The sequence below is a fragment of the Haliotis rufescens genome, unplaced genomic scaffold, assembly GCF_023055435.1.
Source record: "Haliotis rufescens isolate VD_foot unplaced genomic scaffold, xgHalRufe1.0.p SCAF_5, whole genome shotgun sequence".
Classification (NCBI taxonomy): Eukaryota; Metazoa; Mollusca; class Gastropoda; order Lepetellida; family Haliotidae; genus Haliotis; species Haliotis rufescens.
The window spans coordinates 60,780,028-61,068,385 of NW_025964223.1; the positions used below are offsets into that span (position 1 = coordinate 60,780,028).

Genomic DNA, 288,358 nt, shown 5'->3' on the forward strand with positions numbered 1-288,358 from the left:
AAGCTGTACCTCTCGAAGCTCGCCATGGATTAGTCCGCCAAGAGGGGCTCCAACATGGTTGATCCTGTGATGCCAACCACAGAAATAGTTGGTTGGTCTGTTGTTTAACGCCGCACTCAGCAATATTCCAGCTATAAGACGGCGGTCTGTAAATAATCGAGTCTGGGCCAGACAATCCACTGATTCACATCATGAGCATCAATCCATGCAATTGGGAAACGATTATGTGCATCAACCAAGTTAGCGAACCTGACCACCCGATCCCGTTAGTCGCCTCCCACGACATGCAAAGTGGCCTATTAGGGCAAGCAAGGGTTGCTGAAGACCTATTCTATCCCGGATCTTCATGGGTCACAGGATTGTTATCTTCCCGAGGCAAGAGATTTAACTGACTTTGAAAGTCCAGTTTCCACGTGGAAACTGGACTTTTATAGTCAGTTAACTCACTTGTCTCGGGAAGATGCAGGATTGTTGGAAACAGTTAATTTATGTATTTCTACTTCTGTGTACATGTTTGATAATGACACTTGAACCTGCACCCAAACGTCCCATAGAGAAGCTGAAATCCATGCCATCTGTCTTCATTGATGCCACTTACATGTACAGGTTAAAGCTAAGGTGATCTGCCAGTCCCTGATCTTAGTGAACAGGCTGTTAATCAACTGCTTCGCCATGTAGTTGACCAATATCCTATGGGGAACAGTCGGCAATTTTGTCAAACATCTTGGGGACTTTTGATTGTAGTAGGAAGGGCAGTTCCACCAACTTGTGCACAAACTTGTGTATCAGGTACACGGGTACCGGGTCGGGTGGGTACTGAGTAGGACCCGGGTACCCACAGGATTACCCGGACCCCTGGTTAGTTACGGGATATATTGTTTAATGACAAAAAGTATCTAAAACTCAATGGTCATACCACAAGTCACTAATGTTCCATTTCTTTCTGACTATGCACGCATTCCTTCTGACTTTTATATGTTTGGGGAAAAAAGATAAAACTTCATGCAGTCAACTTCAGTGTATGCATGACCAGTTCGTTTTACACGTGTAACTGAATACATTTTGCCAGGGCTAGGTCAAACTTTACCCAATCGGACAATTTGTAGCTATCTCTTGAGACCTACAGCGGGTACCGGTAGGGTCGGGTAATAGCGGGGTAGGTATCCCGGTAGTAAATTTTGACTCGTCCCGGCCCTACAGGTAGTCCTGTGGGTGAGCAAGCTGAGGTGAGGTGAGGTAAAATGGGGTTTAACGTGCACTTATATAATAATGTAGATGCCTGCGTGTGTGTGGCTCCTTGTACGAGTCCGACTGATGCCGGTTCTATAGTGCAAGCTTGCCCACTGAGATACCATGCCGCAGTTTAACATGAATACTCCACTCAGACACAGCATACTGACACCGAGCCGTCCAGTCCTTGTTTTAGCCCCTTAATGCCAGGGGTAACATCAAGTGCCACCTTTTGGTATGACGCTCCCCGGGCGGAGTCTGTACCACTAGACCACGGAGGCGGTCCTTATAGAACAAAACACGAAATAGTATTACTTTCCCTTTATTACAAATATAATTTATTTTTCGTTACATGGAATTGTTTTTATTTACATTTATAGCACAGACAACGTTCATGTATCAGCAGGTGTCTGTAGTTCCAATTCCCGGCACTTGGCCTGGGTCATGTGGAACTGACGCCCACGTATTCGAACCTCTGAACACTGATTTCACTGACGCAAGCTAAAAGTTGAGCACCAATCGTCAATATTATGTTATTATTATTTGCTGAGCCAACTGCTTGAGAATGTATTAGCTAAACGTCGTGGGGAAACTCACTACAGGTGCATCGTTCTGTAAAGCAATTACGAGAGACTATGCCTATAAAATAAACAAAATATAAACCATTTCGTAAACACAATATTCACATGCGGAATAAAAAGAAAATTATATAATTATTGGCATAATATCCAGCTGCCTCTTCGTTATATCGTAATCCATGTCTTGGCCCATAAAAGAGCTTTAAAAAGCGCCGTGTCCAGGTAACAGGTTAAACTCATCACAGGCCGTAAAAAGCGACAATGCTTGTAAGAGTCGACTAACGGGATCGGGTGGTCAGGCTCGTTGACTTGGTTGATGCTTGTCATTGTATCCCAATTGCGGTGTTAAAAAAACAAGCAAGCAAGCAACCATTGTAAATGGTCAATAACTTACCCTGAATAGTCAAAAACATACCTAAAATATCCAATCAATAGAGGTTTTACTCTATTCCTACTAAAACAGCAAGATAAAATGTTGCTGTACAACATTCCTAGTTTCGGTGGCGACACAGTTCTCTGAACTTATTTCGAACCTTATGAAACTGCTTCAAATGCCAAAAATCACCACAGATTCTGAACAAATAGATACTGAATAAGCTACGGCGTCAACGTTTAATATTTATATTGATCTTGTCAAGAGCTTACGATGTTGCACCAACATAGCTATAAGCCCCTACCATCCTGATATGCATGGTGTGGTATAAGGCAACCAACTTCATGGATAGTCAAAAGTTTTTAACAAAGTTTTAACAACAGAAAGTAAATTTAATTATGTTAACATTATCCACTGTTTTCCTAAATTGAAAATGAGGATTCATACTACAAAACAGGTAAACGATCTTTGTTACAACGAAAACAGTTACGGGTGGGCAATGCGTTTTTTCTGTCTGACTGCTTTAGTCTTTTCACTTCCGGTGGGAGATTTCAGGGCAGAATCTGTCTCCAGTAACGAGTTCTTGTGTGAGGTGACTTCACTCATTGGGTGGTCGGAATCGGTGACTTCGGTGACTGTATTATTGTACCCTGACGATCAAGACTTGTTTACATACAGACAACGACCCGTGAAGATCCGGGGTAGAATAGGTCTTCAGCAACCCATGCTTGCCGTGAAAGGCGACTATGCTTGTCGTAAGAGGCGACTAGCGGGATCGGGTGGTCAGGCTCGCTGACTTGGTTGATGCACGGTCACCGATCCCAATTGCGTGGATCGATGCTCATGATATCAATCACTGGATTGTCTGGTCCAGACTCGATTATTTACATCCTGCCGTCATATAGCTGGAATATTGCTGAGTGCGGCGTAAAACAACAAACCAACCTACCAACATACAGACAACTGTGATAAAGCTGGAAATTGCTGACCTCGGGTTTCACTCACTCACTCACCATAGGCTGTCCCCTTTCTTATTAGGTTGAAGTTGATACATTGTCTTTTTGTTCTATCTTTCTTTTAAATGTTGTCAAGTTAACGGCGATATGACCATAACTATTTTTGATAAAAAATATTAACATGGCCATACCCATGAACATATTTGTCACTTGCAGTGCTTCATTCGAGCAGACAAGCGTTGTTCATTTGTGAAAGAATTTCTAATAATACTGTTGTAAAATCTGAAGTTCTTTCTTTGCGCTGGCACTGATTGCTCACTTCTGATAGAATTTCTAATAATACTTATGCGGAATCTGAAGTTCTTTCTTTGCGCTGACACTGATTGCTCACTTGTCACAGAATTTCTAATAATACCGTTGCGGAATCTGAAGTTCTTTCTTCATGTTCTTTGCGCTGAGATTGATTGCTCACTTGTGACAGAATTTCTAATAATACTGTTGTGGAATCTGAAGTTCTTTCTTCATGTTCTTTGCGCTGACACTGATTGCTCACTTGTGACAGAATTTCTAATAATACTGTTGCGGAATCTGAAGTTCTTTCTTTGCGCTGGACTTGATTGCTCACTTGTGACAGAATTTCTAATAATACTGTTGCGGAATCTGAAGTTCTTTCTTTGCGCTGGACTTGATTGCTCACTTGTGACAGAATTTCTAATAATACTGTTGCGGAATCTGAAGTTCTTTCTTTGCGCTGGCACTGATTGCTCACTTGTGACAAAATTTCTAATAATTCTGTTGCGGAATCTGAAGTTCTTTCCTTGCGCTGACACTGATTGCTCACTTGTGACGAGGTTTTCTACTATTACCGTTTAGGAATGTAAAATTTGGGCAGGTTGCCCAGTTGTAATATATCTGTTCGCGAATTTGACAGTTTGTATAGTGAAAACGAGAATTTGCAGTCGTACAAGTCTAAAGTTGAGTGTACAGGTTAACACACAGTTCTATTCCACTGCAGTCCGTCCGACCAAGAGTTACCACCCCTGCACAGCATCGCTACATTCGACTGTACCACCTAAGTCACCGCAATGCCATAGCTAAGGAGACTGCAGCACGCATCCCTGTTTTGAGGAGGATATCGGACCTGACTGTCAGGGACCATCTTCGCGAGGCTGGAATCCGACCCAGTTATCGTCTCTGTTTTGCAACTGATCCAGCGACAGCGACGCTTGCGTTGGTGCCATACCTTACAGCCTTGGAATTTGGGAAATAAGAGACGAGTGTGGTATAGCGATGAATCACGATTTCTTTTTCACCGGCGAGATCGAAGAAGTGTTTATCGTCGTCGAAATGAGCGTTTTGCCCCACATTGTGTACTTGAATTCGACAAATTCGATGGCGGGCGTGCCACGGTGTGGGGGGACTTATCCCAAACCACGAGATGTGACTGGTTTGTGGTTCAGGGATATTTTACAGCAAATCGCTACATGAATCAAAGTCTTCAACCTTCTTCCAATCATTGACCGTCGGAGGGAGCTATTTCAACAGGACAAGGCTCCACCGCACACAGCTCGTGTCACGGTAGACTACCTTCATAGTGCCAGCATCAACGCCTTTCTCTGACACCTCTGGGATGAACTCGATCGACGTGTACGTCAACGTCAGAACACGCCGCAGACACTCCCACAACTGGCCAACGCGTTACAAGCAGAATGGCGCAGAATTCCGCAGGACAGAATTCGTACACTTAACCAGTCAGTGCCGAGGAAATGCAGAGCCGTGATTGCTGCCCGGGGCGGTCACACGAGATACTGAGTTCAGCGCAACCTTTGTAGCCCTATGTAACGATGATGATCAGTTTTCAATGCGTTTGTACAACGACAACATGTTACTATCGAGCTCCTAAATTTCATATTTGTATCTATGATATTAAATCAAATATATCGACTTTATCAGGTACAATAAATTTACTAAAAATCTACCTGTGCGTTTCTTTTTTTGAAGAGTGTATATAAATTTTCGAGTCTGGACCAGACAAACCAGGGGAACGAGTAATTTACCAAGTCACCACTACTGGCTCGTACACTTGGTCGTCTCTTACAAGCCTGGGTTTTTGTGGACCAATTCTAACCCACAATGTATTCACACACTTGCGAAAACGATACTTGCATCTTTAGCTCGAAAGTACTAAGTAAGGTATGGAAGACTTTTAGGGCCATTGTTTCCCCTTGATATTTCAATATATACTAAGTTGAAATTTCAAGATACTAAGATGAAATTTCAAGATGCTAACTTGATATTTATAGATGGTATGTCGAAATTTCAAGATACAAACTATGATGAATTTTCATGTTAATATCTTTAAAAAATTAAACTTTTTTTTGAAATTTCAAGATCATGCACTTGAAATTTCAACATAGCATCTTGAACTTTCAATTTAGTACCTTAAACATATGGCCCTAAAAGGCTTCCGTAAATACACGATACAGAATATGAAAGCTTGACACATAGTACATTATAGGACCCGTGAAGATCCGGGTTAGAATAGGTCTTCATGAACAAGCCATGTTTGTCGTAAGAGGCGACTCACGGAATTGGTTGGTCGGGCTCGCTGTACTGGTTGATGCACTTCATCGTATTCAATTTGCGTGGATCGGATGCTCATGATATCAATCACTGGATTGCTTGGTCAAGATTCGATTATTTACATACCACCATAATTTTTGTTTGAATATTAATTGCTGAGTGCGGCGTTAAACAACAAACAATAAAACAATGAAAGACCCTTTTTTTAAGAGTACATTTTGTTTCAAACAATCATAAATGGTGTTGTAATAAACCATTTAATAAATGCACAAATAATAACCACTGTTCAAAATAAATAATAACAGGCAATGGGTCTATAATATCTTATAAATGTAATTTATGGAATTCGTTTTCAAACATCAACTCTTAAATGAAATCCAAATTGAAGATGTTTTTCCACAAAATATGCAACGGTTGAAAGGAACAACTCATAGGATATAGAAAAATGCAAACATCATTTGTGTGAGTGAGTACATATATCTATTTATCTGAGATTTTCTTTCGCTATTGATACAGACGGATATGCAAATGCATCATTGGGCATAATTATATTGCTTGGGCCAGAGACCGTCTCCGCTTGGACATATTTTTTTTTCAACTTAAAGAAAGAACATGCGACTAAGATACAGCATTATTCACTTGTAAGTTATAAACTACTGTGCGTCTAACCTTTCGACATACAAGTAAACATCATACGATGTATTTTTTTCTGCCCACCCTCTCAATCCATGCAAAATCATCCAAACGTGGCTTGGCCCTGAATGTGAATAAATAATGTTTCAAGCTCACGCCATATCGGATGAAGATACTATTTCCCGCAAAGAACATTGTATATATGAATAGTATATTTTAACTACGATACAAGTATTTTAGTGAACAGTCCATTAAACAAATATCACATTATATGATATAAACTATATTCTAAAATGGTATTTACATAGAAGTATTAATGCATATAGCATTCTTTTTGCAATATTAATAAACTTATAAATGGCATAAGTCTTTGTACAAGTTACTCTGCATTGACCGGAAGCAAAAGATCGTTTTGACAACAAACTCAGATGTGCACATGTTTCTCGTGTACTTAATAGATTTAATAGTTTTGGCTGAGAAAGGTAATGCGCCATTAATTCGAATTATTTGTATAATTTTATTAAGTAAATGCTTATGTGTCTGTGTGGAGTTAAGGTATAAAAACATGAGTGTACTGTAAAAAGACTATGTTTATAAGCCGGTTGACCTGTTGTCTGGGACAAAAATAAGCTTCAACAAACGTGCGTTATAACAGCCTGTTTACAGGTAAATAAACTTATTCATGCACTCTGTTATGAACCACTAGGAACTGCAATAAATCAAAATTACTCTTATTTTTAGAATTGATGTTCAACGGTCAGAAGCATCAAGAGGGTTATTAAACCCCAAAGCAAGGGTGGGCGTGACCATTTCAAAGTGATACCTATTTGAACAGGCTCTAAATAAATAACACGAAACTCGAATGGAGTGAACATAGTGGTATAGATTTCATCAATAGTAACTGACAGTTGTCAGGCTTTTTCAAAGTATAGTTCCGAAGCATTGATGCCTCTGCCAATGCGGGCTCTGTATCGCTGTATCTGTAAATCTCGTTATTATCGACCACCACTGTTTACTTATGCAAATCTAAGCACAATATTTCATCATTTGATTGAACACAGGACTCGTTGCGGTTTGTCACGTCTCCTCATACGTATACCTGTTAACTTTTTTATGATAGTTTCTGGAATTTCTTGAAGTTGAATTGCCCCTACCTCCATTCAGAATTGGTTAGAAAAGAACCCATTTGTTTGGACGTTGTCCCTTGACCTAACCTAGGTCGAATGCATACTGAATATGCATAATCCAAAACAGGAAGTGATGTAAACCACATAATCCACATGTATCACACCACAAATAGTGATACTGAGATAATATAGAGTTGCCAGCCCTCGAGTCGCTAATGACAGGTACTTTGTTTACCGAACTTGGTAAAGAAAATCATCATTGATAAATCCTAAATGATGGGTCATAAAAGTTAAACAGAGAACAAGAAACATTTTGAGTATGAAGTATTTAATAGGTTTAATAAGCATTTGCCATTATGATCCATTATTAATTAATTACCACAATAATATAGTGTGCCATGATACTGCAGTTATAGATGTATTGGTCACATCAGTATATGGTCTCTCCATGGTCGATATGGCTGAAATATTGCTGATGTGACGTAAAGCATTAACTCACTCACTCACTCTCTCCATGGTAATGTTTATTCTACATTGCAATATATAAACAGATGTCCGTATTGTGGTATGTGCTTACAGCTACATTTTATTGACACAGTGCCACTGGATAAGTTTCAGACATTCCTTAATAACTGTGTTTGAACAAAATGTAACAGGTGCTACATTATCATGGTCACCATTGTTCTTCTGTATGGATACGATGAAGTAGCAGGTTTCACGTGACTATACTCGGGTGTTATAAAATCAAAATGAAAAATTTGGACATTTTGATTCGTAGTATACCAGTTCATGCGAAAGACATATGCCAATGTGTATTGTTCTAAATTCCTATTGTGGTATATATCATGGTTATGCAGGGTTCTACCTTGACCTACAAATCTAGAGGTCCAGAGGAACCCCAATTACTAATTTCTAGTTTTTTTAAAGGAAATATGAGGGTCCTGTAAAGGAATGAAATGATGTAGAGTTCTGTAAGATTTGATAATTACTTTAGTTACAGGACATTTGTATTTCTTGTCAAGAATTTGGTACTATGATTATCATTGTGTGTCCCTTTGGAAGCCATATATTTTTGTGTCTGCCTCCATTCTGTTTTACTTGTGTGTACTGGACGCACATTTATACATCGTGTAAAACCCTGGTTATGCACCTCGAAATATTACTCACATTTTAAAAGAAACCATGTTTAATAAGCTGTATTTACCACAAGGGATTTATCTAGGCTGCTCAGAGGAAGGTATTTGGCCCCATGTCTGCAGCCAGTTCCAAATTGGAATGACAAGTTTATACCAAATTCATGTAGTTATTGTTATGACCAGTTATGTCTAATGTTGTTTCTTTGTCAAGGTGACTTGTATTTGACTGATAGCAGGGCCAATAAAAATGAATGAAAAAAAACTGACGAAAGAAGTACTTAGTTATACACTGCTGCATTCCTCCATCGCTCGTACTTGTCACTACTGGGGGTTTCAGATCAACCCGTTAGGAAACACTGCCAGTGTCCATTCACTCTGTGGGAAACAGCGCCAACACCTTCAGATCAAGATTTGAAAGCAAATCTCTTCCTTCATCATGATTTAGGGAGGGTCGGGTCACCTAATTGTTAAAAGCGTAAAAAAAACCATACTCGCTCATCATGAGTTATGGGTAGGGTAGAGGTGACAATTTGCTTTGTGTTCTGCAGGGCTCCAGATGTGTTTTGGCCATTGAGTACTTACTCACCAGTTATCATTCACATTTGGTATTGATTTCTGTGGGTACTCCTTTGGGTCTGTTGTTTTAGGTATTTTTTACACCAATAAGTCGACATTTTGTTAGATAATTCTGCTTAAATGCTGTTTCATGTTGCATAAACTCACAGCAGTGATATACATGTCCATTCACGATAAGTGAGATTTTGTGTTAATGCACTATTTTCAACAGTTGACTTGAGTTCATATATGCCAATGGGCCAAAAAGTAACACTGCTTCATGTAAATGTTATTATGTTATTTAGGATAACTACGGTACTAAATATGCGGTCATTCATCTGATCAATGTTTTATCACAACGAATTCATTAACAAAACTCATACTTGGTAAGAGGAGACAGAGTGGAACACCCTAAAAAGGGGGTGGTGTAACAACTCAATTAACAACGTCATTATCGGGTGTGACTACCTTTAGCATTGATACTGTCCAGGCAGTGGTGGTGCATTGAAGACACAAGATGATTGAAAATAGCCTGGGGATGTTGTTTGATATGTCAACCAAAGATTGGCCCAACTGAGCTAAAGTTACTGGCTGGTTCTGGTCCTGTCGTAGGCATCGTTCCATCTCATCCCAGACATGTTCTGTGCGTGAGAGATCTCGAAAAACAGCAGGCCATGGCAGTGCAACAATGTTATGCTGCTTCAAAAAGTCTGTTACAACACGTGCCAAGTGTGGGCAGACTTTATCCTGTTGCAACGTGACGTTATGTCCCTGCACAAAGGGTAGAACATGATCTCTGACGATGTCATCCGGGTTGCATACACCATTCAAATTGTCATTAACAAAGATGAGATGTGTTCTCCCATGAGTTGTGATGCCACCCCATACCATTACACTTCCTGTTGCTCTGTTAAGTGTTGACCCAAGTCATACCAAAAGACCAACGTTCAATGGGTGTTGCTGGTACCTAAGACCATGGCAACATTTATTCAATATGTCTTTAAGTGATCTATGCTCGTACTATGTTAAAAAAATAACTGATTTATTTGACAATAGTGGATGGAAACAAGACATTGGCATACTTTAAAGAGTATACATTCTCCGACACATTTTTATCATGTTCATGTCCCTGATAAGCTGAAATATATCGCTGGCTGTGGTGTTAACACTATCTTGTCTAGTCGATACTCGGGGCGGTTGAGTAGCCTGGTGGTTGGTTAAACATGTTAAAGGGTTTGCTCGACACGCTGAAGACCTTGGTTTGTTTCCTGACATGGGTACAATGTGTGAAGTCCATTTCTGGTGTCCTCCGCCATGATATTGCTGGAATATTGCTAAAAGTGGCATAAAACCTCACTCACTCACTTAAAGGACCCTGTCATCATTTGATTTGTTATATGAAATCACATTGCAGGCCTTGAAATTTATAAACAATATTAGGTGTGCCATTTTCAATATAGGTATAATTTGTCTATAATAATCAATCATTATAACAAATAGCGATTGTTTGCTAGGTTTTTCACAACAGTCAACACAAATAACCACTCACATATGAAATGTAAGACCAATGTAATATTTGTGATATTCTGACAAAATACGGAAACACGTGATTACATTCAAATGTATTTCGTGCAGTCTTTAGCGTCTCATCAGACATCTGTAACATACATTCAGTGGACTGCAAATAAATATTTTTTAAATAAAATGAAAATGACCTTGCCCACAGGGCACTGTACATAAAATTCAAGCGTGCCATTTCCTATTTTATGTGTGCCCGAGTATGGCGGCACTGTATATGTGAGCCCTGAACTGACAGCCTTCTGGTTAAATAGCTGCTGGAATGCAGCAGGGATTTTAAAAAAAAAAGAAGCACTCCTGACATGACTCTTTGAATTCAGAGTTAACAAAATTAGTTCGCAACATTTCAGTGCAAACATTAGTCCAGATTAACAATGAACAATTTTTTTATTACCAGATATTATAACAATAGGATTAAATTGCGTATTTCAGTTCGGATTTATTGACTGGTATTTCTGGTGTTGCGCAGTGATCAGCTGATGATGTTTTCTGAGATGGGGGGAAAACATTGTGTCATTGGAAAACTTTAGTTTATTTAAAATGTTAGTAAATTTTGGAGCCATTCTTTACCGCATGCTATAACCGTGTTAGCGCTATATTGAAGCGTGCAATAACAAGGGAACACTGAACGTAACAACTTGTAATGTGTGTGAAAAGTCGTACTAAAATACGCTATTTGAAGGGGGCGTGGCCTAATTGCAAATGTCTGATTGGGATTTTAAGTTTTCCGGACCCCTGATTAAAACGAAGGATTTTTATTTCACTGCAGGGGGCTTGTCAGTTTACTCATATTTCCTTCGATCATTTTTTCTATCTTAAAAAAATTGTGGTTAGATGTACATGATAAAGGCAAGCTGACATCAATATGTGGTTTGTTATATGAAATAGCATTTTGACTGCCCCATTTTTGTAAAACATGTCACTTTCATATCAGTGAAATATACAATTAGTGTCAGTGCTTGGAGGTGTTCATTACTGTGTGGGCATTGCAGACAGTTTTTATAGTGCAGGAGTTGTCAGTATCTGAAAAGGTTTAATTAGCCAGCAGTTGTGCATAGCACAATGATTGTTTTGATGCTAGTCATTTATGCACCATTTTCATTTGAAATATGACACATCAGTAAGTGATAAAATTAGTTTAAATGGTTGAATGTTTATAACACATCAATTTGGTATGGTTCAAATTAGACTGCCCCTGTCTCTATTTCAGTCAGTTGTTTGTTGGTGTTGGTGAGAAGGTTGGCAAATATCAGAGGAAGGTATTGAATGACAGGCTTCCATTTGATGCTTGCTGGGCTGCTGTGTTAGAGAAACGGGATAGCAGTGTTCCTGTCTCTTGGTTCATGTTGAAAGTGTTTCGGTGGTTGGCACAGGTTGGTGGTATTTTGATTTGAATACTTACAATTGACCTTAGAAAAGATGGACCAGGTATCTAATAGCTACATGTGACTTATGGGGTTGTTAGCTGAGTGAAGGACCTAGCACCCTGGGAATGTGAAACATCACTGTGTTCATTTTAGGTGGGGCAGTGGGTAGGCTTGTGGTTTAAGCGTTCACTGAAGACCCAGGTTCTATTCCCCACATGGGTACAATGCGTTAAGCATACCATGTCTTGTTATTTTACTTTGTCGTGTGTTTGCAGTGTATAAACCTCCCCCAAATTTCAGTTAGACAACCGGACTGGCAACTTTGCACAGTTACCAGATCAAATAAAATGTTGCCAGTCCAGAATGTTCTAGACTTATGAATAAAAGTAACAAGAGGGTAAAGATATAAATACTGTGTCAGAAACTTGATAGCAACATGCACGGAAGTGACTGAATAGGGTGTTTAACATTTACAGTTAATTTAAGATAAAAATACTATGTCAGAAACTTGATAGCAACATGCGCGGAAGTGACTGAATAGTGTGTTTAACATTTACAGTTAATTTACCTCTTACATTAATTGAAGATGCGGTATAGAGTACTGTAATAGGCAGTGCAGATTTTGTAATTTACAGGAAATTGAAGATGAGTTTCATTTTATGCTTGTCTGCCCATGTTACAGATATTTAAGAAATAAGTATTTACCTATTTATTACTCTTCCAATCCTACTTTATTTAAATATAATACACTATTATCTTGTAACCGCACTAGTATTGTAACTAATTGTGTTAAGTATATACTGGAAGCACTTGCAATCCAAAATACAGTCACTTAATATCCTCTGTCATCTGCCTCATGCTGTATTTTTCAGTGAGTATTTGTACGTGGGCCTATGGCTTTTATACTGAAATAAAGAATTGTACATTAATTAAAACTAGAATGCTTGGGTCATTTAGGGAATACAACAGTAGCCCAACCAACTTTTCAAAACAGACTCTGTCAGCAAAGTAGACTATCTCCGAGTGTTGGCAGTCAGGCATGCTAGGTAACCAATACAGTTAGTTGTGAGTTTTGTTTGAAATATGCAATATGAAAAAACACAGTCTAATTATACTCATCAATGAGCAAAAGAAATGTGCTAAGTTTCTGAAGGGATAGTGATGGTTGGTTGGTTTGTTGTTTAACGCCTCACTCAGCAATATTACAGCTATATGACGGCGGTATGTAAATAATCAAGTCTGTACCAGACAATCCAGTGATTGATATCATGAGCATCAATCCATGCAGTTGGGATCGATGACTAACGGTATCCGGTGGTCAGACTCGCTGACTTGGTTGATGTATGTTATCGTATCCCAATTGCGTGGATCGATGCTCACGATGTCAATCACTGGATTGTCTGGTCCAGAGTTGATTATTTACAGACCACCATCATATAGCTGGAATATTGCCGAGTGCAGGGTTAAACAACAAACAAAACATGTGTTCTATGATGCGAAGACCATGTGATATTAGGATATAAGACTTAACATTCAGTCAAAGAAATACAGTTATCTTTTTTTTAAATTTATAAATACAAAATGCATCACTTCCTTCTTTCCTCCCACATTCAGATGCCGTGATATGACTTGAATACTTTTCAAAGGGGCGTTAAAACCAACTCACTCACTCTGTTGATAATCTTGTTGTCCTTTTAAAGAAATGATCAGTTATGTTTTGCTGGAGACAAATGGTGTAGGGACATTTTGATGATATGCTCATCTTTTTATAGGAAATTTTTGTATATAATTAACAAATTGGAAAACATCTTTAATACATTTTGAATGACAATGAGTCAATGTCGTTGAAAAAGTAACTGATATGATTGTGACCTTGACCTTGACCTTAACCCTTCAGGGTAGATAACTTTGCCCAGCATGCTGATGATGTGATCAGACATGTGTCTCTGTAGCTATCAGCTGGTAGACTCACGACACAGACCATGGCCCTCTTGTCTGAGGGATGGTAGTATGTGCACCCGCTGTCTCGTACCGATGTCTGTGAGTGAATGAATGAATGTTGTTTAGTGCCACAGTCAGCCACATACTAGCCATCTCAAGTCTGGGACTATTTACACAGTAACATGGTTTGATTGTACCCCAACTGCGTGGACCTATGCTCGTAATATCAGTCACTGGTTTGTCTGGTCCAGACGGAGGCTATGCACCTGCTGTCATATTGTTTGATCATTGCTGCTGTCCTGAACAACAAGCACAGGAAAGACCTCCCATGGTGATGAGATGTGGTTGAGATTTCCTTCATGTTTCACTAGGGTCGGTGAGGTAGCCTAGTGGTTAAAGCATTCCCTCTTCACGCCGAAGACCAGGGTTTGATTCCCCTCATGGTTACAATGTGTGAAGCGCATTTCTGGTGTCCCCCTCCGTGATATTGCTGGAATATTGCTGGAATATTGCTGGAATATTGCTGGAATATTGCTGTAAGCAGAGTGAAACAATGCTCATGTTACACTTAATCAAATGCTATGTGTGTTGAAGATTTGATGGGAAACGACAGTCACAATCCTGTTTATGTCCACAGATAGAGGAGCAAGCAGGGCCGTCCGACATGGCTGAGGACGGTAAAGACAAGGTGACGTTTGACCTTGGAGAATCAACAGGGGACGATGATGCTGGTTCCTCGGTGGATGAACACGAACAACCAGAGTCTGAGAGACGAGATTCCGTTTCGGAAATTATAAGAAGGAAGCCGTCCGAGAGTGATGACAACCGGGACTCGGAGTCGTCCTTCTTCTCCAGCCCCGAGGCACACAGTCCCAAAGCCCAGATGAGGTGAGAGTTTAACCTATTGCATGCTAGTTATGTGGCACACTTGGCCTTGTCGAATTTGCCCTGCAGAGTTGTGTCCCTTAGGTGTGCCACAAAACTTTGATCGTGGGTTTGAATAAGCATGACAATATATGCAATCCATTTGAAAAAAAACTTTTCTTTTCAACACCCTCACAATTGGATTGATGTGGTTGAAGAATGAACTTGTCGTTCGAATAAACACTCAAAATAATGCATTTATTTTATTTCCCATTTCTGTGCCATCACTTTGTGGACCAACAGTTTTGTTCAGTATTAAGGCCCAAAAACTACATAGTCACTACTAATACTTTGATGACGCATCACCAGGGACATATTTATACTGGAAATGGGGGCACGGGTGGCCCATTCGTCTAAGGCGCCGCGATTCGCTGTGCAGAGTTGCGTCCCTTGGGCACGCCAGAAACCTATGGTTGTGGGTTCGAATCCCGGTTTGCCCCGATTATGTTTCTAGGTTTGTCAGCACCATACCCGTGCCTGTGGGTTTACAAGATGATACACTTGCTAAAATAGATTTGTCACTACTTGTTTATGACCCCTGGATCTTCGGCAGTCAAATATCACATAATGTGGTGTAATAAGTGTACTACTAAAACTGACGCCATGAACTTGTGTCTCCGGCTAACTTTTCCTTTTGAACCGGCTCTGAAATATTTATGGTCAAGAAACTTCCACCCAGTTTGATGTAGATATGCATATCGCGATACGTATCGTATCGTATCGTATCGTATCGTATCGTATCGTATCGTATCGTATCGTATCGTATCATGACCTTGCTGTGTTGTTTCACCCCCAGTGTCATCCTCCATACTGAGTATAGGAATCTGTCTGGAACTGCTCAGAGGCTGATGAGGCTTAAAAAAATAATAGAATTGGTTCTCAGGCAATGACTTTTGAAAATATACTACGGGTTGGCGGTTGTTTTTATTTTTTTGCTTGTTCAAAATGGTATGTAATCAAATAAACAGTGTTGTACCATAACAAGAGGGAAGGGAAAGGGAAGTAACTGTGTGCTATATTGATATTGGATCACATTGTTTTTAAGTCTTAGGATTTTTAATTATTTCTTTGAAAATGGAAATAAAAAGGAAACGTGCGCTTGATTTTATGATTATGCGGGCAGTGCCTGAGGACCAAGACTATTTATCTTTTTTAGCCTCATCGACCCCATGTCAGCTGCAAATAGGAATTATGTATAAGTTCTGAATTGGAATTATACGATGAATATTATGGTAGGGTCTAATATTAATATGGCTTTGTATTAGATGACCTGTATTTCACTGATATAAGGACTGATAAAGACTCATTAATAAATTGCATTGAATACAATGTTAAAATACCTCTGAATTTAATGTGGTCGGGGTGGAGACAAAATCCTCCCAATTTACCTGCCAGGGGCACATGGTTTAGAGTCGTAGATATATTTGTTGTGTTTTTTTCCTGTTGTTTAGATATTTTGTCAATAATATTGGCACACTATTATGCACAAGTAAAAATTATACACACAGATAGATGAAACACACTGAAAGTAAAATTTGTGAAAGCTTCGATACAGTCAGCTGTGTCCTAAATGCCTGTTGTCCAGCTGATCTAGATGTAAATCTGACATTGTAACAGCGTGAGGCATGTCACCTTGGTTTGCTGCTCAGTTGGATCGATCTGTAAAAAAATTACATTTAGTTGGATAGTAGGGCTGGGATGGGTTATTCGGGTACTCCGTCGTGTGGGTACTGAGTAGGACCCCGGTACCCACAAGACTACCTGTACCCGTGGTTAGTCACGTGATTATATGGCAAAAATTATCTAGAATACTATGGTTACACTATGAGTGACAAATGTTCACGTTTCTTTCTGACTATGCACACATTCCTTCTGAATTTGCATCTTTGCGTAAAGATATAACTTCAGTCACCTTCAGAGTATGCATGACTAGATTTATACGTGTATCTTAATACATTTTGACAGGAGTACGGTCAAACGTTTTCCAATCGGACATTTTGTACCTATCTCTTGAGACCTACAGCAGGTCCCTGGGGGGTGGGTAATAGGAGGGTGGTTCCCCGGGTAGTAAATTAGGACTTGTCCCAGCCCTATTGGATAGTCATGATAACAATTTATGTGGTTGACATGTTTAAAAATATTTTGTGTTGTGCATTTTCTATGAAGAAAAAAGCCTGTATCACCTCATGTAGAATGTGCCCTTATTGAGTCATGATGATCATGATGATAGTTATGACTCCACGTTTGAAGTGTTTACATGTGTCATAGTGTCATAGAAGAAAAGGCTGCCAAATTTAATTTCAGAGATGATCCTGATCGGTAAATTGTTTTGTTAAAAGTTTATGTTTAGTTTGATATTTGTTGTTATTAGTTAAATTGTTGATGACAAGTTTGACAGTGCCTGTTGAATTTCTTGTTCCACCTTGTGTTTGACAAGTAGTGCCCATGGGCACCACAGATAGAATGTGTCCCCACCACGACATTGCTAGTCATTAGAGGGAGGTTAGTTGGGAGCGCGTGAGAATAGGTCACCTGAAGCCTCAGAGGTGACTTAATGGATTGGTGGTCAGGCTTGCTGACTTGGGTGATAATATGTTTCATCGTACCCAACAGCGTAGATCACTGCTCACAATGTCAATCACCTGATTGTCTGGTCCTGGTCTGATTATTTACAGACTGCCCTCATATACCGGCAATATTGTTGGGTGCTTTCTCGAGCTCTGGTCGGGTGGGTCCTGAGTAGGACCTGGGTACCCACAGGACTACCCAGACCCCTGGTTAGTCACGTGATATTTTGTTTATTAACAAAAACCCACTATAGCTCAGTGGTTACACTACAAGTCGCTTATGTTCGCATTTCTTTCTGACGATGCACACATTCCTTTTGACTTGTAAATGTTTGAGTAAAGATAAAGCTTCAGTCAACTTTAGTGTAAGCATGATCTGATCGTTTGATAAGGTGTCAATGTTCATGTTGATAGGGAATTAGCTCTTGGGGGAATGAAGGACAAAATCGACATAACTGTCCTGAAACGTTTATGCACAACATGTAAACAATAAACAACAAATACACAATGAGCGGAATACTTGCTCTGACATGAGCGATGAGCGGACCTTCCAGCTCAGGCATACAAGAGGTGAGTGGAGCTCCAGCTCACCTCAGGACGTTTCCTACGAGCGGCACATCCTGCTCGAGATCGTCCCTACACCAGCACTCGGAATACCAAGCTTGACTAACACCATGTAATGGTAACACATATATAGTAAGGAACAACAATGGACAGATGAACCAGTTCAGGGTATGATCAATTAAGGCAATATATGTCATACTAAAAAAAGCAGTAGTTAACGGGAAGTGACATGGTAGTCCAGGCTGACTGACAGTCAAAATGCAATGAAATGTTGGTGAGGATTAACAACGGGGATTAGTCTCTTATAAATAATGACAATTAAGTTATGGAGACGTGCACATGTCATGGCTACAGGGTAATAAGCCTTTGGAATCAAATGTTTTTCAGACAATGGTTGTCGTTAATCAGTCGCTATGATACATGTATCTAAATAATTTGGGTCAGGGATGCGGTAAAACAATTCCCAATCAGACATTTTGTTCCCAACTCTTGAGACCTGCAGTGGGTACCCGAGTAGGGTCGGGTCATAGGGGATTGGGTACCCGGGTTGTAGATTTGGACTCGTCCCAGCCCTAGTGTGAAGCCCATATCTCATGGTGTCCCCCGCCGTCATATTGCTGGAATGTTGCTAAAAGCGGAGTAAAACATACTCACTCACTGAAAATGCCTTAATAGTACAACCAGCTGGTTGAATTGTCGCTGATATCAGGATTGCCTTATTATGTTTATCACAAGTTCCTGAAACGGTACCACTGCATTATTTGGCAAGTGTTGCTATGGAGTTTGATTGGACTTCGTCGGAAATTAAGTGATTATTTTGCATGTTTGTGACACTTGAAAGGGCATCTGTGATAAGAAAGTACAGAGACTTGTACAGAGGACATACAAGACTATTTTACCAGACCAAACATTTTAAAGGTTAAGACTGCTGTGTGTTCTCACTCAGACGAACCTGGAGTCCTCAAATCTACAGGTAACACAGCTCTACATTGAAAACAATGTTTATGTCCGTATGTATACACGCAGTCCCTATTGATTCATCTGTTTAGTGTCACATAGAAAAGTAAAAAAATCTTTTGTGTAGACGTAGCGTAGAAAAATACCATTGTAGGAATATCATTGTCTAACATCTAGTCTCCGAAATGAACATGTTTTACAGAAGAAAAAAACCAGTTGTTAAATTAACTTCATAAAATATAATAAAAAGGAGCCCAGAGACTCTTCCTTTTAAGACTGAAACTGCAGTAATCTAGACTTGCCCACAAGTATAGACTTGCATGGGCTGTATTGGATATATATAGCCATAAATGTAATGTATTTATATGTGCTACACTAAAAAGTGAGCATGGTGAGGACAATAGTCTTTTCATATTCATGCCATGACAGATTAACTTTATAAATATGACAGAATCAGTCGGTCCTTATCTTCTTTTGAGTTCTATTTATACAACATGCAATCTCATTAAAATCAAATCTTAGTTCTCGCTATCGCTAAACAAAGCTCTGAAGACATCTCTTTACGGGTCACATCAGAATGACCTTTCATCCAACCAATCAGAGCGTCGCTTACCAGATCATGAAAGTGACAGTCGGAATGTGTTTTCTAATCATGCAACCACAAAATATTTAACACAGGGTATTCCCAGTTACGGGTTTTATGATTATATCCATACAATCTAGGCCATCTATAAGCCATTCCAGAATGTTCTTCTTATCAGTTTTAATTTTTTTAATTCGAGTATATGTCAAAATATGTTTCGAAGCGTAGTCGCCAGTGTGAAACTAGTGTTGTAAAGCTCGAGAAAGCTGCCTTCTGATTGGCTAATGTCGATTTCTTGTCAGTCATTTCATTGGTCGGTCAAAATTCGCGAAAGGTCTTTCTGATGTGACCCGTAATGGGATGTCCTCAGATCTTTGTTTAGCGATAGCGAGAACTAAGATTTGATTTTAATGAGATTGTCCAACATGTAGATATACCCACGTTTGTTTTGCACTTTAAGGAGGGAGAAGTTTACAAATGATAATATAGCCTGGTTGTGACGATAAGGAATTGAAAGCTATAAAACATTTACGTGGTACCTGGTTCCAGAGAACTACTGCCACTTTACTTGTAGGCGACTATGCTTGTTGTAAGAGTTGACTAACAGGATCGGGTGGTCAGGCTCACTGACAATCCTGTGATTGACATCATGAGCATTGATCCACGCAATTGGACCTGACCACCTCATCCCGTTAGTCACCTCTGGATTGTCTGGTCCAGACTTGATTATTTACAGACCGTCATCATATAGCTGGAATATTGCTGAGTGTGGCGTTAAACAACAAACAAATAAATATATAAACTTGTGCAGTGTGAGGGTGTTTTGACCAGGTCAGCCGGTCGAGGGAAGCATGATGACCGATGGCCAGGCTGAGGCCATGTGGAGGCCATGTAGAGGCCATGTGTGGTGTATGTGAAAGACACCTGTGATACATGCATGCTGTCCCACGAACAGCTGTGGTTTGCCTGTCAGACTGGGGGTCATCTCAAAATTATGTCATGTCATTTTAGATAAACATCTCTATTATTGACATGATGTAATTATGAATTATTTAAACATAATAATGGCCACTTCATTTGCTTTTATGGTGGATTTGTGATATTGAAGGTTGACTGATGTCACAAGTTACCTGATTAAGTCCTTTATGTTTTGACATGTCCCCTGGACATTTGAGACTCAGTTTCATAACAGTAGAATGTCATGGAGCAGGAAGAAGACACAAGAGTATACCAGTGATGGTTAAGAGCAGACGTGGAGATGTACAATACAGCCTGGCGTGGTGGTTTTAGTTTGAGAATGCCTGTGAAGTTGATGTAGGCCATTGCCACGTAACAAGGTTACCTGTTTGGTGTTGAACAGCTAGACTATTAACATGGAAAAGGCCACCTGTCCCCGAAGCTTAATGCAGGAGCATTATGCAGCCAGGTACATCAGTCTCACTGTCACATTTGAGATTCAAGTTAATCACTGACAAACATGTTTTGAAGTGTCATTTTGTATTCTCTCTGTTGTCAGTTTAGTCCATCTGATGCTTAGATCGCTGTCTTTGTGACGTAGCAAATAATGTTTGTGTGCGTTAAACATTTAGTACGCAACTTTTGATTGGGGAAGGGAGTATCCAGCTGGGGTGACTGATTGCTTGGATAGGTTGTCATACAAATAGTATTCGATATTACCATGGAACTAAAGCCTGTGTCACTTCATGTCAAGATGTTTCAACTTTAATACACAGGGAGCCGTTGTACAAAGCGATATTAGCGCTAAGGTGATACCTTAAAGGGCAAGTTCACACGGAAATGAACCTATTTTTCTTGTACTTTTTCCACATTAAAAGTGTTAACCTAGAAGTGTCAAAGACAAAAATATAAAAATATCACAATTAATTAACATATTTTTCGCATTAAATCGATTTATATTTTTCACATTAACCAAGTGTTCTATTTCCACAACAAAAACACCATGGCTTATGCCCCTTGCAATATGACGTCATTGGTGCCAATTGATAAACATTATGACGTCATCATGCTTTGTTTAGAGCCGCTTCACATGGTGTAGGTACAGGTGAGTGATTCTAGCGTCTCAGATGCCAGCCAGCATAGTGTTATGCTGAGTCACCACTGCGCCGGAATGTGTCGTAGGCCATGTTGTTTTACCGCAAACTGGTACTTGATATCTTTTGCGTTGAGAATAGACAGGGACCCAGTTGAATTGGCACCAATTACGTCATAATCTAAGGGGGATAACTCAGGCCTGTTTAGCTCGAAAAACGAAGGCCTCATAACGGCATATCATTTTCACACTATTGTGAGCTTCCTACTTTCACTGTGAAAAAAATGAGTGTATATTTTCAAACACAGATACTAATTAATTCTAAAATTGCGTTTTGTTTAGAAAAAGATAAAAAGTGATTTTTGCGTGTACACTTCCCCTTTAATATAGACTTACGGCAGGCTTAGGGCTAAGGTTGTTTTGCAGCCAGTTCAGTAAGTTGTTGTCGTGTTACTGAACCATGTGTAGCTTCATGTCGAGATGACTGAACATAAGTACTCAGTTCAACACGTTGTTGTCGTGTTACTGAACCATGTGTAGCTTCATGTCGAGATGACTGAACATAAGTACTCAGTGCCATACTTTGGTCATGCTGGTAGGGGGCGGTGGGGGTAGCCTAGTGGTTAAAGCGTTCTCCCGTCATGCTGAAGACCCGGGTTCGATTCCCGACATTGGTACAATGTGTGAAGCCCATTTCTGGTGTTCCCCGCTGTGATATTGCTGGAATATTGCTAAAAGCGGCGTAAAATCAAACTCACTCACTCACTCACTCATGTAGAGATGACTAAACATAAGTACTCAGTTCAACAAATTGTCGTGTTACGTCACAGTATGAAATATCTGTGTCCCTCATATTCTGAGTAGGATATTTTCAAGTATCATTATAATAATTTATTTTGTTCTATTTTTAACTGAGGAACTGTTTTTGTATAAACATAGATGTTTTGATTTCATTGTTATTTTGTCATTTAGTTTGATGTTTTGTAGGAGTTCTATTAATCACTCCATTTATTGTTACCAGTTGTGTTATTTTCTCTTTTAATAATCACGTACAATATCCATGGCAGAATCTGTAAATACATCTGATAGGCTGTTTACATACAATTTGTTTTGTTACACTGCCAAACTTGGCAGAACTTCCATTAACTACAGAGAGCAAAAATTATTTTTTGAAAGCAACAGGTGTTTTGTATATAGATCATGGTGCAATAATATTCAAACATTGGCGATAAATAGAAAAAAAGGGTATATTTTACGACAACTTTCTTCATGACGTTCTTTACATGTATTGAGTCTCACTGGGTTTTTCTGATGAGCCGTTTGAGTTCATGTCAGTTCAGCAACCCATTGCTTGCCGTAAAATGCGACTGTGCTTGTCGTAAGAGGTGACTAACGGGATCAGGTGGTCGGTACTCTCGATGTCAACCACTGGATTGTCTGGTCCAGACTCGATTATTTACAGACCTCTGTCATATAGCTGGAGTGCTGCTTTAAACAACAAACAAACAAATCATGTCTGTTGAAGTAAGTTCATATGTTCCTCGGCTAAGGGAGACCACCTCCGTGGTCTGGTGGTAGAGCATCCGCCCGGAGAGCGGAAGGCCCGGGGTTCGATACCCGGCCGCGTCATACCAAAAGACGTTAAAAGATGGTACTTGTTGTTACCCTGTCTGGCTCTCGGCATTAAGGGGCTAAAACAAGGACTTGTCGGCTCGGAGTCAGTATACTGTGTCTGAGTGGGGTATTCATGTTAAACTGCGGCATGGTATCTCAGTGTGCTAGCACTATAAATCGGCATCAGTCCGGACTAGTACAAGCAGCCACACACACACACGTGCATGCACGTCGCTATATAAGTGCAATAATCTTGGACGCGACGTTAAACCCCATTTCACCTCACCTCACCTCAGCTAAGGGAATAGATGAAATAAGAATGTCACTTGTCAGCCTCCTTGGTATTCTTTAAGGCTGCAACAGATTGTGTAGTTTTACATAGTCATCTTACTGAAATACTCATTCACTCACTTGGGTGAAAAAACATATTTTCTTGTTCTGCAGAGTACATCCATATTTTGTGGATAGTAGGGGCAAGTAACTCTAAGACATGTTTCAGTGACACAAGAAATGTATTGGCCCTATAAAAATCAATCATGTTGTAAAACAAATAAACCCATTTATTTTTATTCCATGTGCCTTAAGTTTCTTATAGTTCCATCAACACATCCGTTTTTCTCAACCAAAAGAAATAAAACATAGGATTAATAATTTATTAATCTATTTATTTATGTACCTGGCATGACCTGAGATGACAAGTGAATATTTTTGTAAAATTAAAACACATGCAGCTTCTGATACTGGTAGTATGCCCCTATGGCGATTCCAGGTCGGAATATGTCCCCAGCACCTCATGCTTATGAATAGAACTTACTACAGTCAAGTTCCGTTAATCCGACATTGTTGGTTGCATATGATTATGTCGGATTTACGAGTATGTTGGATAAACAAAATTAGGTAGTATCAATGTTCGTGATTGAAAATCGGACAACTACACAATAGATAATGATTCAAACATGTTGCAATAAAAAAGGAGGAAAAAGGCAATGATCATATTGTAATGTTACATAGTTAGCGAAATATGTTTTCTAATCATGCAACCTCTAAAGTTTAACATAATGTATGACTGATTCAAAATACTTTTGAAAGCATAGTCTGGAATGGAAGACGCCAATTTGAAACTAGTGCCGCAATGCTTAAGAAAGCTGCTTTCTTAGTGGCTAATGTTGACTTGCTGTTAGTAATTTCATTGGTCAGTCAACAGCACTGATTTAATCGGTTCCAATCATTAGTGTCGGATTAACGAGTGTCGGATTAACGAGACTTGACCATGTTGACTGTACAATGGGATTGGGTGATCCAGCTCTGTGAAGTTGGTAATATTGTGTCTTTATAACCTGCTGACATGAATCAGTGCTCATACCATCAGTCACTGGTTTGCCCGACCCACATTGGATTATTGTCTTTTAATTGGTTAGTTTATTCTCCCTGCAGTACTAGTTTTATTGTACGATAAACGACTCCCACTCATCTTTTATTTCTTAAATCAAATACGATTTGTTGGTTCTATGACACTATCAAATACTATATGTTAGTTCTCTGGCACTATCAAATACTATATGTTGGTTCTCTAGCGCTATCAAATACTATGTGTTGGTTCTATGGCACTATCAAATACTATATGTTGGTTCTCTGGCTCTATCAAATACTATATGTTGGTTCTCTGGCTCTATCAAATACTATATGTTGGTTCTCTGGCTCTATCAAATACTATATGTTGGTTCTATGACACTGTTAAATACTATATGTTGGTTTTCTGGCTCTATCAAATACTATATGTTGGTTCTCTGGCTCTATCAAATACTATATGTTGGTTCTCTGGCTCTATCAAATACTATATGTTGGTTCTCTGGCGCAATTAAATACTATTTGTTAGTTCTCTGGCACTATCAAATACTATTTGTTGGTTCTATGGCTCTGTTAAATGCTTTTTATATGACCACTTCAAGATATTAGTCACATCCAGTGACCTTGAATATAGAAAAATACCCTATCAAAGGTTGTGTAGTATTCATTCATTTCTCCCTGTCTGGGGCCTCATCTTATATCATGTATATCACATGCCCATGTCGTGCACTCAAGAATAACATTCGTCATATGATGGAGCATCATCTTATCGATGTGATAAACCATTCTGATGAACTTTTTGATAAATATGCAAATGAGGTCACTACTTTAAGTAAGCTCTATACTTTGATGTGTTGCTACTTGTGGGGGTTCAAAAGCTGCTGATATTGCAAATTTGGTTAAATCACGCAGGATCATGCATCAGTTATATAATTTGTTTGCTAATTGTTATGGAATTATGAATCAGATTTTTGAAAATATAGTATGCAGCATTGCTGTCAATTTTTAAGCTTTTATTGAAAAGTACCATTAGTAGTTCATGTCCATGGAAGCATTTGAAGATTAGAGGGGATTATTTTGATTAGCCTAAAAGTGGAGAATGGTAGACCTACAACACTGACATATAACTGGACCAGTGAAGATTCGGGGTAGAATAGGTCTTCAGCAACCCATGCTTGCCGTAAAAGGTGACTAATGGGATCGGGTGGTCAGGCTCGCTGACTTGGTTGATGCATGTAATCGATCCCAATTGCGTGGATTGATGCTTATGATATCAATCACTGGGTTGTCTGGTCCAGACTTGATTGTTTACAGATCGCTGTCATACAGCTGGACTATTGCTGAGTGCGGCTTTAAACAACAAACAAACAAACCAAATGAAAAATTCAAAGACATATAACTGACATGCTGTTGTAAATGCAACTCACTCACTATGCGGGGGCACGGGTGGCCCAGTCGTCTAAGCCTCGCGATTCGCTGTGCAGAGTTGCGTCCCTTGGGCACGCCAGAAACCTATGATTGTTGGTTCGAATCCCGGTTCGACACGATTATGTTTCTAGGTTTGTCAGCACAATACCCGTGCTCGTGGGTTTCACCGAATTGGTAAACGTCTGAGACCTGCATCACTTCGGGCTTTCCTCCCACATTAAGCTGACACGCCTTGATATAACTGGAATACTGTTAAAGGCGGCGTTAAACAAAAACTCATTCACTCACTCACTCACTCACTATGCATGATGGCAGTTGTACTCACATGCTCAAGGATTAATCTTTGAGGTAGTTTGAGATACAGTAAAATACGGTTATAACAAACTCATATGGACCACTAACTTTAGTTTATTATAACCGTAGTTCGTTATATGCATATATGCAGCATAACTACAGCAAATAGTTGGGACATTATAAGCGTGTGTGCTATAAACATAGTTTACTGTATATTGTGATGTTTTAGCACATTTATAGGGGCGGGGAATATCAATGGCTTTGTCTTCTTGTGTCAATTGCCTTTTAAATATCGTAACCACAAAAAGTATGACTTTTGAGTGTCTTCATTTAAGGTCAGACTTTTTGTAAACTTGGTTTACAGCTGATTCTGAAAAACAATTATTTGGGGGGAAAAAATGAAAAGCAGTGTTATTTTATTCTGCCATTGTAACCCAGAAATAAGTAAAATGTTTAAAAATACACCCTTGTTTGCAATGAACTATAAATCACTATTCCTTCTGCCCCCACTTTTCTCCTCCCCTACCAACCTAACATTTTGAAAAAATTAAAAGTATATATTTAAAATTGGGTTTTTTATTGGATCTTTTTAGACCTACCAACCTTGATGATTTTGGGTTGAGAAATGAAGTCTGGCTTCATTGACTGAATGAGCATGATAAGTTTATTCCATCAAGGGGCCACAGTCCATTATACAAGGTACATTGGGTTATCAGTTCACATGTACAGAGCGCTGACTATTACATCAGGGGAACGATCCATAAAGCACCTGCAAGCCACGAACTTTTGCGAGACTAGGGGTCAAAACTCCTTGGAGTGCTAAGGTTACTAAGGCTGATCATAACCTTCGAACTCCCTGTGGATCAGGTCCCAACACACGTTACACACACTGACAACGATCAGTCTCGCAATGTTACAATGGCATAGCACTACAAAACTGGCACATCTTTAAGAAGAGTGTTCGTTGTCTTGAGAGCAAGGAATACATACTTTGCAAATCTTCTTAGAACAGGGGCGGTCGGGTAGCCTAGTGGTTAAAGCATTCGCTCGTCACACTGAAGACCCGGGTTCGATTCCTGACATGGGTACAATGTGTGAAGCCCATTTCTGGTGTCCCCCGCTGTGATATTGCTGGAATATTGCTAAAAGGGGCGTAAAACCATACTCACTCACTCACTTCTTAGAACATAGAAGTGCAGCTATATAATTGTGTTAGTTTAACAGCAGTTGGACATGTGTAATAATATTAAGGAAGTACATGTTCCCCCAAACTTGAGTGAAATGGGCACTCCAGCTGTAGAAACTAACATTTTTAGTCCACTATCCTTATAATAATAACATATAGCAAAACCCTTAAAATGGCAAATTTCTACTAGTTCCTATGATACCTTTACTATTGGGCAGTTTGGCAAGGACTATAGGACCAGTGCCAATTTCTATCGCTGCACTCTGGAATTCAGTTTCTATATATGACACAATACAAAAGTCGCATAGATGTTCTGGCCTTGGTATTTGGCCACATCAATACACTTGATTAGATGGTCAGAGCAACAGAGTCTGCCTGATTAAAAACAGGGCACAGAATCTGAAAACCTAGCTCTATGATTATATGATACACAAACATCTAGGCCTTTTTCCACAAAGCTGTCAAAGCTCTTAGACAATCATAACTTTATTTGAAAACCAAGCTCCACGATTATATGATACACAAACATCGTGGCCCTGTTGCACAAAGCTGTCGTAGCTCTAAGACGATCATAACTTTATTTGAAAACCAAGCTCCACAATTATATGATACACAAACATCTAGGCCCTTTTCCACAAAGCTGTCGTAGCTCTAAGACGATCATAACTTTATTTGAAAACAAAGCTCCACGATTATATGATACACAAACATCTAGGCCCTTTTCCACAAAGCTGTCGTAGCTCTAAGACGATCATAACTTTATTTGAAAACCAAGCTCCATGATTATATGATAAACAAACATCGTGGCCCTTTTCCACAAAGCTGTCTTAGCTCTAAGACGATCATAACTTTATTTGAAAACCAAGCTCCACGATTATATGATACACAAACATCGTGGCCCTGTTGCACAAAACTGTCGTAGCTCTAAGACGATCATAACTTCCTCAGACTTACGACAGTCGTAGCGCTACGATCGCTTAGTGGAACGAGACCCTGGTTTCCCACATACACTATCATCATGTCAGTTTGAAGTATCAATGTGACATCTACATCATTATAAAGTGGATGATAAACAACTTACTGTCCCTGGCACACGGTGTCCATCCTGACATGTTGAAATATACCCATCACCAGGACACCAAACTATGCATGCAATGTGACAGGCCAAGCACTACACAAGGTAAGTTTGGGGATGTACCCCATGTGTGCATGGTCAGTGCAGGTCAGTGGTCAGAACGTTCTGCCTGATAAGCAGGTTGATAATAGGAGGCTGGCTCACCTGGCTGTTAGCTGGTAGGCTGAAGGTCAAGGTCATCAACTGGTAGTAGCTGTGGGGTCAAAAACTTCTGTTTCTTGTACTGACAACACACATGGTAAGATTTGATAGGAATCTTTTATCAGAGCTTATAGGCATTTGGAGAATCTCACCTGAGTGTCTTTTGATATCAAGTACATCAATACTTGTAGATCAAAGTCGAAAAATCCTTGGCAAGGCTTGGTGTTTTATTAGCTTCAATCCATGGGTGTTGATATCTGTGATATAAAGACACAAGGGTAGCATGGGTATAATGTTTGAAGCCCATTTCTGGTGTCCCCTGCTGGGATATTGCTGGAATACTGCTAAAAGTGGCGTAATATCAAACTCACTCACTGTAATATGTACCACTCAACTTTTGCTGGGAATATTTTGAGTGTCCAGGTGAGGCCTGGTTGTGACGGACGGCTTGACTTTGTCAGATAGTATTTGTTATTGCAATGGAAGTGACATCATTTTAATGCTTGCTTCTTCGTTGCTGCACTCAGTAATTTTTGTAAATAGTCAGATCTGGACGAGACAATCCAGTGAATGATATCATAAGCACAAGTATTTTGTAGACCTGTGAATACCCAGGGGAGAATAGGTTTTCAGCAACCCATTCTTACCATAAGAGGCGACTATACTTGTTGTAAAAGGGGACTAACAGAATCGGGTAGTCAGGCTCGCTGACTTGGTTGGTGCATGTCATCGTATCCCAACTGCGTGGATCGATGTTCATGATGTCAATCACTGGATTGTCTGATCCAGAGTCGATAAATTTTCAAACTACCATCATATAAAAGAATATTGCTGAGTGTAGCATTAAATCACAAACAAACACAAAAAGTATTTTGTGCCAGACACTTTCAATTCCTGAAATCTGTGTAAGGGAAGCATGTTGATGTAATACAACATTGTTTGAGCATATACAGTGCCATACTTTGGTCATGCTGGTAGGGGGCGGTGGGGGTAGCCTAGTGGTTAAAGCGTTTGCACGTCATGCCGAGGACCCAGGTTCGATTCCCGACATGGGTACAATGTGTGAAGCCCATTTCTGGTGTCCCCTGCTGTGATATTGCTGGAATATTGCTAAAAGTGGCGTAAAACCCAACTCACTCATTCATGTCTGTTGGCTAGTATTAGTGTTTCTTAAATCCAATTGAATACCCACTGAAAACACTGAACACTCAATGCCGCTTCACTCAATACCTTTGCTAACATCAAGTAGTTCACATTTAATTTTGTCATGGTAGAATAGACATGTTAAGAAAATGTTTTCAATGTAAAGCTAGGTCATTTGTAGATTTAACAGTGCTGAAACTGAAAACACAGTATGTCTATCTCCTAAATAAATGTTAAGTCTTTGAAAGGCATTTACTCCGAAACGTTGTGTTTCTCATAATAAAGAAGTTAACATCCATAAATTCTCTTCCTTGAATAAATGTTATAAACATGTATCAAATCTAGATGAAAAAAATGACCTGTTACATGGTAAACTGCTGAACAGACTGAATGAAACAGGATATGATGTGATGTTCACCTAGTCTCTACTACCCAAAGATCACAATCTGTTTCTTAAAGGGCAAGTTCACACGGAAATTAACCTATTTTTCTTGTACTTTTTCCACATTAAAAGTGTTAACCTAGAAGTGTCATAGACAAAAATATAAAAAATATCACAATTAATTAACATATTTTTCGCATTAAAACGATTTATATTTTTCACATTTACTAAGTGTTCTATTTCCACAACAAAAACACCATGGCTTATGCCCCTTGCAATATGACGTCATTGGTGCCAATTGATAAACATTATGACGTCATCATGCTTTGTTAGAGCCGCTTCACGTGGTGTAGGTCTAGGTGTGTGATTCTAGCGTCTCAGATGCCAGCCAGCATAGTGTTATGCTGAGTCACCACTGCGCCGGAGTGTGTCGTAGGCCATGTTGTTTTACCGCAAACTGGTACTTGATATTTTTTGCGTTGAGAATAGACAGGGACCCAGTTGAATTGGCACCAATTACGTCATAATCTAAGGGGGATAACTCAGGCCAGTTTAGCTCGAAAAACGAAGGCCTCATAACGGCATATCATTTTCACACTATTGTGAGCTTCCTACTTTCACTGTGAAAAAAATGAGTGTATATTTTCAAACACAGATAAATTCTAAAATTGCGTTTTGTTTAGAAAAAGAAAGAAAGTGATTTTTGCGTGTACACTTCCCCTTTAAAGGGTTGTATTGTCACCCGGGTATTGATAACAGGTGAAGAATTTAGCAGTGGCCTGTTTACACCCAGTTGACATTGCTTGTATGTCTGTCGATTACTCAACATTACAGTGGCAAGCCCTGATAAGCTAGAGCCCCCTGTTGTTGTCATAGGATGTGTGTATAACACAGGGCATGGGTGGTATATATATGTGTGTGTGACACTGAAAGCTGAGATTCACCACTCTTTATAAGGTTAGAATATGGGCATATGTTCCCCTCTTGCAATGTACTGGTGTGTCTAGTCATGCTAGTAGAGTAAATACTATTTGTCATGGTTAAATGTGTTAAATCTTAGTCCTGCTTAGAACATTACTAATCTTAATCCACAAGGTCGTAAATCAGTTGGTACCATGTTGACATGATATGTGTTTCTTTGTGGCTACTAGTGGTCGTGTTTGTGTATGATTTGGATATGTACCAGCTGTTATTGTTAGACCTTGAGCATGTTGTGATGATGTAGTTGCGAGGAGAGGTGGAGCACCGTTGATGATGCTGCTGGTTTCAGGCACACGATGTCCGGGATCACTCTGGACACAACGCGGGGGAAGAGGCAGTATGTGAAGGACTTCTGTGTGGCCACACCGGAGGAGTATGTGAAGCGCTTCGGGGGGAACCGAGTCATCAACAAGGTCAGTCTCATTGGTCGGGTCTCTGTGGGAGGAATGGGTCTACACTCTGGGGCCAAAAAGGCCACCATACCCAAAGCTTGTCTGACTGTGGAGATTTCGGGGCAGAATAGGTCCCCATACCCCATGCTTGTCGGACTGTGGAGATTCCAGGGCAGAATAGGTCCCCATACCCCATGCTTGTCTGACTGTGGAGATTCCGGGGCGGAATAGGTCCCCATACCCCAAGCTTGTCGGACTGTAGAGATTCCGGGGCGGAATAGGTCCCCATACCCCATGCTTGTCTCACTGTGGAGATTCCGGGGCAGAATAGGTCCCCATACCCCAAGCTTGTCCCTGTGGAGATTCCGGGGCAGAATAGGTCCCCATACCCAAAAGCTTGTCTCTGTAGAGATTCCGGGGCAGAATAGGTCCCCATACCCCATGCTTGTCTCTGTAGAGATTCCAGGGCAGAATAGGTCTGCATTACCCCATGGTTTTCTCACTGTGGAGATTCCGGGGCAGAATAGGTCCCCATACCCCAAGCTTGTCTCTGTAGAGATTCCAGGGCAGAATAGGTCCCCATACCCCATGCTTCTCTGTAGAGATTCCAGGGCAGAATAGGTCTGCATTACCCCATGGTTTTCTCACTGTGGAGATTCCGGGGCAGAATAGGTCCCCATACCCCAAGCTTGTCGGACTGTAGAGATTCCAGGGCAGAATAGGTCCCCATACCCCATGCTTGTCTCTGTAGAGATTCCGGGGCAGAATAGGTCCCCATACCCCATGCTTGTCTCTGTAGAGATTCCAGGGCAGAATAGGTCCCCATACCCAAAAGCTTGTCTCTGTAGAGATTCCGGGGCAGAATAGGTCCCCATACCCCATGCTTGTCTCTGTAGAGATTCCGGGGTAGAATAGGTCCCCATACCCCATGCTTGTCTCTGTAGAGATTCCAGGGCAGAATAGGTCCCCATACCCCATGCTTGTCTCTGTAGAGATTCCAGGGCTGAATAGGTCTGCATTACCCCATGGTTTTCTCACTGTGGAGATTCCGGGGCAGAATAGGTCCCCATACCCCATGCTTGTCTCTGTAGAGATTCCGGGGCAGAATAGGTCCTTGATACCCCATGCTTGTCTCTGTAGAGATTCCGGGGCAGAATAGGTCCCCATACCACATGCTTGTCTGACTGTGGAGATTCCGGGGCAGAATAGGTCCCCATACCCCATGCTTGTCTCTGTAGAGATTCCGGGGTAGAATAGGTCCCCATACCCCATGCTTGTCTCTGTAGAGATTCCAGGGCAGAATAGGTCCCCATACCCCATGCTTGTCTCTGTAGAGATTCCAGGGCTGAATAGGTCTGCATTACCCCATGGTTTTCTCACTGTGGAGATTCCGGGGCAGAATAGGTCCCCATACCCCATGCTTGTCTCTGTAGAGATTCCGGGGCAGAATAGGTCCTTGATACCCCATGCTTGTCTCTGTAGAGATTCCGGGGCAGAATAGGTCCCCATACCACATGCTTGTCTCTGTAGAGATTCCAGGGCAGAATAGGTCCTCATTACCCCATGGTTTTCTCACTGTGGAGATTCCGGGGCAGAATAGGTCCCCATACCCCATGCTTGTCTGACTGTGGAGATTCCGGGGCAGAATAGGTCCCCATACCCCATGCTTGTCTGACTGTGGAGATTCCGGGGCAGAATAGGTCCCCATACCCCATGCTTGTCTCTGTAGAGATTCCGGGGTAGAATAGGTCCCCATACCCCATGCTTGTCTCTGTAGAGATTCCAGGGCAGAATAGGTCCCCATACCCCATGCTTGTCTCTGTAGAGATTCCAGGGCAGAATAGGTCCCCATACCCCATGCTTGTCTCTGTAGAGATTCCGGGGCAGAATAGGTCCTTGATACCCCATGCTTGTCTCTGTAGAGATTCCGGGGCAGAATAGGTCCCCATACCCCATGCTTGTCTCTGTAGAGATTCCAGGGCAGAATAGGTCCTCATTACCCCATGGTTTTCTCACTGTGGAGATTCCGGGGCAGAATAGGTCCTTGATACCCCATGCTTGTCTCTGTAGAGATTCCAGGGCAGAATAGGTCCCCATACCCCATGGTTTTCTCACTGTGGAGATTCCAGGGGCAGAATAGGTCCTCATTACCCCATGCTTGTCTGACTTTGGCGATTCTTGGGCAGAATAGGTCCCCATCCCCCATGCTTGTCTCAAGGTAGAGAATCTTGTTTCTGTTCAATGTTACTGCTTCTGTGATGTGTATATTAATATGTCTGTTCTGCAGGTTCTGATTGCCAACAATGGTATTGCTGCCGTGAAGTGTATGCGGTCCGTGAGGAGATGGGCGTACGAGATGTTCCGGAATGAGCGGGCCATTCGCTTCGTTGTAATGGTCACACCAGAAGATCTCAAGGCTAATGCTGGTATACACACATCTGAGCTATACCTATAACTCTTATAACAATGCTTTTGATTTGTAATCAAGATCTTACTTAGCATGTAAATAATGTCAGACAAGATTAGCGCTGCAACAATGTACTTTGTGACATTATGATACAGAATAACATGTATAAGCACCGAACATGTTTCCTCTAAGCAGATGCATTCTTTCATCAGTGGGAATAAACAGGCCCATCTAAAACATGTTTCCTAAATCATATGCAACCAACAATGTCGGATTAACGGGACTTGACTGTATTGCATTTGTGAACCTTGTTATTAATTACACTTACATGCGATGCTAGACGCTTAAATCACCTTCTTGGGTTTCGAATCCCAGATTTAATTATGTCAGCACCATACCCATGCTCGTGGGCAGCTAAAGACCTGCACCGCGTCACTCTTACCTCCCACTAACCTGTAATTGAAATACATTTGAAAGCGGCATTATACCAAATTGACTCAGTTGCTTACACAACCTCACGAATGACCGGTACGAACCTTCTTTTAGTGATTACACCTAGATATGATGCTTAAAGCTTACGAAACCCTTCCAGAATACATCCGAATGGCTGACCAGTACATACCTGTACCTGGCGGCAGCAACAACAACAACTACGCCAACGTGGAACTCATCCTCGACATCTCGAAACGAACACAGGTCCAGGTGAGACAAGGACTCCACTCTCATGGGCATTGATCAGAAATATTCAGATTGACAGCGATAGAAACAGACATTTTAAGTCCGCTAGTCTTTATAATGATAACATATAGTAAAACCCATCATTATGGCACATTTCTGCTTGTCCTTATCACACCTTAGCTGTGCAGAGTTGTGTCCCTTTGGTCTGGTGGTAACCTCTCATCAAATGTTTGAATCTGGGTTCACATCGTTTCTGGGTTTTTAAGCACCATACTCATGTCTGTTGGGTCCACCAATGTGGTAATTGTCTAAAATCTGCATCAAGTCAGGCTTTTCTCCAATATTACGCCAACACGCTGTGATAAAACTGAATAATGTTGAAAGTAGCATTAGTAGCCATGATTAGCTGCAGTATTGCTGATGTGGTTTAAAGCAATGACACAAGCGACTTGATTGAACTTGACTATTATTGATGATGATAAGGTGTGAAACATTGAAACATGTTGTCATTAGTAGATGGTAATCTTGTTCCTGCAAGTCAGTTTCATCTGAAACATGTTGTCATGAGTAGATGGTAATCTTGTTCCTGCAAGTCAGTTTCATCTGAAACATGTTGTCATTAGTAGATGGTAATCTTGTTCCTGCAAGTCAGTTTCATCTGAAACATGTTGTCATTAGTAGATGGTAATCTTGTTCCTGCAAGTCAGTTTCATCTGAAACATGTTGTCATTAGTAGATGGTAATCTTGTTCCTGCAAGTCAGTTTCATCAATGAAAAGTTGGATAAAGTTTGCCGACAAAGGAATTAATTATTATTATTATTATGATTGATTACTTTTCAATTATTTTAGTTCGTTGTGAGGAATTTTTGTTCGGTGATGAAATTTAGTATAATATCAGCAGCAAACTTATCCATCTTGAAGCTTGAACCAATTCCCCAAACAGTCTGATTGTATTTTACACAGTATTTGAGAAATCAACTGATACTCTCTTCCAGGCTGTGTGGGCAGGATGGGGACATGCCTCTGAAAATCCCAAGCTACCAGACTTACTACACAAGAATGGGATCACATTCATAGGTAAATTGGTCTGCTCTGTGTCAGGTGGGCTTCAGTTTTTTGTCTGCATTGTGTCGGTAGTGCCTTACTGACAATGAAATATTTTACGATACATTTGTCCATGTGAGATCCCTTTTCTGTGACAAGATGATTGTAGCAAAAGATGGATTAAGATTAATTAACTGAAACTACTGACCATCTCGATGAATTGAGATTAATTTACAGTTAATACTGGGTGAATGCTTGTTAAACCGAAGTCTTTGGAATTAACTATAAAAATATACTGGCATTCGTAGTTTTAGAGAAGCAAAGTACCAATATGAGGTCATAGTGCCAGGGCTTCTGAAGGGCTCGCAAAGTTCAATCATCTTCTGTGAGGAGTGGTTTGGTTTCAGTAGTTGGTAAAGCATTCCTTCATCAAACAGGTATTGTCTACATCCAAACTGTATTGCATTACTTAAGGTAAATTGCAGTGGTCATATATGGACTGTTTATCATTAGCTCTTACAGTAGTCTGTTTCAGGCTTGTAGCACTGACTTCAATTCATGCTGTCATTTTGCACAAACAACTGGCACTGAAATGTTTTTGCCTGTATTGCCCATATGAATGTATGTGTGTATGTGACAGGTCCCCCGGAGATGGCCATGTGGTCCCTGGGAGACAAGATTGCCTCCTCCATCGTAGCCCAGACTGCTGGAGTGCCAACTCTACCCTGGAGCGGCTCAGGTGGGTTCATCATCAACAATCTCAGCAGGTTGCACTTAGACATCAACAATCTCAGCAGGTTGCACTTAGACATCAACAATCTCTGCAGGTTGCACTTAGACATCACTAATCTCAGCAGGTTGCACTTAGACATCAACAATCTCTGCAGGTTGCACTTAGACATCACTAATCTCTGCAGGTTGCACTTAGACATCAGCAATCTCTGCAGGTTGCACTTAGACATCAACAATCTCTGCAGGTTGCTCTTAGACATCAACAATCTCAGCAGGTTGCACTTAGACATCAACAATCTCTGCAGGTTGCTCTTAGACATCACTAATCTCAGCAGGTTGCACTTAGACATCAACAATCTCTGCAGGTTGCACTTAGACATCAACAATCTCTGCAGGTTGCACTTAGGCATCACCAATCCCAGCAGGTTGCACTTAGACATCAACAATCTCAGCAGGTTGCACTTAGACATCAACAATCTCAGCAGGTTGCACTTAGACATCAACAATCTCAGCAAGCTGCACTTAGACATCAACAATCTCAGCAAGCTGCACTTAGACATCAACAATCTCAGCAAGCTGCACTTAGACATCAACAATCTCAGCTTCAACTAGGGGCTATAGGTCAGTAGCTTAGTCATTTAAAGTACGGACTAGTATTTTCTAAAATAAATAAATCTGGTAGACTAGCAGTCAACCTACAGCATTTAGATCCTATCATACGCAAGCAACTTATATTGGAATGAACACCAGACATATAATAAGTGCCAGGTTCCCAGCATGTGGCGTTCAAACCCTCAAAGACGGAACCCAAGTTAAGCGAATGTTATCTGCATCAATGGCGACAATCAAATACTTGATGACATTTGTGTTTCATGCAGTATGTTTTCTATCAGTTAAAAGTGCATGTTTTATGGTAACTTTTCATAAAAAAAAATGAACATGTAGGAAAGAGTACATATGTCTTGATCAGGGCTAAATTTACTTAGAATAGACCCTTCAACATGTATTATTTAGATGACCAAAATATGCTCAAGTTGGTCATAAAGGAATTGTGTATATGCCCTGGGACATGAATATTCTAAGATGCCAAGAGTGAGGTGTACATAGGAATCTGCAAAAAACAGACTCAAATAAAGGCAACGAAACCCTTTCCTTTTTCAAAATATTTCATAATAATATTAGAATTCTTTTTAAAGCAGAGTCCATTACACGATTCTGACTTTTTGATGAGCATGTGTTTATGAATAACTATCAAATAGTGATAAAATATGTCACCCTTCACAAACACATGCAAAGACAAGTCAATTGTTCACCTGAAAAACACACAGGAACATAAGTCAAACAAGGGAATTGCATTAGACGACAAAAGTCACTGGAATGGCCTGTTCCGCAAAGCGATCTTGATAGTAAGATGACCGTAACTCCCACTTCATTTATATATACCAAAGAGAGTTGTAGCGCCATTTTTGCTTGGTGGAACATGATCCTGATTTGTTGGCGTCTGCTCCTCCAGGTGTGAAGCTGAAGATGGGGGAGAAGGACAAGACCAAGTGGAAGCAGCTGGTTGTGCCCAATGACCTCTACAAGAAGGGCTGCACGCCAGACGTGGAGTCAGGGCTCAAGTCGGCCAATGACATTGGCTTCCCCGTCATGATCAAGGCTTCGGAAGGGGGTGGAGGCAAGGGCATCAGGAGAGTTGACAATGCAGATGACTTCCCCAATCTCTACAGACAGGTGAGGGGCACAGTTATCTAAAATGCTGCAATTCTGTGTGCAGCATTACCTCCCTTATTTCAGTTGTGTCAAAGCATGTCGTCTTATTGTGGGATTATGTCAGTCGTTTCGAGGAATGCTGGCTCTTTTTCGGAGCTAAGCCCAAATTTGTTAGTTGTGGACATGAACCAGTTTGGTGAAACCCATGAGCTGGGGTATGGTGCTGGCAAACCAAGGATCATAATCTGCACGGACGTGGGATTCAAACCATGATCATGGCACAGTTCACTTTGAATTCACCTGTACTTGAAGGAATGATTTTACTGTACAGCAGATTGTTTAGTGACTCTGAATGCTACATTATTGACACCCAGAGCAAAACAGGACTCCAAAACTGGACTCTTATATAATGCTGAAGTCGTGTACACTCTACCTCCCAGTGAAGATGTAATCGGTAAAACACAGCACTAGGTGGTTCAACTTGTCTATAGTCCATAAATGCAACAAAGGAGATTTGTGTTGGGGGTCAGACGTCAGACATAGTTGCCCAGATTATGTTTCTAGGTTTTGCTCATGGGTTTCACCTGCATCACTTCATGCTTTCCTCCCACATGAAGCTCACACGCCCTGATATAACTGGCATAATGTTCAATGTGGCGTTGAACCCAACTTGCTCACTCACTTTTGTTCATCCCTAACGTGTTGACTGCAGGTGCAAGCAGAGGTTCCAGGGTCACCGATATTCATCATGAAGTTGGCGTCTGCTGCCCGGCACCTGGAGGTGCAGCTTCTGGCCGACAGCTATGGTAACGCCATCTCACTGTTCGGGCGGGACTGCTCCATACAGCGCAGGCACCAGAAGATCATTGAAGAAGCACCAGTCACCATTGCACAGTCTGGTATCTTTGAGAGGATGGAGAAGGTAAGTAGCAGTTGTCTAGTAGACTGTAAATGTTTTGTCACATGGTATGAATTTTATAGTTAAGGGTACCATCTCATTGCAAAGAATGTCGATGTTTTAGTCCTTGAAGGGATATGTATTCCAAAGATTAGCTGATGTGCTAGTAGTATAATCATCCTGTGGTGATTCCGGGTTAGAATTGGTCCCTCAACAACCCATGCTCATCCACAGGACCATGTAACTAATAATAACAATCAAAAAAATTAAAAATTGCAAAAAAAATCATAGACGAGGCCAAAGATTTTTTTTGCGACTTTTTATATTTTCATTGTTATAATAAATAATAATCATCATGTGGCGCATCATAAGAGGCGATCAAATCGAGTGGTCAGGCTTGGTGACTTGGTTGACTGGGTGTCGTACTCATCAGCATAGATCGTTGCTCACAATATCAATCACTAGATTGTCTGGTCCAGATTAATTACAAGCTGATGTCATATAGCTGAAATATTGATTGCGACTTTACAAACAAACAAATACGATTATTACGTTTATGCGGTGCAGGCTGCTGTGACGCTGGCCAAGATGGTGGGGTACGTGAGCGCCGGCACCGTGGAGTACCTGTACAATGCAGAGCAGGATGAGTTCTTCTTTCTGGAGCTGAACCCCCGGCTTCAGGTGGAGCATCCGTGCACCGAGATGGTGGCCGACATCAACCTCCCCGCCGCCCAGCTGCAGGTGAGTGTGTCCCGGGCTACTCCAAGACCAGCTCACATCATTATTTGGGACTACAGTCTGTGTGGCTATTCTCAAAGCAATTGTAGTGCTGTGACTGTCTTAACTCGCATCCTTTCACTCAGACTTACATCAGTTGAGATCACTTTGTATATAGGATTAGGAGCCCTGTTCACAAAGTGATCTTAGATCTAAGACTGTCATACTTCCCACACTTTAACATAGACATACTACAGTCGTATTGCTAAGACTACACTAGTAATCTCCATGTTCACTATAATAAGTTATTCTAGCCATTGATATGTTTATCCTAAAACTTCCTGCCATGGGTCAACCAAGTGAAAAACTATGAAATTCACGAAAACTAACCTTTCAGGAAGTTTTTGATTATTCTGTGCAAAATTTGGTTGCAGAATTTACCCAAATTTACCGCAGTATTATTGTTTTTGGGTGCGGAATACAACAGGGACTGTTATTTAGTTACCTGTGTGTGATCCCCAGGTGTGTTTCTCTCTGTTAGGTTGCTATGGGTCTTCCGCTCCATCATATCAAAGACATCCGAGTTTTGTACGGTGAAGACCCATGGGGAGAGTCGGCCATTGACTTTGACAATCCCCGAGCTAAACCCCACCCGAGGGGTCATGTGATTGCTGCCAGAATCACCAGCGAGAACCCCGACGAAGGCTTCAAGCCCAGCTCCGGCACCGTGCAGGAGCTGAACTTCCGCAGCAACAAAAACGTGTGGGGGTATTTCAGCGTGGCAGCATCGGGCGGCCTTCATGAGTTTGCAGACTCCCAGTTCGGCCACTGCTTCTCCTGGGGAGAGGACCGGGAAGATGCCCGAGAGTGAGTACACAGAAACAATGGACCATGTCAGCCACTGTGTGAATTTAGGAGTACAATAAGTCCCCATCAGCCTATGCTGTCGTAAGAGGATAGTAAAATTGATCGGGTAGGCATCACTTCAGGTTATCACCCCAATCCAACAATCACACTGTGATGTAACTGAAATACTGAAAGCAGCTTCAAAATCAACAGAAACAAAAAAATGCTGCTCAAAGCGTTAAACTCACGTCTATAAACCTCCCATAAGGAATTCCACTTGATCCAGGTACAAAAAAATGCTGCTCAAAGCGTTAAACTCACGTCTATAAACCTCCAATAAGGAATTCCACTTGATCCAGGTTCTGTCATTATCCTTCAATCTCAGTAAACTTAAGACTTGTAAGCTAGGCTGATATAATTCCATACATATTACTTATAAGATGTACTGAAAATTATATAGAGGCAGGCTGGGCAAGTAGACTCAAAAGGTTCTATCACTGACTGTAGGTGTATAAACTTTAAAGTGATTGCAGCCTAAATTGTTTGTATGAGACCCGACCTTGACCTTGACCTTGACTTGTCCAGGAACCTGGTGGTGGCCTTGAAAGAGTTGTCTATCCGCGGAGACTTCCGCACCACGGTGGAGTACCTCATCAAGCTGCTGGAGACGGAGTCGTTCCAGGGCAACACCATCACCACAGCCTGGCTGGACAAACTCATCTCTGATAAGGTTCAGGCGGAGAAGCCGGACACCATGCTGGGGGTGATCTGTGGTGCCCTGCACATTGCCGACCAGAGGATCCTGGGCAGCTTCCAGGACTTCCAGACTTCACTGGAGAGGTGCGTTGCTGGGCTTTGGGTTTCAAGACTGATAGTATAATTCCCCTTTCATCCTGTCTGTTTGTCCTTTCATCTTGTATAATTACCTTTTTCGTGAATATAATTCCATCCTTCTTGTATATAATTGCCCTTTTTCTGGTACATCATCATGATAATAATTCCCTTTATGTACATAATTCCCTTCATGGTAGGACTGCACAGTATTACCGGTATACCTGACTACTACAATACGCTTGTCAGACGATATGTATTGCAATAAAATAATTGTGTTCCGGCATATTGGTTTACTGGAGGATATTTTTTGTTTTTGGGGACAATTTCGTGTGTCCTTTTTTATCGTCTTTTTGACACAATTTCCGATTTTCAAGTTGAATTTTTGTGAAGTATTTGTGATTAGGTATGCCCTGTTAAAATCTGCAAAGTTGCTATGTTGACTTTACTTGCCCTTTAAACCCTATTTCACCTCATGCCCCTATTGACAATGTTGTAATTTTTGCTTTGAAGACCAACCATTCCAAAATTTGTGAGAAAGAGGTTCGGTTGTTTGGATTCCAAATGCTCCAAACCAGATTTGCATCGTCTTCGTCTACAGTGGAACTTGAAAGTTATTTTTCTGTTTTAGAGGCCAGATCTTGCCATCATCATCCTTGAAGAATATTGCTGATGTGGAGTTCATTATGGAGGGCATCAAGTACATCTTGCAGGTAGGTTCTGCTTCGTCGGCAATACTTCACAGATTTGTATACAGCACGTCGCTCGATCACCCGTGACATATGACCAGTATATGCAGTGTAAGAGTGATGAGGGTTGTAGTCAGGCCGTATAGGACTCATGGATGTCAGATGAGCCCAGCTGTGCATGAAGTTGTGTGAAATCTGCTATGGCCTGATACTGTAGAGTAGAGTGAGTGAGTGAGTATGGTTTTATGCCGCTTTTAGCAATATTCAAGTAATATCACGGCAGGGGACACCGGAAATGGGCTTCACACATTGTACCCATCTCGGGAATCGAACTCGGGTCTTCGGCATGATGAGCGAATGCTTTAACCACTAGGCTACCCGACCGCCCCCTGTAGAGTAGAGGCAGCAAGACTGTGCACATAAGGCTGCCAACCCCCTTTTGCTACGTGGGATTCGGGGTGTCCACCAAGCAGGTATTTGGGACTCAGCAGTGTGGCATAGGGGATGCAAAGAGAATCATATTTGGTTGGTAGATTCAATATTTAACAATAAATAATGGTGTGCGCAAACATATCCTTTTTATCCTTATTTTATTTATCAGTAATTTAACTTCAAATCCCAACCTTTTATGACCTAGGAATGTATTCTGTAGGTTTTGGTTCAGCCTTTGAGTGTTATGTGTCGATTCCCAAATTGAAATAAATAGGTTAATCCAGAAATCTATACGAAAAAAAAGTTAGTGTGAAACCAACAAACAATCAACAAGTGGTATACAATCAACAAATGTATTTACAAAATTCAGAAATAACAAGTCAATACAAATTACTGCGCAACAATAACAATGGCAGTAAACAATAGAGTGGTAGCACAATATTCAATGGCAATAAATAATATGAGGGCAGTCAGTATCAAATACAAAAATACAGTGGTGATGGCAAAAGTCAGTGATAATAATATATATTCACCCAACCGTGACAGTGGTCAAGCTTCCGTGATGGGCTAGGCAGGGAATCAGGGATGATGAGCGATCCTCACATGAAAGCTGGTCTCGGCGAGATGAAATTGCATGTATGATAAAATGTGTGTGAGATATGTAAACACGCTCTTGTCCCACTCTATATATATATATATAACCTACCCAGCCACTGGAATGTTCTACACAGTGTTCTAACCAGTTAATGCAGGTACCGAGAGGTACCGTCCGACCTGTGAAGACCGGGGTAGAATAGGTCTTCAGCAACCCATACTTGCCGTAAAAGGCGACTAATGGGATCGGGTGGTCAGGCTCGCTGACTTGGTTGATGCATGTCATCGATCCCAATTACGTAGATCAATGCTCATGATGTCAATCAGTGGATTGTCTGGTCCAGACTATTATTTACAGACCATCGTCAGAAAAGATGCTATGCAAAATGAAGACTGGATGGTTACAATGTGACTTATTACTGTGTCATAGGACCTAAAAAAACAAGCACATTACCTTGATTTTGGCTTTGAAAGATGCTGCAGAGAATGTTTCTGGCTGTAACAAACAATTAAATTTACTCTCTATAAACGTTCCTGTTCCCCATGCTGTCTCCGTCTCAACTTCAATGTATAGTGTTTGACCAATATATGGACCGTTCTGTGTCCGCAGGTGATAAAGACAGGCATCAGCAGCTACTTCCTGTGCATGAACAACTCCGTCCTGGATGTCGAGGCTCATCGGTGAGAATAATTTTGTTTTAGATGTTATTTCTTATACCATCATAAACCTAATTTTAAATTATATATTTTAGTTTTTTACTTTTAAACCTTTTCAGTGACAGAAACTAATAGTTTAGTCTACTGTCCTTATAATGATAACATAGCTAACAAACTTTAAAAAGGCAAATTTCTACTAGTCCTGATACCTTAACTATTGGGCAGTTTGGCAAGGAGTATGGGACTAGTGCCAATTTCTAATGCTGATTTTAAACCTTGTCTTGACAGAATTCATGACACGTTCCTGCGTTGTTTGTGTGTTTCAGTCTGTCTGACGGCGGTCTGCTTCTGTCTGTGGATGGGTCCAGCCACACAACATACATGAAGGACCAAGTCAACAGCTACCGCGTCACCATCGGCAACAAGACCTGTGTCCTGCACCGGGAGAACGACCCAACAGTGCTCAGGTCAGTGGAGAGATGTTCAGGTCGTCAGATTCGTACATTCTATGCTAACCAAGCTGACACATGGAATCATCAAATGACAAAAAAAAGCAGTATTTTGTCAGTTTCTGGGATAAAACTTAAGTCTTTCTTTCGTTGCAGAAATGTTAGCTGGTAGTCAGTGTTCCAGCTGGCTTTTGAAACTGCCAGTCCTTGTGGACTGGCAACTCTAAAAATTACCAGTCCCCACTAATTATTGTCAGTCCCAACTTTCAACAAATAAAAAATGTATGAAAATTAGCTGGTTTTCATTCTTTCAACATCATGTTCAGTGCAATGAGTCATATCTGAAATAACTTAGATCTACATGTCATTCACACAAGCTTCAGTCACAATATTTTCTCTCTTTTTTTAATATTTCGAGACAATGTCACTACAAATGGATATTTAACCTCGAAGCAAAGTGAAATGTTATTTCCTTGCACTAAAAAAAGACAAGGGGATGACCTGATGGTAACAGACAAGCTGACTTCTTTAAAAAAATATATTTCTTTGAATATCGCTGATGTTTTGTTCAACAACAAAGATTTATAAGGATCTTTATCTGCCGGTCCAGAGGGACTGGCAGTCACCTGAATTACCAATCCAAGCCTAAATTTACCGGTAAAAAACTGGTAATTACCGGTAAACGGGAACACTGGTAGTAGTTCACTTTACAGGGCACATTCCTTGCATTTGTGTTAGTTATGACCCGTCTCAGGGAAACCACCCCTGTGGTCAAGTGGATGCATCTGCACGCAGAGAGCAGAAGGTCGAGGGTTTGATACCAAAAGACGTTAAATGCTGGTACTTGTTGCTCGGCATTGAGGGGTAAAACAAGGACTGGTTGGCTAGGAGTCCGTGTACTGTCAGTTTAGGGTATCCATGCTAAGCAGCAGCATGGTATCTCAGTGGGCTAGCACTATAAAACCATTAGTCCAGAAATGAAATTAAAAATTACAGCCAGAACCATCACAAATTAAGGAGGCAAACAGGGTCCAGGAGCTTAGATCAAGAGGGGTTATGTAGTGTATATATAGTAGTGATGAGGCTGTTTTAAACTCAAGGGAGTGAAATGAGCCCTGCGCCGTGCACAGACTTTGTGCGATGCCTACCATTGGCTGAAAGTGAAGCAGTGTGCAGAACTGGTTGCAAGTCCTTTGTACATGTTGCATGGGAAATACTGTCATTTGTGCTGGTAAATCTGAGCACTCTTTGGTCTGAGCACTAGTTGGAACTATAAAGTCATTGGTGAAAATATCTACTACACAGCAAATGGGACATCTGATTTCACAGGTGACTGAGAAACTGATTTTGATTGTGGAAACTAAACCTGGGAAGTATTCACAGGTGACTGAGAAACTGATTTTGATTGTGGAAACTAAACCTGGGAATTATTCACAGGTGATTGAGAAACTGATTTTGATTGTGGAAACTAAACCTGGGAAGTATTCACAGGTGATTGAGAAACTGATTTTGATTGTGGAAACTAAACCTGGGAAGTATTCACAGGTGATTGAGAAACTGATTTTGATTGTGGAAACTAAACCTGGGAATTATTGATGATGTGATAATGTGATCTTCTACTGTTAGATCGCCATCTGCTGGCAAGTTGATCAACTTCATTGTGGAGGATGGAGGCCACGTGTTTTCTGGGGACGCGTATGCTGAGATTGAGGTGATGAAGATGGTGATGGAATTACGTGCCACAGAGACCGGGTGGTAAGTCGAAGCTTGTGTCGATCTCTGTGATCATAGAGCTTCAGCGCCGGTGTGCTTTGGTTAAAGATGCTGCAATTTACTAGTTGAATCATAGGACTAACCTCATGAATTTTCGTCTGTCAGCTAAATGTTGTTTTGTTTATGTTGTTTCACGCCGCACTCAGCAGTATTCCAGCTATGTGATGGTGGTCTGTAAATAATTGAGTCAGGACCAGACAATCCAGTGATTGACATCATGAGCATCAATCTACGCAATTGGAATATGATGACATGCATCCAGTCAGCGAGTCTTGACCACCCGATCCCGTTAGTTGCCTGTTACGACATGTATAGGTTGCTGAAGATCAATTCTATCCCGGTGTCCGCACAATACCTATACCATTCAACAGTGTTCATCTATGACCTTAATAACTTTTGGCTATCCTCACACATTCAGTGGACACAGTATGATATTGTATATAAATATATAAATGTTCAAATCTACGTGACCCGTGAAGATTCCGGGGTAGAATAGGTCTTCAGCAACCCATGCTTGCCGTAAAAGGCGACTATGCTTGTCGTAAAAGGTGACTAACAGGATCGGGTGGTCAGGCTCGCTGACTTGGTTGATGCGTGTCATCGATCCCAATTGCGTGAATCGATACTCATGATGTCAATCACTGGATTGTCTGGTCCAGACACGATTATTTACAGACCGCCTTCATTTAGCTGGAATATTGCTGAGTGCGGCGTTAAACAACAAACCAACCAACCAAATCAAATCTACCTAAAGCCCCCAAGCCACACACTCGTTCACCTCCTCAAATTCTTGTTACAAACGAAAGAGTTGCTGAAGTGATGAAACTATTTGTTCCTTCTTTGTTTTGAAATGATGGAGATTTTCTTCTCTCCCAGCATTCACTACGTGAAGCGTCCGGCAGCAGTGTTGGACCCAGGTGTGATTGTGGCCCGCATGCAGCTGGATGACCCAAGCCGAGTACAACAAGTGGGTTTCTCATTAAGAATCTTGCAATTCCATTGGTTAATCCGTATCATGTGACGAAACAATACATTTCAATGTAGACCCCAAAATCATGGGACTAACACTGACCTCGAATATTGACTCGTCACATGATCAGTATTGACCTGTCACGTGATGAATATTGAGAAAAATAGCTGCGAACCATGAAATGTTCGTACCAGACGCCATGTCTGTAATGAAACAGAGGACGGTTTCAAGACTTCATAAACTATCAAGTAAATTTCGGTATAACAAAACAAATGATTACTCTTGACAAGGAAAATATGCTAAAACAAGGCCCCTTGGACCTGACTCCGGAGGTGGTCCTTCGGTCCCAGTTTATATATTGACCTTAAGAGTAATATTTTGTATAGTATAGAAGACTCATCTGTAAACTCAAGTCTCCTAACATTGTGTTCGGTCTGTTAAGTTCGGCTAATAGTCGATATTATGACACAAAGATGTACTGAAAATGGGGCAAAATGGTGCCAAGTTTGGGCTAGTCTCAAAAGCGCCATACAATTGAACACTTCAATTATTCATCACATTTATAAGGTATGACTAGGTAAGCATGTGTTGCAGCTGTCCCTTAGTTTTAGCAGACTCTGTGGTCTAGTGGATAGAGCGTCTGCCTGGAGAGCAGGGTCAGTGGTTCGATACCCATCTGTGTTACACCAAAGAGGTTAAAAGATGGTATTTGTTGTTACCCTGGCTCAGCATAAGGGGCTAGAACAAGGACTGGTCTGCACAGAATCAATATACTGTGTTTGAGTGGGGTATCCATGTTAAACTGCGGCATGGCATCTCAGTGGGCTGGCCCAACAAAACTGGCAGTAGTTTTGACTAGTACAAACACATGTACACAGACACAGACCCAGTAAAAGTCCATATAATAATAGTAATATCTACTGAAAATCTTTGCACGTGGACTCCAAAGCACTATACAAATGTACACTTTCATTATTTTTGTCTTAGTATAAGGGGAGGTAACTTGTGTCACCATACATGTACGGGCACAAGCTCCTCACAGCGATAGCCAGTTCGCGGAGTTCTCTATGCTATCGCTGCCACCACTCAAAACTCCCCACTGTGATAGGTGACCACAACCATGCTTGGAGTCGAAATCGCAACCGACGGACCGTTATGTTTACAAACAAGCAATGACTGCTGTGACGCCGAATACACTTTCCCTAACTAAATTATTTTCTGTGTTTGTCAATTTGAATTTCTTTTTCATTTCAACTATCATGTAATTGGTATAGTAAGAATGTAAGGGAGCATTTGGGTGATTTTCTGTTCGTCAGCAATCTCGAACCAATTTGATCAAACAAACAATTAAAATTCATCTGTGAAATATGGTCAGTCGTAAACCTTTTCAAAATTCATAATGATGACATTCCCAAAGACATAAACAAAAGTATAATCGTTTCTATTTTGGGGGTTAGAGGGCAAATTTCAAGATTCTTGTAATGGCCGTGCCCACACTGGTGGCAGCGTTGTTACCGAGAGTGTAACGAAGGTGTCAAGCGCTGGGAAGGAGTTTGGTACTGGCAGTATAAGGGGGATAACTCTAAAAGGATGTAGAAAGAATATGGTAGACGAAGGGGGTGCGTTGCTAGGTAGGTGGGTGCACGGTAAGAATAGAAGGAGGGAGAAGGCAGTTAGACCGGTAGGAGTTGAATTTGTTCAGTAATGGAATAAAGATGTGTGTTGATTGTAGCGGTGACCTGTGTGTTCTCTGAGAACGTTTGATGATTACAACATTCATAAGGTATGACTACAGGTGTAGCTATGTTTCAGGCCCAGCTGTTCACGGGGACACTGCCCACCCCCCAGAACCCCGCCCTGCACGGCGACCGCCTGCACCAGGTGTTCCAGCGGGCCCGCATACAGCTGGAGAACATCATGGCGGGATACGTCCTCCCCGAGCCCTACTTAAAGGAGAGACTCAATGTTAACTTGGAGTGCATCATGAAGTGTTTGAAGGAGCCCTCGCTTCCGCTCCTTGAGCTGCAGGTACGTTGTGCTTGAGCTGGAGGTATGTTGTGCTTGAGCTGCAGGTACATTGTGTTAGAGCTGGAGGTATGTTGTGCTTGAGCTGGAGGTATGTTGTGCTTGAGCTGCAGGTACATTGTGTTAGAGCTGGAGGTACGTTGTGTCATGAAATTGATTGAGGGTTCTGCAGAAATGTTTCTGATCAAATTAGGCCATAATAAGTTAATCATTAGGCTTTCATCCCTGCAAGCCTGACTATCATCTATTGACTCAAAGTATCCTTGTCTCTTCACGTGACGAAGCTGTAAGTGGCATAAAACCATACCCACTAATTGATGAATTACTGTGGCATTATTGTAAACTTGACGTTATAATGTCAATGAAGCATGCATACAGTTTTGGAATGTTGTTTTTGTTGCAGGATTTGATCTCCATGATCTCTGGGAGAATTCCGGCCAAAGTAGAGAAGTCAATGCGGAGACTCATGGCTTCCTACGCCAGCAACATCACGTCAGTCCTGTGTCAGTTCCCCAGTCAACAGGTCAGTGTCGCTCGCTCGCTCCCTCCCTCACTCACTCACCCACCCACTCACTCACTCACTCACTCACTCACTCACTCACTCACTCACTCACTCACTCACTCACTCACTCACTCACTCACTCACTCACTCACTCACTCACCTTCACCGTGTGTCAAGGTGACGTGAAACCATCCTCCCTCACACATTCAAATCAAGTCAAATGTCAAAGGCTTACATCATCATGGGTAGTGTTGTAATGTCAGAAAACCTGTCACTTCATTTCGACCTAATCTTTACACCCTTCCTCTCCAGATTGCCAATGTGATCGACAGCTATGCTGCTACACTGACGAAGCGAACAGAGAGAGATGTGTTCTTCATGACGACCCAGGGTATCGTGCAGCTGGTGCAGAGGTACCGCAGTGGTATCCGAGGTCACCTCAAGTCCGTTGTGCAGGACCTCCTCCGGCAGTACCTCCGCGTTGAGCTGCAGTTCCAGCAAGGTAAGACGGACAAACACAGAAACAATTGATCCTGTACGGTGTGTATTTCCCCCGTTTGTTTGTTTGTTTGTTTGTTGTTTAACGCCACACTCAGCAATATTCCATCTATATTACGGCTGTCTGTAAATAATCAAATCTCGTTCAGACTCCAGTGATTGATATCATAAGCATCAATCCACGTAATTGGGATACAATGACATGCATCAACCAAGTCGGTGAGCCTGACCACCCAATGACCAGACCATGACGATTGTGTGTTCTGATACGATGTGTGTGACAGGTCACTTTGAGAAGTGGGTGTACTGACCCTATGTTTGTGTAATGACAGGTCACTACGACAAGTGCGTGTACCAGCTGCGAGAGAAGAACAAGGATGACATGGCCACCGTTGTGGGCACCATCTTCTCCCACCTTGCTGTCCAGCAGAAGAACAACCTCGTCATCATGCTCATAGTGAGTACCAAGGCACCCACTGGTACTACAGTGAGTGAGTGAGTGAGTGAGTTGGGTTTAACACCGCTTTTAACAGTATTCCAGTTACATCACGGCGTGTCAGCTTAATGTGGGAGGAAAGCCCGGAGTGATGCAGGTCTCAGACGTTTACCACTTCAGTGAAACCAACGAGCACGGGTATGGTGCTGACTCACTCCCACATTATGCTGACAAGCCATGATATAAGCGCCGTTAAACCCAACTCACTCACTCACCCTTGTAAGAAACTAGTACAATTCAGGAAGGACCTTGTGGACTATCACTTTTACCAGTAGGTAGATGGACACACTGAAGCAAATTATTCTTGCAGATTAGTGAAAATAAGAAATATTTAAGAATTAGAATTGGTCCCAATTTTTATTTCTTGTCATAAGAGCTGATAAATGAGGATTATTGTTACATTGACAGGATTTATCTCGACCTGATCATGATTAGAGGGGCCGATATTCATCCCTAAGTCTGCAGCAAATGTCAGTAAAAATTCCCAAATTTGAATTAAACATTTCACAATTCATACTGTTATATTTATAATTAAATAATGCAGTCATAAATCACAAAAATATGTGAAGAATCACAACAAATTGAGGCATTGTCATTTTTAGTAAGCTTTTAAGAAAAGGGTACCCAAATATTATTCAATAAATTTTGAGTCCCTCAAAGGAAAACAAAGTTGGCTTTGCAAGCGTGTGCGTTGAAGCTCGACAAGAAGGAAAGTGAGGGTTGAAAGAGACATAACTCTGATTAGTGACCTGGAGGAGAGCTCTCCCTGGTGGCGTGGCACGTTTTGGTTTTGTGTCATGGGATCGCAGGGAGAGGGATTTTGCAATAGGTTGGATCAGGATGAGAAATAATTAGGATAAAACGAAATAAATAAGATCAATTTTTCCCAAGCTGCCTGTCAAGGAAACTTAGTTTGGAATCCTGGATAAATTCCTGGTGTTATATTCATGAGTATATGTGTACGGAATAACTTTGTGTTTCTGCAATTCAGGACCACCTGTGTGGAAAGGAGCCAGGGGTCACAGATGAGATGGCGTCCATCTTGAATGATCTCACACAACTCAACAAGAAGGAAAATGCCAAAGTTGCCCTACGAGGCAGACAGGTAATCATGTTGATGTTTCTTCTTTCTTCTGAATTGCTGAAATAGTATTTACATTTCTTGCATATATTTGTCTTGATACGGACTAACAGCATTCAGGTGCGCTATTGGGACACTAGGCCCAGTTGTCTGAGGCTCTGCATTTCAGAGTGAAGGGTTGCTTCCCTTAGCGTGCCACCAGCGGGGGTGCGGCGGCCATTACAAGAATCTTGAAATTTGGCCTCTAACCCCAAATGTAGTAACGTTTATAATTTTGCTTATGTCTATGGGAATGCCATCATATTTTATTTGAAAAGGTTTATGATTGACCTTGTTTTCCAGATGTATTTACTTTGTTGTTTGTATAATCAGATTGGGTCAAGATTGCAGACTAACAGAAAATCAGCCAACTTCTCGCTTACATTCTTACTATTATTCTTATCAATTGCATGATAGTTTTAATGAAATAGAAATTCAAATGACAAACAAAGAAAGTAATTAAGCAGCAGTAAGTGTTTTTGGCGTAACGACAGTCGTCACTTGTTTGTAAACATAACGGTCATTCGGTTGCGAGTTCAACTCCAAGCATGGTTGTGGCCACGTATCACAGTGGGGAGCTTTGACAGGTGGCAGCGATAGTATTGAGAGCTCCGCAAAAGGGCTATCGTGAGGAGCTTGGCCACACACCTATGATCATGTGTATGCCTTGATGATGTTTCTAGGTTTGTCATCATCATGAGTCCTTGTTGGTTTCACCAATGTGGTAAATGTTGGGCTTTTCTCCCACGCCATGAATTAACTGAAATACTGTTCAAAGCAGTGTTAAACTAAACTCACACAGCTGAGCTTTGGGGCTGTTCCTATTGTAACCAACCTGTGTGGATTGTGGGCTTGAATTGGTCCCCAGCCACCTATTATGTGTCATTGCTTGGTCCACACTCAATATTTGTACAGGTCGCTGTCATGTACGGTTAAATATGTTTATAACAAACACGCTTTTAACGAACTGATGGATATAACAAACTGTTCTTTAGGTCCTGGCCATTTGTTGTATATTTTAGTCAAAATGCTTATAATGAACTACATTTATAACGAACTATAATTAGTGGTCCCTTTGCGTTCATTATAACCATAATTTACTGTAGCTTGTATATTGGCATTACACAACATGCTCGCACACACTGCATTACACAACATGCATGCACGCACGCACGCACGCACACGCACACACACACACACACACACACACACACACACACACACACACACACACACACACACACACACACACACACACACACACACACACGCTCCTAACATCCTAACATCTCTGTACACAAATCTAATGAAGCTTAACTGTCGTTCAGGTTCTGATCGCTGCCCACCAGCCGCCATATGAGCTCCGTCACAACCAGATGGAGTCCATCTTCCTCTCCGCCATTGACATGTACGGACATGAGTTCTGTCCAGAAAACCTCCAGGTTGGTAATATGCTACTCTGTCAGCTTTGGCTTCCTTCAAATACCATGTGTTTGATGTCGCTCCATGGCCAGGCCAGACGTTTCTTGTATGTTGGTTAACACCGCTCTCATTAAGTAAACTATTGTGTGCAAAAACAAGTTTATAGTGGACATAGACGTTTACGTTTGGCACAGTAATAAATTGGTTCAGATTATTTATTTCCTCTTTTCGTTTTTAATGTGTCGGTGGAATCTGTAAACCAATTCAGAGAAAGTGTTGCCTTGGTGATAGTGTGACAGTGGTTTATGATAATATTATCAGGGATTTATCTAGACCTGAAATTTGGGATTTCTTTCGACCTGATATTTGGCTCCAAGCCTGCAGCATTTGTCAGTAAATGGGAATTAAAACGTACCTGTTTCAATAAATATGGTGGGGCGGTGGGGTAGCCTAGTGGTAAAAGCGATGGCTGATCACGCCGAAGAACCAGGTTCATTTCCCCTCATGGGTACAATGTGTGAAGCCCATTTCTGGTGTCCGCCGCCGTGATATTGCTGGAATATTGCTAAAAGCGGCGTAAAACCATACTCACTCAATAAATATGGTTATGACTAAAGCCATGTCTTGGTACACGTAGGGAGGACTTTGATTCTACTGATAACTGAAAACAGAACCAAAAATAAGTTATCTCTGAAATAAGAAAATAAGAAGTTAATAAAATCCAAGTTTAAACAAAGTAACAATTTTTTCCAGTTTGCCTTACAGCAGCATTTAGTTTGGAATAGATAAATCCCGATTGCTCTGCTTGTGTGTACAGAGCTCCAGATAAGCTTTTGGTGTTGTGGGTATTTTACCCATGCATTTTAAAATCATTGGGTATCAGTAATTCTATCTGCGTTTAAGTTAAATATTTAAAAACACTATTCATCTAGTCCCTGCAAACTGGTGTCGTGTGGGTTCGAGAGCTTTATAGGACTCAAAAATACCACGATACTTCCACAAGAAAGTGTGATGGCAAATGATCATGATGTAACTGTCATCGTGGAGTTTGGCAAGCTTGACGGAATGCCCGTTTATAATTTCAAAATAAGTTGCTGATTTGCTAATCGAATACGCAGGGTTACTTCACAATATTTTGATGATACGCACAAGTTTTATTTTTGTAGCGTATCTGTAATGTTCGTTGCGTATTTGATACGCTTGGATTATATTTTACTGTGTATTTCTGCATTTCTGATGCGTATTTCACGCAGATACGCAGCTTATCTGGAGCTCTGGTGTACAGTTTTCAAGCTGGTTTATAATTGCTTTAATTGTTGTAACAAGTGAATGGTGTGACTATGGTTGACATGAAGCATGTACCTATTATGTTTCTGTTCCAGGACATGCCACGGGCTATATACATGGTTTGAACCGTTTGCTGTTTGCTGTGAAATTTGAAATTTTTCCTATTTCCTTTTACTGTTTTGTCATATTTGATTCTCTTGGCTCAATTTGTCCAAGACCTAATTACCTAGTGTCACCTGACGTCCCCAGCCACTCATGAATCGTTTTTGACAGCGCTTCTGAAACTAAACTTCAATATGGCAGCACTGTCATATTGAATATTGCATTATGGGCCATTTCTCAGGAGTGTCAGGATATCCATGTGCTTTTGGTACCTGCTGATGGTTGGACTGCTTACATGGTCTAGTGAATAGAGCATCTGCTGCAAACTGGAAAGTCTATGGTTTGATCAAGGTCACATCATACCAAAAGACGTTAATAGATGGTGCTTGTTGTTACCCTGCCTGGTGATTGGCATTAAGGGGCTAAGATGAGGACTGGTTGGGTCAGAGTCAGTATACTGTGCCTGAGTGTGGTATTCATGTTAAACTTGTGTTGTCTCAGTGGCGAGCACTGTGAAAGTGGCATTATTTTGGAATAGTACAAGTGGTCTAGTGGGAGAGAGGAAGGTTGGGCCTTGATCCCCGGCCGCGTCATACAAAAAAACACCAAAAAATCATACTTCTTGTTACTCAGTCTGGTGCTCGGCATTAAGGGTGCTAAAACAAGGACTGGTCGGCTCGGAGTCAGTATTCTGTGTCTAAGTGGGGTATTCATGTTAAACTGCTGCATGGTATCTCAGTGGACTAGCACTATAAAATCGGCATCAGTCCGGACTAGAAAAAGCAGCCAAACACACACATGTGCATACATTAAACACTATTTCACCACCACCTCACCTTCAGTTAATCCTGAACCTTTTCATGGTTAAGTACTGTTTTTATGTCAATATCAATATCAGTGTGAAATATATGTACTGAAAATTATTTCACATAAATATTGAGATAAAATCATCAACTTACCTGCTAGGTACAGAATCACTTCATCTGTCGACCCATGAAGATCCTGGGTAGAATAGGTCTTCAGCAACCCATGCTTGCTGTAAAGGGTGACAATGCTTGTCGTAAGAGGCAACTAACGGGATTGGATGGTCAGGATCACTGACATGGTTGATTCATGTCATCGTATCTCAGTTGCTTGGATCGATGCTCATGATGTCATACCGAGTGTCATGTCTTGAAATATCTTGAATTCCCTCGCGAGAGGTGACTGAGGATTGGCTGAAAGACATTCTATTCAGTTTTGCATTTTTATTTTATCAACACATGGAGAAGTGTCCTTTATATCAAATTTTGACTTTAACGACGAGTGTTGATATGTTTGATAAAAAAACATAAAGCTGAGATTCTATTTATCATCCAAAATCATTCTTCCAACCTTTTCAAGGGGCAGTCGGGTAGCCTAGTGGTTAAAGCGTTCGCTCGTCACGCCCCAGACCCGGGTTCGATTCCCAACATGGGTACAATGTGTGAAGCCCATTTCTGGTGTCCCCCGCTGTGATATTGCTGGAATATTGCTAAAATCGGCTTAAAACCATACTCACTCAATCACTCACTCCAACCTTTTCAGTTTGTAGACAGTTCTAACCAGTGCCTTGAGTCTAGCAAGCTATCCAGCTTCAGTGGCAGAGAGATTAGTGGTGGCATTTAATTGGGATGTCATGGTAACGGGTTTGGTCACAATCGCCTGCAAAGCATAGTGCTGCAATTGCACTTTAGTGATATCTCCTAGAATATATTGCTTGATCTAAACCAAACAATATCTCCTGTGGAAGCCATTTTTTAGATAATATTTTTTTACACACCTGAGAAACGCATTTGGGATTACTATTATTATACGTGTGAAATTGAATTCCAGGTCCATGATTGGCTACTCCGGGGTGATGACCTAAGTTCAGATTATCAAGGAATACTTTCCTGATCGTAATATCGAGAAGTTTTTCTTGCTTCAGACGAATTAATCTACGTTTGTGTGGAAACTGAATGGTTTCGGAGTGTTTAAAACATGTTCTTTGGCCCTGTCCAGTTTGCATCATCATCATCATCATCATCATCATCATCACCTTGATAGTCCACAGATATGGCTGATACTTTTTTGTGTAGGGTCACACTTGTTATAAGTAGTAAGCAGTTGGCTGGACGATGTCACTTGTGACCGTTATGTTATGTATTATTGCGCCACTTCCATCATGATACAAAATATACAAAATGGTGAGATTTGAGGGTGTGTAAGAAACAGATTACGGCACTCATGCCTGTCTGGTACCATTTACCTTACAACTTGTTTTAAAACGTATCTAATGAGCGGAGATGAGTTTGATACATGTTGAAACAAATAGTTAGATATTCTACGTGAATGTCTGTCAGATACTATTTGTCTAACAATGTGTTTCAAAATATAGGTAATTCACCTCCGCTCGTTAGATACGTTTTGAAAATAAACGTTTGATAAATGGTATCTGACAGACATTTGACTAGTAATATCTATCTATGCAATATTTTGCTTGCTATTTCTCAAGAATATAAATATTGTACCATTATGTAAAATAGTCCGACTGCGCAAACCTTCTTTCAGTTATTGAAGTGCACTTTGATCATTTTTGCTAGGTGATGTGCCTTAATGATTACAAGATGGTCTCAAACGTACAGGTGATCATGATTAATGCATTATATATAGATAATAAATAAATGTTCCCTTGGTGTGCTTTGATATCAAATATATTAACACCTGTAAATAACGGCAGAAAACTGCATGAGCTTTGCAACTCCATCAATGCTGTAAATGATATCAATAGACACTCTCCATGAACACCTTCTGCATCTCACACTTTCTATAATGCACTTCTTGAAAATATTTATCAAACTAATAATTCACTTCATGAACAATATGTAAAATAAGAAATCAACTCTGGACATGTTAGGATATTTGTGTGATTCTTGCTTCTTCAACTCAATCAAGTTTAAGAATTATATTTCTAAAATTGAAAATTTGCTTCCTAACCATGCGCTATGCTGCTTCTAAGACAATTTCCCACTCTACCTCTTTGCTTGATTTCTTCACAGTTTTGACCGTTAATAATATAAAGCTGTCATATAGCTGGAATGTTGCTGAGTGCGGCGTTAAACAACAAACAAACCAACCAACCAACCAAGCTTGACCGAACATTTACATAACTGTCCTTATTTTCTTGATTTGGTTACAGACAGTAGCAGTGTAATTATATGTAGTTACCTCGTAACTATTATCAGAAATGGTTTAATTTCATCAACATTTGAGGTTTTTTACTGCCACTTGACCTGTGACAATTTCAACTCACTGTTGTTTATGGTTTAAATAAACGTCCCTGTGTCAATTTTCTAAGCCCTTAGGGCACCTCAGGCAAACACAGCATGGTATCACCCAATTTACTATGTTTAAAAGCCATGGATTTTTCATTTAAAAGAGATGAAATTTTCAATGAGGATCTAATGAACAAAAGTACAGTCTTAAAGCTTTAAGTGAATCTGGTGTTGCTTACTTTGCATTGATAAGTTATTTAAGTACATGTATTCAATAATAATAATAACAATAATAATAATAATAGTTTATTTCAGAACAAATTCATTGGGACTTTTACACACAAAATTCCTTAATGGAACACAGTAAATATCCCTGAGCCCGAAGGGTGTAACATAATATCCAGTAACTAAAATACGTCTTTCATCATACTTTCAACTTTTGACTTTTATTTATCACTAAGTTTCCTTTGTCAAAATTGGAAGTAAACATGTTTTAGCGATAGCAATGCTTTAGTCATTTATCGTAACCTCAAAAGTCTTCAGTTTGTGTTCAGTGACGAAAGGTTTAGCAGTATGTTCCGAATGAATTGACCATTGCAATTAAACACAGGTTTTGATTGGCTGGTTCTATTGCTCTGTCCAATTGGTTTTAAGTTTTCATTTTTCGGTCTTGTACCCCTGTCACATGTGGCCATCAGCTTGTCATGGGGTCGGAGAAATGAAAGCAGTCCAAGGGGCCATGTTTATTGAATTGTTTTGAATATTTGTGTGTCCCCTCATTTCATCAAAAGTCACCACTTCTTAGGAAGGTAGGCATCACTGGGCCTCATTTTTCCAGTGTCTGAAATGAACACTGTTCTCAGCTCCATGGAGAGTATACAAGAACTGTATTTGTTGTTTGAAGCTTTGTAAGCATGGTAAGAGAGCACGCCTTAAGTAAAGGTTTGAGATAGTTTCCGGTTCAGGTTTCATGAATCATGCACAATATGGTGGCTGCTTGTAATATTCTTCCAATTAACCTAATCAATGAGTATACAGTGTGATGAGAATGGTCAAAAGCTTTTTTCGAAATCAACTATTACTAGTAGTCCTTACGGCTTTCATCAGTGGGTATGTCAGCTAGTGTAAATTATTTAGTTTAAGCATGATGGTTACAGGTTGTCTGCAATGAATTAATTAATGTAGTAAACCTGTCAACACTATGTCTATTATAAGAGCCAGTAAATGGATCCGGTGGTCAGACTCAGTAGCTTGTTGGTTGTGTGTCATCGTACCCCAGCGGCATGGGGTGTTGATCATAATATCAACCACTGGTTTGTCTCGTTCAGGGTTGAATACAGACCGTTGTCAAATAGCTGTTTGATGGCGGTCTGTAAATAATGGAGTCTGCTCCAGACAATCCAGTGATTGACATCATGAGCATTGATTCACGCAATTGGGATACGATGACATGCATCAAACAAGTCAGCGAGCCTGACCACCTGATCCTGTTAGTGGCCTCTGGATTGTCTGGTCCAGACTCCATTATTTACAGACCGCTGCAATATTGCTGAGTGCGGCATTAAACAACAACAAAAATGTTTCCGACACTGCACCTGTACATTTATTCATGGGGTCCTGTTGGGATGTGCTTGGAAAACTGATGAAAACTCGAATTCACTCACTGAATCACTCACTCAGACAAGTAGTTGTAGTCAGGAGGACACTGTTGTCCATGCCCTATTGACCTCGATCATCAGTAGCTTGATGTCACGTTATAGTCACCAATTTTCAGTGAATTTTGTATCACACTGCTTGCCTGGATAGGGGGGCATGGATGGCCCAGTCATCTCAGGTGGTGCAATTTGCCGTGCAGAGTTGCCTCCCTTGGGCATGCCAGAAACAATGTGGTATCTGAGACATGTATGGCTTCAAGCTTTCCTCCCACATTTAGCCCACTCACCCACTAACTTACTCAAGGATAGGGTGCATAAAATGTAAATAAATACGAAATGGAACACACAAATATTTGACTGGGCTAATGAGCCAGCATTGGGGTACTGATCATCAGTTACCATTCTGTTTATTTGTCTTTAAATCTTACTTGTAACACCAACCTGGGTGGCCCAGTCATCTAAGGTGCCGCAATATGCAGTGCATAATTGCATTTCTTATGGTCCTATGATCGCAGGTTCGAATCCCAGTTCTCCCTGATAATGTTTCAATTTGTCACCACCACCATACCTGTGCTAGTGGGTTTCACCAAAGTGGTAAATGTCTGAGACCCACCACATCACTTGGGGATTTCCTCCCACATCAAGACCGCCTCCGTGGTCTTGTGGTAGAGCGTCCGCCCGGAGAGCGGAAGGTCGGTGGGGTTCGATCCCGGGCCGCGTCATACAAAAAGACGTTAAAAGATTGTACTTGTTGTTACCCTGTCTGGCGCTCGGCATTAAGGGGCTAAAACAAGGACTGGTCGGCTCGGAGTCAGTATACTGTGTCTGAGTGGGGTATTCATGTTAAACTGCGGCATGGTATCTCAGTGAGCTAGCACTATAAATCGGCATCAGTCCGGACTAGTACAAGCAGCCACACACACACATGCACGTCGCTTTATAAGTGCAATAATCTTGGACGCGACGTTAAACCCAATTTCACCTCACCTCACCTCCCACATCAAGCTGACACATGGCAAGGTGAAATACTGTTCAAAGCACTCACTCAATCACATGACAGTTACATGGCTTCCAAAATATACTACTCAAAAGAACTTTAGGATCAGCAGATTCTTTCAAATTACTATTGTAAATCTGTAATGGCATGAAAGATAAACTATAGTAATAGAAAATAATTGGGTGATCCTTAACTTCTTTTGAGTAGTATATTTCTATCTGGCGGGTGCGTGAAGTAATGGAACTGAGTTGTTATTCCAATTCCATATTTCCGAATTTCACTGTTGCAAAATTGTTTTGATACCATGTTTCTTTTAGGATTTTTGTGTGATAGTTCTTGATAAATTTCAAAATGTTTAAATGTTCCATTGTTCAGATTTGCAGTTTGAATTTAAATTGCTGTGCGGATGTGGTATTTTATTTCTTTTTCCTTTTTGGTTTTTCTCTCCATCTTTGAAGTTTGTGAATGCCGGGTGTGGTGCATGCCTGCATGCATGGAGGTCGTGCTGTGCCTGTCTCAGTTCCAGGAATAATGTCACGTCTGTCTCTCATCTCTACAGAAACTGATCAACTCGGAGACCGCCATCTATGATGTTCTACAAGAGTTCTTCTTTCACAGTAATGACTTGGTGAAAAGTGCTGCACTGGAGGTATGTGGTTAACAGGTGTTCAGCATTTATAATATTCATAATACTCATGTTGGTTAAAGGGCGGTGGGGTAGTCTAGCGGTAAAAGTGTTCGCTTGTCTTGCCAAAGACCCGGGTTTGATTCTCCACATGGGTACAATGTGTGAACCCCATTTCTGGTGTCTCCCACTGTGATACTACTGGAATATTGCTACAAGCGGCGTAAAAACCATACTCATTCAATGAAACTGGCCCCCTATGGGTATATTCTAGAAGAGAATTGGTCCCCAATTGGTCATACTGTGCAGTTGTAAGTGTTGTGTGGAGCTGGTTCAGGATAGACATAACAAACAGCATCAGTATTGACTTCTGTTGTCCCAAACATGTCCCACCAGGGATTCTCCAGAATGTGTTCTTTAATGTCAAGTTCATATGATGCCAACCCACTTCGTGGTCTAGTGGGAGAGTAGATTTGATCCCTGACCATGTCCTACCAAAAGACGCTAAAAGATGGTACTTGTTGTTACCCTGTCTGGCGCTCGGCATTAAGGGACTTACACAAGTCGGCTCGGAGTCAGTATACTGTGTCTGAGTGGGGTATTCATGTTAAGCTGCGACATGGTATCTTAGTGGGCTAGCGCTGTAAATCGGCATCAGTTCGGACTAGTACAAGCAGCCACACACACACACATTCATGCATGTCGCTATATAAGTGCAATAATCTTGGATAACCCCATTTCACGTCACCTGACCATGTGATGCCAGGACATGTTCAAGAACACCAACAGTTCCGGGGGAAATAGAACCAAGCCTACTGACGGACTGCTGCTTCATGATGGCTGAAAACAGCCTGGGCAGGGCTTGTGTTGCATTGTTGCACTGCATAATGTCTCCTGTTTTTGTCCTGTTGTCTTCAGTTTTGTGTGGGGGCGGTCGGGTAGCCTACTGGTTAAAGCATTTGCTCGTCACGCCGAAGACCCTGGTTCGATTCACGACATGGGTACAATGTGTGAAGCCCATTTCTGGTGTCCCCCGCCATGATATTGCTGGAATATTGTTAAAAGCGGCGTAAAACCAAACTCACTCACTCACTTCAGTTTTGTGTGTATTAATCATGAAATAAGCAGCCTGTTAAGTTGACATATTTATTGACTGGAATTGATGTAGATATTATTCATGTGAGTATCTGAAGTCCTGCTTTATCATTTATCAAATTTTTCATAAGATTCTGTATGGACATTGTGTTGTATTGTATTTAAAAGTCTTGATTCACCATTTCACTGCAATATTAAAGTGGAAACAGGATGCATGGTGCTGTGTAGTGCCACATATGGTCTGACTCATTCCACAATTGATTATTTAAAAAGCAGTCATGGAAATGTTTAATGAGCTTATATTACAAAATTGTTCTCATTTGCTTTGTAACATATTGTGATACATGCCGTATGAAAAACGAATGAAATGTTATTGTATCATGAGCTGTGTTGTCTCGGTCCCAGCCACAACACAGACAAATGTCACATGACCTGTCCCCAGTGCTGTGTTCAGCAGCGACAGAGAAGACCACTTCTGTGGACTGTGTTAACCTGTGTGGGTTGTAGGGCAGGGGTAAGTTACTGCCACACTGTCAACCACTTACAGAACACATAACTGGGGGGCGGGTGTAGCCTTGTGGTTGAAGTGTTTTTTGTCACACTGAAGGCCACATGGGTACAATGTGTGAAACCCATTTCTGGTGTCCACACCGTGATATTACTGGAATATTGCTAAAAGTGACATAAAACCATACTCACTTACTGGGGCATTCGGTTAGCCTAGTGGTTAAAGCGTTCGCTCGTCATGCTGAAGACTCAGGTTCGATTCCCGACATGGGTACAATGTGTCTTGCCCATTTCTGGTGTCCTCCTCCGTGTATTGCTGTAATATTGCTAAAAGTGGCGTAAAACCATACCCACTTATTTAACACATGATTGCAGTGTTGTTGTGAAGGGTGAAACAAGTACAAAATCAGTCCTAAGTTCGAGATGGTGTTAGAGGTCTGTGTACTTCATGCTAATAGCAAGCTGTGTCGGTGTGAGGGACGGTCTGGTAGCCTAGTGGTTAAAGCGTTGGCTCGTCACGCCAAAGACTAGGTACAATGTGTGAAACCCATTTTTCAGTGTTCCCACCGTGGTTTTGCTAGAATATTGCTAAAACCGGCGTAAAACCATACTCACTCACTCACTCACTCACTCACTCACTCACTCACTCACTCACTCACTCACTCACTCACTCACTCACTCACTCACACACTCACTCACTCACTCACTCACTCACTCACTCACTGTGTCTGTGTCTGTGTGTCAGGTATACGTCCGCCGCGCCTACATAGCCTACGAGCTGCACTGCCTCCAACACTGTATGCTGGAGGACGGGCTGAGAGTGGTGGAGTTCAGATTCCTGCTGCCAAGGTCACATCCAAACAGGTGCGTCGTAACATTGTGTCAACTCCTCCACCCAACCAGGAACCATGAAGATCTGAGATCTGGTCTTCAGCAACTATACTTGTCGTAAGAGGCGACTAACGGGATCGGGTGGTCAGGCTCGCTGACTTGGTTGATCATGTCATCGTATCCCAATTGTGTAGATCGGTGCTGATTATGATGGTTTTGTGGAATGGGGCCCTGATTATTTTACAGGCCATGGAGATGTATCTGGAATATGTCTGACTGCTGGGCTGAACAGTATTCACTCACTGAATCTGTATTATGTGTCAGTTGATGTGAAATGTAAGACCCCATCAAGGTTTCATGTTCAATGTTTTTAAATTTTTGAAATGTCATCAAAGCTCATGTCAGTGAGTATTTACTTTCGCTTGTCTGTTAGTGTCTTGTACAGGGGGGCACGGACGGCCCAGTTGTCTCAGGCGCTGCAATTTGCTGTGCAGAGTTGCGTCCCTTGGGCACGCCAGGAACCTACAATTGTGGGTTCGAATCCCGGTTCATCCCGATTATGTTTCTAGGTTTGTCAGCACCATACCCATGCTCGTGGGTTTCACTGAAGTGGTAAACGTCTGAGACCTGCATCACTTCGGGCTTTCCTCCCACATCAAGCTGACAAACCGTGATATAACGGGAATACAGTTAAAAGCGACGTTAAACTCAACTCACTCACTCACTCACTCTTGTACAGACCCTTCATAAAACATATCCTAAGAATACATAGCATGAAGAGATTCTCTTGGCTATTATGTATTAAAAGACAACTGAAAATTAAATGTTAGAATACTTGTGTGTTGTTGAGGTATTCTTGTATGTGGTTAGTATACTACTCTAAAGAAGTTGAAGAATGCCTAATGATTTCATATTAGTAGAGCTAATCTGTCATGTATGCTTTCATATTATTATTGTTAATCTGTCATTTCAGATTAGTAATAGTAATATGAAAGAATTCGGTGTTCCTTAACTTCTTTTGAGTAGTGTATATGCTTGCCCCTGTGGGAAGTGTGTGGTAGAATTGGTCACGAGCTATGCTTGATTGGGTGATCAGGATCGATGACTTGCATGTATAGAATAGGTCTTCAGCAACCCATGCTTGATGTAAAAGGTGACTATGCCTATTGAAAAAGGCGACTAACGGGACCGGGTGGTCAGGCTCGCTGAAATGGTTGATGCATGTCATTGTATCCCAATTGCGTGGATCGATGTTCATTATGTCAATCACTGGATTTTCTGGTCCAGACCGCCATCATATAGCTGGAAAATTGCTGAGTGCAGCGTTAAACAACAAAAAACAAACAACTTTATTATCAACCACTAGTTTGTCTGGCCCAGACTGGATTATTTAAGAGCCCTGTGTGATATTGCTGAAACACTGCTGACTGTGTCATTCAACAACAGTAAACAAAACCAACCCTGCCTTGATGTAAGATGCCTGACTTCAGGTTGATGGTGACCCGCTTCGAGAGTTCCCTGATGCGTGTGCCGAGTGAGGATGAGGACGTCTCCCCTGCTAATGAACCGGTGGAGGAGATCCCCTTATGTCAAAGGATGGGCGTCATGGCTGCCTTTAGCTCATTTTCAGATTTCCAGAAGTAAGTTCACTTTTTGAAGACTTTTAAACAAACTTCAGTTTACATATTTGAGAGGGGGCCACGGGTGGCCAAGTCCTCTGTCTAAGGTGCTGCGATTCGCTGTGCAGAGTTGTGTCCCTTGGGCACGCCAAAAACCTATGATTGTGGGTTCAAATCCCGGTTCGCCCCAATTATGTCTCTTGGTTTGTCAGCACCATACCCGTGCTCGTGGGTTTCACCGAAGTGGTAAACGTCTGGGACGTGCATCACTTCGGGCTTTCCTCCACATTAAGCTGACACGCCGTGATACAACTCACTCACGTATTTGAGAAAGGAGAGCCAAAATTTATAATCAGAAAATAAATTGACACTCACTAAAAGTCTATCATGCCATAACAGATTAAGAATCTGGTGGCCCTCAACTTCCTTTGAGTAGCTGAACTACAGCAGATTATCACTGTCATAGAGTACTTTTGTAGTATATCGTTCATACTTATTGTGATGTTTGTGACTGCAGGAATTTTGACAAGCTGATCGAGCGGTTCTCCCTGGACACCCCCCCGGCCAGCCCTCTGTTGTCGGAACACTGCTTCCTCAATGCTGAAGACTCCACGTCGGTACATGTATGTAGAATTACCCTTTTCTTGTGAGAGTTGCTTCCCTTAGACATGTCAAGATGTTGTGGGTTTGAATCTGAGATTCTTGGTTTGTCTGTACCATACCCCTACATGTGGGTTTCACAATGGTGGCAAATATGTCCTACTTCACTGTGTGGATGTGTCCAGGGGAAGATATTCGTACGTAGCCAGCAGGGCATGCTCCATTTAGAAGTTACTGGTCTTTCTCCAAACTAACTGGCCTACAACTAAATAGTAGAGGCTGCGAAGTGGCCAAACCTGAGGTCGCATAGCCACCTAACAGGACTTTTTTAAACTCCTCACCTCTTAAATGTTTTTCCTACACTCTGAGATTAAATCTTGGCTTCCATTTGCCTCAGTTCATGGTGATTTATGAGCAAATAAACAAATAAACAACATTACAAAATGGTGGCCGGTTGTCATTCTACTGAGAAGATCCAATTATAAAAGTTGAACAGAAGGGGTGAAATTTTGACCAGCCAGAAGGGCCATCTACTTTACACTTCGGCAAACCCTTTGTAATTTTAACCGGCCATGGGCCAACGGTCCAGCAGATAAATCGACTCCTGATGTTGCTATTTAAGTGCAATAATCTGGAATGGGAAGTTAAACCCCATTTCACCCCACCTACTTGATAATGGGCTAAACATTTCCCTCCATTTAATATTCAACTGAAGTTGTACCAGTTGAGGAACAGTGCCTTATTCTGGAACCACTTGTTAATGTGCTGCTTGTTGTGCAGAGTATGTCGGACGTTGACGACCCCATCCACATCATCAACGTGGCCATCAGCCTCCACTCCCAGATGGAGGACGACGAGCTGGCAGCTCAGTTCCATCTCTTCTGCCGGGAGAAGGTCAGTGGCTTTCTTCACACACATAGTAATTTATCAAGATCATGTGAACCAATCAGATCTCCACATTCAGTGGGTAATCTTTCGTGAAAAGAATTCCGGATTGCAAGTTTTTTTTGCAGTTAGGAAAAATAATATTCAATTTTTATTCCTCTTCAGTCAATAAGAGTTACAAACCTCAGCTTCTTTGAGTGAAAAATAAAGACATTTTAGCACAATTATGATACACAGTACAGTTTTATGCAAAGCAGTTTTTGTTGACATTCTGTGGTAATCTTTAATGATAAACATTTTGCTCATCTTATGTTTATGATAGTTTTATTTTTGTTTTCCACTGAACAGACTACTCCATCAAGACCCTGAAATTCTGTTTACCTCCATATTAAGCTGACATGCTGTGTATGGTGTAACTGTTCAGGGCAAGAACTGAACCAAACTCACCTATTCTGTGATATATATTTTCCAGGCACAGATGATGTATGATCGTGGCATCCGCCGAGTCACCTTCGTTGTCCTGCATAAGGTGAGAGATGACGTTTCCCTGTCGCTGCATGAGTTGACGAGCTCGGCTTTTTGGAAAAGAAGGGGTTCAATTTGTAATTTAGCTATATGTCTTCTGTAATTGTGTAATTTTGAAAGATTTCTTCATTCACCTGTGTTCATTCTGTTCATTAAAGCGACTTAAATGGAGACATTGCCAAAATCACTGAATGAAAACATTCTCATAAATGTGTGTGATGTTGTTTTGTTTCAGAGGACAATACCCAAATACTTCACCTTCAGAGCCAAGTTTGAGGTATGTTGATCATGAGATACATTGGGCCTTTCGGACCATCAGCCCTAGCTCTGTTAAATGGTTTGTGTGTGTGTGCCCCTATTTGTGTGTGATCCTCCCCGTCCTAATGTTTGTGTGTCTCCCGTGTGTGTGTTCACTAGGGCTGGGACAGGTAACTCGGGTATTCAGTCACAGTATATATTGTTTAATAACAAATATTCACTATGGTAACACCATGGTTACACTACAAGTTACTAGAGTTCACATTTATTTCTGACTATGCATGCATTCCTTCTGACTTTTATATGTTTCAAAAAGATTAAGTTTTAGTCAACTTCAATGTATGCATGAACAGATGGCTTTATGCGTATATCAAAATACTTTTAGCGGAAAAACAATTCCCAATCTAACATTTTGTACTCTTGTACCCTGGAGACCTAGAAAATTTGGACTCGTCCCAGCCCCCTAGTGTTCCCTCATAATGTGTGTTCCCCAGTGTGTGTGTGTCCCCCCCTGATGTGTATGTGTGTGGTTTCAGTTCCAGGAGGATCGCATCTACCGCCACCTGGAACCAGCGCTGGCCTTCCAGCTGGAGATCAACCGACTCCGCAACTTTGACCTGGAGGCCATCCCCACTGCCAACTACATGATGCATCTCTACCTGGGCAAGGCCAAGGTACCTCGTCAGCATCATTAACCATTTACCTTTAATTATATTACATGGAAACATTGTCTGGATCAAATTGTTCAGGTGAAGAAGTTAGTCCATGTCCGGTTCTTTATATTTTGTTTTTCTTATTAAAATTTTGTTTGTTGGTTGACTAGCAGTTATTTTGTCTGTTTTTCGTTACGCCACCTTGAAGCGGTATCTTCAAAATTGTTTTCTTAAAAAATGTTCACGCTTCAGAGTCTATGAAAGTGAAGTAACATACTTTACAATTTTCTTTGCCGACATCAAGTTTCAGGTTTTGATTTTAAAACAAAATATATATAATTATTCATTACATGACAGGTGGCCAAAGGTCAAGAGGTCACAGATTACCGGGTATTTGTGAGGTCTATCATCAGACATTCCGACCTCGTCACAAAGGTAAGCGTGAGACATGTACCTGCTGTCAGACATTACTGAAGTGTGGACTAGTTGATGACATTCTGACCCCCTGGGGATTCCGGGTTAGTACAGGTCCCTAGCAACCCATGCTGGTCATCAGAAGCGACCAAATGATGGGTTGGTCAGGCTCGATGACTTGGTTAGTTGCGTGTCATCGTACCCCAATGGCGTGGATCGTTGCTCACAATATCAATCACTGGATTGTGTGGTCCAGACTCAATTATTTATAGACTACCATCATATAGCTGGAATATTGCTAAGTGCAGCATTAAACAACCAGAAAACATCTATATGACAACTATTTCAGTGCAGATTGATCCTCTTTGTTATTTATGTCCCAGTTTGTCTTCTGATGACAATTAGGTGTCCTGTTTCCATGTCTCATGTAGAGTAGTGTATCCCATCATTACTGTGAAGATACAACTGGGAAATATTTGGAAATAATTTACTGTGTTACAGGAAGCTTCTTTTGAGTACCTGCAAAATGAAGGGGAGAGAACTCTGTTGGAAGCAATGGACTCGTTAGAAGTGGCTTTCTCCCATCCTCAGGTAATGTCCTCATGAAGGTTGCGTGTGTATGTTTGGTTATTTTGGAAGAAAAGTATGTGTCTGCCTGTAATTCGCTATTTTAGGAAAACTTGCAATTGAGAAGTATGTGTGACTATTCATTCTGGAGGGATGAGAACAGTTTTCACGCTGAGAAAAGTTTAAGGATATTGTTTCCATGTTGAGATATTGTTTTCATGCTGAGATATTGTTTTCTTGCTGAGAAATATTTTCATGCTGAGATAATGTTTTCATGTTGAAACTTTTTTTTTTATGATGTTGTTTGACATATTGCTTTCATGATATGAGCTGAGATATTGATTTTGCTGTGAAATATATTTTTTTCTCATTCCAGTCAAAGAAGACAGATTGTAATCACATCTTTCTCAACTTTGTACCAACTTTGACACTCACAGAGCCAGGGAAGGTAAGTTAGAATAACACTTACAATTCAACTTCTTTCAAGAAAATTGTACTGTTTGCTTTCCTCAGTATGACTGATGTGGACTCTGTCACTATGGACAGAATAGTGTTAGGCCATTATGTAGATTTGTATTAATGCCCGAGAGTTATCTCCCCTAGTTGGAGGAGACGGTGCGGAGTATGGTGATGCGGTATGGCAGTCGGCTGTTGAAGATGAGAGTGCTGCACGCAGAACTTAAGTTTACCATCAGGTAGGCATTTGAGACTCGTTAATAATGTTTATATACTATTAATATGATGAAGACTGATATTTCCAATTATGATGTAATTAATGACTGCTTGTAATTGTATAGAAGTATACTGAATAGTATCCAGGAATGTCAATTTCTCAATGTCAACACTCACGAACACACATACAATGGACAATTGCGGTTAACAATTACAGATGATTTAATCGGTTCTGGCTCGTGCCTTAATCTGCAGCCTTTGTTGGACATGATTGTGACTGGTACCTCTACTTCAGACTGACCACTAATGGAACGAGTTTCCCAATCCGGCTGTTCCTGACCAATGAGAGCGGGTACTACCTGGACATCAGCCTGTACCGTGAGGTGACGGACCCCCGCACAGGCCAGGTGATGTTCCAGGCATACGGGGCCATGCAGGGGCCTCTCCACGGCCTCCTCATCAGCACCCCCTACCTCACCAAGGATCACCTGCAACTGAAGCGCTTCCAGGCCCAGTCCATGGGGACCACCTACGTGTACGATTTCCCGGAGATGTTCCGACAGGTGAGGTTTCAACAGTCTCATTTGAACTCTGGTATCCCCTGATAGCTTACTGGTAACCATGTTTTTTATAAGACCTCTAAAATCAGATAGTGTCCTACCCAGAGTTCATTGTGGTCAGGGGCGGGCGGGTAGCCTAGTGGTTAAAGCGTTCGCTCGTCACGCCGAAGACCTGGGTTCGATTCCCGACATGGGTACAATGTGTGAAGCCCATTTCTGGTGTCCCCCCCGCCGTGATATTGCTGGAATATTGCTAAAAGCGGCATAAAACCAAACTCGCTCATTGTGGTCAACCTCGTACTTCTGCCACCGGCTAGAGACATGTGACGATTTGTCAGATCTTACACAGTCCATTCAATAAAGTATGTTTTTCACATACTTAATTTCTTGAAAGGCTACACATTTAGATGTTCAACATATGTTCAAAATATAACATATAAACATATCTCAAATTGTGAAAAACTATTAAAGAGCACTGAAACTGTGAAAGGCTTATATTAGAGTTGTCTGTTCTGATTTCGTGATAGGCACGTGATAGGCAAATTAGCTTGTGGCAGTGGTGTAATGCTAAGTCATCAGTGCGTCGGAGTGTGGATGAGACAGTCACATTTGTGACCATGTCCTGTTTCACAAAATAATCTTCATGTTAAGACTGTCACATGTATGTGTGAAACAAATGGAGATATCTGTAGTGTTTTGTTAATTTTGTTGTTTACCAGTATGTGTTATCCTAACTAAAAGAGAAAATGGATCTGATGGTCGGACTCTGTGACATGGCTGATCATCTTGCTCCGTATCATGTTTTCACTGGTTTGACTGGTTCAAACTTGATTTACAGGCTGCATAGCTGCAGCTGTAGAGTTACATGTACTCACTGACTTGCATTTCTCTGTGCAGAGTTGCGTCCCTTAGACGTGCAAGAATCCTCTGATCTTATCATTGGCTTGAAACCTACTTTCACCCTGTTAATGGTTCTTGGTTTGATCAGTACCTGCCATTTCTCACAGGTTTCAACGGTGTGATATTACAAAAATGTTGTTCATAGCTGTGTAAGAATAGGTCTTCAGCAACCCATGCTTGCACTAAATGGTGACTATGCTTGTCGTAAGAGGCAACTAATGGGATCGGGTGGTCAGGCTATCTGGCAACTGCATAGATCGATGTTTATGATGTCACTGGACTGTCTGGTTCAGACTCGATTATTTACAGGCCGCTGTCATATAGCTGGAATATTGCTGAGTGCAGCGTTAAACAACAAACAAACATGCCTGTGTTAAAGACAACTTACTTACATCGTGGCAACTGACTCACTTCCTGACATTGTTGACAGTCCTTGATGAAGCTGTGGAAGGAGCACTACCAGCGCCATCACCTGCCGCCTAGAGACATGCCCACCGATGCCCTCGTATCGACCGAACTGGTCCTTGACAGTCATGGCAACCTGTGCATGCAGAAGAGGCTGCCGGGGGAGAACGAGGTATGCTTGCTGTCTTGTGCCCACTGAGTGATAACTTCCACTTCACCAACTACTTTAGCCTGTAGTACAAAGTCCCAGTCTGTCTCCCTTGCTCTAGTAAGCCAAAAAATAAGTGACCAATTCTGGCTCGTAGATTTATAGTTTGGGACACTACCTGATCAGGGCTCATGAACAGCATTTTATTGTCTGGGATGTAGAAAGATACCTTGAAAACACTGAGTTTCACAGAATTTCCAATGTGCAGTAACTGAATACATCAATCTTTATAAAGGTTATTTCAACCATGCATTTTTCACCGCTACATGATGTGTTCCGGTATTGAATGACGTGAATGATGATAAAAACGGGAAAAATCTTTTATTATCTGCTGCCCCATTTAGAATGTTTTTTTTGTTTTCTTTATCTCATTAAAGTGTTTCCAGTTATTCCCCATTGTAATATTAGAATGTAGGGACATATTTTCTCATTCATCTGTTAGAACCATGAATGGTAGGTTTGATTGAAGCAGAATCATTTTAAAAATATGGAAATTAGGACAAGTGAATATATATATTTGGAAACTTTTCCAACTTTTGGCAGCAGTCATGTCAACATCTTATTACAAAAAATCTCTCCTCTTCTCCCCCCCCCCCCCCCCCCCCCCCCCCAACCAACTTAGGATCCAATTAGTTGTTGCTATGTTAGGAGGTGATGTATGTATGTAGTGAGCATAAAGATGTTGATGTTGCTGTCGATAGATTGGTATGGTGGCATGGAAGATGACCTTGAAGACCCCAGAGTTCCAGGAAGGTCGTGATATTATTGTCATCTCCAATGACATGACACACAAGATTGGATCGTTTGGTCCGCAGGAGGATGTGCTGTTCAAGGTCGGTACCACACTGATAAAACCAAGAGATGCTGATTGAGTGAGTGAGTATGGGTTTACGCCACTATTAGCAATATTCCAGCAATATCACGGCAGGGGACACCAAAAATGTGCTTCACGCATTGTACCCATGTCGGGAATCAAACCCGGGTCTTCGGCGTGACGAGCAAAGGGTTAAACCACTAGGCTACCCAACTGCCCCAGAGATGCAGAATGCAGATGGATGATTCAATTGTTAGACCTAAGTTCTTTGCCTTCTTTGTCTTCTAATCAGTCAGTATCTCCTTAGAGAATAATGTTTTTAGTTTTGTGATGTACTTTTGTGTAAAGCATGAATCAGTTTGGGATGAAAGTATAGATGTGATATACTTGATTGAAGGGCAGGAATTTGAAGAATTTGGCTAGATATAGATTCATGTTTGTGGTATTCCTTTTTTTGGCCAATTGGTTAAAAAGAGGTGACTTAATGGATTGGGTGGACAAACTCGCTGAGGGGGGGATGGCGAGTCACCTTACCCCGATGGCATTGGTCATGATATGAATCACTGGATTGTCAGGTCCAGATTTGATTATTTTCAGGCTATTGTCATGTAGCTTGAATCGTAAACAAACATTTATTTCATTACAGAAAGCATCTGAGTTGTCCAGAAAGATGGGCATCCCTCGCATCTACCTGTCTGCTAACAGTGGCGCTCGTATTGGCCTGGCCGAGGAGATCAAGCACCTGTTCCGTGTGGCGTGGGTGGATCCAAAAGATCCCAACAAGGTACGGGGGTAACATGTACTTCCCCTGGGGCTTGTGTGTGGGGATGTGTCAACTCAGAAATAGAAATTCTAATGTTTTATACTGGTTAATAAGGATGGTAAATAAATTTAAGATTTGACATGTTATGCACTAAAATGATGCGAATTGTGTGATCGATAAATGAAAATGAAATTTCAATTAGAGAAAAAAAATAATTTTTTTTTGGTTTTCTTCATTTGACTTAATAGCACCTTCCTCTTTAATCATCATTTTGGAGTCATTTTGGCTTTAATACCCACTTTTTTGTGTAGGGTTTCAAATATTTGTACCTGCGTCCTGATGACTTCAAGAAAGTGAGTGCCATGAACTCCGTGAGAGCAGAGCTCATAGAGGATCAGGGAGAATCCCGATACAAGATCACCGACATCATCGGTATGTGTTTGTTTCCTCAGGTAATTGTTCCACCTGTGTTTTTTTGCCCAGGTAATTGTTCCACCTGTGTTTGTTTGCCCAGGTAGTTGATCCACCTGTGTTTGTTTGCACTGGTAGTTGATCCACCTGTGTTTGTTTGCCCAGGTTATTGATTCACCTGTGTTTGTTTGCCCAGGTAGTTGATCCACCTGTGTTTGTTTGCACTGGTAGTTGATCCACCTGTGTTTGTTTGCACTGGTAGTTGATCCACCTGTGTTTGTTTGCCCAGGTAGTTGATCCACCTGTGTTTGTTTGCCAGGTAGTTGATCCACCTGTGTTTGTTTGCACTGGTAGTTGATCCACCTGTGTTTGTTTGCCCAGGTAGTTGATCCACCTGTGTTTGTTTGCCCAGGTTATTGTTCCATCTGTGTTTGTTTGCCCAGGTAGTTGATCCACCTGTGTTTGTTTGCACTGGTAGTTGATCCACCTGTGTTTGTTTGCCAGGTAGTTGATCCACCTGTGTTTGTTTGCACTGGTAGTTGATCCACCTGTGTTTGTTTGCCCAGGTAGTTGATCCACCTGTGTTTGTTTGCCCAGGTTATTGTTCCATCTGTGTTTGTTTGCCCAGGTAGTTGATCCACCTGTGTTTGTTTGCACTGGTAGTTGATCCACCTGTGTTTGTTTGCCAGGTAGTTGATCCACCTGTGTTTGTTTGCCCAGGTTATTGATCCACCTGTGTTTGTTTGCACTGGTAGTTGATCCACCTGTGTTTGTTTGCCCAGGTAATTGTTCCACCTGTGTTTGTTTGCCCAGGTAGTTGATCCACCTGTGTTTGTTTGCATTGGTAGTTGATCCACCTGTGTTTGTTTGCCAGGTAGTTGATCCACCTGTGTTTGTTTGCCCAGGTTATTGATCCACCTGTGTTTGTTTGCCCAGGTAGTTGATCCACCTGTGTTTGTTTGCACTGGTAGTTGATCCACCTGTGTTTGTTTGCACTGGTAGTTGATCCACCTGTGTTTGTTTGCCCAGGTAATTGATCCACCTGTGTTTGTTTGCCCAGGTAATAGTTCAACCTGTGTATGTTTGCCCAGGTAATTGATCCACCTGTGTTTGTTTGCACTGGTAGTTGATCCACCTGTGTTTGTTTGCCCAGGTTATTGATCCACCTGTGTTTGTTTGCCAGGTAATAGTTCCACCTGTGTATGTTTGCCCTGGTTATTGATCCACCTGTGTTTGTTTGCCCAGGTAATTGATCCACCTGTGTTTGTTTGCCCAGGTAATAGTTCCATCTGTGTTTGTTTGCCCAGGTTATTGATCCACCTGTGTTTGTTTGCACTGGTAGTTGATCCACCTGTGTTTGTTTGCCCAGGTTATTGATCCACCTGTGTTTGTTTGCACTGGTAGTTGATCCACCTGTGTTTGTTTGCCAGGTAGTTGATCCACCTGTGTTTGTTTGCCCAGGTTATTGATCCACCTGTGTTTGTTTGCCCAGGTTATTGATCCACCTGTGTTTGTTTGCCCAGGTTATTGATCCACCTGTGTTTGTTTGCCCAGGTAATTGATCCACCTGTGTTTGTTTGCACTGGTAATTGATCCACCTGTGTTTGTTTGCACTGGTAATTGATCCACCTGTGTTTGTTTGCACTGGTAATTGATCCACCTGTGTTTGTTTGCCCAGGTTATTGATCCACCTGTGTTTGTTTGCACTGGTAATTGATCCACCTGTATTTGTTTGCCCTGGTTATTGATCCACCTGTGTTTGTTTGCCCAGGTTATTGATCCACCTGTGTTTGTTTGCCCAGGTAATTGATCCACCTGTGTTTGTTTGCCCAGGTTATTGATCCACCTGTGTTTGTTTGCCCAGGTAATTGATCCACCTGTATTTGTTTGCCCTGGTTATTGATCCACCTGTGTTTGTTTGCACTGGTAGTTGATCCACCTGTGTTTGTTTGCCCTGGTTATTGATCCACCTGTGTTTGTTTGCACTGGTAGTTGATCCACCTGTGTTTGTTTGCCCAGGTAATAGTTCCACCTGTGTATGTTTGCCCAGGTAATTGATCCACCTGTGTTTGTTTGCCCAGGTAAGGATGATGGTCTGGGTGTGGAGAACCTGAGGGGATCCGGCATGATTGCTGGGGAATCATCCACTGCCTACAATGAGGTCATCACCATCAACCTTGTTACGTGTCGAGCAATCGGTATCGGCGCATACCTGGTGAGACTCGGACAGAGGATCATTCAAGTGGAGAACTCCCATATCATCCTCACAGGAGCTGGGGCACTCAATAAGGTAGGCTGAAGCTGTGGCACTCAATAAGGTAGACTGAAGCTGGGGCACTCAATAAGGTAGACTGAAGCTGGGGCACTCAATAAGGTAGACTGAAGCTGGGGCACTCAATAAGGTAGGCTGAAGCTGGGGCACTCAATAAGTAGGCTGAAGCTGTGGCACTCAATAAGGTAGACTGAAGCTGGGGCACTCAATAAGGTAGACTGAAGCTGGGGCACTCAATAAGGTAGGCTGAAGCTGGGGCACTCAATAAGTAGGCTGAAGCTGGGGCACTCAATAAGGTAGGCTGAAGCTGGGGCACTCAATAAGTAGGCTGAAGCTGGGGCACTCAATAAGGTAGACTGCGCACAGGAGATGGGGCACTCAATAAGGTAGGCTGGAGCAGGGGCACTCAATAAGGTAGACTGAAGCTGTGGCACTCAATTAGTAGGCTGAAGCTGGGGCACTCAATAAGGTAGGCTGAATCTGGGGCACTCAATAAGTAGGCTGAAGCTGGGGCACTCAATAAGGTAGGCTGAAGCTGGGGCACTCAATAAGGTAGGCTGAAGCTGTGGCACTCAATTAGTAGGCTGAAGCTGGGGCACTCAATAAGTAGGCTGAAGCTGTGGCACTCAATAAGTAGGCTGAAGCTGGGGCACTCAATAAGTAGGCTGAAGCTTGGGCACTCAATAAGTAGGCTGAAGCTGTGGCACTCAATAAGTAGGCTGAAGCTGGGGCACTCAATAAGTAGGCTGAAGCTGGGGCACTCAATAAGTAGGCTGAAGCTGGGGCACTCAATTAGGTAGTCTGAAACTGGGGCACTCAATAAGGTAGTCTGAAGCTGGGGCACTCAATAAGGTAGGCTGAAGCTGTGGCACTCAATTAGTAGGCTGAAGCTGGGGCACTCAATAAGAAGGCTGAAGCTGTGGCACTCAATAAGTAGGCTGAAGCTGGGGCACTCAATAAGTAGGCTGAAGCTGGGGCACTCAATAAGTAGGCTGAAGCTGTGGCACTCAATAAGTAGGCTGAAGCTGGGGCACTCAATAAGGTAGGCTGAAGCTGGGGCACTCAATAAGGTAGACTGAAGCTGTGGAACTCAATTAGTAGTCTGAAGCTGGGGCACTCAATAAGGTAGTCTGAAGCTGGGGCACTCAATTAGGTAGTCTGAAACTGGGGCACTCAATAAGGTAGTCTGAAGCTGGGGCACTCAATAAGTAGGCTGAAGCTGTGGCACTCAATTAGTAGGCTGAAGCTGGGGCACTCAATAAGTAGGCTGAAGCTGGGGCACTCAATAAGTAGGCTGAAGCTGGGGTACTCAATAAGTAGGCTGAAGCTGGGGCACTCAATAAGTAGGCTGAAGCTGTGGCACTCAATTAGTAAGCTGAAGCTGGGGCACTCAATAAGTAGGCTGAAGCTGTGGCACTCAATAAGTAGGCTGAAGCTGTGGCACTCAATAAGTAGGCTGAAGCTGGGGCACTCAATAAGGTAGACTGCGCACAGGAGATGGGGCACTCAATAAGTAGGCTGCAGCTGGGGCACTCAATAAGGTAGGCTGAAGCTGGGGCACTCAATAAGTAGGCTGAAGCTGTGGCACTCAATAAGTAGGCTAAAGCTGGGGCACTCAATAAGTAGGCTGAAGCTGGGGCACTCAATAAGGTAGACTGTGCACAGGAGATGGTGAACACAAATTAATTGTTGACCGATTTCCTACTTTAGCGTGATAACAAGCAAGCATAACGGTGTGACATTGGCAGTGAGAGTACAACTTGTTTCCTGTGCCAGGTGCTGGGGCGGGAGGTGTACACAAGCAACAACCAGCTCGGTGGCATCCAGATCATGCACAACAACGGCGTCTCCCACGATGTGGTGCCCGACGACTTTGAGGGATGCTGTATGATTCTCCAGTGGCTCTCCTACATGCCTTTGGTATGTTCTACAATGTTAGTTAGTGGCCATCTTAGCTGTGTGTCCTTGGTATGTCCTACAGTGTTTTGTTAGAGGCCTTTTGGCTGTGTCGTACAGTGTTATTTAGTGGCCATCTTGAAATGTTCTACACTGTTTAGGGGGCAGGTGGGTAGCCTAGTGGTTAAAGCGTTTGCTAGTCACGCTAAAGACCCGGGTTTGATTCCCGACATGGGTACGATGTGTGAAGCCCATTTCTGGTGTTCCCCGCTGTGATCTTGCTGGAATATTGCTCACTCTACAGTGTTTAGTAATGATTGCTTACTTCTGGGCCTAGAAGACATGTAAAGTTCTTGTTTCATATATCTGATTTTCCATGTTGAACTGGCCTAGAATAGATCCCAAACACGCTATTGCTAAACTAAATCAGACGTCAGACTCATTGACATGGTTGAACATGTCATCGTATCCCAATTGCGTAGATCAAAATTCATGATGTGAATCACTTGATTGTCTGGTCCACACTTGATAATCTACAGACCGCCATCATACAGCTGGAGTGTGGTGTTAAACAACCAACAAAAGAGCTCTTGCACTACTTTGCTCATTGATGTTGGCATGTTGGCCTTGGCTGCTTTACCTTATAGTGTTATATCTTCTGTGTATAGAAAAAGAATGGCCCTCTCCCAATAATCCCTTCCTACGACCGAGTAGACAGAGACGTGGATTTTGTGCCCACCAAGGCTCCGTATGACGTACGCTGGATGCTGTCGGGGAGGATGAATCCAGGTAATGAGGCATCTCTCACCTTGCTATCAACTGTTTGTAGTGTTACCTGAGTTTGGTACTTGTAGACGAGTGGGTAATGTGTTTGATTCTTGGGTTTGGTTCCCCACATGCGTTATCGCAATGTTAGTGTCCTCAGCCATGATACTGCAGCAATATTCCTACAATGAGTACAATGCTCACTGATATCACTTGTCACCATGTTGCTGACCATGGTAAATTTTAAGTCCCTCACCCAAACAGGTGGTGGGGTAGCCTAGTGGTTAAAGTGTTTGCTTGTCCCGCCGAAGACCCGGGTTCAATTGCCTACATCGGTGCAACCACTCAACCACTCAACCACTCAACCACTCACTCACTCAACCACTCACTCAACCACTCACTCACTGTAGCAGGGTGTGTTCTGACCACATGTTATCGTCAGTCCGTATGGAATGGTGTCGCAAGATACCAGTCGATACTCAGCTCAGTGTTTAATGTAGAGTTTTCTTTTGTAGAGAGTCGCGAGTGGCAGAGCGGCTTCTTCGACAAGGATTCCTTCATGGAGATCCTCAACCCATGGGCTCAAACAGTTGTTGTTGGCAGAGCAAGGTAAATAATTGTCTTCATGTTTCTCAGACAACTGGTCAGGCATGTAGTCACTATTGTAGGCAAACACTTGTAATTATCAGGTAGTCATCAAGACTAATACTTGGTATTTTGTGCTAAGTGTGCAGAACATGTCAGTAATTACCAATTCATGTAGAGGTATAGGGAATGGAGGCACATACTACTGTCAGTATGCCTCATACTCCACAGGTTATGACTGTCTTGATTACAGATATTCCAATGAGTGCACGGTGTATACACCTGATTGCTATTTCGGGCTTATTTTACAAGACAGTTAAGCCCGGTGAAGATCCGGGGTAGAATAGGTCTTTGGCAACCCATTTTGCCGTAGGAGGCGACTATGTTTGTTGTAAGAGGCGACTAACGGGAACGGGTGGTCAGACTCGCTGACTTGTCTGATGCATGTCATCATACCCCAATTCCGTGGCTAGATGCTCATGACATCAATCACTGGATCGTATCATCCAGATTCAATTATTTACAGAATGCCATCTTATAGCTGGAAAATTGTGAATGCAGCGTTAAACAACAAACAAACAAACAAATACAAGACAGTTACAGGCAGAAATTTCAATGAAATAATGCCTCGCATAAAGAAACAAGATTGCAGTTGTAAATCATCATGTCTGGTAATGTTTTATTCCAAATTTCATGTTTGTTTCAAGTTTGTTACGTCCTCTTTGTTCACCTGTGATATGATATCGTTTTTCGGATTTTTGGATGCTTAAAAAACATTCATAGTTTTCTCTCTAATCACATGAACAACAACTGTAAAACATCTTATTCATTTATAAAAGACAACTTTCATTAAAAACAATCCATCATCTGAGCATGTACAATATCTGTGTGATGCTACATCCTCCATTATGGGGCGAGTGATCACAATAAACATAGCTGTATAAAAATGTAGGATGTCCAAAAATCTATGATCCGGCGATATACAAAATAGCAATTTTTCCTGAAAATTGTACCCATGATATACTAGAAAATATGTCAGTTTAGTCATAACATTGTTCAGGTACTGGTGATGGATATGTGTTAGACTAACATCTAGTCTCTGAAATGAACACATCTTACATAAAAAAACAGTTGTTCAGTTATCTTAATAAAAATATAATAAAAAGGAGCCCAGTGACTCTCTTCATTTTCAGATACTGCAGTGATCTAGACTTGCCAAACATTATAGACTTGCATGGGCTGTATTTGATATATATTTGTATCAGGGTCTGTAAGACAGACTAGATATGTGTTTATGTTGTGTGTTCCATCAGACTGGGCGGTATACCCCTGGGTGTCATGATATGTGTTTATGTTGTGTGTTCCGTCAGACTGGGAGGTATACCCCTGGGTAACATTGTTCAGGTACTGGTGATGGATATGTGTTTATGTTGTGTGTTCCGTCAGACTGGGCGGTATACCCCTGGGTGTCGTGAGTGTGGAGACTCGGTCTGTGGAGGTCGTCGTCCCAGCCGACCCGGCCAACATCGACTCCGAATCGAAGGTACGACACACTCACAAACAACACTCAGCTTTCATCTTGTGTAGTGCTTGTGCACCAGCAATGTACACTTGCATGTCATGTCTACACTAAGCGCTGCTCAATAACATTAACGTCGTACATAAAGGTCTGAGGCCTAAAATTTTGAATAAATTCATTGATTGAACATTTGCAAGTTCCATGTAGGCTGGTGGGCACAGGTCGACTAATTAGTGATGGAGTTTGCTTTGTGTCCATGAGGTGGCATGGATCCATTGTTCATGACTTTGGATCCTGTTTTCGTAACTTCATAGTGTGATTCTTGGTTTGTCAGCACAATACACATGTGAGAGTTTAACAAAACTGGAGCACATTTACGGTTTGTATCAATTTAGTCTTTCCTCCCACATTAAACTGACACCATGACATGACTGAAGTACTGTTTAAAGCAGAATTAACCTCAACTCAAGCTAGTCAGTTCTGTCCTGTCAGAGACACAGCAAGCAAGCCAGGTGTGGTTCCCAGTCCTGTCCCATCCCCCTTGTCCTGTCCCGTCCTGTCCTGTCCCGTCCCATCCCGCCCTGTCCCGCCCTGTCCCGTCCCGTCCTGTCCCATCCCACCCTGTCCCACCTCCTTTGTCCTGGCCCGTCCCGTCCCATCCCACCCTGTCACACCTCCTTTGTCCTGGCCCGTCCCGTCCCGTCCTGTCCCATCCCACCCTGTCCCACCTCCTTTGTTCTGTCCCATCCCGTCCCATCCCACCCTGTCACACCTCCTTTGTCCTGTCCCATCCCGTCCCATCCCACCCTGTCCTACCTCCTTTGTCCAGTCCCATCCCGTCCCATCCCACCCTGTCCCACCTCCTTTGTCCTGTCCCATCCCGTCCCATCCCACCCTGTCACACCTCCTTTGTCCAGTCCCATCCCATCCCGTCCTGTCCCATCACATCCCATCTCATCCTCTGCCACCAACTTCACGCCAATATTCCCCGTTGCAGGCGACACAGCAAGCCGGGCAGGTGTGGTTCCCCGACTCTGCCTTCAAGACAGCCCAGGCCATCAAGGACTTCAACCGTGAGGAGCTGCCTCTCATCATCTTTGCCAACTGGAGAGGATTCTCGGGGGGCATGAAAGGTGAGATGCTGCTGTAATAGCGATCAGACTGATGGACTTCATGGAGATAAAGGTCATTGCTTCCAAAAGATGCCTACTTGTTGGTGGCAGAAGAAGTCGTGATGAGTCCGGGGGCATGGCTGGCCTAGTCATCTTAGGCGCAGCTATTCACTGTGCAGAGTTGTGTCCCATGGGCACGCCAAAAATCTATGATTGTGGGTCCGAATCCTCGTTCGCCCCGATAATGTTTCTAGGTTTGTCAGCCCCCTACCTGTGCTTGTGGGTTTCACCGAAGTGGTAAACGTCTAAGACCTGCATCACTTCGGGCTTTCGTTCCACATTAAGCTGACACGCCGTGATATAACTGGAATACTGTTAAAAGCAGCGTTAAACCCAACTCACTCACTCATGAGTCCTATTATTCATATTGATCAGCTCAGTGGATCAGGTTCAGGCTAGTTGACATTGCTTATAACATCAGTGTTGGGCTGTTGGGTAGTCTGATGACTAATTGTTGTCTTGGTGATCCCCATAATGAACTGATCATGGTAAAAGGTGGATGAAAACGATGAACTATTTGTACATGATGTTGAACTGTTAATGGCAATACATGTCAGTGATATTCAAGTAAAGCCCTGGTGAAGATCCAGGTTATAATTGGTCCCAAATCAGGTGAAGTTAAGCAACATCGGTCTCGGAGAGTAGTTGGATGGGTGACCACGTTCAGCAGCTTGACTCCTGAGAGTTTCTAGGGCTTCGGTCCTGCCCCACACTGAAGCACATGAACCACATGTAGTGTCTCCTTGGGCAAGTGACTTTGTTCGAAATGTGCTTCTGTTCACCCAGCAGTGAATGGGTACCTGGTAGCATGTGATGGTAATGTGGCTGTTAACCTTCTAGCTACTCACAGGCAGCTTTGGTTGTATACTGCCCAGGGAGCTGAGAATGAAAATCGAGTGCTCACTGATCCATTGACCGGGGTAATAATAGTGTAGCGCTATGAGCATCCACTCGGTGAATGGAATCTGGCACATTTTAAACGCACTTATTATTATTTCTTCAGGAGCGACTAACGGGATCGGTTGGTCAGGCTCACTGACTTGGTTGATGCATGTCATTGCATCCCATTTATGTAGATCAATGCTCAATTATTTACAGACCGCCGTTATATGGCTGTAACATTGTGGCGTAAATGACAAACAAATTAACAAACTATTAAGTAAAGACCCATATTTCTGATTGCAGACATGTATGACCAAGTCCTTAAGTTTGGATCTTACATTGTGGATGCTCTGGTGGACTACAAGCAACCTATCCTGATCTACATCCCTCCCTATGCCGAGCTGAGGGGCGGGGCATGGGTGGTGGTCGACCCCACCATCAACCCCACCCACATGGAGATGTTTGCAGACCAACTGTGCAGGTACATCACAGCAGAGTAGCAGCAGTAGGGTAGCCTGGTGGTTAAAGCATTGGCTCGTCACACTGAAGACCCGTGCAAGATTGATGTATTGGACACATAGGTGCAATGTAGGAATGACATGGTGTCCACACTCACATGACTGGAACCGCCTCCGTGGTCTAGTGGATAGAGTGTCTGCCCGGGGAGCAGAAGGTCTGGGGTTCGATCCCCGACCATGTCAATCCAAAAGACGTTAAAAGATGGTACTTGTTGTTACCCTGCCTGGCTCTCGGCATTAAGGGGCTAAAACAAGGACTGGTCGGCTCAGAGTCAGTTTTCAGCATTAGCTCGCACACACACAGGCACACACACACGCACACGCTAAGGCACAGGCACACTCACTCGAGAGAGAGCTGAAATATTGGCACAGGGTAAAATCCCACTTCTTCACTCTAAGCAGAGTAGAAGGTGGTCAGAAATATTAATTATTGTAATGGCCTTCTGATGCCTTCTTGATCACGTTTGTTCCCTGTTGGGATTCCAGGATAGAAATGGTCCCCACCATCCTATGATTGTCAACTTAATGAATTGAACTTAAGGATTTGGTAGATTTATGTCATCATTCCCAACCCAACTCACTCACTCACTCATCGTTCCCAGACAGTGCTCATTATATCAATCACTGGATTGTCTGGTCCTGGCTTAATTAATATGGCCACCATTGTACAGCTGGAATATTGTGTTGTGACGTGAAAGAACAAACAAACAAAAACAAATATATTTGTGGCTTCTTGTAGAGGAGGGGTGTTGGAGCCTGAGGGCACAGTGGAGATCAAGTTCCGGCGGAAGGACCTGGAGAAGGCGATCCGGCGCCTGGACCCGGTGGTACGGCAGCTGGTGGAGGACCTTGGGGACCCCGACCTGGCCGAGGAGAAGAAGACGGAGCTGGAGGGCGACCTGGCCAAGAGGGAGGACAGTCTGCTCTCCATCTACCACACAGTCGCTGTGCAGTTCGCAGACCTCCACGACACCCCCGGGCGTATGGAGGAGAAGGGAGTAATCTCGGTTAGTTGTGCAGAAATTGTTGTCTCATACTCAATAAAAGAAGATATTACACATAGGGTTAGAAATAACCGAGGTAATAAATATCACTTCTCATGCACCAGTTTTTTGTTTCCGTCATCTGGACAGCATTGTTGAAGTCATTTGAATGTTATTGTGACGTAAGGTCGGATTGAAGTCACATTAGAAATGATGGCACAGCTGAAGATAGTTGACGTCATTCAACAAATTGTGGTTTTCAAGGACAGCAGTGGTGCACCAATCCTTCTGCGGCTATCACTATTCCGATCTTAATGAGTATGTTTCAATCTCTACTGCAGGCTATCCTCAAGTGGGAGCGGAGTAGGGAGTTCTTCTACTGGCGACTGCGGCGCCGTCTCCTGGAGAACGAGGTGAAGAAGAAGATGCGGCTGTTCACCAAGGACTCAAGTGAAGCCCAGCTGGACTCCATGCTGGGAAGGTGGTTTGTGGAGGACCAGGGCGCAGTCAATGTAAGTAGCTCTGTCAAGATGTAGCCCTCTGTGGACCGGGCTAGGATAGGTCCCCAAGACTTGGGATAATCCCACAGCTTAGAATATGTCCCCGGGCTTAGTCACCGAGCTTAGAATTGGTCCAATGGGCTTTGAATAAATCCCTGGACTTGTGTCCCAAGTAGGGTTGGGACGAGTCCAAATTTACTACCCGGGTACCCACCACCCTATTACCCGACCCTACCCGGGTACCCGCTGTAGATATTTAGAGATGGGTACAAACTGTCGATTTGGACATGTTTGACCGTAGCCCTGACAAAATGTATTTAGATACATGTGTAAAACGATCTGGTCTTGCATACACTGAAGTTTACTGCATGAAGTTTTATCTTTATTCAAACATATTAAAGGCAGAAGGAATGGGTGCATTGTCAGAAAGAAATGAGATCATTAGTGACTTATTGTGGGAGTTTTAGATACTTTTTGTCATTAAACAATATATCATGTGACTAACCATGGTCCGGGTAGTCCTGTGGATACCTGAGTCCTGCTCAGGGCCTACCCAACCCGAGTACCCGAGTTACCTGTCCCAGCCCTAGTCCCAAGGCTTAGAGTAGATCCCCTTGCTTAAATCCCCAAGCTTAGAATAGGTTCCCCCTGAGCTTAGAATAGGTACCCCAGGTTAAGAATAGGCCCCCCGGGCTTAGAATAGGCCTCTGGGCTTAAAATATGTCCCCCAAGCTTGTTAGTGGTTTCCCAGACAAGCAGACATATACACATGTGCATGCAAGTCGCTGTATAAGTGAAACAATCTTGAATATAACAGTAAGCCCCATTTCACATCACATCACTTTAGCAGTCAGTATCTGGTGTTGGAAGGAAGTGGCCAGATCTCACCGGTCAACTACTACCCAGCAGCAGGTGTGCTGACCAGAAGAATCTTGTGTCTAAGTGTTCTGCTTGTTGTGTTGGCAGGCCTATCTGTACGAGGACGACAAGGCGGCCGTGGGGTGGCTGGTGGACCAGCTGGACGAGAACCAGGAGAAGAACACCGTGCTGGAGAACATCCGCTGTATACAGAGAGACCATGTGTTGCAGCAAGTCAGGAGGTCAGTCCACACTGTGTTACGCTGTGTAACCCATGAAGATCCGTGTTAGAATACATTTTCAGCGACCCATTCTTGCCGTAAAAGGCGACCTCCTTTGTCGAAAGAGGCAACTGAAGGGATCTGGTGGTCAGGCTCGCTGACTTGGTTGATTCATGTCATTGTATTTCAATTGCGTTGATTGATGCTCATGATCTCAATCACTGGATTGTCTGGTCCAGACTCGATTATTGACAGACTGCCATCATATAGCTTGAATATTGCTGAATGCGGTGTTAAACAACAAACATGCTTAGCCCGTTGTGTTACAAGTTAGGTTTCCAGCAGAGTTTCTCAGACTCTGTGACTTGCTCAGTTAATTGAGTGCATGTATTGTTGCTCTTAATATCAATCACTGGATTATTTATTGGCCAGCATCATGAAGCTGGAATATTGCAACAGACAACAAACTAAAACATGTATGCATACATATATGGATTTATATAGCACTAGTATCAAGTTGCATTAAACTGCTCAAAGTCAACACATCTGAAAAACACTTACCGTATTCGACGTAATAAGTGCCCTGGGCGCTCTCAAAGTTAGAAATAGGGGGCTATTATAAGAATATTATTTTGGTGAAAAAAACAGAGTTGAAACATAAATTTCATGGTTTATGCTGACAGCCTGAAATGTTTGTGTACGACAGAAAGATAGTGTTTTTCCAGAATTTAATTGCCCATAATTAAGGGTGCATATAACACACGAGTGCGTTCTATACGCGCATAAATAAGTCTTGTGTACATTGATCAATCGGAAGGGGTGCTTATTGGGATTGTTCACTGGCTAATATTTTTGCAAAAGTCGCCATGGGCGCTTATTAGAGCGGGGCGCTTATTACGTCGAATACGGTATGTGATGAAGGCTCAATGAATGTGTCTTTAATCTGGATTTGATAGAACATAGTTCAACTGTTTATCTTACATCAGGTGGGAGTTTGTTCCAAATTGATGGTCCAGCAGCTTGAAATGACGGTTTGCCAAATTTTTAGAACATGATGGTACAAAATGTTACTGAGTCTATGTAATATAATGGATTCAACTTGGCTTTCTGAAACGTGTATCACTGTACACTGTTGTGTCTCATACAGCTTGATCCAGGACAACCCGGAGGTGGCCATGGACTCCATCGTGCACATCACACAGCACATGACACAGTCTCAGCGCGCAGAGATCTCCCGCATCCTGGCCAACATGGAGACGTAGACACCCACCAGATGGCGCTGTAGACAAGGGCGGTAAAGGACAGGTGGCGCTGTCCAATGTTGGTTGAAGAATACCAGATCTCGTGGGACAACTCATGTGTTCAGACAAGCTCATCTGGCTCATTTAGATTGATCATATTTCGTGATCAACAAACGGATCCATATGTTTGACCAGATATCTCAGGACTTATTTATACAAAATGTTGAAGTTACTTGTCCATCTCTTGAATTGGCCGGTGGCCATTTGGTTATGACTGTTGGCGTTTGATGGGAATTGGTCATGGGATTTTTAATCTTGCATGACAGTGGTGCGTGTTAACATTACTAAGTCAAAAGATAATTGTCACAAACAAATATTTCACCGAAAATATTTTTAGGTTGTAAAAAATGATAAATCATTGTGTCATCAGCAAAGTATTCACACTAGTGGTATGTACAACTCATACTGCTGGTGCCACAACTCATTCCAGATGGTCATAACACTAAACCCATTTCGTACAGATGGACCCAGATACTTTGGGTTTAGTGTGTAGTTTGGCATTGCAAAGTGGCTTTAACATCCGTGATGCTACATGGTCTGGTGTCTCGTCCCCAACAGAGAGACAATGGACATTTGACAGAACACAGCATGCCGAGCCGCATGTGCAAAGACTGTTCCGAGGTATTCCTCAAGAGATGTTTTATACTGTTTGAAGATTTTGAGAAGTATAACTTCACGACTTCTGTATCCAAATGGCTTGAACTGAAATTGTTTGTATATGCTTTGAAAGTTTTGTTGTTAGATCAGTGGTACCTACTTATGTCATGTCTATTCTTGGAGATGTAAATATTGAACAAAACCAAAATGTACAGATGGAGTATTTATTGCCAGTTTGTAAGTTATTCAGGTGTTACGTTATACAACACAGTTGTGAGTTGACATTGCTTTGTTGGAGTTTGTTTCTTTGTACTGAAGATCGGCATTTGATGAGTGGCTGTTCATAGGGTGTCTGTCGGATGAACTTGTAGTTTTGTATTTTGTTAAAGATCTGCTAACAGTCGACAGTTTAATTTACAGTGGCTTCAGTCAGGGGACTATTAGTTTAATATAGGCGTGTGTGATTGGTCTTTGGACGATCATATGACATTCCCCTTCGCCCCTATAATAAATTACCAGTCCCTGAATGTTGTGTAAGAACATATCTGTAAAGTGTGTTCGGATAGATGTGTATGTAGTGTGTATCAGTTAGCATGAGTACATTAGAGTTGTTTGCTGTGAATGGATGCATTTTGACCAGTATTAGAAATAAATATTTAGACCTTATGTTGGTCAGTTATATTGATGGTGGATCGACGATGCAGTAGTAATGCTTCAAGTCTTCAATGTGTATTCATCCAGCCAGACTACTTCTAATCTGAATGAGAGTACCACCATTTCAATATCAGTGACAGAATTAGTTTTTGAATGTGTGTCTCCATGACTACCAATACACCGTGCATTTAGCGGAGTCGGCTACCAGTGCAATCAGCCTCTGGAACAGCAACATGAGCTGCATGATTGTCTCCCCTAGTTGTGCCAGGATGTTATGATATTGGGTTTGAATTCCAGATTTGTGCTGATAGTGCATCTTTGTCAGTTCATGGGTGTCTCAAAAATTGTACTTTCATCCAGCCTGGCTTTCCTTCCACAATAAGTTAACACATCATGATGTAAGACTGTCCGAATCAAAAACATTCTCTGAGTTTGTTTCTCATCTGAAAAATTGAATGTAATTTGAACATGTTGTGAAAATCAGGTAATGTTAAAACCATCTTGTTTTCATGGTCATCAAATTGATAGGTAGCTGAGGTGTCCGACACGAGAATAGCGGACTATTATCTCACCTTCCATTGACTTTCATGTATTGAGCCTCGTGTGGGTTACTTTGTTTATGAAGTTGGATAAAAGTTGCCAGTTACTGTCTCAAAGCCCTGTCTTCAGTCAGTTGCAGGAGTAGGAGCTTTACACTCCAAGCTGAAGGTGGGCGATCACACGATTGTCCAGGGTATCATGTGCATCATACAACCTGGGACCCTTTCACTTCAGTAGCTTCTTCTCAAGCCCAATTCAGATGGAAGGACCAAAGAGTCATTCAATGATATCACAAATGATAGAGAAATTGAGATGTGAAACGAAGCTTTACTGTTGAATGGGTATAGGGGTATTTATTATAACACCATGGATAATCAGGGATGATTGCGCTCAGGCACAAGATTAACCCACCTAGTCAAAGCTCATTTCATAGCCAAGAGATTCATATTTAATCATGCTGAGATTGTCATAAGATCAAACGATTGCTTCAAGAAGTAGGCTTCTCTTTCTCCGAGTGTTGTGGTTGTTCGTTAATGAAATACCAAGCTGGTTCAGGATGTTGAGGGTAAATGTACTGTGGGGCCTTCCTCCAATACAGTGTGGGCCAAACATTTGACAGAGTACACTTATACCATCATTATTTTTCTGCTGCACAAAAGGTGTGAAGTTATTATTTTTTTCCAGTTTTGTTATGCTGGATTGCTATTAATCCAGTATTGGAAACTTTGACTTTTTTTTTTTTTTTTTTGAATAAATATTTTCTACAAATAAATAGCCTTATTTTCTGTGACAGCTCTTTTTATTCTTGCTTTAGTTGATATGTTTCCTGCTGCTGAAGCAAGGATCGGGTTGACGCAATGTGTTCATGCTAGTGGTTAAAGTGTTCGCTAGCTTCACAAAAGACCAGGGCCCCCTTGCACAAAGCGATCTTAGCGCTAAGATGATCGTAACTCCCATACTTTAACATAGGCTTACAATAGTCTTAGCGCTAAGATTGTTTTGTGCAAGTGGGCCCTGGGTTCAATTCCCTAACACTGTGCAGTGTTAAACTCATCTCACTCACTTTAAAGAGCAACTGGAAAGCAGACGGTCATGCTTTGTTGTTGATTGTGTTATTGTATCCATGCCGTGCTGGACGAAGATGTCTGACATTGATCAACAACTGGTTTGTCTTGACCACTGCAGTTATTCCCACGCCATTGTGATCTCGTGGATTGCAAAATCATTTTCTCAGATCATAAATAGAGCCAACCAAACATAATGAAACAAAGGCTTTAATGATTGCACATAGAACAAAGAAACAATATTTATACACAAGTCTCAGCAATTGGCTAACACAAGTGGGAACATCTTGTACATGACTGAGAGCAACACTGAATTACACAAGCATCAAGATAAAGATCACTCAACAGTGAAGTGTACTCAGTTACGTATAACACCGACTTGCATCCCTACAACATGGAACTATAACAAGAGCATGTCAATATCAAAATTGGACAACAAAGAACCCTGGCAGTTCACTCTATATCACGTGATTTCAAATTCGTCTGGGGATTCCGTGCAGAACGGGTCTGCAATTTTGCATTGTTGCCCAATATGGGTCCTTGCAAAGGAATCTGACTGGCTGGCTGTGTGTCATTGTGCCCTAAGTGGGGAGCATGCTGTCAGCCACAGGTTTGCTTGGCCCAGACTTGCCAATACAACAGGCTGCCATGACACAGATGAGTATTGCTGACTGAGGCATAAATCAACATTCAATCACTAACAAGACAGAAGTGAAGTCTCTGTTTGAACAAAGTGTGTCTCTTGAAGCTCAATTTCCATACAGCATATATTTAACTTGTGTGACAAACTGATCATCCCTGCAGACAAAGCGTGCACACAGGCCATCATTGTAGACACAGCAATCACATGGGCCATTCCTGCAGACAAAGCGCTCACACAAGCCTCCCCGGTGATCCAACAGTTTTTCGCGTCGGCAATCTCACTCTCGGATTGACATCTACAGCTATGGAAAGACACACTACATTCAGACAGCTCCGAGTGTCTGTTCTTGGCATACCTGAGCCAGTGTATCACTGCCTCAACTAAACACGATCATGGATGTCCTTGATGTTGCAGCAGTGATGGTATCACTGTCTGGAGTTTGTGCATGAATAAGCTATCACATCATCTAAGTTGTCCATGGAAGTTGCAACGGCGATGGTGTCTCTACCCAGGGTGCTGTTCCTTGAAATGTTTTATCAAGTCATGTGTCAGTGGCTCCTCGAGGAAATGGTTGATGTCCAGTAGCTCCAGCTGCTTAGCCTGAAATGACAAACAAGTTGCTATTGGCAACACATGCTCAGCTCTGCTCCAAGTCTGCCCACTAATATGAAGTCATCCGGTCTCACTTCTAGTACACACACAGGACAAGGTGTGATCACAATCACATGCAAACCACACTTCCCAAACAGATTTGGTGCATGTACACCATACACCTACCTGACACCATATAAGCCACATCAGCCCTCTAGGTTGTAAGCCCTTAACCCTCAATGTTGTAAGCTACATTAACCCTCAAGGTTGTAAGCCACATTAACCCTCAATGTTGTAAGCCACATTAACCCTCAATGTTGTAAGCCACATTAACCATCAATGTCGTAAGCCACTTTAACCATCAATGTCGTAAGCCACTTTAACCATCAATGTCGTAAGCCACATTAACCCTCAAGGTTGTAAGTCACATTAACCCTCAAGGTTGTAAGCCACATTAAGCCTCAAGGTTTTTTTTTTGGGGGGGGGGGGGGGGGGGGAGAGAGGTGAAAGAGGTGTCCCACCTACTGCAGTACATCCATGGGGTGTCCATTTCCCAGAGAGGGATCGATCAGCCCCGAGTGTGTGAGTTAGTATATACCTAAAGAAGACTGTCAGCCATACCCCAGAGAGGGATCAATCAGCCCCAAGTGTTTGATAGCCATATCGAAAAGAGCGATCAACCTGGCCAAACTAAATCATGCAGTGCAAACAGGAAATTTTGTTAAAATGAAATCCAGGCTTACAATATGGAACTCTTCATGGATGAGATGTGTGACTATTGAAACTGATAAGATACAAGGGACCACAGAGACATGCTTCATACCCATTAAGCCTTCTGTCATGCCAGCAACAATAATATACTACTCAAAAGAAGCTAAAGAACACCTAATTTTGTTTATGACAAATACACACCCATAAATATATTACTTGTGTGACCATACTAAGGTTATGAATACACAATGCCATTTAGAAAGTGGTCAAATGTAACAAATGTTATACAGTCAAGTCTCGTTAATCCGACATCGTTGGTTGCACATGATTGTGTCGGATTAACGAGTATGTCGGATTAACGAAATTAAGTGATTTGTGATTTCGGACATCTTCACGATAGATAATAACCGTGTGTTTCCTCGTGTAAATGCAAGTGCTACTGTCTTAACAACTTGCTTCATCTACTTAAAATAGTCTGTCAGTGTTTTCTGTTTCTCACAATTTGAAGGCACATTTCTCAAAGTCCCCTGTTCGCTTGACGTCTAGGGCTGGTGGTTCTTCAGCATCAACATTGTCGAGGTGTAATTTCATTTGTTTCTTATAATAAAGCTTGAAATTCTTTATGATCCCGGCATCTAGTGTTAATTGTTAAAGTTAATCTCAGTGCGTGTCAAAACACGGGGTTGTGTACTCGCGGGCAGATGACCACGGAGTACGCTGACCACTGTGTCGGATTAACGAGACTGATTAATGAGTGATTTCGGTAATTCGTTGCAAATTAGGTGTGTCGGAGTCGGAGTGCGAGAATGTCGGATTAACGGGACTAACTAGCGCTGAATCAATCGGTTCCCATCATTTGTGTCGGATAAAGCTGAGTGTCGGATTAACGAGACTTGACTGTATTTGGGATAACACTTTCTTAGTAATATACAAATTCTAGTACTTTTGGGGGTGAGTCTCGTCCGGGATTCGAACCCACACTCTCAGTGAGGCACCTCATTGGGGAGAGTGTGGGCACCTGGGAGTGTGGGTCCGAATCCCGGATGGGACTCAACCAAAAAAAAGTACTACAATTTGTATTTCACTAAGAAAGTATATAACAATTGTCACACACTAAGGTTATCACCAGAACTGTTTTTCATACTTACCTCCCTTTAACCATCACTTGTATGTATTAACATGACAGATATTAGCCATACAGTTTATCAATCACATTGTCATTCACAAGTATTACCATCATAAAAATTCAGAATGTCATTTTGATTATATTATAACATGAAGTTAAGATATTTTAACTGAAGATATTTCATTAGAAGTAGTGTTGTGGATAACAGCTTCTACATTATACATAGGCAACATTTCAGGGCTACTTCTTGTCCCTTCATCATTATCGGTAAAAACTTCTAAATGCTTAATAAAGAAGATATATATTGACAATTCAACAACACTACAAAGCAAGACAACCACTCCGTGGACTAAACACACAAAAAGCATGCAGGGTTAGGATGGTATTTATGAAGCATGAGGGTTAAAAATGATATAAATATAATATAAATATGATATAAATAAAATATAAATATGAATAATGTTACTAACTAATATATAGTCTACACAAACAGTACATATAATCAAGCAAACAATTTCGTGTTCCACGATAACATTAAGTCAGAGGCATCGATATGGACTAACTACGCGATTTAGTCTCTGTATTATCGTCCATACATTTTGGAAGAAATGATCTGTTATATAGTAGCTAAATATATTGTGTTAGAAGTGAGGATTTGATAATTAAATTAAATTTGTAATTTCGACATTTACTCGACTGCATTTGTATGGTGATGAAGATGATGATGAAAGAGTGAGGTTCAATTTAGAAAAGTTCCAATATATGGCATTAGAGGTCAGTGACATCACAGTGATACGATGATGAGTTCTGTTGTTCCGGTATGAAGGGAGTTAGCTGGCAAAAGTGAGGGGAGCGTGTACAAGGCCAGAACCGTGCACCAGAGCACCGGAACGCTCTCACACATGTCTCCTTGTGGGATACCTCCTGTGTATCCAGTCCATAATATCCCATTATCTGAAGACCAGCAGCATGACACATTAACCATAGCTTTGTTTTGACTTAATGCACATCCTTCTTGTCGGACACATTCTGTATAATACAGTCAATAATATCCCCATTATATATGATAAGCATCTTGGAGCCATTACCTGAAGCTAGGTTTTGATCAGTGCACGTCCTTGTCAGACACATTCAGTATTATCCAGTCAATAATATCCCCATTATATATGATAAGCATCTTGGAGCCATTACCTGAAGCTACGTTTTGATAGGTGCACGTCCTCCTTGTCGGACACATTCTGTATTATCAAGGCCCTTTTCCACACAGTGACTGTCGTAAGTCTGTGATGTGCGTTACGATCATCTTAGCAAAAAGATCTCTGCGAGGAATGGGGCCCAGTTGCTTTTTCCCTGTGGTATTATGACGAATAGTCTGTCCTCATTCTCAACTCCAGCTTTGTTTGAGGTCCATTTGAGAAATGTGACGCTAAGAATACTGTCCAATCAAATTACACTCTTGTGCCAGAGAAATTATGCGAATTCACTGATAAAGAGTGTGAGTGATTGAGTGAGTGAGTTTGGTACATGCAGCTCTGAGCACTCTTTCAGTTATATCAAAGTGAGGGCAGCCCAGAATGAAAGAGATCTGAAACCCACAAGCATGGGAATGGTGTTGACCACGATCAATACCACGATCGTAGGATCATGGGAGGCCAAAGGGATGCAACTCTGATAAGAGAGATGGAGATGCTGACATTATTTCCTAAATAAAGCTGTGGTTGCAAATGAGTTCAGGGTAGTTATCAGAAGTACAACAGAGATATAATACCCTAGATAACCGAGGATGTGTCTTTCACTTACGGCAACTCAGGCAGTAGGCATTCAGCTCTGTCCCCCTATATTGTAGGTAACCATGGTAACAGGACAATATGGAAATATTTCTTGGGGATGTTAACTTTTTATGCAAAACATAGCAAGATTAATGTTTTTGAAAAAATAATAATTAAAATTTAAATTGATTGGTCAGATTTTAGAACAAAGAACCAATATATGAATTTAAGTGAATTCAAATGTTTAGACTCGTATCAATCAGTGGGACAGTTGGAAGTGTGGAACAGTTGGATGCCATCTACTGACAACTGAAGGGGGTACAGGTCTACACCACACAATATAATGATGAGGCTCACCAGGTACTGGCTGCACATGGTGTATCCATATGGGGAATCAAACCTGGGTCTTCACTGCCACAAGTGAACACATTAACTGCTGGGCTACCCCACTACATATCTAATAACAGATAACTGGCCTATGATACTTTGCAAAATGTTATAATAATAATCCATAAACAAACACTAAGGCTATGAAAAGAAGATACAAATCTAATATCGCTTCCTTCATCACAACAGAAATGAAAAATCTAAATAAATATCAAAATGATAATCACCTAAAACTAATCCAAAGCCTAATGAGAATAGACTATCTATATCATATTTTCAAAATCAAATCAGACATTAAATGAGTAAATAAGATATTAAATAAAACAGCTGCATCTAAACCCTACCCCATGGAACTACAAAGCGTGTTCAACTACGTCACCAAATACAGCTAACAAAGCAGTGAGAACTAGTTGTACACAAGGAGCATGTTGAGTGAGGCGTTCCGCTGCAACCTGGAGCGAAAAGCAGGAACAGATCTAAGACAGACACCTTCAATGTCCTCTGCAGTGACTGGAGTTTCCTAAGTTTGTTTATCTCTCCTCGCGACGATTTCAGCAAGTCGGCCGATGTAATGTGACTTCTACGTAGTCGTTCCCTATCAATGCCATCTATTGTGAGGTTTTGTCCATGTAGGTTGCGTAAAATACCTGTGAGGTCGTCATGGCTACCTGATGGAGGTTCGGAGGATACACTGGACTCTGCAAGAGATAAGAGCGAGTGAGTGAGTGAGTGAGTGAGTGAGTGAGTGAGTTGGATTTAACGCCGCTTTCAACAGTATTCCAGTTATATCACAGCGTGTCATCTCGATGTGAGAGAAAAACCTGAAGTGATGCAGGTTTTAGACGTTTACCACTTTGGTGAAATCCATGAACACTGATATGGTGCTGACAAACCTAGAAACATAATCGGGGCGAACAAGGATTTGAACACAGAATCATAGACTTCTGGGGTGCCCAAGGCATGCAACTCTGCACACTCTGGTGTGGATCGACGCTCATGATATCATTCACTGGATTGTCTGGTCCACACTCAATTATTTACATCATATAGCTGGAATCTTAGTGACTGCTGCATCAAACAACAACTAGGGCATTGCGTAAATGTTGATATACGCCGCAGTCAGCGACTTTTTAGTTTCACTTTTATTTTTCGTAACATTTTTCTTTACTTCTGAGCACAGAATCCCTACATTTGTACACAGCAGATGTAATTCAGAATTAACATATCATTATTAGTTTCGACAAAATCAGTAAATGCACTATCGTGACACTGGATATTCTGGTCCATCTCCATTAGTGCTACTCAAAAGTGAGTGAGTGAGTTTGGTTTTACGCCGCTTTTAGCAATATTCCAGCAATATCACTGCAGGGGACACCAGAAATGGGCTTCACACATTGTACCCATGTCGGGAATTGAACCCGGGTCTTCGGCGTGACGAGCGAACGCTTTAACCACTAAGCTACCCGACCGCCCCTGCTACAAGTTTTCCAGTCCTAAAACAAACGCGTATTTAAAAATAAAACTGTGTGGTCTATTCAAATAATTTGCCCCATTATTTTGCCTTTTATGTCCATTTGAATCTGTTTTGGTAATAATCAAGACTGGTTGTTCTCTGGTGTTGACGCTTCATACATAATTCTGTCCTGGAGATGTGTCAATCTCATTAAAATCAGATCTTAGTTCTGCTAAACAAAGATCTGAGGACATCCCATTAGGGTTCACGTCAGAACGACCTTTCATCCGACCAATCAAAGCGTCGCTTACCCGATCATGAAAGTGACAGTCAGAATGTGATTTCTAATCATGCAGCCCGGAAAACTTTAAAACGGGGTATTCCGAACGATAGTTACGGGCTTAATGACTGAATCTATACAATCTAGACCATATATTAGCCATTCGAGAATGTTCTTTTGTTCAGGTTTCAAATTTTTTAAGCGAGAATTTGTCAAAATATGTTTCGAAGCGTAGTCGCCAATTTGAAATTAGTGCCGTAAAGCACGAGAAAGCTGCCTTCTGATTGGCTAATATCAACTTCTTGTCAGTAATTCCATTGGTCGGTGAGAGTTCACGAACGGTCAGTCTGACGTGACCCGTAATGGGATGTCCTCAGATCTTTGTTTAGCAGCAGCGAGAACTAAGATCTGATTTTAATGAGTGAGTGAGTGAGTATGGTTTTACGCCGCTTTTAGCAATATTCCAGCAATATCACGGTGGGGGACACCAGAAATGTGATTTTAATGAGATTGGGAGAAGTGTTAACAATGAAGGCTGTGTCAGGCTAACCATCAGCTGATTGTACAAGAATTGACCATCACTGTCAGGGAATGACGGTACAGAATCAGTCATGTTCAACGTATGCATCTACCTTTCGGTCTTTTCTCTACGGATACCGAGGAGTCTGCAGCTGGCACCAGAGTGGAGGTGCTGCCACCTGAGTCTTGTGTTGCTGTGCCGGACAACGTGTTGGTGCTGCACGTGGACGTCTGACTGTTGAGTGATAACTGACTGCCCATCTGACTGCTGATGGACCCGTCGTCCCCCTCGTCTTCCGACTCTGAGTAGTAGATATCTGGGGGAGGAGATAGTAGCATCACTGTAGTCAGATAGGATAGTAGTACAGTCAGATAGTAGCTAGAAGAGCAGAATAATAGTCAGATTGTTGCAATTATGGTAATTGTAATTGCAGCATAATAGTAGTCAGTAGCTGGGATAGGAGTATAATGGTAGTAAGTAGCTAGGATAGTTGTATTATAGTAATCAGTGGCTAAGATAGCAGTATAATAGTCAGTAGTTAGGATAGTAGTATAAAAGTAGTCAGGTAGTAGCTAGGATAGTAGTATAATAGAATTCAGTACCTAGGATAGTAGTATAATAGTCAGTAGCTAGGACAGTAGTTTAATAGTAGTCAGTAGCTAGGATAGTAGTATAATAGTCAGTAGCGTGGATAGTAGCATAATAGTAGTCAGGTAGTAGCTAGGATAGTATAAAAGTAGTCAGTAGCAAGGACAGTAGCATAATAGTAGTCAGGTAGTAGCTAGGATAGTATAAAAGTAGTCAGTAGCAAGGACAGTACATAATAGTAGTCAGTAGCTAGGATAGTAGTAGAGACAGATAGTATCTAGGAAATGAATACATACAGCCCTAATGGAACAATGGAACTTCTTTATCGTTTCAGGGCAGCTTCTTGCACCTTCATCAGGTCAATACTGAGTGAATGTATGTGAGTTGATATGTATACTGGATGATATGCCTAGGATTCATGTACAGTATACCAGTAGTGTAGACTTACTCTGTACCCCCATGGGGTGAGGCGAGCGTGGCTCAGGCTTAATGAAGCCCCCCGTGGTGATGACTCGACTTGTATCAAAGTTGATGGCCGCCAGGCCCATCTTGTTCATCCATCTGAGAAGAGGAACAAGGGTCACTTGGCAATGTGGACAAATGTTTCACATGATACAACACTGTAAGATGCTGTGGAGAAAAGGTGGCGGAATGACCACTATTGTTTGTTGTAAATGCTACACTCAGCAATATTTCAGCAATAAGACGGTGCCCTACACATTATCATTATCATTTTTTTATGTATTTAAGTATGATGTAGCCGGGGATAGAACCACAGACCTCCTGCTCTCTGGGCAGGTGCATTATTGCTTCACCTTAGATGACTGGGCCACCGTGGGAATGGAGAGAAGGGAAAGATGGCCACATGAACACAACATGACGATCACTCACTTGCTCATATCATCCTGTCTCTCTGATGCGAAGTAGAAGGTAGTGCCGGGGTTGTGGATCTTGAAGGCACTGAAATCAGAACACAGTTACCAATTACTACATAGATACAAATGATACATGGCTAGTTGTGTCTCTCACATCACTATCACCATCATCATCATCATCATTCTACTTTCTCACATCACTACATAGATACAAAAGATACATGGCTAGTTGTGTCTCTCACATCATCATCATCATCATCATCATCATCATCATTATCATCATCATCATTCTACTGTCTCACAGTCCTACATGAGTGAGTGACCTGGGTTTAAATCTGCTTTGACTGTTTGTTTGATGTTTAACGCCACACTCAGAAGACAAACCCTCAGATCAAATCTTGGATCTAAACCAAGAATCAATGGATCTTGGCATGATGACTTGATACACCATACAGTAGGGATATATGTCATATCACAAACTGCTATAATTAACAGCACATCTATCATCTAGTCTGACCACGTATTTACATTTTATACAAACATTTAAAAATAACAAGAATTTGTAAAATATCAGCTTTTTTACATGAACTTAGCCTTACTATTACAACATGATTATATAGGTTCATGTCTACCTGGAAAATATAGCCAAATCAAATAATAAAATTGTAAGAAACGAGCTTTTTCACCCAAAACTATTGAACACTGAGGAAAGCCCAAAGTGATGCAGGTCATATTGTGAGCACATTTTTATGTTGCTTACACAACAATACACCATAATCAGGGTGAACCTAGGTTCTAACCCCTCGTCACAAGTATCCTGCACACCTAAGGTACGTAACTCTGCACAGCAAATTGCGATGCCATGGTTGGCTGGACAACATATAAGATAACACAGTTGAAGTATTAATGACAGTATCAGCATCAGTAGTTGTGAGTCGTGGGTGTCCAGCTCCAGCTCTGGTTTTCAGACGGTGAAACAACATCGAGAAATCTTTCAAAACCACTTGAACAACATGCAGATATACTTCTCGAAACGAAGTTCAACAACACCCAATTTTGTTCATGTGACTAGTCAATCTGTCATGACAGATTAACTATAGTCCCATGGAAAAATTATGACATGACAGATTAACTATAGTCGTATGAAAATATTGTTGTTTAACTTCTTCGGAGTAATATACATAGAATGAAGACAACAAACCACAATAAAATAAAACTCAACAATGGCGTACACCTGCCCCAAAAAATATACAAGAATACATTTTGAAATAAACAACAAAACAAAAAACAGGTTAACAGAAGCAGTGTCTGAAATAACACCTATATTTTCATCACATCATACATAAATACCAGGGGTTAAGAAAACCTACTTAGTGTTGCAATTTGTCATATCTGTGATACAGAATATTTCTCCTATCCCCTCATTATAACACTACTGTCATACATAGAATATTTCTCCTATCCCCTCATTATAACACTACTGTCATACATAGAATATTTCTCCTATCCCCTCATTATAACACTACTGTCATACATAGAATATTTCTCCTATCCCCTCATTATAACACTACTGTCATACATAGAATATTTCTCCTATCCCCTCATTATAACATTACTGTCATACATAGAATATTTCTCCTATCCCCTCATTATAACACTACTGTCATACATATTGCAACATCATGTGAAGAAGGTATCAAATTCACATTGTGACCATCCTCGATGACCCAGGGAAGTTTATCTCCATTCTATTCAGATAATTACCCTTGACCCATTTGCGCGATAGCTTTGTTTGGAAGTGACGTCACCAACCCATCTTGTCTATTTCCAATGTAACACAGTTTCTCTTGAGGGTAAGAGATTGATGGTGATTTTTACCATCATGCTATTCAAATGGGGTGAAAATGAAGTTATGTTAGCAACTGGGTCTAGGGTATGATAATAGATTGGTGATGTTATACCCTGGATACCTGAGGATGCATTATCACAAAGCAAGGTCTTAGTTCAGACACTGCAAAGGGAAACCAATATCAACAATAATGTTGAACAGAAGACAATTATCCAACTGACAGAAGACAATTATCCAACTGACAGAAGACAATTATCCAACCTACAGAAGACAATTATCCAGCTGACAGAAGACAATTATCCAGCTGACAGAAGACAATAATCCAACTGACAGAACACAATTATCCAACTGACAGAACACAATTATCCAACTGACAGAACACAATTATCCAGCTGACAGATTCCTGTGAGCCTGCATACTCACCCATGCTCACTGTGCAGCAGCCAATAGTAAAAATAGGCATATTGTAACCATGGCAACATCATGATTGACAGATACAAAAAGACTGCTGTTTCATACTACTCTATACTTAAGAAATAAACGACTAGTGGGAGTTGTTTACTGTACAATAAAACACTGCAGGGAGAATAAACCATGAGGGCTGATGTGGTTTATTCTCCCTGCAGTGTTTTATTGTAGGATAAACAACATCCAGGAGTTGTTTATTTTGTATATGAGATATCAACATTATGTACAGCCTCTTCAAGGATGTTAAATAAATGTACAAGCTTTGAAAATATTTACCCGTACTTAAATAATGATGACTCTCTGAATATAATTTGATCTCAGCAATGTCAGACTAGTCCATTTTTTTAACAGTGGTGTTAAGTTTGGTATTTCACGGATATTCTCACAATTTTCACGTTGATTATCTGTAGCTGTCACCCACTTTTGGCCATTCCGTTAAACTGCGTTACCGAGCTACATCTTTGGGGAACAACTCACTAGACATTTTCCTCTAAAAAAAAATGTTGTACAATTTATGACGTCAACAAGTTGTGAGTGTATGTTCTAATCCCAAGAAATTTTGTTCTTTGCGATTTATCATGAGTGAGTGAGTGAGTGCAATCCGCAATGTCAAGTGCACTACTCTATGATGACAGAGACTAACAGTACCCCTATCAATTGTTGAGTAGTATACCCGTCCGCAATTTTATGTGCACTACTCTGACAACAGACTTACAGTACCCCTATCAATTGTTGAGTCGTATACCCATCCGCAATGTCAAGTGCACTACTCTATGACAACAGACTTACAGTACCCCTATCAATTGTTGAGTAGTATACCCACCCACAATGTTATGTTCACTACTCTATGATGACAGACTTACAGTCCCCCTATCAATTGTTGAGTAGTATACCCATCTGCAATTTTATGTGCACTACTCTGACAACAGACTTACAGTACCCCTATCAATTGTTGAGTAGTATACCCACCCACAATGTTATGTTCACTACTCTATGACAGAGACTTACAGTACCCCTATCAATTGTTGAGTAGTATACCCACCCACAATGTTATGTGCACTACTCTATGACAGAGACTAACAGTACCCCTATCAATTGTTGAGTAGTTTACCCACCACAATGTTATGTGCACTACTCTATGAGACTTACAGTACCCCTATCAATTGTTGAGTAATATACCCACTCACAACGTTATGTGCACTACTCTATGACAGAGACTAACAGTACCCCTATCAATTGTTGAGTAATATACCCACCCATAATGTTATGTGCACTACTCTTTGACAGACTAACAGTACCCCTATCAATTGTTGAGTAGTATACCCACCCACAATGTTATGTGCACTACTCTATGACAGACTAACAGTACCCCTATCAATTGTTGAGTAGTATACCCACCCATAATGTTATGTGCACTACTCTATGACAGACTAACAGTAACCCTATCAATTGTTGAGTAGTATACCCACCCACAATGTTATGTGCACTACTCTATGACAGAGACTAACAGTACACCTATCAATTGTTGAGTAATATACCCACCCATAATGTTATGTGCACTACTCGATGATAACAACAGACTTAAAGTACCCCTATCCAATATTGAGTAGTATACCCACCTACAATGTTATGTGCACTGCTCTATGATGACAAAGACTTACAGTACCCCTATCAATTGTTGAGTAGTATACCCACTCACAATGTCATGTGTACCTTTCTGTGTGATGACAAAGACTTGCTTATCCACCATAGATTCATCACAAGTCAGTAGGAAAGTAGCAAGGAACTTTCATTACTGTCTGATGCTAACTGATAAGCACATTCTGAATCAATGTCTTTCCAAACATGGTGAAGTTTGGACAACACCAAATTGAAAATGCATGAATAGACATCCCTATTTCCTACATGTACCTGTACTAGTTTAACGTTTTGACTACAGGGACAGCTACTGATACCTAACATGTCCACCATGTGCTTACCTCTTCTTGGTCTTGATGTCAGTGGCAGGAGACACCTGGAAGGCCGGCAGATGGATCACCCCCTCCGCCTTCAGATCCTGTCACGACAATATCGGGTCAATATAGGGTCAACATGGATCAACATAGGGTTAGGTCAATTAGGAGATAAACCTACTGTGTTTTGAAATTTGATGTAGTCCCACTGTAGAATAGATACCTCTTTATTCTAATTTTGAACCTCAATTACTGTGTGATTTACATACACGTATAAAACAATCAGGTCATGCATACACTGAACTTTACAGAAGTTCTATCTTCATTCAAACATATAAAAGTCAGAAGGAATGGGTGCATCGTCAGAAAGATATGCAAACATTAGTGTCTCTTGTGGTACCATATAGTTCTAGATAATTTTTGTAATTAAACCATATATCACATGACTAACCATGGGTCTGGGTAGTCTTGTGGGTACCCGGATCCTGCTCGGTACCCACCCGACCTGAGTACCTGAGAAACACGTCCCGGGACTTCTGAGTCGGGTAACTCTGACCACGAGAGTTTGAGGCCAGTTTCCAATTCATCTGACAAACTTTGTTAAGATGTACCCCTTCTGAACTATGTTACCAATACAGAACAATCAACATCTCAGGTCTAGTTACAGTAGTGATGGAACACCTACGTCCTTCTCCTTGTAGTAGAAGAGGTTGGAGGTCTTGAGGATGCACCATCTCTTGGCCCAGCTCTTGTTCAGGATTCCACGGGACATCTTCCTCTTCAGCAGCCAACCCTCACAGTCCCCCTTCCCCAGGTCCTTGCAAGACACACGGCGATCTGGATGGAAAGAGGAGACAGTCAGACAGACAGACAGACAGACAGACTAAGAGTCAGAGAGACAGACAGAGAGTCAGACAGTGTGTCAGACAGAGTCACACAGACAGTCTGTGTCTTTACATGTCACACAACCTGTAACAGCGAAATAGTCTTACAGTCTCATGGTCAGACAGACAGACAGACAGACTAAGAGTCAGAGAGACAGACAGAGTCAGAAAGTCTAGGTCTTTACATGTCACACAACACGTAACACCGAAATAGTCTTACAGTCCCATGGTCAGACAGATACACAAACAGATAGACAGACAGACAGTCCCTTTGTCTACGTCCTTACATGACATACAGCATGTAACAGGTGGAAACAGTCGATAGTCAGATGGTCAGACTGACAGACAGACAAGGAAGACCTCCTTGCCCAAGTCCTTACATGACAGGAGACAGTCAGACAGTCCGATGGTCAGACTGACAAACAGACAAGGAAGACCTCCTTGCCCAAGTCCTTACATGATAGGAGACAGTCAGACAGTCAGATGGTCAGACTGACAGACAGACAAGGAAGACCTCCTTGCCCAAGTCCTTACATGACAGGAGACAGTCAGACAGTCCGATGGTCAGACTGACAGACAGACAAGGAAGTCCTCCTTGCCCAAGTCCTTACATGACAGGAGACAGTCCGATAGTATGACTGACAGACAGACAAGGAAGACCTCCTTGCCCAAGTCCTTACATGACAGGAGACAGTCCGATAGTATGACTGACAGATAGAGATAGACAGATGGGCGGTCAGACAGACAGACAGTACCCATTGCCCAGGTCCTTACATGACACATCGTGATCTGAAGGGAACAGTTGACAGTCAGAAAGACACCTAACAGTTTCAAGTAACAAATATCTCACCGAGTCTCTTGGTTCCAGTTTTGGCCCTTCTTCTCACCGTGGGGGACTGATAAAAACAAATCAAAGTAATCGATTAAAAAATAAACATCACTGAAAAATAGGTTTCTTATTGAACAAAGAACTATGAATTGCCACAGATAATCTCATTTATCATCACAACAAACACATGGCAGTTTTAAGAGGTGTACGCGAGTACTGTCAATAACAACACTTACATCGGATACGAAGACTTGACTCTTGTCCACGGGTATCTTCTGCACCACTCCACCCACCACTATATGTGTGTAGCTGCAAATAATAATAATAATAATAATAATAATAATAATAATAATAATAATATATTGCGCATATTTCCACAACACACGGGGGCACGCTCAAAGAACTTTTATTACCCCAGTCACTGGATCAGTGTGCACTCAACTATCATTCTCAGCTCCCTGGGGAGTATACAACCCAAGCTGCTTTTATAGGTGCTGGAAGGTTAACAGCCACATTACCATCTCATCCTACCGGGTACCCACTCACTGGTGGGTGAACAGAGGCACATTTCGAACAAAGTCACTTGCCCAAGGAGACACCACATGTGTTACATGTGCTTCAGTGTGAGGCAGGACTGAAGCCCTAAAACTCTCAGGAGCCAAGCTGCCAAAACTCAGTCACCCGTCCGAGGATTCTTCCGATGTCGCTTAACTTCATGTGATTTATGACCTATGTGCTGTGCAGAGGACCAGGTGCCACACCGGGGTATTAGGAAGTAGCAGTAGGGGGCGTTCATTCTTTTGTGAGTGAGTGTCAGGTTCAACACCGATTTCAACAGTATTTCAGGTATAGCACGGCTGGTCAGTTTGATGTGGGAGAAAATGAATCCGAAATGATGCAGATCCTAGACACTGACCACTTTGGTGAAACCCACAAGCTCAGGTATGGTGCAGATGTATGTTCTTGGGTTAAGAGTCCCCGCGGTTGGTGCATTTTATTTCAGGGTGGACAGGTTATTCTATTCCTGTTCCTTTGTCTCCAACTCTCCAGCTTCTCAATACAATAGCTTTCAGCTCCCTAGCTGATTAACATCACCAACTACAGCTTTCTTCCCTAGCATTTTCACACTTTTTGGTCACACTGCTTATAACTCTGCACAGGCAAGACATTGACAAGCATGGAACTTATCCAAAGTAGTGCCGACGACCTCATTTGCATATTTATCAGATGGTGATACCAGGTTTATGGCATCAATAAAACTCTCCTGTGTATGATACACCCTAATCCTGATATAATTACCTGACACTTTCCTCACTATCCTCCTTACAGTCAGCTGCAAAGCCAACATGTTTCTTCTCCTTCGGTGAATCTTGTTCTTCCTTTAATTTGACTTCCTGTAACATGAAAACATCATTTACATCACCACTGCTGCTATTAATGTCAATGTAACCATTATCATGTACACTATCTACATCACAACACCGCAACATCACCACCGCTGTCCTTCATGACATATCATCATCATCATCATTATCATCATCATCATCATAACGCAACATCACCACCGCTGCCATTCACGACATATCATCATCATCATCATCATCACAGCGCAACATCACCACCACTGCCATTCACGACATATCATCATCATCATCATCATCACAGCACAACATCACCACCGCTGCCCTTCATGATATCATCATCATCATCATCACAGTGCAACATCACCACCGCTGCCCTTCATGACATCATCATCATCATCACAGCACAACATCACCACCGCTGCCCTTCATGACATCATCATCATCATCACAGCACAACATCACCACCGCTGCCCTTCATGACATCATCATCATCATCATCATCATCATCATCACAGCACATCACCACCGCTGCCCTTCATGACATCATCATCATCATCATCATTACCACCACCACAGCGCAACATCAACATGGACTTGATTATTCACAGACCGCTCTCATATAGCTTGAATATTGCTGAATGCGGCCATAAACAACAAACAACAACAAAATTGGTGAATATCATTTTATTTGAGTTAGCAGTCAAATAAATGGTAATAGAAGGACATGAATCATATTTCCAGGGACTGCCATTTAGCCTGAGCAGAGTGTCTCTTTAATATAACTCCTAACCAAAGAAGTTCCTCACTTACGTCAGATCGGGTTGACGAATCAAGACGCTTAATCGTCATGAGAGTGGGTTGGTCACGTGCGTTGTTGTCCGTGGCTACCTCGGACACCACCTCCTTGGACTGGGAGTAAGGCCGTTCCAGTACCTTGTACGGGTTCTCCAGAACATGGGGGGTGGGCTTCGTCACGCGGAACTCCTGGCGCCGGACCTCCACGGACTTCTGGTCAGGGTTCTCGACAGTCTCAGGGGAATCTGGAGACATAAGTGCGTCTCCTGTATACACTACCAGTGAATACGCTACAGGTTTCACACAGTTTGTGAAATGAGAGGTGAGGTGAGGTGAGGTGAGGTGAGGTGAGGTGAGGTGAGGTGAGGTGAGGTGAGATGGGGTTTAACGTCACTTTCAAGATTATTACACTTTTATAGCGACGTGCATGCATGTGTGTGTGTGTGGCTGCTTGTACTAGACCGGACAGGTGCTGATTAAAAGTGCTTGTCCACTGAGATACCATGCCACAGTCTAACATGAACACCCCACTCAGACACAGAATACTGACTCAGTCCTTGTTTTAGCCCCTTAATGCTGAACACCAGGCAGGGTAACAACATGAACCATCTTTGAACGTCTTTTGGTATGACGCGGCCGGGGATCGAACCACAGACCTTCTGCTCTCTGTGCAGACACTCTATCCACTACACCATGGAGGCAGTCTTTGTGAAATGACAAATGTCACTTAACTTAATAAGACATAAGACAAGCTGAATCAGGCAAGCGAGCTAGTGCCATTTTCTAACCCTGGAATACACAAGCTAGAAAATGTGAATCAATTATTGGCCAGAGATTTTAAGATTTATATTTTTACGCTACCAGAACTCATTTTGTTGAGTTGGTGGATCCATAAATCAATATACTTCAAGAACTAATTACTACCTTTAAACTACTAAAAATATTTGTTCATGAAGAACACACTGAAATTACACAATTCAATGCCATGTGCCCATTAAATTTGTAAAATGTATTCTTGTCAGTTATGAAGGCTGAATTCAGCATTAGTGAGTGAGTGAGTGAGTTGGGTTTAACGCTTCTTTTAACAGTATTCCAGTAAAATCACGGCGTGTCAGCTTAATGTGGGAGGAAAGCCCGAAGTGATGCAGGTCTCAGAAGTTTACCACTTCGGTGAAACCCACGAGCATGGGTATGGTGCTGACAAACCTAGAAACAAAATTGGGGCGAACCGGGATTCGAACCCACAATCATAGGTTTCTGGTGTGCCCAAGGGATGCAACTCTGCACAGCGAATCGCGTCGCCTTAGACGTCTGGGCTACCCGTGCCCCCCACTCAGCATTAGCCCAGACATTTGATGGCCGCCTGGATGAGCAGTGTCTCTCCCCATAGGGTATGATGACACACAGTCAAGCACATCTCTTACATCCAGCATACATTGCTGTGGACCTATTCTAACCTGGTGTCCCCACAGGGTACTTCCTCTTAACGCCGCACTCAGCAACATCAAAGCTATATGACGGCGGTCTGTAAACAATCGAGGCTGAACCAGTGCATGAGCATCGATCCATGCAATTGGGATACGATAACATACATCAACCAAGTTAGCGAGCCCGTCCACCTGATCCCGTTTGTTGCCTCTTACGACAAGCATAGTTGCCTGTTGCGGCAAGCATGGGTTGCTGAAGACCTATTCTCTACCCGGATCTTCACGGGTACGTCCAATAAGTAACAGATAAAACAATACATATGCTTCACAGAAAGTAAGGGGTTCAGCTGGCTGTCCAGAAGCATATTTTACCTTCAGAAACTGATGCTTGTGGTGACTCTGTAGTGGATGATGGCGAATCAACTGTCATATTCTGACTCACTTTCGCAGCAAATTTCTCAATTCTCTGCTGGCTCTCACTAGCCGTGAGTTCCGTCATCTCCTTGGACTTGTCGTCCCAGATCTTGGCCACACCGAGCCTGTTCTCTGAGGCCGCCAGGGCAGCCATTGCTGCCTCCTTCTCCGCGGAGTTCACAAACTGTGACTTCGGCCTTGTGGGAGGGTCAAGGTCTTGTATGACCAATGAGGGTCGCTCTAACGTCGGTGACCCTCCGCTGACTGTGGCGCGGCGATGTTTGGGGTCAACGCCTACAGGAAGTGTGAACTGCGGCGACTCGGACCCGCTACGGAAGACATCATTGTCAGTGTCGTTACCGTCTGTATTCTCAGGTGCATCTCTGGAAAGAGAACATTTATATGTTAAGATGAGTTGAGTTGAGTTGAGTTGTTGTTTAACGCCTCACTCAGCAATATTCCAGCTATATAATGGCGGTCTGTAAATAATCAAGTCTGGACCAGACAATCCAATGATTGACATCATGAGCATCGATATACACAATTAGGATACGATGACATGCATAAATTAAGTCAGCGAGCCTGACCACCTGATCCTGTTTGTCGCCTCTTACAACAAGCATTGTCGCCTTATAAGGGCAAATATGGGTTGCTGAAGACCTATGGTTTAATTGTTAATATTACGTTCAAAATTATTGCACTTATAGAGTGATGTGCATGCACCTGTGTGTGGCTGCTTGTACTAGTCCAGATTAATGCCAGTTTTATATCCCATGCCCACTGAGGCACCATGTCGCAGTTAAACATGAATACCCCACTCAGACACATTATACTGACTCCAAGCCAACCAGTCTTTGTTTTAGCCCCTTCATGCCGAGCGCCAGGCAGGGTAATATCATTATATAACATTTATACTAAGTTTTCATATAATAATTAGATCCACATGGTTTACCATGGTGTAAAATTAATACACAATTTCATATAATTATAGAACAGCAAGTAATACATATTAGGATCCAGGAAAAATGCAGATACAAAATATTAGTAGTTTCAGTTATAGCTTTTAGACAGACGCTAGCCTAAGGTAACAAGAACCCATCTCCCAGACATACTATTCAGAATATTAGTAGTTTCAGTTATTGCTTTTTAGACAGACGCTAGCATAAGGTAACGAGAACCCATCTCCCAGACATTTTATTCAATAAGACAAAAGTTATGTCTACATAGTTTTATAGATTGCCTTGAACTATTTTATTTAAGTAAATCTGTCATCACCTATATTAGAATAACATTCAGCAAATACTTCAATTCAGATAAGCCCCATACAAGCTCGTCTATAGTGATACCATAATCTCTTTCCAAGCACCCAGTAAATATGTCAACAAGATTAGTGCCAGTCCAACAGGATTAAGTATTCCCCTCTGTCTAGCCATTCATTAACCATAGGGCACACCCCATCTGATATCAACCAATCATATTCCTTTTTATTGTTCTAATTTTAGTTAAATACATACAGAAGCCACATGTTAAGCAGAAGGGGTTTGACGCTCTAATCAACACAGCCCAGGGGGTTGTACCAACTCTCTGTGGCACCCTCAGCTATATTTTAAGATACTGTTCATTGTTCTTGTAAACAACATTTTAAATAGCCTCCTGTGACTCTGGCCTTTTGCCGACTCTTTCCCCGAAATCCAGCATGCCATTTGGGAGGTTTTGTACATCAGAGGTGAGGTGAGGTGAAATTGGGTTTAACGTCGCGTCCAAGATTATTGCACTTATATAGCGACGTGCATGCACGTGTATGTGTGTGGTGGCTGCTTGTACTAGTCCGGACTGATGCCGATTTATAGTGCTAGCTCACTGAGATACCATGCCGTAGTTTAACATGAATACCCCACTCAGACACAGTATACTGACTCCGAGCCGACCAGTCCTTGTTTTAGCCCCTTAATGCCGAGCGCCAGACAGGGTAACAACAAGCACAATCTTTTAACGTCTTTTTGTATGCCGCGGCCCGGGATCGAACCCTGGACCTTCCGCTCTACCACAAGACCACGGAGGCGGTCTTTGTACATCAGAACAGAACCACAATAGTAACAACAAGCACCATCTTTTAATGTCTTTTGAAATGACGCAGCCGGGGATCGAACCCCTGACATTCCTCTCGCCGAGCACTGCTCTACCACTAGACCACGGAGGCGGTCCCGCCGAAACAGATTACACTGGACATAAAAGCACCGAGCACCAGGCAGGGTAACCAACAAGGACAATCTTATAACGTCTTTTGGTATATTTGTTTGTTTGTTGTTTCAACGCTCCATTAGCAATATTCCAGCTATATGACGGTGGTCTGTAAATAATCGAGTATGGACCAGAGAATCCAGTGATTGACATCATGAGCATCGATCCATGCAATTGAGATACGATGACATCTTTTGGTATGACACGGATTGGGATCAACCCTTCCACTCTAACTGACCATAACTAACATAACAGTAATTACGTTCAATGATATTTCTGTCATAGTGACTGATTTATAACTACCATTGTCTGCAGTACATTTGACTTCAAGCGCAATTTACCCTGTAGCCATGTCTCCACAACTTAATTGTCATTACGTTTTAGGCGCTAATCCCCGTTGTTAATCCTCACCAACATTTCATTGTATTTTGACTGTCAGTCAGCCTGGACTACCATATTACTTCCCTTTAACTACTGCTTTTTATAGTATGGCATTTATTGCCCTAATTGATCATCCCATGAACTGTGTTTGTTAATCACGCCCACATGTCAAAAGCAACGTCGTTGTCTCTTTGTCTGTCCATTGTTGTTCATTACTATATATGTGCTACCATTACACAGTTACTACGATGTTAGTCAGGCTTGGTATTCCGAGTGCTGGCATAGGGACGACCTCGAGCAGGATATGCTGCTCGTAGGAAACGCCCTGAGGTGAGCTGGAGCTCCGCTCACCTCTTGTACGCCTGAGCTGGAAAATCCGCTCATTGCTGTGTTTGTGTTGTCAGAGCAGGTATTCCGCTCATTGTGCAATTGTTGTTTATTGTTTACATGTTGTGCATAAAGCGTTCCGGGACAGTGATGTCGATTTTGTCCTTTATTCCCCCAAGAGCTAATTCCCCGTCAACATGCACGTTGACAACTGTTGTTAGAATCCGGCTGGAGTAACTCTTGAGTTTACTCCCGATCCAGTAACCTCTCTGTATGCCTACCACCCTGAAAAACAATCATCAACTCGAGCCATGAAGAAACAAGATTGAAGAAAACAACAGAAATCTCTCCGAATCTCTCAAGATTTCGTTCATACACAGGACCAAGGAAGTATAAACGCCTAACCCGCAGTGATCCTGACCACAGCCATCATGATGCAGATCATACAGAAACCGCCTCAGGGGCACCTACAAGATGGACACTGTGTACAAGATATCTCATTGGGACTTACTAATTTGTGTTTACTTACATGGACTCAATCCAGGATATATGATGTGCGACTGTTGATAAGTGCAACCAGGTATGTTTAATCAAAGCCAGTATATTAATGCCAAAATGTGTTTTTCCAAAATTAATTTCTATATGTGCAATATACTCCAATTCCATGTTTAGTCACGCTAGATCTTTGAAGTTATTGTGTAGGGAATCTTTGAAATGTCTCTAGCTATAGGCCACGCCAGACATATAGATACAGCTAGGTCCCAGACAAACCAAAGCTGTAGGGTTATCGAGTCACACCTGAAAGTTAGACTCGTAATTTCAAAAATCTAAACGACCAAATTTGTCATTCGTTACAAGTTTTTAATGTGCACAGTTTGGTACAAAATTGAAAGTATTGTCTTGGACTTTGAATTCAGATTAGGGATTTTCTTGGGTTAACCACCCACACACATGTATATTGTATGTCAGTATTAAGTAATTAACAGCACAGCGGTATTCAGCATTTCAGAATTTTGATGTCGGAATTAAGGATTATTATTTTCCTTGGGCATAGCACCCATAACATATGGGCAAGCTCCGTTAAAGACACGGGAAGAGCACCCATTGTACTTAAAAGGGCAAACGTACCCACAAGTAACGTTTGAGTCGCGCGGTAAAGTTAGACTCCTGGTTTCAAATTTCTTTATGTGAAATATTTGCTGAGATGTTTAATTTGTACTTTTTATGACATTACTCATTATCATTATTCAGTACTGAGTCGCACCGCCAAACCAGACTCCTGAATTCAAAGAACCTCAATAATATATTTATTGAATCTGTCCAAAGCGGTAATTAACTCGTAGTGAATTTGCACATTACAAAGATCACTTTCAAACTGGCACTTGATTAAATTGGCTAGATGATCACTTTCATACCGTCATTGCATAGGTATATTTGTTGCACAAAAATTTCAACGATATCATGAATTCATCTAACTGATTTTTTTCACATTTTGCACTATTGTTTCCGTTGGTGAAAAAGTTCACACATATCAATTTGGACTTGTCAAAGCTTGGGGTCCAAGCTTCACGGAACGGAGGGAAGTTGTCATAGTGACTGATTTATAACTACCATTGTCTGCAGTACATTTGACTTCAAGCGCAATTTACCCTGTAGCCATGTCTCCACAACTTAATTGTCATTACGTTTTAGGCGCTAATCCCCGTTGTTAATCCTCACCAACATTTCATTGTATTTTGACTGTCAGTCAGCCTGGACTACCATATTACTTCCCTTTAACTACTGCTTTTTATAGTATGGCATTTATTGCCCTAATTGATCATCCCATGAACTGTGTTTGTTAATCACGCCCACATGTCAAAAGCAACGTCGTTGTCTCTTTGTCTGTCCATTGTTGTTCATTACTATATATGTGCTACCATTACACAGTTACTACGATGTTAGTCAGGCTTGGTATTCCGAGTGCTGGCATAGGGACGACCTCGAGCAGGATATGCTGCTCGTAGGAAACGCCCTGAGGTGAGCTGGAGCTCCGCTCACCTCTTGTACGCCTGAGCTGGAAAATCCGCTCATTGCTGTGTTTGTGTTGTCAGAGCAGGTATTCCGCTCATTGTGCAATTGTTGTTTATTGTTTACATGTTGTGCATAAAGCGTTCCGGGACAGTGATGTCGATTTTGTCCTTTATTCCCCCAAGAGCTAATTCCCCGTCAACATGCACGTTGACAACTGTTGTTAGAATCCGGCTGGAGTAACTCTTGAGTTTACTCCCGATCCAGTAACCTCTCTGTATGCCTACCACCCTGAAAAACAATCATCAACTCGAGCCATGAAGAAACAAGATTGAAGAAAACAACAGAAATCTCTCCGAATCTCTCAAGATTTCGTTCATACACAGGACCAAGGAAGTATAAACGCCTAACCCGCAGTGATCCTGACCACAGCCATCATGATGCAGATCATACAGAAACCGCCTCAGGGGCACCTACAAGATGGACACTGTGTACAAGATATCTCATTGGGACTTACTAATTTGTGTTTACTTACATGGACTCAATCCAGGATATATGATGTGCGACTGTTGATAAGTGCAACCAGGTATGTTTAATCAAAGCCAGTATATTAATGCCAAAATGTGTCTTTCCAAAATTAATTTCTATATGTGCAATATACTCCAATTCCATGTTTAGTCACGCTAGATCTTTGAAGTTATTGTGTAGGGAATCTTTGAAATGTCTCTAGCTATAGGCCACGCCAGACATATAGATACAGCTAGGTCCCAGACAAACCAAAGCTGTAGGGTTATCGAGTCACACCTGAAAGTTAGACTCGTAATTTCAAAAATCTAAACGACCAAATTTGTCATTCGTTACAAGTTTTTAATGTGCACAGTTTGGTACAAAATTGAAAGTATTGTCTTGGACTTTGAATTCAGATTAGGGATTTTCTTGGGTTAACCACCCACACACATGTATATTGTATGTCAGTATTAAGTAATTAACAGCACAGCGGTATTCAGCATTTCAGAATTTTGATGTCGGAATTAAGGATTATTATTTTCCTTGGGCATAGCACCCATAACATATGGGCAAGCTCCGTTAAAGACACGGGAAGAGCACCCATTGTACTTAAAAGGGCAAACGTACCCACAAGTAACGTTTGAGTCGCGCGGTAAAGTTAGACTCCTGGTTTCAAATTTCTTTATGTGAAATATTTGCTGAGATGTTTAATTTGTACTTTTTATGACATTACTCATTATCATTATTCAGTACTGAGTCGCACCGCCAAACCAGACTCCTGAATTCAAAGAACCTCAATAATATATTTATTGAATCTGTCCAAAGCGGTAATTAACTCGTAGTGAATTTGCACATTACAAAGATCACTTTCAAACTGGCACTTGATTAAATTGGCTAGATGATCACTTTCATACCGTCATTGCATAGGTATATTTGTTGCACAAAAATTTCAACGATATCATGAATTCATCTAACTGATTTTGTTCACATTTTGCACTATTGTTTCCGTTGGTGAAAAAGTTCACACATATCAATTTGGACTTGTCAAAGCTTGGGGTCCAAGCTTCACGGAACGGAGGGAAGTTGTCATAGCGACTGATTTATAACTACCATTGTCTGCAGTACATTTGACTTCAAGCGCAATTTACCCTGTAGCCATGTCTCCATAACTTAATTGTCATTACGTTTTAGGCGCTAATCCCCGTTGTTAATCCTCACCAACATTTCATTGTATTTTGACTGTCAGTCAGCCTGGACTACCATATTACTTCCCTTTAACTACTGCTTTTTATAGTATGGCATTTATTGCCCTAATTGATCATCCCATGAACTGTGTTTGTTAATCACGCCCACATGTCAAAAGCAACGTCGTTGTCTCTTTGTCTGTCCATTGTTGTTCATTACTATATATGTGCTACCATTACACAGTTACTACGGTGTTAGTCAGGCTTGGTATTCCGAGTGCTGGCATAGGGACGACCTCGAGCAGGATATGCTGCTCGTAGGAAACGCCCTGAGGTGAGCTGGAGCTCCGCTCACCTCTTGTACGCCTGAGCTGGAAAATCCGCTCATTGCTGTGTTTGTGTTGTCAGAGCAGGTATTCCGCTCATTGTGCAATTGTTGTTTATTGTTTACATGTTGTGCATAAAGCGTTCCGGGACAGTGATGTCGATTTTGTCCTTTATTCCCCCAAGAGCTAATTCCCCGTCAACATGCACGTTGACATTTCAATGCAATATCCTGATGATCAGCTTCTGATTTTAACTGTTTTGACAGTAGATATACTTCAGACATTATTGTCAGATCACAATCAGTAAGCACACAACACAAGTTGGCTTAAAGGTACACAATCAGACAATTCATAAATGACACAATTAACCAGCACTTGCAAAGATATAATTTGTTAAACCAATAGAAATCAACTTACTATAGATTGACCACAAAAGAATCAATCTCTATGCATCACAAAGCTAGTGCAACAGTTTGGGTTTTCAACATGATAAGATTTCAGTTGTATATGTTAAATAATGTTATTTTATAGTCGTCTTCCACTCCGCATCTATTCAAGGCAGAAGTCCATTTTTAAAATATGGTAAACACCTGGTCCCCTGCTGATTGGGATGAGTGTTGATTCACATCTGATACTGAGGTTCACTTATCTGTAGTGGGTGGGTGGGTGGGTGCGTGCGTGCGTGCGTGAGTGAGTGAGTGAGTGAGTATGGTTTACGCTGCTTTTAGCAATATTCCAGCAATATCACGGCGGGGGACACCAGAAATGGGCTTCACACATTGTACCCATGTCGGGAATCGAACCTGGGTCTTCGGCATCACGAGCAAACGCTTTAACCACTAGGCTACCCGACAGCCCCTTTTGGCCTAGAGAGTAAACCGAGTAATTTGACATGCCATCATTTTCTGTTTTTCTTACGGGAATTTATGTCCATGTAAATTAGTGACAAAGAGGTTTATTATTGGCTAATTTGTGTATAGCAAAGATTGGCGATCTGTCGAGTATACAAACAGGATGTAAACACCAAAAGAAATTCTTTTGTTTCACTTTGTTTAGATCTTGTATATATGATATAAATTTGAAGAAAGTCAAATTTATTTGCCTCTTTGAGAATATTTCACCAACTACACGCAGTCTGCTCACAAACTTAGGCTGCACAAGCTGATTTTAACCTGCACCAGTGCAGTCTTGTCAATGGAGAATCGCACCCTGCACATAACTAAGTACTTAAAGGAAGATCCATGTTTGACCTGGTGTGTATTCAAGGCAGGCATTTATTTATGTTGTGAGTCAGTCAGACCTGACGTATTCAAATGGGACTTCAAATTTGTTTATTAATAAACAGAGAGGCATTGAGCCCACAGAAATGTTGGGACGGGGTGCAGAGGCTATTAATAGGTTGACAAGCAGCTCAGACATGTCAGAGGAAGGGTGTGTATCTGTGTTTGAAAGTATATGAAAGGGAAGTGACATTTGTGTTCAGCGATATATTACATCAGGATGTACATATTCTTCCTGTTATATGAACCATGAACTCATATACCACATACAATTCCTAATAGAAACATGACCATTGATATTCATGATGTCTTTACACTGCCATGACAGGCTTGTTTTAAATACTAACTCCTATATCAACAGAGAATGGGTTTTGAGGTGCAAGTGGTATATACATTACGCAATTTACACTCCAATTCGCTGATAAATATCTTTTCAGTTTCACCAAAAGGGATCTAACATAAGTGGTTAATATGATTTGATACTTGTCAAACAGCGAAATATTACCATCAGAACGTTACAACCAGAAAAATACATAACCGAACAAAAAATCTTTTGGGGGATATTTTCTTGAAGTGAAGACTGAGTTTCTTCGAATGTGTACAGTACATGGAAATATTTCTTGATGCCTAACTTTTTTTGTTCAGTATATGATCCCACATAAACCAACCCCAACAAACAAACAAATGATTTTAGTAATAATCAATTTCAAAAGCCCCTTATTTCCATCTTAAATGGTCATAAAACCAAACACTAGGAGTTAAAAGAGCAATAGAGAGATCAAGAGGTTGTAAACAGACTTAGTTCAAACGTCAATGAAATCAAAACTTTCCCTATAACAGTTACAAGGTCTTCTGCGCTGTTGTTTCCTGAAATATAGCTAGATAATCTGGACTGTCACTGTTAGTCTTTATAAGGAAGCTCATAAAAAGATTACATACAGATTGGTGTAGAAATTGGTCTGGGGATGCATATTGCAGCAGGAGGCTTAAATACAGTGAATACGGTATATGTATTAAATTCACTTGTTCTAAGATAGCCAGTGGGCAGCAGAAGCTAATTTTGTTTTTGTCCAGCGATCAAACGTAATGAATCGGGCATGACAGCCATTGATTTTCCACACCCCTGATGAGGCCTCTTCTGGCTGTGTAAGTTTTTGTCACAGCCACATGTCCTTCTTTTCATGAAGCCCTATGACTTGATGTGGAATAAAGGAAACTAGACCTGGTTTTGTTTGATCTAGACTTGCCTAGGCATTTAGTATAAAAAAATATATACTAGTATATAATTTCCACAATCTTAGACAGAGACCCCAACAGCAAGATCCATCGTATCCAGAGGCCCCAACAGCAAGATCCATAGTATCTAGAGACCCCAGCAGCAAGGTCCATTGTATCCAGAGGCCCCAACAGCAAGGTCAATTGTATCAAGAGACCCCAACAGCAAGGTCAATTGTATCAAGAGACCCCAGCAGCAAGGTCCATTGTATCAAGAGACCCCAGCAGCAAGGTCCATTGTATCCAGAGACCCCAACAGCAAGGTCAATTGTATCAAGATACCCCAGCAGCAAGGTCCATTGTATCCAGAGACCCCAGCAGCAAGGTCAATTGTATCAAGAGACCCCAGCAGCAAGGTCCATTGTATCCAGAGACCCCAACAGCAAGGTCAATTGTATCAAGAGACCCAAACAGCAAGCTCCATTGTATAAAGAAACCCCAGAGGCAAGGTCCATTGTATCAAGAGACCCCAACAGCAAGGTCAATTGTATCAAGAGACCCCAGCAGCAAGGTCCATTGTATCCAGAGACCCCAACAGCAAGGTCAATTGTATCAAGAGACCCCAGCAGCAAGGTCCATTGTATCCAGAGACCCCAGCAGCAAGGTCAATTGTATCAAGAGACCCCAGCAGCAAGGTCCATTGTATCCAGAGACCCCAACAGCAAGGTCAATTGTATCAAGATACCCCAGCATTAAGGTCCATTGTATCAAGAGACCCAAACAGCAAGCTCCATTGTGTCAAGAAACCCCAGAGGCAAGGTCCATTGTATCAAGAGACCCCAACAGCAAGGTCAATTGTATCAAGAGACCCCAACAGCAAGGTCCATTGTATCCAGAGACCCCAACAGCAAGGTCCATAGTATCCAGAGACCCCAGCAGCAAGGTCCATTGTATCAAGAGACCCCAACAGCAAGGTCCATTGTTGACAGACCCCAACAGCAAGGTCCATTACGGCTTCTTACCCGTGTGCTTCATTACCTGTGTGCTTCATTACTTGTGTTCTATTTGTTATTCTTACTGTACATTTGGCTTCATCCAATTATCTGTATGCTCCTTGTTATCTATCATGCACCTGTTGTTGTCAATGTTAATCTGCTGCTTATCACAACATGTCAGGCATATATGCCTCTCATCACTTGTTTGTTGTCACTCCAGGGCCCACTTGCACAAAGCGATCTTAGCGCTAAGACTATTGTAAGCCTATGTTAAAGTATGGGAGTTACGATCATCTTAGCGCTAAGATCGCTTTGTGCAAGTGGGCCCAGCTTGATAACGGTGTAAGAATCTACACTGAAACGCCGCTATATGCAATAAACCAGAAGTTGCTATCCATAAAGTTGTACGCTTGGCATGACAGATTAACTATAGCAATATGAAAGAATTGGTTGGTCCCCTTTTCAGTAGCATTTGGCAACTACTCCAGGACAATAGTGAGTGAGTATTGTTTTATGCTTTTAGCAACATTCCAGCAATAACACGGCGAGGGACACCAGATATGATCTACACACTTTGCACCCATGTGGAGTATAGAACCCAGGACTTCAGCGTGACGAACAAATGCTTTAACCACTAGCTTCCCCACTGCCCCTCCTGACGATAAAAAGATGCTTTTTGACAGTAAATGGAACTCAACCTAAACATGATCAAACATTAAATTCAAACCTGGATCAAAACAAGAAAACAGAAAACAAGAAAAACTTGTCCCCATTTCACGAAGTATGCATTTAGTTGAAAAGCTCAGATCAAGGGCCATAACTTTGTAAAATTGTGAATTTAAGACACCAATTTTCGAACTCATTTAAGATCATGACCAGTCATATCAGTGTGTAAAATTTCATTTCTCTGACTTAAATAGTGTTTGAGAAAATGTGTTCACTTTGAGAAGCAGATGGACGGACAAACAAACTATGTTTCTATATCCCCCGCCACACGCTGTGGCTGGGGATTAAATAACAAGGCAGTTAACCAACCTCACAATATCCAACCCAGCTGTCACATATATATTGCTACAACTGAACACATTGACAGTGACATTGTCCCTAAGAATCAAAGAATAACAAAGAATCAACAAAGACAATCATTCCATTCTTTTTAACATGCCTTGGACACGTGCAAGAGCACAGACCAGTGGAAGACTATTATCCATACGACTGACTATGAATAGCTGACAGTAAAGATGATCCGTTGAAAATCTAGAGAATATTATAATGAGTATACAGGATAATGGCAATGATTAAAGAGATATAGGGTTTTCACAGGACTTCTACATAATTTTGGTTAGGAAAAAAGTTTCATGAACATTCAATAATTAATTCAATGTAAGTGTGTAAATATTTGTTTATCTACATACAAGAATATAGATTTCTCTGACCTGTATGCCTGTGTCTGAGCACCTGACTCGAGGGTATTGGTCCAGAAGTGTGTATCTAACACTGCTGATGCTGCCAGACACACAGGGTCGCGGACTTCCTGGTTGAAATATGCCTACATCGACAGCAGAATCAGCATTCTTGTGGATTAACATCACAGCAGAGTCTAAATACTTAGCTTTATTTTCACAGCCCCAGGACAAACAAATAAATTTCGTTTCTTATTTTGAATATTTGAAGTTATGTTGTTGTATGAAGTTTATTATTCTGTTATTAATCTTAAGCTTTTTGACAGATGCGAGTGAATGTTGTTTTATGTTTAATTTGGTGACATCATGGCTGCCTGGGACAAGAGACTAGTGGTTGACAGCATGAGCAAAGAACTAAGGAGATGCAGTCACCCAGGATACACATTGTAACCAGTGCAGCTCTTGTAAACCAGTGGTTGACAGCATGAGAACTATGGAGATACAAGGTAACACATTGTTGCAACCCAATCTTCCCTTTCGCCACTTCTTATCACACTTAATAAGTTAAACCAGTGCAGCTCTGGTAAACCGATGGTCGACAGCATAAGCAACAATTAGGTATGGCGCACAATCAATGTCATTAAAATCATACCTTTTTATCAGATATCATACGATAAATCTCTGCATGAAGATCTGACAAAAACCTCTAATTGGAGGTCAAGATCTTAATGAGGATGTTTTTGGGACAGGTATCGGGTACTGGGAACTTGTTCTGTTCAAAGGTTGGTTCATATACCCGGGTATGTATCTCTCACTGGTTATCCTGATTTCTAAGGTTCCACAATTCCCGGGCAGAGTTATTCCTCTTTAGCCATGTTAGGATCTGGTGACTGTGGGTTTGAATTCCAGATAAACACCCATTCCAGATCCTTTGTTTGTCTGCACCATATCCATGCTTAGATTTCAAAAAAGGGATAAATATCTACATTATACGACACAATGGCTTTCCTTGAACAATAAGGTGACATACCTCGATATAATCTACTATACATACACCTCACTGCTACATTAAATACAATTCAGTTTATCATTGACAAAGTCTAAACAGTAATGACTGATGTTAAATCCAATTTGTAAACTCTAATTATTTGGAATACAAAATTATATACAACAAAAGAAGGACACACATAAAACAGCTAATAAATATGATTAATAACACCCGGTAAATATAATAAATTATTTTAAAACAGACACCATAAAGTCTACTCACATTAAAGAGAGGCATTGAGTGACTGTCACCACAACTTATGGACGTTTGACTTTTCCAAATAAGGATATTAACAACCTTTCATCTCAACTTGAAATTCTATACCATTGTATCAATGTTGAGCGTCACTGTAGGTTTCAAGTAGGTTCAAGGCTACATGAGAGGGACATGTTATAGCACACATGACCTAGTAGACGGCAAGTAGGCATTTGACCAGCAGTGGATAGTAACAAGATACTCAAACTAAACATCCCGATGAAACAAGTGAGTGAGTGAGTGAGTATTGTTTTACGCCGCTTTTAGCAATATTCCAGCAATATCACGGCGGGGGACACCAGAAATGGGCTTCACACAATGTACCCATGTCGGGAATCGAACCCGGGTCTTCGGCGTGACGAGCTAACGCTTTAACCACTAGGCTACCCGACCGCCCCGATGAAACAAGTCGTATGAGTCAGTGACAAGGCTTCTGAATGAACCTTATCAAAAGTGTTCCTGCTACTGTGTAAATATTTCCTGTGCCACAGACACCGATGTGACAGGCAAATGTGTAGACAGGAAGAGGGGACAGGTGTGGACAGGAAGAGGGGACAGGTGTGGACAGGAAGAGGGGACAGGTGTGGACAGGAAGAGGGGACAGGTGTAGACAGGAAGAGGGGACAGGTGTAGACAGGAAGAGGGGACAGGTGTGGACAGGAAGAGGGGACAGGTGTGGACAGGAAGAGGGGACAGGTGTAGACAGGAAGAGGGGACAGGTGTGGACAGGAAGAGGGGACAGGTGTAGACAGGAAGAGGGGACAGGTGTGGACAGGAAGAGGGGACAGGTGTGGACAGGAAGAGGGGACAGGTGTGGACAGGAAGAGGGGACAGGTGTGGACAGGAAGAGGGGACAGGTGTAGACAGGAAGAGGGGACAGGTGTGGACAGGAAGAGGGGACAGGTGTGGACAGGAAGAGGGGACAGGTGTGGACAGGAAGAGGGGACAGGTGTAGACAGGAAGAGGGGACAGGTGTGGACAGGAAGAGGGGACAGGTGTGGACAGGAAGAGGGGACAGGTGTAGACAGGAAGAGGGGACAGGTGTGGACAGGAAGAGGGGACAGGTGTGGACAGGAAGAGGGGACAGGTGTGGACAGGAAGAGGGGACAGGTGTGGACAGGAAGAGGGGACAGGTGTAGACAGGAAGAGGGGACAGGTGTAGACAGGAAGAGGGGACAGGTGTGGACAGGAAGAGGGGACAGGTGTGGACAGGAAGAGGGGACAGGTGTAGACAGGAAGAGGGGACAGGTGTAGACAGGAAGAGGGGACAGGTGTGGACAGGAAGAGGGGACAGGTGTGGACAGGAAGAGGGGACAGGTGTGGACAGGAAGAGGGGACAGGTGTGGACAGGTCTCTGATTCACTACACTTGTGTAGTGGTGCAGTTGGTGTCCATCTTTAAAATCCACCCATCTATCCAACCAATGTAGTGGTGTAGGCTGCGTCAGTTAAGAATAAGATGCTCCATTCTCCCTTCCATCCATCCATCCATTCTTTCATCCATCCATCATCCATTCTTCTTTCCTTCCTTCCATCCATCCATCATCCATCATAGTGTTGTAGTCTGTCAACATGTTCCATTCTTCCATTCATCCATCATCCATCATCCAACCATCCATCTTTCCTTCAAACCTTCCATCCATCCATCATCCATCCCTCTATCCTTCCATTCTTCCATCCATCAACCAACCATCCATCTTCCATCCATCCATCCATTCTTCCATCCAACCATCCATTCTTCCATCTACCCTTCCATCTATCCATCCATCTACCCTTCCATCTATCCATCCATTCTTCCATCTATCCATCCATTCTTCCATCTACCCTTCCATCTATCCATCCATTCTTCCATCTACCCTTCTATCTATCCATCATTCTTCCATCTACCCTTCCATCTATCCATCATCTACCCTTCCATCTATCCATCCATTCTTCCATCTACCCTTCCATCTATCCATCCATTCTTCCATCTACCCTTCCATCTATCCATCCATCTACCTTCCATCTATCCATCCATTCTTCCATCTATCCTTCCATTCTTCCATCTACCCTTCCATCTATCCATCCATCTACCTTCCATCTATCCATCCATTCTTCCATCTATCCTTCCATTCTTCCATCTACCCTTCCATCTATCATCCATTCTTCCATCTATCCTTCCATCTATCTACCTTCCATCTATCCATCCATTCTTCCATCTACCCTTCCATCTATCCATCCATTCTTCCATCTACCCTTCCATCTATCCATCCATTCTTCCATCCATCCAACCATTGAAGTGGTCTAGTCAGTGTCTGTTATCCTTTTGACTATTTGTCTATTTTTCAGTTATTTACTTTATTAATTCTACTTTATCTTCTATATTTGTGAGGTGATGGTAATGGGATTTAAGGTTGCGTTCAAGATTATTGCACTTATGTAGTGATGAGCATGCATTTGTATGTGAATGTGTGTGGCTGACTTGTACTAGTCCGGACTGATGCCGATTAATAGTGCTAGCTCACTGAGATACCATGCCGCAGTTTAACATAAATACCCCACTCAGACACAGTATACTGACTCCGAGCCGACCAGTCCTTGTTTCAGCCCCTTAATGCCAAGTGACAGGCAGGGTAACAACAAAAACCATCATTTAACGTCTATTGCGTATGAAGGGTGGACTGTCTACCACTAGGCCACAGAGGTGGTTCTATTTTTGTGTTATTATTTTATTTACTTATTCGGCATGTTACACCGTTCATCTTCTGAATTATTTACCTTTTTAAAAATAAACAATGCTGACATGTTTTTTTCAGAATACAACATATTTGATTGATTGACACCATGAGTGAGCGAGTGAGATGAGCTAAAGCACACTTTGAACAGTATTTCAGTTATATCATGGCACGTCAGCTTGATGTGGGAGAAAAACTGTTTTCCATTTTGTCAAATCCCCAAAACATGGACATGTTGCTGACAAACCTGGAAACACTATCAAGGCAAACTGGGATTTGAACCCACGATCAATCATAGGTTCCTATCATGCCAAAGGGATGCAACTCTGTAGAGAGAATTGCAGAACCCTAGACAACTGGGCCACCACTGTCCTCAACCACAAGGAGGATAGGGGCATTACTACGTAGAATGACATGCAAAGTACAAGACTCACTGCTTGAATGTACACAAAGGCCATTAACAAGCAGACTCAATACTTCCTGACGAGCAGACTCTATACCTCCTGACTAGACCTGTGAAGATCCAGGGTAGAATAGGTCTTTCAGCAACCCATGCTTGCCTTAAAAGGCGACTATACTTGTCGTAAGAGGATACTAACAGGATCAGGTGGTCAGCCTCGCTGAATTGGTTGATGCATGTCATCGTATCCCAATTTTGTGAATCAATGCTCATGATGTCAATCACTGGATCATCTGGTCCAGATTCGATTATTTACATACTGCTGTCATATAGCTAAAATATTGCTGAATGGAGCGTTAAACAACAAACAAACAAACAAACAAACAAACAAACAAACTAATAGTGAATATGAGCAGCAATGCTCGCCCAGATGTTATGGAGACATCATTTGGGAATCCATTGCAACTCATCCTTCAGTGGAGCTTCCAGCTGCCTTCATATAGCTGGAATATTGCTGAGTGCGGCGTTTAACAACAAACAAACAAAATTCCTGACTACCAAAGAAATGTATGCAGGTTTTCAGTGAATCCATTATTTTTTACCTGCTGACAAGTAAACAAGTCACTCATGTGAAGCCTGTGCTATGCAGGCGGGCAACAATGCTGCCAGTCACTGGTGAAATATACATGTAATATACATGCAATGTACGTCAGACACCTCCACCTGATGATTTATGGCTGGTGTTATACACTAGCTATTCAAGGCTATATACGCTATATACCATGACTGGTAGGGAATTATTCAGCAGAGTTAACTATTGTCTTGGTACAATACGTGGATATTGATTACCCTAGCGCATATACATGTAAACAATGAACAGAGTGGCAGCTGCAGTCTCATACCATTTCAATATTTGCTTCATGGTGATATGATCAGCTGTTGATATAACAAACTAAAATGGAATTTTAATAAAGGCTAATCTCCACGGTCTGGAGGTATCTCCTGTCTGGGTCCAGATGACATAATTTTGGATGACATAACATCATCTCCGTGTAGTTCTGGTAAACATGAACTGCCAGATGTCATGAACTCTAAGGACTCGTGAAATTAGTTAAATCTGTAGTTTGTTACTGGCGAAAACTTAGTCTACCATTCTGGATTAACGGTTTACTTCCATCTTGAATTTATACACCAGGGTCAACTTGCACAAAGCAATCTTAGCGCTAAGATGATCGTAACTCCCATTATTTAACATAGGCTTACGATAGTCTTAGCGCTAAGATCACTTTGTACAAGTGGGCCCTGGTCCCCCACTGATTGGGATGAGTGTTGATTCACATCTGATACTGAGGTTCACTTATCTGGAGTGAGTGAGTGAGTGAGTGAGTGAGTGAGTGAGTGAGTGAGTGAGTGAGTGAGTGAGTTGGGGTTGAACAGTTTTCCAGTCATATCACAGCGTGTCAGTTTAATGTGGGATGAAAACACAAAGTGATGCAGGAGGCCCCAATTATGTTTCTCGGTTTGTCAGCACCATACCCGTGCTCGTGGGTTTCACCGAAGTGGTAAACATCTGAGACCTGCATCACTTCGGGCTTTCCTCCAACATTAAGCTGACACGCCGTGATATAACTGTAATACTGTTAAAAGCGGCATTAAACCCAACTCACTCACTCAATCCCTGAGAAAACATCATATATAAATAAAGTCTAATCTATACAACTAGAAAAATATTTTATTAACCCAATTCACTGATTAACAAATCACAATGCTGAATGACAAAGTAATTTTTATAAATATGTCTAAATGGCTTCATTCCTTCCAAGCTGTCTAGGGTGATGATAGTGTTATTGCATGAGTAAAGCTATAGCTTCCAACACAAGCCTTGAATACTTAACTAGTGTACAGGTGCGAGAGACAATTGTAAACACTTGTATATACACAGGGACATGAAATCCTGAATCTTATATGCATATAAATTGAAAATGGGTGCAAAAGAAATACAGATTGCATCCACTTGGAAGCTAAAAATAAAACGTATACCTTATTTGACGTAATAAGCGCCTGTGGCGATATTTGCTAATAAATTGACTAGTGAACAATCCCAATTAGCACCCTTCCGATTGATAAATGTACACAAGACTTATTTATTCGTGTATAATACGCACTCGTGTGTTATATGCACCCTTAATTACAGGCAATTAAATTCTGGAAAAATATATCTGTCATACATAATACGCACAGATTTTTCTTTTGTATCAGGCTGTAAGCATAAACCACAAAATTTACGATCTTTCAACCCTTTCACCAAAATTATATTCTAATAAAGAGCCCCCTATTTCTAATTTTGAGAGCACCCTGGGCTCTTATTACGTCTAATACGGTACACGTTTAAGAAATGCTATTTCATAATTTGCAACCACTTAAACATAATCCATGTCTGTGCTGTAGTATTTTTGTGTTTTCTGTGGTTAGCTATACATGAACATATATTATGAATCAAACACATGATATCTGTCCACTGCAGACATTTAGTATACCTGGTATATGACATAACACCATGAATACTCATGGATTAATGAATCATGTACTAAAACAGATGAAGACATTTCAGATTGTTGGTTGTCAACAGAATTGTTCCAATGATTTTGTTTGGTTAAACTGGTCTTTTGGTCAGGCAGTTTGAAGCATTATGTGCCTAATTTTTGTTTAGAATGGCAGGTTTGTCTTGAATTGAATAGGAAATTAGTGTTTAAAAGATGCATGTTTGTATATATTTTTTATATTTTTTTTAGGGTTGGTGGATTTACAGTATATCACAGAAATTTGCAACTAACCAAAGCATACTTAAAAAAGTTCTCGCCAAAATGTCCTCTTGTGTGTCATCCATTTATGTGTCATAGCTGTCATACGCAATGTGACTGGGCTTATGATAGGTAGAGTCATCTTCATAGGGTGCAATAACTGAGTTAGGTGAGGTGAGGTGAAATGGGGTTTAACGTCGCATCCAAGATTATTGCACTTATATAGCGACGTGCATGCACGTGTATGTGTGTGTGTGTGGCTGCTTGTACTAGTCCGGACTGATGCCGATTTATAGTGCTAGCACACTGAGATACCATGCCGCAGTTTAACATGAATACCCCACTCAGACACAGTATACTGACTCTGAGCCGACCAGTCCTTGTTTTAACCCCTTAATGCCGAGCACCAGACAGGGTAACAAGAAGTACCATCTTTTTACGTCTTTTGGTATGACGCGGCTGGGGATCGAACCCCGGACCTTCTGCTCTCCGGGCGGACGCTCTACCACTAGACCACGAATGGAATAGGAAATTAGTGGATTTACAGTATATCACAGAAATTTGCAACTAACCAAAGCATACTTAAAAAAAGTTCTGGCCAAAATGTCCTCTTGTGAGTCATCCTTTTATGTGTCATAGCTGTCATCTGTTATCTGTCATAGGGTGCAATAACTGAGTTAGCGCTATATTGAGAGCGCAATAGCAAGGGAACACTGTTATACCATAATTGATCCTGTATTATTTGCAATGCCTTCACGAAGCATTTCAAAGTCTTTCATATCACTGATGCTAAGGCCACAATCAATTCCTTATTACATTTCCACATAAGTTTTTCTAAAGTGAGGTAGGTGGCTTTTTATTTTTAAGAATTTTCTTTCAAGACAAACTGTTTAAAACATCTGTGTCCATTACCTGTTTGTGGAATTGATTCACATGAAGCATGAATGTATGGTGAGACTATGTACATGGGGTATTTCATCAAGCAAAGAAAGAAGGGTGAGGTGAAATGGGGTTTAACGTCGCGTCCAAGATTATTGCACTTATATAGCGACGTGCATGCAGGTGGGTGACTCCGAGCCAACCAGTCCTTGTTTTAGCCCCCTAATGCCAAGCGCCAGACAGGGTAACAACAAGTACCATCTTTTAACGTCTTTTGGTATGACGCGTCCGGGGATCGAACACCGAACATTTCGCTCTTCGGGCGGACGCTCTACCACTAGACCACGGAGGCGGTCAAAGGAAAGAAGGGAACACATGTTAGTCATTTTCTGCGTCCGTAGGTAGGTGGGGGGAAAATGATGTGAGGGGTAGAAATGACAATTAATTTTTTATGGCCTATCAATTGTTATATTAATGATTTCTCAAATGTAGTGCCAGCCCTTGTGATCAAAACACAAGCAAGAGTACATTCAATCATGATTGAGTGAATGAGGTGATGTCTGGCACTACTTTGTACAGTTTATTTGTGTTTGTTTGTTTGTTGATAAGCGCCACACTCAGCAATATGCCAGTTACATCACAGCGATCTGAAAATAATCGAGTCTTGACCAGACAATCCAGTGACTGACATCATGAGCATCTATCACACAATTGGGATACTATGACATGTATCAACCAAGTCAGCAAACATTACCACCTGAGGGAGAGGTTTTACGCTGCTTTTAGCAATATTCCATCAATATCACAGTGGGGGACACCAGAAATGTGCTTCACACATTGTATTGATTGGGAAATCAAACCTGGGTCTTTGGCATGAAGAGGTTTAACAATTAGGCTATCCCACTCTCCTCCACACATGGAAGGGTCACTAACAGGTTCATTTCAAGAGAGATGTTAATCCCAGCCAGCATCTACACAACTACTTCGATGACCAAGGTCAGTACTTCGGTTTCATCCAAGTAAACTTAGCAGAACATTGTCCATAAGTTACAAAATAAATATACAGTCAAGTATCCTGAAACACAGGTTCAGGGACATAGATTATTTGGCAAATACTGTCTGAAATGGATGACAATTACACTTGTCAATCACATAGCTGACAGGCCGATCAGGGTCACTAACATCTTACCTGTGCTTCACGACATCGAGCACACCGAGATGACCTGTAATCCAGGTGTGAAGGTCCTCCATAGACTACAGTGAGGTTCAAGTCATAGCAAAGACTGACACAGTTGTACAACCTCCCGTTAGTGAAATACAAAGCCCTGACAAACACTCTAGCCTTAACCCTACCTAGGCTAACATTTACTTCCTGGTTCCAGCTTTCTATATATACACTGATACACATAGATAAGTACACTGATTGTTGTAGGGATATACACTGATCAACATAGATAGGTACACTGATTGTTGTAGGGATATACGGTTGTCACAGGGATATACACTGATTGTTGTAAGGATATACAGTTGTCACAGGGATCTACACTGATAAACATAGATAGGTACACTGCTTGTTGTAGGGATATACGGTTGTCACAGGGATATACACTGATAAACATAGATATGTACACTGCTTGTCGTAGGGATATACGGTTGTCACAGGAATATACAATGATTGTTGTAGGGATATATGGTTGTCACAGGGATATACACTGATAAACATAGATATGTACACTGCTTGTCGTAGGGATATATGGTTGTCACAGAGATATACACTGATTGTTGTAGGGATATACGGTTGTCACAGGGATATACACTGAATGTTGTAGGGATATACAGTTGTCACAGGGATATACACTGATTGTTGTAGGGATATACGGTTGTCACAGGGATATACACTGATTGTTGTAGGGATATACGGTTGTCACAGGGATATACACTGATTGTTGTTGGGATATACGGTTGTCACAGGGATATACACTGATTGTTGTTGGGATATATGGTTGTCACAGAGATATACACTGATTGTTGTAGGGATATACGGTTGTCACAGGGATATACACTGAATGTTGTAGGGATATATGGTTGTCACAGGGATATACACTGATTGTTGTAGGGATATACGGTTGTCACAGGGATATACACTGATTGTTGTAGGGATATACGGTTGTCACAGGGAAATACACTGATTGTTGTAGGGATATACGGTTGTCACAGGGATATACACCGATTGTTGTTGGGATATATGGTTGTCACAGGGATATACACTGATTGTTGTAGGGATATACGGTTGTCACAGGGATATACACTGATTGTTGTTGGGATATACGGTTGTCACAGGGATAAACACTGATTGTTGTAGGGATATACGGTTGTCACAGGGATATACACTGATTGTTGTAGGGATATACGGTTGTCACAGGGATATACACTGATTGTTGTAGGGATATACGGTTGTCACAGGGATATACACTGATTGTTGTAGGGATATACGGTTGTCACAGGGATATACACTGATTGTTGTTGGGATATACGGTTGTCACAGGGATAAACACTGATTGTTGTAGGGATATACGGTTGTCACAGGGATATACACTGATTGTTGTAGGGATATACGGTTGTCACAGGGATATACACTGATTGTTGTAGGGATATACGGTTGTCACAGGGATATACACTGAATGTTGTAGGGATATACGGTTGTCACAGGGATATACACTGATTGTTGTAGGGATATACGGTTGTCACAGGGATATACACTGATTGTTGTTGGGATATACGGTTGTCACAGGGATATACACTGATTGTTGTTGGGATATATGGTTGTCACAAGGATATACACTGATTGTTGTAGGGATATACGGTTGTCACAGGGATATACACTGATTGTTGTTGGGATATACGGTTGTCACAGGGATATACACTGATTGTTGTAGGGATATATGGTTGTCACAGGGATATACACTGATTGTTGTTGGGATATATGGTTGTCACAAGGATATACACTGATTGTTGTAGGGATATACGGTTGTCACAGGGATATACACTGATTGTTGTTGGGATATATGGTTGTCACAAGGATATACACTGATTGTTGTAGGGATATACGGTTGTCACAGGGATATACACTGATTGTTGTAGGGATATACGGTTGTCACAGGGATATACACTGATTGTTGTTGGGATATATGGTTGTCACAAGGATATACAGTGATTGTTGTAGGGATATACGGTTGTCACAGGGATATACACTGATTGTTGTAGGGATATACGGTTGTCACAGGGATATACAATGATTGTTGTAGGGATATACGGTTGTCACAGGGATAAACACTGATTGTTGTAGGGATATACACTGATCAAACTGCAGCTGGCTTCTTGAACAAAGAACTTTAGATATAACTTTTTATACTGTATAAGAGGGTCTATATTACTAGCTGAAGACATAATAAAAATAAACATTTTTATGTTAAATATATTTCTTTTCCAGCTGCTTTTCAGTAGTGGGGGTGGGTTTTTATGTGAAACGAAAAATACAAATGTGTGGCCTAACCTTACTTTAAATGACTTTCACTTATTCTTTCAAAGTGTCAAACATCTTCAATTTTCTTATCTTACTTGTGGAAAATGATACAGAACAACCGCCATTCCGATATGAAGTCTATCGACTGTATTATTAATGATTTCTGTGCCTGTTACACGGGGTAACCACGCATACCTGTTATCACTGTTCTCTGATTTCAGTGAGATAACCAAGGGAGATAGCTAGCTTGCTCCCAGGTCAGTGACATTTGGTGCGAAACTTGGGGTGGTGTGTTTAGCTTCCTGTACTCAGAAAAGGAGCTGGCTAAGCTAGTCATTTTTTATGTTTTCATTGCTGCTCTAAGGCCAAACTGTGCACACACGTACAGGTAATAGCTGTTGAATGCTTAGTTATTTAAAAAAAAATATAACGTTACTATAGAAGTCTATGGGAAAACATTTGGTTGTGTGTAACCTGTAGTCCAAAGCTGAGCAAAGCAAACCTTGTTTCAGTCAGGTAGGATTATCTGCTAATAACATGAATAAGGTGAGGAGAGGCATGATTGGGCTTCAGGTTATCTCCCAAGATAAAAGAAAAATAGTTTAACAAAAGCGTAACTATTACGTAGGCCGACGACCCCCTCTGGTCCCCAAAACTGGCAGATCTACAGTCATATAGAGTAACGTCTTTTATGTAGTATATTTTAGCACAGGCTTGCATGATCAGTTCCTGGATCAGTATCTCTGTTCTAATTAATTATTTGTTCAATTTTGTTTCTGAAAGTGAGTATCTCTGTGATAAATATTGTAGATGTTGAAATTGTCCCACGCCATATTTTTACTTATATTTTTCTTCTGCCATTAACCATATTCATGCAATTCTCAAACAAATCAAAAGATGAGAGTTTAGTTAGAATTGACACAGGTAAACTTATCATCGTTCCAACCAATCTCCCACATATTATAGGTGATTCTGGCATGTAGAAATTTCATTTTACCTTTAGGCTATCTCTAAATATTTGAGTACAAATTATGCAGTCTTCCTTGTTCAAATGGACAGATGGAGGACCTGGAGTTTTGCGACAAATACATCTAACTAGGAAGTCCCAAATGGCCGCTGACTGACATCCAACAGTGAAGCCCCTGTACATCATCTCCCATGTAGATATCACTGAGGAAGCTGGGTAACTTCCCTCTATTGTACCGTGCATGGCCTCAGGTGCAACATGGCCTCATTGTCCTGTGTTTGTCATGTTTGTCGTGAGTTTGCTAGACTATGAAGCTATAAATGTCATGCTGTACACTGTCACTTGTGACACTCATTTCACACCCAAACTAGACCCAGCTTTCAAGTTCCGTGATTGGGTTTTTCCAGTGTGTGTGTGTTTGTGTGTGTTTTGTGTGTGTGTGTGTGTGTGTTTGTTGTTGTTGTGTGTGTGTGTGTGTGTGTGTGTGTGTGTGTGTGTGTGTGTGTGTGTGTGTGTGTGTGTGTGTGTGTGTGTGTGTGTGTGTGTGTGTGTGTGTGTGTGTGTGTGTGTGTGTGTGTGTGTGTGTGTGTTAGGTTTTTCACTGGTTATAAGAAGGGGTGGGGTTTTGTGTTATGAGGGGGACAATTATTATGAGGGGAACAAGCTTTATACTGGTTATGCAAGGGTGGGGTTTATAACACTGGTTATAGTGAGGGGGTGGTGGGGTTTACCACTGGTCATAAGTAAGGGGTGGGGTTTACTACTGGTTAAAATGAGCAGGTGAGGTTTACCACTGGCTATAATGGGGTGGGTGGGGTTTACTACTGGTTATAATGAGGGGGTGGGGTTTACCACTGGTTATAATGAGCAGGTGGGGTTTACCACTGGTTATAATGAGCAGGTGAGGTTTACCACTGGTTTTAATGAGCAGGTGAGGTTCACCACTGGTCATAATGAGCAGGTGAGGTTTACCGCTGGTTATATTGAGCAGGTGAGGTTTATCAAGGGTTATAGTGAGGGGGTGGGGTTTACCACTGGTTATAATGAGCAGGTGAGGTTTACCACTGGTTATAGTGAGGGGGTGGGGTTTACCACTGGTCATAATGAGCAGGTGGGGTTTACCACTGGTTATAGTGAGAGGCTGTGTTTCTTGTGAAACACTAAACATCAAACGTATAAATGCAGTGATTAATAGGTAACACATGCATTATAAGGACATCTTGCAAGCGAAACACAAAACACAAAACACATGGTCACTCATTTTGACCCCAGAATAACAGTGGATACATAAAAGGAGCTGCCACCATTGGATGAATTCAATTGTTTGTTTCTTGCTCAACGCTGCACTCATACGACTCATGCCATCGAGGTACAATGACACAGACTAAACCAAGTAAACGAGTCTGACTACCCAATCCATTAAGTTGTCTTTGCCGGGTACCAATTTTAACCTGGAATTCCAATCGTGGAAACTTGCAGAAAGCATCATGAACACAAACACTACTGCAACAAGCGAGTGAGTGACATGTGTTTTACAACAGTATTCCAGTAATATCCCAGAATGCCACTGAATGAGGGACTTCCTCCCACAGTGACTGCGTGTTGTGGAGATTTACTTTGGTGTTTGTTTGTTTGTTGTTTAACGTTGCACTCAGAAATATTCCAGCTACATGACGGCGGTCTCTAAATAATCGAGTCTGGACCAGACAATCCAGTGACTGACATCATGAGCATTGATCTTGTCGCCTCTTACGACGGCATTGTCGCCTTATATGGCAAACAAGGGTTGCTGAAGACCTATGGTTTAAGTCAGTGAGCCTGACCCCACTGGTGATAACAGAGAGTAGGTACAAATTCAATATCCCCTCAGCAAATCTTCAGTCATAGCACCTTGAGTACAAACCAAACACAATCAGTGAGAATTCATGGAATTGGAACCCATGATCAGCAGATCCAGTCATGACCAAGGGACATAACCTGCTTCACCTCAGTGCACCAACCATGCCTGGGATTTTACTGAACTTTATAAGTAGTAACTATATTTTACCAATTTCACTGCTACCATCTCTGCAACAAATCATTTGACAAGCAAATTCAAGTACTTACTTAGTAACGTAGATGTCCCCTGTCGGTGCGGAGGACGTGAACTCCTGCAGTGATGGCCGTGTCTGTTTGGCGTCACCTTCACGTGACCTCCGTTTCTTCAGTATCTTCGGCAGTGTCGCTGCCTGGGCATGCTGTTTGTTCTTCCGGTTGGGTAAATTCCCGAACGGACTGATGTGACGAGGCCTCTTCTTCAACAACAGCACAACCTCCTTTGGTTTCTCCTTCAGCGTCTCAACTAGCTTCTTCAGCTGCCATCCAAGCTGCAACACGTGAGTGAGAGGAACACGTTTCACAACAATAGTAACAATAACAGCGTTATCACGATCCCCCGCCATGGGTCACATTAGAATTTTGTTTGTTCATATAGTATTAGAATAATGATTACACACAAAAAGCCCCTTCTCTGAAAAAATAACTTAGTCTTGAGTAGTATCTCATAGATAAGATAACTTCAGTAGTTTCTTAGACAACTTGTAAGCATTGCACACACGGTGCACCAAGAAAAATAACATGGATCAAGTGCCGTTACTCCGTAAAACAATAATTGAGGGGACCAATTTTCAAACTCAATTTTGACAAGTATCTCTCAGATAAGCATGCAAACTTTCATTGATGTAACCTCAGAAGTTTCTGAGCTAACCTGTCCCCCTTTCACACAGTATGCTTTAAGTTGAAAAGCACGGAGCAAGGTCCATAACACATGAATTATGACACCAATTTTTGAAACTCATTTGAGATCATGAGCAGTAAAATCAGTGTGTAAAATTTCATTTCTCTGACTTAAATAGTTTTTGAGAGAATATGTCCCATCTGAGAAGCTGACGGACAGATGGAAGGATACACGGAATGACGGACAGACGGCAGGTCGGACAGATGGATAATAATGTTTATATTATATGTGGCAGGGGATAATGTTTATATTTACCATGCGTCAAATCCACACCCTATAGCATGCTCAAAGTGCTACATTATTACCCTAATAATCAGTGTGCACTCAAATTTCATTCTCAGCTCCCTTGGGAGTAAAGAGCCCATGTTGCCTTGTAAGGCACTAGAAGTTTAACAGTCACCATCCTACTCATCATACAATCTAATCCTACCGGGTACCCATTCCCTGATGGGTGAACAGAGGCATATTTTGAACAAGGACTCTTGCCCAAAGAGACACCTGTGTTTCAGTGTGGGTCAGCCCAGAAGCCCAGGAAACACGGTCACTCATCCATCCACCCGCGCTCAACTGTCCGATATGTGGCCTGTGCGCTGTACACGGGACTATGTTCCACCACTGCTTTGTACAGTCTTTCAGTAATATCACAGCCAGTCAGGTAATGAGGGCGGAAGGCGGAAGTCCTGAGTGAGTGAGTGAGTGAGTGAGTGAGTGAGTGGCGAAAACTTAGTCTACCATTCTGGATTAACGGTTTACTTTGCAAAAATCTTGAATTTATACACCAAGGTCAACTTGCACAAAGCAATCTTAGCGCTAACTCCCATTGCTTAACATAGGCTTACAATAGTCTTAGCGCTAAGATCACATTGTATAAGTGGGCCCTGGTCCCCCACTGATTGGGATGAGTGTTGATTCACATCTGATACATCTTCCCGAGGCAAGAGAGTTAACTGACTATAAAAGTTTGGTTTCCACCCTTGCCGAACTAGGCTGGTATTATTGAGTTACATTTTGGCTGGACTAACGAGTCTATGCATAGTCCAATCAAAATCGAGCACCGAAATCAAAATCCGGTTCGTAAACTGTCGTGCAGGATTTGCAAAGCATGTGCACCGCCAAGTCGTTGTCAACAGATATTTTCCAAATCTTTTCATGTTTTTAATCAAGGTGCTTACGTGATTTGATGCATTTCGCGATGTAAGACCCGTTTTATCACAATCTTGACCTTGATTATTGATCAGATCGTCCTGACTGGGCGCCACCATTTTGTGTGAGGCAAACGCAAGTGATGGAATCTGATTGGTCCATAGGAGAGGCTTAAAAGGGACATAACTGGTAATAGCCACTGGTGGCGCTACGATCGAGCCCAGTAATTCCAGCCTAGTTCGGCAAGGGTGGAAACTGGACTTTTAAAGTCAGTTAACTCTCTTGCCTCGGGAAGATGCATCCGATACTGAGGTTCACTTATCTGTAGTGAGTGAGTGAGTGAGTGAGTGAGTGAGTGAGTGAGTGAGAGGTGGATTTAACACAGTGTGTCATCTCGCAGGTCACAGAGTGAGTGAGGTGCGTTTAACATCGTTTTTCACAGTATTCCGGTTAGCCTATATCACGGCGTGTCAGCTTAATGAGGGAGGAAAGCCCAACTGATGCAGGTCTCAGACATTTAACACCATGGGGAAACCCACGAGCACGGGTATGGTGCTGACAAACCTAGAAACATACTCAGGGCGAACCGTGCAGGTCGTAGCAGTTTAAAAGTATTGCGCCATGAAAATTTTGCAAATGGCTAACAATAGCCTTAACTGCATCTGGAGTGAGTGAGTGAGTGAGTATGGTTTTACGCCGCTTTTAGCAATATTCCAGCAATATCACAGCAGGGGACACCAGAAATGGGCTTCACACATTGTACCCATGTCGGGAATCGAACCCGGGTCTTTGGCGTGACGAGCGAACGCTTTAACCACTAGGCTACCAGACCGCCCCAACTGCATCTGGAAAGACCCCCTGTTGATGAGATTACATCCATACTACTTGTGCACATGTTATCATTAACAGTAGGAAGCTATGTGAGGAAAAGGTAAGTCTTTGTGCAGAAAGACTAAGTAGACAAAGCAGACTAAAATTATTTATTATATAATTGGCACAAAATTGGGAGCTGGCTCGGTTGTTGCTTAAGAATGATTAATGTTTTATGAGATTTGTTGCAGGGGCAAGCTGGCCTGGACAACCGTAGGTTGCAGGGGCCAGCTGATTGTAGGGGCAAGCCGGCCTGACAAAGAGCTGTGTGTGCAGGGGCAGCAGCTGATTGTAGGGGCAAGCCGGCCTGACAAAGAGCTGTGTGTGCAGGGGCAGCAGCTGATTGTAGGGGCAAGCCGGCCTGACAAAGAGCTGTGTGTGCAGGGGCAGCAGCTGATTGTAGGGGCAAGCCGGCCTGACAAAGAGCTGTGTGTGCAGGGGCAGCAGCTGATTGTAGGGGCAAGCCGGCCTGACAAAGAGCTGTGTGTGCAGGGGCAGCAGCTGATTGTAGGGGCAAGCCGGCCTGACAAAGAGCTGTGTGTGCAGGGGCAGCAGCTGATTGTAGGGGCAAGCCGGCCTGACAAAGAGCTGTGTGTGCAGGGGCAGCAGCTGATTGTAGGGGCAAGCCGGCCTGACAAAGAGCTGTGTGTGCAGGGGCAGCAGCTGATTGTAGGGGCAAGCCGGCCTGACAAAGAGCTGTGTGTGTGCAGGGGCAGCAACTGATTGTAGGGGCAAGCCGGCCTGACAAAGAGCTGTGTGTGCAGGGGCAGCAGCTGATTGTAGGGGCAAGCCGGCCTGACAAAGAGCTGTGTGTGTGCAGGGGCAGCAGCTGATTGTAGGGGCAAGCCGGCCTGACAAAGAGCTGTGTGTGTGCAGGGGCAGCAGCTGATTGTAGGGGCAAGCCGGCCTGACAAAGAGCTGTGTGTGTGCAGGGGCAGCAGCTGATTGTAGGGGCAAGCCGGCCTGACAAAGAGCTGTGTGTGTGCAGGGGCAGCAGCTGATTGTAGGGGCAAGCCGGCCTGACAAAGAGCTGTGTGTGTGCAGGGTCAGCAGCTGATTGTAGGGGCAAGCCGGCCTGACAAAGAGCTGTGTGAGCAGGGGCAGCAGCTGATTGTAGGGGCAAGCCGGCCTGACAAAGAGCTGTGTGTGTGCAGGGGCAGCAGCTGATTGTAGGGGCAAGCCGGCCTGACAAAGAGCTGTGTGAGCAGGGGCAGCAGCTGATTGTAGGGGCAAGCCGGCCTGACAAAGAGCTGTGTGAGCAGGGGCAGCAGCTGATTGTAGGGGCAAGCCGGCCTGACAAAGAGCTGTGTGTGTGCAGGGGCAGCAGCTGATTGTAGGGGCAAGCCGGCCTGACAAAGAGCTGTGTGTGTGCAGGGGCAGCAGCTGATTGTAGGGGCAAGCCGGCCTGACAAAGAGCTGTGTGTGCAGGGGCAGCAGCTGATTGTAGGGGCAAGCCAGCCGGACAAAGAGCTGTGTGAGCAGGGGCAGCAGCTGATTGTAGGGGCAAGCCGGCCTGACAAAGAGCTGTGTGTGTGCAGGGGCAGCAGCTGATTGTAGGGGCAAGCCGGCCTGACAAAGAGCTGTGTGTGCAGGGGCAGCAGCTGATTGTAGGGGCAAGCCGGCCTGACAAAGAGCTGTGTGAGCAGGGGCAGCAGCTGATTGTAGGGGCAAGCCGGCCTGACAAAGAGCTGTGTGTGTGCAGGGGCAGCAGCTGATTGTAGGGGCAAGCCGGCCTGACAAAGAGCTGTGTGTGCGAAGAAGGGATTTGAAAATATGTTGGAATTTGAATATGAATTGGGGGATTATGAAATAAAATGCCCAATGTTTTTAATGAAATAGTAGGAATTAAGTTATGGATGGAAGCAACAACCAGCACAACTCCAAGGAGGTAGAATGGGGTGTTTGGAGGGCTGAGAAGAATGAGACAACATGGCGGATGAAGAAGTGAATAACCATTGGAGGTGCATGCGCAGGATGTCGGAAATTTCGAATGTACATGATGCACTATGAATAGATATGAAATTTGGTACCTGAAAATTAAATAATTGATATGTATATAACCTAGATTCTAAGAATAAATAATGATAATATGCATATGTGAAATATGTAAGTATGTTTAGGACAAACCTACAATTGTGAGGGTACATCATGAAGCTGTGATGGACAACGGAAGTAAACAAGTTTAAAAATGAAAGTATGTAGGTATACACGTGGGTATATATAAAATTGGTAAAGGGAAGTACTTATGCATAGATGAATTAATTAACATGATAAATAATGAGGAAGTGGGTAAAAGGGAATTAGAGAAATATTTAGTGGAAGAATATAGCGTAATAAATTGATGAAAGGAATAGCTAATTATAGGAATAGGAGAGAAGGTAGTGAATGGATGTATGGAAGGGGATGTTATTTCTGCACGAACAAAAATAATAAATTTAGATAATGTCAGTCAGTTTTTTAAACCATAGATGCATGTGTTGTAGTCGTGGACAAGGAAGGTAGGAGCAGTGTGTTTATCCAACAGTAGCTTAATAAGGCTCGCTCCTCAGCAACTTGACAATCTGTGGCAGGTCACTGAGCTTTTTTCCTGATTATTTTTTTACACTGTGTCACAATCTTTAAGGAAACAGGATGTGGGGGATTATTTATTTAATCATGTTATGGCTGGTTTGACGATGTGAATATGCCTCCTTGTGTTTTTTGTTTGTTGTTGGTCTACAAAATAACTGTGTTGTTATAACTATTCTGAAACTATTTTTGTCATTCACAGTTTTCGCATTACTTTCCTGCCAGCAAAACGTTCCAGGTTTACAGTACTACTGTAGGGTAGCTGGAGTAGGGGAGGTAACCGCGTAGATCTTAATCATGTTTATAGCTGTATACTTTCTGGTAGAGTGAATGAGTGAGTTAGGTTTAACGCCGCTTTTAACAGTATTCCAGTTATATTGTGACGTGTCAGCTTAATGTGGGAGGAAAGCCCGAAGTGATGCAGTTCTCAGACGTTTACCACTTCGGTGAAACCCACGAGCATGGGTATGGTGCTGACAAACCTAGAAACATAATTGGAGCGAACCAGGATTCGAACCCCCCATCATATGTTTCTGGTGTGCCCAAGGGACGCAACTCTGCACAGTGAATCGCGTCGCCTTAGATGACTGGGCCACCTGTGCCCCCACTTTCTGGTAGAGTTATGATAATAGACACAACAAAGCCCTTTCCATAATCATAAGAAATCTCTGCTAAAGGAGTCCTCTGTATGATTCTGACTCTATCATGAGCACGTGTTTATAAATCACTATCAAATAGTGATGATACCAGGTATTTGCGGAAAGGTGAGCACATCCTGACCAACCGGTGACATCCATCACTAACACATGTAAAGGCAAGGCAAGTGTTCACCTAAACAACCATGGAAATATATAAGTCAAACTTGGGAATTGCATCAGACATCATTTCTGACATTGATATGTTAAATTTGGTATTGTCCTACCCATGTCTACCATAAAATATTTTGAAGCTTAACTCAGGCCTAGAATGTTGTAATCTTGAACAACTTTTTATCAGGAGAAACATGATGCTCTTTGAAATATTCATAGAAAGAGCATGCTCCATTGTAGACAAATGTCGACACCACAATGCTGGAGCTGCTGGATTATTGCATGAAATTAAACTTTGGAAAACTGGTATTTTGGGTTTTTACATAAAAATTTGGATTTTTTATCAATATCAAGTATATGTAGATATACACTATTGTACTAAATCAAGAAACACAGATTTTACTTCCAACTCATCAAAAACTTAACATCATCCTTGGAGTGAGTGAGTAACTGAGTATGGTTTTACGCTCCTTTTAGCAATATTGCAACAATATCAAGGCGGGGGACACCAGAAATGGGCTTCCATTGTACCCATGTCGGGAAACGAACCTGGGTCTTCGGTGTGACGAGCGTTGTGTGAAATACACAAATATGGAAATGAGTTGATACACCCACAAATTTAAAATGTTGCTGTGTAAAAAGTAAGTGAGTGAGTTGGGTTTAAGGACTCTCACACCTTAACGGTAATCAATTTATTGCAGGGCATTTCAGCTTGATGTGGGAGGAAAGCCTGAAGTGATGCAGAATCAGACCTCTACCACTTTGGTGGAACCCAAAAGCATGGGTATGGTGCTGGCAAACCTAGAAACATAAGTGGGGGGCAACCTGGATTCGAACCCACGTTCAAAGGGTTTGTTGTGCCTATAGGACGCAACTCTGCACAGTGAATTGCATTGCCTTAGACGAATGGGCCACCAGTTTCCCCTGCTATTTAAAGAACCAGCATAGGTGGTTTGGGACCAGTTCTACCCGGATTTCCCCATTGGGCCATCGGCTACTCACCACGGTTTGGTAGTTGACCTGGATGACCTCATCTCCCTTCTCAATCTTCCTGCACAGGTCAGCGGGGCTCTGCAAAACACAAATACTTACATCACGACATTTCTACTTAAGAAATAAATCACTTGCGGTCGTTGTTTATCGTACAATAAAACACTGCAAGGAGAATAAACCATTAGGGGCGAGAGATATCAACATTACGTACAGACTCTTTGAGAATGTTAATAAGAAGTACCCGTTTTTTAAATATTTACCCATAATTAAATAATGATGACTCCCTGAATAGAATCTGACCGCGGCAATGTCGGACAAGTCCATTTTATGCACAGGTGGGTATTTCCCGCATATTCTCACAATACTCATGTCCATTATCTGTACCTTTTCCCCCTAATACTGTTTGTCATGTCTCCCCTGCTTTTGGATGCAATCATTCGGCCAACACATTTATTTGCGTTGCCCAGCTACATCTATAGCGAAAACCTCATAAGACAACCCCCTCTCGAAATAACATTGTCCAATATACGTCATCAATTTGTGCATGTTCGAATCTCCAGAAATGACGTCATGATAGAACAATGTTTTATCATGAAATAAACCACACTTCGTTCTTCACTGCGACGTATCACATAACTATCTTATATATTAGTATACTGTATTAGCCATATTACACACTCTTCTCCTATAAGCACCCCCTGACCACTAGCAAGGCCAATCTGAAGGTAATCTTTATAAGCGCTCAGTGCTAACCCCTACAGTGTAAGAATATTCTCTATTTTCTCCAGTTTGCAAGAATGTTCTTTTATGAATAACAAACGGTAATTCTAAAGGAAAGGTTACTAGTCCTTCCTGAATTTTACTAATCTCGGACTAGCAGACTTATGTTACTTTCAAACCCTGATTGGCGAATTTCAATTGTTAATGGCCTGATGATAACATACTGAGGAGAAACTAGAACATACATGACACTGATAACACAACATGGATAATTATCAAGAATTTCAGGAAGTCAGCTAAGTACTTTATGCTTTATTGTCTTCAATAATTTCTCAAAACATGTCCCAGTTTTCAAGTGTTCTGATCATCATGTCTTGAAAAACGAACTTTCCAGGGCTACATAAACATGATATATGAGGTTCAATTCAATCCATGCTTACCAATTCCTTAATTCCACTAATGGCATGAATCCCATAATATGATGATGAAATATGCAGACCCTGCAGGAATAAAAACATATATAATTAATATCAACAATAACATCGCATACATCTTAAAAGTGACATCATAACTTATGATTCATAAGAATGGACAATTGTAACAGTAATGTGTATCATCGCATGAGTTTCAAAAAGTAATATTTACAAATTCATTTTGTTAGCCCTGCCTAGTAGTGAGTGAGTGAGTTGGGTTTAACGCCGCTTTTAAAAGTATTCCAGTTCTATCACGGCGTGTCAGCTTAATGTGGGAGGAAAGCCCGAAGTGATGCAGTTCTCAGATGTTTACCACTTCGGTGAAACCCACGAGCATGGGTATGGTGCTGACAAGCCTAGAAACATAATAGGGGTGAACTGGTATTCGAACCCACAATCATAGGTTTCTGGTGTGCCCAAGGGACGCAACTCTGCACAGCGAATCGCGGCGCCTTAGACGACCGGGACACCCGTGACTCCCCTGCCTAGTAAGGCTAGTGATACCTTACAAACAAACGTGCTGAACCTGCTTGAATATTAGACTTAGAAGATTCCTGAGTAAACACAAATGTGATTTAACACACAAACTGAGTATTGAGATACATGAGGTAGGCGTATCGCGACATCAATAATAAATATATGTTTTCTATCTGATTACTAATCTGAAGAATTGATCTACAGTGCAACATTTCAAGCTTTGAGTCCATGACACAGTGAAAACTTTTCAACTCAAACACTTTCACTTTATTAAGCCGACATAACACTTTTAAGTCGATATTATGGTCTTGGCAGAATCTTTATCGATTCGATTTCGATTTAACACAGGCACTATGATCTGACACAGGCACAACGATCCAGCAGTAACCATGGCAACACAAGTGAGTGAGTGAGTGAGTATGGTTTTACGCCGCTTTTAGCAATATTCCAGCAATATCACGGCGGGGTGGCAACACAAGGTCTCCCCTGTGAAATGGTGCTGCTGGTCAACCAATACTCACCAGTTCCTCAGGCTGTTTCTTCCTGATGGTGGCGACCTCTAGTGACGCGGGCTGCACCACCAATGGCTCCTTGGAGTTCATCACCAGATCATCACAGATCTCGAACAACGTCCGGCACTGTCACATGGAAATAATATAATGCACTCACTGATTTGATGTCTGTTTGTTTGTTTATTGTTTAATGCCCCGCTCAGAAATATTCTAGCTATGTCAGGAGTCTGAAAATAATAGAGTCTGGACCAGACAATCCAGTGATTGACATCATGAGCATCGATCAAAGCAATTGGGATACAATGACATGCATCAACTTAGTCAGAGAGCCTGACCACCCTTTCCTGTTAGTCACCTCTTACGACAAGCTTAGTCGCCTTTTACGACAAGCATGGGTTGCTGAAGACCTATTCTACCTCAGATCTTCATGGGTCCATCTAACGTCAGCCATGATGTACTCACAGATCACAAGTCGGCCATGATGGACTCACAGATCACAAGTCAGCCATGATGGACTCACAGATCACAAGTCGGCCATGATGGACTCACAGATCACAAGTCGGCCATGATGGACTCACAGATCACAAGTCAGCCATGATGTACTCACGGATCACAAGTTGGCCATGATGGACTCACAGATCACAAGTCGGCCATGATGGATTCACAGATCACAAGTCGGCCTTGATGATGTACACACAGATCACAAGTCGGCCATGATGTACACACAGATCCGGGTCGGCCATGATGGACTCACGGATCACAAGTCGGCCATGATGTACACACAGATCACAAGTCGGCCATGATGGACTCACAGATCACAAGTCAGCCATGATGGACTCACAGATCACAAGTCAGCCATGATAGACTCACAGATCACAAGTCAGTCATGATGGACTCACAGATCACAAGTTGGCCATGATGGACTCACAGATCAGAAGTCAGCCATGATGTACTCACAGATCACAAGTCGGCCATGATGGACTCACAGATCACAAGTCCGCCATGATGGACTCACAGATCACAAGTTGGCCATGATGGACTCACAGATCACAAGTCAGCCATGATGTACTCACAGATCACAAGTCGGCCATGATGTATTCACAGATCACAAGTCGGCCATGATGTACACACAGATGACAAGTCAGCCATGATGGACTCACAGATCAAAAGTCGGCCATGATGTACACACAGATCACAAGTGAGCCATGATGTACTCACAGATCACAAGTCAACCATGATGTACTTACAGATCACAAGTCAGCCATGATGGACTCACAGATGACAAGTCAGTCATGATGGACTCACAGATCACAAGTTGGCCATGATGGACTCACTGATCACAAGTCAGCCATGATGGACTCACAGATCACAAGTCGGTCATGATGGACTCACTGATCACAAGTCGGCTATGATGGACTCACAGATCACAAGTCAGCCATGATGGACTCACAGATCACAAGTTGGCCATGATGGACTCACTGATCACAAGTCAGCCATGATGTACACACAGATCACAAGTCGGCCATAATGTACACACAGATCACAAGTCGGCTATGATGGACTCACAGATCACAAGTCAGCCATGATGTACTCACAGATCACAAGTCGGCCATGATGGACTCACAGATCAAAAGTCAGCCATGATGTACTTACAGATCACAAGTCGGCCATGATGGACTCACAGATCACAAGTCAGCAATGATGTACTCACAGATCACAAGTCAGCAATGATAGACTCACAGATCACAAGTCAGCAATGATGTACTCACAGATCACAAGTCGGCTATGATGTACTCACAGATCACAAGTCGGCCATGATGGACTCACAGATCACAAGTCGGCTATGATGTATTCACAGATGACAAGTCAGCCATGATGTACACACAGATCACAAGTCAGCCATGATGTACTCACAGATCACAAGTCAGCCAAGATGTATTCACAAATCACAAGTCAGCCATGATGGACTCACTGATCACAAGTCAGCCATGATGTACTCAGAGATCACAAGTCAGCCATGATGTACACACAGATCACAAGTCAGCCATGATGTACACACAGATCACAAGTCGGCTATGATGGACTCACAGATCACAAGTCAGCCATGATGTACTCACAGATCACAAGTCGGCTATGATGGACTCACAGATCACAAGTCGGCCATGATGGACTCATAAATCACAAGTCGGCCATGATGGACTCACAGATCACAAATTCAGCCATGATGTGCTCACAGATCACAAGTCGGCCATGATGGACTCACAGATCACAAGTTGGCCATGATGGACTCACAGATCACAAGTCAGCCATGATGTACTCACAGATCACAAGTCGGCCATGATGTATTCACAGATCACAAGTCGGCCATGATGTACACACAGATCACAAGTCAGCCATGATGGACTCACAGATCAAAAGTCGGCCATGATGTACACACAGATCACAAGTGAGCCATGATGTACTCACAGATCACAAGTCAACCATGATGTACTCACAGATCACAAGTCAGCCATGATGGACTCACAGATCACAAGTCAGCCATGATGGACTCACAGATCACAAGTCAGCCAAGATGGACTCACAGATCACAAGTCAGCCATGATGGACTCACTGATCACAAGTCAGCCATGATGTACTCACAGATCACAAGTCAGCCATGATGTACACACAGATCACAAGTCAGCCATGATGTACACACAGATCACAAGTCGGCTATGATGGACTCACAGATCACAAGTTGGCCATGATGGACTCACTGAATCACAAGTCAGCCATGATGGACTCACAGATCACAAGTCGGCCATGATGGACTCACAGATCACAAGTTGGCCATGATGGACTCACTGATCACAAGTCAGCCATGATGTACACACAGATCACAAGTTGGCCATGATGGACTCACTGATCACAAGTCGGCCATGATGGACTCACAGATCACAAGTTGGCCATGATGGACTCACTGATCACAAGTCGGCCATGATGGACTCACAGATCACAAGTTGGCCATGATGGACTCACTGATCACAAGTCAGCCATGATGTACACACAGATCACAAGTCGGCCATAATGTACACACAGATCACAAGTTGGCCATGATGGACTCACAGATCACAAGTTGGCCATGATGGACTCACAGATCACAAGTCAGCAATGATGTACTCACAGATCACAAGTCGGCTATGATGTACTCACAGATCACAAGTCGGCCATGATGGACTCACAGATCACAAGTCGGCTATGATGTATTCACAGATGACAAGTCAGCCATGATGTACACACAGATCACAAGTCAGCCATGATGTACTCACAGATCACAAGTCAGCCAAGATGTATTCACAAATCACAAGTCAGCCATGATGGACTCACTGATCACAAGTCAGCCATGATGTACTCAGAGATCACAAGTCAGCCATGATGTACACACAGATCACAAGTCAGCCATGATGTACACACAGATCACAAGTCGGCTATGATGGACTCACAGATCACAAGTCAGCCATGATGTACTCACAGATCACAAGTCGGCTATGATGGACTCACAGATCACAAGTCGGCCATGATGGACTCATAAATCACAAGTCGGCCATGATGGACTCACAGATCACAAATTCAGCCATGATGTGCTCACAGATCACAAGTCGGCCATGATGGACTCACAGATCACAAGTTGGCCATGATGGACTCACAGATCACAAGTCAGCCATGATGTACTCACAGATCACAAGTCGGCCATGATGTATTCACAGATCACAAGTCGGCCATGATGTACACACAGATCACAAGTCAGCCATGATGGACTCACAGATCAAAAGTCGGCCATGATGTACACACAGATCACAAGTGAGCCATGATGTACTCACAGATCACAAGTCAACCATGATGTACTCACAGATCACAAGTCAGCCATGATGGACTCACAGATCACAAGTCAGCCATGATGGACTCACAGATCACAAGTCAGCCAAGATGGACTCACAGATCACAAGTCAGCCATGATGGACTCACTGATCACAAGTCAGCCATGATGTACTCACAGATCACAAGTCAGCCATGATGTACACACAGATCACAAGTCAGCCATGATGTACACACAGATCACAAGTCGGCTATGATGGACTCACAGATCACAAGTTGGCCATGATGGACTCACTGAATCACAAGTCAGCCATGATGGACTCACAGATCACAAGTCGGCCATGATGGACTCACAGATCACAAGTTGGCCATGATGGACTCACTGATCACAAGTCAGCCATGATGTACACACAGATCACAAGTTGGCCATGATGGACTCACTGATCACAAGTCGGCCATGATGGACTCACAGATCACAAGTTGGCCATGATGGACTCACTGATCACAAGTCGGCCATGATGGACTCACAGATCACAAGTTGGCCATGATGGACTCACTGATCACAAGTCAGCCATGATGTACACACAGATCACAAGTCGGCCATAATGTACACACAGATCACAAGTTGGCCATGATGGACTCACAGATCACAAGTTGGCCATGATGGACTCACAGATCACAAGTCAGCCATGTTGGACTCACAGATCACAAGTTGGCCATGATGGACTCACTGATCACAAGTCAGCCATGATGTACACACAGATCACAAGTCGGCCATAATGTACACACAGATCACAAGTCAGCCATGATGTACTCACAGATCACAAGTCGGCCATGATGTATTCACAGATCACAAGTCAGCCATGATGTACACACAGATCACAAGTCGGCTATGATGGACTCACAGATCACAAGTCAGCCATGATGTACTCACAGATCACAAGTCGGCTATGCTGGACTCACTGATCACAAGTCGGCCATGATGGACTCATAAATCACAAGTCGGCCATGATGGACTCACAGATCAAAAGTCAGCCATGATGTACTTACAGATCACAAGTCGGCCATGATGGACTCACAGATCACAAGTCAGCAATGATGTACTCACAGATCACAAGTCGGCTATGATGTATTCACAGATGACAAGTCAGCCATGATGGACTCACAGATCACAAGTCAGCCATGATGGACTCACTGATCACAAGTCAGCCATGATGTACTCACAGATCACAAGTCAGCCATGATGTACACACAGATCACAAGTCAGCCATGATGTACACACAGATCACAAGTCGGCTATGATGGACTCACAGATCACAAGTTGGCCATGATGTACTCACAGATCACAAGTCGGCTATGATGGACTCACAGATCACAAGTCGGCCATGATGTACTCATAAATCACAAGTCGGCCATGATGGACTCACAGATCACAAATTCAGCCATGATGTGCTCACAGATCACAAGTCGGCCATGATGGACTCACAGATCACAAGTCGGCCATGATGGACTCACAGATTACAAGTCGGCCATGATGGACTCACAGATCACAAGTCGGCCATGATGTACACACAGATCACAAGTCGGCCATGATGTACACACAGATCACAAGTCGGCCATGATGGACTCACTGATCACAAGTCGGCCATGATGTACACACAGATCATAAGTCGGCCATGATGTACTCACCGATCTCATGATGGACTCCTCAGTCTCCGTCAGGTTGGAGTCGCGCTGTGCAGCATGGACCAGCTCCATCCCAAACTTCACAATAGTGTTCCTCAGCAAACACATGTCATGGATTCCTTCAAACGGGGCTCTGAAATCAAAATTGAATTGTTTGACCCACCTGTCAAGTTGAAAACATATTGTCTATTTAATTGTGTTACTTTTCCTATTTTCTGAGCATTGAAAGACCAAAACACCAAGTGAGTGAGTGTGGTTTTACGCCGCTTTTAGCAATACTCACAGCAGGGACACCAGAAATGGGCTTCACACATTGTACCCATGTCGGGAATCGAACCTGGGGTTATAACATTGTGTCCAAGATTATTGCACTTACATAGCAATGTACATGCACGTGTGTGTGTGTGGCTGCTAGTACTAGTCAGGACTGATGCTGATTTTATAGTGCTAGCACACTGAGATACCATGCTGCAGTTTAACATGAATATCCAACACAGACACATTATACTGACTATGAGCCGACCAGTCCTTGTTTTAGCCCCCCAACGCTGAGCGCCAGACAGGGTAACAACAAGTACCATCTTTAAACATCTTTTGGTATGACGCGGCCAGGTATTGAACCCCGGGCCTTCCGCTCTCCTGGCGGACGCTCCACCACTAACCACGAGGTGGTCTCGTCTACATTGAACATGCTACACAGGGATCATGCTTCATAATCTGTTGCCTGCTGTAGCTTCCTGTAACCACAGAGCGGCTAAACATCATCTCTAAAGTCTTGGTGGGATGTTCAGTAAGACTATGTCATCAGAGGCGCAAGATCTGTCTTTTTGCAAGGGCTGAAAATATCCATTTGCATAATATTGGAAAGATTTGCAATTTTTGCTTTTGGATACTGAAAGAACAAAGATATCAGTCCACTCATACATATCACCGAGGCCGGACTACAGACATTCATCCTTTCTACATACATCATGTACATTATTGTTGTTGTTGGTTTGTTGTCTAACGCTGCACTCAGCAATATTCCAGCTATATGACGGCGGTCTGTAAATAATCTAGTCTGGACCAGACAATCCAGTGATTGATATCATGAGCATCGATACACGCAATTGGGATCGATGACATGCATCATCCAAGTCAGCGAGCCTGACCACCCGATCCCGTTAGTCGCCTTTTACGACAAGCATAGTCGCCTTTTACGGCAAGCATGGGTTGCTGAGGACCTATTCTACCCCGGAATCTTCATGGATCTCTACATACATTAACCACATCCAGTGTATAACTTAGGGCTGCAAGAATCAGTTCCAGAAGCAAGACCTGTGTTCACATTACACAAGTTTTAATACAGAAGCACTGGTTATCAATATGTCAGAGGATGAAGTACAAGATCCTTGTGCATGACTGAATCTCCCCTGTAACTCAAGGTTTTGATCGCTGTTTAATGCCGCACTCAGCAATATTCCAGCTATATGACAGCTATCGGTAAATAATCAAGTCTGGAGCATCATGAGCATCGATCAACGTAATTGGAATACGGTGACATGCATCAACCAAGTAAGCGAGTCTCACCACCCAAACCCGTTAGTCGCCCCTCACAAACATGATGAGTGACTAGTAAAGACAAATGTTCAAAACTTCAATACATTATGTTTTTTCTCACTGATCATTAATTTATTTTTTTCATATGAATACAGTATTGATCACAAACTCTACCATGACACTGAATTATGCTTTATTCTGATAGGTGAAATGAATTTCCAAAGCGCTCATTCCAAAAAAAATATATGAGTTATCAATTCCACAGTGAGACTATCTCAATCAAAACACAGGTTTATATCCAAAATAACAAACAAGCCTACCTGTCGAGCCATGACACCAGACACTTGAGCGTTGACAGGAGGTCGGCCATGGCAGACAGGACCTCGACGGTGAGCTGTTTGCGACGGTCCTGCTGCGAGACGTTGGCGCGGTTCTTGTCGTTCTCCCCGGTGATGGCCTGCACCATGTTGTGAAGGCTGCGAGCCTTGCACCCCAGTTGAAGGGCCAAGTGCTGCAGGTTCTCGGTGTCATGGCCGTAACGCTGCGGAGACACACGGGAAGGTTCATGTGCAATTTTGTTTGTTGTTTAACATGGCACTCAGCAATATACTAGCTATATGATGGCGGTCTGTAAATAACTGAGTATGGATCAGACAAACCAGTGATTGATATCATGAGCATCTATCTACGTAACTGGGACACGATGACATGCATCAACCAAGTCAGCGAACCTGACCACCCAATCCCATTAGTCGCCTCTTACGACAAGCATAGTCACCTTTTACAGCAAGCATGGGTTGTTGAAGACCTATTCTACCCCGGATCTTCACAGGTCGGGGACGTTCATGAGCATGATGAGTAACTATCACTTTTAGTAATATTTAGAGCTCCAGATAACTTTTTGAGCAATTGAGTTTTTACTTGAAGGTTTCTATCTTAATTGGGTTATTACATATTTTATTGGGAAACCAATATTTTTTCACTCATCTATTCATCACTCTATTGGGTTTTTCCCAAAATGAGTACGCATTTTGAGATTAAAAAAAATAATGAAATAATGTTTTAGATGTATATAACGGTTCTAAATATAGGCATGACTTGGAAAGTAAATTAGCTCATAATTGTGTCTCGGAAATTAGCCCCAGTGTACGCATGCTGAAAAAACATCATTGGGTATTTATGCGTGCTGTTTTCAAACTGTTGAAACAATTGAGGTCTTACACCGCTTTGAGCAATATTCCAGCAATATCACAGTGGGGCACACCAGAGTGAGTGAGTGAGTATGGTTTTACGCCGCTTTTAGCAATATTCCAGCAATATCACGGCGGGGGACACCAGAAATGGGCTTCACACATTGTACCCATGTCGGGAATCGAACCCGGGTCTTCGGCGTGACGAGCCAACACTTTAACCACTAGGCTACCCGACCGCCCCGGGGCACACCAGAAATGAGCTTCACACATTGTACCCAGGTGGGGAATCGAACATGGGTCTTTGGCATGACAAGCGAACGCTTTAACCGCTAGGCTACCCCACTGCCCCAGTGAGCTGAGTGTGCAACCCTTTTATGACATCATCTGAATGGATGCACACATCTGATGATCTCTTCAACAACATGCATTTTGGATTACAAAAAATAAAGGATCACCATTTGGGTTCATTTTCTTTGTCCTATACATGCTATAGGTCATCACTTTATGTGTAATTCGAGTAACCATGGCATCATAAGTGACATCATTACATTTCAAGAAGGAATTGTATTAATATTGAGAATTGTATTTCTTTGTAATTTAGTCTTTATAAAAGGTGCTTTTGTCATTACCGACCCCCTCACCATGCTGACCCCATGATATTGATTTCATTGCTTAATTTCGAACACAGTTAAACATCATAATATTAGTGTCTTACCTGGCCCTCAAAATAACACATTAGGTCAGGCAGTCATTCAGAATACAGTGAATCGCAACCAAAATTTAAGTTTCATATTTATCATCATGATCATTAGACCTGTATATTGGCAAAACAGATTTAATGCAATATACTGGGATACAGGTATCTGTATTGGGATACGTATTGTTTCATCTGGAAGCTAAAGTGTTTGGCAGTTATTGACACTGATTGTACATGCAGATCCTGTTTTCTACATACTGAAGTAAATATGGTCAGTTGCCACCATTTTGTAGTCATGGATACAGGGGAGATAACAACAAGAGAGAAACGTCACTTCTGCGTTTCTGCGCATTTGTCAATCAATTAGGAATGGAAACATCATTTGTGAATGAATAGCCGGGTAGATTTTAGGTTAAACGATACAAATGATAACGAAACTTGTTCTACTTTGTTTCACCCAATATACCAGAATACTTTTGAAATATTTCAAAAATTATCATTTGAACGTGTATTGCAGTGTGCAGGTATACCAGTAATACTGTGCAGCCTAGTCGGTCATAAAAACCCTGATACAAATATATCCAATACAGCCCATGCAAGTCTATAATGTTTGGCAAGTCTAGATTACTGCAGTATCAATATCTGAAAATTAAGAAAGTATCTGGGCTCCTTTTCATTATATTTTATACAGATAATTCAACAACAATTTTTTTCGGTAAGATATGTTCATTTCAGAGACTAGATGTCAGTCTATGTGCAGCCCTAATGCTCATGATAACAAGTACAGAATACAAATTAAAATTTGATACCAACCATTGCTCTCAGGAGGTCAACAGCTTCCAAAATCAGTTCCTGGTGACCTAGTTTGGAGACACTGAGCTTCTCCAGGTCCGAGTGGGTGATCATCAACAGCTTCTTGCCGTCAATGCCGTTGTTGTGGAAATGCTGAACATACTGACCAACAGCCTCATCCAGTCCTGGAATATATGATGTACACTATTTTTCAGGGCATTATCATTTGCAGAGTGAGTGAGTGAGTTTGGTTTTATGCCGCTTTTAGCAATATTCCAGCAATACCACGACGGGGGACACCAGAAATAGGCTTCACACATTGTACCCATGTCGGGATTCGAACCCGGGTCTTCGGCGTGACGAGTCAACGCTTTAACCACTAGGCTACCCGACCGCTCCTCATTTGCAGTCGCCCAAAGTCTGCCATTAACTTGGATAAAGGTGGGCTGTTGAACAGCAGCAGAAGTCTAATGGCTATTAGTAAAAACACACAACCGAGGTCATTGATGTACAAATAGCAATGCCATAGAACGTAAAATAGGATGCTGTCGCAAACAAAAATCGTGACAAGACTAGACAGCCGACCGTTGTTGGGGGTGTGCCATGTTCCCGAGGCAAGCGCGTCCACTAGCCTGTATCAAAGATAAGTTTCTACATGACTTTGTTAAAAAGGCTGGATGCTCTTGCCTCGGGAAGATGGGAATATGAGGGCTGCAATCAAGTTACAGTGGCCCGCAGATTTCTGAAAACATGCAGGCATTTTTATGATAATCCCATCCATTTCAGCCACAATACCTAAAGTGTGACGTGTGAACATTGTTTATGGTGCAGTCAGCAAATTTTCAGCTTTAGTGCTACTGTCTGTGATATTTTAGTACATCACTAAAGGTTTCTAAGCAAGTTAAAAATGTTGCCAAATCCATGTGCACGGGTATGGTCCAGATCATTTTCCGGGTTTTGAATCCATACTCTGTCTGAGCCAGACAAACCAGTGGTCGAAAGAATGAGTAATGTCCAATCTTGTCAGTGTACACGACACACAATCAGCCTGGATGCAATTTGAATGAGTAAGTGAGTATGGTTTTACGCCACTTTTAGCAATATTCCAGCAAAATCACGGCGGGGGACACCAGAAATAGGCTTCACACATTGTACCCATGTCGGGAATCGAACCCGTGTCTTCGGCGTGATGAGCGAATGCTTTAACCACTAGGCTACCTGTCCGGACCGATGCGGTTAGTCATGTGATATATTGTTTAATGACAAAAATGATCTGGAACTATATGGTTACACTACAAATCACAAATGTTCACATTTCATTCTGACTTTTATATGTTTGAATAAAGAAAAAAATTCAGGCAACTTCAATGTATGCATGGCCAGATCATTTTATACGTGTATCTAAATACATTTTGTCCAGGGCTACGCTCAAACTATGCACAATTGGACATTTTGTACATATCTTTTGAGACCTACAGCAGTAATTTAGGTAGGATTGGGTAATAGGGGGGTGGGAACCTGGGTAGTAAATTTGGACTCGTCCCAGCCCTTCTTTCAGTACCATACGTCATACCATCATTTTGGCCTCAACATTTTGCAGTGCAACAATCATATTTATGTACTTTTTTCATCCATGGTCGTGACTGATCCCATATTGCATCAGTTTCATGCAACTAAGTCAAAATATTACATAAACATGCATAAATATCAGGTTCAATCTGAAACAACAACAATCAGCACCAAATTTGCAACAAACTTCTGAAAAACTTACCAAATTGGGATTACAAATTTCCCAATTCATGTTAATAACTAATGTCATGGTTTTGTAGAGGTACCTTGTATTTCACTGACCAATTTCAGCAAAATAACGATGTTGTCCTGAATTGTCTGACAAGGGCACTTTGGAATCCTGGCAACTTCAATGTATGCATGGCCAGACCATTTTATACGTGTATCTAAATACATTTTGTCCAGGGCTACGCTCAAACTATGCACAATTGGACATTTTGTACCTATCTTTTGAGACCTACAGCAGTAACCTAGGTAGGATTGGGTAATAGGGGGGTGGGAACCTGGGTAGTAAATTTGGACTCGTCCCAGCCCTTCTTTCAGTACCATACGTCATACCATCATTTTGGCCTCAACATTTTGCAGTGCAACAATCATATTTATGTACTTTTTTCATCCATGGTCGTGACTGATCCCATATTGCATCAGTTTCATGCAACTAAGTCAAAATATTACATAAACTTGCATAAATATCAGGTTCAATCTGAAACAACAACAATCAGCACCAAATTTGCAACAAACTTCTGAAAAACTTACCAAATTGGGATTACAAATTTCCCAATTCATGTTGATAACTAATGTCATGGTTTTGTAGAGGTACCTTGTATTTCACTGACCAATTTCAGCAAAATAACGATGTTGTCCTGAATTGTCTGACAATGGCACTTTGGAATCCTGGTTAAATCCCTACATGATATGTTGTTCTTACAAATACACATAAATAGCATACGGCCCTCCATTGTCAGTAACATATGACATATACTACTCAAAAGAAGTTAAGGAACATCTGATTCTTTCATATTACTACAGTACATTATTGCGATGGTCAATCAATATGTATGTTTGTTGTTTGACGCCGCACTCAGCAATATTCCAGCTATATGACGGCGGTCTGGAAATAATCTAGTCTGGACCAGACAATCCAGTGATTGACATCATGAGCATCGATCCACGCAACTGGGATACGATGACATGCATCAAATAAGTCAGCAAGTCTGACCACTCGATCCCATTAGTCGCCTCTTATGAAAAGCATAGTCGCCTTTTACAGCAAGCATGGGTTGCTGAAGACCTATTCTACCCCGGGTCTTCATGGGTCTATAGTAATATGAAAGAATCAGGTGTTCTATAATGACTTTTGAGTAGTATATTTCTGACACCCAGTCCATCATTTTCACAGCATATCAAGTACTTGACCCATCAACTGATAAGAACTCAAGTCAATCAGAAGCTCGTTAAGACCATATTAGCTAATTAGCCCTGAGCCCACTGTAACACTGAGGTACTTCAGAGACTCTGACAGAGAACTGGACCCACCTGCACAAAGCGATCTTAGCGCTAAGATGATCGTAACTCCCATACCTTAACATTGGCTTACGATAGTCTTAGCACTAAGATCACTTTGTGCATGTGGGCCCTGGTCTATATATTTGCCTAGGGACTCTGGGTCATACATTTTGGGGGCCAACATGTCCAAGGGGGACCGTTGTGGCAACAGACAATTAAATACAAACCATCTGTGACCACTTGTTATACATAGGGACTTACTTGTTTGAATCCAAACCTAGTAACTGAGCTAAGGAACTCTGATATGGAGCATCTGGACATTGATTGTATTTCTTCAATGAGTGAGTGAGTGAATGCCGTGATATCAAAGTGAACTGTGGCCAGGCAAACCCCTTGGTGGCGCAAATAATGACTTTGTTTGTTGTTTATTGCCGCTCAAAGCTGAATCCCAGCTATATGTTTGTTTGGTTTGTTGTTTAACGCCGCATTCAGCAATATTCCAGCTATATGACGACGGTCTGGAAATAATCGAGTCTGGACCAGACAATCCAGTGATTGATATCATGAGCATCGATCCACGCAATTGGGATCGAGGACATGCATCAACCAAGTCAGTGAGCCTAACCACCCGATCCCGTTAGTCGCCTTTTACGACAAGCATAGTCACCTTTTATGGCAAGCATGGGTTGCTGAAGACCTATTCTACCCAGGAATATTCACGGGTCTTATCAGAAATGAAACATGAGAGGAATCTTAAGTGCAAGCTTCAGTTTGATCAATTATTCCAACACCCAAACCTTTTTGAGTACAATGGGATACACAGCTGATATTATATCATGTCTATTTTCGATTTGTATGTGTAAGACTATAAAAGACAATATTTCGCGTCCGGTAATACCCTACATATATGTAAAAATACATTTTATACAGTCTCCTTGCATACATTTATGCATAGTGTCTTACTTCATATGTGGTTTCAAATACATTTATGGCTGTCTCATCACTCATCATAACGACATGTCGACACTGGTATTGGTAATTTGGTAATGGTGAGAACGACAGGTGAGACAAATGACATTTCAATATTATATACCCCGGGGGTGTGCAATTACGAGACCATTTGATGCTACAGACAGAATTGTCTGGTGGAAACCATGTTTGTACCTCGGAGCCAGGCAGCTACTTGGTCAGGACTCCATCCTTCGAACTGGATGTGGGATGTATTCGCCATTTTCATTGAAAGGGTTCTTGAAATTATTCCACTTCCGTGTGATATAAAGTAAGGGACGTAACTCTAATGATGAACTTGTAGATGTTGAAGAAGCGGCTGTTAAATACCCGTTAGACAACGTCATGCGGAACCGCTTCTGATATAAAACCAAATCTACGGTGTTGCTTTTGGATATTGGTAATGTTATTACGAACCTAGATTTGTCAAATGGAATCGTTGTTGTTTTTCACATATGAAAGCTTGTACCAACCTGACGTGAGAAAAATTACTCTATTGTTTCTAACGTTACAGACTTGCAGAGGAGACACATCTTTTTCAAAAACTTCTACAAATAAGTAAATAAAGTAAACTCGGAATAACAAAATGTATTGCCCATCGGCTTAGAAATAAATATCGTATGAGCACTACTGCAAATCTCACTTCACGCGCACCAGTGTATCGGGTGGCATTGTTGACGTCGTTCGAATCTTATTGTGACGTAAAGCCAGAATGACGTCACAATGTTGGCGGTGGCGGTATAACTTGGTTATGATGTCTATCTGATTAGCGCTAGGTCGATCGTAACTCCCATTCTTCAACACTGACTTACGACAACCGTAGCGCTAAGATCGCTTTGTGGAACGGGGCCCTGTATATTTAAGATTTGGCTTTCACTTTGTATGAGTTCATTGGAGTATGAACCTTCATAGAGTGAGGGCCAAACTGTCGCAAGTTCCGACGTTCATACAATGTTTGGCCCTCACTCTATGAAGGTTCATACTCCAATGAACTCACACAAAGTGAAAGTCAATTCTTATAATTTTTATCACAATTTCTTACCTCAAAGGATGTAGGCCAAGATCTATACACAATTTTATTTAGTATGTGTGACTTCTTGTTTACACTGACAGCTATACAACAACCAGCTATATCACGGAATAAAATAGTTCCTAAAAAAGAGAGGTGACATGAACGTGTGGATGCACAACTTGCTCTTCAGAAACATCTTACGCAACACATGTATTGAAATAATATCACCATTAGATGAGAACGGTCTTGTATATTTTCAACAGCGAAGACAACACTTTTCACAACAGCCCATGGAAAAGTGTAAATGATGATAATTCCATTCATGTGTGCATCCTCATCATTTTACGAAACTCGGATCAGAAATCACGTATTTCTGACAATCGTTTCGAGACATAATGAGGATATGTTATGTCAGTCGTAAGTCTGTCCGGTGAATGTTGTTTGTTTTGTTTGTTTTTTAACGCCGCACTCAGCAATATAATTCCAGCTCTGACGGCGGTCAATTTGTTTCCTGTTATATATTGTTTCTCTCATACCACCAATGATTCGGAACGATTTATGAGAATTGGTAATTGTGTATACGGTCAGATCTGCACTTCATCTACGGCATACCAGAAATACACGTCTACCGTCTACCAAACCGTATTTACTGGCGTACACGACCGTTTGGCAAGTGCACAAGATTATCAAAGAAATGCACATCGGCGAAAGTGACGGTTGTGTCAGCGTGAGTGACCTGCGAGACAGCCTTCAAGGTCAAGTGGATGGAGCGTCTGTCCCGGGAGGGGAAGGTCGATGACTCGATCCCCCGCCGCGTCATTCCAAAACACGTTTAAAGATGGTACTTGTTGTTACTCTGCCTGGCTCTCGGCATTAAGGGGTGTGTGTGTGTTAGAGCCATACAATTGCTGGTAATTTATTGACCACACGTGATATATTTGGGATATTGCCGACATTGACCGTTAACAGGTGAGGTGAAATTGGGTTTAACGTCACGTCCAAGATTATTACACTTATATAGCGACGTGCATGCACGTGTGTGTGTGTGTGTGTGTGTGTGTGTGTGGTGGGGGGGGGGGGGGGGGGGGGGGGACCATGCATTGACCATAGCAAGAATGTACTGTAGTAATATGACAGAATCAGATGTTCCTTAACTTCTTTTGAGTAGTATATGTCATATGTTACTGACAATGGTGAGGTGAAATGGGGTTAAACGTCGCGTCCAAGATTATTGCACTTATATAGCGACGTGCATGCACGTGTGTGTGTGTGGCTGCTTGTACTAGTCCGGACTGATGCCGATTTATAGTGCTGGCCCACTGAGATACCATGCCGCAGTTTAACATGAATACCCCACTCAGACACAGTATACTGACCAGTGCTTGTTTTAGCCTCTTAATGCCGAGCACCAGACAGGGTAACAACAAGTACCATCTTTTAGCGTCTTTTGGTATGACGCGGCCGAGGATCGAACCCCGGACCTTCCGCTCTCCGGTCTACCGCTAGACCACGGAGGCGGTCTTGACCATTAACATGTAACTGGGTTGGTATTCTTATGTTTGCATTTAGGTGAAGGAGTGTTCTATTCCACATGCCCATGTAGGCTGGTACCAATCTATAGCTCAATTGTTTGAAAGGAATGAAAAGGCTAGCCGTATTTGTTACAATATGTAACAGCTGGTGGGGATTAGAATAGGTACCCAGCAGCCTTTACTGGTCGTCGGGAGGTCCGTTCCGTGAGTTGTTTGATAATTATACTCGTACCCAATGACTTGGATCGTTGCTCAAAATATTGATCACTGGATTGTCTGGTCCAGACTGGATTATTTACAGACCTCTGTATAGCTGCGATATTGCCTGGTGTGGTGTTAAACAATATAGTTACCAAGTCATGTGTAGCCAACTACTTTAAATTTTCCTACCTCCAGTTCCACTGAGGTAGAAAAAGGTGTCCAGGCCCCCGGATCCTGAAATTTTGCCAAGCAGGAATTTTGTCTTTAGTTTTTTAGATTTTGCTTAGCTAAGATTCGGTCTAAGATTGGATCTTGAAACGGTCTCAGCAAAATCTCCACCATCTTTCTTGCAACAAATTTTGTCTCTTAAAGTTTACTCAGGGGCAGTCTTAGGACGTAAGATCAAATTTTGTCTTAGACTTAAGATATTCTCATAGATTGAACTTCGTGATCCCCGATTTAAGACAAAATTTGGTGTTAAGTCCAAATCTTAAGAGTTAAGACAAAATATGGTCTCAAGTAAGTTTCATGATCCCGGGGCCAGTTGTCCTTGCTTTATAGAATGTAACCTGATTGGTTGGATGCCATTACACTGGATGGTGATAATCACTGCCCTTTACTGATTTAGCTGGTCCACACAGAAGTAATTACAGACTGATGGAATACATACGGGGGGCGTTCAATAAGTTTTGCAACTTCAATATAAGACCAAGTCGCAGAATATCTTTTGCACTTTCATTTTTAATATAATCTCCATTCACCTCAATACACTTATTCAATTTGTCCTTCAAGCTTTTAATACCACTTTTATAAAAATCCGCAGATTGGCCCTCCAACCACGTGGCAGCCTTTATGTCCTCGTCATCCTGGGAGCGTCTTCCACGTAGGGCAGACTTCATTTGCCGGAACAGGAAATAGTCACTGGGGGCTAAGTTATAATTCACATTCACTTATGGCGGCCTGTGCAATTCTCGACCGTTGAACCGGAGCGTTGTCATGCAAAAGTAGAATACCACGTGCTACCATCCCACGGCGTTTCTGGCGAATAGATTTTCGCAATTCTTTCATTACGTTAGCATAATACTGTCCATTGATTGTAGTTTTTGGTGGCATGTAACCAATTACTACTATGCCTTTTGCATCCCAAAATATGTAACAAATCACTAATATGCCTCTTGCATCCCAAAATATGTTAGTCATTACCTTGCCAGCCGAAGAATTGAGGTGCTCCCAATGCATGGATTACAATTTAGTTTCTGGGTCCCAATAGGTGGATCCATGTTTCATCACCTGTCACAGGACAAGAAAGAAATCCGGCTTCATCAGCAGTATAGAGATCCAGGAGGTCTCAACAACTTTCAGTTCTCTGATGGCAATTTTGAGCTCTGAGGTTTCTAGGTACCCATCTTGCAGATACCTTGGACATACCAAGATGCTCATGAATAATGGTTACAACAGTTCCAACTGATATTTAGAATTCCTTAGAAAGTTCAGATACTTTCACTCGTCAGTCAGACAAAATCCTTTCTATAGCAGCAATGGTTTCCGGTTGGGTGGCATCTGAAAGCCTGCCTGACCTTGGGTCATCGTCTATGGACTCCATGCCCCTTTTTAAACTGTAGAGACCAACGACAAACTGTGGAATAGTCAGGAGCATCCTTACCCAAAACTTTACATATGCGACATGTATTTCTTTTGCTTTGCATCCCTCCTTAGTAAGGAACTGTATTACAGCATGTTCATGTTTGAGATAATCCATGATTGTGACCACTCTTAGGGGAATAAAGCCATCACATCTAACTTATTGTGTCTGGAACTTATGACATGTGTCAACCTGATGTTATGACTAGTGTCACACCTGCCACAAGTTGACATTTTTTGTGTAAACACAAATGCCCAAGTTGCAAAACTTATTGCTGTTATTTAACTTCTTTTGAGTAGTATATTTGTAATCTTGCTGACTGTCAACACCTTTCAGTCACACCGATACTGCTGTATATAGATGTGTACAAGTCACTGGTAAACACACTAGCACATCCAGAGGTTGGGCAGGATACACATGAAGATGAGGCCAGCCCTGTCAATTCACCTCTGAACAGATGTCATTTGTATAAAGGAGTTTCACCGAGTGAGGAAACCTCAGATGGAACAGCTCTCTCTTCAGAAACGCCATAAGCATAGGTAAGGATCTTGACTCAAGGATTATCAAGGTGAATTTGGGATTTGAACCGACATTCAGTGGTTCCTGGTAAAACTAAACTCTGCAGTGTCTTGGATCAATGACAGTGGGGGAACCCTCTGTGTGCGTGTTTTCTTTTGTTTTTGTCTAGGGATGGCCACCCCCCTTTTTTTAAACATCTGATTACTTTTGTGTAAGGGCAATGCATATCATAACATGATGTGGTAGTTAAAATTAATAATGTTTTACATAAAGTGTTTGTTATTGTTTTTAGTGGACCCCTTCCCCCTGAAGTTACAAATGGCCCAAATACTACTCCCCACCTTTCTTTTTCTTAACTCCTCAAACCGTTCTTGAATGCATCACTGACGTGAACATGCTGGATTTGCTAATATACATATCCCAAAGAGAACATCATTATTTTTCAACTTGCTGAAGTCAACCTCGTAAAGGTTAAAGTCTTCGCTCTTCAAGCCAAAATCCTTAGTTTGATTTTCCCCACATGGGTACAATGTGTGAAGCCAATTTCTGGAGTCACCCACCATAATATGATAGTGTGTAAATCACACAGTATTGATTTTATCCCAAACTTTAGATGATCCGGGTGTCAGAATAGTCCCCCAGCAACCTATGCTTGTCATAAAAAATGACTGTATGCACTGGGTGGTCAGACTTGGTGACTTGTGGCCTTGTACACAAATCACGATCCATTTGTCATATGGCTGGAATATTGCTCAATGCTCAAAACATAAGAAACAATTCCCTTGTCTTATTGAACTTGTTTATTCAGATGTTGTAACAAATAATATTTCCCAAACATCCGATGTATTGATGTCCACAAGCTTCAGAAAGGCTGCCGCCTTACAGCTGGTTAGGTCAATTCACATTGGTTTGTCTATAGTCAGTTTCTCTCTGCATCACACACATACATAAGTAATGGTCTATCTACACACATCTACATCATTCCGGGGGTATTCCTAGTTCCTCGTCTGTCCATTTGGAGGGGTCAGGGTATTCAAAGTGACCCTGAAAACAAACAAGAATAGCAACTTATATCATCTTAAATGCAATTGTGCAGATCAATGCTGACGATGTCAATCACTGCATTGTCTGGTTCAGATTCGATTATTTACACACCACTGTCATATAGCTGGAATATTGCTGAGTGTGGCATTAAATAACAAACAAACAAACATTCATATCAACCCTTTCAAACATAGCTCTGAACTAAGATTGATGATGTTCATGAAGGAAAAGAGATCTGCCGTCTGAGGACATAAACATGGTGGAGACAGTGATTGGTCATTCCTTGTATTATTCCCTTAATGCCGAGTGCCAGGGAAGATAACAACAAATGCCATCATTTAATGTCTTTTGGCGTGATGCGGTCAGGGACCTGAAGTACTGTCAAGGAATACCTAGATGAATAGTTTAAGCAACTCTATACTACATGAGGCGTAATCACATGATTTCATTTCTGAAACAAGGTATACTTTGGAAATGCCATCCTATAGTCTACTTTTCTTTCCAAGTATTATGTACAGGTTGCATATTTCGTGTAAATATCTTCCTATATTGCCATTTACTTATAAGCATGTTTAACTTTCTTCACCATGTTCACAAGACCTAAATAATATGTTTTAAATATTAAGAACATCCTGTTTATCACATGTATTAGTTAATGAGATTATAAAGGAAGCAAGTGAACTGCCTTTAACTACCACCAGTCATACCACAGCATCGCAGCTCATTATTATTGTCATTATTATCACAACACCTCATACACATGTCATATTGATAACTTACATAAAGATGATCTGGCTCAGTTATCAAGTGATAAAGAACCCAGTACCAAAGGGCAAAACCAACTATTTCAGCTTTTATCAACGTCTTCCTAGAGGCTGGAGCTGCTAAACTTCTGTACACCCATCTGAAAATGAAAGAAATAATAATGATTAATTGTCATTTTCCTATAATGACCATCATGTCAAGGTAATATGTAAAACCACTAAAAGAAAGCTGTTATAAGTAACACTGGTACAGCAAAACACTAAACCATGTTGACAAAAATAGCTTAAGTATACCTGAAGTTTGGATGACCACACTGGGCAACACATTGAATCTAAAACGACACCACATATTCTGTGACCCTAGCCACCAGTCCGAATCCCGAATTCTGTTCAGCCTTGACAGCTTGGCTAATTGCCTCATTGCCCATATAAAAAATACAGAAAATGATGTTAATTGCTATCTTAGTGGCTATTTGTCTCAAAGAATTTGAATTTGGTGCAGACTGCCAAGTAATAAAAACATAACACCACCATGTTCGGTTCATTCCCATGAAATATCCTGCATAGAGGCAAACATGTCATACAATTTGAGCTGACACAATGTGTTCATAGCCCGCTAACGATGGTGGCGGATTGTTAACATAGTACATATATAGAGATGAGATAAATATTAAATTTAATGAAATACATCATCGACATAAATCACAAACATAACCACCTCATCTATTTCTGATTGAACAGTTGAACGTTAAAATGTGCACGAAATCTGGTGGTCTGTAAGTTTTAGATCATGTTTAATAGTTTGCATTACATGAAAATATTTTATTAATAGCTTTATAACTTACTGGCCCCCATGCCGAACTGGGACGATCTGTTTACATGCTGTCGATTTAAAGACAGCACCCGCCGTCCTTAAACGCGACAAGAAATACATGACTTTCCCAACGAAATGTTGAAGGGGAAATGGCGTCTATCAAGGTCAAGGTGAAAGAAAATAGTTCAATAACGATTTTTTACATATAAACTAACAGAAGATAATTTTCATATGTATTATTAATGTTATTTCACTAAATCCTCATTTTAACCTTCGTAAGCAAAAAATATCCCCAACATCATATTTTGAATCGATATTACCTACAAAAGCGCCCTCTATGATTGTCCAAGATGGCGTCCTTAGCGACAGGTGCCCGTTGTAAATAGTGACAGTTTACTTGACAATTGAGTGCGAGATGGGAGTAACCGGCTGGTGGCTTTGACAACGTCGTGTGAGTTAAAGCGTTTATCGCTGTCTGTATTAACACGTAACATGTAACTATCCTTGTATTGATTTGTTAGATGTCAATTTACCACAAGAAATTAGCATTTTGTTGCCATAAGTCGGATCAGAGACTGTGATATCTCAAAACTGTGTTGAAGCATGTTAAGCCTTGACCATAGATCTAACTACCGGTAGGAAGTTCATTTCGGTGATACAGATATGTAAGTACGAAATTAAATCCATGTGTTTACATTCCTCCTGGATTTAAATTTAAACATTAGTCTTAAATAGAAACTTATTTTTGTGTGATATTTATGACTACCATAAGGTCACTATGACATCTTGCAAGCAGTATGTCTTTTCTTAAATTGAAGTACTTTCATCACATAATAATTGTCTGAAGAGCTTCCAGCTATTTCCAATTAGTTAAAAAGTAATATAACATTTTCTGTTATATATTACCAGATTACACAGAAAAACACCCTTGAAGATCATTTGATGAGTCTGTGATTTTAGCCAGTTCGCCAGTAAATTTTCATTTAAAGGTCGTCCATATGCTTAGACTAAAATCTACTTTAAGAAAAATACCAAAATACAAGTTCAGGCTAGTAGACTCAAGTATTTGGCACAGTGTTTGATGCATAATTTTACAATCACAATCACACAGGTGGATTCAATATGTTATTAGAATGAAGTTGAGTGACAATCTGAGAAGTTATAATTTCTGGTTTAGACCAAAACCTCTTTTCTATTTCATAACAAATATTCAAATTATTTGTCTTTCTTCTGTTCATATTTTCGACAGATATAGCTAGGCTATACCTTTTTTTTATATCCATTGTTGTCAACTAGAATGTTTAATTTCTTTGTGCATATATCCAAACCATATTTGTATGTACACGTTGGAGACAAACATATCTGTCATGTAAAGAGTCTGTGAATTTCGTCACTTGTCCGATGCCCGAGTCTAGTCAAATTCTGTTTGGTTTAGTAAGCTTAGCTCTTAATAGTCCTTATAATAACATTGAAATCTACTGAAAATGATTTCAAGTACCATGTTTGGGCAAATAGATTTACACGTTTTTGGAACAAACTGTGAAAAACCCATATATATATATATATATATATATATATATATATATATATATATATATATATATGTTAATCATAAATTTAAATAAACATTTTATTATTCTAATTTGTGATTTCATTCATCTCCTCAGTTACAACACACAGTCATATGATCATGGCAAGTGAGCCGGCAAAACGAGAAACTGAGGCTGTTGTTCCCTCTAATGAGTCCCGTCTGATGCCAACGGCGCCTCCAGGACCAAATCTTCCAACAATGTTCGGGGAAATCCTAGAAACTAGTGTGACATTTTGTGTGGATACGTCAGGTAGCATGTACAACTGCCTCCATGTTGTACAGGAACAGTTGATTGAAACTCTCTATAAACATGCACGTCGCGACCGAGACACTCTGTTTAACATCATAGAATTTAACACCGAGGTGACTCAGTGGGCGGACAAGATGGTGAAATGTACGCCTGAAACTGTCGCAGTGGCTGCAGAGTGGATTAACAAACTATCAGCAAAAACCGGAACAAATACCCAAGATGCTCTCCTAACTGCCTTCAGTGACCCAAAGTGTCGAGCGGTGTATTTAGTAACAGACGGTCTGCCTGACCAGCAAACTGAGGACATTCTAGACCATGTTGCCTATGTGAACGAGAATCGACCTGTCCACTGCATCTACATTTGTGAGAACAAAGCTGACGAAGCCGCAACCGAATTTCTCGAAGATCTGTCCTTTGAAACTTATGGGTCATTCCACATTGTTACCATGACGACTCACGGATGTGTTGAGCGCATTACCCCCGTGTACCGAACAGACCATGCCCACGAACGTCTCATTAGAACTGTGGAGGATCATGTTCGCCCCAACGTGAGAACATGCAGCGTGACAACAACGCTTAATGCTGATCCTGAAGATGCCCTCAATCTACCCAGGGTGTCTGCTCTCAACCAGTGGGCCTTCCCACCTTACTGGTACCCATTTCTTGGACCGTTTCCACAACGGTACTACTACCCACATTACTGGAGCCGGTACCGCCCGGCGAAGGCGTGGTTGAAGGCCCAGGACTCGCTGTTCGACCCCCTGGATCTGTCCCCTGCCGCCGGCGCTTTGTTGATCGGGAAGAGAGTGATGGCGCGGAGAATAGATGATGGATACTTTTACATGGGAACTGTTCAGAGTCAGGTAATTTCAATTCCATATATACTTGGCAATTTTTTTTTTCCAACTCAGAATTTTCCCAAGATGGATATTGGCAACATTTTTGTTTTGCAATACATTGATGCCGTGACACTGGAGAGGTTTCTATGAAATTTTAGACAATGATAAATACAATGGAAAAAATGTTGTGTCTCTTCCTTAGCTGAATATTCAAGGAACATCACCTTTTTAATGTGGTGACTTGTTAACAAAAAAGAGAGAAAAATAATGCACTTATAACACATTTATACTGATATCTTATGTTGAGAAGATGTTGCAATTCATACTGTTTCTAATCCACAAGATGTGTCACACGTTTAGATACTAATAATCTTTAGTTCAGCTTACTGGTTCCTTTCAGTGTTGTGAACATTATAATTATTTTGTTCAAAATTGGGATATTTTGAAAGTTATTACTTTCTTAATCAGAGGTACTTTAATATGGTCTTAACACACGATTAAATTGAAGAATGTCAAACTAATTATTTTGTAAGAATGGTATTGTTGTAAACTAACTGATGAAAGTCCTTCTGAAAGTCTCACTCTCTCTCTGGTCGTGTTATCAATGAAATACAAGTGAACTCTGAAAAGTCATAACATTCGTTATGACTATCATAACATGAAGAGGAATTGTTTGTTCCAATTCGGGGTTGTCACTGATATTTGCTGTGTACTTGAGGCCCCAAATCGGTCATGATCAATCCTGGTATAGGACTAAAGCGTGTATCTATGTTGGTGAAAACAGTGTCTGAAATAACCGCCTGCCTGCCCGCCAGCCCATTGCTGGTAACCTTTTTGTTGGGATGCATGAAATTTTCCACCCCTTGCCCGACTGTCTGACAGATAAGTTACAGACGACTTTCATGTTCAATTTTATCATAACTTCTCGTAGATTCTCAAGTAAGTATTTACATTACTTAAACTGAATCAAGACATGATTTTGTCTCATATTTTTCGCAATATTTCAACATTATAATGTTTACAAAGTGGGCAGGCAACTTTGAACATGTTGAAGATGGGCAGGCAACATGTATAGGTCACCTGATCAACTGACTTGTGGGGTTCAAAAATTTCCAAACACTTGGTGAATTTATTGAAATTGGTATGTGTGATATGCTGCTAAAGTAGTACACAATTCTTTTGAGACAAGTCTTATGTAGCTAGTTTGGCAATCTCATTAAAATCAGATCTTAGTTCTCGCTTCCGCTTAACAAAGATCTGAAGACATCCCATTAGGGGTCATGTCAGAACGACCTTTCATCTGACCAATCAGTGCGTCGCTTACCAGATTATGAAGGTGACAGTCGGAATGTGATTTCTAATCATGCAATCTCGAAAACTTTAACATGGGGTATTCCGAACGATAAGTATGGGTTTAACGACTGAATCCTTACAATCTAGACCATCTATTAGCCATTCCAGAATGTTTTTTTGTTCAGGTTTCAAATTTGTAATCGAGAATTTGTCAAAATATGCTTCGAAGCGTAGTCGCCAATTTGAAATTTGTGCCGTAAAGCACGAGAAAGCTGCCTTCTGATTGGTCATTCCATTGGTCGGTCAAAGTTCGCGCAAGGTCGGTCTGACGTGACCCCTAATGGGATGTCCTCAGATCTTTGTTTAGCGAGAACTAAGATCTGATTTTAATGAGATTGCTAGTTTGGTGAGTAACATTATGGGCTTGTGTGGGGCAGTGGGGTAGCCTAGTTGTTAAAGCGTTTGCTCATCATACCAAAGTTCAATTGGTTCAATTCCAACACATGGGTACAATGTGTGAAACCCATTTTCTGGTGACACCCACAGGCAGTCTTGTTATCGGGCCGGTTTCATATCCGAAAGACAACGAAGAAAGTAAAAAGGAATAAAAAAATAATTTGTACCTGCTGATTGATATCGATGCGAGATGAAGATGAACAATCGATATGGGGTTAAACGTGAATCGATGCCAAATTAAGTGTATCAGGTATCGTATCGTGCAAAGTTTGCAGATGATGCACCGACGTACCGGTGAATTGCGGCATCACTATGCGTAAACCCTGTTAGATAGAACATCTATAATGTTGTTCTTACCTGATCAATAAAACAAGTACTTTGTACACAATACATATTGGATTGGATTAATAAAATATTGATGCCCCTGATAACGTTATTGTCATAAGGCCTACTGTCCTTTGTGTTTAAGTAATTGAGTCAGGCATTTTATGCCTCGTCTGCTTCTCCGTCTTCCTCTTCTTCATCAGGAGTCATGAATTAAATTTGTGTTACTTTGTATTGTTTGAAGAATCCAGCCCTCTTATTCAAATTGAGGTCAGTATATGGAGACATGTTTATCCCTGCATCCCTTTTGCCCCATTCTTGACACAGTTATTGATAAATGTTTTAAAAAATTAAAAATTAAAAATATTAAAATTCACATTCATTTTGGATGTTTCTGTTCACTATACCTCTTGTCAGTATTTTAAAGACCACTCTTGGAGGTTATGATCCAAAAGAGAGTTTAATTCCATTGAACATGTGAATGTTCAGTTTCCATTGAGATTAGTGACATGAATGGCAGGAAGGAGACATGCAGTGAATCCCAGTGACAAGGAGGTGTGTGAACTGAGGCCCTGAACAAACGCTGAACACGGGTGAACAGCCCAGGAGAAGGGTGGTATTGTGTACCCACAGTGTTCAAGTTGCTAGGTATATGCTACACACACTGGGCTATGGTGTTGCTATAATAGCCTATCACAAGGGGTGTGACTAGGTAATGAGCGGACAGATAAAGCCCTGGCCCAGGTTGTAGTGGAGATTTGTTGGGTAGAAGTGGTGTTATGGTTACACTTATATTTCCTGTTGTTGCTTTAAGAAAGCTGTGGTACAGATTACCTTGTCTATGCTACTTTTGGTCTTTGAAAGGCATTTAGATGTGATACACATAAGGAAGAGAATATATGGATGTCAGCTTCTTTATTATGAGGAACAAAACGTTTCAGAGTATATGCTTACTCCTTCATCAGGTGAATGAAAGCCATGAGGCAGAGAGCATATATGTGTACAGTAAGGACAACAAAATTAATAAGATGACAAAAGGTGGGAAATAACAAAGGGTAGAAACTAACAAGGGAAGCCAACAGATGATTGGTGCTGATAGGTGATTAACATTACATATACATGTACTCCGAAACGTTGTGTTCCTCATAATAAAGAAGTTGACATCCATATATTCTCTTCCTTGTGCTACTTTCGTTCAAATATTTCTTTATATATTTGTTTCATTGAGAAAAACATTCTAATTTTGTTCGGTTATTTTTTATTTACTTTTTTCATTGAGAAATAATTCATTGGCAGCTGTTTTAAGATGTTAAAGTGAATATCAACTGATTTTGCTGGCCTTTTCAGCAGAACAAGATTAGTTTTGAAATCAGTTGTCAAAATATAGTGTAGGCCTCTGATTCTGAGGTAGAAATTAATTCAGCCCATTATTACAATAATCATTTTATTATACACATTGATTACATGTCCCTAAAAAGATGAAGGAATATGTGACTGTTGCTTACCCAATATAGTATGTCAGCAGATTTGCAGCATTTGACTGTGAAAAAAAGTCATCCAATTGAAGATGATATAAAAGAGTTTATCACGGTCCACTTGGTCCAGACTTGATTATTTACAGACTGCCGTCATACAGCTGGAATATTGCTGAATGCGGCGTTAAACAAACAAACAAACAAACAAACAACAGAAACAGGACAGTTGTTATGAAATGTGCCCTTTGTTTCACAGATTCTCCAGGACAAATTCCTGGTAGGTTTCGGCCCCTGTAAGCATGGCAAGTACAGGGACACATCGTACCAGGACACCTACGTCTACGATATAGTGGACCTGATAGATGCCAAGCGGCACACCATCCTCACAGGGGACAGGGTGCTGGCCCCCTGGGAACCTGAAGGGGAGCGGTACGGCCCCGGGATCGTCATCGACGGACATGAGCGGAGAGATGCTGACGGTAGGAAGTTTAAAGTTAAAAGTTTATTTTCTTACAGATTCATGGCTCTGTTACCTGATGCCCATTCATGCTCCAGACCTTGGTGTTGTAAATAGTACCATGTGTGAGAGTGAGATTGGTCTCTGCATTACTCATCACACTGAAGGACTTGAAGACAACTTGCTGGAACTAGTTGGCAAGATACTACCTTCTGTTTTGGAATATTTTTGCTGGCATGAGTCAGTCGAGAACTTGACACAGGAAACTAGAAATTTATATAAGATTTTTTTATTTTGTTTGACAAGCTCTTTTTGTGGGAAACATTTCTCTTTTAGTTACAGTAAGCTACGATTAAAATGAACTCAAAGTGACCACTCATTTTCGTTTGTTATAACTGTAGTTCATTATAAGCATTTCGACTGAATTTCCTCTCTAGTGTCGCATTTAAAGACAGAATTTATCCACTTCAAAGGCTATAGTCTGATCACTGTTTTACTATTGTTAATTGAGGGTGTAAATTGGGGGCAAGATGTCAGTCCTTAGTCCAGCTAATCACTTGCCTTCAATAGGTGAACATTTGGCCCTTTGAAAGGTAGTTTATGGTAATTTAAGGTAAGGTTAGATTTATACTCAAAAGTGAGTTGTACCCTCACACACTAGACTGAAGTAGATGGGATAGTGAGAATACGGCGTACACTGTAAGAGGAACGTAAGTCCAGAAAAACCCCAGTGATTTGTTTATCATGGATTTCCTCTGTGTTCCTGTCCATTTCAAGATTCCCTGCTGTCTTTGTTAAGATCTGAGACACATCTTCATGAAGTAGGAATACAGTATGGATTACCTGATGATGGGTATCACTAAAATTTAATCATTTTACTGATTTTGTAACTTTATCTTATAGAACAGAGCCATCCATCAATTTTTCAACCAGTTCCTTGTATTTCCTTTGTCTTGATAACTGGGTTGCTTTTGAATCTGTAATGTATACTACACAAAGATGTTAAAGAACACCTGATTCTTTCCCATTACTATTGTTAATCTGTCATAGCATGATCGATTAAGTAAAGTAACGTTAAAGAATTGGGTGTTCTTTAACTTCTTTTCAGTGGTATATAAAGAATAAATATAGTCTCTAATAGAATATTTATGAAAATATTAAGGGACAAATATGTTTCGTAAAATTTTGACATCCATGTTTTTATTAGAGACAGTAACTAAGGTAAAAATTATCAGGACCGAAAGATAATTTCTGGTTGATAGATATTATAGATACCCTGACAAAGATATTCAGAAAAAATCAACAGAGAAAAGAAATAAATTTGTGGATGATGAATGTCATTGTATCCCAATTTCGTAGATCAATGCTCATGATGTCAATCACTGGATTGTCTGATCTAGACTTGATTATTTACAGACCAATATCACATAGCTGGAATATTGCCGAGTGTGGGGTTAAAAAACAAACAAACTAACTTACAAACATACAAATAAAACAAATATTAGCCTAACAGAGCCTGACCATTCTAACTTCATTGTTAAGTCATCTCTTACGACAAACATGGGCTACTGAGGGCCTATTCTTGCCTGGAATCTCAAGGGACTGGATGTAGTTGGTCATTATTGAGTGATGTGGTTTTTCCTGCACACTGAGTAAGACAGAGGTATGATGTCATGTCTGGATGTGCCTGACTTTCCCAGTTTACCTGCTGTACGTGTGAACGTTATCCTGGAGGGATCTCTCCCGCCCGGTGTAGCGTGACTTGGATGAACTCCAATCTGGAGAGCGGGAGTCTTCCTACATACTTTATGAGATTGGTATACAGATCATTCTGAAGATAAGACATCGCTTGCCCTGACATCATGGACCTGGTGTCTGGCACAGAACTGATACAGTGTCTGGCACAGAGCTGATACAGTGTCTGGCACAGACATTGCGTGGTGTCTGGCACAGAATCGACAATGTGTCTGACACAGACATGGCGTGGTGTCTGGCACAGAATCGACAATGTGTCTGACACAGACATGGCGTGGTGTCTGGCACAGAATTGACACAGTGTCAGACACAGACATGGCGTGGTGTCTGGCACAGAATTGACACAGTGTTAGACACAGACATGGCGTGGTGTCTGGCACAGAATTGACACAGTGTCAGACACAGACATGGCGTGGTGTCTGGCACAGAATTGATACATTGTCTGGCACAGACATGGCGTGGTGTCTGGCACAGAATTGATACAGTGTCTGGCACAGAACTGATACAGTGTCTGGCACAGAGCTGATACAGTGTCTGGCACAGACATGGCGTGGTGTCTGGCACAGAATTGATACATTGTCTGGCACAGACATGGCGTGGTGTCTGGCACAGAATTGATACAGTGTCTGGCACAGAACTGATACAGTGTCTGGCACAGAGCTGATACAGTGTCTGGCACAGACATGGTGTGGTGTCTGGCACAGAATTGATACAGTGTCTGGCACAGACATGGCGTGGTGTCTGGCACAGAATTGATACATTGTCTGGCACAGACATGGCGTGGTGTCTGGCACAGAATTGATACAGTGTCTGGCACAGAACTGATACAGTGTCTGGCACAGAGCTGATACAGTGTCTGACACAGACATGGCGTGGTGTCTGGCACAGAATTGATACATTGTCTGGCACAGACATGGCGTGGTGTCTGGCACAGAATTGATACAGTGTCTGGCACAGAACTGATACAGTGTCTGGTACAGAGCTGATACAGTGTCTGGCACAGACATGGCGTGGTGTCTGGCACAGAATTGATACATTGTCTGGCACAGACTTGGCGTGGTGTCTGGCACAGAATTGATACAGTATTGGACACAGACATGGCGTGGTGTCTGGCACAGAATTGATACATTGTCTGGCACAGAGCTGATACAGTGTCTGGCACAGACATGGCGTGGTGTCTGGCACAGACATGGCGTGGTGTCTGGCACAGAATTGATACATTGTCTGGCACAGAGCTGATACAGTGTCTGGCACAGACATGGCGTGGTGTCTGGCACAGAGCTGATACAGTGTCTAACACAGACATGGTGTGGTGTCTGGCATAGAATTGATACATTGTCAGACACAGCCATGGCGTGGTGTCTGGCACAGAATTGATACAGTGTCTGGCACAGACATGGCGTGGTGTCTGGCACAGAATTGATACAGTGTCTGACACAAACATTGCGTGGTGTCTGGCACAGAATTGACACAGTGTAGGACACAGACATGGCGTGGTGTCTGTCACAGAATTGACACAGTGTCGGACACAGACATGGCGTGGTGTCTGGCACAGAATTGACACAGTGTCTGGCACAGACATGGCGTGGTGTCGGACACAGAATTGATACAGTGTCTGGCACAGACATGGCGTGGTGTCTGGCACAGAGCTGATACAGTGTCTGGCACAGACATGGCGTGGTGTCTGGCACAGAATTGATACAGTGTCTAACACAGACATGGTGTGGTGTCTGGCATAGAATTGATACATTGTCAGACACAGACATGGCGTGGTGTCTGGCACAGACATGGCGTGGTGTCTGTCACAGAATTGATACAGTGTCTGACACAAACATTGCGTGGTGTCTGGCACAGAATTGATACAGTGTCTGGCACAGAGCTGATACAGTGTCTGGCACAGACATTGTGTGGTGTCCGGCACAGAATTGATACAGTGTCTGACACAGACATGGCATGGTGTCTGGCACAGAATTGATACAGTGTCTGGCACAGACATGGCGTGGTGTCGGACACAGAATTGATACAGTGTCGGACACAGACATGGCGTGGTGTCTGGCACAGAATTGATACATTGTCTGGCACAGAGCTGATACAGTGTCTGGCACAGACATGGCGTGGTCTCTGGCACAGAGCTGATACAGTGTCTGGCACAGACATGGCGTGGTGTCTGGCACAGAATTGATACATTGTCTGGCACAGAGCTGATACAGTGTCTGGCACAGACATGGCGTGGTGTCTGGCACAGAATTGATACATTGTCTGTCACAGAACTGATACAGTGTCGGACACAGACATGGTGTGGTGTCTGTCACAGAATTGACACTGTGTCGGACACAGACATGGCGTGGTGTCTGGCACAGAATTGACACAGTGTCTGGCACAGACATGGCGTGGTGTCTGTCACAGAATTGACACAGTGTCGGACACAGACATGGCGTGGTGTCTGGCACAGAATTGACACAGTGTAGGACACAGACATGGCGTGGTGTCTGGCACAGAATTGACACAGTGTCGGACACAGACATGGCGTGGTGTCTGTCACAGAATTGACACAGTGTCGGACACAGACATGGTGCGGTGTCTGTCACAGAACTGACACAGTGTAGGACACAGACATGGCGTGGTGTCTGGCACAGAATTGACACAGTGTAGGACACAGACATGGCGTGGTGTCTGGCATAAAATTAACACAGTGTCGGACACAGACATGGCGTGGTGTCTGGCACAGAATTGACACAGTGTAGGATACAGACATAGCGTGGTGTCTGGCATAAAATTAACACAGTGTCGGACACAGACATGGCGTGGTGTCTGGCACAAAATTAACACAGTTTGCATTTTTTTTAATGATGCACCCATTCCTTTTGACGTATATATGTTTGAATAAAGACAAAGCTTCAGTCAACTTCAGTGTATGCATGACCAGATCGTTTATACATGTATCTAAATACCGTTTGTCAGAGCTCCGGTCAAGCAATTCCCAATCAGACATTTTATATCCATCTCTTAAGACCTACAGTTGGTACCCGCATAGCGTCGGGTCATAGTTGGCTGGGAACCCGGGGCAGTAATATGGACAGCCCCAGCCCGAATAGGGACTGTTCTGTGGTATTGCTTACAACTGTATCATTCCTGACCTATTCTTGTGTAAGAGCTCCAGATTACATACAGATTACATACAGATTACGTACAGATTACATTCATCCCTCCACTATTATCAGAGTGAGGGGGTAGATAATCTTTATATTCGAGGGATTAGGTCTGTCGATAGTATAATTAAATGGGGACGCACTACATGCCATGGTTTGAATGATGGATTAAGATTGCCATTTCAAAGAAATTTGTGCAGATGTTGAGGTTCAGAATCATTTGTTTTCTATGGTCAATGTTAAGTACACATACTAAGTATTTTAATCCACAGTTTTATAAAGATTTATTATTATAATAATAATGTTTATGATGAAGAGAAATTTTCTGTTTTTAATGTACTTTTTCCACTTGACACCAAACACACCGGAATTTCTGGGTTTGATTGTAGCGCCACCAGTTGCTACCGGGTATTACGAGTCATGTCCCTCGTATGTCCCTTCTATGTTGACCAATCAGTTTCCACCTCTGATATCACTTGCATTTGCTTCAAACAAAATGGTCCAGACGTTCTGATCGATAATCAAGATCTACATTGTTATTAAACGGGTCTTACTTCGCGAAGTGCATCACATCACGTGAGCAACTGGATTAAAAACATGAAAAGCTCTGGAAAATATTTATAAATATTCAAAATGTCTGTTGACGCAAAGTTGACAGTACACATGCTTGGCAAAAACCTTCAATCGACCGAAATCTGCATAGCAGTTTTATGAACTGGATGTTGATTTCATTATGAGATTTTGAATTGACTTTGCATAGGTTGTAAGTCCAGCCAAAACATAACTCCATTATTCCAGCCTAGTTCTGCAAGGCTGTTATATAGTCAGTTAACTCCTTGCCCCGAGAAGATGTGTCACAGCGTGAAGTATAACACCTGATAGAGGGACTTGCACAGGTTGACACAGAAGGTGTCTGAAGAAATGAGGTGTGTGCACCCCATCAACCCCTATCCAGAGTCTCTGCCAAGTGATATTTGTACCCTCGCAGGGGGTAAATAATGAAATAATTCAATGCAAATAAAGCTTTCTCTCCATGTTTTATTATCTTAAAACATGTATGAACATGATTTCCAAGTAAGAAACTAGAGCTTGTCCTGAATCACAACCTTCATTTATGCCAGTTTAGGTTTCCAGGGCTAGTAAAACGGAATAAAATTAGGTCATCTAAGGCGCTGCAATTCGCTGTGCACAGTTGCGTCCAAAATTTGTGCCAGAAACCTATGATCATTGGTTCTAATCTAGGCCAAATTTACTACCCGAGTACCCACACCCCTCTTACCGGACCCTACCCGGATAGGTACAAAATGTCTGATTGGGAATAATTTGACAGTAGCCCTGGCAGAATGTATCTAGATACACGTATAAAACAATGTGGTCATGCATACACTGAAGTTGACTGAAGTTTTAGCTTTGTTCAAACATATATAAGTCAGAAGGAACGTGTTCATAGTCAGAAAGAAATGCGAACATTAGAGACTTAAAATTGTCGTGTAACCATGTAGTTAGTTATATGGTGAATTTTTGTCATGAAACAATATATCATGTGACTAACAACGGGTCTGGGTAGTCCTGTGGGTACCCGGGTCCTACTCAGTACCCACCCGACCCGAGTAACCGAGTTACCCATCCCAGCTCTATTCTAATCCTGGTGTGCCCTGAAATGGGGTCTAGGTTGTCAGCACCATACCCACGCTTGTGGGTTTCACCAAAGTGGTTAACATCTGAGGTTACATCGCTTTGGGGTTTCCTGCTACTTCATGCTGACATGTCGGGATATAACTGGAATTCTGTTTTGTTCGGGGGTTATCTTCCCGAGGCAAGAGCATCCACTAGCCTATTTATCAAAGTCTTGTTTCCACCCTCGCCACATCAAGCCCACTTTCCTGTGCCAAATATGATTGGACTATCTCACATAACGATAATTTTTATGTCTTGCATGTAAAAATATACCCTAGATACATTTAATCATGTTCTATCATACTGTATAAATACCGTAAGTTCTGACCCGTGAAGATCCGGGGTAGAATAGGTATTCAGCAACCCATGCTTGCCGTAAAAGGGGACTATGCTTGTCGTAAAAGGCAACTAACGGGATCGGGTGGTCAGGCTCGCTGACTTGGATGATGCATGTCATCGATCCCAATTGCGTGGATCGATGCTCATGATATTAATCGCTGGATTGTCTGGTCCAGACTCGATTATTTACAGACCGCCGTCATATAGTTGGAATATTGCTGAGTGCGGCATAAAACAACCAACCAACCAACCAACCGTAAGTTCTAATGTGTTTCAAATAGCATCTGGAATATATATGACGTGATGGGAAATATACGTGAATCATTACACAACGAGTTGACAGTTCTTTTAACAATGCCTGTTTGCTCTGAGATGGAACCCAGTCGCAAAAATGGCCACGAGTGGAGCACGAGTCGCTATTCAGCTTGTCCCGAAATAACACGAGTTGGTCACGAATGAAAGCAACGATCTCCTCCATGTTGCTATGGGAACTGTACACCAGGCTGTGATTGTAGATCAGGAAATCGGCGTCGTGTTCACCTTTAATCAGACCAGTGACAAACAAATGAAGTAGTAATGAAGACGTCTGCTGGGTTGCTTGCTGCTCTGTCTCCACGCTGGAAGGAATCTCAGCCTGAGTCAATTAATTTTCTGAGATTTGCATCCTGCTATTTGAATCCTGCCAGCATAGATACAAGTCAAAGAATTAATTTGTTTCCTTGTGATGTATGACTTCAGCTTAATGAGATGGTAAATGAAGCTGTCTGTTGCATGTCTTGGACCAAGAGTAGATCTAAATTACTGACAAGGTCGAGCAGGACAGTGTTTGTCCGATTAAAACAAAAAACTTTTTGTTCTTGATATGACCATCCACTTATATTGCATGGGACTGGTCTTTTATTATAGGGGAGGGGGGACTGGTGAGGTTTTAAGGGGTGGGGGTGGGGTGTGTGGTTCATGACAAAATGACAGCGAAAGAGGGTATGTGGGTCAAAATCTTATCACAACAATGAGGTCAGGGTATGAAAAAATGACACAGTTACAAAGAAATATTTTATAAATTTGAACATTATTTAAGGACAAGTAATGTATTATAGGGAGGGGAGGGAGACATGAATTCTTTTTACATAAAATGGGGGGGGGGGGCAGTCAGCAAAATATCATACAGTCCAAAGACCAATCTCACTTATAACTTTAACAGATTTCATACAAATAGTTTCATGTAACAGAATATTGTATTTAATGTTTGTTTAAATGATCAAGCTTTTAAGCATCTTTTTGTGTATGTGCTTCAACTTACTTTAAGATTAGACCAAATATCAAATAAAATCTTGGTCTTCTAGGTTAATTTAAAAAAACAATGCTGAAAATACCAGTGTTTAGTGTCTCGACAACAATATCCTCATTTCACCCAATAATATTGAATCAAAATATAGTTTATAATCAAGGTTTGTAAACTTCTTTGGGTTGTAAAATAGCTCCTGGAGCTTAACGTAAAGCTTAACCCACAGAGCTACACTGGAGACAGTGTGTGTGTCACCATGCTGTAGCAGGCTGTTTGAAGATATATTGATTCCGTCACTCACAGGCGATGTTTGGACACTTGGATACAGTAAACACAGTGACAGCTAACTATGTGCTGAACCATCAAACAAGCTCTTCACGCAATAATTTCAATAATATTTTAATTTTTTTTAACACTCATGAATTTGTTCTGAAGTAGCCATGATTTAACTTATACAATTACCTCTTTATTTAACTTAGTTGTGTTTTGTTTGACATGTTACTATGATACCAAAGCATTGTGTTCAACATTTAGCTGGAGTTATTGATCATTGGTGCAGGTTTTGTTGTTATTATTGGTCACTGTGATGGAACATTGTTCTTTGTCTATTTGTTCAAGCTGGAACTGTGTCATGTGGAAATATCATTTAGAACCTATTCCTTCCTGGGGTACGTCAGTCAGAGGGTGATTTAAGTAACAAGTTCTGCTAGTAGAAGTTAATCCGGGTGTGGTCAGACTTTTTAATGGAAAATATAAATTGAAAAGTCACAACCTAGAACATGATGAAAGAGTGAGTGAGTGAGTTGGGTTTAACATCGCTTATAACATTATTCCAGTTGTATCACGGCGTGTCTGCTTAATGTGGGAGGAAAGCCCGAAGAGATGCAGGTCTCAGATGTTTACCACTTTGGTGAAACCCATGAGCACGGGTATGGTGCTTACAAATCTAGAAACCTAATCGGGGCAAACAGGGATTCGAACCCACAATCATAGGTTACTGGCATGCCAAAGGGACGCACCTCTGCACAGCGAATCACGGCGTCTCAGACGACTGGCCCACCTGTGCCCCTACATAATGAAAGAAATTGGCAGATTATTTAGCTCCTGATACCTATCTGCCATATTTGTTTGATGATGCTAATATAGCAGCATCTAATACCATGGCTGTTGGAAAAATAGGCTGATATATCTCAGACATTTGCATGGTTTAATATCATTAAATCTTGAAATTTCCTATCAAATCAGTTCCTATACCATGATATACATTGAGAATCTGACAGCTTCATCCTTTACTTCCACGGGTGCCACCTTTAAACAAACATGAATTACTTTCCAGTAAGTTTGAACACTAAAATTGAAACATTTATTACTGATACTTGTGCTGTGAGAAAGTCCCCTCAAATCTGATTAGGCGACTAACGGGATCGGGTGGTCAGATTCCCTGACTTGGTTGATGCATGTCATCGTGTCCCATTTGTGTGGATCGATGCTCATGATATCAACCACTGGATTGTCTGGTCCAGACTCGAATATTTCCAGACTGCTATCATATAGCTGATATTTGCTGAGTGCGGCGATAAACAACAAACAAACAAAACAACAAATCCCATTACTTTAGCGAGTAACTGAAAATGGGGGTAGACAAAACGTTACTGAGGATGGAGTTTGTGCTCATCCTTTACCAACAAGATGAAAACCTACTCTGATGGTTTTTATGTCATCTTGCTACATGGTTTAAACATCTGGAGCTTTTAGCTTGAAATGTAATGTAGAATAACCTGGGGTTTTATTTATTGCTTCTGGAAACCCACAGTCTTCATGAACATGCTTGATTCCCTATAGTTAGGTCTTGACTTAAGTCCAAGTTCTTGTCCAACATATTATTGAACACATGCCATTCAAAATTAGGAATAGGGGGCTCTTATTAGAATATTATTTTGGTGGAAAAAAAAAGAGTTGAAAGATAAATTTCGTGGTTTATGCTGACAGCCTGAAATGTTTATGTACGACAGACATATTTTTCCAGAATTTAATTGCCCATAACTAAGGGTGCATATAACACACGAGTGTGTATTATACGCGAATAAATAAAACTTGTGTACATTGATCAATCGGAAGGGGTGCTAATTGGGATTTTTCACTAGACAACATTTCAGCAAATATCGCCATGGGCGCTTATTAGAGCGGGTCGCTTATTAATCTAATCGGGTCTAATTAGTCGGAACTGACAACGATTAATTACAAATTACTCTTAAAGTTGATCTTAATATGGCTAATACAGTATGATGAAATTGACAAAATTAAAATTTAATAAAATTACGAATGTTTTGTTTTCTCACCTAAGACTCTAGGTCCAAATAATGAATCTGTATAACAGCAACAGTGAATAGATTGACATTTGCAACATGACATTAGGTGCCGACCATTTGATAGTCTAGTAGGGGCTTGGTTTTTTTTTACGAAATCATCTGTTCCTGGAAAAGCTGGAAAGAAATAATTTGTTCTCATGTTTTATAACAGCAAAGTAATCATACACTGGACACTAGTTAGTCCTTTTTAGACTTTGGTGCAGGATTTGAACCAAATGGGTTCTATCAATAAAATATATTTGTTCCAAAAAATTAATATCCCTTTGATGACTGAAGTACCGTTCATGGCTGTGTAAACTCACTCACTCACTCACTCACTCACTCACTCACTCACTCACTCACTCACTCACTCACTCACTCACTCACTCACTCACTCACTCACTCACTCACTCACGCACGTCCACTTACTCACTCTCTCTCCATATTTCAGGGCCTGATGACAGCCAGATGACAGTTACATTCAGCAATGGCAAGACAGAGAAAGTCCTGGAGGACCAGGCAGTCTGGATCCCGGAACCAGTGTACGAGCGTCTGGCGCTGGAGCTGAAGATGCCTCGAGATGCCCGGGAGACCCTCCAGAAGGAAGAGAACTACCCCCAGGACTCACTCCCGGGATACCCTGGGTCCGGACCTGTTGCCTACCCACCAGAATTCCCCCCAGCAAACCCCCTCGTCGTGGACACAGAGCCGGTGTTTATGGACCGAGGCCTGTACCGATGCCCTCCTTACGTTCCCACATATCCGGTCGTGCATCAGGCGAGGCGCCAGAAGGCCAAGGCAGCTGTGAAAAGTGAGGACATGGATGCTGTTATTCCTGGAACGAACATGACACGCAAGGAGCTGCAGGATAAAGTCTCGTCTCAGCTCAACGAGCTGTCAGATGAGAAGGAGGAGAAAGTGGAGTTGGATGAGCGGGAGATTGAGAAAGTGAACCGGAGGAAGAGGTTGCTGAAGAAGCGTGAGAAGCAGTTTGCAAACTCTTGCAGGAAGTCTGTTTCCTTTGACGATTCTGTCCAAGAAGCCTATTTCCGTAACAATGATGTCCGCTTGGAGGATTTTGATCTTGGTGATGCCGACAGTGGGTACGCAACATCGCCGGACTTGAGCGAGGAGAGGGAGAAGCTTGAGAGGAAGAGGCGAGAGTGTGAGCAGGAGAGACGTCTTCTAATGAGGGAGAGAGAGGACCTGGAACGAGAAAGACTGCGAGAAAGGGACGTTGGTGTCAACATCGACTCGAGTCTGCTGTTCAGGAAGACGCCACCAGTCGGCAGACGGCCTCCATGGAGGTACTGGAAACGGGATCCCAGTCCTGGAGGGAGGAAGGCCAAGTCTGCAAGCGGACCTTTCAGAGAGACAGCTCTGCAGGCTCCACTGGAAGCTCGGGATCAGAGGAATGCGGCCATCAACTCAGGTTAGTTCCCATAAACAGATTCTAGGTGAAACATCTGTTTTATGATTGCTGGGTGTGGAGAGCCGTGTTCCACAAAACGATCTTAGTCCTATCACTATTGTGAGTCTATGTTAAGGTATGGTAGTTATGAAAGTAGTAGTCGACCACTTGGCTGAACAGCCTTCAGGGTCCCACTCAACAGCGTATCTAGAGCTATAATTATCATAAATCTATGTTAAAGTATGGCAGTATGGACAGTCGTAGCTCTACGATCATTTTGTGGAACGACGGTCTCACCATACAACTATCATAAGTCTATGTTGAAGCATGGATGTATGTTATAGTCATAGCCACACTTTCCAAGGCATATCGGTCAATATGCCTAAACCTTTGGTAGTGGAACCTCCGAGGTGAAGCCAAGGAGGTTTCACTCTGAAAATTGTATGTATTGACCGATACACCAAGGAAATGTGGGTATAATTGTCTTATTTCCCATTTCATGCAAGTAAATATACTTAAACTGTATTTATTTTGCACAAATATGTGATGAAAATCAAAATTTGCTAAAAGGGTCCGTAAAAAGTTTATTCAGTAGGTCAAAGTCCAGAGATATAACAGAGTTAAAACTGCATTTAATTCATCTCAGTCCTACTAGGACATGTGTAGCGTGTCTGCCCTTAAGACTGATAAACACAGTTATCCTCTGAAATGTGAGTTCAAGTCCCACGTACTTTGTAGTTTTGAAATATTTGATTGTACATGTTGAGCGTTAAGATCACAACTCAGCACTTAGTTAGTTATCACTAATTGGCAGCCTCAGAAAAGTGTAGGTGTATCAAGTAAAATTGTTATACATGTACCTCTATTTAGAATCTTGCAATTCCATTGGTTAATCCCTATCACGTGATGAAATAATACATTTCAATGTAGACCCCCAAATCATGTGACTGACACTGACCTCGATTATTGACTCGTCACATGATCAGTTTGGACCTGTCATGTGATGAATATTGACTCGTCTGCTAGAAAACAAGATGGCGTCTGGTACGAATATTTCATGGTTTGCAGCTAAGTTACTGTAATGAATTAGAGGACGGTTTAAAAACTTCATAAGCCTTAAAGTGAATTTTGGTATAACAAACGAATCCGACATTGGAGCCGACTCCTTCAGCAAGTTCAGCCTCGGTCTGGTCAGACCGCCTCACGGGTCGGGTCCTCGGATTCTTGTTTTCGCATATAGACCTCGTCAAGAGTAATTATTTGTATAGTGTAGGTGTATCATCTCATACACATTGTTAGAACAAGGTGGCCATGGCTACTAGGGTATGAAGCTCCAGGATCTTAGAGACCTAAGCACTCAAGTACTTATATGGTAATTCTGGTAGCTAAACAGCAGTTGTAGGGTTATGATCTCTTCGTTTCAAGGATACCCTTAATATGAATGGGTGTTTTAAAACTTGTTTCTTTTTAAGATTATTTGTATTTTTGTTTTAAAACAAACAACTGTACCTAATTTTCATTTGTTATTTATGCTGAGTAACTCGACCTATGGTGGTTTAATGTTAATGTTCTTTCAGGTAATGTGTTACATATGACCTCTGTCTAATCTGCTTCTGCAATAACTACAACAAAAGCAACAAGAATGCAAGTTTAACACTTTCACTTTTTCAGTATTAGATGTTAGGTATTAGAATTTAGATATTGCCTGTAAACAGCAACATTATTTCGATTTACCATGTCCCTGTAGGGATCCTGGGTTAAAACCTGTGATTGTTATACAAGACGACATAACAGATCAGATTGTCAGGCTTGGAGACTTGGTTGATAGCATGCCCAGACAGCATTGATTGTTTCTCATTATGTCAAAGACTGGTTTGTCTGGTCCAGACTTGATTATTTACAGGCCGCTGTTATATAGCTGGAAAACTGCTGAGTACAGAGTCCAAACTAAAAAAACAAATAATTTACACTGAAATATTTTCACCTTCCACAGTGGAGTGGAGAAGCCCAGTGTTCAAGTATGTGGATCCCCAGGCAAGGGGAGACTACTCAAACTCTGTGGAGCTGCTGTTGAAGATGCCCAAACCTCCCAGCACTAAAGTTGGCAGTGTCCCCATGGATGGGGAGGGCGTGGCCAGTTCCCTAGGATACAGGATAATGACTGAGCATGACATAACTGTAGCTAGGCGGGAATTCAGGTAACATGTTCACAGAGATTATGTTTTTGTTAATATATTTTGCAGAGGTCAATCTCATTAAAATCAGACCTTAGTACTCGCTACCGCTAAACTAAACTAGGGGTAACGTCAGAACGACCTTTCATCCGACCAATCAGAGCGTCGCTTACCAGATTATGAAAGTGATAGTCGGAATGTGATTTCTAATCATGCAACCTCGAAATCTTTAACACGGGGTATTTCGAACGATAGTTACGGGTTTAACGACTGAATCCATACAATCGAGACCATCTATTAGCCATGCCAGATTGTTCTTTTGATTAGGTTTCAAACTTGTAATCGAGAATTTGTCAAAATATGTTTCGAGGCGTAGTCGCCAATTTGAAATTTGTGCCGTAAAGCACGAGAAACCCTTCAACCGCCCAGAGAGCGGAAGGTCTGGGGTATGATCCCTGGCCTCGTCATACCAAAAGAAAAGATGGTACTTGTTGTTACCCTGTCTGGTGCTCGGCATTACTAGGGATATAACAAGGAATGGTCGGCCTGGAGACAGTATACTGTGAGTGGTGTATCCATGTTAAACTGCGGCATGGTATCTCACTGGCCTTTCACTATAAAATCGGCAATACTCGGCCTAGTACATGCAGCCACACACATACACACATGTATGCATGTCGCTATATAAGTGCAATAATCTTGGACGCTTTGGTCAACCCCATTTCACCTCACCTCACCTCACCCCACCTAATAGCCCATAGGATACTGTTAACATGAACAAAACTCGTCCGGGCCAGTTGGCTAGTGCTTATTTCTGCCCTGCCCCAGGGTTGACAACACCGACTCATTCCCATGTTATCCACAGACGCCAGCAGATCATTAAGCGACGAGGCGACTGGCAGACGCGTCTGGCGGAGGAGAACAGCATGAAGCTGGCCATGCAGGACCAGCACCATCACCGCATCCTGGAACAGCTGACCCGTGAGCGCGACCGCCAGCTGCAGGAACAAAAGATGATCGCAAATCAGCGGGAAGCCAAGAAAAAGGTCAGCGTGGAGTTGAGACAGAGGATCGAGAAGAACCAGCAGGTTGAGGCCACTAGGGAAGAACAGCGCATCTCGGCACTGAGGAACAGGCGGGAACACCGGGAGGCTTTGCAGAAACAGCATCATAAGGAGGTCGAGGCCATCTCGCTCAGGAGACAGGTGAGGTGGATTCAGGCATCTCAGTACATGCTGTATTAAACCATTATGATGTTTGTTGTTGCTGTTGATTCTGAGGAATTCACTTGTCTTTCTAAACATGCATTATAAACAAGTTAAACTAATGCAAACATAGTCATTATGTAAAGCTATAGAGAAATGATGCATCAGCTATTACATGGTTTAAGAAATCGCTTGAATGTTAAAGGCACGTTCTACTTCCAGGATGAACAGATTCTAATGACTTCTCCTCTATGTATTTACGTTAGATCCACCAATACATCTGTATTTCAGACATTTTAACTCTGTGGAGAATCCTGTGTTGAATAGTCTCAATAATCAATACCTGTTGTAAGAAGTACCTGAAATGGAAATATTGTTGACAGCATTCACTCATTCAGACATTGTAACTCATTTTTGTGTATTTTCCAGCAAATCAAAGTTCAGCGATGCCAGGCCCGAGCTGATGCATACGCAGCTCAGCTAGATGAGGAAGACTCCATGTCGAGTTCCCAGATGAAGCAGGCCCAGAGTGCTAAGGCAAATCGAGTCAACCACTTCCGCCATCTTGAGGAGGAGGCCCAGCGGAGCAAGGACCTGCGCATGATTGTCACCAACATGCATCAATCCATGCTGAAATCACAGATATTCCCCTAGAATGATGAAATCACAGATATTCCCCTAGAATAAGGAAATCACAGATGTACCCTTAGAGGAGTGTTGTCACATTTATCCACCTAGAGCAAGATGACATTTTGTTGTTGATATTTAAACCCTACCTACTTTTCACCTTGCTGCAAACTGTCCCAACTTCATGCACTTTCAATTGGAATGCTTGAGAAAAGGCCTTATATACTTGCAATGAAATCTTTACCTCAATGAAAATGTAAGATATTTTCTCATATCCTTGCCATCAATTGCTTCCATTCAGATGTTGATTGTGTGAAGCAGGTTATCAGATTTATCAACTGTGGGAACAGTTGCAGACATTCCATAGAAAATGTTAACAAGAAATACTACTATCCCTGGCCTTTGTTTGGAGTTTGGCCGTAAAGGCTGTTTAACAGAGGGAGACACAGTTGGTCATATCTTACTAGTCCACTGTTAGTTTCAGACTATTGGTTCATGTAATGTACCTAGTTTTTCGATGACAACAAAAACAACTAGTCCTTCTACATTTTCACTAGTCTCAGACTAATGGACTGGTGGCCATGTCTACCCCTGTTTCATGTGATGTTGATACATTGTATCTCACTGAAGCATCCTCTCCTCTCGTCTCAAATGTAAATATGAATATAAAGTTTACCATTGGCTTCCATCATCTGAAATATCAAAAGTCAAAGTTTGGCCTGATTGAGATAGTGTCTTATTTTACATTTATTTTATTGGTAAATATGTCTGGAGGCAAGATATTAAATAGAAACTATTTTGGGGTCGATTACATAGGAACCTTATATAATTTATTAATTAAAACACATGTTTCAGTTAAAGCAGTATGTATATATTTCATTTCGGAAATTTAGGGGAGAGCTGTCAATAAAACAAGAAAGTGTTACCATGGAAACACAACTGTTATTGAATACATGATTACCTTGTTTTTTGTGGTTGTTTCCTTTGTACTTCTTCTAGACTTTAGTTGTGATCTCAGATATATAGTTATAACTTCCTTAAGTGCCTATAGTCTTACTGAAGCCTTAGAATGGTTACTGTAGCAACCAGTTTGTACATAATCCTAACCTGATGTTGAGCTCTGTAGAGTTCCTGGTAGTGCATTCTGTGTAATGTCTGTTGAGCCTTCATGTCTTGTTATTTGTGATGGAAGATGTGTAATGGATTCCTTTCACTGCACCAGTATTATTTGTTATTAGTTGTTGAAGAATTAATTTTATAAATTGTTTAGAAAATTGATCACTAACACACTTTATTAAGTAAGGATAGGATTTATGGATGAATAACTTCTTTATTACAATTAAGAGCGACGTTTCGGTGTAGGTTCTTACACCGTTATCAAGCCCGACCGTGTAGGTTCTAACACCGTTATCAAGCCTGACCGTGTAGGTTCTAACACCGTTATCAAGCCTGACCGTGTAGGTTCTTACACTGTTATCAAGCCCGACCATGTAAGTTCTAACACCGTTATCAAGCCTGACCGTGTAGGTTCTAACACCGTTATCAAGCCCGACCGTGTAGGTTCTAACGCCGTTATCAAGCCCGACCGTGTAGGTTCTAACACCGTTATCAAGCCCGACCGTGTAGGTTCTAACGCCGTTATCAAGCCCGACCGTGTAGGTTCTAACACTGTTATCAAGCTCGCTTGATAACGGTGCTAGACCCTACACCGAAACGTCGCTCTTAATTGTTATAAAGAAGTTGACCATTAATCTATCCTTACTTAGTACTCCAACTTCTAAATGCCTCTCAAAGAAGTTACACTTTCTTAACATGGAAACGATAGAGAGTAGCTAGGTTCTGTTGATCACATATCCTTGACATCTCTAGACTGTCCCTGGTACAAGTCAACTCAGGTATTGTATGTAGTAGTCTTATGTGAGTACAGCACGACCTGACAGCTGCTTGGGGGAATGAAAGACACATGCTTTAGTGCTATCTCCACAAATAGTTTTACACTATTCACTTATTTGGGATTTGTCGCTTTTATTATTTTTTAAGAAGTAACACTACACCCACATGTGGGTCAGAAAGGCGTGGTCAGTAGCAGTTAGATGGGATCTTGCCTTGGGTCATTAATTCACTTGTCTGCTTTTTCACATTCTTAATGTGTATCAATTTAGGCCCTATATCTTACTGTCTACTGAGTAAAGGCTCTAAATCTGACTGCCTTCTGACTAAGGGCTCTAGACATGACTGGCTAAAGGCCTTAATCTGACTGCCTTCTGACTGAAGGCCCTAAATGTGACAGCCTTCTGACTAAAAGCCCAAATCTGACTGCCTTCTGACTAAAAGCCCTAATCTGACTGCCTTCTGACCAAAAGTCCCAATCTGACTGCCTTCTGACTGAAGGCCCTAAATGTGACTGCCTTCTGACTAAAAGCCTAATCTGACTGCCTTCAGACTAAAAGCCCTAATCTGACTGCCTTCTGACTAAAAGCCCTAATCTGACTGCCTTCTGACTAAAAGCCCTAATCTGACTGCCTTCAGACTAAAAGCCCTAATCTGACTGCCTTCTGACTAAAAGCCCTAATCTGACTGCCTTCTGACTAAAAGCCCTAAATCTGACTGCCTTCTGACTGCCCCATCAGGACCCTTAAGATGCATCGTCATGCCGAAGACCAGGGTTCGATTCCTGACATGGGTACAATGTGTCAGCCCATTTCTGGTGTCCCCCGCCGTGATATTGCTGGAATATTGCTAAAAGCGGCGTAAAATCAAACTCACTCACTCGCTTGCTGCATGGCTGATGGTTATTATGAGCTCGATGTACACACTTTACACGTGTAAAGCTTCCTATTATTTTACTCAGAGAATATTTGGTTAAAGGTGTGTGTAGTAGTTGCAAAAGTGCTTGTGTAGACAGATTCTGGAATAACTGTTGAAATGTTGACATAGGTTATACATGATTGTATTAATTCTTCCTTTCCCACCACCCTACATGGGTTTATGGGTTTTACCTCATCAGCAGTTTTGTCCACAAAGGAACATGTGAATAATGTTTTATAAACTGAATTAATTAATTAATTTCTGCTTTCATCACTTTTCCATAGTTTTACTGCAATATATATTACTCAGCATTTGGTTTGGACCAAAATAGTCATCTTTAGTCAAAGGTGTGGTCCTTAACAAATGTTGAGTGGTACAGTCAAACTCTGTTGTGTCGAAGTTGAAGGGACCTACGTTAATACTTTAAGTTATCCAAGGTTTGACTCAACCCAAAATAATTACCGTATTCGACGTAATAAGTGCCCCACTCTAATAAGTGCCCACAGCGATATTTGCTAATATGTTGGCTGGTGAACAATCCCAATTGGCACCTCATCCAATTGATCAATGTACACAAGACTTATTTATTCGTGTATAATACACACTCGTGTGTTATATGCACCAATAATTACGGGCAATTCAATTCTGGAAAAATATGTTTGTCGTGTATAATACGCACAGACTTTTCTTTTGTGTCATTCAGGCTGTCAGCATAAACCACGAAATTTACAATCTTTCAATTCTGTTTTTTTTTTCACCAAAATTCTAATAAGTGCCCCCTATTTCTAATTTTAAGAGCGCCCTGGGCGCTTATTACGTCAAATACGGTAATTAAGAATGAATACGTCAGAACCAAGCTTTTATTTCGAGACAACCACAAGCTTGATACATTAAAGTTTGTCACAACATTGTTTGGCTACATATTTGCAGGACTGTGAAATCCAGATGACAAGAATGTAACTGTTTCTATTTTCCAGGAGTTCCAGTGATAGTCTAATCTGCATGGTTTTATTTTGAGAAAGTCAGTGATATACGTGACGTGAGGCTAATCCTCTGTCCATGATGGCAAGCTTTCTTCTATTCAACACAACTGTGATACTTATCAAGCTATTATCTTGCTAGTAAATGTGCTTTACATTTATCTAGAATAAAATGTTTTCTGTAATATTGTTTTTTTCTTCTTTGGGGGAAAGATGGTCAGAACATGTCCAATGAGTGAGTGAGTGAATGCCGTGATATCAAAGTGGCCTGTGGCCAGGCAAACCCTTTGGTGGCGCAAATAATGACTTGTTTGTTTTTTATTGCCGCTCCCAGCTGTATCCCAGCTATATGTTTGTTTGTTTGTTGTTTAACACTACACTTAGCAATATTCCAGCTTCATGACGGCGGTCTGTAAATAATCAAGTCTGGACCAGACAATCCAGTGATTAACATCAATCCATGCAATTGGGATACTATGCGTCAACCAAGTCAGCAAGCCTTACCACTCGATGACGTTAGTCGCCTCTTACAACAAGCATAGTCGCCTTTTGCTTCAAGCATGGGTTTCTTAAGACCTATTCTACCCCGGGTCTTCACGGGTACCCAGCTATATGACCAAAACATCATTTGATGGTCTTTATAACAAGCATGAGCAATCATTGGGACATCATAACATAATACACTGCCCCCAAAACAGGAGAAATTCCTTTAATTTAAATTTCAAGCTGTGGAGCGTTGCATCACTTTGGCATGCTGGAAAGCTATGATAGCGGGTTCAAATCCCGATTTTCCCAAATTGTGTTTCTGGGTTTGTCAGCACCATACCCGTGCTCATGGGCTTCACCAAACTGTTATACGTCTGAGACCTGCATCACATGGGCTTTCCTCCCACATTAAGCTAAATACTGTTAAAAGCAGAGTTAAATCCAACTCACTCACTCACTTTTCTGCCTCATAGCCTAGTGTTTAATGCCAAAGGCCTGGGTTTGATTCTCCACATGGGTACAATGTGAGAAGCTCATTTCTGGTGTCCCTGCGGCATAAAACTATCCTCACTCACTCAAGCTTGTTCCCTGCCTATTCCTTCTTTATTCATCATTTTTGGTTGTGCCGAACCTTGGTCTAAGGTGCTACAATTTTCTCAGCAGAGTTGCATCCCTTGGGCACGCCAGAAACCTATGATTGTGGGATTGAATCCTGTTCGCCTGATTATGATACTAGGTTTGTCAGCACCATTGGTTTGGGTTTGACCAAAGTGGTCAACGTCTGAGACCTGCATCACTTCAGGCTTCAAGCTAACAGGCCTGATATAACTGAAATGCTGTTCAAAGCAGCTTAAGCTCTCACTCACTCACTCACTCACTCGTTGCTATCATAGAATACAAGACAGTTTACAAATATAGGAAGAGTACATGCCATACTCTTGATGGAAGCTCATGAATGAGTAATGAAGACCACAAATATGGCCACATCTCCGATGTCGGGTTCACGACTGATGCTACATAGTTCACACAGTGCAAGGGGGCACGGGTTGCCCAGTCGTTTAAGGCGCCATACCCGTGCTCGTGGGTTTCACCGAAGTGGTAAACATCTGAGACCTGCATCACTTAGGGCTTTCCTCGCACATTAAGCTGACACGCCGTGATATAACTGGAATAATGTTAAAAGCGGCGTTAAACCCAACTCACTCACAAAGTGCAAAACCTACAGACTCCCACGTATCAGTTGGATAAAATAACTTAAAAAAATACATGTTGAACATTAAATATTTTTTAAAATATGACAACGAACTAAAATCAGATAACATGGCAGCGAGCATGTTGTTCCATCATTGATACTGGGCATCGATGTTGGTATTTGTTGGTTTAAACAGTTCTCACAAAAACAGATGTATATCAGTACCCCTGAGGATCCAGGTATCTCTGCTGGCCACAAGAGGGACCGGTGGTCAGGCACAGGCACTTGGTTGATTGCGTTTCGTAATATCAATCACTGGATTGTCTGGTCCGCTATGGAACTGCCCGTGGCTCTGTGTAGCGACAAATAGTACATAGTTTATAGGAAGCAGCAGAGAGCTACGGTTATTACAGCTGATCTAGGCGCATTTAGATACAGGCTGCCCTCATTTAACTGGAATGTTGCGGAGTGCAGTTAAACAACGAACAAACAAACAATAAAGAAGATTTTTATTAAATTTAATAAACACACACACACACACACACACACACACACACACACACACACACACACACACACATATATATACACACATATTTATTTATTAACTTTCAATTCGTTCATTCTTTAAATAACTATCCCGTTATTTTTCTCTCGCAGCTATAAGGAATAGTCCATCTGGATCACGTGTGTGTAAATAATAAAGAGGCTAATTACAGTTGGTAATTAAACCAGGGACGACCCAACCCGTTGGGGAACAGATGATCATTACTGTCTTCACGAGCACGGATTACCCAGTACCCAGTCGTCCGCGCCGCCGGAATGAGTTCCGTCCCTTAGTAGGGACAGAATCCGATCTTTGTTACGAATACCAGATACACTCTCATTATAATTCTTGGATTGTCAGAACCGAACCATCACTCACTCTAAGACCTGCATCACTTCGGGCTTTCCTCACATCGTGATATTACTGCATGGAATACTGTTCAAAGCGGCGTTAAATTCAACTAATTCACTCACACTAAGACCTGCATCACTTCGGGCTTTCCCCTCACATCAAGCTGACACACCGTGACATGACTGAAATATTGTTCAGTGCCGCGTCAACCAAACCTCACACATGGTACTGACGTGTCTCGCAGGACACCCCTACCATTGAGGAAGGTCGAGATAAGATAAAACACAAGCCTTGTAATTTTGACCCGAAAACAATTGGAACAAGGTTCCCTCGACACAGGTAAAGAAACCCTCTGCTCTACAGACCCATATTATTCCATTTGTTTGTGCCATACCTAGTCTTTTATTGGTTTTGTTTTCAGAATAAGAAGAATTCTGTTTTAATCGACCAGTGAATATTGTGGGAGGGGAGTTGGGATTATCTTTTAAGCCATATTATTATTTCCAGTCTGCGTTTCAAGGCATACATTTTTTGCTCTTAAAGGAGAAGTCAAACAATCTTTGTGGGCCCACATTATTTAAAAAAAATTTTATTTAAGGCGCCGGAATTCGCCGTGCAGCGTTGCGTCCCGTGAGCGCGCCAGAAATTTATGTTCGTGATCTCGAATCTCGGTTCGCCCCGATTATGTTTCTAGGTTAGTCAGAACAATACCAGTGCTCGTGGGTTTCACCGAAGTGGTAAACGCCCGAGACCTGCATCACTTCGGGCTATCGTCCCACATTATGTTGACACGCCGTGATATAACTGGAATACTGTTCAAAGCGGCGTTAAACCCAACTCACTCACTCACTTCGGACAGGACGATCATTCAGTGCAAGACGTCAGTATGTGATAATGCAGTACACGATTACCACTCTTAACCCACGATGGTGTGTGGTGCTGATTCGTGTGGCCAGAACAAGGTAAAATATTGTTTACCAAAATTATCATAATATCATATTACACATTATTTTACTGCACTTATCCAGACACCTCTGTTCAGATATGGTATTTTATTTGTTACCCGATCATGCATTCCAGTTATCATTTTGAACTCCCTGGGGAATATACAACCCATGCTGCCTAGATGGTTTTCACATCCACCTCACCTACCGGGTACCCATTCCCCGCTGAGTGAACAGAGGCACATTGGTACAAAGTCACTTGCCAAAGGGGACACCACAGGAAAATATTCTCTCGGCATTTCATTTCAAGGCAGGCCAATGCTATCAATTATCGATAGGGCTCTTGCACGTTATATGTCTTCTTCATTTATTTAAATATTTATGTTGAGGGAAGATATATTCACCGCAACTATGAGAGGTTGACCAACGTTTCATGCTCATTTGATCTAAAAACGCCAATGTCTTAAACGCATCACAGTTTGAAAAATTGGCGATAGGGTAGTCTTGTGGTTAATGTTCCATCACGCCGAAGACCCGAGTTCTATTCTCCACATGCATGTGTACTCTACACCTGGACGAACGCCTCACCACACTCTGTCGGGCAAAAGACGTAAAGACTTGAAAATTGGATTTGACCAAAATATTACAAACTATCACACCGTTACTAGGCTGAAACAATTGTCGAAACACAACTGTGATACCCATATAAACATATCACCATCGACTAACCGTTTCTTGTTTTCTTCATCTTTAGCCAGCATCAAACATGGTGTGTACTTTCTTTTTCCTGTCAGTTTTTTTTCATACAGAACTGCAATTTTTGAGACTTTATCCTGTATTTATTTTCTGTCGAAACACATTTAATTGTCTTTGATTACAAATCACAATGATGCAGGGAAAGAAAGACAATAATCTGATGAGGTTCTTTTTAATTGTTATGAAGCGATATACGAGGCATTATTTAACCACCCTTTCTATGCTTCCTGTACATCTTTATATCACAGGGCGGACGGGCAGCCTAGTGGGTAACGCGTTCACCCGACCCGGGTTCGATTCCCCACATGGGTACATTTCTGGTGTCTCCGCTCTTCCATTTCTGGAACGTTGCTAAAAGCGGCGTAAAACTATACTCACTCGCTCAATGTTTGTATCATAGGACCTGTACTAGAAGACCAACCTGTAGGTCCCGTGACCAAATCATGGAAACAAAGGTTTGAAAGTGTTTTTGAGTTTCCTGATGTATACTGAACAATTTTGACTTGGGCTGCCCGGTTGAAAATCCCGGGCATTTTGGGGAAGGGTCAAGAAAGGTCAAACAGGGGTCAAAATTCAAAATTGTGTCGATATGCATATCAAATTATTCGTCCAGTCATAAGGAACCTAGAAATATATAGTTTGTTATAGTTCCGACCTTAAATGGGGGAGCTATGGCCAAAAACGTTAAAAGGTCAACGCACTTTTGGCAGTCGGTGAAATTCACAAACACAGTTAACATTGTCCGATAGTCATGATTTTAGTGTCTAATAATATGTTTTCTGACATGACACATTCAACCAAGCAACTTTTAAAAGTAAAAAGGGTTACCTTGACCTTGAAAATCGAAAATTGACTACTGGCGCCGTGGTCGCCACCCTCTGGAGGAACATGATGTTCTTGTTTTCAGACGTTTTAGCCGGTGCCGGTAGTATCGTGGATATTTATTAAAAAAGACCACTGTGAAATTTAGACTTTTACAAAGATGCATAGAAGTTCGGGACATATATAAAAATGGAAGAAGTGGTGCGTTTATGTGGTGTCCCTCGCCGTGATGGCTCTGGACCATTGCTGAAAACCACGTTAATCCCTCCCGCTCTCAAAAGTAAAGCGAGTATAAAATTAATACGTGGTTAGGTGAAATTAGGTTCAGCGTCGCCTTCATGATTATTGCACTTACATTTAGCGATGTGCAAGAACGTGTGTCTGTCTGTCTGTCTGTGCGCGCGTACGTAGTCCTTGTGTAATCTCCTTAATGCTGAACGCCAGGCAGGGCAACAACAAGTACCATCTTTTAACGTTTTGTGGTATGACGCGATAGGGGATCGAGCCACAGGGTTTGGACTCTATCCACTTGACCACTGAGGCGGTCAAGTTTTATACAAACTTGGAAGACCCAACCAACCCGTGTTCCAGATTATAGCCGAGTTCAATCTTAGAACGAGAAAGTTTTAGTATTTTTTAGCAATCTTTCAGCAACGTCACGGCAGAGTATACCACAAATGGCGCCATCCCTGTAGGGAATCGAACCCGGTTATCTCGCTTGACGAGCGAACGCTTTAACTACCAGGCTACGATACCTCTCCATGATTAAACACATGCGCGCTTGTATACTCACTTAAGTGAATCTTGTTTCATGCCGCGTTAAGCAATATTCTTGCTATTTACTGGAAATGGACTTCACACATTGTACCCATGTGGGGAATCGAACCCGGGCCTTGCCATGACGACTGTACCCTGACTGAAGCCCCTTGCTTACTTCACCACCCAATATTCATTGAAGAAAATGTGTTGTATTCAGTCATGAAGGTCGTCGTGTGTGCGCTGATGGTGCTGTCGGTGGCTGAAGCTCTCAACATCGCCGCCTTCAACATCAAGAGGCTCAGTGAAAATACCCTGAATAGCCACGCAGGCAGGTTGCAGAGTCTGGTCACGGTAAGGACGCGGACACCGTCATTTGAAAAGTGAAAACCGCAAATAACAAATATAATCTATATTTAGGGGAGGTAATATCGGGTTTAACGTCGCGTTTAAAATTATTGCATTAATAAAGCGACGTGCATGCACGTGGTTGTAGCTGCTTGTACTAGTCCGGACTAATGCCGGTTTCATAGTGCTAGCCCATAGAGACACCATGCCGCAGTTTAACATGAATACCCCACTCACACACAGTATTCTGACTCGGGGCCGACCAGTTCTTGTTTTAGCCCCCTAATGCCGAGCGCTAGACAGGGTAACAGCAAGTACCATCTTTTAACGTCTTTTGATATGACGCGGCCAAGGATCGAACTACCGACCTTCCGGTCTTCGGGCAGACACTTTATCCACTAGACCGCGGTGTATGTATTTTCATACATAAACACCATCGTCAACGTCAGTATACCATCATTCACGCACACAATTGTTCAGTAGAGCAACAATTATATCATTATATTAATACATATAAATGGAATTGCCGTTAAAGAACAATGGCGTGCCTGATAAAGGCATGCTAAACAGGAAGGTGGTCAATGAAAAAGTGAATTTCGAAGGTTTTTGAAGCGTCCAAGTTAGTACAGTTTACGTCTGTTTTTTCAGATATTGCGTCGCTATGACATCATCAGTGTGGAGGAAGTCATGGACGCATACGGTCTCGCTGACGTCGTTAAGTCAATGAACAGGTATTGGCTCATGTTTGCGCAAACGACATAAATTTTATCTTCATGATTCTTAACCTAGTCAAAACGTCACCAACACCCGAATATATAGGTATGCATTAATTTTAAATCGACAAGGGAACATTTTGTAGTCTTCCATTCCGGGATTTACTGCATGTGGTTCAATAAATCTTTCCTTAAATCGACAATCTAAGCCCAAGTTATTGCTTGTGTTAAAAACATGCATCATTTAAATTTGCCAGGTTGAGTTACTTGTTTGTAGTTTAACGCCGCACTCAGCAATATTCCAGCTGTATGATTGATAACACACTCCATACATGGCGCGGTGGTGTAGCGTTCGCTCGTTGCGCGGGAAGTCTGGGTTCTATTTTCCACATTATTCCAGCTTTATGATTGATAACTCACTACATACACGGCGCGGTGGTGTAGCTCAATGGTTAAAGCGTTCGCTCGTTGCACCGGAGGTCTGGGTTCTATTCTCCACATGGGTACAATGTGTAAATCCCCTTCCTCGTGTCCCCGTCGCGATATTGCTGGAATATTACTGATATCAACGTAAAACCGTACTCACGTACAAATCCCATGTGTCTCTTGTAATGCATGTATTATGTGTCTTGTGTTCAGTCACGGAGGTGGGCCATATGCCATGATAAAGAGCGCGAAGACTGGGAGAACATCCTACAAGGAATATTATGCCTTCGTCTACAGGTAAGAACTGTCAATGTTTGGTTCATTTTATTGTTTGTATGTACAGGTCAGACTTGAAATAAAACAATATTTTGTTAAAACATTAAAACTTCGTTCACTTGAACTCCGCTATTTCAATAGAGAGTATAATATGTTGTACGTTGTGAATGCTTCTAACCTCTCTCGAACCACGGACATCTTCCCGAGGCAAGGGCGTTAACTGACTATAAACGTCCCTTTTCCACCCTTGACGAACTAGGCTGGAATTTCTGGGCTCGATCGTAGCGCCACTAGTAGATATTACGGGTTATGTCCCTCCTATCGATCAGTTAGATTCCATCTCCCATATCACTTGCAATTGCTTCAAACAAAATGGAGGCGCTCAGTCAAGACGTTCTGATCGATAACCAAGATCTATGATGTAATAAAATCGGTCTTTCACCGCGAAGTGCATCAAAATACTTGAGCACCTTGATTAAAAACATGAAACAATTTACACAATATCTGTCGACGCCAAGTTGGCGGTACACATGCTTTGCAAATCCTGCAGTCGACCGAAATCTGCACGTAAAATTCCGGGTTGTTTACGAACCGGATGTCTTCTTCGTTACGCGATTTTGATTGGACAATGAACAGACTCGTTAGTCCAACCAAAATGTAACTCCAGAGCTCCAGCCTAGTTCGGCAAGGGTGGAAACTGGTCGTTTATAGTCTGTTAACGCCCTTGCCTCGGGAAGATGTGTTTGGGATAGTATAACAACATATTTACTTATCGATTTGTAAACTGGACCCGTAGTTTTTGTTTTATCCCCATTGCGCTCAGCGATGGCGGCCAAAAATCTGTACCCTCTCGATGATTCCAACCGGTAAGTGCATACAAAGTTGCATGATCTAAAATACATGTGCGCATACATGTGTATTTAAAGGCAAGTGTTTTAGGCAGCGGATCTCGTAGCAATTTTCGTGGCATTGCGATTCATGTGCAATATGGCAGGTATGTTCCAAATCGGGAATGTATTGGGAAAACACTATGGAACAGCCCGCAGCTCTGTGTAAAGAGACAAGCCAATATCAAAATTACAGCACAGGGATACGGTTACGTATGCACTGAAGGCGAGAGGCGAATATGCAGGGCAGATAATTAGATAATTATGATTTGAATGATATCAACACAATATAAGTAACATTTTGACAGAGTCTGTCTTCAGCTCGTGTTGCTGCTAGTCATGGAACTGTGATTATTGTTGTATGCCATTCTCCACCAGGACAGACAGGGTTCAGCTCGTGTTGCTGCTAGTCATGGAACTGTGATTATTGTTGTATGCCATTCTTCACCAGGACAGACAGGGTTCAGCTCGTGTTGCTGCTGGTCATGGAACTGTGATTATTGTTGTATGCCATTCTCCACCAGGACAGACAGGGTTCAGCTCGTGTTGCTGCTGGTCATGGAACTGTGATTATTGTTGTATGCCATTCTCCACCAGGACAGACAGGGTTCAGCTCGTGTTGCTGCTAGTCATGGAACTGTGATTATTGTTGTATGCCATTCTCCACCAGGACAGACAGGGTTCAGCTCGTGTTGCTGCTGGTCATGGAACTGTGATTATTGTTGTATGCCATTCTCCACCAGGACAGACAGGGTTCAGCTCGTGTTGCTGCTAGTCATGGAACTGTGATTATTGTTGTATGCCATTCTCCACCAGGACAGACAGGGTTCAGCTCGTGTTGCTGCTGGTCATGGAACTGTGATTATTGTTGTATGTCATTCTCCTCCAGGACAGACAGGGTTCAGGTGCGAGGGTCCTATCAGTACCACGATGTGCACGACTGGTTCGAGAGGGAACCGTTTTCTGCGTTGTTCCACGCGCCGTCGTCACGTAAGCGTTTTCTTCTAAACGTTTAGTCACACTGCTTTTAATTTATTTGCTTTTATTTTACCTTTAGTAGATCGGAAAAAGGAAAAGATATACATTTGTTGAACTTTTGTCAGAAAAATTGGCTTGAAATGTCCGGAAACACTTTTGATTAATTATCCTCTTAAAAGTTAACTGTTGTTATATCATCAAATGATCGAGTTTTTAGCTTCAATCGGTCGGACCCAGCAGATGTCATAAAGCTTGCATATCACTGAGTGCGGCTTTAAACAAACAAACAAACAAACAAACATAGAAAAAAGAAACAACTGAAAAAAATATGGTGTCGCAAAAGGAGTGAGCTGGCGAATGAGCGATCTGGTCCCCTACGTTCAAGCTGTAAACTGTTTAGTCTTCTCAAGGTACACTGGTAGTCCATTGGTCTAAAGTAGATGCCTCAATGTACTGTGCAGATTTACGTCCCTCAGAGCTGTTCGCAGCGGTTACAATCCATGATACGTCAGCGCATAACCCATTGTTTGTGTGATGTGTCACAATAGTAGGTGACGTGAAATGGGGTCCAACGTCGCGCTCCAGATTATTGCATTTATATAGCGACATGCATGCAAGTGTATGTGGCTGTGTGGGTGTGTGGGTGCTTGTACTAGTCCGGACGATTTTATAGTGCTAGCCCACTGAGATACCATGCTGCAGTTTAACATGAATACCCCACTCAGACACAGGATACTGACTCCGAGCCATCCAGTCCTTGTTTTAGCCCCTTAATTCCGAACGCGAGGCAGGGTAGCAACAAGTACCATCTTTTTACGTCTTTTGGTATGACGCGGTCGGGGATCGAACCCCCAACCTTCCGCTCACTGGGCAGACGCTCCGGCTATCGACTAGACCATGGGGGCGGTAGTCACAATAGCAAATGTCTGCGAACGACATTATGTTTGTTTGTCGTTTAACGCCAGATCCAGCAATATTTCAGTTACATGACGGCGGTCTGTAAATAATCAAGTCTGGACCAGACATTCCAGTGCTTGACATCATGAGCATCGATGCACGCAATTGGGATACGATGACATGCATCAACCAAGTCAGCGAGCCTGACCACCCTATCCAGTTAGTCACCTCTTACACAGGTTGCTGAAGGCCAATTCTAACCGGGATCTTCATGGGGGACCTCCGACATTAAACTGTCACACCCGGCGTTCAACCCAGCTCACTCACTCTATCACTCTTTCCTACGGAAGCCCTATAGAGCCGAAAAATTAAAAAAAAAAGGTTATCTTGAAAATCCAAGTTCTTAACTTGCAACAGTGTCTTCGGGAACCCATAAGGGCCACAAAATATAGTATCAAATTCAAATTCAAGGGTATGGCTCTCATGGGTTTCCGTACATTCCTCACCAGAACTCTCTGACTTTGTGATCGCTGCATGTCATCTGAAGCCAGACCAGGCAAAGCCCGAGATCGGCCACCTGGTGGACGTCTACACCGACATCTCCAACCACTACAACAACAAGGTCAGCTACACTGCTTACTCCATCCTCCCGAGGCAAGGGCGTCAACTGACTATAAAAGTCCAATTAACGCCGTTGCCCCGGGAAGATGTGCTTTCTCTCGGGAGCGGAGTTTCAAGCCTGGAAATCCGAGTAAACCCGAGTCGGATAACTATGACTGTTTGTAATGTCCAATCTCATTAAGATCAGATCTTAGTTCTCGCTACCGCTAAGGGTAAGGGTGAGGGTAGCGAGAACTAAGATCTGATTTTAATGAGATTGTTTGTAATATCTGGGACTGATAGGACGTCCTGATAGATGATTGATTGTTGATTTGCCCGCTTTTAGCAATGTTCCAGCAATATCAGGACAGATGACATCGGAAATGGGCATCACGCGTACCAATGTGGGGAATCGAATCTTGGCCCTCGGGTCACGAGTTAACGCTTAAACCACAAGGCTATGGCGAGTGGTCATGGTGAAATGAGGATCGGATAGTAACAATGGATGGATGACCACAATTGAGATGAAGTACTTTATGCGGAGAAGGTTAACAGATGTACACTTTTTGTTACCAGAATGTGATGTTCGACGGCGACTTCAACGCCGACTGCAGCTACTTGTCAACGTCGGCCCTGCTGCAAAGCCCTCTCTACCAGGACCACAGGTTCCAGTGGCTGCTGTCGAGTAGTGTGGACACTACCGCCAGCCACCACACCAACTGTGCTTATGATAGGTAGGTGGTACACCAACTGTGCTTATGATAGGTAGGCGGTACACCAACTGTACTTATGATAGGTAGGCGGTACACCAACTGTGCGTATGATAGGTAGGCGGTACACCAACTGTGCTTATGATAGGTAGGCGGTACACCACTGTGCTTATGATAGGGAGGTAGTACACCAACTGTGCTTATGATAGGTACACTAACTGTACTTATGATAGGTAGGTGGTACACTAACTGTGCTTATGATAGGTAGGCGGTACACCAACTGTGCTTATGATACGTAGGTGGTACACTAACTGTGCTTATGATAGGTAGGCGGTACACCAACTGTGCTTATGATAGGTAGGCGGTACACCAACTGTGCTTATGATAGGTAGGCGGTACACCAACTATGCTTATGATAGGTAGGCGGTACACCAACTGTGCTTATGATACGTAGGTGGTACACTAACTGTGCTTATGATAGGTAGGCGGTACACCAACTGTGCTTATGATAGGTAGGCGGTACACCAACTGTGCTTATGATAGGTAGGCGGTACACCAACTGTGCTTGTGATAGGTAGGCGGTACACCAACTGTGCTTATGATAGGTAGGCGGTACACCAACTGTACTTATGATAGGTAGGCGGTACACCAACTGTGCGTATGATAGGTAGGCGGTACACCAACTGTGCTTATGATAGGTAGGCGGTACACCACTGTGCTTATGATAGGGAGGTAGTACACCAACTGTGCTTATGATAGGTACACTAACTGTACTTATGATAGGTAGGTGGTACACTAACTGTGCTTATGATAGGTAGGCGGTACACCAACTGTGCTTATGATACGTAGGTGGTACACTAACTGTGCTTATGATAGGTAGGCGGTACACCAACTGTGCTTATGATAGGTAGGCGGTACACCAACTGTGCTTATGATAGGTAGGCGGTACACCAACTGTGCTTATGATAGGTAGGCGGTACACCAACTATGCTTATGATAGGAAGGCGGTACACCAACTGTGCTTATGATACGTAGGTGGTACACTAACTGTGCTTATGATAGGTAGGCGGTACACCAACTGTGCTTATGATAGGTAGGCGGTACACCAACTGTGCTTATGATAGGTAGGCGGTACACCAACTGTGCTTGTGATAGGTAGGCGGTACACCAACTGTGCTTATGATAGGTAGGCGGTACACCAACTGTGCTTATGATAGGTAGGCGGTACACCAACTGTGCTTATGATAGGTAGGCGGTACACAACTGTGCTTGTGATAGGTAGGTAGTACACCAACTGTGCTTATGATAGGTACACTAACTGTACTTATGATAGGTAGGTGGTACACTAACTGTGCTTATGATAGGTAGGCGTTACACCAACTGTACTTATGATAGGTAGGCGGTACACCAACTGTGCTTATGATAGGTAGGCGGTACACAACTGTGCTTGTGATAGGTAGGTAGTACACCAACTGTGCTTATGATAGGTACACTAACTGTACTTATGATAGGTAGGTGGTACACTAACTGTGCTTATGATAGGTAGGCGGTACACCAACTGTGCTTTTTTTAGATAGGCAGCAAACCATCTTCCCAAGGCAATGGAGTTGACTGACTGTAAAAGTCCAGTTTCCACCCTTGCCGAACAATTCTGGGCGTGATCGTAGCGCCGCCAGTGGCAAGTGGCTATTACGAGTTATGTCCCGTCTGTTCCTCCTATTGACCAATCAGATTTCACTTTCCATATCACTTGCATTTGCTTCAAATGAAATGGCGTCGCCCAGTCAAGACAATCTGATCAATAATCAAGATCTATAATGTAAAAAAATGGGTCTTACTTCGCGAAGTGCAGCAAATCACGTGAGCACCTTGATAAAAGACATGAAAAGATTTGGGAAATATCTGTTGACACTAAGTTGTCGGTGCACATAATTGGCAAATACAGCAATCGACCGAAATCTGCACAGCAGTTTACGAACCGGATGTCGATTTCGTGACGCGATTTGATTGGACTATGCATAGACTCGTTAGCCAAAATATAGCTCCGTAATTCCAGCCAGGTTCGGCAAGTGTGGAAACTGGTCTTTTACAGTCAGTTAACTCCCTTGCCTCGTAAGATGGCAGTACACCAACGGTACATATGTGAGGAAATAGGGAAGTTGGATTTATCTTTAATATGCATACCTCGCCATACCCCCTTTGTCTTCCTATAAATAGATAAGTGGAATTAACGGTACCGCAGCTGAGAGAATGCATTTCCATTCCCTGTGCTACGTGCATCATGTATGGTAGGTACGTCAGGACAATTGTTGGTACATTAAGTATCGTGGCAGAAAGGTATATTTTCAAATATTGAATGAGTTCCTGTGGTGATTTGTGGTTGAGTGAGTGAGTGTATTCTGTCCAGGTTCGTGGTAGCCGGGGCGGAGTTCCAGGCCGCCGTCGTGCCAGGCAGTGCCACCGTGTACAACTTTGAGACCGCCCTCCATCTTACTTTTACACAGGTAATAAACGATATACTGCAGTTAGGACCCGCAATGTGAGATTCTGGATTAATTGGACCATATACTCAGAGTCATTATGAAAGGGTCACCTAGGTTTTGTTTGTTTGTTGTTTAACGCCGCACTCAGCAATAGTCCAGCTATTTGAAGGCGGTCTGTAAATAATCGAGCCAAGACCAGACAATCCAGTGACTGACATTATGAGCATCGATCCACGCAATTGTGATACATGCATCAACCAAGTCAGCGAGCCTGACCACCCGATCCCTCTTACGGCAAGCATGGGTTGCTGAAGACCTATTCGGACCCGGATCTTCACGGGTGTATGCATGTGGGGTGTCAAACATGAACGTATGCCAACAAGTGTCAATAAGTCCGAGTATGTTGACAATGTGATTAACAGTTGAAGAACCTGTTGTTTATGCACATGTCACACTGTTTGATGGCTTTTATAAAACTGGGAAAATGGACGACACGTGAAGATTCCGGGGTAGAATAGGTCTTCAGCAACCCATACTTGCCGTAAAAGGCGACTATGCTTGTCATAAAAACTAACGGGATCGGGTGGTCAGGCTCGCTGACTTGGTTGATACATGTCATCGATCCCAATTGCGTAGATCGATGCTCATGATGTCCATCACTGGATTGTCTGGTCCAGACTCGATTATTTTACAGACCGCCGTCATATAGCTGGAATATTGCTGAGTGCGGCGTTAAACAAAAAAAAAGAAGAAAAAAAGACATAGTGACGCTGAGTGTAATAATATGTCCCCCCAAAATTATCATCAAATAATGTCTTTGGGTAAAAATACTTCTTTGGATTCTCCTTTGTGAAAAAGAAATTATATGTTTTCAAACCATGACCATAACTAAATCAGGGGGTGGCTAAAGCGTTCGCTCGTCATACCGAAGGCCCAGGTTCTCTATCTAGTGCCCCCCGCCGCTACAATCGGCCTAAAACCGGACTCGCTCACTCACTCACCGAAATGTCCTATTTCAGGCCTATAGCGTCAGCGACCATTATCCCATCGAGATGAAGCTAAAATCTGCCTGAACCTGGATATCATGTCACCAGGTCTTTCTTCAAATGAAATAAAAGATCATTGTCTTCCTAATTAGGTGTCAGCGTTCACTGCCACAGGTGAGGTGAAATGGGGTTTAATGTCGGGTCCAAGATTATTGGGCGTGAGTGCGCGTGTGTGCGTGTGCGTGCGTGTGCGTGTGCGTGTGCGTGTGCGTGTTTGTGTGGCTGCTTGTACTAGCCCGGACTGATGCCGATTTATAGTGCTAGTACACTGAGACTCAGGCTCAGACACAGTATACTGACTCCGGGCCGACCAGTCCTTGTTTTAGCCCCTTAATGCCGAGCGCCAGACAGGGCAACATCAAGTACCATCTTTAAACGTATCTTGACATACTCGGCCGGGAATCAAACCACCCACACTCCACTCAGTCTTGTGGTTAAGCGTTCGTTCGACATGCCAAAGGCCCGTGTTCGAATCCCATGGCACAATGTGTGAAAACACATTTCTCGTGTCCCGAACCGTGATATTGCTGGAGTATTGCTAAAAGCGGCGTAAACCCATACTCACTCACTCACTAACTAAAATAACCTGCCGTGATAAAAACTACTTTTGATTCAAGAACTAAACGACCGATGAGCTTATGTCGTTCACTTAGATCTATAGGTCGCACCCAGTTTGGGTCAGGTATGTAGAACACATTCTCCTAATCGGAATTATCAGCATTAGATAAGATAAAACGAAACATATACTTGGCATGGTGGAAATTCGATATTCAATTAGGTTTTTTTGCTATAAAAAGGGATGAATAATTGATTGTAAACGTTAAACAAAATTGATGGTTTTCGCCGAATACCAAATTGAAAAAAATGAAGGCAATTCCAGTTCACTTAGCAACGGCCGTTTCAAGTTCATTAAATATAAAAGCATATATCTTAATGTTGGTGGCAGGCAAGCCTAGCGGTTAATGCGTTCGCCGTGAAGCCTAAGGCCCCTATATGAATTCCCATATGGGAACAATGTGTCTAGCCCAGTTCTAGTGTCCCCTGTCATGCTGAAATAGTGCTAAAAGTGGCGTAAAACCATACTCACTCACTATTCAAATGTCTCCGTGGTGATTCCGAGTCAGAAAGGTCCCCATAGAGAGCCAGTTACAGTGAGGATTGGGGGGGGGGGGGGGGGGGGGGGGGGGGAAGCTACTTTAAATGGTTATTTTTTAAATCATATTAATCCTTTGATTTTACTGAAGTGTCCTCGTGCTTCAACCACAATCGTCTATTCAACACTACACAGGAAGGTAGAGCAAATATCATTCCTAAAGTGCCCCATCCCCAACTGACCTCAGTGACAGAAATAGGTCTAGTATTTGTATCTTTCATAAAATAACACACTTCACTTCTCAAACACTAGGGGCACGGGTGGCCCAGTCGTCTAATACCCCGTTAAAAGGCAACTACTATCCTTGTCGTTGTGGGCGACTAATGGGATCGGGTGGTCAGATTCGGTGACTTGGTCATCGTATCCCAATTGCGTGGATCGATGCTCATGATGTCAGTCACTGGATTGTCTGGTCCATACTCGATTATTTACAGACCGCCGCCATATAGCTGGAATATTGCTGAGTGCGGCGTTAAACAACACCTATTCTACCAGGATCTTCACGGGCCACAAACATATAGAGAAGGATATACGTTAAGAAGAGATGTTTCTAATGTGTACCACTTAAAGACAAAACTAACAATCAGTCAAGTGTTACCACAGTGTCTTTATTTTTATCAGGATATGATGCACGTGTTTCCAAACTTTACTTGCTAATCCTGCTCTAGATAAATGATGCATCGCGAATAATGGATATGTGACGTCACTTGTGATGCGTTCATGAGCGTCGGTTCACACAGCATACCAGTATGTTCGTTTGTCCGTCTAACCAATCTAATATTTCTTGAATATGAGTAATTCTTCATATATAAACCAACATGTCTAGTACTCGCGTTTCTGCTGTCGGTGAGTATATATTAAATTTTGTTGATTTGCCAACACCAAACAAATTAACAACAGTTCTGTATTGTGAGGTTGCCAACTTTTATGCGTATGTACAGAGTTGGGAGGACGGTTTTCTGTTTTGGTTTCAAGGAGTCAAAACTTTGTGTACAAATTAAATCAAACACATTCTGTTTCACGCGAAAATTTTCGGTAAAGTAACTCTCTTCTCATTCAACTTTGATTGGAAAACAACCTGTTTTGTGTTAAAAGTCGTAAACAGACTGACGAATATGTGTGCATTAGACCATTTACATACTTTATTTACACACCTAAGTTGATTTTCATGTGAACGCATATTATATTTACATATACACACGTTTGTATAGCTACACATTTGTAAAATGACTTACGTGAGTAAATATTGTGCATGTGAACAACGGGGTTTTAGGCGCCGTAATTCACTGGGCAGTCCCTTGGACACCTATGATTGTGGGTTCGAATCCCTGTTCGTCCAGATTATGTTTCTAGGTACCATACCCGTGCTCGTGGGTTTCACAAAAGTGAAAAATGTTTGATACCTGCATCACTTCCGTCCTTCCCACATGCATTGATATAACTGGAATACTGTTTAAAGCAGAGTTATACCTAATAAACGCAATCATTTGAAAACACTTAATACAAAAATTAAGTGACTGATTAACGCCGCCGCGTTACCAAAATGCGCACATCAGAGGTATTCGACCCAGGGTCATCGGCGTGACTGTCCAATGCTTTAACCTCTTCCAAGGATTTTCAATGATAAATTTCTGCAAAACTCTATGGTAATCAATGGGAATGGCCGCCATGTTGTTGATATTGCAACACCAACATTACTAGGCTGGTTTGTAACTCGCATTCTTATTGGTCTATTAAAACTGAGTAGCGTAGCAAATCAAATTGACTAAGGAAAATCAAGGCCGGGTAATTTGAGATCGGAGAACCATGGGAATGGATCCTGGTGTTAGTGTTGGTGGTTTACTGAAATGGGAGCCCTGGAGTGAGTGAGTGTGGTTTTACGCCGCTTTAAGCAATATATCAGCAATATCACGGAGGGGGACACCAGAAATGGGCTTCACACATTGTACCCATGTCGGGAATCGAACCCCGTTTTTCGGTGTGATGAGCAAACACTTTAACCACTACGCTACCTGACCGCCCCTGGGAGCCCTGGAGATATAGAGGATGATTTCCTTTCTTTCATATTTAGATCTATTCATAACGATTCACAGTGACAAAACTGTCAACACGACTGTATAACAAGAGGAATGCCAATAGTAAACTTTCACTTTTTGTCAAGCAAGACTCAAACAGCTCCAGGCTTTGGTGTCTACGTTTCACAATGGTGCATGTTCTTTCTTCGTAGATTTCAGAGTGTATTAGGACTCTTGCTCAAAAGTTGTTTGATCAGGGTCACAAAATTCAAAAAGATTTATGATAGACATCTGGTGGACACTGCCAAATCTGATGCATCAGTGACCAAAATGATGTCTGATGCAATTCCCCACCTTGAGGTCCTCTGTTTGTTCTCGTTAACACTTGACTCGCCTTTGCATGTGTTCGTGACCAGTGCCACCTTTTCGGGCTCACTTGGTATCATCACTATTTTATAGCGATTCATAATCAAATGCTGAACCAATAGTCGGGACCTTACGATGGGTCTTGTAGCTAAAATATTTTCAGAACTGGAGACTGGAGCCTGGAGCCTGGAGACTGGACTGCCCCCCTGGAGAGATCCATCATGTTATGTATCATGAGAAGCTATCTCATATAACCCAGGGCTGATGCTGCATGCTCTGGACTTTCTGTAGCTTCCATCTGGAGCATGGGGTCTGTCTCAGGATGGATCTGAATCTATGGACTCCGGATATCCTATAAAGCCTCAAGCATGTGATTGGTTTGTTGTTTAACGCCGCACTCAGCAATATTCCAGCTATATGACGGCGGTCTGTAAAATAATCGAGTCTGGACCAGACAATCCAGTGATTGATATAATGAGCATCGATCCACGCAATTGGGATCGATGACATGCATCAACCAAGTCAGCAAGCCTGACCACCCGATCCTGCTAGTCACCTTTTACGGCAAGCATGGGTTGCTGAAGACCTATTTTACTCCAGAATCTTCACGGGTTTCAAGCATGTGAAGATCATGCTTTGAGGCTACCAGGTTGTGCATTGTGGTTCTCCTCCCTTTTTTCCGGGCCAGTATGGGATATTGTCTTCCTCCGTCTGATTCTTCATCACTTGATGCATCCTCATCTGAATCTGCAGGGGCATCTTTGCTATCCTATCCCTGTAGATATGTCTGACATTTATTTACACATTGTGCTTGTGTTGCTTGGTTTTGGGGTTGTCAAACATTGCACTCAGCAATATTCCAGCTATGACGGCAATCTGTAAATAATGGAGTCTCGACAAGACAATTATTTACATCATGAATATTGATGTACGCAGTTGGGATACGATGACATGCATCAACCACCTGTTAGTCGCTTATTACCACAAGCGTTAAACAAATAAATAAATAAAATAATAATAATCATTCTTATAATGTCATAACTTCCACACAAAAAGCATGCTCAAAGCCCTGACAAGGCACATATGTAAAAAAGAGTTAAATGAATGAGTTATCAAACAAAAATGTTTTAAGTTTGGACTTGAAATATCAAGTAATGGGGCTGTTCAGAGGGCAATTTGAAGACCATTCCATGGGTTGCTGGAGACCAATTCTAACCGGGATCTTCACTGGGGAGCAAGCACAGTCACTGGTTTGTTCGGTCCCCACTGCCAAGACACACTGCTGACAGTGGAATCAAACAACATTTTACACTCGCGTCACATCCATTCAGCCAGTAAGGGTGCAATAAAGACAGACCAACTCTCCTCAACACATTGTATTAAACTTTATTGCTAATCATAACACATAATTCATCAATCTACAGATTAGCAATGCATTTCTTTTTTCATGCAAAAATTGAAATGTACATACTGTCTCAAGTTCAACAAGATTATGGAAATGATATTTTCTTCTGAACATGTGCTCCTCCATGTTAACAGATGAATAGATTTCAACAGTCATGGGTGACAGCATAATGTCAAACTTTATGAACATTAGTTCTCCAATAGTTCTATACACATGCCTCAACAATGTCTTGCCACAAGGAACCCCGTCCTTCTTGCTCTGATACTTAAAAAGACCATAAATACAGTGAATTCCGTGTTCATCAGTGTAAAACCTTAGGTTTTTAGTTGATTAAAGAGACCGACCAAAACCCCTGAAATCATAAATGACTTTTGTTTAATAAATTTTGGCAGACTATTTTACCATGTTTACAATTGGTTGAAATGAAAAAAACATACACAAGATTTTAACAATGCTGTTCGTAAATAATACGTATCAAAAAATCTTTATTCTAACCAAAGAAAGAATCACTTATCTTTCAATATCATTTCGCAAACATACTTCCATGATGGCGTGACCAGTGAGTTTGAATTCCTTCTATTCGTACCTGCACCGATTCTAGAATCTGGGTCTGACGTTTTTCAACCACATACATTTAATTTTAGGCCAAACATTTTGTAAACAAACGTAAAAAATAAAAAACCTTATGAAGACCAAAATCAAGATAATTCGGAGTGAGTAAGTGAGTGAGTTTGGTTTAACGCTGCTTTAAACAGTATTCCAGTTATATCACGGCGTGTCAGCTTAATGTGGGAGGAAAGCCCGAAGTGATGCAGGTCTCAGACGTTTACCACTTCGGTGAAACCCAAGAGAACGGGTATGGTGCTGACAAACCTAGAAACATAATTGGGGCGAACTGGGATTCGAACCCACAATCATAGGTTTCTGGCGTGCTCCAGGGACGCAACTCTGCACAGCTAATTGCCGCACCTTAGACGACTGGGCCACCCGTGCCCCCAAGATAATTCGGAAGATACAGAGACAATCAATATGACCTATGTAATGACGTTAATGGTGACTACACATTAAAGGTTACTGATAACACTGACTGATAAATATTTTGAAAATACCGGTATTGGGATTTGAGCGGATTGATTAGGGACTGTATTAAGAACTGAGCATTCAATTCACTGACATCCAAGAAATAATTTAAAATGAAACACATGTTGTAAATTTATAGCCAGAGTTTGAAACATAATGTTTGTTGTTTAACGCCGCACTCTGCAATATTCCAGCTACATGACAGCAGTCCTAAAATGAAAGAGTCTGGACCGGACAATCCAGTAATTGACACCATGAGCATCGATCCATGCAATTGGGATATGATGACATGCCTCAACCAAGTCAGCAAGCCTGACCATGGGATCCCGTTTGTCACCTCTTACGACCAGCATAGTTGCCTGTTACGGCAAGCATGGGTTGGTGAAGACCTATTCTAGCCCGAGTTTGAAACAAACCAGGCATAGGACTGGTCAGTGGGACTTGTAGTTCTAAGGATCATTCTGCCCTATGACATGGTGTAACTGCAGAGTGAGTGAGTATGGTTTTACGCCGCTTTTAGCAATATTCCAGCACTATCACGGCAGGGGACACCAGAAATGGGCTTCACACATTGTACCCATGTTGAGAATCGAACCCGGGTCTTGGGCGTGAAGAGCGAACGCTTTAACCACTAGGCTACAAGACCGCCCCTGTAACTGCAGACATATAGGTGGAAGTATTTCAGACATCTAGGATATGGAAAGTTGGCAAAGCTCATATTGTTATATGCATCACTTCAATATAATATGGTTTGAAAATATGGTCATAAGTTGCCAAATTAAAGCCTGCCAAAGATGAAGCTATTATATATTTCCTTTGAAATAGTGACCCCTGAACTTCAATAACTTCACTTAAATAAACTTTCTGATCCTCTTGGCATAGTGTTACGAAAAAATACATTTTAGAAAAAAGGGAATTCTGTAAGTAAACGATATAATAATATTAAGTAAAGTCAGTAAAAATGGAAATGTTATAATTACACACTTCAAGGTACGACATGCCTTGAAAAAGGTACTGAAAAATGTACAGGATGAGACACTTGGGCAGGGGAGGTCGCCCGTTGGAAGAGACGTCACAGAGTTAGCAGGAGTCACCCCATCCAGAAACTATTAGACTATTTACTCATGACAGGACGGATTGAGAGCTGGAAGGCACCTAAACAGACTGAGGCCACACTTTTTAAATCTTACTTTTCAGGGATTTATTGCAGCTTTTCCACAATAGGTCGGTCGAAATAAACAAAATAATAGATAGCTATGTCAATCATTTATTTAATTATATTGAAAATCATTCTGTCATGGAGTTAAAACTGCAGCTGGCTTTTTGAATTACTGATATTGATGTAGACATGGAATTGATACATGACATTCTTTTATTGAGGGTCTATATTACTAGCCGGGAACATAACAAAAATAATTATTTTTATGTTTATTTCTTTTCCAGCTGGGATGCCGGGCCCGTAAAATGAAAAATAAAAAAGTGTGGCCTTTATATTTAAATACAAGACCACAGTTATTTTCTTGTCAGGGGGTAACTGTAGGCTTATGGGACTGATCATTTAATATCCTCTGGGTCTGAGAATGTTTGTCGAGAGGTGCTACTGAATGGACGTTAAAGAACACGTGACTTGATCACATGACTACAGCTAAACCTGCCATGGCCACGACAAGTCATGTGATAAATATGTTTTCAGCAAGCATGTCCAGTAAAAGATTTTTAATTGATCTCAATCTGAGAAAATTGATAAAAAACAATAGAAAATACACCCCAAACCAGCCACCACTGCAGAACAGCCCCCACCCCACCCCCCGCCTACAGCACTGCTAGTCATGGCATTTTCTTACAATACTATTTTGATTGACAAAGATACCTGATAAGATGTATACATTTTGACACATAAAACATGTACATTCAAAAAGTTACTCATCTCAATGCCCAAGTCAGTCACCACTTACAGAAATATTGGTGGTGACGCCAAAACTAAGTAGCTTCCATCCATACTCGACCCCAGCATTTCCATATTCAAATAGATATAGTTATGACGACAAACAGATGGCAGTCTATTGTTAAATGACCAAATTGGCATATGGCACCAACTGAATGCATTGTAATCTTGAAATCATATATGAATACAACTTCTGCTATTTTGAGAGATAATTGCTCAATTCTGTTTCTCCTCCATACATTTAGTGAGCATCATAATTCAGCCTATGTAATGGAACATAAATTCCTCTACCTTGCATCTGAAATGTCTCTGACTGCGCCTCATGGTTTTAATGTAAGTTTTGTTTGTTTGTTTAACGCCACATTCAGCAATATTAGATCTACATGACAGCGGTCTGTAAATAATCGAGTCTGGACCAGACAATCCAGTGATTGACATCATGAGCATCGATCCACGCAATTGGGATACAATGACATGAGGGAATTGGGTTCAATGCTATGTTGAAACAGTATTCAGCCATATCACAGAGTGTCATGACAAGACGTGACAGAAAAAATCAAACCAAATGAAGCGGATTAAATTATTAACCACTTCGGGGAAATCAAAGCACTTTTATTGTGCTGACAAACCTAAAATCATAACTGGGGCAAATCTAGGATTAGAACTCACTAGCAGCAGACCTCGACCTAAGGGACACAACTCTGCACGGATGATGTGAAGCTAATAATAAGCTCATAAAATTTCAAGCCAAGGAGTTTCCATGACCAGCAAGGACCTAACATTTGGCTGCCCCGACCCCTTGGAGTACAATAGGGACATCAACAATTGGCTATCCCTGCTCCTTGGAGAGACTGGTCAGAGTCCTTACAATAGGGACATCAACACTTGGCTATCCCTGCTCCTTGGAGAGACTGGTCAGAGTCCTTACAATAGGGACATCAACACTTGGCTGTCCCTGCTCCTTGGAGAGACTGGTCAGAGTCCTTACAATAGGGACATCAACACTTGGCTGTCCCTGCTCCTTGGAGAGACTGGTCAGAGTCCTTACAATAGGGACATCAACACTTGGCTATCCCTGCTCCTTGGAGAGACAGGTCAGAGTCCTTACAATAGGGACATCAACACTTGGCTATCCCTGCTCCTTGGAGAGACTGGTCAGAGTCCTTACAATAGGGACATCAACACTTGGCTGTCCCTGCTCCTTGGAGAGACTGGTCAGAGTCCTTACAATAGGGACATCAAAACTTGGCTGTCCCTGCTCCTTGGAGAGACTGGTCAGAGTCCTTACAATAGGGACATCAACACTTGGCTGTCCCTGCTCCTTGGAGAGACTGGTCAGAGTCCTTACAATAGGGACATCAACACTTGGCTGTCCCTGCTCCTTGGAGAGACTGGTCAGAGTCCTTACAATAGGGACATCAACACTTGGCTATCCCTGCTCCTTGGAGAGACTGGTCAGAGTCCTTACAATAAGGACATCAACACTTGGCTGTCCCTGCTCCTTGGAGAGACAGGTCAGAGTCCTTACAATAAGGACATCAACAATTGGCTGTCCCTGCTCCTTGGAGAGACAGGTCAGAGTCCTTACAATAGGGACATCAACACTTGGCTATCCCTGCTCCTTGGAGAAACAGGTCAGAGTCCTTACAATAAGGACATCAACACTTGGCTATCCCTGCTCCTTGGAGAAACAGGTCAGAGTCCTTACAATAAGGACATCAACACTTGGCTATCCCTGCTCCTTGGAGAAACAGGTCAGAGTCCTTACAATAAGGACATCAACACTTGGAGAGACCTTGCCTACAGACAGTAGTTGCAGGCAGCATGTGATCTCTCCATGATTATCCAGGTCTATTACAATTAATATCCTGGACCCATTTGCTAACATAGCTTCGTTTTGAGCTGATTTAAATAGCACAACTCTAAACTCTAAACAACTCCAAAATCAGATATCCTGATAAATAACTCATGCAAGAAAACTTATGTGCTAATTTAGTGACCAGAGAGATCGAGATGATGTCTCTTCTGAAATGAAAGGGTTCAGGGTATTTATTGAAACCAAAATATACCCTGGATAATTGAGGGTGCAATTTGTGACTCTCATCAATTTGAAAACAAATGATGACATCTGGTGTTCTACAAATGGGATGAAGCCTGACAAATACAGGAATGTTTCTTGTGTTGTACATTTCTGACCAATAGTGTAAATACATGTACCAATATTTAACCCTAAGGCCAATGTGAAAAGAGAACCCATTGTCACCTCGTCATGCTAACTGCGAAGGCAAGGCAGATGCCATATATTTTGGTGATATGTTACACTATCTGTATGTCCGTATAACTTCTATGAAACAGAGTTTATTTTGACAATTATGGTACACTGTTTCTTCATCAAATCTTTACCAAAATATAGTTCTTTCAAATCTGTACAAGCATTAAAGCTACAAGTTCACTACCACACTGCTAATGCACAAGCTATCACAAAGTGGCAGACTTGGGTCTGTGGAGAACCACTGCTACATCTAGTTGGGGCATGGGAAAGACAAGGGTTTAGGGCCACACTTTTTATGTTTTTGGTTCATGGATGTGACTGACAAGCCAACAACCAAATCAAAAATCAAAATAGATTAGAATTTTTTTTATTCGTCCCACTGATCTACCTTTCATGATTAGAATAAATGGATTATGTACCTATGTGGTGAATCGAACCCGGGTCATTGGTGTGAAGAACGAATGATTTCACCATGAGCCTACCCCACTGCCCCCAAAGGTAAAAACAATTGAGCTATTAAGCTTGCACAAATTTATTTCATTTCAACCTACCCAACTAACTGGATAGTGAGTAATTGGGTTTAATATCGCTTTGAACAGAATTTTGATTATATCACAGGGTCAGCACAACATTTCATGAACCATAAAACATATAAAGTGTGGCCTAGACTGTCCAATGTCCAGTCGGTAGTGCACGGTGAGATCATCAAATGTCGTAGGATCTGTATCTATGTACAAACGAGGCACAACGACAAACACGTCACATCTCAGTGATGGGCATCAAGTAAGTTGTCAGTCTCTAGCTACCTCATCTGTTTTAAAGCAGGTTAATGTCATGCATTTCCATTGTTCACTATCTATGATATACAGATAAAAATGATTCTAGGAGTGAGTGAGTGAGTTGGGTTTAGCGCCGCTTTTAACAGTATTCTAGTTATATCACGGTGTGTCAGCTTAATGTGGGAGGAAAGCCTGAAGTGATGCAAGTCTCAAGACGTTTACCACTTCGGTGAAACTCACGAGCATGGGTATGGTACTGACAAACCTAGAAACATAATCGGGCGAACCAGGATTCGATCCCACAATCATAGGTTTCTGGCGTGCCCAAGGGACGCAACTCTGCAAAGCGAATCGCGGCGCCTTAGACGACTGGGCCACCCATGCCCCCCTCTAGAAATGTAAGGACATCTGCTTTTGACTGATCAGGAAGAGAAATAGGCAAAATATCTATCTCAGATTATAAAAGGTGAAGAGAGTTGAATGCATTTGGTGAATGACCTTCGTCCTTGGTTTAACAAATGTTATTCAAAACCACAAAACAATTTAACAAAACTCCTGAAGTAGCAATTACTTTACCTTAAGACACCCCTAAACAACAATCTTTCTCTATCATTACCAAGATTACAAATAAAATCTCTCAATATACAGTCTAAAAGATACCTTAAAAGTCAGTCTCAAACTTCAAACCTTCCTTATATACATGATACACAATACTTACATTCTTGTGAAACACTATTGAGGCATTTCCTTCTGCTGGATGTCAAAGGTCAAAGTTCGGTAGTTAAGACAAAAACATGGAATATCGTTGGAACAATCGGACTGCATAAACATGATAAAAGACAAGTGTCAGCACTGTACAGTGATCAAATCTTGACTAATTCTCACACGTACTGCAAGAGTACTGCATAGACAAAACGGGTAATTTCTGATGTCATGGAGCTAATATATATGTACCTACATCCCATAATTGTCATAATGGCTTCCATGGGAGATAGCGATTGGGTGAGATCATATCTCCAAGGAGATATCACTACAATGAACAACACAAAGTTCAGGTGTGCTTATGAATTTCCGCCTACAAAAAGAATAACTTTGATCAATCTTTGAAATTGGTGAATCTGATTTCACAAGTGAGCAAGATAATAAACATTTATAATTTAGAAAGTTCGACCTCCCTTTTCATTGAGATTGGTAATTTCCTTTTTAATTATTAAATCTGTTTAATTTGTGAAACATCCAGTGATTTAGCTTGTTCATACACTTTGTCTTTGACCAGAATACATCTATTTTTCTTTAAACAAATCATAATTTCAAAGTGTGCCCTTTGGCACTTATTTTAACTTTTAACTTTGTCCTTGACCAGAATACATCTATTTTTCTTTAAACAAAACATAATTTCAAAGTGTGCCCTTCGGCAATTATTTCAACCGTGGCATTAGGATATCAACCTTGTGAGTGACACGCTAAAGGTGGGAACTCCCAATGGGATCTAGTTACAACATACAGGGACCACCAACAGAGGCTGCTGCCTAATGTCAAGGCATTGTGACATGTTAGAGACAATGGGTGTTCATAAATATCCTCATGAACACAAACATGAGTGAAGTCACTTGGAGAGATTCAACACTTGATATGCATAAGTTGACAAAATGTTACAAGTTTCCAAAACAAGAACTGCCTCAAAATGACGGCAGCCACACATACATACATACTCAGCAGTGATGACATCCAAGAACCCTTTCTGTGAAACAAAGGACAGCTCACTGTCCATAATACACACTGGTCTTTTCGAAAGCAAAAAAAGGGACCACTTAGATTCTGAGATTTCAAAACAGTATACCGTATTTGATGTAATAAGCGCCCAGGGCACCCTCAAAATTAGAAATAGGGGGCTCATTAGAATATAATTTTGGTGAGATAAAAACAGAGTTGAAAGATCGTCAATTTTGTGGTTTATGCTGACAGCCTGAAATGATACAAAAGAAAAGTCTGTGCATATTATACACGACAAATATATTTTCCAGAATTTAATTGCCCATAATTTTAGATAATTAAGGGTGCATATAACACATGAGTGGGTATTATACATGAATAAATAAGTCTTGTGTACATTGATCAATCGGAAGGGGTGCTAATTGGGATTGTTCACTAACCAATATATTAGCAAATATCGCCGTGGGCGCTTATTAGAGTGCAGCACATATTACGTCAAATACGGTAGTTAGCATAGCATTTTCTTGCATATCATTAACAAATCACGATGTATTTCATATGAATAGGACCATGTGACAGTATGAGAAATAATAAACTCTGGTGTTACCAGGGAAACAATCATGAAATCAACATGATGAATACCACTCTGTCATGGTGTCACGGTTTCCAATATGGATGAGACAATGTGACAAATGGGAAATATAAATCATGGTCTTTTTGAAAATGATTCCATCATTGTAGTATTCTTCATCAATAACTGATACGACTTAATGAACAGTTTAAATGATACCAATATTTCCTGATACATTATGTTCTTCATATAAATATTGTTAAAACTGAGCACACAAGGAACAAATAGTTGTTATGAGCATTTCTCATTGTCTATGTACATGATTTTATTGTCAGTTCAAACAAACATTTTCAAAAAGATTGTATCAGTCGACCTTGAGTCCTTTGTGAGGGGAATAGGTATCAGCAAAACTGACTTAAAAAATACCGGATGCCCTATCCTTGTCCTTGACAATTTGGAGCATGACAATTGCAGACAACAGCTAAGGGAATGAAAGGCACTCCTAAAACACAGTTCCCCTTTAATAAGAGATCAGTCTTTCACATCAGTGTTGAAATCAAGACCTGGGGTCTTATCATAAAATTGAGTCTAGGGACCCCGAGATTTGTAACTTTGAAGTTTTTAACATTCTGGTTATACCAACATAAACGGAGAACCCTTGACTTCAATGCCTAATTTCAAACACTGTGGACAGTGAAACCTCCATGAGGCCAGGCTTTTTATATTTTAAGGATTACGGATTTTTCAGCTCAAAGTCCAGGGTTGGAGGAGTGTAAAAAAAAGAAAAAAGCCAGATGCATTTTTTTTATGCAGAATGCCTCTGGCATACTTTATGAACGTATTCTGTGCTCAAAAAGACCACCATTTGTGATGAAAAAGCCCCTTGTAACAATAAAAAATCTACCACTTACAACATGTACAACACAGACAATTGTCAAGGGAGGCTATTCATGTTCGGCTTCAAGATCAACAAAGATTGATTATGTATCTCTTTACTAGTTTACATCGGCAAATATATATATTTTTTTACACTTTCTCAAAAATTAGAGTCGGCGGGTCCGTAATCCGAAAAATATAAAAGGGCTGGCCTAACCAGAAATCTGAGTGCCATGAGATATCAAATCACGTATCTAGAGACGAGTTGAACATTGGTATTAGACCACAAGCCGATAGGTTTCTGACAGCACTATCAGGGGATGCCACGCCCACATTGTGATGATTAGGATTATCTGGGATAATAAGGGTCTAAAACTAGTACCTATTAAAAAAATAATAAAATTTATCACTATTAGCATGATTGACTGTATGGTTTGTGTAAGAAAATAATTATCTTTAACATTGCTTTTATAACCCAAACCCCTCAAAATCATCACAAGTTAAAGAAGCGATTATTTATTAATTGATTACTAATCGGTTGACTAGATCACAAAGCCTGTTTTAAGGTCAATAAATTGTCTAAATTAATAATGTTAATAGTGATATGTTTAAACAAAATTCGAAACATATTTCATTATATAGTATTGGTAGAATTTGGTTCAAATTATCATATGACTCTCACAATGATAATGGCTGCATCTCTGTATGGGTGATGATGCTCAAACGATGTCATTCAAGACATTCCAGTTAAAGGGGTTTCACTGTCCTGTTTGTTGGGCAAGTCATTGTCCTGAATCATCACAGAATACACTGCCAAGAACATCAATATGATGAACAGTTAGCGCCCTGGGACTTTAGTTTATTCAGACATGTCTAATGGCCCTGTCTTCATGATATTGAGCAGTTAAGTTCATATATGTATATTACACCAAAGATAAGGAGCCCCTGATTCGGCCCTATAACTGTAGTTAGTCTGGCATGGCCTGTATAATATGGAAGAATCAGGTGGCCCTTAACATTTTTTTAGCAGAATACAATACTCCTTGCTGAAACTTAAGGTGTAAGTTCAGAAATCTGAATTTACTAACAAAAAATGCATACTCTCATTTTGAGAAATCAAATCCCCCTGAAAGACATAAATCCCCCTACTCAAAATCAATATCAAGATTTAACAACAGACAATAAAAGACAGAAAACTGAACTTACAAGAGTGAGTGAGTAAGGTTTTACGCCGCTTTTAGCAATACTCCAACAATATCACGGCCGGGGACACCAGAAATGGGCTTCACACATTTTGCCCATGTCGGGAATCAAACCCGGGTCTTCGGCGTGACGTGCGAACGCTTTGACCACTAGGCTACCCGACCACCTGATTGAATTAGGGGTGAATGTTGTTGATCACCATAATCAGCACTATGACAGTTGCAGCATGTTAGTCTGGACCAGGGAAGACATACCTATTCAAGGTACTGTATTCGACGTAATAAGCGCCCAGGGCACTCTTAAAATTAGCAATAGGGGGCTCTTATTGGAATATAATTTTGGTGAAAAAAAAAGGTTGAAAGATGGTTAATTTCGTTGTTTATGCTGACAGCCTGAATGATATAAAAGAAAAGTCTATGCGTTTTATACACGACAAACATATTTTTCCAGAATTTAGTTGCCCGTAATTAAGGGTGCATATAACACACGAGTGTGTATTATGCACGAATAAATAAGTCTTGCGCACATTGATCAATCGGAAGGTGTGCAAATTGGGATTGTTCACCAGCCAATACATTAGCAAATATCACCGTGGGCGCTTATTACGTCGAATACGGTATGTCAAGTATTACAATGACAGAAGACGGTCACCAGTGAAACAAGTGAATTCCATTCAATTAAACAAACTCTTCAAGTTTCAACCATAAAAAAATACAAAATATTTCCCCAAAGGTCCAGGGAAATGAGAACGAAAACTGACCTTGCACCTTAACTGCCCGGATATCTATCATCATCAGTCAGTAAATTCAAAGGACACAAGGACCATACACACACATCAAGGGAGATATCATTAAAATGATGTTTCAACAAGCACACTGAACAACACACTTGTGATCTATGTACGGATATGTCTCCACAGTGTCTTGCAAGGCACAATTCCTATCATATCAGTTGACTCAGGAAAACACCTAAGGCCTACTTCATTCACTAGTTGTCTCTGTGAATCACATCGAAGTACATAGAGATTATCATATGAGCATGTGTGTCATACTGGCTTTATAAAACAAGTGTCGGAATTCTTGTATTTCCCGAGTGAGAATTCTTACACCGATTTCGTAAAATCAGTATGACACACATGCAAGTGTAAAAATTTCTTTCTTACCCATTATTTCTTATACATTTTGAGCTCCCCTTTTTTTCTCCATGAAGTGTTTCAACAAACAGAATGGACACAACGTTATACAATGTATTTGGGTTATCAATATCTTTCAGAAAAAGTTCTTCTGATAAACTGACGCATGATGCTATTAATTCTGCTAAAAATTCTGACAAAATATGCAGCGAGTTATGAGACCCCAGCCATGTTTATATTTCTGTTAAACCCCGAACACTAATAACAAAATCACTGAACAATATTGAATTAATGAACAACATTTCATTTTTTAACCAATTTTTGGCAAAAATTCCTTAAATCACTCAAATCAATGAAAATATATACTGTTGTTCCTAACCAATTTAAAAGCACAGTTGGTCAGTGTTTGGTAGTATTTCTCAGGACTTGTTCCAAGAGAAAAACACCAGCAGAACCCATCCTGAAAAACATAAAGCAGTGTTCCAAACTTCTATGAGAATGCTACCACCCTGAGATAACCTTTCATTTCAAATATATACTACTCAAAAGAAATAAAATAACACCCGATTTTCTTTCAGTGATTGAGTGAGTGAGTTGGGTTTAACACTGCTTTTAACATTATTTCAGTTATATCACGGCGTCAATGTAGGAGGAAAGCCTGAAGTGATGCAGTTCTCAGACATTTACCACTTCGGTGAAACCAACAAGTAGGGGTATGGTGCTGACAAACCTAGAAACATTATCAGGGCTTACCAGGATTCGAACCCACAATCATAGGTTTCTGGCGTGCCCAAGGGACGCAACTCTGCACAGCAAATCGCAGCGCCTTAGACGACTGGGCCACCCGTGCCCCCTGATTTTCTTTCAAGTTAATCTGTCATGACTGGTGGGTACTGCCAGACACCGTTGGTAAGAATGCAGTATACCGGGCACCTTCCACCATCTTGGTAAGGGATGCACACAAGCTCATTCCTTAGTAACGTTTTCTATGTTTTTCAGATGCCATTTTTGTCGCCTCGCTAAAAGAACAGGGGGTTTGAATTTAATGCTTTCGTAAGTAAATGAAATGTTTAATTGCCAAAGTAGATACAAAATACTTTATTGGTAGCATCAAACAAACATGGTGGATTGGTGTCTGGTATAATGCATGGGTACTGACACAGCCTTAAAGCTGTGGGTGTTCTTTGTTTGAGTGGAACATAAGACATAAACAAAACATGATCCCCCATTCCTGACTAAAACACAGGCGGTGGAACATACTTGGGTAATTACAAAAATCACAATTCTCAAGTTGCCTTTAGTATGTGAACATCGCTCCTACAGTCTACCTACACTGTGCCTGTGTGAGATGGGGTTTAGCTTGTCGCAATATTCCTGTCAATTGCTTCGCACCTCGACCATATGAGGAATCTAACCTGGGTCCTAAGTGTTACGAGTCCATGCCTCAACAACTTGTCTATCACACCTCTGTACATTATTAGTGAAAATGAGTGAGTGAGTGAGTGAGTTGGGTTTAACGCCGCTTTTAACATTATTCCAGTTATATCACAGCGTGTCAGCTTAATGTGGGAGGAAAGCCCGAAGTGATGCAGGTCTCAGACGTTTACCACTTCGGTGAAACCAACGAGCACGGGTATGGTGCTGACAAACCTAGAAACATAATCGGGGCGAACTGGGATTCGAACCCACAATCATAGGTTTCTGGCGTGCCCAAGGGACGCAACTCTGCACAGCGAATCACGGCGCCTTAGACGACTGGGCCACCCGTGCCCCCTAGTGAAAATGAGATAAAAGATCTGAACAAGAAAATTTCTGAACAAGCTACAACCTTGGAACATCTTTGTATTTGAGTGGTTGGTACACACATACTACTCAACACTTGCTAAGGACCAAAACAGCCATCTTTCTCCAAAGGTGTGGTCCTTAGCAAATGTTGAGTGGAATATTTAACAGAATCCTTTCTGCATGAGCATATTGACAGATTGTCATATTTTCCTTACAAAACAAGATGATGGTTTTCATGCTAAAATGTACAAACTCCAAATCAACTTCATCATTTCAATCTAATGCATTGGTCCTGACAAAATTGATTATGCTTGTCGACAAAACCAGAAAATACTGACACTCTCTTAACCCCTTAAAATTAGGCTCTTGCTTGCAAACTCTTCAGTAGCCTGAGAACATCCATTTGATTTTTTCAGCCTCCCATGATGCACATTATGAAAAATCAATGTTAAGCAACAATTCCCATCAGAAACATTTAATCGACAATTTCAATGTCCTGTAGATCCTATCATTTGGTTACCATGGTTACGGTCAAAACAAACGTACCAACCATTTCTGGCGAGCACTATGATAATGTGTAACAACTGCCAAAGGGACATAACTCTTGTAACATGACCATAACAAAATACTGAGTTAAAAACTATGACATTATCTCGTGTTCTTGTTGTAACGTGACACTATCTTCACTCCCTTGCCTGTCCCTTGTCCTATCACTTTGTCCACGGTGCCCTGTACAAAAATCACAGCAATCTCGCAGCTTATATACAACCAATATCACACAGATGTATCTTGTTGGAATATGTTCTCTATAGGTTGCCATTGACGATGATGTGATGACAAGTGTCAGGCGAATGTCTTGTAGTAAATGACGGCACATATGGACGTGACTGCCGCAAAACCCACAATGGCCAATGCAAGGTTACTGGCTGTAGGTTGAAAAGTCAGAGCAGCAATCTGAAGCATGAAGATGAGACACATATATGGTTTTGACAAATTCAGTGAGTGAGTGAGTGAGTGAGTGAGTGAGTGAGTGAGTTGGGTTTAACGTAGCTTTTAACAGTATTCCAGTTATATCACGACGTGTCAGCTTTATGTGGGAGGAAAGCTAGAAGTGATGCAGGTCTCAGACGTGAAACCCACGAGCACGGGTATGGTGCTGACAAACCTAGAAACATAATCGGGGCGAACCAGGATTCCAACCCACAATCATAGGTTTCTGGCATGCCAAAGGGACGCAACTCAGCACAGCGAATCGCGGTACCTTAGACGACTGGGCCATCCGTGTTCCTTGACATATTCAATCATTAAAACAAATATTTGGTGACAATTAGTGATAAGGGGTGGCTGAAAAGTTCAAAGCCTAACTGTGAAGGACCAGTTGATTGCTATCAATATTTCACATCTCCTCTGAGGTCCACACACTTCTGCCAACGATGATGGAGTGCCTGGACCCAACTGCTGAAAAAGCTAGGCTTCCTCCTGGTGGTGTAAAAATTCCTCCACAACAGAAATGGTTTGTTTGTTTTTTAAAGCCACACTCAGCAATATTGCAGCTATGTGACGACGGTCTGTAGATAATCGAGTCTGGACCAGACAATCCAGTGATTGATATCATGAGCATCGATCCACTCAATTGAGATACGATGACATGCATCAACCAAGTCAGCGTGCCTGATCACCCGATCTCGCGTTGTTGCCATTTACTACTCTAACCCGGATCTTCACGATCGTCACAGAAATGACGTCATCATCATTGTATAAATCTTGCCAGACAGCTCTTTCTTCAAGTTTGGGATGAGGTGGAAACCTGACGGTGTCAAATCTGGTGAATGTGGAGGAAGTTCAATGAGTTAATAGCCACAGTCATGAAGCCATTGTTACAGGAGACTTGTACACAGATGCATTGCCTTCGTGGAACAACCTACCTTCAGTGTGTTTTCCACAAGATTTAACCTTGATATTCCCACTCAGATTAGCATAAAAGAACCATTCATGTTCAGACCTTTCGGAAGGTAGTCCATCAGAAAACCAAAGCCATCCTTGGAACAGGCTTTGACTCCTTCTTTTTGGGGAAGACGTTTGATGTTTCCACTGCTTTGACGGTGGCGTAGTCTCTGGCTGATAGTGGGGAATCTATTACCCATCCATGGTTACAACTCGTTTAACAAAGTCAGCCGAGTCTGCTTCAAAGTGATATCATTTTTTAATTTTAATTTTAATTTTTAATAGTTTACACGATATACGGCTTTTCCATTGGACGAGAGGCTGGTCACATGACCGAGAATCCAACGTTCATGAGTGTATGAACGACACGATTTGACGTTCATACATTTAGCGCGAGGTGTCGCAAGCTCTGACGTTCATACAGTTTGGCCTTCACTCTTTGAAGGTTCATACTCCAATGAACTCACACAAAGTGAAAGTCAATTCTTAAGTAAAAATCGCATGAGAGATGTTGAACCTGGAGCATGTCTGATCATAAGTCTTGGAACCCAGCGTGCTGAAACCTTTATCATACCTAGTCCATTCCTCCGATTGTTCTCAACTCTCTCACGATATGCCTCCTGTATTGGTCATATCTTGTATTCCTGATCCTGGATCATCTCCCCCTCTTGAGCTCCGCTGTCCACTAGGGGCAAAGGAAGGAGCATCATCCCCTAGACAACACCTCCTCTGCATGGACGGCTGTTGGAGTTTGGAGATACTTGATGAGAGCATGTCGGCCAATTTTGTCCATTTTCATCACCAGAGGATACCTGGTCACTCTGATGGCTGGTAGCAATACTAAGGGTGTACCACACATCCTTCATAGTTCGGCTCAGAACGTTTCATTCACCCCATATGCCAGTGAAAATTAAATGTGGAACGGATTACTCAATTCTGTTTCTAACTGTTACTTAGGCCCTGGTCATTTATTATAGGGGTGGGTGGGCCACTGGAATTGAATCTTAGGACCGTATCCTATTTTGTTTGTTTGTTTGTTGTAGCTAACGCCGCACTCAGCAATATTCCAGCTATATGATGGCGGTCTGTAAAAAATAGAGTCTAGACAATCCGGTGATTGACATCATTGATCATCAATCATCAATTGGGATCGATGACATGAATCAACCAAGTCAGCGAGCCTGACGACCGGATCCCGTTAGCCGCCTCTTACGACAAGCATAGTTGCCTTTTACGGCAACATGGGTTGCTGAAGACCTATTCTACCCTGGATCTTCATGGGTCGTATCTTATTTTGCTGACACCCCCAAATACATGTAACACTCTTTCTGACCAGGCCCTAAAATTAACCAACACTCTTTGGCGTGGTGCCAAAGTCAGTTCCCTCCAACAAAAATTTCCAAACTTAATTATTGTCAAATGTTTGAAAGCCCCACTCAGCATATTCCATGAGTATAATCCAGACCAGTGATTGATATTATGAGCAATGATCCATGCAGCAAATGATAAAGAGGCACAGTGATCATTTTCAAAACTTACCCAGCCCCCTTGCTCAGCTATCCATTGTGATATTTTCTCTAGAAGGAATACTCTAGCCACAGTTGATATGATCGTGCTCAGGAAATCTGGCACCTGAGCCGTACTGTCCTGCAATACTTTCATCACCATCTTGAAACCAAACGACAATAAAGCTATCACACGACCCCAGCTCAATCCTCCAGCAATGGTCCTGAAACAATGATATAAAAGCTATAAAACAACCCAACTCAATCCTCCAGCAATGGTCCTGAAACAATGATATGAAAGCTATCACACGACCCAGCTCAATCCTCCAGCAATGGTCCTGAAACAATGATATGAAAGCTATCACACGACCCCAGCTCAATCCTCCAGCAATGGTCACACAACGCTGCACTCAGCAATATTCCAGCTATATGACGGCGGTCTGTAAATAATCGAGTCTGGACCAGACAATCCAGTGACTGACATCATGAGCATCGTTCCACGCAACTGGGATAAGATGCCATGCATCAACCACCTGATCCCGTTAGTCGCCTTTTACGGCAAGCATGGGTTGCTGAAGACCCTTTCTATCCCCCATCTTCACGGGTCTCCTGTCTTCTGCCAAGTCACATTTATCATCTGCAGTACAGATGTGTGTCACACAAGATGAGCCAATAGGGTGTGGATGGTGAATGGAGATACACAGGTACACGTTATCATGTTGAAAACAAGAGGAAAATTTAAGAGCCTTAAAGAAAAATCCTTTGCCAAATCCAAAAAATACCTGTTGAATATATAGAAGTAATGTTTAATAAAAGTAACCCAAGCCAATTTATTAATCGCAAAAGGCAGATTGATGAAGGATGGCTTGGATTACAAGAGCACAAGAAAAATACACCCAACTACCTGGGGTGAAAATAACCGAGTGATGTGTCAGACTGGTTTTGGGTGTGTTTGGGTGAGATGTCTTCTGTTCATTGGGAAAACTGCACAAAAAGTTTCCACCATGTTTCAGGAATAAGAAGTGATAACAAATTAGTATGAGTCAGGATTTTTTTATTTTCATAAACAGTATTAAATATAGAGGTATTTGAGAGTTGATACATGACATGGCGCGTAAATAAATGCATGAAAGTCAAGATATACTTGTCACATAGCAACATATTAACAAAATGTTAATGGGACCACTCCTCTAATACTACAGAAATAAGCCACAAGGACCCTTGGAAATATATTTGATGATAAATCATGAAAATATACCTACTTCTTGGCAACATTTGTAAAAACATCAAAGATACTGTTTTTGTCTAGTTTGAGACTTCGTATCATCCCATCAAACTCATCAGAAAAACGATCGTTGATTTCATCTCCGATACGAGCGAGCTGCCTGCCAATCTGAGCTGTAGAGCTGTAAAGACAAGCAAAGGTTATGTTTCAGTTAGACTGGATTCTTGTTTGTTTGTTTGTTGCTTACAGCTGCACTCACCAATATCCTAGCAGCGGCCTGCAAATAATTGAGTCAGACATTCCAGTGATCAATATTGTAAGCAGCGATCCATGCCATCCGGACACGATGACTCGAGTCCGACCATTTGATCCACATGGGCACCTTTTACCTTCCAAGATTATTGCACTTATATAGCGACGTGCATGCATGTGTGTGTGGCTGCTTGTACTAGTCTGGACTAATGCTGATTTTATAGTGCTGGCCCACTGAGATACCATGCCACAGTTTAAAATGAGGAGTGAGTGAGTGAGTGAGTTTGGTTTTACGCCGCTTTTAGCAATATTCCAGCAATATCACGGTGGGGGACACCAGAAATGGGCTTCACACATTGTACCCATGTCGGGATTCGAACCCGGGTCTTCGGCGTGACGAGTGAGCGCTTTAACCACAAGGCTACCCGACCGCCCCTTTAAAATAAGGATCCCACTCAGACACATTATGCTGACACGAGCCCACCAGTCCTTGCTTTAGCCCCTTAATGCCCAGCACCAGGCAGGGTAACAACAAGTACCATCTATTAATGTCTTTTGGTATGACTTGGACACCTTATTCAAAGTTGTCGTGATGAGTAAATTATCATGATTATTGAACATGTTATCTGTGTTGAATAATATTTATTTTCCAAAGCAATTACCATATTTGACGTAATAAGCGCCCAGGGCACTCTCAAAATTAGAAATAGGGGGCTCTTATTAGAATATTATTTTGGTGAAAAAACAGAGTTGAAAGATAAATTTCAATGTTATGCTGACAGCCTGAAATGTTTATGTACGACAGATATATTTTTCCAGAATTTAATTGCCCATAATTAAGGCTGCATATAACACACGAGTGTGTATTAAACATGAATAAATTAGTCTTGTGTACATTGATCAATCGGAATGGGTGCTAATTGGGATTGTTCACCAGCCAATATATCAGCAAATGTCTTATTAGAGCGGGGCGCTTATTACATTGAATATGGTATCAAAGACAAATACATTTTAATGCTCGATCAGTTATCCTCATAAGCATGAGAAGCAAATGCAAGTATTCATCTTGTTACCATGGTAACTTATATCTCTGGATTACCTGACAGGATCCTGATTCATGCTAACGAACTCATGTATCCTTGGAGTTGAGTCGTATTGTTGACGTATTTGAGTCTGCCTGTAGCTCTGGTACATAAAGTTCCTGAACACATCTTCCGTCTGACTCTGAACATTATCCTCAGTATCAGGACGCAGATTCTCGGGCTGTGGGACCGTCGGAATGATGTATTTGGGTTCACGAGAGGGGTGAATGAAATCATCATCACTGCTCCTATCACCTCCGTTCCAGCTGGCCATTGTAGTTATCTCCCTTGGTCAGCTGATCACATTGCAGGCACACAAATGTAGTATTGTTCTGTTTTAATATTATAATCTGTCCTTAGTCTGCTGTAGATGTGTGTAGTTCTCACAATTCTGAAACATATTTGTAGAGCTAAAGAAAAAAGGCAAGCAGTGTTCCTTTACCATTTCTAAAGACACAGGCTTTTGACATGGTAACTTGTCAGCAATATCAATGTATTTGTGACCAACTCGGGTTATTCTGGGACAAGACGAATAGCGACTCATGCCCCTCTCATGGTCATTTTTGCGACTGGGTTCCATCTACATGGTCTAAGTGCAAATGGGCACAGCTAAAAGAATTGTCAACTCGTTGCATAATGATTCACGCATATTTCCCCCATACATAATAAGTAGGCCAGATGCTGTTTAAAACATATCAGGACTATACAGCAAGATTGAACACACTCAGCTGTATCTTGGGTAAATTTTTAGATGCAAGACATATGTAAAATCAAAACTTATTTCGGAGGAATTCTTTGACAGAAGTACTAGAAGACCTATGTGCATTCTGATTGGTTTGTTGTATTTTCGCACATAACATTTATCGATAGGGGGATGAGTCTTCTTACAGGTAACGGAAAGGGGCGAGAGGATTTGTTGTTTTTCCCCCAAAATGTAGTTATTTTAAACAAACTACTTGTCTGGAATGGGCTGTAGACTAGTTGGAATTGGTCAATGGTGTATACCAGCATATATACTCCCTGCCAAAAGAAACATGAATACCATAAATGTTGGTTAATAAATGAAGACTTACTCATATTCAAGAGATATTAGATTGGTTCGAAGCACAAGCCAACATACTGGTATGTTGTGTGAACTGATGCTCATGAACTCATCACATGTGACGTCATTTGTTTCGTGCAGGAATAACATGTAAAGTTTGAAAATCATGTACAGCATATCGTGATAACATTAGAGACACTGTGGTGACACTTGACTGATTGTTAGTTTTGTCATTAACTGGTACACATCGAAAACATCTCTTCTTAACATACATACGTCTCTATAGATTCTATGGTTCGCTGTTTTTTTGGCGGTGAGCGTGGTGAGTATACATGTATATCATGTATATCAAATTATATTCATGACAACTTTCTACACGTTCTAGCTAACTTCCACAGATTGACAGATATCTTCTTGAGACCCAGGCATCTACCTGAGGTCATTCAAAGTTGACTTGAGAAAATACAATTGACTTAAAGGTAAAACAAAAAAGTCTACATTGTGCACTGTCCGTAACACAAGAGGTGTTGTTACACATTTGAACAAGAAAACTTGTTCCAAAGATTAGAAAATAGAAAACATTGATTCTTTTCCCCCCGATATAATTTGAATGCTAGCATTTACACTTATACAGCAAACAGTGATGTGCAGTTAGAATACAGAGTACCACAGACACCTTCTGTCAATTATTGATAAGGAAGATCCACAGGCTACATCCTAAGTAACCAGTTAACTGTTTTTAAGTTTTTAGCTGCCTCGCTAAAATAACAAGGGGGTTGCTCCCCACACAACGACCTGAATCAAATACTATAGTATGTAAATGTCATTTTTAGTTTCCACTAATTCCAGTCTTAATGAATAAGGCATGAAAAATACTATATGTTTGTTGAAATGTGGTGTTGATGGATGTCACAGATGAGGTTGGCGCATGTCATTATGGAGCTTCTATTTTCCAGTGATATTTCTATGTTGATGTCCAATTCTCAATGCTTATGAATTGCTTTGATAGAACTTAATTTAATCATATTGAACATGCAGAGCCATTCAAATGCAAGAAGAGTAATTTTTAGCTTTATCGCCCTCTTCTATATTAATCATGTTAATAGCATCAGAGACCATATAATAGAGGGACGGCCCTCTAGCCTATGAGCGAAACCATCAGTGCTACAGCTTGTACTGCGCAGCCTGTCCGGAAGTGAGCAGAAACGTGTTCACTGCAGTCATCGTTGTCGCCTTTTTTTCCCATGTAAAAGATATATTTCACAATATATATTTACACTCATGTATTTCTTAAGATTGTTAACATTACAACTGAGATTTGTTGGTGTTTGTCACATATTTTAGGTTAAATTACCATATAGCAGACGACATAACATGCATTTTGTCTGTGATTATCAACCACATATATCGTTTGAAACATTCTACAAAGTGACTTATATTGTATGATATTAGAATTGTTTTTGTAAGACGCATATTTTTCGTAAGTTTAACTTTGTTTCAGTTAGGCTTCTATCACATATCGCGCATATACTACATACTACAGTACTACTTATTTGTTATCTTCTGTAGATTTTGTCTGTATTAATCATGACTACATTAAATCAATTATTTATTTTATGCCGTGTAAATATTGATTATGAGCTATATGATATGGGCCTAAACCCAATCATAATAATGTAAATATGACGAAGGTACTACTTACTTTGTGTATTTACACAACAATGAAAACATAATACGAAAATAAAAATCCGTTACATGAAATATTTGTATTATAAAATTATCATTTGCTTTGTAAATGCCAAGAAAGAAGAAGGATTATATCGGCAGTCGTCGGGAGAGAAGTTCGAGACAACAAGGTCGAAGGTGTCATTCAGTAAAATAAATAGATGGCCTATTGTCCTTTTCTATGAAAAATACATTTACATATGTCAGAGTTTGTGATGTTTTGTTTTGTTTTGTTTTAATAGTAATAGTTGCATGCCTCGTTCAAGGTTAGAGTTTTGATCAGATATAAATAGAAAACTATGATGAAACAATTTTGAAACTACAAACGTTACTACAGTTTACGATATACTAGTATATATCTGGTACCATGCTCGTTGAAGCTATATTGTTACCTGAAATACCTAATTATTTGTATGCTGAAATATCAAACTAATCGGGTAATATTAAATAGCAATTGTAAAATTACAATCGTCCTCTTTGCTTTGGAATTTAACAGTAGCCTCCCTTTGAAAAAAACTTATCTCGCTCCGGCAAACCCCATTATCACTGCTAGCCCCAAACTGGCATTAACCAATAACGTTTGATTCCTTCGAAGCACATTGTCGGACACATCGAAAATTCATTGAACAACACTCGTAGTTTAATGTGTATTTTTAATTCATTGGAACTATTAGCATTACAAAATAGTAGCGAATTTTCATGAAATAAAAACATTAATATGGCTAAAGTTTCTGGCTAATAGTAAAGCATTTACACCAGTCGGTGATCATGCATTTTTGCAAGTAAATCTAGTCTGGACTTATTATAAGATATGAAGTTAATCTGGAGATATATTTTGTGACCATCGGGAATATGGTGATATGTTACAACAGGGTATGAAACTCCCACAGGACTGGCTAGCTGAAATACTTGCCAGCCCTGAACAAAACCTGCCTGCCCACTATAATCATATGTTTCTCAGGATAATTTAATTAAAACTTGAAATCGAATTCATTGAACATGAAGTAATGCAAAAATAGAAATAGCAAACACTTTTTAGGTCAGATTTGTATTTAATATGCTAGAATACATCATGTAAATAATGCTTATCATCGGGAAATATTTAGAATATTTTTACATATGAAATATAACCCGACCGTCGGGCAGGGGGATTTGAAAATCTGGCAGCCTAAGTTGAAATCAACCCGTCTAGGACGGTCGGGCAGGCAGGTATTTCGAACATTGGTTACAAGTGTCTTCCTTGCTTCTGAATGAGTTTTATTTACACTTCCTGAGTTCCTGTGCAATTTACCACATCGTAGTTTTCTGTGGCGTTCTTAGTAGATTTGGTATATTTGTTTATTTATAATAGTTAACAATTGCAGCATAAAATGAGATATATTAACTGATTTTTAAAACAAATAGAATACATTATAAAATACTTTTGATATCGGAACGGCTTTTCCTTCACACACCCTCGAAAACTTACGCTTATGGACAGACGTCATATTTTCATTTCCTATCTTTTTCTTTGAGTGAAACCTTTTGGTAGGTATTTACCAACGGCTTGGTAGCGGTAACATCACCGTCATTCTATATGGACCAAGAGTCATCAGAAACCAACCCCTGGTCGAAGAGTGGGAATTCTTTAAGTGGCATATCTAGGTCCAAGACGAAATCGTCCCAGTGAATGAAGTCGTCTATGGCTGTGGCGAATGTAAATTGAAATAAATGTCCCGGAAGACACACATGTTCAGCAAACAATTTGCAGCCAACTGACATGTGCTAATGAGAGATATCATAAAAAAATCTTTGTTATCTGCTAAGAGACGTCCTTTTATTGGATTGTTGCTGGTCGTAGTCGGAGAAATCTCGGCTAAGGGAATTAACTCTTACCCCAGATATTATGTAATATTGTTTAAGTGGTTACCAGAATGGTCAGTCGTGAATGTCTGCGCATCTATTACGCATCTGCAGCGGTACAGGGAGGTTAACAGCGGGGGGTCGAGGTGTATCAGTTACATGCCAGACCGTAGCGCTGATGGTTTATGATAAACTGTTGGTGAGGGCCGTCCCTCTATTATATGGTCTCTGATAGCATGAAAAAAATATGTCAGATATGTATCCCATATTTTGTAGGTGTACCGTATCTGCACATGGTGCATGGTCATAAAACTTGAATACTGCTCAGTGTTAGAAATTGGCACTAGTCCTGTAGTCCTTGCCAAACTGCCCAATAGTTAGGTCTCATAAGGACTAGCAGAAGTTTGCCCTTTTTAGGGGTTTTGCAATATGTTCTCATTATAAGGACTAGTGGGCTAAAACTGTTAGTTTTCTATCGCTACTGCTGACTGCTGCTTCAATTAGTATTAGCTCAATCTCATTAAAATCAGATCTTAGTTCTTGCTACCGCTAAACAAAGATCTGAGGACATCCCATTACGGGTCACGTCAGAACGACCTTTCTCGAATTTTGACCGACCAATGAAATGATGGACAAGAAATCATCATTAGCCAATCAGAATTCAGCTTTCACGAGCTTTACGACACTAGTTTCAAACTGGCGACTACTCTTCGAAACATATTTTGACGTATTCTCGATTAAAAAATTTAAAACTGATAAGAAGAACACTCTGGAATGGCTTATAGATGGCCTAGATTGTATTGATATAATCATGAAACCCGTAACTGTCGTTCGGAATACCCCGTGTCAAATATTTCGTGGTTGCATGATTAGAAAACACGTTCCGACTGTCACTTTCATGATCTGGTAAGTGACGCTCTAATTGGTCGGACGAAAGGTCGTTCTGACGCGACCCCTAATGGGATGTCCTCAGATCTTTGTTTGGCGGGAGCGAGTACAAAGATTTGATTTTAATGAGATTGGTATTAGCTCATCATGTCACAATCACCATGATCAACCTATTAACATGATTAAAAGAACAAACCAATAATGTCTCGACGTATGAACATGATGAAAAACCTGCTAATCTGCTCAAGTGAACTTAATCTGTTCACAAGTACGTATCGTTATCATGTTTACCGTGTCATAATCTTCATCGAGTGTGACATCAAGTGTCACTCAAACATAGTACAGAATTGCTTCGTGTATCATGTTGTGTATGTTGTATAATTTTGGGCCTAATTTTGACACCTGGGTATTTCTGTCTTGCATGCTATCAAGTCAGCACGATAACATTATAAAGTGAGAAAAACCATCAACACCAACGAGTCAGTTGGATCTACCTAGTTCAAAACTTGTTCTACGCATCATCTCTGACAACTCGCGCCTTCATATTTTAATTCAGACACCTTGCATATTTATAAACAATGGAGTATTTCCTCCCCCTCGAGTACGTCCAAATGAGAGGTAACAAACAATAAAGATAGGAGCTACAAATAACCCCACAAACCTTTTGTTTTGATGATCCAACACACCTTTGGCATATACCGGAAATGGCGTAAGGTTAAATTTTGTTTGACCTAATTTACATCCGCTGATGCGCTTTCAGATACTATTGTAGAAGGAACCCAGTTAATACTCCTTACCGGATGTATGTCGCAAAGCCGTGACCGGAGTTTGCAGAAACTATATCAGCTGTGTCAGAGGCCTCTGATTAGCAACCTTGTTGAAAAGTATACGACTTTAAAAAACTAGATAAATTGTGATAACCTGATTACACCATTAATAACATAAAAAAGTCAGTAGTGTAATTAATACAAAAATAGTACCGTACATGCAATCGTGTTGAATATATTTTAATGAAAAAAAATGGCGTTAAAATATGAATAACATTATCATACTATTTAGAAGAAAAACTAAATTATCAACTAACAGGGGTGTAAGAGTAACGTCGCTTCGTCTTTGTGCCTTTCGAAGCCGTTTTAGTATTCAATGAAGCGGCCATAAAATATTTAAATTTCTTACAGTTAGCTGGTTCATTGCACCGGTCACAATAAAAAGCGAAACACGACTTCGTTTTATTTAGCTCTGCGGTACTTTAAATTGATGGTATCATAGTACACTGGAACATATAGCGGAATTCTTAACAAAAATCACGACTATGAATATTGCTCCGAATGTCGTTACTGATTCCCGTAAATTCCTTTCCCTAACTTGTTTAAAAACAAAAACAAAATGAAAATCGGATGTTAAAATGTGTTGCTGTTTTTGGTAACCTGTTAAAGAGTTGAGGTGAAATGGAGTTTAACATCGCGTTCAAGATAATTGTACTTATGCAACGACGCGCATGTCCCCGGGCCACCCAGTCTTTGTTTAATCCTCTTAATGGCGATCGCCAGGCAGGGAGGGTAACAACAAGTACCCATCTTTCTTTGTCTTTTGGTATGGCGCAGCCGGGGATAATACCATCGACCTATCGCTACCCGCGCAGTCGCTCTACCCACGGAGTCGGTCGTGAAAGAACATTAATGGACTGGACGCCGATTTTCAGCGACATGTGATTCGAGTGAGTGAGTATGATTTTACGTCGCTTTTAGCAATATTCCAGCAATATTACGGCCCAATATGAAGCTATGGCGTAGAATGGACCCAGGGTATATATCATAACAGAATGGACATATATTACACTGTATAGTCGAGGTCGATTTAGACGTACACTTGTCATCAACCAGTATGTCACCAGAAGATCCGGGTTAGAATATTGGTCTTCAGCAAGCAATGCTTGTAAAGACGACTGTCAGGATCGGGTTCTCAGGCTTGCCGACTTGGTTGTTGCATGTCATCGCATCCCAATTGCGTAGATCGATGCTCATGATGTCAATCACTGGATTTTCTGGTCCAGACCCGATTATTTACAGCCCGCCGTCATATTGCTAAGTTCCGCGTTAAACAACAAACAAACAAACAAAACAGTGTATGTTTCCGCACATGTAATTATTGCATTCTTGAAATTCATGTTTGTGTTTTTTTAAAATAAAGTGACTAAATATAGAACTATTAATAGAATTAATGTGAAATATCAAATCTATATTTTTTCTTATTATGCATAACGGTAGTTGTGCACCTACTAATTTGGACAAAGTCCTTCAAATAGTAACACAATCATTATACACAATCATGGTTTCTGCATGCAACCAGTTAACTGACGTTTGAAATCATTTATCGTCAGCCTAGTTATCATCAAAATTTGTACCCCTTTTGGTCCTGTTGAATAAACAAAAATATAACTTAAAAATTCTTAAACGAAAAATCTAAACGTAACAAATATTTGGGTAAATTAAGCCAACACAAAGTAACATAATTGTGAAATATTTTAAATATACCGTAGAAACAGTAAAAATGTATTTTACTTGGCGTAACTAGTATAGTTACCGATCTTTTGCAGAAATAAAAAATAAATACAATATTTCTTTCAGTGTTTTATTGTAAAACTGATATTTTACCTCTGCCTAGGAAAGAAAAAGGAATCTGACGTTTTAAAGCCTGGATCATCACTCTTTGTGAAAAATAAAAATAAAACATTTATAATTTTCTTTTCACTGTGTCCCACACATTACCAAAATGATCGATGTAGTTTCAATAATCTTTATTTATTGAACATGTTCTTTGTACTTGTTGAGAATCATGCTGTGAGTGTCTACCTGGCCCAGTTTCAGAATTTCCTCTGGTAACACCAAAGACATTACCATTACCATTACTTACCATTTCACAACGTCTTCTTTGTAAGTTAATCCTGCTGACTTGTGATAACACCAATGACATATTAAATAACACCTAAGACATTTAGTGATTATAAAGGGACCTAAGTTAGGGTGTTTTCATAAAGTGGAAATATGAGTTAAGAGTTGTAATTACAAAGGTACAAGACATGTTTACCCATTAACACTCTCTTCAAAGGTATTACTTGCTGACTTGTGGTAACACCAAGGACTTATTTAGTAACACCAAATACATTTATCTTCTTCCGAGCCTAAGTAAGAGTGTTATAATAACAATACAAATTTAAGTGTTAATAAGATTAAAGAGTTGTAATTTCAATGTCGTTTCATGTTTAGCTACTGTCCATTCAAAGTTAATAGTTGCTGACTTGTTGTAACACCAAGGACATATTAAGTTACACCAAGGACATATTAAGTTACACCAAGGACATATTAAGTAACACCATAGACATTTTTTCGTGATTCAAGTAACACCGAGGACAGTAACACCAAAGACATATTTTCATTCAACATCAGGGTATGAAACTCCCCAAAATTTCAGCCTGACCACAGGACTGGCTAGCTGAAATACTTGCCAGCCCTGACCAAAACCTGCCTGCCCACTATAATCATATGTTTCTCAGGATAAGCTAACGGGGTTTCTTTTTGGTTACATTTTATCATTTATCTTTACATGTGAATTAATGCTTATCATCGGGAAATATTTAGAATATTTTCACATATGAAATATAACCCGACCGTCGGGCAGGGGGATTTGAAAATCTGGCAGCCCGAGTTGAAATCAACCCGTCTCGGACGGTCGGGCAGGCAGGTATTTCGAACACTGTCAACATGAAATACAAGTACAAATGACTGCCAGTAGTCCACAACATTCATTACCAGTGCATTGAACTCTTCTATTTGCATGGAAGGATGTTTTGTAAATGAAATAGTTTTCTATATAACAAGGTTACACCAAGGACATTGAACTTTCATATGGCGATGCCCGGTGTTACCTTTTTCCAGTTTGAAGAAGTTTTTCTTCAGTTGACTAAAAAAACGTCATAAAATGGAAGACAGGAATTGATATGATAAGGGAGCATTCATTTACCTTCTTTATACATAAAGATGGATAACTCTTACACCTAATTAAACAAATGGTAACAACAAGGACAGAAACCTTTTAGACAGGCATGCTGTGCTTATTTTCATCTTTTAAAGATAGAAACATAGAGGAAACTGATATTTATTTTGTAGATTATAATCTAAAATAACAATATAAAAACTCATGCATATGACATAAAATCTGAAATATGTTCACTGAAAAGTGCATTCGGTGTCTATTGACTATATACCACCTTACCACAAGCAAATAAAGCACTGACAAGGTATAAATGTTCGAAGATATATTTTAATTTGGTTCCCCACTGAAATATTAGAGATGGTAGTTAAGGGCTATCTCAAACTTTATGAAAGATAGAGATTACTGACATAAAAAGGGTACATATTTTTATAATGACCCTTGGATAGACACACTTGGTAGATGACCGAGCACAGAGAAAAGAGGATGGTGGTGTTACGTACTAATAGGGTCGGGGATACCAGATGTCCCCGGACTTCTCCTAATGCGTCAACACAGGTGTCATCTGCGTAGGTTCTAGCGGAGGCCCTGAACTAGGAAAATCATCGGTAATGTGATCTCATGTATCACATATTCAACTTGTTTGTTGTTCTACGCCGCACTCGATTCTGGACCAGACAATCCACTGACTGATGTTTTGAACAATGATCAACGTTCGTCGGGGTACGATGACACGAATCACCAAAGCTGAACAACCGATCCATTAAGTCGCCTCGTAAAGCATATTTGTTGCTGAATGTACACAAAGTAAACACCCAATTACATGTAGATAGATGTAGAATGTTATTACCCTTACATTATTTCCTCTAACAGACGCCAGTGCAACATTTAATGAAGTTATTAATCCCTATCACATTAACTTACAATCTCATTTAAATCGGACCTTAGTTCTCGCTACCGCTAAACAAAGATCTGAGGACATCCCAGTAGACCTTTCATCCGACCAATCAGAGCGTCGCTTACCAGATCATAAGTGACAGTAGGAATGTGATTTCTGATCATGCATCCTCGAAAACTTTAACACGGGGTGTTCCGAACGATAGTTACGGTTTTAACGATTGAATCCATACAATCTAGTCCATCTATTAGCGATTCCAGAATGTTCTTTTGTTCAGGTTTCAAATTTTTAATCGAGAATTTGTCAAAATATGATTCGAAGCGTTGTCGCCAATTTGAAAATAGTGCCGTAAAACACGAGAAAGCTGCCTTCTGATTGGTCATTCCATTGGTCGGTCAAAGTTCGCGCAAGGTCGGTCTGACGTGACCCGTAATTGGATGTCCTCAGATCTTTGTTTAGCGGTTAACTTACGACATGTAGTGATTGCTACCTTTGTATGGCTGTGGAATTTGGGATTCGGTTAGTAGTGAATTGCCGCTGTTCCAGCATCAAACAGAATAGGGGCAATGGGTGGCCCAGTCGTCTGAGGCACCGCAATTCGCTGTGCAGAGTTGTGTCCCTTTGGCATGCCAGAAACCTATGATTGTGGTCTCGAATCCCACTTCGCCCCGATTAAGATTCTAGGTTTGTCAGCACCATGTCCCAGCTCCTGGCTTTCACCAAAGTGGTAAACGTCTGGGACCTGTATCACTTCGGGCTTCCCTCCCACATCAAGCTGACACGCCGTGATATAACAGAATACTGTTCACAGCAGCGTTAAACCCCAACTCACTCATTAAAACAGAATAGACCCTTGCCTCTAACAGACGGAGTCAACGGCTTGAGCGAAATCAAGTGACGCCCGGGAACCTAATGGAGGAAGTATTCTATATTGTCGAGATAATTATTTATTTGTCTTTTATAATTGAAAACAAAACAACGTTTCATTTAGATATTCCAAGAACAACATGAGGTGATGTGCTATTAATTATTATTGTTGTTACAACTCACGAGTGCAATTGTACTCGGTAATTTATTAGATGCTATGTATTAATAGTGTTGTTACAAATACGGCTACGGCGCTAGCATTGTTGAAGATGCACAACAGAAACTAGTCGACCTTGATCAGCCCGGAGGACGTCAAAATCACGCCATGCACGCTTGTTTTGATGGCTAACAGTACATGGTTTAAACATATTCATTTCCTCAAAAAAGGTGAAAATGGATTGGTAAAAAAACGAGGGTTTTGTTAATACCGCTCCATTACACATAGGACATATTACAATATATACATCAATGAAGGTTAGATGTAACAAATGAATTGTACATGCTAAGCTACATGTGAAAAAATAATTAATATATTTGCAGTTTATATTAAACAATTCATTTAATTGAAAATCTGCCAGTTTTAAAAATGAAGTTTTAAAATAGGATCTAATGTTTGGATTTGCTCTTCCTTACTCAAATACGAATGTCCGCATAGCACTGTTTGTAAAGAATAACCATGTTGGTAAACATACATTTCATTTCGAAGAAGTAATTTGTACACACACAAGATCGCTGCAGCCAAACCTGAGGTGACTGAAAAATTTGACATAATCTATTTCCATAATTTAAATCCCAGAACATGGAACTTTCTGGATGCTGAACCATTGCTTTGTTTTCCATGAACCAGTTGAATGAAATGCCGTGGAAGGAATGTGACATTGTGCTGTGGCAAAGATGGGTGACAATAAAAATATTAGTGACATGAGTGATTTGGGTTTAACGCCGTTGTGAACAGTGAGTGAGTGAGTGAGTGAGTTTGGTTTTACGCTGCTTTTAGCAATATTCCAGCAATATCACGGCGGGGGACACCAGAAATGGGCTTCACACATTGTACCCATGTCGGGATTCGAGCCCGGGTCTTCGGCGTGACGAGCGAACGCTTTAAGCACTAGGCTACCCGACCGCCCCCCGTTGTGCACAGTATTCCAGTTATATCGCGGCATGTCAGCTTAATGTGGGAGGAAAGCCCGAAGTGATGCAGGTCTCAGACGTTTACCACTTCGGTGAAACCCACGAGCACGGGTATGGTACTGACAAACCTAGAAAAATAATCGGAGTGAACCGGGATTTGAACCCACAATCATAGGTTTCTAGCTTGCCTAAGGGACGCAACTCTTCACAGCGAATTTTGGCGCCTTAGACGACCGTGCCCCATTAGTGGTGTGCTGAAATATGGTGGATATATAGTAACAAACATAGAATCAATAGATGTCAATGATAATAGTGCTGTGTGGTAATATAGTGACAGTTTTATCTATATTATAAAATTTCCGTGACCGTTCTTCAGTAGCCAGGAGAAATCGGTAACATTGTACAGAGGTGCCGTTGTAGCCAGCACCCTTCCCAAGCACATATGAAGGCAATCTCATAAAAATCAGATCTTAGTTCTCGCTATCGCTTTGTTTAGCGATTGCGAGAACTAAGATCTTATTTTAATGAGATTGATAAAAAAGAAACTGACTCTAGCGTGATCCTCGTTTTATTCTTTATACCTGTTTGGCTCCACTTGTGAAACTAAATGGCCCCACATCCATGACACTGCAAGACACCGATTTACGGTATCTCATACCAGTATTATGATAATGATAACAATTATGCCAGTAATTTGTCAAGATGTCTGAGAGTTATTTCTGACTCGATCGCCAATAGACATGGGTGACGCCTTGTTTGCAAACACTGAAAGTAGTACCTACTTGACCTTTTATATTCGACATTTATCCGTAAACGACCCAAAGAGTTACATTTTTATCCGTTGGCTTTATCCTGCCGAGAAATATACCCATTATATGATAAACACAGATAATATACACATTCCGAAACCTTATACATACAGGGGACTTGGGGAAGGCCTTAAGTCACAGGGAAAATACGACGTCATGAATAGAATTCCTAATGCGATTACATCTGTGATGAATTAAAAATAGGCGAATCACCTATTAATAACGCATCGGAACGCATCGTGTTCAAAATTCAGTTTCAGTGTGTCTGGTTATGGAGTGAGTGAGGGGAGTGAGTGGAGTGAGGGGAGTGAGTGAGTGAGTTGGGTTTAACGCCGTTTTTAACAGTATTCCAGTAATATCACGGCGTGTCAGCTTAATGTGGGAGGAAAGCCCGAAGTGATGCAGGTCTCGGACGTTTACCACTTCGGTGAAACCCACGAGCACGGGTATGGTGCTGACAAACCTAGAAAACATAATCGGGGCGAACCGGGATTCGAACCCACAATCATAGGCTTCTGGCGTGCCCAAGGGACGCAACTCTGCACAACAAATCGCGGCGCCTTAGACGACTGGGCCACCCGTGCCCCCTCTGGTTATGTAAGTGAACATTTGTTTGAACCTGGGATCGCATGAAGTTGGCATAAAACTACGGCCGTAGTGGGAACTCAACCGTACTGTGGCAGACAAGCTTGCGGTGCAAGGCCGTAGACCCCCACCACAACGACACTCAGTGAGGCGTTGACATAATCTGGGATTCGAACTCGCAACCAGCGGATCCTCTAAGCTATGGGGCTCAAGTTAACTGTAGGGTACGCAGCGGTGTTATACCACCCGCGTCCACTTTAAACGGCAACATGACCACAGTGTACCTGTATGATCACAATGCGCTATGCAAATACCATTATACTCTTTTTGTTTCCAAAGCCACCAGGGGCGGTCGGGTAGCCTAGTGGTTAAAGCGTTCGCTCGTCACGCCGAAGACCCGGGTTCGATTCCCGACATGGGTACAATGTGTGAAGCCCATTTCTGGTGTCCCCCGCCGTGATATTGCTGGAATATTGCTAAAAGCGGCGTAAAACCCCACTCACTCACTCACTCACTCCAAAGCCACCAGAAGCCAGCCACGCTTTATCTTTCCTCAAAACATTTCTTTCCTCAACAGGCTTGTCTGAATGTTCAACAACCCTGTTTCTTGGTTTTCAGGTTCAATTTCTCTAGTGGATGTGGGTCGTCTTTTGTTTAACACTACACTCAGCAATATTCTAGGTAAATGAGGAAGTCTTTGATAGGCATTTAGAGGTTGGGAGCACATGAAGACTACATTGTGTTGTGTAAATATATAATGACTTATGTTTGTTTGTTGTTTACCGCCGCACTCAGCAATACTCCTGCTATATGACGGCGGTCTGTAAATATCGAGTCCGGAACAGGCAATCCAGTGATTGATATCATGAGCATCGATCTACGTAATCGGTATACGATGACATGCATCAACCGAGTCAGCGAGCCTGACTACCCAATCCATCTAGTCGCCTCTTACGACCAGAAAATGTCCCTTGGGACCTATTCTAACCCGGACTTCCCACGGGGTTGTATATGTATGAGTATTTTATGTATGTTTTATTTATTCATTTAATGATTACCCTTAATTCAGAAAGCAGTTTTCTTAATGGTGCTAATAGAACATCTTTTCGAGGCAAGGGGATTAACTGATTGTAAAGATCCATTTTCCACCCTTGCCGGACTAGGCTGGAATTCCGGAGTTACATTTTGGCTGGACTAACGAGTCTATGCATCGTCCTATCAAAATCGCCCAACGAACGAGACATTCGGTTCGTGAACAACATGGATTTCAACGTGCAGGAACTGTACCCTCAACTGGGCTTTCACAGATATTTTGCAAGTCTTTTCAGTTTTTAATCAAGGTGTTCAAGTGATTTGATGCACTTCGCTGGGTAAGACCCGTTATACCCATAAAGATCTTGATTATCGATAAGATCGTCTTAGCCACTGATGGGGCAACGATCGACCCACGAAATTCCAGCCAAATTCGGCAAGGGTGGAAAATGTCAGTTAACGCCCTTGCCTCGGGACGACGCTAACTGCAATGTGGACAAGGCAGAACATGGAGTACCATACCGTGGAGTGAAGTCCCCCTTCAAGGAATAGTGTTTGCGTAATTTGACTTCCGATGTTAAATCGAAGAAACAAATGTTCCTAAGTGGAAAGTTGAATTGTTTGATAGACATTACTTAAAAATTGACGGATGACAAAGTGGACACAATTGATGGATACAAACCTAGAAACATAATCGGGACGAACCCACAACCATAGGTTTCTGGCGTGCCCAAGGGACGCAACTCCCCAAGCCCCCTGTAACTACAAGACAACCCGCCCTTCTTGGTGAGGTGAGGTGAGATTTAATGTCGCATTTAAGATTATTGCACTTATAGAGCAACGTGCACATGTGTGTGTGTGAGTGTCTGTTCGTACTGGTCCCAACCAACGTCGGTTTTATTGCTCTAATTCACTGAGATACCATGTGAACCATGTGAGCCATGACTACCCACACAGACACAGTATACTGACTCCGAGTCAACCAGTCCTGGTTTTATTCCCTTAATACCGAGCGCCAGGCAGGGTAACAATAGGTACCATTTTTAACGGCTGTTTGTATATGGCGCGGCCGGGGATCGAACCCCGCTCTGCTTGGAGGGGAACACCAAATAGCATTATAACGGCTATTTGTATATGACGCGGCCGGGGATCGAACCCCGCTCTGCTTGGAGGGTAACAACAAGTACCATTTTAACGGCTATTTGTATAAGACGCGGCCGGGGATCGAACCCCGCTCTGCTTGGATGGTAACAACAAGTACCATTATAACGGCTGTTTGTATATGACGCTGCCGGGGATCGAATCCCGCTCTGCTTGGAGGGTAACAACAAGTACCATTTTAACGGCTACTTGTATATTACGCTGCCGGGGATCGAACCCCGCCCTGTTAGGAGGGTAACAACAAGTACCATTTTAACGGCTATTTGTATATGACGCGGCCGGGGATCGAATCCCGCTCTGCTTGGAGGGTAACAACAAGTACCATTTTAACGGCTACTTGTATATTACGCTGCCGGGGATCGAACCCCGCCCTGCTTGGAGGGTAACAACAAGTACCATTTTAACGGCTACTTGTATATTACGCTGCCGGGGATCGAACCCCGCCCTGCTTGGAGGGTAACAACAAGTACCATTTTAACGGCTACTTGTATATTACGCTGCCGGGGATCGAACCCCGCCCTGCTTGGAGTATCAGCAACAAAATCGCTGTCTTTGGTCACATATGATTCTGTCTTTGCTTCCTATGTAATTCTGTGCAGGGATTCGTGTGATGAAACCCTTACCCATGTACACTTGACAATGCCATTTGTAGCTAGGCGGGGCCTCCCTGACAACGGTTATGACAAACCCACCTTGTGACGTCATGAGTGTATACGGATACCTGTTTATGTCATCATCCGCTCCACAAATACAGACGTAGCATCATTGATATTGTCCATAATTAAACCGGGAACCTTATACAACGGCATCTAACTAAAATAACCTATTGCTATCGATTGAGACAATGTGTTTCTTATGCAGATAACATTTAGTGTGGGAGTATGGTTGTTATGTTCGACGTTCTTGACTCAAGGCAGTTCCAAAAAACATTTATGAACACGAGAATGGCGTATTTGCGTCAATTTTTGTTTACTTTGTTGTTTAACGTTGCACTCTGCAATAGCCTTTGTACAGCTATAGCAGATACGTCAGTTATTTGACTGTATATTTTGTCATAGCAGAGAGAAGATTCGCCAACAGAAACAAGTATGGGTGAGATGACATATGCCATGGGGTTTAACGTCGCGTGCACTTATATAGCGATGTGCATGCATGTGTGTGTCTGCTTGTACTAGTTAAAAACGGCGTTAAACCCAACTCACTCACTCACTCACTCTGCTTGTACTAGTTCGGACTAATGCCGATTTTATAGTGCTAGCCCACTAGGATACCATGGCGCAGTTTAACATGAATACCCCACTCAGACACAGTATGCTGACTCCGAACCGATCAGTCCTTTGATTTAGCCCCTTAATGGCGAGGCCCAGGCAGGGTAACAACAAGTACCATATTTTAACATTCTCATTAAAATCAGATGTTAGTTCTCGCTACCGCTAAACAAAGATCTGAGGACATCCCATTACGGGTCACATCAGACCGACCTTGCGCGATCTTTGACCGACCAATGGAATGACCAATCAGAAGGCAGCTTTCTCCAGCGTTACGGCACTAATTTCAAATTGGCAACTACGCTTCGAAACATATTTTGACAAATTCTCCATTACAAATTTGAAACCTGAATAAAAGAACATTCTGGAATGGCTACTAGATAGTCTAGATTGTATGGATTCGGTCGTTAAACCCGTAACCATCGTTCGGAATACCCCGTGTTAAAGTTTTGGAGGTTGCACGATTAGAAATCACATTCCGACTGTCACTTTCAAAATCTGGTAAGCAACGCTCTAAATGGGCGGATGAAAGGTCGTTCTGACGTGATCCCTTATGGGATGTCTTCAGATCCTTTTTTGCGGTAGCGAGAACTAAGGTCACCGTCTGATTTTAATGAGACTGCATCTTTAAACGCCCTCCCACTAGACCACGGAGCCGGTCGCCGAAGACACCATCAAAGAGGCGGTAGTTTAGATATGTAAATTGGCGGTCAAATGAAAATAAACACCCATGGTGGCTAACAATGAAACAAGCAGGAAATGGTTTTTCGATGGTATGGGTATCGTAGTTGTATCTTGGACCTTAATTGAAATTTTCTGGGTTTGTCAGCACCATACCCCTCCTTTCACAAAGTGGTAAACGTCCAAGAAAGCACATCGGACTTTTCTCCCACATCAAGTGATATAACTGGCATACTGTTCAAAACGGCGTTAAACCAAACACATTCACCCAATTTCAACCAGTATCTCAGCAGATACCAAGTATGATCTGTGATTTAAACAATTCCTTTCGGGGCATAATAACCTGCCGGGCAAAAGAAAGTATACACCCATGTCTGATGGTGACCAAATATGAACCAAACAAGAAATGATTATTCGACGGTGATGTATTTTATACAGGTATCGCAGATCTTTTTCGTACCTTAAGTGGGGCGGTCGGGTAGCCTAGTGGTTAAAGCGTTCGCTCGTCACGCCGATGACCCGGGTTCGATTCCCGACATGGGTGAAATGTGTGAAGCCCATTTCTGGTGTCCCCCGCCGTGATATTGCTGGAAAATTGCTAAAAGGGCCGTAAAACCATACTCACTCACTCACTCACTCCTCGTACCTTAAGTTTGGAGTGTTTCGGCGACTGTTTTCAGCCTAGTAACGTTTTGGCAACGTTTGTACTTTGTATACTTTGTTTTGCCTTGCAGTTTAGATCCCGAACGCCGAAAACGTGTAAGAGGAGACCAGCTACGTTTAGGATGAGGTGGTTGCAGGGCGTGACTTGCGCCCCGTTCCGCGAATACACCTATAGGCTCTAGGGCTGTTGTTAGCATGGGAGTTACGATAGGGTCCTGATATTCTGTCATATACGACGTTATGCTCTTGCTATCAACCACCGTCGTGATATAGCTTGCATGTTGATGACATTGGCACAAAACAACATGCATTCCATCTATCCAATAATTCCTCACCCATTTCTCCTCTTGGTAGAACTCAAGCAGTACCTGATCCACTGGCCATGCTTTTGAAAGGTTTAATAAATAACGTGAGGTGAGGTGAAATGGGGTTAAATGTCGCGTCCAAGATTATTGCACTTATATAGCGACGTGCATGCATGTGTGTGGCTGCTTGTACTAGTCCGGACTGATGCCGATTTATAGTGCTAGCCCACTGAGATACCATGCCGCAGTTTAACATGAATACCACACTCAGACACAGTATACTGACCCTGAGCCGACCAGTCCTTGTTTTAGCCCCTTAATGGCAAGCGCCAGACAGGGTAACAACAAGTACCATCTTTCACGTCTTTTGGTATGACGCGGCCGGGGATCGAGCCCCGGACCTTTCTCTCTCCGGGCGGAGGCGCTACCTCTAGACCACCTAGGCGGTCTTGAATAAATGAACACAAATGGAACACATTGTACGTATTCAATGGATTGAAATATTCACAACACAAGTATAGATAAAATACACCCAAAATGTACAATTTCAACAGAAGATCTTGTGTAACGAAACACATACAGGTTATAAATAAATATGTCATTTTCATATATTTCTTTTACCAAAGTAAAAGAGAGCCAACGCAAAAATAAGTTCATCAGCAAGCGTTGTGGTCAATATTCATTTCTGTTTCTGTCCAGGGAAATACATTTGTAAGTAGTTGTACAGAGTACATGGTGAAATCAACAAAATGGCGGCACCAATGTTTTTCATTATTTTTGCAAAAGCAAACTACTTTGATGTGTCGGAGATTTCAGTTTTCCTTTACGAGATGACCACAAGCTGGACAATCCAATATCATCGTTGCGAGGTCAGTTGGCCACCAGAAAGTAACACAAATCACAGAAGGAAAATATGGTCGATACTAATTTCTGCACGACTGTTCTGCACGAACTTCATTCAGACGAACTTCAGATGGCTCATTTGTTACATCTTGTCACGCGGTCCGTTGTTTGCCGGTTGTGGGTGTGGCAAAATTCCCCATACTCCTCCCACGAGCAGGCTTTCATATAACAACACTCCTCCATAATTCCCCGTTTTACAATTTTGTGACCAACAGTCTTTGTCTTATGTCCAGTGGCCAAAAACGCAGCAGAGGCATGACGGGTAATAAAGATGGACGCTTTCTTCTCGCCTGAAATACAACAAAATCTTTAAGTTAAATCAAACAAAAAACATTAGAAGCAAGCAAAAATAAAACGGCCTACATTCAGAGCAACGCAGTCTGTTTGAAATACATCGTGATGTTATTGGATGCGGACGCAGATGTGGAAATATCAGAAATACGACACACTCAAAAATACCCATATTGTCTAAAACCGACGTAATAGATATTAACCAGCACGAGCTTCCATCTGATGCCATGACACGAAGATAATCTTGCGAGAGTGTGTTGTAAATTGGCAATACTACACTGGTGAGCCATGGTGGATATATTCCATATATACCATGATATTAGTCATAGTTGGATTAACCTTTAGTAATACCCACACTGACTCCGTAGTTTACTGACATTGGCTACAAAGCCTGTCCCTGTACGTGTCCACCGAAAGTTTATACCGTAACGCACTGGAATCGGATTTCAAAGAATGTTGGATGCTTACCCAGTCAACACGTAATGTCTGTGCTGACGATATGTAATTGAAATTTTGATACGGTAAACACATTAATTTTATATAGGGAATATATGGTATCAAATTAAATGTAAGAGGGATAAATTGAAAAATACACGACATAAATTTGTCACGTGTAACTTATGAATTTCCATCGATATCAGAACTAACTTTATGATTCTTCAAGGGACGTAAACGTCCATACATCCTGGAGAACAAGCCCGAAAAAGGCGATATATTTGTTATTTCCACGTTTTTTCGTTTATATTTATATTTTCCATTTGTGTGAAAGGTTGATTTCTGTGATGTTTCGTATGTAAGTCTAATTTCGTATTATGTTTCGTATACTAGTATTAGTTCAAATTCCGTGATATTTCGTATATCAATTAGTTCATATTCCGTGATGTTTCGTGTATTTATTAAATTTCCGCGTTGTTTCGCAATGTTGTTTACCACATATATACAATTATATATATCATAACAACGAATTAGTTCACTCGACTATTTCCCTGAAATTCGTATGGAAGTTCATGCTCTCCATCGCTTCTCGGGTCTTTCAGCTCTCGGGTTGCCATGGTGACACAAGTTATCACAAAGTTCGAGAAGATGGGCATGACACTACATATCAATATGACATATTATTTGTTTCAGATGGCATTTTAAAGGATTAGAATCGAGACAACTTTCAGATATATAGTAAGTACATGCACACGATGTAACTTCAATTTCTTCCATCAGCTAAAGTCAAATGTTAATATGGAGCTGCCATGTCCTTGCACGGGAGGTTCAGCCATGTCATATAAGACAGCATCTCCGAACAACTCCACTCAGTAGTATATGGAAAGTAGTCAAATATTCAAATACCTCAAACCTTTTAAATTGTTGGACATGTTAAGCCTCCGGGGATTTAGAAGACCGACACCATTACCCATGTACACTATTTGAGTTTACGGGAGAGACGATTGCAAGCTATCTGTCGTGTTTTATGTCAAGGGAACTGAGAAACCTTGGCGATTAGTAGGAATTTGATTACCATAGCGTGTATGGCTTGTCTATTCGTTTTGCATTGCCATGTATACATAAACCGAGGAGCAAAAAAGATATACCGAATTTGTTTTTTATGCAATTGAAAATTGAAAGAACTGTTGTTAAATTTGAATATGTGTAAGTAACCGTCACTCAATCATACAACAGTTTGTAAAATGTAATCCGTGGCTGGGTAATTGTGTGTAAAAATCGATTGGTTAAATGTAGACTATAGGGTAAAAAAGGTTCAATGAAGACTATAGGGTAAAAAAGGTTCAATGAAGACTATAGGGTAAAAAAGGTTCAATGAAGACTATAGGGTAAAAAAGGTTCAATGAAGATTCTAGGGTAAAAAAAGGTTCAATGAAGACTATAAGGTAAAAAAGGTTCAATGAAGACTATAAGGCAAAAAAGGTTCAATGAAGACTATAGGGTAAAAAAGGTTCAATGAAGACTATAGGGTAAAAAGGGTTCAATGAAGACTATAGGGTAAAAAAGGTTCAATGAAGACTATAGGGTAAAAAAGGTTCAATGAAGACTATAGGGAAAAAAAGGTTCAATGAAGACTATTAGGTAAAAGAGGTTCAATGAAGACTATAGGGTAAAAAAGGTTCAATGAAGACTATAGGGTAAAAAAGGTTCAATGAAGACTATAGGGTAAAAAAGGTTCAATGAAGACTATAGGGTAAAAAAGGTTCAATGAAGACTATAAGGTAAAAAAGGTTCAATGAAGACTTTAGGGTAAATAAGGTTCAATGACGACTATAGGGTAAAAAAGGTTCAATGAAGACTATAGGGTAAAAAAGGTTAAATGAAGACTATAGGGTAAAAAAGGTTCAATGAAGACTATAGGGTAAAAAAGGTTCAATGAAGACTATAAGGTAAAAAAGGTTCAATGAAGACTATAAGGTAAAAAAGGTTCAATGAAGACTATAGGGTAAAAAAGGTTCAATGAAGACTATAAGGTAAAAAAGGTTCAATGAAGACTATAGGGTAAAAAAGGTTCAATGAAGACTATAGGGTAAAAAAGGTTCAATGAAGACTATAGGGTAAAAAAGGTTCAATGAAGACTATAGGGTAAAAAAGGTTCAATGAAGACTATAGGGTAAAAAAGGTTCAATGAACAATGTATCCCCTATCATGTTTGAAATGTTGTAAACTTGTGTCGAAGAATGCATATTGATTTTCAAAGATAAGAAGACTGTGATACAGATCAGCAGTTGCGAGTTGTTTTTGAATAATTAATCGTTTGAAATAAATTTCTATAACAAAAAAATATACAACCACGTAGAAGTTTTCTAAGTTCCATTTTTGGCTATGATATCGCTAGCTTAAGCTATTTTCAACTGACAATCAAACATATGATAAAATCAACATTGGGATGTGTTGTTTCTTTTACTCCTCAGTTGAGTATTTTTTATTTTTCAGAGCTATCCCAGATAAACCAGAGCGGCATTGCACTGTTGTTCCAAGGGGATGATGTTATGTTGTTTTGGAGAGCGTGGTTGTGTTGTTTTGGAGGGCCTGGTTGTGTTGTATTAGAGGGCGTGGTTGTATGGTATTGGATGATGTAGTTGTGTTGTACTGCAGGGTGTGGTTGTGTTGTTTTGGAGGGCGTGGTTGCGTTGTATTAGAGGGCGTGGTTGTATTGTATTGGAGGATGTAGTTGTGTTGTATTAGAGGGCGTGGTTGTATTGTATTGGAGGATGTATTTATGTTGTATTGAAGGATGTATTTATGTTGTATTTTGAAGGGTTGATTGTGTTTTATTGGAGGGCGTGATTGTGTTGTATTGGAGGATGTATTTATGTTGTATTGGAGGATGTATTTATGTTGTATTGAAGAGTGTGGTTTGGTTGTATTGGAGGATGTATTTATGTTGTATTGAAGGATGTATTTATGTTGTATTGAAGGGCTTGATTGTGTTTTATTGGAGGGCTTGGTTGTGTTGTATTGGAGGGCGTGGTTGTGTTGTATCGAAGGATGAATTTATGCTGTATTGGAAGATGTATATATGTTGTATTGAAGGGCGTGGTTGTATTGTATTGGAGGATGTATTTATGTTGTATTGAAGGATGTATTTATGTTGTATTGAAGGGTTTGATTGTGTTTTATTGGAGGGCGTGGCTGTGTTGTATTGGAGGATGTATTTATGTTGTATTGGAGGATGTATTTATGTTGTATTGAAGAGTGTGGTTTGGTTGTATTGGAGGGTGTATTTATGTTGTATTGGAGGGTGTATTTATGTTGTATTGAAGAGTGTGGTTTGGTTGTATTGGAGGATATAATTATGTTGTATTGAAGAGCGTGGTTTGATTGTATTGGAGGATATATTTATGTTCTTTTGGAGGGCGTGGTTTGATGTATTGGAGGATGTTTTTATGTTGTATTGGAGGATGTATTTATGTTGTATTGAAGAGCGTGGTTGTGTTGTATTTGAGGATATATTTACGTTGTATTTAAGAGTGTGGCTGTGTTGTATTGGAGGATGTATTTATGTTGTATTGAAGAGCTGGCTGTGTTGTATTGGAGGATGTATTTATGTTGTATTGAAGGGCGTGGTTGTGTTTTATTGGAAGATGTATTTATGTTGTATTGAAAATCGTGATTCTGTCGTTTTGAATTGGGTATTTATGTTGTATTGGATAATGAATTCATGTTGTATTGGAGGATGTATTTATGTTGTATTGAAGAGCGTGGTTGTGTTGTATTGGAGGATGTATTCATGTTGTATTGAAGAGCATGGTCGGTTGTATTGGAGGATGTTTTCATGTTGTATTAAAGAGCGTGGTTGTGTTGTATTGGAGGATGTATTCATGTTGTATTGAAGTGCATGGTTGTGTTGTTTTGGATGATGTATTCATGTTGTATTGAAGAGCATGGTCGGTTGTATTGGAGGATGTATTTAAGTTGTATTGAAGAGTTTGGTTGTGTTGTATTGGAAGATGTATTTATGTTGTATTGAAAATCGTGATTCTGTCGTTTGAATTATGTATTAATGTTGTATTGTAGAATGTATTCATGTTGTTTTGGAGGATGTATTCATGTTGTATTGAAGAACATGGTCGGTTGTATTGGAGGATGTATTCATGTTGTATTGAAGAGTGTGGTTATGTTGTATTGGAGGATGTATTCATGTTGTATTGAAGCGCATGGTTGTGTTGTATTGGATGATGTATTCATGTTGTATTGAAGAGCATGGTCGGTTGTATTGGAGGATGTATTTAAGTTGCATTGAAGAGTGTGGTTGTGTTGTATTGGATGATGTATTTACGTTGTATTGGAGGGCGTGGTTGTGTTGTATTTGAGGATGTAGCTATGTTGTTGTGGCAGTCGCAATTGTGTTGTATTGAAGGGCGTAGCTTGATCTATGTTGGTGTCCTCGGATAATGAACATTCTTACAGACATAAACATCCAACTTACTGTCGCCATCGTGATCAGGGACGTGCTTCCTCGCTACGGTGCTGTTCACGGAACGCTTTGAGATAATTTTGTAGGGGTCATAGCTGCATGCGAGGTTAATATGTTCTATCAACTGGGCGCGGCAGCGTCGGTGACAATCGGTGTGCCACAGATCGTACAGTTCTTCCCCCGATAAGCTGCGGAATCTGAAACAGACCCGGAAGTGTGCAAACAATAATGCATTTCATCGTCAATACTAATGCTAATAATCATGAGGCTTATTATCGAAATTATTAACAACTTTTAACTATAGTAGAAAGAGTAATATGTGGGCGAATGTAAGCAACTAAAGGTTGAAGAAACTTTAGGGTAGAATCCAAAAAATATTCGTGGAAGAACTGGCAATTTATCTCAAACAGAGATGTATTTTGATAGTTTTAAAATATGGTGCCAAGATTCTACCCCCAACAAGTGTTTCCCTTACATAAGTGAGTAAGTTAGTTATATTTTACGCCAATTTTCCAGTGGCTACTTTGATGAAAAACACGAGCACAAAGTTTCACAACCGGAGCGAATCTGGGGTTCAAAACCACGATGAGTGTATCCTGGCTGCAAAGGGACAGAACTCCAAATTGACGAAGACAAAATACAGTGCTTAATGTGCCGTGGTCAGTTGACTGATCCCTATGACCGCTATGTCGTCGTTCGTGTCTTCTACAACTACCTCTACTACCACAGCGTCTACATCTTCTTGTATTACCATTAATTCTACTTATTCTTCTACTTCGTCCCCTAATTCTACCTCCACGATGTTTATTTATTGTAAAAATACTGTCATATTTCTGCGCTCCCTCTCCAACAGGCAGGGGACACGGGTGGCCGAGTCGTCTAAGGCGCCGCAATTCGCTTTGCAGAGTTGCTTCCCTTTGGCACGCCGAAAACCTATGACTGTGGGTTCGAACCCCGGTTTCTATGTTTTTCGTGGATTTCACAAAAGTGGTAAACGTCTGCGACCTCCCCCCTCCCCCAAACATTAAGCTGACATTCCGTGATAAAACTGTTCAGGGGGACGTTGAACCCAGCTCACTTACTCACTCACTCACTCACTCCATACTACTACTACGACGACGACAACGACGACTGCATGGACTATTTCATCCCTTGCGGCTCCATTTACTTGAATAGGTTCAGTTATGGATTTCTAAGTGCACTGTGGTTTTACAGGACATTGTGCAGAACACGTAGTCTCGCTTGTTGGCAGTACACTTAACCTTGAACAGTTGTCCCAATCATGTGAGCCCTTGTGAACCTGATATCTGAACGTGACGTCATTGGCACTCTCAGAAAACAGAAGCCTTGTGCAGATCCACCGCGCTGTTATCACCTCACGAAAAGGAATTTACGAATCAACATATCATTATTTTATATACTGATAAGATGGTAAATATTTACTCGGGTTCCCTCACATACTCTCTAGGAAACAACCACGGGGTCCGTTTTCTGTATCGTTAAATTCTGTCAGTTGTTATTTAATTTAGGTCAATATGATAATGTTGCCATGATGGTGCCATGCGGGAAATCTCAATGACAGCAACACTATTGACCAGATTCCTTCAGACAAACAATGCCATTTGAATGTGAGGTGTGATAGTTGACCATTTGAAAATATTTTGCTGGACACACAGTCCCAAGGACACATGCTTCAGTGTTTGTTTTAGTCACTTTGTCTATGAAAACACATTTTTTTATAATATAAAATTAATATATTAATATATTTCTTAAAAATAATTGTTAAATACCCTTTTTAATAGAACATTTTCTCCTTTGCTGTGTGTAATCAAGGAAAACTAGACTTGGTTTCATTTCATATAGACTTGCCAAGGCTTTTTGTATCTTTTAAAATGTAAAATCCACAGTCATGTCTAGCTTTGTCACTATGTACATTTTTATGATAACAATTCTTATTTGACCTTTGTCTGGGAAGTCAGCTTATGATAGAACAAGTAATATCCATATTTGGATCTGGTCTCAGTGAGTTAGAGAGTGAGTATGGTTTTACGCCGCTTTTAGCAATATTCCAACAACGCCTCACTACAAAAGCACATATAGGTTTGCCCGCTTATCTTGAAAAGATCCATTTAGTATGAACCAAAATACAATAAAAAAAACCCAACAAAACAATTTTCTGTAATCGGAAGAATCGTGCAAGATTAGCGTGGCCTGGATGATTGTGTGTATGCTAAGTGTGACCTGGGTGATTGTGTGTATGCTAAGTGTGACCTGGATGATTGTATGTATGTATGACCTGGATGATTGTGTGAGTGCCAAGTGTGCCCGGATGATTGTGTGTATGCTAAGTGTGACCTGGATGATTGTGTGAGTGCCAAGTGTGACCTGGATGATTGTGTGTGTGCAAAGTGTGACCTGGATGATTGTGTGTATGCAAAGTGTGACCTGGATGATTGTGTGAGTGCCAAGTGTGCCTGGATGATTTTGTGTATGCTAAGTGTGACCTGGTTGATTGTGTGTGTGCCAAGTGTGCCCTGGATGATTGTGTATATGCTAAGTGTGACCTGGATGATTGTGTGTATGCTAAGTGTGACCTGGTTGATTGTGTGTATGCTAAGTGTGCCCTGGATGATTGTGTATATGCTAAGTGTGACCTGGATGATTGTGTGTATGCAAAGTGTGACCTGGTTGAGTGTGTATATGCAAAGTGTGACCTGGTTGAGTGTGTATATGCTAAGTGTGACCTGGTTGATTGTGTGTGTGCCAAGTGTGCCCTGGATGATTGTGTATATGCTAAGTGTGACCTGGATGATTGTGTGTATGCTAAGTGTGACCTGGTTGATTGTGTATATGCTAAGTGTGACCTGGATGATTGTGTGTATGCTAAGTGTGACCTGGTTGATTGTGTGTGTGCCAAGCGTGCCCTGGATGATTGTGTATATGCTAAGTGTGACCTGGATGATTGTGTGTATGCTAAGTGTGACCTGGTTGATTGTGTGTATGCAAAGTGTGCCCTGGATGATTGTGTATATGCTAAGTGTGACCTGGATGATTGTGTGTATGCAAAGTGTGACCTGGTTGATTGTGTGTATGCAAAGTGTGCCCTGGATGATTGTGTGTATGCTAAGTGTGCCCTGGATGATTGTGTATATGCAAAGTGTGACCTGGATGATTGTGTGTGTGCAAAGTGTGACCTGGATGCTTGTGTGTGTGCAAAGTGTAACCTGGATGATTGTGTGTATGCCAAGTGTGACCTGGATGATTGTGTGTATGCTAAGTGTGACCTGGATGATTGTGGTTATGCTAAGTGTGACCTGGATGATTGTGTGTGTGCTATATGTGACCTGGATGATTGTGTGTGTGCCAAGTGTGACCTGGATGATTGTGTGTGTGTGCTATATGTGACCTGGATGATTGTGTGTATGCTAAGTGTGACCTGGATGATTGTGTGTATGCTAAGTGTGGCCAGGATGATTGTGTGTGTGCTATATGTGACCTGGATGATTGTGTGTGTGCCAAGTGTGACCTGGATGATTGTGTGTATGCTTAGTGTGACCTGGATGATTGTGTATATGCTAAGTGTGACCTGGATGATTGTGGTTATGCTATATGTGACCTGGATGATTGTGTGAGTGCCAAGTGTGCCCGGATGATTGTGTGTATGCTAAGTGTGACCTGGATCATTGTGTATATGCTAAGTGTGACCTGGATGATTGTGTATATGCTAAGTGTGACCTGGATGATTGTGGTTATGCTAAGTGTGACCTGGATGATTGTGTATATGCTAAGTGTGACCTGGATGATTGTGGTTATGCTATATGTGACCTGGATGATTGTGTGTATGCTAAGTGTGACCTGGATGATTGTGTGAGTGCCAAGTGTGCCCTGGATGATTGTGTGTATGCTAAGTGTGACCTGGATGATTGTGTGTATGCCAAGTATGACGTGGATGATAGTGTGTGTGCTATATGTGACCTGGATGATTGTGTGTGTGCTATATGTGACCTGGATGATTGTTTGTATGCTAAGTGTGACCTGGATGATTGTGTGTATGTTAAGTGTGACCTGGATGATTGTGTGTATGCTAAATGTGACCTGGATGATTGTGTGTATGCTAAGTGTGGCCTGGATGATTGTGTGTATGCCAAATGTGACCTGGATGCTTGTGTGTATGCTAAATGTGACCTGGATGATTGTGTGTATGCTAAGTGTGACCTGGATGATTGTGTGTATGCCAAATGTGACCTGGATGATTGTGTGTATGCTAAATGTGACCTGGATGATTGTGTGTATGCTAAGTGTGACCTGGATGATTGTGTGTATGCTAAGTGAGACCTGGATGATTGTGTGTATGCTAAGTGTGCCCTGGATGATTGTGTATATGCTAAGTGTGCCCTGGATGATTGTGTGTATGCTAAGTGTGACCTGGATGCTTGTGTGTATGCTAAGTGTGCCCTGGATGATTGTGTATATGCTAAGTGTGCCCTGGATGATTGTGTGTATGCTAAGTGTGACCTGGATGCTTGTGTGTATGCTAAGTGTGACCTGGATGATTGTGTGTATGCCAAATGTGACCTGGATGATTGTGCGTATGTACGACCAGGGTGATTGTGTGTGTGTGCGAAATGTGGCCTGGGTGATTGTATGTCATCAATCGTTGCTCATGGTATCATCCCTGATCAGTTACTTTAAGATTGCCGTGATATGGCGACTATAGATGACTGCGGTGTAAAACAACATTACTTCATTGGCTAATTAAAATGACAAGATAAGAGGAAAGGGTTGGTACGTCACTCTTACAAATATGCGACGCCACGAATGGGCAGTTGGTTGTCAATCACTCATGTTGAACTCACATACATGTACTCGACACTTGGTATTTACGGAACTTTGTCATTTGAAGTTTCAGAGACTGGTTTCAAATGTTGTCGGAAAACATGTGAAAAGCGGAACAATGCCGTGAATTAGACAGTTCACGTCTATCACGCAGGGCGACGCACACCGTATAAATACAGACCACAAAGAGTTCTGGTTTATTTGTCTTGGTATACACCACGGAAGTCGGTGTCTTGATCGCGTCACGCCAACAGACTCTAAAAGATGGTACTTGTTTTTACCCTGCCTGGCGCTTGTCATTAAGGGGCTAAAACAAGGACTGTCGGCTCGGAGTCAGTGAACTGAGTGTGAGTGGGGTATCCATGTTGAATTGTGGCATGATATCTCAGTGGGCTGGCACTATAAAACCGGCATTAGTCCGGACTAGTACAAGCAGCCACACACACACACGTGCATGCTCGTCTCTAAGTGATGGCCCTGTCACACTACAACGTTTTAGAATAACTTGCACCTAGCGTGTAAAAGACGGTTAGTACGCTGTCAAACGTCGAGCTTTCATCGAAAAACCACGCGAGTTCACCGTATATGAAACGCATGTCTAACGTATTAGTAGCGTATCACTGACTTAAACACAAGTTATGACAGTGTATAAAAGCGTATTGCCAGCGTGTGTTCTCATACGTCGCTATACGTTACTGCAATACGTGGGGGCACGGGTGGCCCAGTCGTCTAAGGCACTGTGCAGCAGAGTTGCGTCCCTGGGGCACGCCAAAAACCTATGATTGTGGGTTCGAATCTCGGTTCGCCCCAATTATGTTTCTAGGTTTGTCAGCACCATACCCGTGCTCGTGGGTTTCACCGAATTGGTAAACGTCTGAGACCTGCATCACTTCGGGCTTTCCTCCCACATTAAGCTGACACGCCGCGATGTAACGGGAATACTGTTAAAAGCGGCGTAAAACTCACTCCCTTACTGCTACACGTTGTCGTGTGACAGGGCCATAAGTGCAAAACATTGAAAACAACGTTAAACCCCATTTCACTTGACCTCATCTCTGTCATTGCTTAAAGCGGTGTAAACCATACCGACTCTCATAACCGAAAATAGTTATGCCACGTTAAAAAAACACATTCCGATATCAAGAAAGGTACTTAAATCCATATGAATTACCGAATTTAATATCTCAATTTGTAAGTAGAGAAATCATGAGTAAATAATGTTACTTTTAAAAAGATTTGATATCGTTCATTTCGTAATGGACATGTTGATATTTATCTTCTTATCGTCTTCTGAAATAGTTCACAAATATGCTCAAGGGAAACGAGAAATATTGACATCTGCAAGAGTCAGCAGATACACAGATAATTCTAAGCATATTGAAATAGTTTGACAGTCCAACAGCCGGCGTCTTCCGCTGTTGGAATTCATATCGTGTCAATGGCTATTGCCCGTGGGCACGTGTTAATCTCCTAGTCACACTTCTCGCCAATATGACAAGTGACAGAGTACTTGTTAAGACATGGCCAGTTACTTAAGATTCCTTCTCGTACACCCACTCTTGACACGCTCAACAAAACATTTTTCTCACATTGTCCATTTAACAAATTTACATCCTGCTAACATGGGACCAGGTTTACACAGCTTCTCAAACTATCCCCGGTTGACAGTTTTCTACATGTAGGTACTTACAGGCAGTGATGTGCTTCATCGTCCCCAATTCTATGACAATGTCTGTCTGTTACCATATGCGCCACCAAATCAAGGGTGACTAATTGGGTGATTGATTGGTTGGTTGATTAATTAGTCGGTGATTGATTGAGTGGTTGATTGATTGAGTTGGTGATTGATAGGGTGGTTGGGTTGTTGATAGGGTGATTGATTGATTGGGTGGTTTGGTTGTTGATAGGGTGGTTGATTGGCTGGTTGATTGAGTGAGTGGTTGATTGATTGGGTGGTTGATTGAGTGAGTGGTTGATTGATAGGGTGGTTGGGTTGTTGATTGGGTGGTTGATAGGGTGGTTGTTTGGAGGGTTGATTGATTGATAGGGTGGTTGATTGATTGGTAGGTTAATTGATTAAGGGATTAAGGGTGGTTGGGTTGTTGATTGGGTGGTTGATAGGGTGGTTGTTTGGAGGGTTGATTGATTGATAGGGTGGTTGATTGATTGGTAGGTTAATTGATTAAGGGATTAAGGGTGGTTGATTGGGTGGCTGATAGGGTGGTTGATTGGGTGGTTGATTGGGTGGTTGATTGACTGGGTGGTTGATTGATTTGGTGGTTGATTGATTGAAAGGGTAATTGATTGGGTGGTTGCTAGGGTGGTTGACTGGATGGTTGATTTATTGGGTGGTTGATTGATTGAAAGGGGGGTTGAAAGGGTGGTTGATTGATAGGGTGGTTTGGTTGTTGATTAGGTGGTTGATGGGGTGGTTGATTGGAGGGTTGATTGATTGATAGGGTGGTTGATTGGAGGGTTGATTGATTGATATGATGGTTGATTGATTGATAGGGTGGTTTATTGGGTGGTTGCTAGGGTGGTTGATTGAGTTAGTTGTTGATTGATTGGGTGGTTGATAGGGTGGTTGATTGAGTGGTTGAATCAGTGGTTGATTGAGTGGATGATTGAGTGGTTGAGTGGTTGAGTGAGTGGTTGAGTGAGTGAGTGAGTGAGTGAGTGAGTGAGTGAGTGAGTGAGTGAGTGAGTGAGTGAGTGAGGCCGGTCTGTTTGGTGAAACCAATGGAAACGCGTTTGGGGCTGACATATAGACTTGGAAATCTGTTATTACACATTTAACTTGTCTCTTTAATCCCTTTCCAACTGCTGGGTTCACATAGCTAGCTCGATTTGCCAGTTTTGTTTGCCGAGATTGTTTTGTATTAAATCATATCCAGATATTCCGCAGACATGTGGTACGTAATAGTTTCTTTTATAATATATATACTCTTCAAAAGAAAAGAAACGCAAAGCCAGATTTGTGTGAGGTAGGAAAATACATTTATACGAGGAACCGTACAAGGTATTGAGCCAAAATGTTGTGGAAAGAACACTTGGTGATTGTAGTCATCGCAGTTATCGGTACATAGGAAAAGTCCAAGGTGAAGGTCAGCTACCATTAATAACGCGTATGTCCCCCGTTGGAATCGATAGCTGCCTGGCATCTCCTGCCCATGGAAGAGACGAGTATGAGAATCACATCCTGGATAATGGTAGTCCACTCGGCCTGCAACGCAAAAGCCAACTACTGCAACGTCTGGGGTTGTGGTTAACGTTGGCTATCCAATTCACCCCACAGGTGCTCTATCAGGTTCAAATCCGGGGATCTGGAGGGCCAGGGGAGAACATCAACGGTGTTGTTTAGTAGGCAGGCTCTTGTGATCCTTGCTATATGCGGTCGAGCGTTGTCCTGCTGGAATACACCGTTGCCGTTGGCTGCAATTGGGAGGACGTGTGGAAGGAGAATTTCGTTGATGTATCGTTGAGCCGTAAGATTGCCCTGGATATGGACCAAACTTGTCCTGCCTTGCTGAAAGATAGCCGCCCACATCATAACGCTACCCCCACCAAACCTGTCCACTTCCTGTACGCAGTTTCCGGCGTAACGTTCTCCCCGACGTCTGGAGACCCGTGCTCTGACATCCCCTCGACGGAGGAGAAATCATGATTGCTCGTAGACCTGCTGCTCTTAAACGGTTTCGTACTAGGGTCTGGTCGGAAATTCTGCGCAGTCCGGGTATTTGGGATGCAGTTGAGGTGGCTGTGGACGTCCTTTCACGTAGGTGGCGCAGTCGGATGTAGTGATCTTGGGGGTGGTTACTCTTGGTCGTCCCGACCTTGGCCGATCACTTGTTGACCCATGCTATTGAAACCGATCCCATAGCCTTGTGATGGTCATGGGCGCTACAAGCCTGCAAGCGGCAAGCGGCAAGCGGCAAGCGGCCTGTGACGTTGTTTCTTTGCACTTCTGTTAGTCTTGGCATGTTGTTAAACTGTCACTGTTGACCAGCTTTGAAGGTATTCGGTATTCAGGTGTGAGCAGTGATACTCAGAGAGACCAACTTACATTGTATTGGGGATTCAGGAGTGAGCAATGATAGCGAGAGACCAACTAAGATGGTATTGGGGATTCAGGAGTGAGCAATGATACCGAGAGACCAACTTAGATGGTATTGGGGATTCAGGAGTCAGCAATGATACCGAGAGACCAACTTAGATGGTATTGGGGATTCAGCAGTCAGCAATGATACCGAGAAACCAACTTACATGGTATTGGGGATTCAGGAGTCAGCAATGATACCGAGAGACCAACTTACATGGTATTGGGGATTCAGGAGTCAGCAATGATACCGAGAAACCAACTTACATGGTATTGGGGATTCAGGAGTCAGCAATGATACCGAGAGACCAACTTACATGGTATTGGGGATTCAGGAGTCAGCAATGATACAGAGAGACCAACTTAGATGGTATTGGGGATTCACGAGTCAGCAATGATACCGAGAGACCAACTTACATGGTATTGGGGATTCAGGAGTCAGCAATGATACCGAGAGACCAACTTACATGGTATTGGGGATTCAGCAGTCAGCAATGATACCGAGAGACCAATTTAGATGGTATTGGGGATTCAGGAGTCAGCAATGATACCGAGAGACCAACTTACATGGTATTGGGGATTCAGGAGTCAGCAATGATACAGAGAGACCAACTTAGATGGTATTGGGGATTCAGGAGTCAGCAATGATACCGAGAGACCAACTTACATGGTATTGGGGATTCAGGAGTCAGCAATGATACCGAGAGACCAACTTAGATGGTATTGGGGATTCAGCAGTCAGCAGTCAGCAATGATACCGAGAGACCAATTTAGATGGTATTGGGGATTCAGGAGTCAGCAATGATACCGAGAGACCAACTTACATGGTATTGGGGATTCAGGAGTCAGCAATGATACAGAGAAACCAACTTACATGGTATTGGGGATTCAGGAGTCAGCAATGATACCGAGAGACCAACTAAGATGGTATTGGGGATTCAGGAGTCAGCAATGATACTCAGAGACCAGCTTACATGGTATTGGGGATTCAGGAGTGAGCAATGATACTCAGAGTGACAAACTAAGATGACATTCGGGATTCCGGAGAAGGGAGGCTGGCACCCTCATGGATTTCCTTCCCATGCGGGGTATCAAAACCTGGTCCTTTAACTAAATGTGTTAACGTGCTGTCCTATAAACCCAATTTCAATGATATTGCAATGTTACATAGTAAACATTGTTGACAGTAATAATATTAGCGCAGTGATAAGATCAGGCTTGTGGTTTATATCATTTGAAATGGTCTTGTTCTCCTTGGTCGTTTCGTTCCTTACTTTATAGTGTTACTCCAATATACCGCTGATCTTAATAGTCCCTGAGGGTAGGACTGACGCTAACTCTTTATGAATTGTTCTCGACACAAACCGGCTCTGTGGGGAAACCGGGTCCGGATAGATCCCCAGTTCTCCATGCTTGCCATACGAGCTGATGACATTGTGTATCGAATGTTCCTGATATTGGCTAATGATTTAATGGTCGAATGGTCACGATTTAGCTGGAATATTACTGACCGCGGCGTTAAACAATGTACACTAACTCACGTGGCAAAACGGCGATTTTACGCCGCCTTTAACAATATTCCATCAATATCACGGCGGGGGTTGCCAAAAATGGCCTTCACATATTGTACACATGTGGGGAATCGAACCCCGGCCTTCGGTGTGACGAATGAGTGAGTGAGTGTTATATGGCAGTGTATTTTATTGTAGAACAATGATTGTTACTGTGTTTCTGTTGAGATTCGGTTGATGCCCATTGCAGACTCATCCACCATTGTATAGCGCCTTACAGCACTGTCTAGAAAGTTCTGGAAGCTAGTTGGACGGTATATACGGGCACAAGAGCATGCCTCTCGGATTTCTCGCGCATTTCATTACTTCGAAACCAGCTTTTATGTGAGGATCGCTCATGATCCCTTATTCTCTTCCTAGCCTATCGCAGAAGCTGTCTTCTCTAGGTGAATATATATTATTATCACTGACTTTTGCTATCACCACTGTATTTTTGTATTTGATACTGACCACTACCATCATATTATATATTGACATTGAATACTGTACTGCCACTCTATTGTTCTGCCATTGTAATTCCTGTGCAGTAATTTGTATAGACTTGTAAACTTAGCGTATTTTGTAATACATTTCTTGATTGCCTTTAAGAATATTGCAGCAATATCACGGCGGGGGACAGCAGAAACGGGCTTCCCACATTGTACTCATGTGGGGAATCGAACCTGGGCCCTCGACGGGACGAGTGAGTGAGTTTGTTTGGTTTTGAGCCGCTTTTAGCAATACGCCTACAATATCACGGCAGGGGACGGCAGAAATGGGCTTCACACATTGTCCTCATGTGGGGAATTCGGCGTCAACAACTTGGGTACGCCATCGCCCCATACGGTAATAGAAAATAACAGAAAAAACATAATAAAACGAAATAGAAAAACAAAATAGAACGGCAAAACTATCACATAACTTCATACTTAATTAATTTACGATTAAAAAGTAGGTTTTAAGAAAACTCCAGGAAATGTCAAGAATGTTGTGAATGAGGATATTTTGAGCGCGTTGACAGTTGCATCCCTTGGCCATTGTGCAGAGCACAGGCACATGTACATCAACAATACGGTGTATACATAACACATAAAGGCAGCGCGCAGTGAACGTGATGACCCGCGCAGAGGACTTGGAGGAATGTAGAAAAACGTGTTTGTCTTAATTACCATTGAAAACTCACTTCCGGCATATGCCAAACTCCGAAGCTACTGTCATAGAACGTTCATTAAGCACACATACTGACAATTTATGAAAATATTTGAAAAAACCATCTTAAAGGCAATTGTTTAAACATTTAGTTGCACATGCTTGACCCATCCGTATCCTCATCTATGCCTCTTAACCGTGATTTCTTGTTCTATACTATATAGTACTGTGTCGTTGTATAAACAAACCACTGAATTATCGTCGTACTTGTGATTATACATTCAGGTATGGCTGTACTCTGTGGTTGGCGGTTACTGTGACACTTAGTGCTTAGTGCTTTTAGTGCTTCATTACAATACTCTATAGTATGTGTTACTGTGGCAGGGGGCACGGGTGGCCCAGTTGTCTAAGGCGCCGCGATTCGCTGTGCAGAGTTGCGTCCCTTGGACATGCCATAAACCTATGATTGTGGGTTCGAATCCCCATATGGGTGCAATGTGTGAAGCCCATTTCTGGTTTACCCGCCGTGATATAACTGCAATACTGTTAAAAGCGGCGTTAAACCCAACTCACTCACACACGTTACTGTGACATAAGGTGTGTTGATGTGTCCCTGTGCTATACAACACTGCATTGTTGTGTTGTTATGCTATATAATACTGCATTGTTGTATTGCTATGCTATATAGTACTGCGTTGTGTTACTATGCTATAAAGTAATACTTCGCAAACTTCTCTTCGCAAACAATCATCTTCTTGAGGCAAGGGCGTTAACTGACGATAAAAGTCCAGTTTCCACACCATCCTCCTGAGGTAAGGGCGTTAAGTGACTATTATAGTTTCCACCCTTGCCGCTATTACGAGTTATGTCCCTTCTCTGTCCCTCCTATTGAACAATCAGATTCCACCTCTCATATCACTTGCATTTGCGTCAAACAAAATGGCGGCGCCAAGTCATGACGATCTGATCGATATTCAAGATCTATATTGTAATAAAACGTCTTACACCGCGATGTGCATCAAATCGAGATTAGTGATAATTGTATGAACGTGATGGTAATCGATGAGGTAAAATGGAGTTTAAAGTCGCCTGCTCTTATATAGCGACGTGCATGCACGTGCTTGTGAGTGTGTGGCTGCTTGTACTCGACCGGGCTGGTACCGATTTATAGTGCTAGCCCACTGAGATACCCTGCCGCAGTTTCACATGAATACCACACACAGACACAGTATACTGACGCCAAGCCGACCAGTCCTTGTTTTAACCCCTTAATGCCGAGCGCCAGACAGGGCAACAAAAAGTACCATCTGTTAACGTCTTTTGGTATGACGCGGCCGGGGATTGAAACCCGGACCTTCCGCTCTCCGGGTGGACGCTCTTCCACTTGACAACGGAAGCGGTCCGGTAATCGATGACGTCTCAAAGGTCTGCAAATCATTGTGATGCGATTCCATTGCAGTGATATCTCCAAAGAGTTTTGGATGATAAAATAAGAATTGAGTTAACAAATAAAGGTGGGTTTAATGACTTGAATTAAATAAACTTGGGCCGATAATTGTTTCAAGTGTAGTTCCTCTTTAACCCTTGTTATTTCTAGAGGTTTTTTTGTCAGGAACCTTCTGCTATACGCTGAACAATACGCCTTGTTAAGAGAGAGTGAGCATGGTTTTAGGCCGCTTTTAGCAATATTTCAGCAATATCACGGCGGGGGACACCAGAAGCGTGGTTCACACATTGTACCCATGTGGGGAATCGAACCCGGGTCTTCGGCGTGACGAGCGAATGCTTTAACCACTAGGCTACCCCACCGCCCCGCGCCTTGTTTAAGGATGTGTGACCCGTATTATCAGCGATTCGTGTAGATTTATATTACGAGATTATATTTACATATTATCAGAGATAGTTTATGTTTTTGTGTTACACCCAGCCCCACAAGTCAAGGTTATTTCCGAGATCACATTTCAAACTTTATCTTCCATCATAAGCCTTTTCTACACTCGCTATATTTTATCATGATGCACGCAATTCACACGCTCGCTTGGCGTGTCGAAACAAAGCTATTTGTCTTTCGGCAAAAAACATCAAATGACATATCTGATGACAAGGAAATTTGACATCAAATGTTTATAATAATCAAATCAGCAATATCCATCGCGAAAAGTACTTGCCGATTACCAAATGTATGATATGATTGATATATATAAAGATAAAATCCATCTATGTAATTACAATCACCATCCACTGTCACATCGGCCACAATCCCCTTCAAACCTGACATGGTAACCATGACTATTGCCCGTGGGACATCAGATTGATAATGATATTATCATCTGTTTGAACACAAACCATTGTCAAATATAATCTGCTACACACACATTAAATATGAACTTATCCATCAGTAGCGCTCGTGAGGAAAGCAATCATTCCGAGTTCGTGTTAACTATGTGCAAACTTTTTGAGCAAACAGTAACTTACCTTTCGGCAAATGCGCGCACCATCATGTCGTCATCCCCAAAGGCTGGTGAAATTTTGGTGAGACATATTAAAGCCAGGACTGTGATACTTGAAACACAAATTGTGGAATGGAGGCTTTTTAGCCCAAAGGCAACTGAAACGAAACGAAACAGATTACATAGACCATGCTAATTGAGTGAGTTTGGTAAGACTTATCCGCCGCTTTAAACAGTATCTTACAGGGATAGACACTAGCCCGTTAGTCCGAGACGAGTGGAAATCTAGATCGCGTGTTGTTTTGTTTCTTAATCTTGTGTATTTTCCATAACCACTAGTCCGGAATAAGCTGTGGGTTAGTTGGATTGAGTTGGGTTTTACGCTGCTTTTAGCACTATTCCAGCTCTATCACGGCGGATACACCAGAAATGGGCTTCACACACTGCACCTACATGGGGAATCGAACCCGGGTCTTCGTCGTGATGAGTGCACGCGTGAACCACTAGACTACCCCGCCGCCCCTTTGGACTAGTTTAATATGGTAGATACAGTGTCTACCCTTCTTTCAGTTATATCAGAGGTGGCAGGAGTGGGGGGAAGGCCCGAAGCAATGTGGGGATTAGAGTTTTCCACTTGTTAAACCCACGATCACGTGAAGAGTGCTGAAAACCTAGAAACCTAAGGCACCAGCAACTTATTGTGGGTGGGATAAGAGGGAACCAGAGGAGGGTCGCCAAGACATACGACAGTCTCTAGGGGTCGTAAAAAAAACATGTACAGGGACATGGGGAGGGCCATCCGAAAATATAGCAAGTGTAAAGGGAGGGTAATTATTTTTCGGTACATTAGTGCTTTAAAACCCTCTGCCCCCCTGTTGAATGTCTTTCGGAGAGGCCAAGTCAGTGCAAGATGCTGTCATTGGTAGATTGGTCAAACTGAAAATTGGAATAAACCCGCTCCGTCCCATCAAGGTGTCATCCAGTGTGTGGCTGTAGGTGTTCCCACAGACAAAGCCTCAGATAACACAACCACCATATGTAAGCATCACTACATATATACGCAGAGTTGCGTCCCTTGGGCACGCCAGAAACCTATGATTGTGGGTTCGAATCCCGGTTCGCCCCAATTATGTTTCTAGGTTTGTCAGCACCATACCCGTGCTCGTGGGTTTCACCGAAGTGGTCAACGTCTGAGACCTGCATCACTTCGGGCTTTCCTCCCACATTAAGCTGACACGCCGCGATATAATTGGAATACTGTTAAAAGCGGCGTTAAACCCAACTCACTCACTCACTGGATTCCAAAGCCCCATAAAGATCCGTACAAAGCGAGACACTTTTCGGGGTCAAGCAAATTCCTTTCGAAAAGATTAACTATAATCCTTAATACAATCAAAGAAGAACCTTTTTATACTCACAGAAAATATTTGTGACAAGTGGAATTAATATCATGTGGATTCTTAAAAACTCAAAGGCTTTGCTGGAATGTTTGCAATCTCAGAGAAGAACGAAGTACCATTCTGTAAAAACAGTTGATTTTTTAACATTTTGTACACCAGTATCCAACACGACAAACTTAAAAGAACATCTTCATTCCAGGATCCATGGGGCATTTGTCAGTGGTGAGTGAGTATGGTTTTACGCCGCATTTAGCAATATTCCCGCAATATCACGGCGAGGGACACCAGAAATGGGGTACCAAGTAAGGCTTTTCAAACGTTTTATGGTAGATATGTTAAGGAGATTTCCAAATTTGACACATTTGTTACCAAAACGAGGGCCGATGCAAATCCTTAGTTTGACTCTTCCCATGTGTTCTTGTGCTTGTTCAGGTGATCAACATGACTTGCCTTTGCATGTGTTTGCACTGGTGGTGCAGGATACGCTCACAATTTCGGAAACACCTGGTACCATCACTGATTGATAGTGATTCATAAAAAAACATGCTGATGATAAAGTCGAAATAGTAACACGCATATATCTAACGAATATGGGAATGGTTTTGTTCTGTTTTATTATATCTGTAGGAGCGATTTCATTAACTACTGCGATGGTATTGACATCAAATATTGAGTCTTCTAAAAATACTGGCCAACGCAACCGGCATCAGCTTTACGACTAGTAAGTAATCTTATACAGATTATTAGATAGATTTCTTCACAAACATGTATGTTGGAAATTGTATCTGATTAGGAAAGCTCATATCAAGTTTACGCTACACATACTCATTTATGCCTTTATAAATCAGAATAGATCGGACGAAAATAACATTGAAACGAGATCTGAGCGGCTTAACATCATGAAATGTGACCAGGCTTTCAGCGGAGGAGATCATGCGCTTTCACATGTAAGAGTGAGTGAGTATGGTTTTATGCAGCTTTTTCAGCATTCCATGAATATCACGGCGTTGAGCACCAGAAATGGGCTTCACTCATTCGTCGGGATGAGAGTACGCTTCCCCATCTTTCTCACATGTGAGAGAAAGGACATGAGTGAGTGAGTGAGTAAGGTTTTATGCCGCTTTTAGCAATATTCCAGCAATATCACGGCGGGGGACACCAGAAATGGGCTTCACACATTCGTCGGGATGAGAGTACACTTCCCCATCTCTCTCACATGTGAGAGAAAGGACATGAAAATATAACACTTAAGCTCAGCCGTGTTGCAATATTATCAGTTTAAACAAGCACAAATTCAGAACTAAATTAAACCATATAACAAAAATGTCACATATTTCAAGATAATAAGATATTATCTATGTAAACCATTTAATCATTTTTGAATATTAATAAATAGGTACTTATCTAGTCAAGATTACCAAGACGTCATAAAATGCCGTTACCTACATATTGGACAGAATGTATTACTATTAGATCTAGAAAAGTGAAATCATTTTTCTTTTATCACGAATAATCCGACGTACATATGAAAAAATGCAAATGTATTACTAAAATATAAAGATAAAACTATTCCTTAATAAAGAATATCCTGATTAAATTCCTACATCTTATAAAACAATTCTTGGAATACTGCACTTTTATAATAAGATGACATCTGTATTATACACATACAAATCAATCTTCTTTGAAACTATTAAACTTGTATAAATACGAACTTCTATAAAATATAAGTACGCCTTAAAAAAAGTTTATATAATAACATAAATGTCCTCAAAATATGAGTATACTTATTAAACTATTCTCATAATACTAAACTTATGAGAGGTGTATACTTTGTATATAAATATACAATACAAATCAGACGCACAAGGTCAAAATATACATAATTATTTAATAGATATGTTCCTTTGATGTAGTATGCATGTCAAATAATAGATACATAATGTACACTTAAATATCAATTGCTACCATGAATGATGACAAAGACTTGTAATAAGCCTGACTCCAAGTACCAGTGACAAAGTAAAGACGTACCTTTCCTGACGTTGGGTAGAGACATTTCCCCAAGCAATCAACTTTGTATAGCACCTGCCTCTACTTTCATCAACTCTCCAGATGTTTACGAGTCAATGACAGAGGGAACCCTATTCCTACGATCATTTCAAACGCTCGCTTCCTCACTCCAACGCTGATGATATGAATTAACCAACTATTCAACAGCCACACGACTTTAACAATTCTTCCATGTATTACATTTTCATGTTGAAAGCTCAACTGAATGCGTGGATGGCTTTAGGCCGTATATAGGGTTATAGTACCGCCTTCAAAATTGTGACGTTTTCACATGAGCGTTTTGCAGCAGCGTCTGAGATATTAAAGTCATACTGGATCGTCATCAACTGAAGAATATGACAGAAAACTATTGCTCATCGGCTCAGCGGGCTCGCTACTCAAGTGTACTAAGAAATAGCATAGCGCGTTAATAAGACACCGTTCGTGAAGGGGAAAGGTGCCGGCGGCTCTACCAATCTGTAAAGGCGATGGTATTCGTGAGAATTAATATCACTCTCAGACGTTACAAAGCGGCAAGCCTGTGGAGGGAGGTGGGCCATACGTGCACCCATGAACCCCGAAGACTGGCCAATACATTTGCATCTTGAGATTGCCTTTGAAACACTCCACAGTTTTCGTGAAGTATCATTTCTGCTCGTTTTGGTGACAGCGCTTTTACGTATGTGGTTATTCAGAATGGATTATTATAAGGGCGAAATTATTTTGGAATTGGCAATTAGTTTTTTAACAACTTGTAGAATTAAGACGTTTATTTCAGAATGACACTCACGTCATCTGATGAAGGGCTTCTGGCGTTTCTAAGTGCTCTCACGAAACTAAAATAACTATAATAACTATAATAGCTGTATATCGCCAACATTCGCTTATATATACTACTTACAGTTGTCATAGATCTGAAAATATGTTCGTTAATGAACTATTCAACGTAAGCATATATAGGGTTATGACAATCTTCACTGTAATCGAATAAGGCAAATAATTGAATATCTACCTATCAATGGCTAGCATGAATATCTAATCAGTGTTGATTACAGGAAGATGAGCCATGTTTAAATGTGATTTGCCAAAGGATCAAACAGAACTGAAATAGATCAGTGTCATGTTTTTTCCTTAATACGAAATATCTAATCTACAAAACGATGGTGTTTGAACCTTTAAATTTATGATCTAAATGTATATTGATTGGTATTAATTTCACCATAACTATTAGAATTAATGTTATTGTCTCAAAATAACATCAGCTCTCTAATACGAGGGTATTTTGGGTAGAGTTTCAATCACCTGCGACAGTGCCAGAAGGTTTTGATTTCCTTAGTTGATGCATTTCATAACAGGTCTACTGATTGTCAATTCCCCATGAGCATTACCAAGGAGACCAAGAAACTTCTTGTTCATCAGAAACCAAGGAAGGTTTCCAATGACGACGTGTTGAATAAATGTCACATTATGCCTCTCATGACAGAAATTGTGAAGAATGAATTTGAGGCATGCATATTTCATGAGATAATAATTTTGCTTTTTGCTTTAAACATATTCCAGTCTCATGGGATGGACATGTTTTGAAATGATGTCCTCTTTGAGTATGTTTGTAATATAAAATACAACCCTTCCAAAATGACATACACACACATTTTACGATTGACAGGTATTACCTTTGAGCTTGTATCGCTTTGAGAATAGCTGTAATGTGAAGGGAAGAGCCAATTGGCGCAGGTATCGTATGTCTAGAATAAGGACCGAATACCGCATTCGACGTAATAAGCGCCCCGCTCAAATAAGCGTCCACGGTGATATTTGCTCATATATTGGCTAGTGAACAATACCATTTAGGAACCGTTAAAATACCGGGGTAGAATAGGTCTTCAGCAACCAATGCTTGCCGTAAAAGGTGATTATGCTTGTCGTAAAAGGCGACTAACGGGATCGGGTGGTCAGGCTCGCTGACTTGGTTGATGCATTTCACCCAAATTGCGTGGATCGATGCTCATGATATTTATCACTGGATTGTCTGGTCCAGACTCGACTTTTTTACAGACCGCCGTCATATAGCTGAAAAATTGCTGAGTGAGGCGTTAAACAACAAACCAACCAACCAATCTTCCGATTGATCAATGTACACAAGACTTATTTAATCGTGTATAATACACACAGACTTTTCTTTTGTATCATTTCAGGTACATAAATCTAGAAATATACGATCTTTCAACTCTGTTTTTTTTCCAACCAAAATTATATTCTAATAAGAGGCCCCTATTTCTTTGTTTTGAGAGCGCCCTGTGCGCTTATTACGTCTAATACGGTATTTACAATGGGATCAGGGTTCACCTTGATTATGCTTCTTGGTTTGTCAGCTCCAAACGAATCTTCATTTCATAAAAGGCGAAAGCGTTTAAGACCCGCATTACTTCGGACACGCTGTGAAATAAGTGTATTATCTCCAATTCACTCAGTCACTATATAGAACTTAACACGAACATATTTAGATTCAGCATTGAAAAGAAATAAAAACTGTCTTTTATTGTAGGGTATCGCATATGCTGTAACACCGTATGTCCATCAAAGCATCGTAGGCGCTGGTGGTGATCCCGTTGACGAGATACAGCCCCACCCACACTTCCAGATCTACAGACAGCAAGACACTCGATGGACATACAGACACCCTCCACGTCAATCCTCGGCAGCAATAAGCCATAACGTACTGTTATAAGGACATGGGCACCACTTGAACTGACCGCTCTTCACCATCGGCTTTAACATGACCCTAATATATTTTCACCCTATCCATATTTTAACAAGACACTTCATGTTCTCAAGGTCGGGAAATGAACCCATATGGTCATCCTGATTGTCGTCATCGAATTATTTTCCAAATCGGAAAAAAACCTGTCTCATTTTGCAGCTGGCCATGGTGATCTTGACGTGTTGACTCCACGACAGGATGGCGTAAGACCGGAACAATATGACATAATTGACACTTTAGTGGGATGGTATATCCACCTTGTTTGCGTTAATGGGCAATGGACCGATTTAAAGGCGGACAAGGCGTGAGCCAATTTCCAGGCCAAGCTTCTAGTCACTCACGCCTTTGCCATCTCAAGGCCATGGTGAGCAGCAATCACGCACTTTACCATTACTCCCAGTGGCATAGAGGCAATGGATTATTTCTTAAATTCCTTGCAATGTCCAGACCCACACAATTGACCATTCTTTTATCAGAAACCCATTGTAGTGTCTCCTATGACTATAGATTATCTGAAGATAATACAAATAAACAATTCGATTAGCGCAGGTTATTCGTGGGAGAACCCAGGGTTCGAATCCCATATCCGCGCCTTGATTTCGATGCCTTGTGTGTCAGCACCTTAAGTGTAAACGTTTAACAATTGCAGAATTCCGACTGTGATGGAACTAAAATGCTTTTCAAAGCGGTGTAAAACCCAGCTGAATGACTTACTCTTATAACGAAGGTCTGCTCGCTTTCCAAGGCCAAGGAATCATGAAGTATGAGTAAGTCAACTGATACCAACCACCCTAGCCATCAACTTCGTAAACAGGGAAATACGTTGAGGTCTATTTTCATTAATAATTTTCTTTCATGTCTCCCAATATGAGTCACTAAATACAGACAGAACATCATCAGTGTAGGATGTTCGCCGCATTCGCTGAGAATAGCTGCAAACTGCTGATTTGGCGCAAAATTCTTTAGATGAAACATACCCTATAAAAAACACATTGCAGTTTGTCTGTAATGACAAACAACATTATGCATCATTGCAACCATGACGTGTCCTTGTCTACTCCAATAACATTCTGAAGACATGTATTTACTCGTTAATAATGAATGTTACCTGGCGGAAATGGCAGAAAGACGTTTCTGATTCCCATTTTGTAGTGAATAAGACAGAGATTAAAACTGAATTTTCTCTGGTGACATTTAAAATTAAAAAAAAAATCATCTAACTCCGTAAATGAAAGTATCTGGTTGTCTATCTCAAAATACCTTATTTCATTAGAAAATACACATGGTCGGATAAGAGTGAGTGAGTGAGTGAGTGAGTGAGTGAGTGAGTGTTATGGTTTTACGCCGTTTTTAGCAATATTCCAGCAATATCACGGCGGGGGACACCAGAAATGGGCTTCACACATTGTACCCATGTCGGGAATCGAACCCGGGTCTTCGGCGTGACGAGCGAACGCTTTAAGCACTAGGCTACCCGACCGCCCCTGGTCGGATAAGAACATGTTATATAGCTCTTTAAGTCCTCCATTACAATTAAGAGACCTTGCTGCTTTTAATATTAATGTTATAAAAGCATAGTTTGAACGAAACAGTACTCACTCTATCAGCAAAAAGAAGTGCAATAGTTTTATACTACAGTTAACTACGGTTATAACGAACAGAAAGGGGACACTTATTTTAGTTCGTTATAACCATAGTTCGTTATAAGCATACGTAAAGCATATACACAGCAGTGACCGGGACAAAAACATAAGTTCGTTATATCCGTCTGTTCGTTATAAGCGTGTTCGTTATAAACGTAGTTTACTGTATCTAAAAATCAAACAACCGTTCAGATTCATATCAAAGCTGTAGATTCTTTAGTTAATTAATGTCTTGCTTTCATGTTTTTAAAAATTCCTTTATCTTTTGATGGTCTGTTTCTGGTTATGTATACTAGGCCAGTTTCAATCAACCTACAGCGCGTCATGAGCATTGTATAACACTGCACTTAAGGTTGCGATAAAACTTGTGTCATATATATACCTACAGACGGTGAATACCATTTAAAAAAATTAGTTTTCTTTTTAAGAATTTTCACATTTTTCATTTTCAATAACGAAGCTACACGAACTATTATAAACAACTGGAATAAATTTATAATCAAACATTACAATAGGTGCATATTTTTAGGGTTATATCGCAGCGCTTAAATAATGAAATACCAGCCAATTTAATCAGTACTTTCACACCATCGTCCAATGCAGTAGAGATCAGTTTCATGATGATGAATTAGTACAGAACATGGAATGAAACCTAACTCGCAACAACATAACTCTCAAAAACCTAACTCTCAACAACATAACTCTCAAAAACATAACTCTCATGAACTAGTTCAGATGGCAATTGTGAACAGGATTCTTGTTTTTGAATCACGATTTTACTAAAATTAACTCATTTGAATGCATTTGTATCAATCTATGATAATATAAACATTTTTGATATTGTAAAATGAATAAATATTTACAAACAATTATGTTATATAACGCATTAAATTACTTTTATAAACGCTCGACCCTGGCATTGTTAAATGTTCCCAAATAATATTTTCTAATGTAAAATGATGTTCCGATGAACACTTACTTTGCCGTTGCATGTGTTTGTGACAGGTGCCACCGGATACGCTCACCTTTTCGCGAACACATGTTATCATCACTATTAGATAGTGATTAATAAACAAATACTTATGATATATTCGGAACTGTACAATGTACTAATATTTATGGAAAGGGTTTGTCCGCTTATATTTCTATGTTGAAAATTCAAAATTACAATGCAGTAAATTCTCTTCAATATTTGATGAGACAGTTCAGCTAAGAATAACAACAATAATAATAATCAACACTTACCATTGTTCATCATGTTTTAGAGATGTACTCTAAATGCATAGGGTGTATATCTCCTTTCCGGGCGTAGTCAGGAATATGTGTGCATAACAACGATGCTATCGACAACATCGGCGTTTATATACAGACTAAATAACCCGAGGCGACCAGGTACCTTCTCATTGCAGAGGCAAGACACACGTTTGAGGCCAAGCCTTTTCACCATAGGGTTATTAGCAGAACAGCTCCGCGTGGTAGTATTGACTATCAGAATATTAAAACATGCGCATATTAATAACCTTCCATCCCTCGTGACTCAGATCCACGCCATGTCAAGTTTGGTAGAACAATGGGATGAGACAGCCATCAGATCTCGGAGGTATGACGTCATAATGTAAGTAGTATAGTGACGTCATGAAGGGAATCAAGGTGTCGATAAGAAGGTTAGTCTGTCATAAGTATTTCGTGCAAGTATTCATGAAATGGGTGACAGACTATCATAAATGTTGGAATGGGTTAGGCTGAAACAAATGAGCAGCTATTGTGAGAAAATGCGCGTAGAGGTAGTTTCCTATGTGTTTAAAGGAAACATGAGACGAAACAGATGTTTTTTTTAATAAACCGGTGATTAAAATGCTTGATCAATATAAAATATGAGTCTTTATGACAAAACGGGAGTTTATATGTAACTCGGAAAAATATTGTGTTCATATATATAATAAATACATTTTACTTTTAGTTTCTAGGTAGTCCAGTCAAAGCTTCAGGTCCACGAAACATTTTATTTGATACCATTGTATTTGTGAGGTGAAATGGGGTTTAACGTCGCGTCCAAGATTATTGCACTTATTTAGCGACGTGTATGCACGACTGTGTGGCTGCTTGTACTTGTCCGGACTGATGCCGATTTATAGTGCTAGCCCACTGAGATACCATGCCGCAGTTTAACATGAATACCCCACTCAGACACAGTATACTGACTCCGAGCCGACGAGTCCTTGTTTTAGCCCCTTAATGCCGAGCGCCAGACAGGGTAACAACAAGTACCATCTTTTAACGTCTATGGTATGACGCCGCCGGGGATCGAACCCTGGACCTTCTGCTCTCCGGGCGGACGCTTTACCACTAGACCACGGAGGCGGTCTGATACCAAGAACGTAACTAAAGCAGGACTCCGTATTGTCATGAACGCCTCACATATAAATCTAGTGTGTATTCTATTCTGACTTACTCCTAAGGTGTGGTATACTATAAAACAGTAACCAAGTTTACAACCACTGTTATACAACTGTCTCATTGTCAGAACAGAATCGTATGAGAAATGCATTGTTAAGCTTAATTAAAAGGTCAACACTGGAGAATAAGTGTCTGCCGAAACATGGAACGTAATAAAATGGTAATATTAATTTGTCTTTTTCCATATATATTCTGAACTGCAAAAGTAAACGTCACTTCATAAAAATAATTCATGAAAGATTCCATTTCTCGTTTTTGACGTTAGCCTGTATCCAAATTAAATGTTATACGGCCAAAAAGTAACACGAATATGGATGTAATGGGTCGCCAAAATGCAGCTTAACAAACGACCATGGTCCCGAATGCTTCCATGAAAATCAAACTTCAGTTGCGTTTTTAGCCACCGTCAAACATATGTGTGTACTTTCTTTCTTAGTCCGACTGTTTATATAAATGCAGAACCCAGTAAAACTGGCAGTAAGCTAACGCTTTAACTACTGGACCAGCACACCGACCAAGGTCAATTGAGGCTTAAACAACCATACACAAATTTACAGTCGGATGTAAACAGATGTAAATACATATACAGAGGAGCAAAAGAATGTATTCCGAGTTTGTTTTTATGTGATTGAAAAATTGAAAGAACTGTTCCTAAATTTGATTACAGTGAACTACGTTTATAACGAACACGCTTATAACGAACTGACGGATATAACGAAATATTTTTTTAGTCCCGGCCATGTCTTGTATATATGATGTATATTTGCTTATAACGAACTACAGTTATTACGAACTAAAATTAGTGGTCCCTTTGAGTTCGTTATAACCGTAGTTTTCTGTATGGCTATTTAACCATTTCTGCAACAGTTTGTAGAAAAGCAATCTGTGGCTGGGTAATTTTGTGTAAAACTAAATTGGTTCAATGGAGACCGGGGGCACGGGTGGCCCAGTCGTCTAAGGCGCCGCGATTCGCTGTGCAGAGTTGCGTCCCTTGGGCATGTCAGAAACCTATGATTGTGGGTTCGAATCACGGTTCGCCCCGATTATGTTTCTAGGTTTGTCAGCACCATACCCGTCTTCGTGGGTTTCACCGAAGTGGTAAACGTCTGAGACCTGCATCACTTCGGGCTTTCCTCCCACATTAAGCTGACACGCCGAGATGTAACTGGAATACTGTTAAAAGCGGCGTTAAACCCCACTCACTCACTCAATGGAGACCACAACCACGTGACCTCCACCATGATCCCTACAACTGATTGACTTTGATGTCTAAGATATACATAAGCAGTTGTGTATTATGCGAATTTTAATTTTTTTTATTTTCCAAAGTTTTAAATCAACTCATTTTTTAAAACATAAAACCGTGATGAAATATTTTTTGAGGGCTGACAAAGCTCCACTACAGCTTTTATTTAGAAATGATCACACTAACTAAAGGTACTTTTAGTTGGAAATCAAACATGATAAAATCAATTGGGAGGTATAGCTTCTTTTGCATCTCTCAGTTTATGATTCACTTGTTACATCACATGAACCTTCACTGATGGCATGTGTCTCCTAACAAGAATAAAGTTAGGTATGTCCATGAAAAGAGTCGTTTTTGAAGTATACGTGACAAAATCCAAAATCCTTGAGAACAAAAGCAAAAACTGAAACAGAAGAGACAAAGCAAACAAGTTTTCGCGATCAAATACATATAAAAAAGTAAATGGTTGAGATACCGAACAAGATTGTGTTAATGTTTTTTTTCAAATCTTCATCGATCTTGTATTACCAGACGTTTATATGTAGTGTTCAATATGTTGTTTGCGAGGCTGAGTAACGGTCGTGGGTGGTTGGGAGGAGATTATGGGGGCTGGGGGCGTGGTGGGGGCATGACACCGTGGTAGGCTTGTTGATATACTTTGTGTTCTGACAAATAGGTATCAGTTGAGTGACAGTTCAGCGTGTTTCTTTTTCTCTGAAATATGAAAACACAAGATGTTTGAAGTAACACGCAACTGTGACGTTAAACGTCAATGAATCGTTCGTAACGTCTAACAAATTTTTTTTTTTTATTTCCTTGTCCTTGTCACTACAATCTCATTAAAATAGGATTTTAGTGCTCACGACCGCTAAACAATTGTACAATTGTTTTGGAGGTAGCGATAACCAAGTGTTTCTACGACACCAACCCGTAAACCATTGGAAGCTAGTACAATACATGTTAAATTTGTAGTGCTGTAAAAAGGTCAAAAGTGACATATTTACTTACCGCATGAACTGATATATGTGACATATCTGAATATAGAAATCAAGAATCAAACGTTTTTTTCTTTAAACATATAATGTAATATATCACTTAACATGTTCTTAAAGAAAGAATATTAAAAAATTAAAATAATACATTTTCATATGAATAAGGAAAATGACCCTCATCGGTGCCTTCTGGGGTACTTAAGTTCCCACGACACCCACGTAGCGGCCCCTCCCCATCCTACTCCCACGTCTGTTTCACATAAAAGAACACCACAACAAGTTCGTGTAATTATCCAACTAATGCCCTTTCCCCAAAGAGCGACATAACTTAACCTCCCAGACGGGTCCCACTCCCTGTCGGGTCTCATTTTCTTGTCCAAGTTGATAGCAAAGGTCTCCGACCCTAGATTTATGGATGTCGCCTAGGATTAAACATTACACAGCTCTTGTTTGAAATGAGTACAGTACATCATTTTATGAGGTTCTACGTTTCAGCCGATGCTTGTACCGCGTGTCTTGATGCTGAAATGAATATTATATGCAGGCATCGCATGCTCGAACACGCTTTTATAGAAATTACTTAACGGTTAAACGAAGGTTTGGCTCGATGCAATTTGTAGTCCTAGCATAGAATTAAGTCTTTCAGAACTGACTTTGTTTGTTAGATAGCTCACGTTACGATGTATACGCTCAGTTGTGTACATTTTTATAGCCCTTGCCTCGGGAAGATGAACCCGGGTGGGTTTCATCAAACTGGTCAAAGTCTGAAACCTGCATCACTTTGGACTTTTGAACATCAAACTGTTACGCCTTGATGTAAATGGGTGAGTGAGTGAGTTGGGTTTAACGCCGCTTTTAACAGTATTCCAGTTATATCGCGGCGTGTCAGCTTAATGTGGGAGGAAAGCCCGGTGATGCAGGTCTCCGATGTTAACTACTTCGGTGAAACCCACGAGCAGGGGTAGGGTGCTGACAAACCTAGACACATAATCATGGCGAACCGGGATTCGAACCCACAATCATAGGTTTCTGGCGTGCCCAAGGGACGCAACTCTGCACAGCGATTCGCGGCGCCTTAGACGACTGGGCCACCCATGCCCCTTGATGTAAATGAAGTACTGTTCAAGGCTAAACTAAACACACCCATTCACACACACAGAGTGAAAAGCTGACATGCCATGACACAACTGAAATATTGACCATGTTCAAAGAGGAATAATATCATAATATCAACCACTGGTTTGTCGTTTCCAGACTCATTCATTTACATGCCGCAACAAACAAACAAACAAACAAACAAACAAACAAACTCCACAATCCTTTTCAATCACATCGCGTTCGCGCTGCCTCACTGTACATCTCCACAGAAAATGACCATCAAAGTCAACAAGTTGAAAATCTTCTTAAGGCATTTCTTGTGGGCTTGTGGGAAGAATAGAATTTATAATTATTGGTTTCATCTAAATATATGCACAGTATTATTTGACTGTCTCCAGGAGTAGACATATCTATAAAGTTGTCATTAGTTGCGTAATATGCAGCTTGTGATTGGCTGATTTGTAAAAAAATGAACAAAAGAGAACAGGAAGTACATAAACATGTCGATTAAAAACGTTTCCAGTTTCTGAACCTCCATTACGAATTTACAAAACTCGTTGAAGTTTGACATTGTCTAACTGCGTCAACTTTAGAATGGGAATATATTTCTTGCGTATTAAACTGTGCATCGCGTCTGCTACTGATGTAATAATGTAGTCATCAGAAACACGCGTAACATTATTGTATGTTTAAAACACCCCTCCTGTTTCTTACTTAAAGCACTTCTGTTATCGTCTAGAAAAGTCACATAACTACTCGCACTTGAGTACATTTAACGACATGAGCGTGTATAATCACTGCACGAAAGGGTTATGTATTTAAAGAAATAAGTAAATAAATGAATAAAAAAAGAGCGTAAAAATGTTATCGATAATTTAAGGATTTATGTTTAATAAAATTTCAGTTGTGTCTCCGTGACTACATCTACTTTGTTGTGTCAGTCAATCAGTCAATCAGTGAATAATGATCATAGTGAGAGACCATGGGCCAGTAGTAAATGTTATACAGTAATGTGCCTATATCTAATTATTAAAATAATATTTGGAATTTCTTAGGTTCATATAGGTGCATCGACCCCCTCCGTGGCTGGTGGTGGAGCGTCAATCTGGAGAGCACACACACACACACGCACACACGCACGCACACGCACACACACGCACGCACACGAACACACGCACGCACACACACACGCACGCACGCACACACACACACGAACACACGCACGCACACGCACACACACACACGCGCGCGCACGCACACGCACACACACACACACTCACGCACACACACACGAACACACGCACGCACACACACACGAACACACGCACGCACACACACACACGCGCGCGCACGCACACGCACACACGCACGCACACACACTCACACGCGCGCACGCATACGCACACACACACGCGCACACACGCACACACACACGCACACACACAAGCACACACACTTGCACACACACACACTTGCACACAAGCGCCCGCACACACGCACACACACACACCACACGCACACACACGCGCACGCACGCACGCACACACACGCACACACACACGCGTGCATGGACTTCGTTATATAAGTGCAATGAACCTTTGACGCGACGTTAAACCCAATTTCACCTCACCTCATATATGCAACTGTACCTGACATTTACAAAACAAATATCTGCATTCTCGAGTCATGGATTTTTATCCGTCAACTGTTTTCTTCAACTTCCAACTGACATATGAGTAAGAAGTGACATTCTTTCTCGACAATGTGCATTGCACTTTCTTGGGAAGGTCATTTTTGCGATTCAACTATGAAATCAGCAATAAAGGCAAGATCAATTTACATTTTTGTCAAGATAACTGACTACAGAAGATCTGAGAAAGTGCAGCGCAACGTACATCTTCCTCACATGTTGTCTGTAAGTGCCAAAAAATCAACACAAAATACCAGTATCTGATATGAGGGCAATAGACTGAGTAGCTCTGGTCCAAAGACATTATAACGTCGCCACTTAAGCCGACACTCCTGGGATATTCCAGTTCCATCCATCTGAATATTATCGCACTTAAACAGCAGCACGATTTGCATCTCTGTGGGCGATATGCCGGCTATCTCTAGGGATGGCCACGAAGGGTGGGATAAAGTGACGTCATCATCGTCGGTCTCAGGTGGTTGACCTGTGACTCTGACGTCACAGACCTCCAACTATCCATCTTGACAACACCTCTTTTTTATTTACAAACATTGGATGAGTCAAGTTTGAGTCATCAGTTGTTTGTGGTGGTATGATTTGAATCAGCACAACAAACTTCTATTGATCATAATGGCAGCGTTCTAAGTTCATGTGAGGCATAGGCACTTGTATTGAGACCAGACAATTTTTTAGCTACAGCTGCAAAACCAGAAATTTCTTTTGTGAAAACTATAAGCCCAATTTATTTTCTTCCGAAAAGCATCAAAGTAATTTTTGTGGCAGACAATTTTCTTATTTTCTCAGCATAATAAAGCCATTTTCTTTCGCAAGAACTTTCGGGGACAATTTATTTTCGCTAATATCGTTGCCAATTCTCAACCAACACATCACCAGGTGTGCCATGTATTTCGCATATTGTATCAAGTATGACAGAAAAATATAAAAAAAACCCCTAAATATGAAAATATATAACGTCAGCTTTATAACTATAACGCTAAGTTATAACACATCATTATCAACACAATCTTGTTATGCATACGCTATGGAATTATTTTCACATATAAAAAATATAATAAAAAATATAATACATGTATAAAAGAAAACAAGCTAATGTTCAAGACGCAATTTTGCATGATGAACGACAGATGACAACCTAGCAGGTAAGATATAATTACTGGTAACATATAAAAAGACTAGAAGCACACGAATCTTCAGAAAGAAGAGAAGGCGATTAAGTAAGTGTTCCCGCTTTCAACACGTGTATCGCACATGGCATGACTCACGTCTAAAAATAGAAAACGCGTACTAATGATGTACGTTTGCCTCTTAGACAAGAAACACATAAAGCAATTGTACTGTCTAGGCGACCCTGACTGCCTACAGTGTACAGAGAGTACTGCCTGACTTCCGTGATTACACGTGCACTCGGGTGACCTTCAGACATCAGGTACAGAGGTAGCAGTAGACACATTTGAATCATCACTACGGGCTGGGCTAAATGTCACAATTTCATGGTTTTTGTTATACAGCCGTCGCTAACTATTATTCTACTGTCGAAGTCACTGCCTAAAGCGTTAAATCAAAGAGAATGAGTTTGGATTCCAGCCTGTTTGAAACGAACTTGAGTTTTATCAAGACGTGTTAGTATGGTATGGGAGTGAGTGAGGATGCTTTTACGCATCAACCACTA

General features: G+C 41.5%; 7 protein-coding genes across 20 annotated transcripts; 3 read left to right on the forward strand and 4 right to left on the reverse strand.

Annotated features, from left to right (window-relative positions):
- Window positions 1-6,746: 6,746 nt before the first annotated feature.
- On the forward strand, window positions 6,747-89,902 carry LOC124140354 (acetyl-CoA carboxylase-like). Of its 10 annotated transcripts, XM_048384487.1 has the most exons (54): window positions 6,759-6,835; window positions 11,960-12,122; window positions 14,695-14,945; window positions 31,643-31,766; window positions 34,033-34,171; window positions 34,745-34,854; window positions 35,827-35,908; window positions 36,516-36,614; window positions 38,121-38,341; window positions 39,033-39,242; window positions 39,786-39,959; window positions 40,477-40,802; window positions 41,367-41,621; window positions 42,244-42,325; window positions 43,938-44,008; window positions 44,311-44,451; window positions 46,060-46,188; window positions 47,083-47,173; window positions 48,989-49,204; window positions 49,605-49,724; window positions 50,016-50,205; window positions 50,534-50,658; window positions 51,689-51,802; window positions 53,146-53,259; window positions 54,622-54,645; window positions 57,232-57,273; window positions 61,115-61,204; window positions 63,528-63,646; window positions 65,104-65,253; window positions 65,750-65,855; window positions 66,613-66,726; window positions 67,190-67,246; window positions 67,478-67,519; window positions 68,037-68,174; window positions 68,511-68,588; window positions 69,069-69,158; window positions 69,511-69,582; window positions 69,738-69,829; window positions 70,102-70,369; window positions 71,697-71,843; window positions 72,581-72,712; window positions 73,340-73,477; window positions 73,768-73,888; window positions 75,949-76,157; window positions 77,916-78,059; window positions 78,704-78,824; window positions 79,316-79,409; window positions 80,832-80,928; window positions 81,902-82,037; window positions 83,262-83,439; window positions 84,216-84,483; window positions 84,801-84,971; window positions 85,926-86,059; window positions 87,186-89,902. In XM_048384487.1, exons 2-54 carry the CDS (start codon window positions 12,093-12,095, stop codon window positions 87,298-87,300), a joined length of 7,101 nt encoding a protein of 2,366 aa, XP_048240444.1. In that variant the 5' UTR covers window positions 6,759-6,835; window positions 11,960-12,092; the 3' UTR covers window positions 87,301-89,902. The 10 variants fall into 10 exon arrangements, with proteins under 10 accessions (XP_048240448.1, XP_048240444.1, XP_048240447.1 ...); XM_048384491.1 differs by lacking the exon at window positions 11,960-12,122 and having other exon boundaries at window positions 6,747-6,835; XM_048384490.1 differs by lacking the exon at window positions 57,232-57,273.
- Window positions 89,903-90,388: 486 nt separating this feature from the next.
- Window positions 90,389-159,039, reverse strand: LOC124140355 (CNK3/IPCEF1 fusion protein-like). 3 transcript variants are annotated; one of them, XM_048384586.1, is made up of 21 exons: window positions 158,917-159,039; window positions 154,699-154,862; window positions 152,316-152,536; window positions 150,460-150,589; window positions 144,925-145,041; window positions 143,894-143,953; window positions 142,743-142,811; window positions 135,681-135,940; window positions 109,078-109,502; window positions 107,294-107,523; window positions 106,419-106,513; window positions 105,356-105,428; window positions 105,141-105,186; window positions 104,092-104,243; window positions 103,434-103,510; window positions 101,410-101,418; window positions 99,154-99,222; window positions 98,711-98,823; window positions 97,787-97,990; window positions 95,911-96,119; window positions 90,389-91,437 (listed from the first exon to the last, which is right to left on the reverse strand). In XM_048384586.1, exons 1-21 carry the CDS (start codon window positions 158,987-158,989, stop codon window positions 91,342-91,344), a joined length of 2,892 nt encoding a protein of 963 aa, XP_048240543.1. In that variant the 5' UTR covers window positions 158,990-159,039; the 3' UTR covers window positions 90,389-91,341. The 3 variants fall into 3 exon arrangements, with proteins under 3 accessions (XP_048240543.1, XP_048240544.1, XP_048240545.1); XM_048384588.1 differs by having other exon boundaries at window positions 91,302-91,437; window positions 96,069-96,119; XM_048384587.1 differs by lacking the exon at window positions 101,410-101,418.
- Window positions 159,040-164,448: 5,409 nt separating this feature from the next.
- LOC124140356 (NADH dehydrogenase [ubiquinone] 1 beta subcomplex subunit 2, mitochondrial-like) lies at window positions 164,449-166,477 on the reverse strand. The gene is made up of 3 exons (XM_046507907.2): window positions 166,320-166,477; window positions 165,491-165,614; window positions 164,449-164,710 (listed from the first exon to the last, which is right to left on the reverse strand). Exons 1-3 carry the CDS (start codon window positions 166,406-166,408, stop codon window positions 164,645-164,647), a joined length of 279 nt encoding a protein of 92 aa, XP_046363863.1. The 5' UTR covers window positions 166,409-166,477; the 3' UTR covers window positions 164,449-164,644.
- Window positions 166,478-166,628: 151 nt separating this feature from the next.
- On the forward strand, window positions 166,629-189,172 carry LOC124140357. 2 transcript variants are annotated; one of them, XM_046507908.2, is made up of 7 exons: window positions 166,629-166,739; window positions 167,956-168,992; window positions 172,773-172,995; window positions 183,978-184,958; window positions 186,931-187,135; window positions 187,977-188,316; window positions 188,746-189,172. In XM_046507908.2, the coding sequence occupies exons 2-7, from the start codon at window positions 167,973-167,975 to the stop codon at window positions 188,968-188,970; spliced, it is 2,994 nt and encodes a 997-aa protein (XP_046363864.2). In that variant the 5' UTR covers window positions 166,629-166,739; window positions 167,956-167,972; the 3' UTR covers window positions 188,971-189,172. The 2 variants fall into 2 exon arrangements, with proteins under 2 accessions (XP_046363864.2, XP_046363865.2); XM_046507909.2 differs by lacking the exon at window positions 166,629-166,739 and adding an exon at window positions 166,854-166,953.
- Window positions 189,173-195,511: 6,339 nt separating this feature from the next.
- LOC124140375 (deoxyribonuclease-1-like) lies at window positions 195,512-208,037 on the forward strand. The gene is made up of 9 exons (XM_046507925.2): window positions 195,512-195,646; window positions 198,806-198,939; window positions 199,582-199,664; window positions 200,286-200,369; window positions 202,125-202,225; window positions 203,620-203,732; window positions 204,287-204,444; window positions 206,828-206,924; window positions 207,923-208,037. The coding sequence occupies exons 2-9, from the start codon at window positions 198,808-198,810 to the stop codon at window positions 207,974-207,976; spliced, it is 822 nt and encodes a 273-aa protein (XP_046363881.1). The 5' UTR covers window positions 195,512-195,646; window positions 198,806-198,807; the 3' UTR covers window positions 207,977-208,037.
- Window positions 208,038-226,128: 18,091 nt separating this feature from the next.
- LOC124140358 (bcl-2 homologous antagonist/killer-like) lies at window positions 226,129-238,468 on the reverse strand. Its single transcript, XM_046507910.2, has 5 exons — window positions 238,411-238,468; window positions 232,270-232,643; window positions 230,956-231,099; window positions 229,728-229,917; window positions 226,129-227,198 (listed from the first exon to the last, which is right to left on the reverse strand). Exons 2-5 carry the CDS (start codon window positions 232,524-232,526, stop codon window positions 227,088-227,090), a joined length of 702 nt encoding a protein of 233 aa, XP_046363866.2. The 5' UTR covers window positions 232,527-232,643; window positions 238,411-238,468; the 3' UTR covers window positions 226,129-227,087.
- A 13,144-nt stretch (window positions 238,469-251,612) lies between these two features.
- Window positions 251,613-280,779, reverse strand: LOC124140376 (probable insulin-like peptide 7). Of its 2 annotated transcripts, none has more exons than XM_046507927.2 (4): window positions 280,431-280,779; window positions 271,355-271,487; window positions 257,261-257,445; window positions 251,613-252,332 (listed from the first exon to the last, which is right to left on the reverse strand). In XM_046507927.2, the coding sequence occupies exons 1-4, from the start codon at window positions 280,441-280,443 to the stop codon at window positions 252,118-252,120; spliced, it is 546 nt and encodes a 181-aa protein (XP_046363883.1). In that variant the 5' UTR covers window positions 280,444-280,779; the 3' UTR covers window positions 251,613-252,117. The 2 variants fall into 2 exon arrangements, with proteins under 2 accessions (XP_046363883.1, XP_046363882.1); XM_046507926.2 differs by lacking the exon at window positions 280,431-280,779 and adding an exon at window positions 274,764-275,183.
- Window positions 280,780-288,358: the final 7,579 nt, after the last annotated feature.

Bases quoted from the DNA above. Each gene is read 5' to 3' on its own strand.
- LOC124140354 (XM_048384487.1), top strand. From the start codon at position 12,093: ATGTTGAAAGTGTTTCGGTGGTTGGCACAG. The intron at 66,727-67,189 runs GTCAGTGGCTTT...TATATTTTCCAG, and splicing joins ATCTCTTCTGCCGGGAGAAG to GCACAGATGATGTATGATCG. The intron at 68,589-69,068 runs GTAAGCGTGAGA...ACTGTGTTACAG, and splicing joins ATTCCGACCTCGTCACAAAG to GAAGCTTCTTTTGAGTACCT.
- LOC124140355 (XM_048384586.1), bottom strand. From the start codon at position 158,989: ATGAAAATGGCGAATACATCCCACATCCAGTTCGAAGGATGGAGTCCT. The intron at 109,503-135,680 runs GTAAGTACTTGA...TTCTCTTTCCAG, and splicing joins GGGGACATCTACGTTACTAA to AGATGCACCTGAGAATACAG. The intron at 103,511-104,091 runs GTAGGTGTTCCA...TTGTCGTGACAG, and splicing joins TCTACTACAAGGAGAAGGAC to GATCTGAAGGCGGAGGGGGT.
- LOC124140356 (XM_046507907.2), bottom strand. From the start codon at position 166,408: ATGTATTTCTTGTCGCGTTTAAGGACGGCGGGTGCTGTCTTTAAATCG. The intron at 165,615-166,319 runs GTAAGTTATAAA...TTTCATTTTCAG, and splicing joins CCAGTTCGGCATGGGGGCCA to ATGGGTGTACAGAAGTTTAG. The intron at 164,711-165,490 runs GTAAGTTATCAA...GTTTGTTTTCAG, and splicing joins CTGAGCCAGATCATCTTTAT to GGTCACTTTGAATACCCTGA.
- LOC124140357 (XM_046507908.2), top strand. From the start codon at position 167,973: ATGATCATGGCAAGTGAGCCGGCAAAACGAGAAACTGAGGCTGTTGTT. The intron at 172,996-183,977 runs GTAGGAAGTTTA...TCCATATTTCAG, and splicing joins TGAGCGGAGAGATGCTGACG to GGCCTGATGACAGCCAGATG. The intron at 187,136-187,976 runs GTAACATGTTCA...TGTTATCCACAG, and splicing joins GTAGCTAGGCGGGAATTCAG to ACGCCAGCAGATCATTAAGC.
- LOC124140375 (XM_046507925.2), top strand. From the start codon at position 198,808: ATGAAGGTCGTCGTGTGTGCGCTGATGGTGCTGTCGGTGGCTGAAGCT. The intron at 198,940-199,581 runs GTAAGGACGCGG...CTGTTTTTTCAG, and splicing joins GGTTGCAGAGTCTGGTCACG to ATATTGCGTCGCTATGACAT. The intron at 206,925-207,922 runs GTAATAAACGAT...GTCCTATTTCAG, and splicing joins TCCATCTTACTTTTACACAG to GCCTATAGCGTCAGCGACCA.
- LOC124140358 (XM_046507910.2), bottom strand. From the start codon at position 232,526: ATGGCCAGCTGGAACGGAGGTGATAGGAGCAGTGATGATGATTTCATT. The intron at 229,918-230,955 runs GTAGGTATATTT...TCATTGTTTCAG, and splicing joins TTTACAAATGTTGCCAAGAA to GACCATTGCTGGAGGATTGA. The intron at 227,199-229,727 runs GTAAGTTTTGAA...TTCATGCTTCAG, and splicing joins TAGCTGAGCAAGGGGGCTGG to ATTGCTGCTCTGACTTTTCA.
- LOC124140376 (XM_046507926.2), bottom strand. From the start codon at position 274,788: ATGTCTCTACCCAACGTCAGGAAAG. The intron at 257,446-271,354 runs GTAAGTTACTGT...GGTCTGTTTCAG, and splicing joins GTGCGCGCATTTGCCGAAAG to ATTCCGCAGCTTATCGGGGG. The intron at 252,333-257,260 runs GTAAGTTGGATG...GTTGTATTTCAG, and splicing joins CCCTGATCACGATGGCGACA to GCGAGAAGAAAGCGTCCATC.